We start from the raw sequence: 288,358 nt of genomic DNA, 5'->3' as shown, positions 1-288,358 counted from the left end.
TCACAACGCTCTGCTTGTCTGTTTTTGTTTTTGTTTTTTGAAGATTTATTTATGATATATACAGTGTTCTGCCTGCATGTATGCCTGCAGGCCAGAAGAGGGCACCAGATCTCATTACAGATGGCTGTGAGCCACCATGTGGGTGCTGGGAATTGAACTCAGGACCTCTGGAAGAGCAGCCCGTGCTCTTAACCGCTGAGCCGTCTCTCCAGCCCCTGCTTGTTTGTTTTAAAGGCATATGCCCAAAAGGAAAATGGGAAAAGAAGAGACAAATGCCGGAAAGCAGATGGAGGGTTAGGTACTTAACCCCAAAAAGCTACCCAACAATTGGAGGAAATGTAATTTTAAAAAAAGAAAAGGAAAGAAATCACTATTTCCCCAAGACAGAGCTCATAAAAGCTTGCAGTTAGAATTATTTGCATTTCTGCGAGGCAAAGTGAGGGAAAGGCTCACACCCGGCAGTGGACTCTGACCTTCTATACCAGGTGCCAGAGACTGAACCGTAAAACACGAGATTCCCGGATGGAGACAGGCCGGCTGATTATGAGCACCACGCCAGTACCTGGAATAAAGTCAGTTTAGAGCATTCCTTCCCTCCAAGCTCCAGACGATTGACAAGAGATGAGCGTCAGAAATGATGATGGTCAGCGTTCCAGGAAAGAAAGTCTCCCCTGGAAAATCCAACCAGCGCAGCAGAAAACAACCAGAACACTGGGAGTTAATATTTGATTGCCAACCTGCCATGTTCCAGAATCATCTAGCAGACAAACCTGAGAATGTCTGTGAGGGAGTTCCTAGACTGGGGTAGCCCTAATTGTGAGCTCACCACCCCATGGCTGGGGGTCTCAGACTAAACGAAGAAGAGAGAGCGAGCTGAACATGGATGCACACATCTCCGCTCCCTGACCACAAACACAATGTGACCAGCTGCCTCATGCCGCCACCATAATCTCTCTGCTTGATGGGCTGCACCCTCACGCTGTGAGACAAAAGGGCTCTTCCTTAAGTTGCTTTTCTCAGGGCTCCTGTCATAGCAACATGAAAAGTAACTAATACAAATACTGATTCTCAGAGTATAGCCCAGGAAACCCCAATGGCCCCTAGGTCCTCTAAAAGAGCAGGCAGATCATACCTACTTTCCAATTCATATTTCACTTTCTCTTTTTATGCTCATTCTCACAACTATGTCAATAAACTTCTAAACTGCTATTATTGATAACATTTTTCTCCCACAAAATGTTATCTCCCATGTGCTTCTTCTTGGAGGTTACTGAATGATGCACTCCTTTGAATGAGATCATAAGCCAAGATGGGGGACTGGAGGTATTTTGAGAACAGACAAGAAATGATACTGCTCAGAATTCATGTTTCAGGTGAAAAGAGATTAAATACTAAAATAGGGCTTGAAAAAAAAGATTAAAAAGTACAGCATGGACACCATATACTACCAAATAAATCCCCAGTACCAGGAATGGGTTACATCTTTTTGAGTTATTGACCAATGGGGTCTCATAACAGTGCACTATTGTCAATGTTACTGGTTACCCTCCAGATTGCTGAAGACATCACATATTTATGTCATCGAGCATGGGAAAATCAAGCAGGAGATTTACCTGGAAGACTCACCCTTACTAGCTACTGTACATAGTACTGGAAGGTGCTACACACGCTATTAAGGGAGAAAAGTAATCATTAATATCGCCTCACTATTAAACTGTGAGTTAGAATAATTAAACTGCCTGCAAGACATGGCCATTAATGCAATAGCGGAACAAATGTTATGGGGGTAACCAAACACTTTTAAAAAATGGATTTAAGGCCCACTCTATGAAATGGAACCCTTACATGACACTGTCAATGAGGCTAGATAGATCATGGACCCCAGGGGGAAACCTACTACCATCATTCTGCTAAATCAGTGGTTCTTAACCTGTGGGTCACGACCCATTTGGCAAATCTCTAGCTCCAAAAATACTTGCATTACAATTCATAACAGTAGCAAAATTACAGTTATGGAGCAGCAATGAAAATAATTTTATGGTTAGGGGTCACCACAATGTGAGAAACTGTATTAAAGGGTCACAGCATCAGGAAGGTGGAGAACCACTGTGCTAAACGCACACAGCAGTAGAAGGACTCCTAATGACATATTGCTGTACCCATAGGTCTGTGCATTCTTCAACCCTCATCACAGAAGTTTCTTCTTGCTGTAGATGGTGACTAACACAGAACCCCACACTAGTTAACATACAGAAAATAAAACTGTGGAGTGCTTTGCTCTCAATGGGATGTTTATATCACACCCCTCGGCTTAAGGCTCAGGGATCTATGCAGAGGAAGGAGCAGAAGGACTGTAAGGACCAGAGGTGATGAACGACTTCTAGGAAACAGCATTTTCTAGACACAACAGGGAAGATGCACATGTGAACTCACCAAGACTCACAACATGCACGTACTGCATGAGCTCACACCAGGCAAAATCCCAGCAACCCCTCGCCAAGAAGCTACTCATAATTGATAGCTTCTGGGAAAAGAAAATCAGTTTTCTTCGATGTAGTAACACTAGATATACTAACTGCACTCCATGGCAGGCTCCATGCTCAGGAGGAGCCATACAACACCAACTGGACTCCATGGTTTGTATTGTTGTTGGGTTTTGGTTTGCTTGTTTGTTTGTTTGTTTGTTTGTTTGTTTGTTTTAAGAAGGACAGAAGTTTGTTTGTTTGTTTGTCTGTTTGTTTGTTTTAAGAGAGGGACAGAAGATTAAGTTGGATAGTAGATAGGGAGATGGGGGAGGATCTGGAAGGAGTTGGGGAGGGAAAAGAATATGATTAAAATATAATGTATGAAATTCTCAAAGAACAAATAAAATCATTGTTTTTAAAAAAAGAAAGCAAAAGACATGTCACTGGCCTGTCTGGAAAGAACAAACACTTTCTAAAGAGACACTTTACTTCCTTCTTGTACATCAGACTACTGAAAGAATGGACCTTCAAGAAATTAAAGTTTCTCCAGGAACATTCTGCTGTGACAATTAATGGCCAAAGCCATAGGGCAGCCAGATGAAGAATTTGTCTCCAGGAGAAAATCTTTACAACTTGTCAGGTGATCCTGCAGGACAGACTTGGTGCTAAAACAATGGTGGACAGGGGACCACATCTTAGATGATCTGTTTAGTTGTGTTTCTTTTGCTTTGTATTTAAATATACTCTCGTGTTAGGACCCTAAAGATAGACTTGAGGAAGGGGTTCATTGGATCTCTCTGTGGTACATTTCTATAATTTCCCCAACTACTCAGAAGATTCTCAAGTCCAAGAGCAGCCTGGGCAACACTAAGAGATCCCAGCAAAAAAATGGAAGTCCAACAACTTTAGGCAAAGTTGACTGGGTCACACCGTAAGTACTTGTTGAAGCCTGTTCTTTCTCAACTTGGCCAGAGTGAAACCAGGAACCCACCACATATTAGTGACATTTGTACCCAACAGCTTGCCCATTTCAACAAGGTCATCAGATTCCTAAAATGTCATCAAAGAAGAGGTCAAATATTTAAGAAAGCATGGTAATTTATCCTTCCCTCCTTACTGATGTTATGAGGAGGTAATTCTCCTACATCCTCTTTCCAGGGCCTCTGGGAAGGATGTTATAAATGCTGCAGCTAGTAGGGATGAGATCACGACATCACTGAGAAAGAGGATGAGCCATCCCAAAGACAGTCATTCTTAGGCTGTACTCCAAGGGAGGGACTTTGGCTTTGCTCTCAATAGCAAGTGAATGCTGATGGAATTTTAACCTCGCCTATAGTTCAAACCTCATGTAGAGCATTGGACAGATAAATAAAGGTTGCTTTTCTTGGGAAGGAATAGAAGTTTATGTCATACAGTTTTCCAATCACCTCTGTGAAGCATTATGAATTTACTAATGCTAACAGAAATTAACGTAAATGAGCTTTGTTTTGGTTTGGTTTGGTTTGGTTTTTTCAAGACAGGGTTTCTCGGTGTAGTTTTGGTGCCTGTCCTGGATCTTGCTCCGTAGACCAGGCTGGCCTCGAACTCACAGAGATCCGCCTGCCTCTGCCTCCCGAGTGCTGGATTAAAGGTGTGCGCCACCACCTCCTGGCTAACATAAATGAGCTTTAAAGGACGCCTGAAACCCAGCATCATAAGGGACAAGTGACAAGTGATAAAAGAGAGAAATGGATTGTCCTTACTACTACAGTATGTAGCGCCTTGACTAAATATTTGATAGTTTGCTTGCATTTTCGGATTGGCCAATATTCTCCAGATTAAGCAGGTCCATTCCACAACCACCTCTCTGTCACCTACCTCCAGCTGGAAGTGTCAGAGCGGCTACCATCCCTTACCCCTTATCCTGTAACAAAGGGATGGAATCGTGACAGAAAAAACATGGCGTGGCTTATCCCAAACTCCCTTCATCCCAGTGGCCTTCCTTCAAGACAGCTGCAAATGGACTGATGACCAGCTCCTGAGCTCCAGCTCTCCTTTCCTCAAGACAAAAGGACCTTAGAGCACTAGCGCTGAGATGCCTTTGGGGGTCCTAGTCTTCATCTTCTAAGTCTTGCTTAGAAGAAAAAAATCCATTTTTTTTCTCCAACATCCTGTCCTCAATTCACTGGGACTGTTATCAATTCGTGAAGTAAATGGACAGGTTTGGTAACACACACAGTATTGACAGCATCTTGTTTAGATTACTGGTTCAAGAATTCCAAGTTACATTGGAGGTAATTATTCAAACTGAAGACACATGTATGTCTGATGTGCACAGTGCAGAACCAGCAAGGCAGAGCTATCTGCAGGACATTTAATTGCATAATAAATGAAGATCCAGCATGTACCCTGCCCTTGGGAGCTTATAGTGTAGTTGAAAGACAAAAATTAACAAAAATGTCAGGTACTAAATACTTTATTTAGGTATGTTTGTTAAGCAGAACAGTAGTATAATTTCATAATTCACATTTATTCCCATTCACAGAGCTTGGGGAAAATGTTCCAGTAGCATTAGGTATCAACTCTTGAATACTCAAAATAATCTGTCTTCTCTCATTATTCTGGGTAATAGATGCATATAAATTAACTCATTTTTTCTGCATAAATTATCCCTCCAAACTAATTTGCAACATATAATTCTATCTGTAAAAAGCTGACACAACCCCTCATGAATAGAATATAAATAAAAATGTGAAAAGAGCACACATCTTAAAACCTGAGCATAAAAACTGAATACACTGGCTTTGGCCACCAACCTTTGCCTTCAAATGCTAAGCATGGGCTGGCCCGTGAGCTGCTGGGAGGAGGTACCAGCCATAGATGAGTCTTCTGTTTAAGAATTCACTGAAGTTTTTGGGCCTCTGAATGCAAGTATTAAATTAAAAATTCTACCAATTCAGTGAGAACAGGTGGAGCGCTCACCTGGAGTGGCGCAGCGATGGTTTATTTCCCCTTCTCAACAGTCTCTGCATGTTCCAGTCTGACAGAGAAGAGGCAGTTTATTTTAAAGTACGAATGTAACACTTAAGGGTAAACGTATTGGTAACCTAGTCTCCATTGGCATACCAATGTGGGGAGAATTTCCATGTAGGTCCTAAGAAAGCGGGGGGGGGGGGGGGGGGGGGGGGGGGGGGCGGGGGGGAGACACAGCTCCTTCAGTCCAGCCAGCAGCACTAAAAGGAGACTAGAAACAGCAAGCTGAATGAAAACAGGCTTGTGTCAGGGCAGGTACCGGCTCCCTACAGCTGGGAAGGTTGAAGGCCGCTCCTAGTCACACACCTCTGACCAGGCCTGAGCTCGGCTCTCACAACCTGAGAAGCAGGCAGAGCCTGTCGATGGAGCAGCATGGGGATCCAGCTGTAGCTTGGCAGTTTAAAGTCTGCTCGCACAGTCAAAAGAGACTAGAGCTACGAAATAAAGAGGTCCAGATGGAATAAACCTCTAAACAGGTTCTCGTGTGTTTTACAATGTGCATAGGCTTAAGAAAGAAAGAATATGGGTATAGACAGTCATAGAAAAGAAATAAATAGCTTAAAAATAACAAAGTCTTTAAAGAGAGAAGTAAAATAATAAAAAAGAATAAGTCACATAAAGATGAAAGACAGAGTCTGGATTCCATATTTTATTATGTTCTCTTTATAGTTTTTGACTGTTAATAGATAAGTGACAACTGCTGAGAGACATTTGATTGTAAAAACTACTAAATTAAACCAACCTATATATTTTTAAATTATCTTGACTTCAAAATTTATGTCAAAAAGATATGTTACCTTGAGGGAGAAGTTATGCTTTTGTTTCTACAGGAAATAAGAGACAATGGATTTATTCCAGGTTAAAAAAAAATCAGGTTTGATGGAGGAAGACCCCCTGAAATCCTGACTACAGACATGAAAAATAAACCTAAAGTAACTACAAGACACGTGATGTATATTTTACCTGCTCAAACATAAAATAAACAATTATCTATGACTGACTTATGCACAATACACAGTTTTTATTTGTATTAATACAGCTGTGTGTGTCACCTTTAAAAGTTTGTATATTTTCAGAACAAGGGGACCAGACACCAATAAAAATGGCCCAGGTAATCCAACATCAAAAACAGCTTCACGACTGAGATGATCCAGTCTCACAGACTTCTCCAGACTTAACAATTATCCTGTTTTTCTCACAGTCCCCCAAAGATTACCAGCGCGCCCAGTCAGTGTGAAGTAGTTTAGAAAACTACGCCCACATTCCCAAAATATTGGTTATAAATGTTTGTTTTCATTTAAGGTCGGTTACAAATTGTTATTGGTCATATTCAAGCTCTTTCTAAACAGAAGAAAGGCAGATATGATACAGAAATGATAGGATAAAAGGGTAGATTACTGAATCTACTTTAATCCAAAAAACAACTGTTAACCTCACACTATTTTACATTGGTATGGATTTTGGTTTATTAATACAAATTTAAAGTTAATTTTGTTATATGTGTATTTCCATTAAGAAATTAAGAAATACACATTAATAGTTAGTCATCTATAATAGTCAAACTTATAGTGATGTTAGTTTTCTAGGTATACAAAGACATATTTCAGATATATAATCTTCAAACACTTCAAATTCCTACAGAATATGGCATTTAAAATGTTTTAATAACTTAGACTTTTCATGACATTGGGACACGTCTGCTCCTGGCAGCACCAATATACTCCAAAAAAGATGACGGGCATTGAAGAAACTCCATATTGAGTTTGTTTGCTTTCTATATGGCAAAAGTTAGCCATGTGGGCAAAGAAACTGCCCTTGCCTCAAGTGCTGACAGTAAATGTGCTGTCCAATCTGGACAAGCAGGACACAAAGAAAGGCGACAGCCAAAACAAGGTAGGACAGTCCTTCAAAATTCTGTTTCACAGGAAAGTCTGTCAGCTATGCTAGGCCTGAAGGCCAAAATTGGGTGTCCCAATGTTACACCTTAGGTGACTGTCTAGGCAGTCAGCTGTTTCCGTCATTTCTTACATTTTTTGGAAGTCACTTGCTTACACTTCCTGCTTACTCAGGTATTACTATTTCCTTCTCAGGTCTTTGATGGAGTTGAAGACTAAGTAGTTATAATTATATAGTTTCCTTAGTTATGATAAAGGATAAATTAGATATAAAACTTTAGACTCACCAAGATAGGATAGATAATTGAATGCTTTCTCTGATTTTGTCAAATACAAATAGACTGGATAGCAGAACTATAATTCTTACTTGATAACTGTTTTGTTGTATGTAATTTTACTATGTTAAAGTTAAAACCATGCTTTTTGATTAGATAGAAAGGGAGAATGCTGTGCGATGGTCCTTCTGTACTCTGTGAATATGTATTGCTCTCATTGGTTGATAAGTTTTGGCCTATGGCAAGGCAAGATAGGGCTAGGCAGAACAATCACACTGAGGACTCAGAGGAAGAGGGGCGGAATCAGGAGAGGCGAGTCAGCTGCCCACAAACAAGATGCCAGAGAGCAGGTAAGCCACCAACCGTGTGGTAATAAATAGATTAATAGAAATGGCTTGATTTAAATGCAAGTTAGTAATAAACCTGAGCCATCAGCCAGGCATTTATAATTAATAAAAGCTTCTGTGTGTTTATCTGGGACCAGGCAGTCGAGACAGAGAAACTCTGCCTCTGTTTACATTTCATTGTTTTTTGGGGGGTTTTTTGGCTCTTGTTCATATAGCCCAGGCTAGTCTCATGCTTGCTATGTAACTAAAATCAACCTTGCTCTTCTATACCCCCCACCCTAAGTGTGAGGATTACAGGTGAGTGCCACCATATCTATATCCAGCTTCTTTCTCATTCCTTTTCCTCTTGTTTACACAACAAACCAGTTTCACTGATGACTTCAGAACATGGTGTGTCCAGGAAAGGGAACTGAGGCCTGGGCAAGTGTAGATGGCCAAAGATGAATGGGTCGGACCATAAGGAAGCTACCCACTCTCTATGCTCAAACTCCCCTACCCAGACTCACCACCTGTGAAACATCCTGCCTACAGCATTTCCTAACATGCCTAAAAACGCTACAACCTAAAAGTTCTCCAACTGCCACACCTTGCATTTAGCAGGCCATTCATTCAGGGGTACGAACTGCTCTCCCATATGTTCTCATGCTGAATCAAAGGCTTCAGATGTAACCTCTGGGTAGCCTACCGACTTAGTAGGCAGATCCAAAGCCTGATGTACAATCCTCAGCACTGAGAAAAACAGAATGCTAATAAACTAAGTAAAGAAAGTATGTCAGAGATAAAGGACTCCATATTTAGTATACAGCTTTTGATTTATGACACTATTTTCCTGAATTTATTAGTACATCTTATTCACATTTTTGACTTGATTTTCCATATATATTTAAATCTCCACTTAATGTTCTGTTCCACTTGAAAACAGCAGTTAGATGACTCCTGGATCCCTGGATTGTGTTCTGTTCTAGTCTGAAGTACTAAGGATCGAACCTGGGGCCTTGCTTCTGCTGGGCAAGAACTCTATCACATCCCCAGACCTCCTTAAATTTATTATTATTTTGAAACAGAGTCATGCTGACTTTCCCAGGCTGTCCTTGAACTTGCTATGTTCTTGCCTCAGCTGCCCAAGTATCTGAGGTTATAAGCACCTTGATAAAAACATTACTTTATAAAATAAAATATTAAAAACATTTGGATGATGGTAAATAAAAAACAACATGAATCTAGTATATAGAAATAGTTTATTATTCCCCATAAGAGTTCAGGCAATAAGAATGCTATCTATATTGTATTCAGTTATACATCTTCATCTCTTCTAAGACCAATGCTTTCCAGGCTGAGGAGGAAGGTCAATGGTAAAACTCTTGCTTGGCACCTGGCAGGCCCTGGGATTGATCCCAGCACCACTGAAAAAAAGTCCATGCCTTATCTCTAGTGAAAACAATAATACATTCTTACTGTACACTTTTATGATTATTTAAGTGTAATTATTCATTACCATTCTAAGATTTGGAGCTGAATCATTTTTATATCCACTAATGTAAAATATTCTTAATTATATTTATGTGTGTATGTGTATATGCACGTGTGTGTGCGCGCACGCATGTGTGTGTGTGTGTGTGTGCTAGGATTAAAAGCAAATGCAATAACACCTGACTATAATTTTGCACTTTGGTTTGAGACAAGACCAAACCAAACTGACCAGAACTATGTAGACCAGGCTGACCTTGAGTTCTTGGTCATCCTGCCTCAACCTCATAAGTGCTGGGATTACACCACCACACCCAATTCTTCATAGTATTTTAAGTTGCTAGCTATACTGAGGTTGTCCTGAGAGAAAAACTCCGTAAGTTCAAGATCTGTGTGGCTCATAACTGTAGTAGGTACCTTAAGGACTCATCCTTACCATCCTCAGTAACTGCTCCATAGAGAGTCCACTGCACCACACTTACAGTAGCACGTTATTTTGCTGAGTTGCTCTGTGAAAAGCAGCATCACTCTAAGAAACCAGGTCTTGGCTGTAGAGACGCCTGAAGAGATAGGAGCACTTGCTGTGTAACCCTAACACTCCTGGAGAAAGCCGAGCTTACAACCCCAGTACTGAGGGGCAAAGACAGTGAGACTTCAAGGGCTCACTGGCTAGTCACCATAGCCAAAATGGGGAGTCTCTAGTTCACAGACAGCCCACCTCAAGTCAACAAGGAGGGAAGACACCAATGTCCTCTTCTGGTCACATCACACCACACACACACACACACACACACACACACACACGCACACGCACACGCACACGCACACACACACACACACACATACACACACACATACACACACCACACATACACACGGACATATATATACACACTACATATACACATAAATATACCACACACACATACCACATACACATACCACATACACACATACATATACTACATACATACATACACTACACACACACACACACACACACACACACACACACACACACAACCCTCACACATGCATACATGTACATATACACCACACACACACAGTCAAGTCTAAGGCAGTTATGATGGCTCACACTTATAATCTCAGCATTTGGGACATTAAGGCAGAAGGACAGCTGTAAGTCCAAGGCAAGCATGGGATATATAGTAAGTTCAGGCCATCCAGGGCTACAGAACGAGATCCTGGCTCAGAAAGAAGATGAAGAAGAGGGAAGTCGGGTAGAGAAGGAACAGGAGGAGGGGTAGTGTGAGACAGGATGGATGGTGAAGGAAAATCCTCTCTAAATGCATATCTTTAACTGACATTTTTTCTAACCTGTATTAAACAAATGATTGCCTATGCACACACATATGCACTATTACACACGAGGTATGGTGGAACACACCAGGAATCCCAGCCCTAGGAAGATTACTGTCAAGAGGATAGAAAGGCTCACACTGTGGTCAGCCTGGCCCACACTGTGAAATCCTGCCTCAAAACACAAACCAGAACATAAAGGTGAGCCTTAGCAAGGCTGCTAAAGTACTGTGCTGCTGATTTGAATGAGAAATGTCCTTATGGATTCATGTCTGAACACTTGGTCCCTAGGTGGTGGCACTGCTTGGAAAGGTTATGGAACCTTTAGGAGGTGAAGCCTTGCTAGAGGAAGTATGTCACTGGGGGTGGGCTTTGAGGTTTTACAGCCTGGCTCCACTTCCTGTTCCCTCTCTGTGCTTCCTGTGTATGGATGAAATGTGAGCAGCTAGTTTCCGGTTTCTAACACCATGCTTTCCGTAACTGCCCTGCCATGATGGATTCCATCCCTCTGGAACCAAAAGCATCAAGAGACCCTTTCCCCCTCTAAGTTTTGGTTATGCTGTTTTACCACAGCAACAAAAAGTAACTGACAAAAAAAAAAATTGATCTCAATCTTCTGTAAATACTCTTATTTTAGCAACAGCACAGTCTGTGTCTTAAAAATCCAGCTTGATACATTTAAACTATATCACAATCAGACAACAGAATTTTCTATTTCCAAGGCAAAAATACAAATACTGGTGCATATCTTTTACAAAGTGTCTATGTGCTAAAATTGCTATGGCCTCGAAAGATAAAGGATTCATACCTTTTAGATTACAACCAGTCACACATTGTTGTTTTGAAACATGTTCATACAAAGATAGAACCATTTTTAGTAACAAACCATAGAGCTATGATAGCCTAATTAATATTGTGCACGTGACCCCAGTCACCAGCCATCAGCATGGAATCATCTCTAATCAGACAGTGAGCTGCAGTCCTCCATCCACAACCAGAACATGTCCTGTGATGTACGGCGACTCCAAAAGAAAGACAACCGCATGCGCCACTTCAAGAGCATCTCCAAAGCGCCCAAGAGGGATGTTTTTCTTTAAATAGTCTTCTTTCAAGTGCTTTGTCATGTCCGTGTGAATGAATCCTGAGAGAAAAATGTTCAGTCAGTTAAAGTATAGACACTAAAGACGGCTGTTCATCTTTTATAAGGAGAGTTTGCTTCTGAGAATGGGACATTATTAATAAACACTGTTAGGAAATACCAAATATTGTTAGCAATTAATTAAGTGTACAATTTTATTAACTTTAACTCAGTGACTCTTTATTGAACACAAAAATGCCTGACTCCCAAGTCCATGACTCAGCTCTTGGCAAACATAAAGGTAACGTTGAGGAATGTAGTAGGCAGATACAAACATAAATTAAACAGTGCATTCTTTGGATGGCTATAATCTACGAGAAAGGAGGCAATTGCTGCATACCCAGTTGTAATGTAATAAAGTCTGGTGAATCCTCCTATAACACTATAAATAAAACACTAGAGAAGTGATTTTCACACAGATGGGGGAGAAAGTGAGAAATAGCGTTGAGAGAAGGCATCACAAAGATGGTCCCATGAACTGATTTTGCAATCCTAGTAAGAATTAATCCATTCCACTTACTAAACCAAGATAATTGATGAGAGGATAGCCCAGGATTCCAAAGTCCACATAAGAAAAACTCTTATGGTCATATCTAATTCTGATAAAAAATATACACAAAAGATGAAATTTTTAACTCAATATTGGTATACATGCTATAGAGTATACAAAGAGCAAGTTCTTCAGAGTGAAATTCAATATATATTCAATAATTCACAATGATAATATGTATGCACACATATACCAGGATCATCTATAGGTTTAAGACAGTAGTTCTAAACCTTTGGGTCTTGACCCTTTGGGGGTTCAATGACCTTATCACAGGGGTCACATATCAAATATCCCATATATCAGATATTTACATTACAATTCATAACAGTAGCAAAATTACAATTATGAAGTAGCAATGAAATAATTTCATGGTGAGGGGTCACCACAACATGAGGAACTGTATTAAAGGGTCACAGCATTAGAAAGGTTGAGAACCACTGATTTAAGAAATTCCTACAAGATTATAGAGACAAATATATATAGATCACTAGTAAAATGTCACCACATAATATCTTGTCTACCAATTAATACTAAAAAAAATTGTTTGAGACATGGTCTCACCAGGTAGACCAGGCCAGCTTAAAACTCACATAAATCCACCGGCCTCTACCTTTTGAGTGCTAGGACTGAAGGCGTATGCCACCATGCCCAGCTTCTGTCACTAGGTTTTGTTTTGTTTTGTTTTTTAAAATGCAAACAGTAGCCAGGCAGTGGTGGCGCACGCCTTTAATCCCAGCACTCGGGAGGCAGAGCCAGACGGATCTCTGTGAGTTCGAGGCCAGCCTGGGCTACCAAGTGAGTTCCAGGAAAAGGTGCAAAGCTACACAGAGAAACCCTGTCTCAAAAAACAAAAAAAAAAAAACAAAAAAAAAAATGCAAACAGTAACCTAGAGAGCAGCAGGTCTGGGAAAGTTCATAGTTCAAGGTGACAAAAGAGTACTCAATGCCAGACAAGCCATAGGAAGTCAAAGTTCACCTACACTCACCATAAAAAGTTTTCAAATTGGCTTATGTTAAACACAATCATTTATAAGTTAAATTATATTATGATTTACAAATGATGTGTTGATCAGTGTGAGCTAAATACTGGATTCATCTGCTAGTTTATTGTCTAATACTATATAATTAAGTTTACTTTGGGTTTTCACTTATGAAAACTTAAATCTTTTCTTTAAAGTCCTGTGAGAAATAGTTGTAGATTTTTTTTTCCTACCATAAAATCTGAGACAGTGAGAAGTTACTCAAGACATCTGGAAATAAATCGAAAGATCTTTCAACAAGGAACGGGTTAAGACCTGATACATGGCAGCATAAAATAATGTTGGTATTAATGACAGAAATGGAGATTTCACATCTGTAATCTTAGAAGGTTATGTGTGAATCCATTACATCACTACTGAAAACAAGGTGAAATACACATGTCAAAATGCTAACACTATCATCCAATTATCACTGGACACCAGAGTGGCAGCAGTTACCAGAATTATACACCAGATGACGATTCTCTTTGTACTTTGCTTTTTAGGCTGTCCACACAGATATACTTAATCTTTGCACTCAGATAAAATTATTGAAAAAATATGAACATTATGAGTTACAGATGGTCTATACTGAGGGCCAGAAATAACAAAACTAATGGTGTACTACTTGAGTTTGCCTGTGAGAATATACTGTGAAACACAATAAAACCTCAGCGCGTTTATTTGAAAAGTCAGCAACATTTCCTTTCATCTTAAACACAGGGGGTGAGAAGAAAAGGATGAAGACAGACAGCCTCTGTGGACCTTCAACTCCTGAGCAGACCTGCTGTTTTGAGACAGGATCTTACCGCGTAGCCCTCGCTGTCCGGGACTCCCTATGTCATCAAGGCTTATCTCAAACTCAGAGACCCACCTGCCTCTGCCTCCCGCACGCTGGAACTAAAGGAGTGTGCCACCACACCTGGCCCAAAGACGAAGCTTAGTTCTTCTGTGAGGAGCCAGAATCCAGCAGAATCCAATTCTCTTAAGAACCCGTGAAACTGATGAGATCCCAATGCCGTGTGCTAGCCCACTTCTTTTCAAGGATGCCCCAGAGAAAATGAAGCCTATAATCACCTCAGACTATAAAAGTTGAGTGCAATAAAATGACTAATGTGAGTGCTGACAACTTTGTGTTACAATCCCTAACCTAAGGCTCGGGGGACATTGCAGAAAGGGGTGGGAAGGTCTTAAGCCGGCAGAGCAGGATGTGTGCTATGAAATGTTTTTTCTGCATGTGACAGGGAAGCTGACCTCATGAAGTCTCAACAATGCGGTCACCTAAACAAGACCTGCCCAGTGACAATTCCAGTCGACACAGCAGCATGGAAGGGAGGGACCCCACAAGGCCTGACCCCGAGATAAGAGCTGCAGCCAATGCATGGCTGCTGAGAAAAGGAGAAACAGTCTCCTCCAAGGCTGAGTCCCCAATAGGCTATCTAATCCCAAGGAGTCAGCCCTAAATCCATACACATCCAAGCCACACTAAGAGGAAGGAGCAGACTGTTACACATGCATAACACATGTATCTATGTACCAATAATAACTGAAGAGGAGGTCATGAATATGAGAGGGAGTTGGGAGAAACAGAAGGGGTAGCAGGGGGAGAAGGAAGGGTGGAAATGATATACAGTATTCACATATAATCTCAAATTTTTAAATGAAAAGAGAAAAATCCGTTATCTTCTCAAAGAATTCATGATACAACTGTCTTCTACTCTTTAAAATTCTAACAAAATTGGGCTGGAAAGACGGCCCAGCGGTTAAGAGCACTGGCTGCTCTTCTAGAGGTCCTGAGTTCAATTCCCAGCAACCACACGGTGGTGCACAACCATCTCTAGTGGGATCTGATGCCCTCTTCTGGAATAAAAGCGTACATGCAGATAGAGCACTTGTACTTAAAATAATAAATACACCTTCTAAAAAAATTCTAACAAAATTGGCATAAAGTGTTTCATATTAACTCCATAAACTCAGCAGAAAAGGATGTATTTTAATCTAAAAAACAAATAAAAACAAGCCATAGGAAACCACAGTAGCCATGAACACTCTTGTCAGTACAGGCTAGAGACTTTCAGGCCGACTTCCCGCTGGCTCCGGTGGTGTTTGCTGTGGTGAGGAGACCACTGGATTTGGGTTCGTGAATCAGGATTCTGTTCCCTGCTCTGCGATACTGGAAAGCTGTGAGCGAAGGAGGCTGAGCACTAACCGACACAGTCCATGTATCACAAAAAGAAAAACAGACCCAAGATGGCGAGTCCCTGAGGATTCCTTCTGGCCGTGCATGGCTGGCTTTTGAATAAGAAGTCTTCATGACTGGAAGGTTAGGAAACTGAGAAAAAAAGAGCCCTCGTTTCTTACATAACTTCTTACACACAAATAGGTGTGTCTACTACCCAAAAGGAGTCTCCTCCACAGCTCCAACTCGGAAAACAAGGACATCAGTTGTCAGAGGGACCCTCCGCAGCCCCTCTGCAGAGCTGTGGACGCACACTAGCAGTGGCTATCTCACAGAGAGCTGCTGGCCATCACTAAACTGTACAACCTAACACTGAAGTGGGTGCAAGGGAAGGGAAGGGGCCGGCTAGACGGTTCAGTGGATAAAGGCACTTGCCGCAAGAACCTGACGACCCGAGTTCAATCCCCAGACCCAGTGATGGAAAGGGCAGAGCTGTGATGTCCCCTGGCCTCCTCGAGTGTGCCACGGCACGTGCACACGTGGCATGAACCACAAATGTTCTGTTTGGGTTTTTTAAGGAAGGGGAGAATTTGCCCCGACACACCAGTTTTTCCTCTTGGATCATGTCTAATGAGAAAATGAACATACATCCCTACAGATCCTTCTCTTTCATCCGTGGGGTCTTTTTAATCAGTAGACTTTATTTGACCACACTTTAGGTGTACAGAACTATGGAACAAAAGCTCCTGTGCTGATCTCACTGCCCTCACCCCTTCCTCCCTCCATTTCCGCCATGGTCAATATCTCACCTTAGTGTGGTTATGTGCTACAGCTAATGAACAGTACAGACATGTTACTAGGTAAAGTCCTCGGAATCCTTGAGGGGTCACCCTGTAGTGTATAGATAGGCTTCAACAAATGCTGTTGTCATGTTATCCACCATTAGAGTACCACGCACAGTAGTTACTCTGACCTGTCCTCTCTGCAGCCTTTCAGACCTCATCTGTCTGCTCCAGTTCACTGGAAATTAAATAAGAAATGTTAAGCTAATCTCCTAAGACAAATCATTTGGGCTGTACCAAATGTCAATGTTATCGTATGCCAATGCTCATGAACCATGTCTCCCTTAGAAACACATTCACAGCCCAAAGCACTACATATCAGTTATCTCTTAGGTACCCCACCCCATCTATCACCGAGCTGAGAGGAGACATTAGTGGTCCCCAAACATCCCACACACCTATCATTATGCTGTTTCCTTTCCAGTTCGTCTTCTTTCCTCGGCCCCCAAAAGACACTCCCCATATCATTCCTATTAGTAAAGCTCTGGGAAGTTTGCTCTGCTCGCCTACTTTTGCTATCCCTGCATTTACCAAGACTTAAATGGCTATAAAAACTATAAACTACCAGTAGGTGCCACTCTCCAACAGAGGATGCTGCTGCATTACTTCCCTGTAATGACACTTAGAGATTTCCAACTGGCTACAAAGCCACCATCCCTTAGACCAAGAAACAGTAAGTGAAAGGACATGCAATCGAGCAGCTTAGAACAAAGACACTACACTTCACTACCGGATATACAATCACACACCCAGCATGGGGGTGAGAAGTGGTGTCTGGGGATCACTCAGGGCCTAGGGCATGCTGGGCAACTAGACCACACCCCCAAGCCCACTTTTAAAATATGAACTCTTTAGAGTCTGGGATACTCTGACTCCTAAAGGCAAGCATGTAGTTCTTGTCCAGTGAGAATTTGTATTTATAATATCTGAAGAAGGTACATGTCATTGATTCATTCTGACTAGTAATTGACTATAGTCAATCTATCAACTATTACTTCTCACATTCATCGATTTCCAATTATTGAGATTCATCTATAATGACAACTTTACTTTATAAGCTTAGCAAGTACTTTAAAGAACAAGATCTTTAAAGAACAGTCAAGGATTTAGGACAGAGTGACAGTCTAACTCATTATTTACCTTGTTCCCAGTACAATTTGCTTTTCAACTGTTTTCCTACTAATTGGAACCTCCACCTGAAGTTAATCAAGAAAACGGGACATAAAGAGGAACAAACTAGAGGCCTGAGGGCTGGGAAGATGGCTCAGTGAAGAACGGCTTACGTACTAGCATAAGACCCACAGTCTGGACACCCGGGACCCACACCAAAGCCAAGCATGGCAGACTCAGGGTCTTGCTAAGCTTAAACAACAAGCTTCATGTTCAGTGAGAGACCCTGTCTCAAAAAATATAGTGGAGAAGCGATTGACTGGCTTCCACCTGGGAGTACATGGGTAAGTACATCGTAAGTGCACGTTTGTTAGCTCTGTTTAAGGATCTCGTGAAGAAGCTGATTTATCTTAATATCAAAATCAAGTCAATAAATAACCTATAGAATTGATTTAATCTTGTCATTTCAATCCGTACTATGAAACATTTTACACACACACACACACACACACACACACACACACACACACACACTATAATATTACAAAGGCCACTCTACTAAGTGGCCATGTTTTAGCAACAGATTTTTTTAGCCCCAATATGATTGCACTGGAAAAATAAGATCTTTACAAAAGACTCTATGGCACTTGCATAACACCTTTAAAACTCCTCCCCTGTATACAAGCTGGATTTCCAGCATTCATCCCATTGCCTTGACAACTAATCCACAACAGACATCCTTCAGCATCTCCCTAGTGTGGTACCCATCACCATTCTACCTCCAGCACTTGACATCGCAGTGATTTGTTCGTTTATGTCTTCCCAACTGTATTCTGCATCTTGCAGCAGAAATATCTCATTCATTTTTATTACCCCTGAACCCAGTACAGAGGAAGACACCCCAGGACATCCGCTGCATGAGTCTGTGAATTGGAAAGAAGGGCCTTCCTCTCAGCTAGTCGGCTTTTACATCACCAAGAAATGGAATTAACTCCTCATTATTCATACCACTGCAACCCCCCAAAGAGAAAGGGCAAGTGCAAGCCATTCCACACCACAAATCAACCACCCTGTAGATGCAGATGGCTTGCTCAGCCAACACCGAATGTGACAGCCTGCACAGAGCATAGAGAAGCAGAGAGCCAGGCCAACATAATGACATGGAATTACAAGGAAAGCTTTTGTTTGGGAGGCCTTTTCCCTTCAAAAATCTGACATCTGAGCTGTAATAACTTCCTTAGTGTTCATAGATTTGGTATGTCTCAACTTAGCTAGTCTGAAACCAAACAGTGAGCTGGGATGAAGGTTCACAGAACATCCTGAAAAACACCTGCCAGCTCCATGTGAGTGTCAACTCTCAGGTCCCAGCTGGAGCCAGGAGGGAGTTAAAAGGGAAAGATGGCAGAGGTCCACAGCAGTGCACTCTCCTACAAACAGCCAGTCACTCCAAAGAGCAAACTTCACACAGGTGATTAATTCTTAAGTATTTAAAATTACAGGAAATAAAGACCGTATCTAGGTGTGGCTTAGCAGTGAGACACAGATCTGAATTATGGCATCTTTTTATTAGCAAACGGAAAATAATATACAAGTGGAAAAAGGGGGATAATAAGTAAATAAATACGTAAACAGGTAAGAAGCTAGAGAATCCCAGATCATTAGAGAAAAGACGGTAGCAGAAGAGGAGTAAGCGACATAAATATTACGATTCTAAAGGAAACCGTGGGGACACTATTCTTTCAGCTTTCCATGAAATGGCCAGGTAGCTTTAGGGAGATTACATTGAACCCTTGGTCACAATCTTCTAAAATGTCGGTGTGGCTGGAATAAGCCAGGTGTGGTAGAGCAAGCCTACAATCCCAGCACTAGAGAGCATGGTGAAGACCCCGGCTGGAAACACAAGATGACCTCCAAGGTTCTGTGACCATAATGTATTCCCTAACTTGGGCAAAATTTAAAAGTAAAGACTTTGATGTAAAACATGAGGTCCAAGAAAAGTTCTTTAGTCACTAGTCCATTATTTCTTTCTACAGTGATTTTAGAGAGACACTACCCAAACGTCAATTAATGACTAGCAATTTACCAATTAATGGGCAAATAAATGGCCTTTCTTTATGCCACAAAACCATAGTATGGTTATTGTACAAAGTCTTCACTGACCTGGCGCAACCACATTGACTCTGATTTTCTTCCGCGCGACCTCCTTAGCGAGTGAGCGTGAAAACCCAATGAGCCCTCCTTTGCTGGCGCTGTACGCCGACTGGCCCACGTTGCCTTTGAAACCAATGATACTCCCTGCGTGGAAAGAAGAAATAGAGTAAGTGTGAACCAATGGGCTTGTTATTTGAAAATTCACATAATGTACAGTCAACAAACCAGAATGGGAAACCCACCTTCCTCCACTCTTTGCTAACATGAGTACCTCTAAGTATTGTCCTTTAAGGAGTAGCATTTAAAGGGTTCAACCGGATCCAGACACACACGGCAAACAGAAACGGAGAGAAAAAGATGTAAAACCCCCAGGAACAGGGAAGAGGCTTCCATGATTTGTTCTGTATGTGAAAGATTGGAAGAGGTCAGGGGGGAATGCTGGGACTGACAATGTGATTGTGTGAATGAGAAAAGTCCCCTAGGCTCTGACAGCGGAACACCTGGCCCCCAGGTGTCGCTGTTTGGGGAGTTTTCGGAGGTGTGGCCTTGCTGGAAGTGTGTCATGGGGAAGGGGGGGGCTTTAGGAGTAGATCGCTTCACCCTGCTCCCAGTTCTCTCTCTACTTCATGCTTGGGGTTGAGAGGCTGTCTGTCACCTCTCAGCTTCCTGCTTCTCCCACCATGCCTGCCTCCTGCCTCCCCACCATGATGGACATCACGGTGTCCGTAAGGGACCATAAGCCAAAATAGACTCTCTCTTTTATAAGTATTCTTGGTCATGGTGTTTTATCACAGCAGCAGCAAAGTAACAAGCAGAGGCAGAAGTGAGATAGAGCCAGAAGATGTAAAATGAAGGCTGATTCATTTTATGATTCTCTTGTAGATATGAACAAGTATTCCCGTTCACCTGCAAGAATGAGTCCAGTAAATTTCAACTACAGTCAATCAAAATCAACCATACAAACTTCCTAACAGTGCAATGTTGCTACTTTTGTTTATATTTATCTTGTACTTGCTAATAAACATTACTCAATGACCTTGTCTAATAAATAAGTAAGAATAATTTATAATTCAAATATCAATTTATGCCAAATGCATGTTCGCAAAACAGAAGTAGGGAAGTAATTTTCTGCACCACTGGCCTGTGCTTACAATATAAAAATTGAACAGGAACCTAACACACACACACACACACACACACACACACACACACAAAACAAAAAATTGAAATTACTTTAGAAAAAGAGAATATTCTCCTTTTTTATTATAATCAAGAAGCCCAATGTTAAAATGTTTACTTCTATTAGACAGTAAACCATTGCTTTATGACAGTAACTTGCCCCAAGAAATACACTGTAAGGTGTGTTCACAGGGGTGCGAGCACCCCAGAGCGTGCTTACATAAAGCAAGCTGTTATAGCCCACTTCCTCTGCACTATATGGTATTTCCCACTGTGCCCAAGCTACAAACCTATGTAACATGAATGCACAGATCGGCAAACAAGGATAGGCACATGTGTATCTAACCATGAAGAAGAACAGAAAAAGAGTAAAAATAAGCTACAGAACAACTGTCATGTATCTGTCCTTCACCAACTGACTTGTCACATGGCACATCACCAAATGTGGGCCCTCAGTTAAGACAGGAAGAGAACTGTTCGGCACAGGAAGAAGGATAAGCCATCAGGTGAAGAAGGGTGAGCAGGAAAAGGGGTGTGGGGGAGAAAGAAAGACAAAAGCCAAGATCCAGGCATGGCAGATGATCCAACGGGAAGCTTCGTAACTAGCAATCAGACCACACTCCGTTTTCATTTGGTCAAAGTCATGACTTCTGAATAGCAACCAATCTACAAGTTCAGCCTTTTCTGTTGGTACTTTTCTATAGAATAAGTATGTCCACTTATTATAAATACACCAGTCTTAGCAACATACTAAGATTTGGGGACTTAAGTTTCTGTAACTTATCTAAAATGTAGGTATTTTAACAAATATGCCCTGTGATATCCAGGCACAGTCTCGGGTCTGTGTGTCAGGTCTTAAGAACCCCAAATCTGAAGTCCGAAGACTTCGGCTGGGCCCGAAGGCCACAGGTCCCCCATTCCTCCTAGGACAGAGCTTTAACAAGCACCCTAACTCTTCTGCAGCTGTTCAAGGTATTGCTTGTCACTTAAAAATAAAAAGCAGACAGTCTGCTACAATTTTCAAATTCTATCAAATCCCACGTTACTCTGCACTCTCCACTCTTCAGGCACGGATCCTGCCTCTTCCTCGTGGCTCCAACAAACTAAAGGCTGCTTCCCTCCACTCTGAAAAGCTGAGGTTTATTTAATCTTCCTTAAATCTTGACACTAGACAGATCAGTGATCCATGCAATTGCTGTAAATAATTATTACATAGCCTCCATGTCTACAAGTTTTCTTTGAAATTTGAAAAATTAGATTGGATATCTTTGCAATTTTTAAAGATAAAATATGACATCATTTTCTACCTCCTTCTTCCAGCCCTCTCATTTGCCCCCTCACAATATCTCAAATTAAGACTCTTTTTCTCTTTGTTATTATTGTTACATATATATAAATGCATAAAAACAACCTGCTGAGTCTTTTTAGTGTTGCCTGAATGTAACGGTATCAGGCCTGACCACTTGGTACTGGATGACCAATTGGATGGCTCATCCCTGGGGAAGGCTATTTCTCCTGTTCTCAGCAAACCTTAGTTTCCTGTAGTTCTTTGTTTAGGGGTAGGACCCCTTGAGATTTCCCCCTTCTGTCTTAGCAACCTCTACTGTGGTGGTCTGAAAGAAAATGGCCCCCAAAGGGAGTGGCACCATTAGGAGGTGCAGACTTATAAGAGTAGGTGTAGCCTTGTTGGAGGAAGTGTGTCACTGTGGAGGTGGGCTTTGAGGTCTCATATATGCTCAAGCCACGCCCAATAAGACAGACCACTTCCTGTTGCCCGTGAGTAAAGATATAAGAATTCTTGGGGCGGGAGAGATGGCTTAGAGGTTAAGAGCACCGACTGCTCTTTCAGAGGTCCTGAGTTCAATTCCCAGCACCCACATGGTAATGAGATCTGGCACCCTCTTCTGTGTACATAATAAATAAATAAATCTTTAAAAAAAAAAGAATTCTCAGCACCTTCTCCAACACCATGTCTGCCTGCCATGATGATAATATACTGAACCTCTGAAACTGTAAGCCGCCACCTCAAGTAAATGTTTTCCTTGTAAGAGTTGCCATGCTCATGGTGTCTCTTCACAGCAATAAAACTCCTAACTAAGACATCTACTGATATATCACCATCCATGTCTTGTTTAGGCAGCCATATTATTGGGGTATCATACGTGTAGCATCCTGGTCATTTCTAGGAAACACAATCTCACAGTACATTATCTGGCCCTTTGGCTCTGTCATTATAGGTTTGACAAAAATAGAAAAGAAAAAAAACCGAGATGCTTGATTTCTCTTGAAAATTGAAGCTGCTGACAAAATTGGTACGGCATTCATATACAGCAAGTCTACTAGACGTGCGCAGCTGTGGCCCCTCCCATCCCATACAGTCTCGGAACACTGAATCTAGACGTCACTTATCACATGGCGTCTACTGTCGTTTTTTAATACTTGGTGAGTCAGTCATTTAACGCCCACTGACTCCTGTGGGGATGTGCATCTGTGAGTTGTGTCTCCTTCACTGAGCAGTTAAATACTTTCCCCACAGATAACAAAGGGATCCACAATTTCACTGTTGATGAAGTAAGTCAGTGGACTAAGTACTCTGATGTTTATATGCAATATAAATAATATAACATAAGATAACGCAGTCAACCCACGAGGGTGGGAACTCACCTACATTAACGATGGAGCCACCCTGCTGAAGCATCGTCCTCATGGCAGCTTTGCAGGTCAGCATGGAGCCCAAGAGGTTAGTGTGAAGCTGAGACACCATATCTTCGGTTCTTGTTCTTACGAAAAGAGCATCTCTACAGGAAAGAAGCAGCAGGAACATCAACAAGTATATCAAAGAATCCCAGTTGTGGGGCTAGGGAATCGGCTCAGAGTTAAGAGTTCCAACCGTTCTTTCGGGAGAACCGAGTTCCGTTCCCAGCACCCATGTCAGGAAGTTCACAACCACCTGGAACTCCAGCTCCAAGTCCTTAGCTTCAGGACTCCACAGGCAACTGCACTCATATGCACATTCTCATACACACATACACACACACACACACACACACACACACACACACACACACACACACACACATATGAACGCACGCACACATATAAACACACAAAATTTTAAAGTGGCAAAAGCAAATCTTTTAAAAAATCAAGTCAAAACGTATGTACAATTCTGATTTAAAATATAGTATAAGCTATGCTTTCTAGCTAAGCCGTCCCACTTTGAACTTGACTTTAAAACCACTAAAGTAGCTATTGATGACCCAGAGAGAAACCACGTGGTGGCAGGATTCTCTCTGTACTGGAGTGGCAAATGCTGCCAGTGGCTAAACACAGGATCAAGCAACCAAATGGCTTAAGCTACTGCCAGATTTGCCTTGTTTAATGAGACGGTGAATCTAAATACTGTTCCCTAAACTCCACTGTAGGTAGAGTTTTCCTGCCTGGCCCACAGTCAGGACAAATCTCTCTCACCTGCCAGTCCCACAGCCACTCAGACCCAACCAAGTAAACACAGAGACTTATATTGGTTACAAACTGTATGGCCGTGGCAGGCTTCTTGCTAACTGTTCTTACAGCTTAAATTAATCCATTTCTATTAATCTATACCTTGTCACGTGGCTCGTAGCTTACCGGCATCTTCACATGCTGTTTGTCATCGTGGCGGCTGGCAGTGTCTCTGACTCAGCCTTCCACTTCCCAGCTTTATTCTCCTCCTTGTCCCGCCTATACTTCCTGCCTAGCCAATGGCCAATCAGTGTTTTATTTATTGACCAACCAGAGCAACACATTTGCTATACAGAACATCCCACAGCACTCCGCTTTAAAAAAATGGCAGCCCCCTACCCTATTATTATTACATTTATCATTCTATATGCTACATTAGGGGTAAGCTGATGATGACCAATGGAACTCAGAACACTGGTTTCCTATGAGAAAAGATTAAGTGGTCTTCTGGCATGCTGGGCCATGAGCTGGTGATGGTATGTTAGGGCTGATCCAACCGGACATTAATCTCAACATAGAAGAATAGGGCTAAAGAGACAGCTCAGTGATTGAGAACACATACTTATCTTACAGAGGACCCGAGGTTAGTTCCCAGCACCCATATCAAGTAGCTCACAGCGGCCTGTATCTCCAGCTCCATGGTTCTTTTAGTCTCTGTGGGAACCGACACACATGTGTACATACTAACATGCAGACACACATGCATGCACCAATCTTTTTAATAAAAGAATGTATGGATTGACAATTTTCAAAGCATGTCTTTTCAAAAATAGCCTAATACATTACCCCATACTAACTGTGGTGATTTGAATGAGAATGGTCCCCATAGGCTCATAGATTTGAATGCTTGGTCCCCACTTTGGGACCGAGTTTGGGAAGGATTAGGGAGTGTGGCGTTGTTGGAGGAGGCATGTCACTGGGAGTGGGCTTTGAGGTTTCAAGACCTGCCCGTTCCCACTGTGCCCCATCTCTGCCTCCTATAAGGAGATCACGATGAGTTTGCGGCTGCTGCTGCTACCGTGACTTTACTCCACCAACATGACTGCAGGACTCTGAAACCATTCCTCAGTTCAACACTTTATTTTATACATTGCCTCGGTCATGGTACTTCGTCACAGCAATGGAAAAATAAGACATGGACCTATTAAGAAAAATCTCTTTTAAAAAGATATAAGAAATTTACCTTCATCTTTGACCAACCTGTTAATACCAGCTGCATTTACCAAGAAATTTACTGGACCTAAATGCTTCTCCATCTCTTCAAATGTATTTTGAACATCCTGTTCTTTAGCGACATCACAGCTAAATGCCAAGTGGTTTCCTACAAGACAAAGTGAAATCAGAATTGCCTACAAATCTGAACTTGAATTTTGAATGTATTTGCTATATGATTAGACTATAAGACAAGCCGGTGTTGAGCCCAGAGATGACCGCATGTCATGGGTTCCTGTCCTCATGGACCATCTAATGAAAGGGACAAAGTGGGCAGGAGTGAAGAAGAAATAGCGGGGTTTTGTTTCTTCCTTCTTGTTGTGTTTGTTTTTGCTCTGAGACAAGGTCTTCTTACTGTGCTGCAGAGGCTAGCCTCAAAACTCAGCCTGAGATTACAGTGGGCACATGAAATACGATATCACAGAAAACTAACTTGAACTTTGGCGTTTTCTGGCTGGGCGTAGTGGTACCAGGCACTATCCACCATGCCACAGCTTGCTGGATTCACAAGTTGAAAGCTATCCTGGGTAGGTGAGACCTCAGATCCTTAGGAAGGAATAAGCTTAGAACGTTTAAAAATAAAAATAGTCGGGGCCAGCAAGATGGTTCATTGGGTGAGGGTACTTTCCACTAAGCCTGATGATCTGGATTAAACCCATAGGATTCACATGGTGGAAGGAGAGAGCAGACTGACTTCTACATGTTCACCATGACTTCTACATGTTCACCATGGCACAGACGTACCCACCCACCTAAGTTAAAAGAAAAAAAATTCAATTTTAAAGCCTGCAATAAAATCTGGGCATGGTAACTAGCACATGCCTGCATTCCCAGCATTGAGACAGGAAATTGGGGCTGTAAGCTTGTGTGGCCAACATGGGCAGGGGAGGTGGCTCCGTAGAGCTCTGAGTTTGGCCTCTATCACCACACGCAAGCCATTATACTTCAAAGGAAAGTAATTCTCATTTAACAAGCTACCATGTTCATTCACATGCCCTTAACCTCACTGTGTAGCCAAGTTGAAACAACGGTATGGTACGTTGGAGAGCCACAGAACAGGTGTTAGCACCACAGAGCACCTTGGAGTATCAGTTGTCTGGCCAACTGAAAGCAGGGCTGACTGGGGGCTGAAGTCACACCTTGTGTTCACACCCAGGATGTACAGATCCCACATGGTGCTCCCCTGTGTTCCCAGCACTGAGGAGGCAGAGGCCAGATCTGGATCCAAGGGGAGCCTAGGCTGCACAGTGAGGCCCAGTGTCAGAGAAAGTAGGCTGGAGGCAGACATCACACGCAGGTTCAAAGTGTGCTTTGTACTAAAGATGTCACTGGCACAGCACAGGAAGGGTAATCTCAGCAGTGGGGCGATTGAGACACAAGAATCACGAGTTCAAAGCCAGTCTGAGTTACATATCAAGACTGCTTCCATATAAGTAAATAAATATAGCAGACACCCGATACACCCTCAGATCTCTAAGACCCAATGCTTTTCCGACAGTGACATGTATTTTTTTTTTCTCCATTCTAGTAACCACACTGCCTTCCGTGTTGTCTTCTCACAATCATCGAGACTCAAACTTGCAATTCAATGACTAATCCGTTATTAACAATCGGGGTGGGGGTGGGGGGGCTGGAATTGGAATGCAATTTAAAGGATCTGGCAAAACAAACTAGTAACTTATTAAAAGTGTTTGATCAGCTTGGGGAAAGCAGCCCTGTATCTAGCAACTGGTTTGCTACTTAAAAGAGTTTCTCTTTGACATACTGTTGTGTGCCTTCGCATAGGGCAAGGAGAGCCCACAGCAAAATACAAGCTAGCCGTTTCTACCCGGGCAGCCTGACCTTCCTGACTTCACTCCTTTCGGTCTGAGCCAGAGGCCGGAGCCAGGGCGGCTCTCAATGTCAGTCCTGGCCGTGGGGTGAGAGCCCCACTGAGGACTTGGTCGTGGGTCACGAGCGATCTGGTTCACAGACTGATCTGCAGGGCCAGGGACCCGGGGGCCGGTGGACTCGGGCTCGACGGCGGGCACCGCGGCCGCGCGGCGGGGGCACGTCTTCCGGTACCTACCGCCGAGCTCGCCGGCGGTGGCTTGGGCCACTTGCAGGTTTCTGGCGACGATCGCCAGACGGTAGCCCTTCTGTGCCATGAGCTGAGCTACCGCCCTGCCGATCCCCCGGGAGCCTCCAAACACCGCACAGACTTTGTCCATCTTGGACCCCCCGGACCGGCCAGAAGGATCCCTGGGAGTCAGAACGCCTAATAAAAGGCACAGTTGCGGTGGGGGGGAGGGAAAAACGAGTAAGCACTCCCTTCGAACAGCCGACCCCGGCCACCAAACAGGGCGCGAGGAGTTAGACGTCGGCGGCGCGCACGGGCTCGTCGGTGTTGCATTGCATGCTGGGACTTGAAGTCCTCGCTGTGAGGCCCCCCGCCGGCGCCTGTGAGCATTGCAGGAGCATTGTTGCTGGCTGCCTCTTCCCACGCTGGGATAGCCGGTTGGCACTACGGTTCAGGGGACCAAAGGTCATTTGCGAAGAGATAATAGAGTTGCCAAAACCGTGGACTTTCCAGACCGTAATTAGCAGCCACATTATGTCCTTTGGGGTGTGGACGTGTCCTGGCTTACCTACGTTTTTTACTGTAGCCAAAACCTGTTGGAGAAATACGAGGTCGTCCCCCACCCCGCCCCCCCACAAGTTACCGTAGACATTAGCCTTGCACGGCAACATTATTATGAGGGTGGATGTCCTGTCGAAAAACACTAGCCGGACGTGGTGGCATAGGCCTGTACTTCCCGAACTCAGAAGGTTGAGGCAGAGGGATCACTGAGAGTTCAAGGCCAGCCTGGTCTACAAAGTGAGACCCTGTCTCAAAGAAAACAGCAAAGAAAGAACACTGTGTAGAGGTTCAATAAATGTATGTGGGGTGGTGGTGGCGCTCGCCTTTAATCCCAGCACTCAGGAGGCAGAGCCAGGCGGATCTCTGTGAGTTCGAGGCCAGCCTGGTCTACAGACTGAGCTCCAGGACAAGCAACAAAACTACACAGAGAAACCCTGTCTCGAAAAACCAAAAAACATACATATATACATACATACATACACTCGCTCCTCTTTTTGAGACAGAGACCTGCTATGTTACCTAGGCTGGGCTAGCACTCACTGCATAGCCCAGGCTGGCCTCAAACTCTCAGTGAGCCTCCTCCCTCAGCCTCCAGAGTGCCGGGAGTACAGGCATGGGCCACCACACCCCTTAAATGAATGATCTAAATAGTCTGAAGATTAAAGAGCAAGCTTAGATCATTATTGACAATATTGGGTTCCTGTGTTCCTAAATAAGATGTTCTGAGTGCTTAAAAAAAAAAAAAAAAGAAAAGCAGCTGGGTAGGGGTGGTGCACACCTTTGATCCCAGCACTCCAGAGGTAGAGGCAGGTGGATCTCTGTGAGTTTGAGGCCAACCCGGTCTATAAATCGAGTTCCAGGACAGCCAGAGCTACACAGAGAAAGTCTGTCTCAAAACAAAAACAAGAACAAATGCAGCTGGGCAAGATGTAGCATGCCTTTAATCCCAGCACTAGGGAGGCAGAGGCAAGTGAATCTCTGAGTTCAAGGCCAGCCTGGTACACAGAGGGAGCTCCAGGACAGTTGGAGCTACGCAGGGAAACCCTATCTCAACTCCCCCATCCCCCCAAAATAAATAAGTAATAATAAGTCATCATTTGTTACCATTCTAGTGTAAAAGGAAATGTTTCTTGACAAAGTATTAGTAAACTAGATTCAGAAAATATAAGCCATGGTTAAAAAAAAAAGAAAAAATACACAACCTGGGGCAACAGGACTAATTCACATAAAACACTAGTCAGTTGAATTATTTAGTAAAGTACAGAGTTGTATTAACACACCAGAAGTCAAAGAAAGAGGTCAGTGGGGAATGAAGGTATGGAAAGCTGAATCTGTGCACTGACCTGAAAATGGGGAGGAAAGTTACTTTATGAAGGTTGAGCATTAATTTTAAAATTTTTCATTTTTCTTTCACCTAAATCCAAACAGGATTTGAAATGGCTGAAGAATACATGAATTGTTTTTCAAGTGTTCTATTTTATTGTAGTTTCTTGTTGGTTTTGTTTTGTTTTGTTTTTCGAGACAGTGTTTCTCTGTGTAGCTTTTCACCTTTCCTGGAACTCTGTAGCCCAGGCTGTCCTTGAACTCATAGAGGTCCCCCTGGCTCTGCTTCCCAAATGCTGGGATTAAAGACATGTGCCACCACCGCCCGGCTTTTGTGTTCTTATTAAGACAGGGTTTTGTCAAGTAGTCCAGGCTGGCTTCAAACTCATGGTAGTCTTCCCTGAGCCTGGTAAGTCCTGGGGTTGCAAGGTGTGCCCCAACTCTCCAGGCCAATATATAATTAATATATTGGATATAATATGGGTTAATCTCATGCAAGTCTTGTGCAGGCAACCACAGCTACTGTGAATGCGGCAGTCCTGTAAGGTCCAGGGGAAGCTGTTTTGCCTTGTCTTCCTGGAACTCTGGCCTTTCTTCCCCCTGCTCTGCAGCTTTAGGGAGAGAAGGTGTGATATAGGTGTCCCATACACTTTTTCTCTGTGTTTCCCACCAGTTGCAATACTCTGTGTTAATTGTCATCTACTGAATAAAGAAGCTTTTCTGGTAAGATCTAAGAACTACACTAATCTATATAAGGATATGCACTTAGAAGTCTTGTTTTGTTTTGGTTTTTCAAGACAGGGTTTCTCTATGTAGCTTTGCGCCTTTCCTGGAACTCACTCTGTAGTCCAGGCTGGCCTTGAACTCACAGAGATCCTCGCTTAGAAGTCATTTTAATGCTATATCCATGTAGCAAAATAAAAGTAATGTGTTCAGTTCTAGAGTCTATGGGCTTCCTAGTGTTAGGGTCCTGGAGAAGTCCCCAAAAGACCACCACCCACGTATGCAAACAGTAAGAACGTTTATTATTCCAGCATGCTGGGCCTGCCATCCCACACACAGGCAAGATGGTAAAGACCCCAGAGAGGTGTGTGGGCTCCTTAAGGCAGTTAGGTCACTTTAGATATGATTGGCTCAAGCAAGTAGCAATCATATTAGTACATTTCAATTGGCCAGGGCTAGTCAAGGGCTGGTCAGGACTACAGTTTTCCATTTTTGGGAAGGTCTAGACAAGTCCTTGAGCTGTTGGTATGTGTGGGTGGGGGCGGGGGTACTGGCCTAGTGCATGCAGTTCTTCTCGTCCCTGTTGACAGGGGTCTTGGAGATTGATTGTCCTTTGTTCATGGCTCTTCCTCAGAAACTGCCTGCTCGGTTCCAAAAACCCTGGGTCTGAGGCCTAGTTCCTAACTGAATTACTAGGACAGGGTATTTTTTATATTTGCCTGACCCTCTCACCTAGCCACAAGTTCTTAGCCATATTGACAGTGCCACCTATGGGTTTTCCCCAGTGGAGGAGGCCTCAAATCCTATGAGAAAGTTGTTGGTTACCCTATGACATTGATGCCACTATTGAACCCATGGACATGTTCTTGTTACAGCTTTCCAGGTTCATATCAAGACCACTGATGAGTTTACTCTTCAATCAGCCTACACAGTACCATTTCATACTATGAAAGCTAACCCACAGAGAAAAAGCTTCCTGGACAATACCAGCTTGATTTCTACAAGTCCTACAGCCAAAGTGTGTGCTGTCTTCAGCAGGAGGGTCTTACTGTTACCTTCTGATGGGTAGCCAACAGGAATAGTAACAGTCTGTGTTATCTTGAGGGTCTCTAGACTCCTCTTGACCAGCAACTTTAGGGGAGATATCTCACACCCAGCACTGGGTTTTTACTTGTTAGCTTACGGATTCTGGGAGAGTACTATTCCTCTATGTAGGATATGGAGTTAATTATTTTAAAAAGCAAAAAATGGTAAAGACTTGGTGATAAAAAGCCTATAATCTCTATAGTCCTTGGAGAGCTGAGGCATGAGGTTTGAAAGTCCAAGGTCTACCCCGATTACAGAATGAGTTCAAGAATCACCTGGACAATTTAGTAAAACGTGGATTGGACAAAAATTAAAAGATGAAAGGTGGGTAGAAGGTCATCAAGTTATCTCAGAGGGTAAAGGCACTTGCTATGTAAGTCTAGTAACCTAACTTCCATCCTGGAACCCACACAAAGATTGATGGAGAGAACCAACTCCACAAGGTTGTCCTCTGACCCCCACAAGTACACCATGGTACAGGCACCCCTAGACGTACACAATAAATAAACATTTTTAAGATGGAGGTGCAAATCAGTAGAAGCACTAACATATTGTGTGCAAGTGCCTTGATTCAATCTCTAGTATTATAATAAGATCAGTAAGAATATTAACCAGCCTCAACGGCTCCTTCTTCCCAAAGGTCAGGACCATAAAGTAAGGTCGTAAGAAAACTTGATGCAAATAAAGTCATGATATAAGAATATTTTTAGTGCTGAAGATATGGTTCAGTGGAAGACCAGCACTGAAGAAAATAACCAATTCTAGTCAGCACTAAAGAGATACATATATTACTCTGAGTTTCCTAGTAGACACAAAACAATGGAAATATAATTACATGGAGTAATCGATCTCTCTCTCTCTCTCTCTCTCTCTCTCTCTCTCTCTCTCTGTGTGTGTGTGTGTGTGTGTGTGTGTGTGTGTGTGTGTGTGTGTGTAGTACTGGAGACTGAATCTAGGGACTCATGCATGCTGGCAAGTGAACTGAGTCATGTCCTGAGCCTGTGTAGTAACATCTGTGAGAAACAGACATGGTAGTTGTGTAGCAAGTTGGTCAGAGTAATATTCCCCCCCCTCGAGAGTCCTCCCAAAGGATACATAATGCTAAATAGCACTCTTTATGAGGGGGAAGAAAGACTGTAAAAGTATCTCTATAGCATCTATTCTAATATATTAAAAGCAAATACATTAGGATATTCAACACCATAACCCAACATTCAGACATAATAATAGGTCTTTGTGTGACCAAAATGATTAGGAAAGAAGGCTGATTACGGGAAATGTGGGACAGGTTGGGTTACAGCGAGCTTTAAAGCCATATGCAAACATTATACTGGAAAGGCTCTACCTGCTTTTGACTCTGGAAGTCAAAATATAAAAGCTACATTTAAGAATTACTAATGTACACCAGGAATGTTGGTGAATGCCTGTGATCCCTTCACTAGGGAGGTTGAGGCAGGAGGATCATGAGTTGGAAGTCCATCTGAACTACAAAGGGAGACTCTGGTTCAAAAGTAAAATTAATCCATAGGTGATGTTAGGGTGTGGTGGGTCCAATTTAAAGCCCCTCTCCCACAATACACCCATATGTGATCTTGGAAAGGAAAAAGCTAGTTGGTCAAACCATCAAAAACAGTGGTCATATTCTTGACATCTGGCATCATACACAAAGCAGAGAAGTTCAGTCTTTCCAAACAGTTCTGTCCACTTCATAGCAAAATTTGGAGTGCTATTTTTCCATGAAGAGTTATTTTAACAAAAGCATGTGCTTTTAGAGTTGTGCCACCTGTCAAAAATATGATTAACATGTGATGTGGGGTGACATCCGGCACTCTGCAAACCTTCCACCTTTCTCCCAGTGCACACACGGTAGACAGACAGACTGAGCTTTCCTGTCAACACATACATCAGTTTAAACCCCCAAGGCTATTATTTATTTTTCCCTCTTAATACAATATCATTACTTCCCCAGGTAAAGAGTCCCCCATCACAACCTGTCAGCCTTTAGCAGAAAGGATTACTGAGTGAGGAGGCTTTGCCCTAGTCCCCTGGTAACAAAGTCAGGACCTGTAAATTAAACTGGGTCTCCCCTGCCCAGCAGGACAATGAAGAAAGCCATCACGGGAACACACACGCCATCTCAGAACACATGTCACTTTCCTGCTATGACTTTCATCATATTCTATACGTTTGTTTCATTTAAACCCACATAGGATATTTTTTCCTCTGGGCTCTAATAATCAAAAGAGAAAATTGCCGTATAGAAGGTCTACTCTACAATTTTTAGAACATTCTTTATATTATATTTCTGGTTTCAAAGTGAGACAATTTCATTGCCAAAAAATTTAATTTTCAAAGTAAGTAAGAATTCATTAGAAGCATATATTTCAAATATGTAAGTTGTATAGTGTGTGAATGTGTTCCAGTAGAATTATTATAAATAAGTTTTTAATCAAAAGCCTATCACCTCAGTATATGAAGTTTGAAGCTACAGCTAATTGTGAATGCATTGTGCTTTCATGGACATTTCTTACCACAAATGAAGATTTATAAATCCTGAGATTCCAAATGGAAAGCAAATTTGATTTTGTTTTGTTTCTATGTATCTGGGTGGGAGTGAGATAGGGTCTCATGTAGCCCAGGCTGTACCACGTAACTAAGGATGACCAGGAATCCTATTCCTCTCTCAACCTCTCGAGGGCAGGACTTAGAGGTGCACGCCACTATCACAGCTCTTCATTCCATTTTTGAAACAAGTTTTCACTAAGTAGCCCAGACTGACCCCAAACTTAATATGCATCCCAGCTTGCTGTGAACTCAACAGGTTCCCGTCAGCTTCCTGAGTGTAAGATTACAGACATGCACCACCACACCAAGCTAGAAATTCTGTTGAATCCACACGGAGCCAGGTGGCAGTGGTGCTCTCCTTTAATCCCAGCACTTGGGAGGCAGAGCCAGGCGGATCTCTGTGAGTTTGAGGCCAGCTGGTCTGCGGAGTAAGATTCAGGACAGGCACCAAAACTACATGGAGAAACCCTGTCTCAAAAAGCCAAAAAGAAAGAAAGAAAGAAAGAAAGAAAGAAAGAAAGAAAGAAAGAAAGAAAGAAAGAAAGAAAAGAAAGAAAGAAAGAGAAAGAATTCACACCAAGATATTTTGATTGCTATAAAAAATAAAGTCACCTGGGCATGGTTGGCGAATGCCTTTAATCCCAGCACTCAGGAGGCAGAAGCAGCCTGCTGTACAGAGTGAGTTTCAGGACAGCCAGGGCTACAGAGTGAATTCCAGGACAGCCAGGGCTACAGAAAGAAACCCTATCTACCCTGTATCAGGGGGAGAAAAAAAAAAAAAAGAATTCACAAATCTGACTTTATGTTGATGGATAAATCCTCTCCAGACCGAGGGCTTACAACTGGGCAGTCCATAACTGAATGTCCCCCTTTGCTGCCGTATAGTCTCCCAGAAGTCTTTGGGAGGGGGGTGAGCAATCTGTTTGGCCCACACTGTGTGGGTCATCATCTAGCATCCCAATACAGCCCATGATCTTATTTCCAGAAGGAAAATCCCAAGGCTGCCTCTGTGTGACTGCACAGAGCTCACCGTATTTATGATGACAAAGCAAGTTAGACATTCTTGTTGCCATGCTTCATCCTTCCAGACATGAGTCCTACAGCAGGTGCTCTTCCACCATTGACAAAGTGCCCTTTATTTTGGTGGGGGGGTGTGGGGACAACCCCTGAGAACTTCATTTTGTCAGTTGAACTCGTATTCATGTCTAAGAGGTTGGCACGAGGGATATTGGTTATCTAAGGCAACTCTGGCGCTTATGCCTACCATCTCTTCCTCATCCCACATGGAGTCACAAAGTCCTGCTGACTCCTCAGCCCGCTCTACCTATGTCCTCTCCTTACTCCCCGGGGCCTGTCTTTGTTCAGGCTCTGAAAGACAAATGCAGCTCCCTCCTCAAGGAACCGGCCTTGTCAATAGGCCCTCCACACCACCACCAGAGGGCGCTGTCTAAACTGCAAAGCCAGTCTTGCTGGTCCTGAATAATAACACCCTGAAATAGCTCCTACAGCATGAAACAAAGTCCTCCCCATGAGCGCCCAGCACCCTGTCCTCCAGCCTTCCCCCACACCACCTCCATAATCGCACAGTCCCACCCACCCACAGCTTCCCCGGGCACTCGGCAGTCTCTGTGGTAACCAGTTATGTCACACATCCATGCTTTGGCAAACCCTGTCATCTCCATTTCTAATGCTGCCTCTTCCCTTAGTAACACCCGATTTATCATCCAAGACACAGCTCAGCACTTTCTTTTTTTTTTTTTTTTTTTGCCACGGACACTGTTATGTTTAAAACTGAAATGTTGCCTTACAGGCCTAGGTTTTGAACATCTTATCTCCCAGCTGGTGGCAGTGTTTTGGGGAGGTTGCAGAACTTTGGGGATGTGGGGGCTCAGTTGGAGGAAGTGAGTCCCTAGGTCTACGACTTGAAAGTGACGCCGGCCTCTGGTTTGGGATCAGCTTTCTCTGCATCATGGTCCCCGTGATGAGAAGACCCACCACCTCACACTCCCTCGATGGACCAGGATCCTCTGCTTCGTCTACCTGTGGCGAAGATCTGTCACTCGTTTTGCCATAAAACAATATATACCACGCCTTACTTCAGCTTTTTCTGTCGGGTATTTTTATCCCGGAGACGTGGAAAGTGATAAATGCATGTAGTATTCCCAGTCCGTGGGGGAAGATAACAATGCACTTTTTCTTTGAAATCTTTCTCATGACGTTGGAAGTGTCTGCACGTCTGCTTTGTGGAAAGACCTTGACTTTAGATTCTAGAGCGTCTTAGAGAGATACTGAGTGCCCTTCCAGGAAAGTGGGGCCTGGCAAGTTGAATGGTCAGCTGAATGTAAAGTCTCACGATCATTGGAAATGAGTATTTTGGGGAATGAGGTCACCTCTTTTCCCTGGATTCTCAAGGGGAATTTTTTACCTAAGATGATAAAGAACTTCCTTCGCTTAGTTGTGAAATCTCTGAATGCAGAAACTCTATTAATGTTTGTTTTCCTAAGTGGAGCGTACTTCCTAGGGTTGGTGAATGTGATTAGTAGATGAATAAGTGAGTGAATGGAATAACTCATTCCAAAAGAATTTATTGCTATGGGCAAGAACCTCTGATGGATACTACTATGATTTAAACAAACCTGGCTGTTATTTTCATTGGGAAAACAATTTGGCAGGGAAGACAGACCCTACACAATTGTGCAATTACTATTTAATTACTTAATGTGGGAGGGCCTACAAAGATGTACAGACTGTTAGGGCATAACTTGGGGCTTAGGTCAGAACATTTTCTTTGAGGACACAATGTTCATAAAATAAATTACTAGTAAAAACACATTACAAAGAACGGCAGCTGCGATTTCTACCCTATGATAATTTCTCATTGCTCTGACCAAATATCTGGTGGAAAGAACTTGAGGATGAAACTCTTTGTTTTGGCTCGTGGTTTTAGGGGATTTCACAGGGGGCAAACCATGGTAACCATGGTAACCTATGGGCCACATCAGATTCAAATCACAATATTAGGTTCACCAACAGACATGGTCATGTGTACACAAAGAATAAAATCCAAATAAAAAACTTCACTTTGAGCTCAATGGTTAAGAGCTTTTGATGCTTGTAGAGGACGTGGGTTTGGTTCCTAGAACACACATTCTCCCATAACTCCAGTTTCAGGGGGAACCTGACGCCTTCTTCTGGCCTCTGTGAACACCTACATACATGTGAAACTAGCACATACATTCAGACACTACACATAAAATAAAATTTAAAAAAAAACAACTTCATTTTGAGGTGTGTATATGAGTGGGGGGTGTGTGTATGTGTGTTCTACCAGATGTCTGAGCCACAGATGTTGGTTACTCAGTCACTTTCATCTTGTTTTTTGAGACAGGGACTCTCAAACTCATACTAACCAATTGGGCCAGGCTGGTCGGTAGCCAGCCTGAAGGAGACACATGCCTCTGCTTCCCCAGGGCTGGGATTACAAGTACAGGCCACCACACCAGGCTTTTGTGTGGCTGGGGATCAAATCAAATCCTCACATTTACATAGCAAACACTTTACTGACTGAGCAATCTCCTCGGCCACTAAACGTTCACTTTGAACGAGACTGTTAATCAGCGCAGGGGTTTGGTGTGTTTTGTTCCTGGATGAGATCTCTCAGCCAGGAAAGGCCATGCGGAAGCATAGTCCCCTGTTGTGGAACTTTTGTCACCTGCCCCAAGTTTTCCAGTGGTTTGAAGGTAGCTCTGCGTGTTTCAGATGAGCTAAGTGTGGCCTATCTGCCAAGTCATGCATAAAAATACTCGATGTTCCCAAAACTTGTTCTGTAGCTGGCCAGCCCTCTGACCCCACCCTCCTGCTCATTCACCTCCATTTCTCTGTTTCCCTGTCTCCTCCCCAGTTCTACCCTTTCTGTGGCAGTTTTATAGCATTCTCAATTCACCGGCTGTGCATCTCAAACCAGAGAGCGTCTCCCCGATTCTACAGGTGCTCTTACTGACAGGCTATACTTGAGATTCTGGTGTAGCTCTACACCACTGTGGTGGCCTCTGGATGATGCCCAGGCTCTGCATGTTCTTGAAAGCGCACCTGAGAAAGCCAGAGTCAATACCACAAGGTTTAACCTGTGAGACCGGACTGCAGTGTGGTGGCTTCTGCATTCCTAGACGGCACCTATGTGACCATGGGGATATTTGACTGTGATGATTTTACGTCCCTCACATGCCTTTCAGAGAACCAGCCCTCAGCTTGGTTTTGGACTGCACAGTCATGCAGACTAGAAAGCCTGGATCCTGTTCTAGTCTGTTTCTCGAATGCGGTAATAAACACTGACCAAAACAAACTCAGGGGGGTTGCCTCCATGGGACTGGCCTGCAGGCATGTCGGTTGGGCATGTTCACGATTGTTGATTGATGTTGGAGGACCCAGTCTAGTGTGGGTTCTGCTACCCCTGGGCAGGTGGGCCTGGACTGTCTGAGAAAGGAAGCTGAACGTGAGCCTGGGAAGAAGCCTGCAAGCTGAGTTCCTCTGTGAGGTCTCCTTCAGGTCCCTGGCTTGAAACCGTGTCTTGGCTTTCCCCTCCGTGATAGACTACAGACTGTAAGACCAAAAGCTCCTTTCTTCCTCAAGCTGCTTTTGGTCATAAGTGTTTATCACAGCAACAGAAAAGTGACTGACACAGACCCTGTGCAAAAACGTAATCAAAATAGGTCTCTCTATGCTGAGACTGAGGCCAGGTTTAAAAATAAAGAAATGAAAACCTCCCCTCAAACCAGAACTGAGATCTAATACCCTGACCCCCAACACACAAGATTGACATGTTGAAGTCCTGACCTCCACTATGACCTTGTTTGGAGTTAGAGCTTTTAGGGAAGTAATTAAGAGTAATGAAGTCCTAGGGGTGGGGGCCTGGAGTATTACTGTCTCCTCCAGGCCTCTTGACATGACCACTGCCATATTGAAGCAGAGTAACTTCGACAACATACAGGAAGTCACGGCAATAAAATCAACAGCGATCTCTACAGTCATAGTCACGGGGGCTGCTCACATCTCTTCTTGGGGAAGGGGCCATAGATCTTTAGGGGGGCCCTTCTCTGGGTTTCCAAATCCCCTTTCCCTCCTGTCTGAAAATGTTTCATAACGTTTCAAGTAAAAAACGCCTGGGGGTGGGACTTTCTGGTGGCGCGTTGCCTATGAGTCACCTTTGCTCCTGGAAGTGACTCAAATAAAGTCATTTATTCACCAGACTGGACTTAACTGGATCTTCCTATGGTCTGTCCACTGCTTCCCTATTTGGGGTAAATAAATCTCCTATTTATGTCTCCCCAGACAAGTCACATGCTAAGCTCCTGATGCAATCGGACTGTGTTCTTGTCTGGAGGGTTAAGAGACACATAGGGAATGCTCACAGGAACACGCTCTCCCCTGCCAATACCCTTCTCCCTCAGCCTCCCTCTCCCCGCCTCTCTCCCTCAGTGCTTGAAGAGGAAAGGCCATGTGAGGACACCCGGGAAGGCAGCTGTCCACCAGCCAGGAAGAGGGGGCTCTCTCTAGAAACTGGCATTGATGACACCTTGATATAAACTTCTGGCCTTTCGAACGGTGACAGCACAAATCTCTGTCATTTAAGCCACCCAGCCTGATTATTTTTCTTACGGCATTTGGAGCGCATAATGCAATGTGACTGCCCGGTTTTTCTTTGCCACAAGCAAATTGAAAAAGAAAAAAAAAATCCGTCTTAGGCCAGGCACAGGGGTGCATGCCTGTGATCTCCAAATCCTGGAGACAAGGGCAGGAGGGTTGCACATTCCAGGCTTGATGCTGTCATTCCGCCCTTGCTGGGCCCTCAGCTGGGAGAAGAAATGTGTCCGTGGGTGGGTTCTGCTCCAGAGCAAAAGGATGAAGACCAGGGACCACCCCCTTCCCTTGTTGGCTCTCTAAGACACCCTGACTCACAGTCTCTCTCCTACCCTTTTACAGAGACATGCGCATTGGGAGAAGACACTGAAGTTTGTTCAGAGTAAATAATGAAGCGCTAAGTCAAACAAAGTGTGAATGTAACAGGGAGTCAAGGGTTAAGCCAAAGAGATGGTAAGCTATCCGTGAATTTTTTAATCTAGCGTCCATACCCAAGTATACAGGTGTGTCCATGAAAAAAAAAAACATATCTTACTGTAAGTATGCATTATTATATTCCAGACATATGTGTGTTATCATAGCTCTTGTATTTACACACATGTTTGTGTATGGCGGGTGTTTGTGGTGTAGAGTGGGGTTGTATATGGGCAAAAGCAAGGCCTTGCAAGGTTAACAGCTACTCAAATAACTACGCATCAATCACACTGTTAGTTCGTGTTTAATCCTCACAACAAACTACGCCATAGAAAAATATTGCTACTGTTGTGTTTGTAGACAAGGAAATCACAGCAGCCCAGGATCATAGGCAAAATGAGAATTTCTTCCCAGTCTAGCCAATAACCTTGTCCTTTCAGCTGGGAGAAGAAATGTGGCCTGGGTTCTGTTCCAGAGCAGATCACATCAGATTGTCTCTGGTCATCCCAGGAGCCCTGAAAGCCTACCACGTCCCCATCCGCCCAAATCTGCAAAGAGCCGTTAGGCAGGTACAACTATAGTCAAGATCGTCTCGCTGCCGAAGAGAAACACACTAAAGCAATTTGGATACTGGGGGCTTTGTTACGTAAGATGTCACCGAAAGGCAGTAAATGGGGTCCCTGTGGGAACTGCAGCTGATGGTTGGCTACCCTCGGGGAACAAAGCCACACATCTCTCTGCCCCGTAATATCTGCTGAGGCCACACGGTCCTCCTTTTCTACTCTCCTCTGCCCACCCCCCAAGTTTTCCTTCACGCAACCCCATTTTCTCTGTTTATGCATGCATGAGTACGTGGTGGAAAATGGTCACCCTTGCGCATCAGTAGCTCCTTTCCTGTGGCCAAACTCTGACTCTCTTTGCTCAAGACAGAGAATTGGACTATGCATCTGCCCTCTTGGCAGATGAGCTCCCCACTGAGTGTAGGTGCTGAGGAACTGCTGTATGAGTCCGGTGCCCAGAGGTTTAGAATATAACTAAAGGTGATGGCCCCCCAAGGTTCAAAGTGGAGGTCAGTTACCGAGAAGACACTGGGTGGCTTTGTCACAGCAGGTCACATGAGCTCCCATATCAGTTCCTCCTCCCAGGGGTACTCAGTTCAAAAACAAGCCCCCCCCCACCCCGTTTTAAATGCAAAATGTCTCTCATTTTAAAGTCCCTAAGCTCCAGGGTATCTGTAGAGGTTCCGTTCTAAGGAATGAGTGGCGGTCTCAGAGCTAGCACAGGGCATGCATGTCCGCAGAAAGAGAAAAGAGGGCGACAGTGTCAGAGAGGGGTACAGGAGAGGGGTGGTGACGTCAGAGGCAGGTACAACAGATGAGGGTCTTCCGGGTGAAACAGGTGCCACGGAGATGATTTGTCACTAAAGCGTTTGAGGCCCCAATATGAGGACCTGGGTTTGGAGACTCCTCTGACGTCTCAGGGTTGGTGAAGCTGAGCCAGATGGATGGCCGGAGGAGGTCTGGAGCGTGCCCAACAGCCAGTCCAGCTGGTGAATGAGCTACAGGTTCAGTGAGAGACCTTGTCTCTCAAAGTATGATGGAGACTGACTGGCTAGGATGACCCCCCCCGCACTCGGGAGGCAGAGGCAAGCGGATCTTCGGTGAGTTCGAGCCCAGCCTGGTCTACAGAGTGAGTTCCAGCACAGCCAGGGCTGTTACACAGAGAAACCCTGTCTCGAAAAACAAAACAAAAGACACCCAACATCTATCTCTGGCCTCCACACACACACATATGTAAATGTACACACACATATGGGACACACACACACACACACACACACACACACACACACACACACACACTCATGCTTTCAATATGTTCCTTAAAACGGAGTATGAATTTCAGCTTCCTGTTTCCTACATATATATTCTCATATATTATCCCCTCAACTCAGTAACTTAAGCACATGATGGGTACAGGTTTCCAGGGGGAATTAGTGTTTGTTTCTTATAAAAATCAATACTTGTTTCACTCTCTCTCTCTCTCTCTCTCTCTCTCTCTCTCCTCTCTCTCTCTCTCTCTCTCTCGTGTGTGTGTGTGTGTGTGTGTGTGTGTGTGTGTGTGTGTATGTTGCCTGGCTACCATGAAATCACCTCCTTGTCTTCCTTTCTACCATCAGCCTGCATTTGCCTGTGGTTCTGGGAGATGGAGTGAAGCTATAGATAAACTGTTGAATCAAACAAAAATGGATACTCACTAGAGACGTGATGCTGACCCTCTCCAGGGTGCCTCACAGATCTTACTTACAACAGAGAAATGGGAACGCCCTAAAACTAACAGAAACAGCGAGACGGCCCCGGAAAGATGCAGGGATTTTTGTGAGGTACCAGGAAATACAGATATCTTTAGTGTTACTCCATAATCCAAGAATACCCTCAGGAACAATTTACCCTCATACTTAATTTAGAAAGTGAATGCTTAATTTCTGCTTTTTACAGTTGTTCTTATTTTATTTCATGTGTATGGGTGTTTTGCCTGCCTGTACAGCTGCGCACCACTTGCATGCAGTACCCACAGAGACCATAAGAGGGCGCCGGATGCCCTGGGGCTGGAGTTACAGATCGTTTTGAACTGTCATGTGGGTGCTGGGATGAGCCTGGGTCCTCGGGAAGCGGCAGCCAATGCTAACTGCTGAGCCACCCGTCACTCCAGACCCCTATACATAACATTCAAAATACATTGCAGTCTGGGCATGGCAGCTTCTTGGGAGGCAGAGCTGGGACTGTGGCTTCAAGCCACATGTGTGGGACAAGCCCTGTGCAACATAGAACCCCTACAGTAAAAATATATTACAGACACGGGTCCACACACAGGAGAGGAAACCTACGTCTCAGATTGTATGTGCTCAGCTGTTTTCAAGTTTTTTTAAATTACTAATATTGGATTAGCACTTCTTTGCTAAAATGGAAGATCAACTAATGTTTATGAGGAGGACCCAGGTCAAAGTGTTTGGGGAGAAGACAAAGCTGAGGAGAAACGTATTGCATTACTTATTTCATGAGCACAGTTGAAGGTCTCCATTTCCTCCATTTCTCAGGGACAGCAACGGGATAGTTGAGGATCGCTCACTGAGAGCCCCTGTCCGCAGATGCGGGATCAGAAGAGTGTCAGTACTGGTATTCCATCACTTGGTTCAGGCCGGGGCGAATCAGGAAGAATGTCAGATGCTCCCCGCATGCTGCTTATAGTCCAGTGTGGAAGGCAGATGCTGAAGAAGCGCCTTGACCGATGTTACCATGGAGTTCAGACTCTTGTTTGGAAGACAATAAATAAAGCAGGGAGAGACAATGTCTTAGTTACCTTACACGTGGTTGAAACAAAATACCGGACCAGAGCAACTTAAGAAGTGGGACTGGGCTGTAAAACCTAAGTCCCGCCCCCCAGTGACACACTTCCTCCAGCAAGTGTCCGCCTCCTAAAGGTTTCACAGTCTTCCCAAATAGCGCCACCAGCTGGAGACCTTGTGTTCAAACATGTGACCTTATGTGGGAACGTTTCAAATTCAGACCATAACAGACAAGAAGAGGCAAGATGCTCGGCGGAAATAGTTGAGAAAGCAAGCTGGAAGGCTGGAAAGTCGGTTGCGTGGAGAGAAATGATGTCTTGATCGGTCATTTCCTGGATGATTTTAGGAGGCAGACACAGAGGTAAAGTCACGGACAAGGAAGAGCTAGGGCTGAGAGGAGGGCTGGTTCCAAGAAGGAAGATCAGTCGTGTCCACTTAGAAGTCAGGCAAGCTGATTCTGAGCAGAGATTATAAAGAAGGTCACAGGCCTGATGATAACACTGCTATTGCATCCTGGACAGTATCTTGGACCATGGCTGGTGATCGAGTGCAGTCAACATTGAGCTGGCCTTGCAAGCATGAGGACCTCAGCGTGCTCCCCAGAAGCCAGGGTTACAAGAAAAGAGAGAGGCGTGGTGGTGGTGGTGGTGGTGGTGGTGGTGGTGGTGGTGGTGGTGGTGGTGGTGAGTTTTTATAATGTGAGCACTGGGGCGCCAGAGGCAGCAGTCTGTGCTCGCTCGTTAGCCGGCCTAGTCCATTTGGTGGGACCCAGGACAACGAGAGACACTATCTCAAAGAAAACCGTAGTGGACAGCTCCTGAAGACGGCACGTGGAGTTATCTTCTGCCCTCTGCATACGTGTGCGAGCACACACACACACACACACACACACACACACACACACACACACACGTGCATCTACACAAGCATGCATGCATGTAGGAATGCACACATACACTATACACGTACACATGCAAAATACCTAAGATGAGGCACAGGACACTCAGAGAGAGGGAGAGACAAGATTCTTGAAGTTTAAAAGTATTATACACTCATTAAATTGGCTGGAATGCATAATGTTACACACACTTGTAGATGAATTTCTAAACAGTCTTATTAAATAAGAAACACAGAGCCAAATACAGGGGTGAAAGCCGTAGAGATCAGAGCAATAGCCACCAATTAACCTTAGCTCACCACCTCACTGTAGCTTCCCAAGAGAGCCTCTTCCTGTCCACCTCACTTCCTTGTCACTGCCTGTCTATACAGACCTCCAGGTCTCTATGGTTGGTACTGGGATTAAGGCGTGTGTCACAATGCTTGGCTGTTCCCTAGTGTGTCCTTGAACACACAGAGACTCTGCTTGCCATGTGATTGGATTAAGGACGTGTGCTACCACTGCCTGACTTCTGTTTATGGCTGGCTCTGTCCTCTGATCTCCAGGCAAACTTCATTTATTAACATACAAATAAAATACCACATTTCAGCACAAATAAAATATCACCACATTTCCCCTTTTTTTCTAATAAAAATAAAAAAGTTATAACTAATAAAAGAAAAACTATATACAATAAGTATAATAACTATATACAATATGTACAGGCAATACACACTGCAGGATATAAAACAGGGTTCAGATGGGTGAACCACAAGGAATGACATTTGCTAAGAACTAAGTGCCATTGGAGGAGAGCTCTGCTTTGCCTGACATTTTTCCCATTTTTCTGCAGATCTGGTAAGACTGCCAAAGACTTAACACAATCTCCCAGCCCTTAAAAACCAGGTCACCTAATCCAGAACAATAAACCTCTTTCCTCTGGGAATGTAAATCTTCCGGAAAGCCAAGAGTGGGTGAAAACACGTCTGGTCATCCACAGAGGTGGCTGTGCCTGAAGCACGGTTGGGACTTCCTTCCACCGTGATGCCGGAGTCCCCAGTTCTGAAATGCGGCTGTTTGACCTCTTCCTGGATTCTGAAAGAGCTCATAATCACTCTAACAAGTGTGCTGTTCTCCGATTCGTCTGGTAGGGTTGGTTTCTATTGTTTATCACCCAAGGACTCTGATTCAGCTGTGTACTGTGTACTTGACATGATAGCCCATTGAAAGTGAGACCAACAATGGCCTTGGAAAGAGGTATCAGAATCCCTATTGACAGACAGGGTGAGTGAGGCTCACTGGGGGTAAAGTAGCTTGCTCACGCATGCTGGTAGGTGGTAAGATTAGCCAACGCACCCAGGCCGTGCCCTCTTACCAAGGTTATGCTTCTTCCTCAATGAACAAGAATGTCAATAAACTTAACATTCCACTTGGACTCTGTTAAATGTTATTATGTACTTACTGACGGATATGATCTCTATTATCTTAATGAATCATATCTCACCATTTCATAAAATCCAGGTATTCTGTTCTCTATTTACTTGTATTAAAGTTTGTTTTATGCCACAATAGAATGATATAACTGTGTGTTGTCTCACAGTGCTCGTAAATCTGACTCCAAGAGCGTGGTTCACAGCCATTTTATTAAATAAAGCTAAAAACACACAAATCAATGAACATGTATTATTTATGTAGTGAGCTGGACCAAGTATCATATAAAAAATAAAGTATAAGATGTGATGGGCTAAAAAAAAAAAAGAAAAAGGTGTGATGGGCTGGGGATGTAGCCCAGCTGGGAGACCGCCTCCCTAGATAACCCTAAGCTACCCAGCCAATTTGAGGCGAGCCTGAAAATTTTTAAAAAACGAAAAATTTCCTGGAGACACTTTACAATTTGGAAATACCAGTAATGAAGAACACAATGATAGATTAAAAAACTGAAATGAGAAGAGAATATGTGATTTACTGTGAAATGGAGTTTTGTTTTCAAGATCTATTTATTCATATATTTTACGTATATAGATGCTTTGTGTACATGTAAATCTGCACACCAGAAAGAGGGCATTGGAGCTCTTGAGACTACAGTTATAGATGGCTGTGAGACACCATGTGGGTTCTGGGAATTGAACTCAGGACCTCGGGAAGAGCATCCAGTGCTCTTAACCTCTGAGCGATCTCTCCAGCCCCATGAAATGGAGTTTTAAGAGCAGAGACCATTAGGCTGACAAGACGGCCCACTGTGGTGCTTGCTCTCAAGCCAGAGTACCTGATTGCTGGGACCCCCATGGTAGGAGAGAAGCCACTCCACAAGTTACCTTCTGTCCTCCACATGCTACACAGTGACACCAGCACACCTACCTACATGTGTACACAAACACACACGCACACACATACCGCATACACACAAACCACACACATCACACACACACACACACATACACACATACTGCATACACACAAACCACACAACACCCACCTACCCACCCAGCCACCCACACACATACTGCATACACACAAACCACACAACACCCACCCACCCACCTACCCCCCCACACACATACTGCATACACACAAACCACACACCACACACACACACACACACACACACACTGCATACACACAAACCACACATTCAGCACATACACACACACACACACCCTAAATAAAGTTCCAAGAAAACCCTAGAAGGAAAGTGCTCTGGTCCAGGAAAACAGGCGATGAAGGACAATATGCTGGTCTCTGTCTCTAAGAAAAATGCCTGGTGTCTAAATAACAACGTTAAATAAGAAAGGTTTCCATGATGCACGGCTGACACACTGTGTATCTTCATCCCAAGGGAGAACGTCCAGAGATGGATCACACAGATTTATAGAACACAGTTTCGGAGTGGTCACTGTAGCAACCGGACCGTTTTCTGCTTCTCCTGGCTGAACGGGTGACAAGTTATATCACTAATCCTGAGGTTTTTTGTTTGGTTGGTTTTTTAAAGAAGTGTCACCATCTCGTGTTAGACATCTCTCTGGAGGGTCTGGTGCCTTCTCTGAGGTTCGTTATTAGAGATTTATGTCCTGAAATGCCAAACTGCATTTTTAATCTATCATTAGAGCAGATTATCAGAACCGGAACTGACAAGATTTAGCACCCAAGTCTCCGTTCCCCATGCCTGAGTCTCACAGCGAGAGCTGCAATGCACTACGCCATTCAGAGTAAACATGATGTATGAATGAATGGGTTTTCCTCCTCACTGAGTAATTATGGGTTCCTTCTTACTAAAAACAAATTATTTTTATTTCTTCTGAAGAAGACCATGATTAATTATACAAAATTGCACTTGTCTTTAATTGAATAAAGTTCTTCCTTCCCTGTGAGTTAGTGGGAAATTATATATTATTAAATAGCTTGAAAATCTAAGGGAAGAAAAATCTCTCTTTCTGGAACTGAGTGGAGTTGGTGATGGAGACTGCAGAACTATATACACGTGGCTTCACACTGAGTTTCTGTGGTAGAATGACCCACAGAAAACGACCGCTGTGCCTCAGTGCCACACAGTTCTGGTTCTATGTTGCTGGGAGTTCAGGCATGTTGCCTACATCTTACCTACAAGCATATTTTTCCAAGAAAGCATGAAATGAAGGTTAAGAGGCACTTGCTATTCACACATGGTGGGTTGTGGCTTGGTAGGAACAGATCCCGAGTCAGGGTTTCTCAGCTTCTCTACTGTAGACAGTTTGGGTGACACAAGGTCTTTACAGAGGACTTGAATTGGACAGAGTAGGATGTGTACCAGCATCTTCCTGCTGGATGCTGGCTGTGCACATGATCCTGGGGTGGCAGCCCACATCAGCCTGACGTTGTCAAATGTCTCCCAGTGAATGAAGTTGTTTCTAGCTGAGAACCACTGTCCTGAATTGTAGCATTCTGTTCTGGCTCAATCTAGAAGACACTGTGCTAAGTTCTGCCAGTTACATCCCAAATCTGTAACCTTGTCTGGTAATAGAAGCTCTGATTAATAGGATGGCTTTCTAGAAGACTGACCATGCTTCCCAGCCTCCCTTGCAGCTAACTGGTATTGTTGGTTGTTTTTGCTCTTTTGGGGGGCCCACTACCCAGCTCCCAAATAAATCACATGCGAAGGCTTATTTTTAATAATAAGTGCCTGGCCTTAGCTTGGCTTGTTTCTTGCCAGCTTTTCTTAAATTACCCCACCTATCTTTTGCCTCTGGTCTTTGCCCATTCTCTTACTTCTGTAAATCTTACTCTTACTTCGTGGCTTGCTGTGTAGCTGGGTGGCTGACCCCTGGAGTCCTCCTCCTTCTCTACCTTGTAGCTGGAGTTTTCTCCAGTCCCGCTTGGGCCCCTGCAGTTCTTCAGCCCACTTATAAAACAATCACTCAGAAGTTCGTATTAATTAAAATTGCTTGGCCATTAGCTCAAGCTAACTATTGACTAGCTCTTACATCTTGAATTAACCCATTTCTATTATTCTATCAGTTGCCACGTGGCTTATGGCTTACTGGTGTCTTACATCATGCTTCTTTTCGTGGCGGCTGGCAGCATCTCCTGACTCAGCCTTCTTCCACCCAGCATTCTCCTCTCTCCTTGTCCCACCTACACTATCCTTCCTGCCTGGTTACTGGCCAATCAGCGTTTTGTTTATCAATCAATCATAGCAACACTGGTTATTTCTTTTCTCCTCCCAGATTTCTCCTTCTATTTATTCTCTCTGCCTGCCAGCCCTGCCTATCCTTTCTCCTTCCTTGCTATTGGCCATTCAGCTCTTTATTAGACCATCAGGTGTTTTAGACAGGCACAGTAACACAGCTTCACAGAGTTAAACAAATGCAACATGCACAAAAGTAACGCACCTTAAAATAATATTCTACAACAAACTGGAGCAATGCTGCCAGGATTAGGTTAATAAAATTTAAATGAAAATTATGGCAATAATCTCCTAATCATATCCATAAAAGGAAAGGAGTTTTATTTTTACTTCCCCACTTCCTGCTATCTGGGCGTAAATATGATAGGGCGCAATTGCATTGGTCTATTTTTCTGTGACTATAGAAAAACACCCAAGGCAGCCAGCTAGTGGTGAATATGATAGTGAGAGTTGCTATTAGTCTGTTTTCTGCCACCATAATAAAACCCCTGAGGCTGAGTAGCTTCAGAAGTATGATACTGGCTTCTGATCAGCTCTGGTGAGATACTGGTGACAGATGATACCACAGGACAGGAGCCTGTGTAAGAGCGAAGGATAGGGAACCAGACATCATGGGTAGGATTACCTTACTACCTTACCTCAAGACCTATCCATTGTCCTACAACAGTTCATCAATTCCCTCTAAGCCTTAGAGCCTAAGGGTAGTTCGTGCTCCCAATGAGCAAAGACTTCTCCATGGACTAACTCTAACCGGGACCACGGTTCAAGAGATGAGGACGTTGTCAGTGATACAGTACTTGCCTAGCACGTATGCAGCATTGGGTTCAAGCCCCAGTACCACACTCACAGCTTCCTACATCATTTATGTCGACACACTGGGGGAATCTCTTGCTTCTCACACATGAGCCTTTGGGGACAAGCTGAAACTATGTCCAAATCACAGAATAGCTCCACACACCATATGAGACCCAGGGATTGGAGATACATGGTGAATGTGGCAGAGCCACTACATAAAGGGTCACTGACTGTTTAATGTATAGAGGTAACATATCTGTTCTGAGTCCTGAAAGAAAAATAACTTACCTCTTTCATACGCCATTTTGTATTGGGGTTTTTATTATAGTAACAAATTTGTTTCTGACCCAACCAGAATTCTAAGCTCTTCTCTCTATAGTCTTCCAACCATAAGGGTCTGTATTACTCTGTTTTCTGTGGCTGTAACAAAACACTTAAGGAGAGGTAGTCTATTTAAAAAAAATAAAAAGTTTACTTAACTCGCCATTTGGAGGTTCAAGAGCGTGACACCAGCAACTGCTTCCCTCCAGTGGGCATCTCCTGGCTATGTCACCACATGGTGAAAAGGATGTTTAACCTTCACTGTCATCTTGACTGGATCTGGAATCACCCGGGAGACACCTCTGGGTGTACCTGTGAGGGCAATGCCAGAGAGATTGAACTGAGGAGGGTGGAGCGCTCTGAACGTGGGCAGCAGCATCCCATCAGCTGTGGTCCTGAGCTGAATGAAAGAAGAGGAAAGAAAACCACAGAGAAGCTCCAGCATTTAGCTCTCTCTGCTTCCTGCCCATTGACACAATACAACCAGCTGCCTTATGCCCCTACTACTGTGCCTCCTCAGCCATGGTGCGCCGTATCCACTCAAACTGTGGCCCAAATTAACCCCTCCTTCCTCGAGTTGCGTTTGTCAGGGATTTTTTTGCAGCAATGGGAAATAGTAACTAATAGAGTGAGTGATTTCATGGTGGGACAGAATGAAAGAGAGAGACTGTGTGGTAAGACAGGAAGGCAGAACAATTCAGAGGCAAGGCTGAGTCCTTCTGTATAACAACAACTGCTCTTGCAGGAACTAACCAGGGTCCCAAAATAACTACAGTCATCCCTCCCCAAGGCAGCATTTCCCAGTGGCCTAATGACCTTCCCCTGGGACCCCCTTTGTAAAGATTCTTCCACCTCAGCACGCCACTCTGGGAACCAAACCTCTAACATGTGAGCCTTTGAAGGATACCTTTATATCATAATCCAAACCATAGCAAGACCCCAATCAGTGTTCTGGGAAACACAGTAATAAAGCCAGACGACTGTCTGTGCCTGAGAAAACATTTTTTCGTTCCTTATATACACATGCCATTTCTCGATTCTTCCTGAAGGAATGTGGCCATGATTTCTGGGCTGGTGGCCGCCATCATCTTTGAACCTGTGCATCCACTGATGTCGGGACTTCTTGTTCTCTGATGAAAACAGCCCACAGGTTCCAATAACTATAGTTGGGTTTTATGTCCCATGCTGCTATTGCTAACTGATGCATGGCTACTGGCTGTAGGACCTGGGGAAATTTATAATAAATATTGCCAGCCCTTATAAATACTCTGAAGACTAGAAAGAGGCCAAGTAGCTCAGGCTGTGTGTGACCTTTGTGTGACTTCTTACAGTATTTGGATGTTCATTTACCTATCTAAAAAGCTTTGGTACTGCCAAGGATGCCAAATTGTGGTGTGCACACCTGAGAGCCCAGCATTTGGGAAGTAGAGGTGAGAAGATCCCAAATTCAAGGCCATCCTTGGCTACATAGAGAGTTAGAGACCAGTTTGAGCTACATGAGATCCTCTTCGTGGGTAGTAAAAATATAAAGTGTATTTTGGGATATTGGCAATTTCTTCCAAAAGCAAACCAGTCCTTTCTGTGTCACCTAGCAATCATTTACTTTGGGAAATTAATCCCAGAGAAATGAAAACCTATGTTCATATACACACAAAATAAATCTGCCCATGAATATTCATCGCACCTCTGTCTGTAATAGTGAAAACCCAAGGCCAATCCAAGTGTCTGCCAGAGCACGAACAAATGGCTAAGTGAACCTTGGCTTCACACAGTGAGACATATGAGCCAGCAATAAAAAAAAAAAAAAAAAAAAAAAAAAAAAAAAAAAAAAGAATGAAAATAAAGTTAACGGTGAATACAAAAAACAGCTCAGGTGGACCTCTCAGCGTCGTGTTTACCGAAAAGCATCAACCTCAAGGTGTACATCCTCATGTAGGCCATTCTTGGCTGCTGCAGCAGAGAAACTCCACAGGAGGGGGAACTCATAAACGAAAGAAGTTAATTCCTTGAAGTGCTTGTGACTGGGACGTCGGGGCATCAGCTTCTCGTGAAGGACTTCTGGTGTCATTAGATGACCGAGGAGAGGACAAGGGGGCAGCCGGGGAGGCTGTCAGCCCGGGTCTCGCCAGTCTTGACATTTGGGAGGCGCAGCTTAGAGAGAGCATCAGAGAGAGAGAGAGCAAGCAGACTTGTTAAAAACACAGGCTTATTTTCTTCACCTCTTCTCCTGGAAGGCTGGAGTGGATGGTGTCTAACAACTTGGTGATCTTTTTGCTATTCTCTGGAGGCAGCCTTCCTGAGCACCTCCCCATACACACACACCCCCACACACCAACATCTTGAGCGTTGTTTAGGCCCCAATCCTGAGCTTAGTCTCTCAGTGAATAGAACCCATCCTTATAAAAAGGTCCCATCATCCTTGACCAATAGAATCGTTCCTTATGCTTGTCACAAACCCTTCCTCCCTAGACCCTGACCCCAGCACGGCTTATCAGTCAATAGAACTGATTCTTATTGTAAAGGTCATAGGTGCTTTGCTACTTTGCAAGGGAGTTTCAGTGTGGTTACGTCTGAAGGTCTGTTGTGATAAATGTCATGTGGAGACTGTTCCTAAAGTTTTACTGTGTTTAAATGTGTAAGAACAATAAGCCATGAGGTCAGACTCCGGGAGTTCTGGTCTGGTGCCTGTTAAAGCGGGGCTGACTCCAGGTTCATCCCTTACCTGGCATGGCAGATCTTTCCTATTAGGTCTCAAATTGGGACAAATGGTTGACTGAGGAGCCTATTCAACATATCAAAGAGGACTCTGGTCACCAGTCTTCCTCAGTCCCTACCTATTACGGAGTCCTGGCTGGTCAGGCACTTTTCATCCCTCCCACTACCCTCAAACTCTCCAGCACAGTCCATGGGCTGAGTTTCCCTCCCCTAGCCTCTGATCCCTGTATAACCTCAGCCATTTTGGCTACTGGTCTCTTGGTGCTTTTGGCCTCTTGGTCTCTGGGTTCCCGGGTATTCTCTTTGCTCTCTCTCTCTCTTCTCTTCCTCTCTTGCCCTTCCTACCCCCTCCTTTCATGGACTAGTTTAGCATGGACCCTCCCAGATACCTCTGACTGTTTCTCCCTCATAGCTACAATAAACCTTCTCGACCATACTGAGGAGTGAGTGTCATGTCCTCTATTTTTTTTTTTTTCAGTTTCCCTGCTGGCCATGATGCTTGCAAGATCCCAGATGTTGACATGAAGGCATGCTTTTATAGTCTCATCTGCCCCTTACAGTGCCCCAACCTCCAAATACCAACAACATATGAATTCCAGCATTAGTTTAACACAGTAGTTCTCAAACTGTGGGTCGTGACTCCTTTGACAAACCTCCATCTCCAAAAATATTTACACTATGATTCATAGCATAGCAAAATTACAGCTATAAAGTAGCAATGAAAATAATTTTTATGGTTGGGAGTCACCAGAACATGAAGAATTATATTAAACTGTTGCAGCGTTAGGAAGGCTGAGAACCACTTGCCTAACACATCAAAAAGATCATCCACCATGATCAAGGTTTCATCCCAGAGATGCAGAGATGGGCCCAGCATATGTAAATCAATGAATGTAATCCACCATATAAACAAACTGAAAGACAAAAACCACATGATCATCTCATTAAATTCAGAAAGGGCCTTTGACCAAATCCAATACCTCTTTATTGTACACTGTATAAAAATGTATTGCTGCTGTGATTGGTGTAATAAAAAGCTGAGTGGCCAATAGCTAAGCAGGAGGTATAGGGTGGGACTTCTGGGCTGAGAGAGAGGAAGTAGAAGATAATCGAGGTGCAAGGAGACGCCAATGAAACATGGAGGAGTTGGAAATACAGAAGGAAAAAAGGTAAAATGCCACATGGCAAAACACAGATTAATAGAAGCAAGTTAATTTAAGTTATAAGAGCTAGTGAGACAAACCTAAGCGAAGGCCAAGCTTTCATAATTAATAATAAGTCTCTATGTCATTATTTGTGAGCTGGTGGCCCAAAGGAAAGTCCAACTACACCAGAGAGACTAGAATACAAGGATCATATCTCAAAATAATAGCAAGCTCATAGCCAATGTCAACTTTAAATGGGCAAAATCTCAAACAAATTTCACTAAAATCAGGAATAAGATAAGGTTGTCTACTCTCTGCATACCTATTCAATACAGCACCTGAAGTCTCACCTAAAGCAATAAGACAGCTGAAGGAGACCAAACGAATACAAATAGGAAAGGAAAAAATCAAAGTTATCTTTATTTGCAGATGATATGGTTGTATACACAAATGACCCTTTAAAAGCCCACTGGGAAACTCCTACAGTTGATAAACATTTTCAGCAAAGTAGCAGGATACAAAATTAATACCCAAACATTTGTAGTCTTCCTATATACAAATCACAGAGGGATCAAGAAAGAAATCAGAGAAACAGTACCATTCACAATAGCCAAAAGAACAACAAAATAAAAATGTGTTATTGATACTAACAAAGCTAGTGAAACACTTGTATGATAACAACTTTGAGACATTGAAGAAAGAAATCGAAGAAGGTATCAGAAGATGAAGAGATCTCCCACACTCATGGATCAGTAGGATTAATATAGTGAAAATGGCCATCCTACCAAGATCAATCTACAGATTCAATGCAATCCCCAACACAATTCTTCACAGACCTTCAAAGGACAATTTTCAGCTACATATGGGGACACAACAAACTCAGGAGAGTAAAAAGCATCCTGAATACTAAAAGAACTTCTAGAGGTATCACCAAAACCATCTCAAATTGTACAACAGAGATATAGTAATACAAACAGCACAGTATTGGAACAAAAACAGACAGACACATTGATCCATAGAATCAAATGGATGACCCAGACATAAATCCACATGCCTATGGACACCTGATGTTTTTATTAAGAAGCCAAAAATACACACTGGAAAAAAGACAGACTCTTCAACAAATGGTGTTAGTCATTCTGGGCAGCTGCATGTAGAAGAATGCAAATAGATCCATACTTACCACCCTGTGCAAAACTCAACTCCAAGTGGATCTAAGACTTTAAAGCCAGATACACCGAATCTGATAGAAGAGAAAATGGAGAATAGTACTGAACTCATTAGCACAGGAAAAGGCTTTCTGAACAGAAGACCAATGGCACAGTCACCAAGATCAACAATTAATAAATGGGACCTCACGAAACTGGGAACCTTCTGTGTGACAAAGGACATCATTACTCAAAGTGACAGGTTATAGAGTGAGAAAAGAATTTTACCAACCACACAACTGAAGGAGCACTAATACACAAAACATATAAAGAACTAAAAATAAATGAATAAATAAACTAGACATCAAGAGAACAAATGACCCAGTTTTAAAAATGGGATGCCAATACAAACAGAGAATTCTCAAAAGAGGAAATGAGAGGAATAAATGGCTGAGAACTTAAAGACGTGCTCAACATCCTTAGTCATCAGGGAAATGCAAACCAAAACTGCTTTGAGATTTCATCGTACACTTGTCAGATGGCTAAGATCAACACAACACGTGACAGCTCGTGCTGGTGAGGATGTGGAGTAAGAGGAACACTCATCCACTGCTGGTGTTATATAACCACTATGGAAATCAGTGTGGCAGTTCTTCAGGATGATGGGAATTAATGTACCTCAAGATTCAGCTATACCACTCTTGGGCATGAACCCAAAGGATGCTTCATCCTACTACAGAGACACTTTGCTCAACCATGTTGTTGCTGCTCTGTTCATAATAGCCAGAAATGGGAAACAGCCTAGATGTCCACCAATGGATAAATGGATAGAGAAAATGTGGTACATACACAATGGAATATTACTCAGTCATTAAAAATGAGATTCACAGGTAAATGGATGAAGCTAGAAAAAAAATCATCCTGGGTGAGGTAATCTAGACCCAGCAAGACAAATATGATATGTATTCACTTATATGTGGATATTAAACTGTTAAGTCTTTGGTAAGCACACTACAATCCATTCAACCACAGAAGTTCAGTATAGATGTATAGAGTAAGTATACATCAGTATAGATGTATATACATATATATATATATGAAGGAGATATAAATGGAATTGTCAAATATGGGGGAAACAGAGCCCCAGCTGGACAACTTCTTCACTGAATGAAGCTCCCAGTACTGGGAATAAGTTACATCTAATTGAGTTGTTGCCTAAAGGAGCCCCATGGGAATCCCCAAGCAACCTAGGCTATTGCCAAGGCTATTTGTTGTTCTTCACAAACTGATAGTAAGGCCCCACTGTTGAAGACAACACCTACACCACTTATTGAACACAGAGAAGTGTGGGGGCCCACAGAGACTCCATAGTGTGGCCTTACTCCATCTTGACTCAAGGTCAGAGAGTCCAAGCTTGTTTTGCCCCGCAAGGCTGCATAATAGGATGTTTTGGCCAAAAGCATGGTTACCAGGTGTCTTATACTTCAAGGCCTAATTACAGGATGCTTTGCCATAAGGCATGGCGACTAGATGTTTTGAGAATTAAGGAAGTGTTTACACTTGTCTGTACTTTGTACCTTGAACCATAGTGTCCTTGAGATGGGGAGGTCTTTTCCCTCTCCCCTTGCTGGTGTATAAAAAGCCCATGAGGAGTAAACTCAGGGTGACTATGGTATTGACCCAGAGCCCTCCCAATGCTATTCTGTGTCTCTGTCTTTTTCTTATACATCGCCTACATCTCCATTTTTCATATCTATTATTTCTTAATTCTTACTCCTCCATTCAAGGACTATCCAATCGTCGGGCGGGACTAGCAGAGAAGTTGAGCTGGTGCTGACCTGGAGCCTTCATCCCTACAGGCTAGTGTTCTTGGTACCAGAAGGTACTCTGCATACTACCACAGGAAAAAAGTAAACACTAGCTCAGCCACAAAATCTTCAGTTTACAACAGTGTCCTGCTTGCAAGATGCACTAATGCAATAGTGACACAAGCTTATGGGAGTAACCAACCAGTATCATTGGATGTAAAGCCCACTTCATGGGAGGGAACCCATCTCTAATTCTGCTTGGGTGGACAAGGACCTGAGACTGCATATGCCAGGGTCTGAGGGGAAAATCAAATACTACTGGTCTGCTAAAGAAATATAGCAATAAAATGACTCCTAATGACATTCTGCTGTACTCATAGATCAGTGCATTGCTCAGACATCATTTAAAAAGATTCCCCCTACAGTAAGTGGGAACAAATACCCCAGACAATAGCCAGACAATATGTGGAGAGTGAGAAACTCTGGAACACTAGTCCTAAAAGGGATGTCTCCATCAAATCCCTCACCCTGAGGAAGAAGAGGTAGAAAGCATATAAGAGCCAGAGGGGTTTGAAGACACCACGGAAACAAGGCTTCTAAACACAGCAGGACCAATGCGTATAAGAACTCAGAGACTGTGGCAGCATGCACAGGGCCTGCACCAGACAGGGGCCCAGAGTTGAGAGTGGAGGTGGACACAAGCCCACTCTAACCAGAAGTCATCTCCAACTGTTAACCACTTACAAATGAAAAATTCGTTTTTTCCAACAGAGTCTCACTGGAGATACAAACCATTTTTTTTTTTTTTTGAGACAGGGTTTCTCTGTGTAGCTTTGCACCTTTCCTGGATCTTGCTCTATAGACCAGGCTGGCCTCGAACTCACAAAGATCCACCTGCCTCTGCCTCCCACGTGCTGGGATTAAAGGCGTGTGCCACCACCGTCCGGTGGAGATACAAACCATTCTTAAGGGTAGGTCCCATGTCCAGCAGTAGATGGCCAACACAAAATGAACTCAATGGCTTCTTTGGAGGTCCTTTGTCTCATAATGTTGTGTCAAGACTCTTTTTTCCCCTTATAGGTCCTTTGAGTATGTGTTATAGCTTCTGGCTTTGTGTTTTTATGGGTGTCCTGTGTTTGTGAATGTATGTGCTTCTGCATCTAGATGTGTTTCTTGTGTTTTTCTTTAGTTCTTTTTCTTCTGTTTGTTTTGCCCTACCCATTTGTCTGGTTTAGTTTAGTTTAATTTAATTTAATTTTGCTAGTATTCTTTATATGCCTGTTTGTTTCCTAAAGAGAGAAAGAAAGGGTGTGGGTTCCGATGGGAGAGGGGAGGAGCTGGAGGAGCCGGAGGAGGGGAAACTGTAATAAGAACATACTGTATGGAAAAAAAAAATCTGCTTTCAATAAAAAAAAAAATGTTTAAAAAAGTTTCTAGTACAAAAACTTTTGGGGAAAACACCCTCAAACTACAACATACACTGTATGATTCCATTTACCTAACATCCTTGAAATTTCAAAAGTGTGGAAATGGTCTCAGAAAATAAAATACAGAAAACTCAATAAAGCCAAGCACACTGGTAGACACTGTACATCTCAGCAAGAGACTCAGAACCTCAAGTCCAGGCTCAACTACTTGAGGACTTGCCTCAAAATACAGAAAAATCTGGAGGTAGAGAACTGATTAGTGGTGGCTGGGGTTTAGGGACGGGGAAGGACTAATGTGAATAGAACGTGACAGAGCCAGGGAGGATTTCCTGTCAATGGTACTATTCTGAACATTAATTGAGGTGGTGGTAATTGATCTGAGTGGGATCACTCTGTCTAGAAGTAGGGCAGGAGATGTAGCTCAGCAGTAGAGCATTTGCTGCGCATGCCTGAGGCCCCAAGTTCAACCTCTAACATACCATAAAAAAGACTCACAGAACTATAAACACAGATCCACAAATGAGTGGGTAGAAAAACTAGTAACACTGACTGAGTCTTTCTGGTCTAGTTAACATCGCTAGCCTAGGACAATGTGCTGGCTTATTATATTGTGCTCCTGGCTAATTATATTGTGCTATGATTATATAAGAGGCTCAATTGGAGAACGACAGAAGGGTACACACAGAACTTTCTGTGAGACTGTCATTGCTTCGCAAGAAAGGGTTTTGTTTTGTCTTTGGACGCAGTTTTAATGATCTAACAAAGTAAGAACTGATAATCCAGCCTTTCTTGTCTGACTGGAATCTCCATTCATTATTTTAAAACTTTCTCACACAGATAGGTGCTGGTATTAGAGATCAGGATATCACCACGATGAGCAAGGACGCAGCCATTGAGCTCCAACCTAAGGTGTTGAACCTAAAGTCTGATGGGTATTTGACCTTGTTCAAATTAATGTAACCTAACAAGAAGGGGGGGGGTGAAGGAGGGAAGAAAAGAAAAAAGAAAGAAAGAAAGAAAGAAAGAAAGAAAGAAAGAAAGAAAGAAAGAAAGAAAGAAAGAAAGAAGGAAAAGAGAAGGAAAGGAGGGAGAGAGGGAGGGAGGAAGGAAGGAAGGAAGGAAGGAAGGAAGGAAGGAAGGAAGGAAGGAAGGACTGTTTGCATAAATGTATAGTCATCCTTTGGATTTAGAAATGAATGATCAGGATACAAAATATTTTCATAAATGTTTAATTAGGAAATTGTTCTAAAGAGTCTGATTCAAACATTGATCATTGTTGAATTAACAAAACGCACAGAAATATGATGCAGATATAAAATTTTAAGTCATCAATGCAGTTCATGGAAAGTCCATATTCAATTTTTTTTTTTTATGTTTGTTTGTTTGCTTGTTTTTGGTTTAGAAACAAGATGTCCCTAGGTAGCCCAGGCTGGTCTTGAACATGAGCTCTGCCTGCTTTCCGCCTCCTGTGTTGGGATCACAATCTTTTGCTACCACATCCATCTCTCTCCCAGTTACTTTTCATAGACCAAAGACAGATTCTGTCACTCACCACATAATTAGTCATTGGTCAAAAAGATGAAATTAACAAGTCGGGACTACACAAACACAGCCTGCATTTTCCTGGGAAGACGAATTGCACATATTTCAAGGAGAGCAGGAAATGCCCGCGAAGTTCTTACGCTCACTCTTTTGCAGGAGAAGAAAAGAAAAGCCATCCACTGAGCTCATCATAGTTGCCACAGATGAGCCGGACAGTCATGATTCAATCATAATCCTTGTCTCCATCTACAGGGGGAAGAAAAGCTTACTTTTTTTTTTTTTTACTCAGTCACTTGATTATTTATAGAATAAAGCTATAGGTGATGGGCAAAATTTCAGCATCCAATAAAAGTGAGGAGTCTAGATTGTTAAAACTTTGAAAACAATTACTGTGGCCAAAACAGGCATGCTATGTAAACACAGTATAGAATTATCTTGGGAAGATCATAAAAGATGAAGCAGATAAACTGGCTGTAGGTACCTAGTGTATTGAAGCTTAAGGACCATTGCTTATTAAAAGGAACTAAGGTGGACATGGTAGCTAGCTCTTGTCCCACAGCATCGGGGAGACAGAAACGAGAGGATTTCAAGTTCGAGACCAGCCTGGGCTGTATAGCAAGGTTGTCTCTCAAAAATAAAAATGATACAGAAAGAGGAGAGAGACGTGGAAGGGAGGGAGGGAGGGAGAGAGGGAGGGAGGGAAGGAGGGAGGAAGGGAAAGAATACAACAGGGAAGGAGTGGCCCCTCATTCTGACAGAGCTCTAGCATGTTTACGAACTGGTACATTGTTCTTAGTTCTATCCCACACCTGTCAGTTTGCAAACATGTGGAGACACTGAAAATATTCTGGAAACACTAACTGGATTATATACAAACTGAAAAGTCACATGTATCTTCCCTGAGTGTAGCCTCCCAACATCAGATGCACATTAAAGCTGCAGCAGTGTTGACTGCTGAATGAATACCGAGCAAGTGAAAGTTAACATACATTGCTTGTTTCCTGTTGCACTTAAAAAATTGACTTGTATGTATTATATTATTACATTCACTTGGCGATGGTACTTCTCCGAGAATTTAAGAAAAAAAAAGAGAAGAGAAATGTTAGATGCTATGTCTCATTTATTTGAAATTATTTCCTAGGATTAAACCTTTGGAGAATAAGAGCATGCTATTTTAGAGAGGTGGTTGTTTATTTGGTACCACATTTGCAGAAGAAGTACATAAAAAAAAAAAAAAAAGGCTGAATGATAGCATCAATTTAAAAGCCCAAGGTATCCAACTGTGAGCAGAGACTGGATCAGGAAAGACTGTAATTGTGACCATATTTCACACTGTACAAACTGGTCAATTCCTTTATCTTTAAGAGTGGCTGCAGGAAAATGTCAAGGCTCCAGTTTTATGCGTTTCCCTGCTCCAACTCTTTCCTCTTTTGCTGTGTGACTCACATCCTGCAGGGTGATGGGAAAGCCTTTGGAGGACATCAATTCCCAGGACTCAATTTTCTCTATCAGATTGCTGCCAATAAATCTTATTTTATATCTCAGCTCATAACCTACAGTGGAAACGCTTTCCTGTGTCTCGGTCCTCTATTGCTGTGTTTAACGCCACGGCTGAGGACTTGATCATCAACTCTCCAAGAGACGGGAGAGAAATGGGGATGCGACTGCCCTTCCCCCACCCAGGGCTCCCAGTAGCAACCCAACATAAAGGTAGTAAATCTCCATCATAATTGTCGAGACATAGCCAATCAACTGGCTTAATGAGATGGGAAGTAGGTTGCTGGGGAGGAGGGATGACATTTTAACAAGACAATTCGCATCAAATGGCAATTTATCCTTCACAGCACATTTAATTTTTCTAGAAAGTTCTCAGAAGCAAAAGTGCCATTCTGAAAGATGTTCAGCTCAGCTCACCCGTTGTGAATCACTTCAGCACCTCAACAGAAGCACACAGAAACATTTCCTAAAATATTTAAAATATTTTCTGTTATCTACCTCATTGCTGAGGGGTTTGCCAGTTTGGGGGTTTGAACACATTCTCTTGGAAATGGCAGAGGTTCAGGGCAGTACTGCTTCCTTCCTGCCTCAAGTATGGGACTTGTACCCCCATCTCCCTCTGATAAGGAATTGAAAGGGCATGACTCTGTCTACCTCCAGGCCCCACTAAGAATTCTCAGATGCATGGTATCCAAGTGTCCCAGACTCTGCTAAGGGCCCTGCTTAGGTTCAGATACAAAGGCAAACGCTTCTCAGGGATTGTCCCCTATGGTTTCTGTAAGTGGTTTCTGCAGATATCTCTAGGGACCCAGCAGGGCTGGTTCACCTTAAAAAGGACACACGGAAGGCTGCAAGCCAGACTCAGGGCAGCCAGGCTTGATCCTTGATTTGTGGGAGCTTTGTGGGAGCTGACTGTAGATCAGGACTGAACAGAAAACAAAGCTGAGATCAGAGATGCGTCTCTTAGTTCTTGCTTAGTGAGATTGAAATGTCTTGCTCTCTTTTAACTTGAACCACATACAGCCTACCCCCAGTCACAGAGGCAGTGGGTCTCTCTTGCACTAAGGATTTCTTGGTATTTCCTCACTTTTTCTTTTCCTTCATCCTAACTTACTCTTGTGCTGCTGGAGATCAAACCTAAGGCATTCTTCATGTTTTACCAGTCTTTTTTTTTTTTTTTTTTTTTTTTTTTGGTTTTTTTTTTTTTTTTTTTTGGTTTTTCGAGACAGGGTTTCTCTGTGTAGCTTTGCGCCTTTCCTGGAACTCACTTGGTAGCCCAGGCTGGCCTCGAACTCACAGAGATCCGCCTGGCTCTGCCTCCCGAGTGCTGGGATTAAAGGCGTGCGCCACCACTGCCCGGCTTTACCAGTCTTTTTATGTTGTTTTGGTTTTTTGGTTTTTTCGACGCAGGGTTTCTCTGTGTAGCTTTGGAGCCTGTCCTGGAACTCGCTCTGTAGACCAGGCTGGCCTCGAACTCACAAAGATCCACCTGCCTCTCCCTCCCGAGTGCTGCTGGGATTAAAGTCGTGCGCCAACCATAACCCTGCAGTTTAGCAGTCTTGCACCTCGGAGCTACCCGCCACCTCCCACCCCCCAGTGCTCGGTTATTTTGAGGAAGGAGTCTGCTATCAAGATCTTTGTGCCTCAGTTTCTGGGGCACAATCTCTGGGGCCCAGAGATTGCACCACCGCTTCCAGCTCAGCTCAGCTTCTTCTTGCCCCTCTTCCCTCCCTCTCTTCCTCCTTCCCTCGCGCACCCCACCCACCCCTCTGTGTGTTCCAGCCTCACAGATATTTAAATCGCTCTTGATTTAAAGGGAAGTCCTAAAACCGGTACTGCACATGAATCTTTGGAGTCAGAATTTTGCAGTTAAAGTCAGAAGTTCTGCAGCGCTGTCGAGAAGGTCCACGCAGGTTAATTGCTCAAACAGGCACTGTAGTTTGCTAGTCAAATGCCTGACACACAAAAGGCCCTCTGTCCCACCCACGGGGACTGGGGCTCTGTTGATTGTACTAAGAATAAGGATGCTCCCTGAAGCCTTGGAGAATTTGTTGTTTTTTTTTTTTTTTTTCTCTTTCTAAAAACATGTTGTATGTGTAAGCACGTGCACACACCACTTTGTAATCCGGCCAACGCTGGTGCGGGGAAGTGAACTCAGATCCTCCGGAAGAGCAGCAGGCCCTCTTAACTCTGGAGCCTCAGCCTTGGGTAGCTTAAGCAAGAGGCTCCACTGTGGTGGAGCAACCCTCTGTCCTTGTCCTGAGAGGAATTACCTTCTCCTTAAACTGGAGTTTCATTTGTTCATTATTTTGACTTTAAGACTTCAGGCAGGGTCGGGCGGTGGTGGCGCACGCCTTTAATCCCAGCACTCGGGAGGCAGAGCCAGGCGGATCTCTGTGAGTTCGAGGCCAGCCTGGTCTCCAAAGCGAGTTCCAGGAAAGGCCCTAAGCTACACAGAGAAACCCTGTCTCGAAAAACCAAAGAAAAAAAAAAAAAAAAAAGACTTCAGGCAGGGAAGAGGCAGACTGAACAGTGACCGCATCCGGTCACCCTGGGTGGTCTCTATGCCCCTGTGTGGTGGATACGACAATTAGTCCAAGTTGATACCTGTGAAGTAGAGGCACACATATGCTAAGAATGTGCCCAGTGGGCACAGCTGGTCCAGGCAAGAGTGAGGCAGTGGATCACAGGCAGAGCCTCCACCTAGACCTATCTATGCCCACACTACGTCTGTAGGTGAAGGCACATGCAGGATTTAGTTTGGAAGGTTCGAAGAACACAGATTTTGCTAGTTAGCACTGTGCATACTGTTCTGACACACAAAAATCATTTCCCAGGCTGGTGCTGTAGTCTATGCATGTAATCTCCACATTTGGGAGGTAGAGGCCCAAGGACAGCTGTCAGTTCAAGGCCAGCCTGGTCGACATAGAGACCAGGGCTCACAGGGCAATCCTGTCACAAACAAACAAACAAAAACCAAATCATTTCACAGAGGTAACGGGAGTGATTGCTTAGTGGCAATAGGGGGGGCACTTTTTCAGAGCTAATCATGTCTTCAACCCAGGTGATTGTTGTGCCCAGATCACGACCCCCAGAAAGACCACCAAAGACGAGCATGCCGGAATGCAAAAGCAAGGTTTAATTCTGGATATCCAAAAGCAATACAAGCCTAGGCAGGGACTTTGTCCAATACATGCAACGCAGTGGAGGCTGGAGGAAGTGCCCACCTCTTGCAAGCTCGGTTTTTAAAGGCAAAAACCACAAGGTCACATCATTTAGGGGTGCTAGTACGGGTACAATTCTGATTGGCTCGCTTCTAGGAGCTTTCTAGAAATCATGGCTTAATCTTACTTCTAAGGGGGTGGTTGCCCGCCACCATTTCTCATTGGCTGCCTTCAGGTGGGGACATTTCTGTAGTCAGTTACCCTGGAAACCAGGGAGAGGACATTCCATAGTCCAGCAGTCATTACCTCGTGACTACCTTGTGACTCTGTACCTTTACACTTCCTGGTTTCTGGAATATGGACTTAATGGTTTTAGTAACTCATGGCCTGTACCTAAAAGGAGAAATCTCAGGCCTTAGTTTTAGGGCGAAAGCATTTTGGTCTTATTTCTAAGATGGCTCATTTTGGTCTCACAGTGATGACTGATAAAACTATGAAGTATTGAATGCACACTTTAAAATGATTAATGGTTAATTTTAAGTTACATAAATTTACCTCAGAAAAACCGCTCTTGGTATCCTAGACCTTTCTGTATGCTTTGACAGTAACCAATTTAACTCCTCCCTTGTCTATGGATAATCAAGCTGTTTCCAAGCTTATATGGCTTCCAAGGATGCTCTTGGGGCTGGAGGTGTAGCTCACTGGTCAAGCACTTGCCTGTCACACACAAAGGCCCTGGGTTCCACCTTCAGCACCACAACAGACTGAGCAAACCTCATGAGGAGGCAGGCTTACAGGGAAAGAGGGTGCTGCATAGGGCCTCGGGGCTGCCACCATGGCAGAGCTGTGTTACAGAACCACAGAACAACCTCCACCATTCATGCCCACTGCCACAGACTGCACCCACCTGCTGGACCTTTCCTGCTAGGGTGGACTGAAACCTTCTAAAACCGTGAGCCCACCCACCTTCCCTCCCGTCCAGTCCATTGTTCCTTCCAATTACTGTGGTCGGCAGAACAAAGAGGAAGTGACTAGGGCACCACCCGGAAGCTCTGGAGGGCTACAGAGAGTCGTCATCTTTGGCTAAGGACATCGGGCCTCCCTTCTACCCCTTCATTCAACTTTTATCCCATATTAGGCAAAGTCACCCGACTTGGGCGTCTGGAGACCTTCATCTAGCCCACATGGGATGCTCAGCTCCTACCCAAGGGTTTGGAAAGGTGACTCCCTCCAATTTTCACAATGGCTACTAAAAATACACAGTACTACAAACTTCATTCCAAAATGCTACTAAAAGTCTTCTACCTCAAGGAAAGAACGTGCCGCTGAGTCCTTGTGGGAAAACGACTTGCCTTCTCCCTGGGAAGTACCTTTCCCACACCTTCCTCCTCTACACTAAGCACAGGACAGATCTGCTTCTCCGGCTCCTTAATTAACGCTCTGTCGGACTGTCCTTCATCAGCTGAACAACGCCCATCGGGTCACAAACACGTCTCATCTTCTCAGGGGGTAAGAGGAGAAAATTGCTGTGCTCTCCCACAGCTCCCCGTGTCCTGTCGCTTCCCGAGGACATCTAACACCCCTGGGCGCACACACACCTCCTCACTCACAGCCAAGCTCATGTCTCAAGTTTTCCCTCAAGCACTAGGAAGATTCAGGCGTGGCCACCTTCTCCCAATGTTGACCTTGTCCTAGAGATCTAATCAGTAAGGAGATTGGGGGAGGGGGTGTCTCCTTTCGTATGCCACCTTAGGAGATGGAGCAACTGTGCTTGTTTTCCTACTGTGGTGAGGAAATGTCTGCCAAGAATCAACATTAAGGTGGAAGAGTTGGTTTTCACTCACAATCTAATGGGTATACCACACATCATGTGGGGTAACTGGGATAACCACGGCGGCAGGGGTGTGAGGTGGCTGCTCACTGCTCACGCTGTTAGGCTCCAGGAAGCAGAGAAGGAACAGGAAGTGAGGTCAGGTTATAAACTCCCAAGATCTACCTCCAGTCACCCACTTCCTCCATCAAGGCTCCGTCTTCTAAAGGTCCCATGACCCCTCTAAGCAGCAGCTACCATCTGGGGACCAGGTGTTCAAACGCATGAGCCTATGGGGCACATTTCTTTATCAAACCACAACCACAACATAGCTCTTGCCTCTTCTATATTTGAGGTGAATTTTGTTTTTTTGTTCTGTTTTGTTTTTTAAATTAGGCATGTGTATCTGTGTCTGTGTGTGTCTGTGTGTGTGTGTGTCTGTGTCTGTGTGTGCTTTAATAGAAAATACACCACGCCAGGAAGTGTATCTGTCACTGGTGAATTTTCAACAGTAATATCCTCAAGATGTCCAATATTCACGCTCTTCATGACTCAAATTTTTAACTTTCTAGGGTTTGGATTCTCCCTATGGTGTATGCACCCCTCACACACCTTGGGAGAGGGGAGAAAAGAAGGGCTGAATGGAAAGGAGGGTCTCTTAAGAGATAGCAATTATTCTCACCTGTTACATGCCAATCAAACCCCAGAAGCACAAAGGCCGGCCTCTCATTTTCTGACAGCTAATTGTTCCAGGCCCAGAGGGACCTCCACAGAATCAATGTCTTCAGAGACTTCATTCCCTATTCGGGGTAGTCTTCTCCATTCTTTTGTTTCTCACTGTTTCCTTCTTTTTGTTTTTTTTTTTTTTTTTTCAGGTGAGCCTGACCTATTTAATTGCATCTAATTCTTTGTCAGAGTTGTATTGTCCCTATGGACTCCTATTTTAAATGCATTGTATACTTCTTTTAGGGAAACATTGATGTTGCGTGGTGAGTTTAACTTGAGTTGTGCCTACATAATGTCAAAAACACCCCCCAAAATTAACCCGCCATGGTGAGGAGGGCAGGGGAGATGCCAGGCAAGCACTCTACCACTGAGCTATGTCCTGAGTTTTAATTCTTCATTTAAAAAAAAATTATATTTTTTGAGAGAGAGAGGGTCTCTCTATGTAGCCCTGGCTGTTCTAAAACTCCATATGTGGATGTGACTGGACTCAAACTCACAGAGGGATTCACCTATCTTCCTCCTGAGTGCAGGTGTTAAGTTCTTTTCTAATGGCACCTTAGCTGCCTGAATGACAGAGATGAGCATGGAATAGAAGCATGGGGACAGAAATGTTCAACAGATCCAATGCTTATGTGACTCTTTTAAATACTGACCCACAGGGGAAGGGTACTGTACCAAGGGTACTCTAGGAAGTGAGGCATTATAATTTGACATTTTCAGAATACACAGAAACAAAGGGAGAGGAGGGAAGGGGAGGGAGAGGCACTGAAACCAGACCAGTGATTGATTTGCTCATCACCCAGACAGTTGAATGCTTGCTTTATGGAACTAGCTGAAGTTTTCCTTAGTGTGATTTGTTGATTTACCTGAACCTGTCAAAGGATTCGGTGTGAAGTTCCAGAAATTCTTGTAAACAACTTCTGAGTTCACTCCCCCCCCACACACACCCCAAAAATAAGTAGAAACAAGCCTCCTATGGTTGTGTGTGTGTATGTGTGTGTGTGTGTGTGTGTGTGTGTGTGTGTGTGTGTGTGTGTGTGTGTGTGTGTGTTGGGTGGGGTAGTGTTCTGGTAACTTCTGATGACTGTTAGGCGGGTCAGAGTCATACAAAGAAATGCAGCGGCAGAAGTTATAAGCACCAAGAAAGCCAGCTAGGAAGAATGGATAACATAGGTTGCCATAAAGAAGCACTGGAAATATAAATCCCTTGGCTCCTGGGGACTCTCATTCATCATGTTGGGAGTTCCAAAATGGCAGCCTCTCATTCACGAAGTACAAATGAATTCATTTTCAACTTTTTTCCCCCCAATAACAAATGGTAAGAAGTTGTTTTTTCAATATGTTCTCTGAGGGACTTCCTGGTGATCGGTACTGTGGTCCTCAGTGAAAATTAGCTGTGAACTGCCATCTAGGCAATGGTGGACTTCAAATGGCATCAGGTGCCAACTCAAAACCAGGCCTTCATTTACAGTCTGAAAGATTTTATTCCAACAGCATCCTAGGCTGACAGAAGTACAGCCTCATCTGGCTCTAGCTCACGATGATACCGACCTGCAGGATGGGACAGTGAGTCCGCTTTGAAGTTGCTGAAATGAAAATACCCTCTGCTTACCCATCTTCCCATCCTATCAGCTGACCCCAAACCAAGACATCCTCCAAACACGTCTCTGCACACTCACAAGCCTCACTTAAGAATCGCACGACGAAGGTGGCAGCTTAGAAAATTAAAAATTCCCCTTCAAACCCTTTTCTGTTCATCCGGTGGAGTTTCAAATGCAAACCATTGTCACAGCAGTTCCATAGAGACAAATCCGTGGGCTGCGATGATAACGAGCCTTTAACCATCCCACTGAGAACAGAAACACCGGTCTATCTGCACCTCGGTCTGCACACGCCCCCACCCCTCCGAAAATGAGGGTGCCTGTATCTGCCAGTGTGGTTTGAGAAAGATTAATAGACTCAATGCTTTCCAAGTCTCTTTAAGCTTCTCTGTAGGATGGTGCCAGCAAAGAACAAAGTAACATTTTCCTTCGGGCAGAATAATTAAAACAAAATCTCCCGAGTCCCATCTCCGTGCGTGTCTCTCAAACGGATCACGCGGTGATTTTTAAGAACAGCGCGGCCCCTGTGTCATTTACTTATAATCGCTCCTCATTGTTACGGTGGGGCATTCACACACATCACCTCCAGGCCCGGGAGGACTGTTAGTATTCATTAGGGAAAGGAAACAGTCTTTCTTGCAAATAAGCAATTTGATTGCTTCAGGAACAGGCCTGTAATTACTGCAGTGCTGGGATACGTTATTGTTAATAAGATTAAAAAAAAAAAAGAAGGCTTTCTCCAAATCAGAGGGGATTCAGTCTCTTCTTCCAGAGACTGTAATTAAAAGGGTGACAGTGGTTTCCTGTGCCCCAAGATAGGATGGGCACCAGACTGAAGGCACCAGGTCAGAGATGCTGCCTCGGCCTTATGTTTTACAGAGTAGAGCGACTGTTAGAATATTAAAAAGCAGCCCTGAATTGGGAATGTAGCTCAAGTGGTGGGGTGTCTGCCTGGCATGTACGAAGCCCTGAGTTTGAGCCCTAGGACAAAGCAGGGTGTGACAGTACATGCATGTAATCTTAGCACTTGTGGGCTGGAGGCAGGAGGATCAGAAGTTCAAGGTCATTTTTGGCTATTTATAGAGTTTGAGGACAGACTGGAATACACGACACCCTTCTCAAACAAAGAAAAGGAAGAGGAGAGGAGGGGAAGGGAGAGAAGAAGAGAGGAGAGGAGAGGAGAGGAGAGGAGGGGAGGGGAGGGGAGGGGAAGGATTCAGATCCAACCTTCCTATTCATGTATGACGGGAAGATCAGGGCCTTCCCATTGCGATAATATCTACATCCCAAGTAGTACAAGGGTCTTAACTATGGGGCCTGACCAGCTTTTAGAATTTTAATTTGTATAAGCAGAGAATCTTCCCCGGGTGAACACCTTCAAGGGAATTACAGACTTTAAATAGGGACACAAACAAATTCACATCCTGTGAGCGAAGAGACCCAGTCTTCTGGTCCAGCCTTCAATCTCTGTTCATCACATTGGCTCACTGCGTGCACAGCATGGTTTCCTGTTCCAAGCCACCTGAGCTGCCAGCCTTTCTCCTGGCTGGCTTTTATTTTTGTTTTATTTGCTCTCCTCACACCCAGGCTGGCCATGAACTCACTCTTGTTGCCTTTCTCGTTCAGAGTTAATACTTTCTGTCATCTCGCGCGCGCGGCAGCTTCTTGCACAGCCCTCTAGGTTAGAGCTATAGACAGGAAGAGGTCGAGAGGTGTTGCCTCTCCTGTTGCTAACCATTCAAGAACCAGGAGCACCACCCACTCATCAGGAGAGATGCAGTGGGGCTGGTTCTGTCTGGTCACGCTCAGAGAGTTTTCCTGAGGGACACTGTATGGGGACAATCCAGCCCTGGGTTATCCAGAGCAGCTTAGTTTTGAAACTGTCCTTCAAACAGAAAATTCTCTTCTCTGTACCTCGGGGAGAGCTCTTTTGGAGTAGGACTAAAAACGTCCATTTTGCCACTGAATAAGAAGCTTTCCTGGGTCCGTGGGATGGACAGAATTGCCCTTTATATACAAATAGGGTATGGTGTCTTCTAGAAGGGGTGCTCTTAGATTCTTTCCACCACAGTGATGATAGTGTCATTCTTACCTGCATGCCCCTTTCTGACCCTGATGATCAACAACATCCCCTGGAGAGACAGGACAAGAGACATAGAGTCATGTTCAAACTCTAGGGACAAGTGACAGAAAGCAGCTGATCCCTGTGTGCTCGCACAGGGAGTCTGATATAAAGATACAGCAGTGTTGTCATGGGCAAGAGTGCTGTCAGAGCTTATGGGCTGGAGATGAGAGTATCCCAAAATGAGTATGTGCAGAGTGGGGAAGGGAAAGCAGGGACCTAACTGTATAGCCCAAGCTAGTCTGAAACTGTAGTTTTTCCTGCCTTCATGCCAAGTGAACGAGGGCCACAGGTGTGCACCATCATATCCAACCCAAGAGGCTCTTTTTCAAAAAAATGTATTTATTTGTTTTTATTTAATGTGTACCAGTGTGTGCCTGCATGCATGTCTGTGTACCACATGCATGCCTGGTGCCCTGTCTTAGGGTTCCTATTGAGTTCACCATGGCAGCTCCTAGGAAGGAGAACATTTAATTGGAGCTGTGTCTTACAGTTTCAGAGTCCATTATCATCATGGCAGGACATGGCAGTGTGCAGGCAGACATGGTGCTGGGAAAGGAGCTGAGGGCCCTATATCTAGATTTGCAGTCAACAGGAAGAGAGCTGTCACACTGGGCATAGCTTGAGCATAGGAGACCTCAAAGCCCACCCCTTCAGTGACACACTTCCTCCAACAAAGCTACACCTACTCCAACAAGGACACACCTCCTAATAGTGCCACTCCCTGTGAACTTATGGGGGCCAATGACATTCAAACGATCACATGCCCAGTGAGGTAAAAAAGAGGATGTTGGATCCCCGGAAACTGAAGTTACAGATGGTCACGAGCTGTCCTGTAGGTACTGGGAATAGAACCCAGGTCTTCTGCAAGATCAGAGAGTGCTCTTAATTGCTGAGCCCCTCCAGCACCCCAACCTCCACCCTCACCCCCATTCCAACCAAGAGGCCATCTTGGTCAGTCTCCTCCCCTTTCTTTGCAGCTCCATTTCTGATACTAGACCCTGGATGTCTCTGCTTGTCTGTCAGAAGCAAGACTGTGGCTGAACTACAGCTAATGGGTCCAACTAGGAATACATAGGTAAAGACAGGCTTGCTCCACATTCTCTCTCTCTCTCTCTCTCTCTCTCTCTCTCTCTCTCTCTCTCTCTCTCTCTCTCTTTCTCCCTCCTTCCCTCCCTCTCTCTCAGTTATGGTCTCACACTATGTAACACTGGCATAGAACTCTATATACATTAACCCAACCTCAAACTCATAGAGATCCTCCTGCCTCTGCACCCCAAGTTCTGAGATTACCGACATGAACCGCCATGCTCAGCTGGCTCCAGTTTTACTTTTGGGGAAAGAATCTGATTTGCCTTGGTAGAGTCGCGCATTCACCCATTTTCCAACGATCTGAAGCTAAAAAAGTGAGTTAAGTAATACAGACACCCTCTCTAGAAGACAACTTGTATGAACCGGTCGGTGACACCACGAGTCCCTGTTGTGCTCACCATTTCTTGAAACCCAGATAAATACCGACTGAACGATTTTCTCAACATTGTATGATGGACCAGTTTTATATGTGCTTCCAGATAGGGAAACCAATTTACACCACACGAGATGGGGCCCAGAGCCTTCCAAGTAGGAAGCTGCAGGGCATGAACGGCGATGTTGTCTTTGGCTGGTACCCGTACACTCATTTATCTGAGCTAACTAGTCCTGAATGCCCAGGTGGATCATGTAATAAGATTCATGAATAATAAAGAGATCATTACCTCAGCTGGCTAGTTACAACCAAATATCCTCTAGTTTCAGAGGATACTTAGCAAACTAATTAGCATTCATTACCCTCCTGGTCCCACAAGAATGATTCATGCTAAGTCCTACATAAGCCAAATCCTGGTAATATGATTTGGAACAAAAGGAGCCTGGAGCTAAGATGACACCAGAAAGAGTTAGCTTCAGCACAGCCAAAGAAGGCAGGAGCTATAGACGCTTGTGTGAAAGAATGGGCTGGACCCCTCGGGCTTAATATTCAGAATCTCGGTGTCTGGCCCCTTTGCTTTCTCTGGCAAATACCACACCAGGCTGTATTAGCTGTGTTCCTTGTGCTGTGAGCAAGTACCCGACAAGAACCACCTCAAAGGAGGAAGAGTTGATGTTGGTTTACAGTTCAAAGGGACCGGGCAGAGAAGTGGGGTGGGCAGGGCAGCAGGAGCAGGGGGTGGCTGGCCAGGTTGCACCTGCAGTCAGGAAAAAAAGCCAACAAATGAGAAGTGGAGCTGAGCAATAAAACCTCAGGGCTCCCTTCCTCCACCAAGGCTTCACTTCTAAAGGTTCTAGAACCTTCCGAAACAGCACACCAGCTGGGCATCAAGGGTTCAAACACTTGAGCCTACGGGGGACATTCATGTTCAAACAGCCACACAGATCAGTTGATGGTACCTGCAAAATGACAAAGTCGCCCACCGAGCTTCAGAAATGATGGGAGCAACCCTTTCTTGTGCATGTGGGAACCCAGTTGCCCTCCAGCCAGTTTCCAACAGCTCTCTTTCAACACACATCCAGGTATACTTAAAACTCACGGTGCCTTCCTCTGCTGCCAACTTGCATGCAACCTGAAGGCCTCTTCTCCTGGCTACTGCCTCAGCTTTCTAACCGGGACTCTGCTCTCCACAGTGTGTTTTTCCAAAAAGGCAAGTTGTCAAACAAATAGGAACCGATGCTGGCAAGGATGCGGACGAGGGGAAGTCCTTCACACACTGCTGGTGGGAATGCGAACGAGTTCGGCCACTGTGGAAGTCAGGGGAGGGGTTCCTAAAAAAATAAATTAAAAATAGATCTTCCATATGCTCAGCTGTATGTGGGTGTGTCACCAGTGGATTCCAGGTATCACAGAGCTACAGATACACTGGCGCATCAGTGTTGGCTGCAGTACAATTCACAACAGCTAAGCTATGGAGCCACTGTGGGAACAGATAAAGAATACATCACACACACACACACACACACACACACACACACACACACACACACACACACACACGGGGCAGGCTGTTCTTTTGTCAGCCATAAGGAAGAACAAAATCATTTCATTTGCAGAAAATGGATGCAACCGGATGGACTTAGAGTAGACAAATCGAGCCTGTCTCCAAAAGATCAACATCACGTGTTTTCTCTCACGTGAGGGTCCTAGATGTTTTTATAGATACATAAAATCATCATGTATATAGGACATAAAAGTAGCTGCAAAAAATGTCTAGGGAAACAAAGAGGACTAAAATGAAGGGTGAAGGGGGAGAAAGGGATGGCCAGGAGTATAAAGAATATGCATAATGTGAAATATATACATGTATGAAAATGTCTCATACGGTGACTATGTACAATGGAAACTTTTAAAAATGCAAAGTAAAATTGGAAGTAATACCTTGACATTACCTTTTCTAGAAAGTTCCACTGCTATAGCAGCACTACACTTATTTACAATAACTCCACATTTCCACAACTGTTTGTTCAGAACCTGATTGATCTGGCTATGCCCACCCCCTCTCTCTCCCTCCTCCCTCCTCCCACTTTCCACTGGTCTCTGCCTTTCAATCTGTGAAGTCCACCCTGCTGTCAGGGCCTTGGTGTGTGGGTGGTGCTGGGATCCAGTTCAGGACCTCCAGCGTGCTAAGCAAGAGCTCTACAACATCCCCAGGCTTGGGCACTTCAGCCGCAGCACGCCACACAGCTGGTGCCTTTCATTATTTATGCCTCATGTCTAAGGTCTAGGCAGAGATGCCTTCCCTGGCGTTTCTGCCACAGTAAAACTACCTAGTTCCCATTTCCTTCTCAGCTCCCACGCTCATGTCTTCTTAACAGTCACGATGATAATATTAACATATGCTTTTTGTGAAGCAAAAAGGCATTTATTTGAGATCTTAGAATTATAATTCATGGAGCACAGATTCCAGTAGAAACCTTATCCTGGTAAGGAGGGGTTTAAAGGGGGGGGGGGAGTATAAATGAATTACTTGTTTATCCAGAATGATGATGGAGGCTGCTTGCTCATCAGTGGACAAATATCCGGCTCAAACCACACCACAGTTGTAGGAAAGACTTTGGTTTGTTCAGGAATATAAAGGGTGGTAGGCAAAACCCAGAAACAGAGGCTGAAATCGGGGAAGGAAAGTGTGAGAAAACCCAGAAGCATCCTGATAACCTGCATCAGGAGAGACCCACCAGGTTCCACTGCTCCCAAGTGATTAAGGTTATGATCAAGAAAAATTATTTCTGTGGAATATGACCCCTGGTGGGATGCATTGTGCCAAGGAGGGCCCAGCATTCCCTGTGCAATAATCTTGCTAAAAATGCTTTGCCTTCATCTGATGTCAGGAAAACAGATGAGCCTGGATCCACAGTTGCTCCCTTAGCACACAGCTCATAGCAGGTTCTCCGTGAGTGGATATAAATACTGACAATAAAAGAGTAAAGAAGAAGCATCCGGTATGGCCAAGATGTTTAATTATTGCAATCTATTAGTGGAAATGTGTAATAATATATTCATGTTTTGTAAAAAACGTGAGGTAGTGACTCTGTGCTGTACTTGAGGTTTTTAGATAATGAGAGTGAGCTTTACCCAAAGAAATATTGTGGTGATATATTGTGTCCCCCCCAATATATTGTGTACCCTAATAAAACTTACCTAGGGTCAGAGAACAGAACAGCCACCAGATTAGACATAGAGGCCAGACGGTGGTGGCACACACACCCTTAATTCTGGCATTCTGGAGGAAGAGATCCATCCAGATCTCTGTGAGTTCAAGGCCAGACTGGAAACAGAACCAGGCATGGTGGCACACGCCTTTATTCCCAGCACTTGAGATCTCATGTCTTTGCTTGGGAGAGACACATGCCTTTAATCCCAGGAAGTGATGGTATAAGGTGGGAGGACCAAAACTAGAGACTTTTAAGCTTTTAGGCTTTTTAAGCAGCAGTTCAGCGGAGACACTTTTGGGTGAGGACTCAGAGGCATTCAGTCTGATGATTTGTGGAAACAGGATCAGTTGAGGCATTGTCCAGGTGAGGTTAGCTGTGGCTTGTTCTGATTCTCTGATCTTTCAGCATTCATCTCAATACCTGGCTCTGGGTTGTTTTTTATTAATAAGACCTTTTAAGATTTGTGTTACAAACATATTGTATTACTTTGGTGAGATTGTACTACCTGGATCCTGGTGGTGTTCACATGGGAGGCTGAAATTAGAGGGTCAAGAGTTTGAGGCTAGACTGTTTTAAAAAACAAAAACAAAGAGAGCCACTGAAATGGCTCCGTGAGTGTATAAGTATTTTTGAATCCCCAGTATTAGGTTTCTCCACTCATGCAATAAGCCAGATCAAAGTCGAATTAACAGTAAAGGGCCAGGTTTAATCTGAGCAGAGCATTCCCAGGTGATCTCGGGGAAAGAGAAGAAATCACGTGGCAGGTCTATGGACTGGAGCTTAAGTACCCTGTAGGCTCAGTCTTTAGCAGCTCCGAGGGAGGAGCAGCTACTTGGTGGGCTTTCTTAGAGTCAGGGTTTGGAGAGGGAGGAGGGGACTGAGGCAGAGCTTCCAATGGAACAGGTACTGCCAAGCTTGACAACCTGAGTTTGATCCCCTGGACCCACATGGTAGAAATAGAGAACCAGATCCCACAAGTTGTCCTCTGGCTACCATACATATACCATGGCATGCACGTGCATGCATCGTGTGCACGTACACACACACACACACACACACACACACACACACACACACACACACATACTACTGCACCTGTGGAGGTCAGAACATTGACCAGTGAGGAATGTTTCTGGCAGGACAGCAGCACGCCTAAATCAATCATATCCTGAAGTAGCAGAGGTGCTCTGGTTATCCATGCCATGTGTGAAAACCCTCACTATGGCTTAGGATTCTGTAACTTAGTCAGGTCTCACTCACCTCAGCAGCAGAGGGGCTGCCATGCCACGTCTGGAAAATCTCACTCACCCACTGCTCTGGAGGCTGAGATGGTCAGTCTGGATGAAACTCCTTGAATGTCAAGCCCTTTACAGTTAGGATCATGACCATGAATTCCATTTGCTAAAGCAGTGAGCTAAAGTGGCTCCGGTAAAAACAGGGGAATTTCACTTTTTCTTCTCGTGGTGTTGTGTTCTGAATGTGAAACGCCCCTTGTAGGCTCACGTGATTGGACACTGGTGGCCAGGTGGTGCTGGTGACACTGTTTGGGAAGGTCATAGACCACTTAGGAGGTGGTGCCTCCATGGAGGAAGTGAGTCACTGGAGGCAGTCCTTGAGGCTTTAGAGCAGTGGTTCTCAACCTTGTGGGTCATGACCCCTCCGGGTGTCGAAGGACCTTTTCAAAAGGGTTGCCTAAAGACCATCAGAAATATCAGATCTTTACATTACAATTCGGAACAGTAGCAAAATTGCAGTTATGAAGTAGCAACAAAAGTAATGTTATGGTTGGGGGGTCACCACAGCATGAGGAACTGCGTTGAAGGGTCACAGCATCAAACGGGTTGAGGACCACTGATGCAGAGCCCGGCTGAACTTCGTGCTCACACTCTCATTTCTGAATGCAGAAGCAACGCGACCAGCCAGGCCTCTGCCGGCGTGCGTCCCCTGCTGCTGCTCCGTCCTCCCCACCATGACCGACGGATTGTGTGCCCCCAGAACTGTGAGCCACAACAGACACTCTTCCCTCTTAGCTGCCTTCATCTGGGACATTTTATCCAAACGATGAGAAAGGAACTAAGATAAGAAGAGGATCAGAGAATGTGTGAGTATCCTTAAAAAGGAACGTGAGAACTTTCTTTCTCTGGGCTGGGGAGACGGCTCAGTGGGGAGCAGGGCTTGCCCTGCAAGCTTGATGAGCCCTCAGCGGGAGAAGAGCACCAACTCCTGGATGCTGTCCTCTAACTTCCACACTTAACACTGGGACACGTGCATGCCCACAACCACACGTGCACATCCCACATCAATAATAGTAATGATAATAAGTAAATAAATGAATTAACTAGATTAAAAATATAAGTTATTTCTGGCACAAGTAAGACAAAGATCACCATGTCAAAGCTATTACAGTGGCTCAGCAGTACTTCCAATCCAGACTCCTCCGGCCTTTCTTCTCTTGGCTTCTCTGGTCCTTGCTGATGTTATGCTCACATCACAGCTGCTCATCTCCTGGCATCACATTGGATTCTAGGTAGGAAGAAGGCAGGGCATTGTTTGTTCTTTCCTCCCCACTCTCTTATAACCCAGGCTGACTTTCTCTTTGATTTAATCGCCCAAAATGTTTCACATGGTTCTGTCAGGAGCTCAGTTGAACCGGAAGAGGGGCTGAGCTGTCAGGGTGGGAGAAACCAATTAAGATAACAAGGAGTCAAAATGACAGTAGCCATGTCGCCTTTTATCTGCTACTGTGATAGAGGAGCTGTGCTCCCTGCTTCCTAATCTCCCATTGGATGCTTCACCTCTTGGGCCTGCATGGGCTGCAGTCAGGTGCATCTGTACAGATGTGAGGCCTAGACTGTGCTCTCTGGACTGGACTGAGAAGCAGGACAACTGCCCCGGGTCCGCTGAGGAGAGGTATGCCAGGTAGGGCAGGTCCAACTGTGACCAGACCTGAGGAACTCACATGGGTGTCCAACCAGGAGTTAGACTCCTCATTTCTGCCCGGTGTAGCTGGAGTTTTCTCCAGTCCCGCTCGGGCCCACAGCCGCTCAGACCTGAGCAAACACACAGAGAATTATATTACTTATAAACTGTATGGTTGTGGCAGGTTTCTTTCTATCTAGTTCTTATATCTTAAATTAACCCTTTTCTATTCATCTATACGTTGCCATGTGGCTTGTGGCTTACTGGTACTTTATATCTTTCTTCTCATGGCGGCGGCTGGCAGCGTCTCCTCACTCAGCCTTCCACTTCCCAGCATTCTCCTCTCTGCTTATGCTGCCTATACTACACCTCCTGCTTGGCTACTGGCCAATCAGCGTTTTATTTATCAACCAATAAGAGCAACATATTCACAGCATACAGAAAGGCGTCCCCACCAGCCTGGGCAGAGGGGAGCTTGACCACAGTGAGATGGTTGGCTAAGGCTCCGGATCATGAAGCTGGCTTTATTCATGCTAGGCAACGGCTTTCTCGCCAAGTTACAACCCTGGCCTTTGTTCTTGGGGGGTTGTTGTTATATTTGTTTTGGGTTTTCAGACCAAGTCTCTCTACAGTTCTGTAGGCTGGCCCAGAACTCCTTGTAGCTGAGGATGACTCCACACTTACGATCCTCCTTCATCCACCTTCCAAGTAAGTGCTGGGATTACAGGTGTGAACTGCCATGCACAGTTTATAATGGACTGAGGCTCGAACCCAGGGCTCTGTGCATGCTAGGCAGGGGACTTTACCAGCTGAGTTACATCCCAAACCGTGACTTTTGTTTTTGTTTGTTTTTGAGACTGAGTCCTGCTATGTAGCCCAGGATGCCTTTCACCTGGAGATTCTCCTACCTCTACCACCCAGTGCCGGGATCACAGGAAGGCGGTGCCGGTGAGGACGTTTCTTTCATGACTACAATAAAATGACAAGGCAGAGGTGCAGAGCGAGTGACAAGATGGACTTCGGCTGTTAAGCATCACAAGCTCCAGGGAGAAGGCTCAGTTTTGTTACAGATATTTACCTGCTTGGTAATTCAACTCTAAGTCTTAATATAGTTTACATTATACATATTTCGATGTGTATCAATAGGACTGATATCAAGTAGGAGTAAGAGGAGAAAGTATGTATTTGAGCAGAGAAAAACTGAAGAGTGAACAAAGACGTGCCCTCTGACACCCACAGGGTGGGAAGTGAGGTTGGTGACTCGGGACACCAGTTTCTCACACTGAAGGCAAATGGGTCTGGTTTCCATCCAAATGCTATGACAGGCAATGGTCTGGTATCCTAACTCTTCAACCATTCCTGCCTGCCTTGTGTGACCCCAGCACCACAAAGTGGATCGGGGGTAATTTTAGACAGGAGCAGATTAGCATGCTTGTCAGCGTGAGAGATTGATAATCCAAGATGGAGTTCGCGGTTCCTCAGACTCTCTGTGGCTCTGCGTGGTCAGTTACCATCCTCTCGTCAGCACTGGAGGGTCATGCTCAGGAAAAGAGAAGAAGACTCGAGAGAGAGGATGGGAGGAGAAAGACAGAAAGTCAGACAGATAGACAAGAAGGAAAGAAGGGAGGGAGGGAGGAAGGAAAGGAAGAAGGAAGGAAAGAAGGATGTTGGAAGGGAGAGGGAAGGGGAAAGGAGAAACAGGAGGAAGGACAGAGGGAAGGAGGGAAAAGAGAAGGAATAAAGAGGAGGAGAGAAGAGAAGGGAAGACAGAAAAACAGAATGAGAACAAGAAAACAAAACAAATCTCCCTGCTCAGTTCATTTAACATTTAGCTCTTTCTGTCAAAGTAAGAAATGAATTAGCCATTTCTTGGCAGCTAATTAAAATTCCTGGTAAGCTATTGCCTGACCCTTCGGTCAAAAACAAGTTCCCTGTGAGCCTCAGGAGAGCTTCTCTCCTGAGTGTCTTGGAGGGGAGGAGAATTCACATCCTGTTCTCCAGTTCTCATCCTATGCAGGGGGCAGGCAGCAGTGTTCCTGGGGCTTGGCTCGGGAAAGCTGGACCTGCTTCTTCATTCTCCCCTTGTTTTTTTCCTCCACTCTGGAAAGAAGGTCCCGGGCACAGCTGGCAGGACACGGCTCTCCTTCATACTTCTGTGAGAGCATTGGATCAAGACGAGACACGAAGAAGTGGATGAAGGATATCTGTCTGCTGCAGCTCTGAGCCTTGATCACTTGGCGGAGCTGAGGGAGATGGGACTGGAACAGTACTGCCAGGTGTTTCACAGGTGTGGAAACACGCCAAGGTTGATGTCTTCCTTTCCATGAGGCAGTGGAACCACCGTCTGCTTTAGGATCCATGAGTGAATCCACACAGACAGTAGACTCCTTTGCAGCATTCGGAATTTTCCATTCTTGCAGGATTAGCCAACGCTCAAATTCCTGGTGATTGACAAACCTTCTTCTGTTGACACCAGATCCTGAGAAAAGAAAATAATCTTTGACCTTAAGTTGTTAAGAGGGTTGGACACATGCAAAGCATCTCTCTATGTCTGCATTTATATGTGAGGGCTTTCCAGTACGGAACATCTGTGAAGACAGAATGTGGTTCTGATACTGTGCTGTCAATGGAACAGAAGTGGGGGGGGGGCGCAGAGGGGGTGCATATATAAAGAAATGCAAATGACGCTCGCTAGTTAGCGCGGGGAAGGGAGACTGACGTTCACCTGATCTTCAGAGTTGCTAAAAACCTGACAAGGGAAATCTGAATTTGAACCAGCTGCTGAGACCCTGTTGGTTATTCATGTGTGACCAGAAAGAGAAGCCAGCTTTAATTTTCTCCTTGTCAGTTTTCAACAGGGAGGCTGTCAATCTGGCCAGCGTGGCTACGGAACACATTAGAGAAGGGCAGAAGGCAGCCTCCCGATGACACCCAGCCCAGGACAGCTGCGCCATCACCTTTCCATCACCTGTCTCAGTCAGCCCTGGCCCTGTTAGCTGTTCTTTATTGTCCTGGCTGGCATGATGCCCCCTGAGCCTTCACACGCTGCATTTCCAGTTAGGAAACAAGAATCGGCATCAGGTCACCGGCAATTTCTTTTTTTTTCCAGTGGTGAAGGCCAAACCCCAGGACTTGCGCAGACTATGCAAGTGCTCTGTCCCTTAGCGCCAGCCTCGACTCAGACACCAGGAATTTCAGCCAGCGCCACTATGAATTCCTCTTCCTGGGTCGCTATCCGGCACCAAGAGGGGCTTCTATGGTCCCCAGTCACAGATCTGGTGCTTGGTTCCGGTTAATTTAACAAACATTCGTGAGTACTGTGCTAAGTGCTGCCAAACCATCTGTCAGATGTTAACAGTCACAGACATCTCCCTCAAACCCTACGGTCTTTAGAAAATGTGGTACATATCCATCCATTCAATAAACGTTTATTACTATAAATTGCCGTGGTATTCCTGCTGTAAGACTATGAAATAAGCTGCAGAGATGAAGAGGTACTGTGGGGCAAAGGTATGAACTACATAAGACAGAGGAGCCAGGAAATTCTCCAAGGAAATATTTGAGCTGAACCCCGAATGATGGGCAGTGAGGTTAGCAGAGACAGAGTGAGAAGAGATCCAGGCCTATCTTTAGCCCAGGGTGAGCTTCTGAAGAACCCACACATACAAGCAGGACCAGGCCCTTCAGAGCCGCGGAAAAGTTGTAAGGAGACAGAATTCACGGGGGGCTGTAGGAAGTGGTTGGAGAATTAATCGGCTGAATTATGATAAAACTTTGGCTGCAGAGAGTAAAAGACACAGCAGCACACAGGAGGAAGGAAGCAAGGGCTGCGTTTTGGAGGCTGGACAGCAACCTCATGACATTGTTCTTCACGAAAGAACTTAGAATCCAACCAGGTTCATGATCAAATTCCAGTTGAGTCAAGTATCTGACACTGAGACTGTGTTCAGCTGGGTGATTCCACCGACTCCAGATTTAAGAGCTCTAGAAAAAAAAAAGAATCTTGTCCTATCTATTTTTTTGTTTGTTTTTCGAGACAGGGTTTCTCTGTGTAGTTTTGGTGCCTGTCCTGGATCTCGCTCTCTAGACCAGGCTGGCCTCGAACTCACAGAGATCCGCCGGGCTCTGCCTCCCAAGTGCTGGGATTAAAGGCGTGCGCCACCACCACCTGGCTTGACCTCTCTATTTTGAGTGTGTCATTTTGAAGCACTACCAGATACGTCTGACAAGAGGCAGAGTTTGAGGCTGAGCCATGGAGAATGTCTTAGAGAAAATGACGCTCGCTCCGCTTTGTGTTCATGCTGTATCCCCAGTACCCCGGGCAGAGCCTGCCCAGACACGTTACCATGGCAGTCTAGGGCAGGACGATGGCTCAGCAGGTTAAGAGTATCATCAGGTGGAAGCCTGATGACCTGAGTTTGAACGATCTCTGGAACGTTAGAAGTAAAATGCAATAAAAACACAAGCTGGACGCATACATAGTAATACCAGCACTCTTATTGGGAATGGAATGTGCGGACGGAAAAGTCACCCACAAGCTTGTGGGACAGCTACCCTGGCTATGGGACCCTGCCTCAAAAACAAAGTGGAAAGCAAAAAATGAGCCCTAAAAGTTGTCCTCTGATTTCCACACACACTGCGATACAGGCATGTCTGTGCGCGCACACACACACACACACACACACACACACACACACACACACACACATTTTTAAGTCTAGTGAGCACCACAATTCATACTACAATGCTACAATTCGCCCTCAGCAGTACCGCACTCTAACCACCTGGAAGAAGCCTTAGGGATCAGAGGGTAATTCGTGACATCTGTCGTCCTCACTGATCATCAGGGTTGTCAGTACAGCCTTGGACACTAGTCTCGAGGTTTAAAGACTGTCTAGTGGGAAGGGCCGGAATGGGCCGCCATCTAATCCAACCTTGGCATGCTAGCATCCAAGGCTCATAGCCCCAGGAACTGCCTGCCAGTGGGACAAGTCCCCATCTAGCTAGTCCCCTGCCCCTTCCACCGCTTCCCACCCTCAGCTCTCATCGTCTAGGGAAACACTGCAGATCAGTATCTTGCTCACTCACACACGGGGTCTTCCCTGTGGACCCCAGGCCACCACCCTACTTCCCAGCTGCATTTTCCTCTACCCTACTTCCCACCCTGTACCAAGACAGGGGAGCCCTTTGTGGGAGCAATCAAGCCTTAAATCACTATTTATATTTCTTGGAGTAAACTTAATGCTGAGAAAAGGTTCTGGAATGACTGCCCTGGGGACTAAGGCCCATCTGGAAACATGAATAATGTGAAATTTATCCCTCCATGGATCCCCCTCAAGACCAATTACAATATCATCCTTTCCGAGGATCTCTGCCAATTTTTTATGGGGTCACCCGAAAGTTATATGTAAAGTGAAGACTGCATAGATTTATATAGGGGGTATTTAACTGGTGGGGAGAGGAATGCAGAAATAAACTACAGGAAACAGTGATACTCCACAGATGGAGATGTGTGGAAATTTGGCTCTTCGCTTCAGGAAGTGAAATGGATTTATTCATTTATCGAAGGACTACTGTGTTCGATACTCTTCTAGGCTCTGGGGAGAAAGCGATGGAAGACACTGACATTGCCTCCATGGAGCTGGCGTTTCAATGGTATGGGAAGATGGGCCAGAAAGGGCCCATTTTGGGGAAAAAAAAAAATGTTGCCCAAAGTCAACCTGTGACTTTCAGCCCTACCTGTAGCTATGCGACGAAACCGAGTTTCTTGCATCCGTCTAGCTGAAGAGGTGTGTTACCCAGACTTTTTAAGAATGTTGGGCGGCTGGAATTGCACTCATTTTTGGAAACTTCTGGAATAAGAAGAGGAGCAGCATGTATGTGTTCCCTCAGACTTCTCCTCAAGCTGCAAAAGTTCAAGTGAGTGGTATTTGGCAAAAGGCCCTTGGCTGAAGCAATCCCCTGACAATGTGCGCGGGGATCTGAGCCAGCCGGGGTCTAACTCAACTGCAGCACTTGGACTAGGTGATGAGCACACATTATCATAAAATTGCAGAGTGGTTGTAATTCACCACATCATGGCCAGAAATTATCTGCTGCTTAGGGAAAATGTCAACGAGAGGTCATCTTCTTTAGTGTCGGTAGTCCTTACGTTTTTGTTTCCAAGGACTCAGCAAACGTGTCTGTTACAGGATGATCCCAGCCTCTCCCCCTAGAAATTCAGAATGAGAGGGTCTGGGCTATGGTCCAGGCATTTCTAGTTCACCGGTGTCCCTGCTGATTCTGCAGCAGGTGGCGCCACACTTGGTGAAGAGCCACGGAGTGTTTAACAGTTGGGTAGGGGGTGGAGCGTGCAGACCTCTACTTCCACCCTCCGGTTGCAAGAGTGTCTTGGCCAAGATCTCTTCCTTGGAAGGGAAGGAGAAAGGGAAGCTGATTGGAGCAGTTTCCATGACTGATTATGGTGTCTTCCTTTCTCTCATGCATTCAAGCAAACATAATCCAGCAACTCCAGTGGACAAGGTCCAGGCTCCCTCCAGAGGGAGGGTGTCACACACACCCTTCCTCCTGCCCCGGAGCATAGGAACCATAGGAAGCGTGACACACACGAAGCTGACCAGCCTGAGCCTCCTTGACCCTGAACTCTGCCAGGGGCTTGCTCAAACACTCTCCCATTTATCCGTCTCGAGTTTTCCTTCCTCAGTCCCCTCAAGCAGATATCAATTTTCTCATTGCTGGGACGAAACACTTGGCAGGAAGCAATGTAAGGGAAGCAGTGTTTATTCTGATGAACAACTTAAGAAGGGATAGAGCCCGGCATGGAAGGGAAGGTATGGTGGTCCAAGCGTGAGGCAGCTGGTCACCTTGCATCAGCAGTCAGGACAGAGACAGAAGGGAACGCGGGTACTCAGCTTGCTTTCCACTTTTATTCAGAGCTTCACCCCAGTCCACAGGACAGTGTTGCTCACACTTTCCCTGCTTAGCCAAACTTTTCCAGAAACTCCGTCATAGACATAGATGTGTCTCCTTGGCGATCCTTAAATCCCATCAAGGTGATAATCAAGATGGATCATCACAAAGTACTTCCTGCCTGTCTCCGAGCCCTTTGCCCATGGGCTGGGACTGAGGATGTGAACCTCTCTGTGCCTGGCTGTGTGTATGGTTCCTGGGGATCTTCAGGTTTGCAAGAAGATCCCTGGCTGGCACTTTTCCAAGGGAGCCGACCTTTCCTCCGTCTCTTTAGTCCACTCTCGCTTTTCCACTAGACCATATCGATTCATTTTCCCCATCCCCCCATAGACATCAGCATCGCTACTTCCTAACAAGCCTCTTTCTCTTAAACCTTGTTTCTTATCCTCTTTCTTCTACCAGAGTGTAGGCTCCATAGGGCAAGTGCTTTTCTCTGTGTTCTCTGCTACATCCCCAGATCCTGGAACAGGGTCTGCATATGGAAGGCTTTCGATTCCATTCATTTAAAAATGTGTCAAAGGATAAAAAAACCAATGAATGAGCCAAACTCCTTGCATGTACTCCATATTCCCTGCGTGGTTCATTTTCTCTGGAGAACATGCCACCCTCCATTTTGTTCTACAACGTATACATTTGCTCTCTTACTGTCTGCCCCCCCCCACACACACACACAAACTGTTAACGTCATATGTGGGTTTCTCTCATTCTCTCATGTTTTCCCTCTTCACCATGAAGAGCATCTTGACCCTACACTTTATAAATATTAATTGAATGAGTGGATTTTGTGATAATAGAGTTAGGATCTTTGCAAGTGAGGAAACAGATGCCCAGTAAGATTGCATACCTTTTGCCCAGTCATTTATAAAGCAGCATGTGGCGGGGGTGCGTGGGGGGTGTCACGGGTAGAATTCAGACCTGTGTGAGTTGGGGCCTGTGCCCTCACAGCACCCCACCTGTGAGGTCAAGAAGATATGCAGAGTGGGTGCCAGCACATGGGTGGAGTCTGGGAAGCACGGTTCCCTCTGCTCTCGAGATCTCTCCCTCCTCTTCACCAAGCTAACTGTCAGGAAGACTAAGTCATGCCTGGGAAGCCTGTTTGGAATACCCGCATGCCTGGAGCTGAGGCCTTTGTCTCTGTTCAGCCTGGCATGCCAGTTGCCTGCTTCCTCTTGTTTTCTGAGAGGTTGCAAGGTCTGCGTGAGCGAGCGAGCACCACTGCTGTTCTGCTCTCTCTTGTTCCGTAGACTGTATCTTTCCATCTGGCTTGTGATAAATACCCAGTGAGGGCTAGTTAGTCTACTGGATGAAGGGAACATAGATTCAGACTGAGGAACTAATTAAACAAGAATCCGGGCATGGTTGCACATGCCTGTAATCCCAGCACTGGGCAGGGGGGATTGTCATGAGTTTGAGGCCATCTTGGAGGGCAGAGTGAGATCCTGTATCATTAAGTGAGCGCCGAGGGCAGGGGAAGTAGGGTAAACAGAGCTCTGTGCCCACCGCACGTGAGTTGGCAGTGTGAGTGTCTGGAAAGGTAGGCGTAGAAAGATTGTGGGAGACAACAATATGATATTCCACAGTGGAAAAAAAAATTGTCTTTGGAAAGTGATTTGGGAACCGAAGAGTTTATGCTGAGCAGGATCACATAAAATCCTCCTTTGAGATTTATCCGATACAGTTAATGGCTCCGAAGAAGGTAAGAGGCAAAATCTGCTGCAACAGTCAAGCCAAAATGGGGTAAGATATTCCAACCTGAAGAGTGGAGGTGGAATCAGAACGAACAGATACAAGAAATACCTTTAGGAGCAGCTCTAGAACTTAGGGGATTACAGGACCTCAAAAGCAAGTGAGACAGGAGAATTGAGACAGCTCCCAGGCTTTGAATCAGGGTGGCTGGAAGAACCATGGTACGTGGGGTGAGAACAATGGGGGTGGTAAGAGGAATCAGAAGGAGGAGATAATTGGATGGAAAGAGACCGAGTTTGGCCTCAGGCATTTCAAGCTTGAACCATTTACAGTACATTTTAGTGGAGATGAACTGAAGTGGAAATCCATGATTAAGAATCAAGAGAGCTGCCTTCTTATAAACCCTTCCATAGCCTCTACAGCAGTGGTGAATGAATGCTTAGCTCTCCAGGAGTTTAGCTGTTCTGAGCACTGAAATTCACTGACCAATGTTTGAAAAGTTGTTCAATTAAAATAAAATTAATATCACCTTAATTCTTCTCTGGGGCAAACTTTTGAGTAGGTTATGGTACACGTTGTATTTGAAGACCCAGAGCTCTTAGTTTGGGTTGGAACGCTCACTCATCCTATGGACATTTGGCAAAGTGGTAGAGAAAGATACACAATGGCGGTTTGAGAAGATTTGTTCAGATCATGAGTGAACATGTTATTGGCAATCACGGGGTTGAGCAGACTTAGGGACTTAGGTGCTGCCCTCGCTATTTTCTGTTGCTGTGATAAACATCACGACCAAAAGCAACTTCGGGGAGGAAAGGATTTATTTCAGATTCCAGGTTACCACTCATCAGCCAGAGACACAAGGACAGGAACTCCAGGTGAAAACCCTGGAGACAAGAACTGAAGCTTGCTTGTTGTTGGAAGCATGCTGTTTACTGGCTTGCTCTCAGGGTTACATTTTGCTATTATACAGCCCAGGCCCAACTGCCTAGGCATGGGACCACCCACAGTGGGCTGGGCCCTCCAGCATCTATCAGCAATTGAGAAAATGTCCCGTAGTCATGCTCATAGGCAAGCTATTCTTCAAATGAGGTTCCCTCTCCCCAGGTATATCCAGTTGACCACCAAGATTAGCCAACACAGGTGTTCTACACACATTCACAGTTTTCATTGTCTGAAGACTCCAAGGAAGGCACTGTGTACAGCCAGCAGCCTGCTGGAATTAGATGGTTGATCCTTTTCTCTTCACAAAGAACAGATAAGCAAGGATTTCATTCTAACAACTGTAAAAACACAGTGAGGCAAACTGTTAATTTTTTAAAACTCTGGGTGATAGGTGGTTCATATTGTCTTACTCTCTATATTCTCTATATGCACTGGAAAGACAGTAATTCCAAATCATTCCTTAAAAGCTTTCCAAACAAGATATACAAAACACAGCAAAGATTCCGAGGCTTACACGTGTCTGGGAAGATGACCCAAGGAAGCAATGGTGCAACCCTGCCTCCAAAGTTCCTGTCCCCTCCCAGAACAAAAGGCCGTGTAGGGACTGGAGGGCATGGGATAGAAATGGGGAGAGCAAATTCTTTTCTCAGGATGTGCATTGCATAATGTCTGTCATAGTCCTCTAGAGGTCAGCCCCAGCTCGGGAAGTCACAGCCCCCCACTGGTAGTTTGAAGTCAACGCATGTGGCTTCCAGAATTACTTGTAACTCAAATATGGTACCAGAGGAGTTTTGCCTATGTCCACTCCACACTGTACCTCTGAGCTCAGGCCTAGTCCTATGGACAGGGCCATTGTATCATTTAATGTATAGTGCTTTTCTGAGCGGTCATATTATAACCAGTGACCTTGTTCATTGTTGTGACAAAATACTCGCTAAACATGTAAGAAAGGAAGGTGACTTAGTTACTGTTCTGTTGCTGTGAAGAGACACCTTGACCAAGGCAACTCTAATAAAAGAAAGTATTTAATTGGGGGCTTGTTTGCAGTTTCAGATGACTCGTGATAATCACAGCAGGAAGCAGACAGGTGTAGCTGGAGAGTTTCTCTCCAGGTCCTGCCAAGCCCCTGCAGTTCCACAGCCCACTTATAAAATAAGCACTCAGAAGCTCATATTACTTATAAACTGTATGGCTGTGGCAGGCTTCTTGCTATCTAATTCTTATATCTTAAATTAACCCATTTCTATAAATCTATACCTTGCCACATGGCTTGTGGCTTACCAGTATCTTATATCATGCTTCTCACGGCAGTGGCTGGCAGCATCTCTCTCCCTCAGCCTTCTACTTCCCAGAATTCTCTTCTCTGCTTGTCCCACCTATAAATTCCTGCCTGGCTACTGGCCAATCGGCACTTCATTTATCAATCAATCATCCACAGTAGACAGGCATGGTGTGCTAGAGCAGTAGCTGAGAGCCCTATGTCCTGACAGGCAGGCAGGAAAGAGAGAGAGAAAGAGAGAGAGAGAGAGGAAGCAAAGCACATCCCAGTGACTCACCTCCTCCAACAAGGCCACGCCTACTCCAGCAATTCTTCCCAAACAGTTCTACTCACTGGGGACCAAACATTCAAACAGACGAGCCCATGGAGCCCATTCTCATTTAAACAGTTTGTTTTGGCTCACCGTTTAAGGGTGCAGTCTATCTCTATCGTGGTGGGGAAGTCGTGGTGGCAGACATGTGAGCCAGTTAGTCACAGGTGTCCACAGACAGGAAGTGGAGAGAGTTGGATCTTGCTGCTCAACTGTCTTCTTCCTTTGTATCCAGTCAGACCCACCAGTTAGGGCGAGTCTCCCCACCTCAATGACAACATCATCTCAGACATGCCCATGGGTTCGTTACCTGGGTGATTCAAGATCTTGTCAAGGTGACAACTAGAATTATCTGCCACACACACCCAAGCCTGCTGGGACTCTCAGGGAACCAACGTTTCCCCCTAGGACTAAGACCCTGTGACCTGGGGAAGGTAGAAAAGGACCCAGACGATAAGCCCTTCAAAATATTTCTACCCTCCACTGTCTTCCTCTGGGCAGCAGAGGGCATCTTCTGTGGGTTCAAAGCAGTCTTTGTAGCGGGTCCTTCCCTCTGCTGTGGGAAGCTAGCACTCACCAAAGCCAGCAACCACCTCTTTCTAGTCCCTCCCCTCACAGGCCGATGTTGGAAATGTCCAGTCAACCTCAGCCTCACCAACACAGGTGAGACACGTGCATGGTAGCAATCTTCCACTAAATCTGCTCTTCACCCTGAATACACGGAAATTGCGACTTAAAGAGAGGGTTGTACCCCAGGAACACATGTGCTCCCTGGACCTCGACTAGGAGCCAGTTTGGGGAAGGAGGAAAATGGGTTATTTCTTTCAATCCAGAACCTAAGGGAATGCTCTTAATCTTTCAAGGAGCAGAAGCAAGCTTGCCTCTAACTTCTAAAAGTTTCCACCTAGTTCACAGCTCAGCACCCCCTGAGACAGAGCCCTGACCAGAATCCTTTGGGCTCCCCACGAACCCCCATGTAGGGAAAGTGGATCGATTGATCTTGGGGCTTCGTGTGTGTCGTGTGTCTTCTTTGATCTGGGTTTCTCTAGATCAAGATCTCCTCTGTCACAGGCCTCCGTTCTTCCTGCCAGTCCTGCTGATCGATCCCTTCTTCCAGCCCACATGCTGCTTTGCAAGTCAGCAGCACCCTTCCCCGCTCCCCCTGCCCCCCAGCCCCCCAGCCCCCCTGTGACCATTAGCAACAGTTTCAGGGTTGTCAGCCTCTCCTTCCCGTGCCTGTCACTTCCCTCACGAACACAGGCTGCTTTTGCAGCTTAGTCACATTCACGGCACCGTTACCGAGACAGGTCGGACGTATGGTGCTGATCAAATCTGCTGTTACCACGTTGCCAGCACTTTCTGGAACAAATAAAAATTTAACATTCAGCTCTCGGAGCACCCTTGAAAACAGACCTCCTGAAGTCTGCTTCATTTCCAGTGAAGCATATGAGCCCCAAACTTTACTCGGGGAGATTCGTGGTCAGAGATTTTAAGAGCCCATGTGGACTGTAGTCCTCGTTTTCTGCTGCCTGGGACCCCGAGGAGAGCATCGCCAACTGGCATCTTAGGCTTTGCAAGTCACCATCATTGAATTCTCATTTCTATCGGGGAGCCTTGGAAAGTTACCAACATGTGTTTTCTTCTGGTGGCTCTTGCTTACCACTCTTCCTGTGTATTTTCCTTCATGGATAATGTATAAGAACAAATATTATCTTCTTGTCCGTGGCCAATCATGTGTCCATCACAGCTTGCAAATGCTCTGGTGTGTGGCACGAATCTTAAATGGTCTTATTAATAAAATCAAACCTGAGGCCAGTTATTGGGGTGAATGCTGGAAGATCAGAGAAGCAGAACAAGCCACAGCCACCTCACCTTGCTAATTTCTCAGCTGATCCCACTTCCTCAGACTGGAAGCCTCTGTGTCCTTATCCAAATGGATCTCAGCTGAACTGCTTCTTGAAAGCCTGAAAGCTTAACCAGCCTAGTTCCTGGTTTTCACGCCTTATATACTTTTCTGCTTTCTGCCATCACTTCCTGGGATTAAAGGCGTGAGTCACCATGCCTGGCTGTTTCCAGTGTGGCCTTGAACTCACAGAGATCCAGATGGATTTCTGCCTCTGGAATGCTAGGATTAAAGGTGTGTGTGCCATCATTTTCTGGCCTCTCTATCTACTGGCTGTTCTGTTCTCTGACCCCAGATAAGTTTATTAGAGTGCACAATATTTTGAGGAACACAATACCACCACACTGGTGTTCCATTATCATGAGTGGCACTTAATGCCAGCGTGGACTCAATACACAGGTTGATACATACACACACACACACACACACACACACACACACACACACACACACACACACACACACGTTTGTTATAGAGATCTGCCTACCTCTGCCTCCCAAGTGCTGGGATTAAAGGTGTGCACCATCACCACCCAGCACTGGTTTATATTGAGTGTCAATACAACAGACTCAGTTTCTATGGGGTGCCGTTGCTTATTTGGGAGGTCAGAGCATAGGAACAGAACCTGGCTGTGCCATAGCAGAAGAGGAAACGACTTTCTAGTGACTATTATTAGTTTTGTTGTCTAGGAAGAGAATGGCTGTGCCTACTGATACACACTATAAATGTTCTCTATCTTGCAGAATATGGGGAGATCTACAGGATGTGTTCGGTTTTCTAACCCAAAACACTTGATAATTCTGAGCTTTCAGATTCAAAACTGTGGGATATTGTCACCACTCTGTCCTGAATGAGGTCACCAAATGTCACATATACAAATGCTAACGTTCAAAACAAAAGCCAACAGGTTTGGGAGTAACAATTCTGCTTAGCCTTTTCATTCACTTCTTGTCTCAATAACACATAGAATTATAATGATAGTATTCTAAGGGCAAAAAGAGGATGCCGCATAATGAATGTTAGGACCCAACAGTACAAAGAAAGGAAGAACCCACAGGTGACAGACACAAGGGTTATTATTTGCAGATGTCTCTTGCTTTCAAAGCCTGGGGCTTGTCCTGTTAGGTGTTTCTCACAGACCTTGTCCTGCATGTTAAAAAAAAAATCATTGCTAACATCTTTAAGTGTCACAGGACTTGTAAATGGCACGATCTGTTTGGTATCTAATAAAATCCAGAGACTTTCTAAATTAAACCAACACCCCTTTACTGGGGTTTTATCTTGCTCTGTGGGGCATGGAAAGTCTCAGCCCTTCTAACACAAGCTTCTGCCAGCACCAGCTAATACAAAGTGGACGTGGACGTGGACGTGGACGTGGACGTGGACGTGGACGTGGACGTGTGGGCCCAGCCACAGAGTGCTGTTCAGAGACTCTCCCATGCTTGTCCCGTCAGCATTCTTACTCCCTCCCTGGGCTCCCAACTCTAAAGTTATATGACTCTAGTTACTCTGGCAGCAATTCAAAGGAAAGAGAGAATAGGGAGGAAAGAGGGGGGAGGTAATTACTTATGCATCACCCCTAAAATTCAGGTGGCATTAAAGGCAACAACACTTAAAACAGTCCTGATCACAACAAGCGGATGGTCAGTGAAGGGACCAGCTGTGTTTTGTAGCCACTGAGGTTCACTGCTCCATGGTGACTTCTCATGCGTCCTAATGGCCTTGGTATTAATTAGTGATGCCCATTCAGGGTCAGATCCCAGATCTGTGCATCCTTATCTGTTCCCTTCTGAATGGAAGGGAGAAAAGGCACTTTCACGCCAGCTCTGTGTATTTTTTTTAACCCCTTTAATGGTCCCTTAGGTAGTCATAAAGCCAATGACTGTTTCATAAGACAGCTATTGTTGAGCAAAGATCTCCCAGGGCCCAAGTCCTTTCCTGGTAGCAACCGTGAAACACATTAACTTTCCCAGGCAAAGTAAAATACACCCTGAAGAGTAACAACTGTAATTCCTCCACTAAATGCTGCCATGGCGGCCTCTCAGTCAATGTGGGCTCTTCCAACCTCCAGCACTGGAATCCCAGAGTGTCCCTGTGTTTATATGTGTCAGAGTGCACCCCTTGTTCACGGACCTGTCACAGAGCACCAAGTCCAACCAGCCTTTCAAAGAAGGAACATAACACAGGAGAAACACAGAGCGACTTTAGCAGCCAGCTCTCGGGAGCAGCAGCCTTACCTGAGTCTCATGGTGAGGCCATGGTAACACCATCCTGGTGAGGCCATGGTAACCCCGTCATAGTGAGGCCACGTTGGAGGGACCGCTAACTGTGTGCTGTGACATTTGGTTTCTGATTATAGAAACGTCTCTGTATGGAGTTACTGTCAGTCATCCCAATGGCTTCCAGGAAGGGTCCCACACACCGTTACCCCTCACCCTGCATGGTGGCACGAAGGTCAGTCTGCATCACAGTATGAATGTGTAACAGGCTTGTGCACCACGATCACCGGCTCTTAAACCTGAAACAGTTTGAAATGTGCAGTCAAAGGCAGTCTGGGGAACATTCTTTCAAATTTTATAGTTTGCAGTAAAGAGAACTTGATAAAAATTATTCCAAATTCAGAAACCGCCCTAGAATTTTGAATGGCCTTACCAAGCCAAACTTTACATAAGCAAATTTCAATCGACCCTGCACAAGAGAAAGACGGGAAAACATAATGATTCTATAAGATGTAGTTACAAAATTTTCCAGAGAAAGTGGATGAGAGTCTAATAATCATATGGCAGGTAATTAATTCATAAAATAGTCTATTTTATGATGCTGCATTGTCAACTTTTTATAACATATAATTTATTTGGATTTCTTTACTCAGTATGTCGTAATACATAATTCTGTATTCTTCTAGTTAATACATAATTCTATATTCTTCTAGTTAAAGGCCCCACCCCATCCCATGACCTGTGTAAATTTCAGATTTCCAAAACCTGGATCCACTTCCACCTTCCCAGTTTATGGAAAGTTCTGGGTAGGCTGTTGAAGGCAAAATACTGTCCATGTTTACTAAATTAAGCACAGTTCCTTCTTCCTCATTAAAAATAATACCCTCTTGGGGCTGGGGAGATGGCTCAATGGTTAAAACACCTCCAGCACAAGTATGAGAACCAAAGGTAAATCCCCAGGACCCATGTAAAGGCCAGGTGGGGTGGCAGCCTGCCTAAGAAGGTAGAGACAGGGAGAGCTAACTAGCCAAAGAGGCCGGCCATGTCAGCAGGGTTAGATCGAGAGGCCCCAACTCAACGAAGAAGGTAGAAGAGTGATAGAGGGTGGTTCCCAGCATCAGTACTCTTGCACACACATGTTCACACACATGTAAACACATGAGCAAACATGCAACACAAGTGTGCACAAAGCACATGCCCATGACAGCTAGGAAAAGGAGATGATCATACCCTCTAGCTTTTAGTCACTCTCTGATGTCCCCACACCTCTTACCTCTGCTCTCATCAGGCTCACGTGATTTGGGGTCCCCCAGGGCAGCATCCTCCTGGACATTCTTTCTACCTGTCACCAGAATCCAACGCTGTGTGAGATGTCTACAAAGATCCAAACTGGCAGGGCACCGTGTCTAGGGGAGGAACAGATGATGGTTGCTAGGAATGAGGGGACCTTTCTCAGGTGACACACACACTGGCAGAAACCCCTTTGGTGAAGGCTACAGAGGCAGGGCAGGCTTCGCAGTCACCATGGGTGTGGACCTCGCACCAACCTGCGCCGTCATTTCCACCAGAGGTATCTGCAAAAACCACAGTCGAGAGCACGTGAAACTAGACCAAGGCAGGTTGGAAGAGCAGAAAGGCCCTGACCCTCTGAGATGTAAAGCCTTTGTGCCAGGCTACAGAACACAGCGTGACCTCTGTGCTCAAAGACCCACCAGTTGTTACAGGCGGGGAGAAGACTCACTTGACATGACTTTCCATGAGAGTATCGGGAAGGCTGTGAATCCTTCATGAGACTTTCTTCATGGGTGGTTTAGCAAGAGAGGAATGTTAACAAGCAAAGCCAGTGCTTTAGACCTCTAACTGGAGATAACTGCTTTTTCTTACGTAAGTCACGCCAGAACTGGGTCCAAGTAGATGGATGTCATCTTGACTTGTATTCACATATTTTGATCTTCCTTTGTTTGGAGTAGAGACATGAGAATGATCAAAAATTAAAATCATGTTTAAATTTTAATCAGAGCTTCTTTTCTTTCTCCAAGTCGTTGGCTCTGCCCCCCAGTAGCCCTAGGGCTGTCACCACTCAAGGAGACAGAGTAGAACAAAGCTGTTCGTGGACGTGCCAATCTGACATGGAATTCATAATTATCCGAAGTCAGAGGGACTCGAAAGAGCTAGTCATGTGTGTGGGAGAGAGAGGTGCTTTTGTTTTCAATTCCGAAAGGGCTTCATTTTAAGATACTGGTAAAAGCTTGGGGTGGGGGGGACCAAAACATTGAGTTTATAGACACTAACGACTAAGGGATGCAGGTCATGATATAAGGTCATTTCTCCTTCACAAAGGAGAGCAGTAAAAGCTGCTTCCCTGACAGGGGTAGAGGAAACTGAGGATCAAAGGCCAGCAAGACCAGAGAGAGAAAGGATGAGCTATGGAGACATATGTGTACGTGTGTGCATGTGTGTGCCCGTGCATACACACACACACACACACATACACACACACACACACACACACACACACACACTGGCTATTACATATAACATAGTATATGCTGCATATACACTATGAGCACATATCCTATCTCCAGAGCAGCAGTTCTGATGACAGAGGCAGAAGGAAGGGAGCAGAGCAGAAAGAGAATAGAAAGGTGCTGTTTGTTTTTGCTCTTTTGGGGGTCCCGCCACCCAGCTCCCAAATAAATCACACATGGAGGCTCATTCCTAATTATAAATATCCGGCCTTAGCTTGGCTTGTTGCTAGCCAGCTTTTCTTAACTTTAAATTATCCCATCTACCTTTTGCCTCTGGGCTTTTATCTTTCTCTATTCCTGTATACCTTTCTTTGTTTCTTACTCCGTGGCTGGCTGAGTGGCTGGGTGGCTGAGTGGCTGGGTGGCTGGGTGACTGGGTGGCTGGGTGGCTGGGTGGCTGGGTGGCTGGGTGGCTGGCCCCTGATGTCCTCCTCTCATTCTCTCTTGTTTCTTCTTCAAGATTTCTCCTTCGATTAATTCTCTCTGGCTGCCAGCCCCACTTATCCTTTCTCCTGCCTTGCTATTGGCCGTTCGGTTCTTCATTAGACCATCAGGTGTTTCAGACAGGCAGAGTAACACAGCTTCACAGAGTTAAACAGATGCAACATAAACAAAAGTAACAAACCTAACAATAATAGTCCCCAACAGAAAGGACTTTGGATTTGTTTCCTTCCTAACCCCCCTTACATTGCCTTGTAGAACACAGAAGAAGGGAGTAAAATGGCAGCCTGGTGATCTGGACCGGAAAGGGCCCTGAACAACTGCTGTCCCTTGTGTTTCCATTATTTTTTTTTTCTTGTGTGGCGAAATCAGCACTGTGAACCTTTGAGGGGTGTGGAAAGCATCAAGAAAAAAAGAGCATGTGAAGACATCACTGGTCCAGCAAAGTGGGGCTGGGACCATGGGGAGCAGTCACCGTATGCTTCCTGAGAGCAGATGATGTCCTAGAGTGACGTGAAGGCAACAGGGATGAGGACCAGCATCCATGGCCTAAGCGAGTGGGAGAACTAGAAATGAGGGGTTCAGACCCAGCATTCGCCCAGAGGTGAGGGTAGCCAGTGCTCATCCAGCGGAGAGTGAAGGAAAAAGGGACCTGAGCAAGCTAAAAATTCCAAATTGACCAAGGACTTCCAAGAGGCTTTCAAGTCAGGAGGGATCAGCTATCCTAACATGTAAAGCGTGAGTTCCTCCTACTGATAACCGAGAAGCAGAAAATTAGAAGGCAGCATTACGGCAACTATCATCTAGAAACGCCATCAGCGATGCTTAAGAACACCCCATAGACACTTCCACTCCCACACCAGGCTGGGCCCAGCCCTGCAGGTGTCCAACCAGTACGACTGCTGTGTTTCTCTTTGTTTGGCCTCTGAATTATTTATCTCCCGGTATGTGGGTGAGAGGCTCAGACAGGGCTCTTCAAGTGCCCTGGAGCCAAATGCCCTTGCTCTCATGCTTTCTCTCTGAAGTAATTTCACTTGTTTCTCTTCCCCTTCTCTAGGAGGAAGGGCAGCCCGCAGGTCTATGGGCAGTGACTCAGGAGGAATTGAAATATGAAACCTTACAAGCCCTGTAGGTAAAACCGGGATGGTCTTTAAGTCCCCTTATGCATTGGGTGTAGCCCAAGTATTCAGTGGGGAATGAATGAGAGATTATGGGCTGTCTGCTTGGATTGCCCCCAAGGAATAGCTTGTTGGCTGATGTGGGCGGCCAGAAAACACTCTGCTCCCTGGGACAGCAGCCACAGCTCTGCTCCGAAGCCTTCCTTAAAAGAGGATTAAATTACTAGCAATTTATTTCTTGGTTATTGCGGCCCCTGCTCACAGAGTCCAAACCAAACAAGCCCGGGGAAGACACCCCGGTGGCTGCTTCCCAGGTTTCCCACTGTCACAGGCTCTCTCTGTCTTTGAACTTTGTGTGTAGGTTCCTACTCAGTCTTATCAGCCTCGACTCACGCAGGAATCATCTTAATGCTTTTCACATTTTAGTTTGTTTTTTTTATTTCCTAATAATAACTGCACTCAGGAGGCTGAGGCAGAAGGATGAGAAGTTTAAGGCTAGCCTGAGCTACATACAGAAACACTGTCTTAAAGGGGGAAAAAAGTTTAAGAATGGTTACAGAGCTGGCTTTCTTACCTTGAAATACCTTATTGTTTATCTTTTTATGAAAAATAAAATATTAAAGCCGATAGTTCACTTATCTACCCACGCCTTGACGTCTCTTCAACGGCACCCTTAAATATTGACCTTCTACTTTCTCCTCGGACCTGCTTCAGCAATGGTAACCCACTCTTTCTCCACACAGGCCGAGCCGTTTTCAGATTGAAGCTGATAATGTGCTTCTGCTGCTGGCCTATCTTCCGTGTGAAAGATTATCAGTAATTAGAAAGCCCTAGCCTGGTTGCTGCTGTTCTTGGTCCTGGGATCGAAGCCGAAAGTCCCCATGAAGCACATTCTTGATTTTCTGTTCTTGAAATGACGTCCCACTCTGTTGTCCATGCTAGCCTTGAATTCCCGGACTCAAGTGATCCTTCCTCTTTGGCCTCCCAAGTCACTGAGACTCCAGGTAGATACCATTGCCTCCCCCAACACTGGCTTATCCCTTCCCTTCAAGGCCCTGCTCAAGCAAAGGTCCTCCAGTCCCGTCATTGCTCCTGTCCTGGCTGAGGGATCATCCAGATGACCTGACCCTCGGACAGACCCCGTGAGTGTCCCTTCGAGACTGTAGTGCCATCAAATTGGCACAGGGTTCAACTGTGTTCTCTTGAAGGCGGATCGAGGCAGAAGGCTTTGTTCTAACTACTACATATCTGGTAAGCAGCCTAGGATTTAATTAGCTTTCTTGGCAACCGCATTAAACTATGCCTTGTTCCTTAGCAGCAACTACATGGCCGAGGAGATGGATTTTATAACCCCAGACCCTGCTATTTCCCACTGATGCTTTGTTCTGTTTCTGGGTTGTTGGTTTTTTTTTCCTGTGCTGGAGATGGTCCCCAGCACACCATGCATGCTAGGAAAGAACTCTACATGTTCCCACCCCCCCAGCCCCCACCCCCACAAGCCAGGGACGAGTGGTTTAGCATTTGAAAGATCTTTGGGGATTTTGATTCTGCTCTTGAATATTTTGTCATCCCACATTAGCTCTGTGTCACCTGAAGATACAATAAGCCTAGTGTGGGTCTTTAGTCAAGCTAATGATTTTTTGAAAATCATATTTGTGTAGCACAAAAAAAAAAAACACCAAGTCGTATGTATGCGTGAATAAAAACCTAGATTTAAAAAGACTGATTAGTAAACAGTGTTTGGCTGCAATTCTTCAAATAGCTATCAACCAGCTCAAAACCCCATGAGCTATTCTTTGTGGCAGCCTAGGTCCTGAATGACCTTTCTACTTGAGAGAATTCTCAGCCTTAGGAGCCTTTTAGAAAACAGAGTAACAGTAGAAGGCCACATATCCAAGAATATTTGGGCAGCAAAAATTGGCCTTGTTTGAGGAAAACAAAAAAGAATGCCAAGTCGGGTGGGTACAGAGGCAGGGTCGGATCTGGGAAGAGTTGGTGGAGAGAGGGTGCATATGATCAAAGCAAGTGCGAAATTCTTAAAGAACTAATCATTTTTCAAAGAAAACAGTAAATGTCTTACTAATCGAGAAAAACGTCAGCCGCGGGCTCTCCCCGCACCCCTGGAGCTAACATTTAGCAGCGTCTTATGTGGTCAGCCAAAAAGAGGCTATGTGAGGTAGAGATGCAAACAAGTTGGGGTCTGAGGAGTCCGCTTTGATAGTGGTGATGGCTGGATGCCATTGGGAGGATATCAGCATCAGCGGGGTCAGCTGGGCAAACTATGATACTGTTTGGGTGTGGTTCCAACTTGTGACAGCTCAACCTGGCTGCCTACCCCATTTGGAGGGTACGTGAAATCCCCTACTGTTTAACCGGAGATTGCTTCTGTTACTTTTGACGTAAATGCAAGGGACACAACACTGCTCCACCTCATCCCCAGGTGTCCTGGAGTGGCTGTATCAGATTCCCTCCAGAAACGTAAGCACGCCATGCAGGCCCACGTCACTAGTTTCTCAGCAGAATAATCATGTCAGCAAAGAGGAAACAGCTGGCCCTTTCTCTTTTCTTTTCTATTTTGTTTTGAGACAGGGTCTTACTCTGTAGCCAGGCTGGTCTCAAACTTGCAATCCTCCTGCCTCTCTGTCTCCCGCATAGCTTGGATTACGGGTGTGTACCACTTCATCCAGCACTTATAGCATTCTCTATGGGAAACTTGCTAAGGACCGACATCATGCGCACTAGCCCATGTTTCCTGGAATCTGTCTCCCTTCTCCTTTTGGAACATACCGTAAGGAAGCTGGGATGCATTTCAGTCGATAGAATGCTTGCCTAACATACAAGAAGCTCTGGGTCTGATTGCCGTCACTACAGGAAACCTGTGGTGACATACAATTGTAACCCCAGCACTTGACTGGTGGAGGTAGGCACATCATGGTTTCAAGGTCACCCTCTGCTACGTGGTGTCATTTGAGGCCACCATGTCTCAAAGAAAGAAAATTAGAACGACTTTCTTCCTATTTATTGTGGCTCTGCCATTTCACAATTCCTCAGAGATTACCCAAAGATCCCCACATGTAGGTTATTAATCATACCTGCAAATTCCCTCGACATCTTGGAGTCCTTTCTAGGGAAATATTCTCATATAATTATCCTATATGTTTGATTTGTACTTTCTGGTCTGAAGGGTGTTTTTCTCTGAGAAGGCAGAAGTTATAACTGTGGGCCTGGGAAGAGGGAGGTATTCACAAACAACCTGTTCTAAGGTGTCAATGTTTATACAACTCCCACAAAAGAGCTTTACCGGAGTTTACAGCAGGAGAAAACATAGACTTCCGGGAAAGATTCAACCACCATGTCACGTGTCCCTAACCTTCAGCTGTCTCTGCCCTCTGCAACTCCAGCACCCTCAACCCGTGAACTACTGACAGGAATTGGTTCATAGCCTCTGGAGCCAGTATCACTCATTTCTTCCTTTGCTAAGATCAGAGGTTTTGAACCTGAAAGTCCCTAGCAAGAAGAGAAGGGTATACAATTTGAGACAAATTTCTGTAGGAGATACTGCCCCATTCCTGGACACCTTGGCCCCTATGTGAGTTCAGGGTATCTTAGTGAGGGTTTCTATTGCTGCGCTAAAAGACCATGACCAAAAATGACCTGGGGAGGAAAGGGTTTACTTTAAGTTACATGTCCCGATCACAGTCCATTGTGAAGGGAAGTCAGGCAGGAACTCAGGGCAGGATCCTGGGGACAGGAACTGAAGCAAAGGCCAAGGAGGAGTGCTGCTGACTGGCTTGCTCTTCATGGCTTGCTCAGACTGCTTTCCTACAGCAACCAGGACCGCCAGTGCAGGGGTGACTGCTGTGGAATATTATTTTATGGTGTGTTACATTTTTCTGTGGAACACTTGTTTAATGATTCAAAGATACGTTGCATTTTTTTATGTTGCATTTGTTTAATTCTGTAAGGCTGTGTTACTTTGCCTGTCTAAAACACCTGATGGTCTAATAAAGCGCTGAACGGCCAATAGTGAGGCAGGAGAAAGGATGGGCAGGGCTGGCAGGCAGAGTGAATAAACAGAAGGAGACCAGGGACCAGCCACCCATTAGGGAGTGGCAATACTGGTCAGGAATGAGGAGGTATGATCTTCTTGGAGTAGGTGGGACCTTGTTGGAGGAAATGTGTCACTTCGGGTGGGCTTTGAGTTTTCAAGGGCCCACGCCAGTCCCAGTGGCTCTCTCTCTTCCTGCTGCCTGTAGATTGGAATACATAACTCTCGAATTCTCCGCACCATTTCTGCCTGAGTGCTGCCATGCTCCCCACCATGGCAACCATGGACTAACCCTCTGAAACTGTATGCAAATTAGATGCCTTTCTTTATAAGAGTTGCTGTGGTCAGGTGTCTCTCCCTAGCAATAGAACACTAAGGCACTCCATTTTTAGGGCAAAAGACCTCTGAGATGCCAGTGGCCCATTCAAATGTGGTAAAACCAAACCAAACAAACACAAAACCATAGAACTGTTTAGAAAGAAAAACACTTATTTTTTGGAGATAAGTTCTCATGTATCCTTGATACCCTACAACTCCATGTGTAGCAAAGAATGATCTTGAACTTCTAAGCCTCTGGCCTCTACCTCCCAAGTGCTATGACTACAGGAATGTGCCACCATGCCCAGTCTATATGGTGGAACCCAAGGCTCTATGCATGCAGGGCAAGCACTCTGCCAAGTGAGCTACATCCTTAGCCCCAAGTGTCTTTTTGATGAGTAATTACCAAAGAGAAAGAGCAAGAGTTTCCAAACACTCCCCAGCAGTGTTCCTCAAAACTTTCATCACCTGCGTGAAGAGGAGCAGAGCCTGGGCACTTGAGCGGGCACCCAAGGTGTGCAGCGGCCCCAGCCTCCACCCTGAGTTAGACAGTTTTGCAGCACTGTGATAAAACAGAAGAGGTAAACCACCTAAAGTAAAGATTGATTGGGGCACAAGTTTTCTGCAGTTTCAGTCAAAGGTTATCAGCTAGCTGCGTCGCTTTTTAAAAATACACGTACATATTTCAAGTTTATTATTAATGTGCATGAGTGCTTTGCCTCCATGGACATATGTGCACCACACATGTGCCTGGTGCCCATGGAGTTCTGGATGGTTGTAAGCTACTACGTGGTGCTGAGAACTGAACATGGGTCCTCTTCAAGAGCAGACAGTGCTCTTAACTGCTGAGCCATCTCTCGAGACCCTCCAGTGCTTTTTGGCATGTGGCCAAGTGGAAATGTCATTCAGGAAAGGCACAGAAGAGAAAGGTGACTCTTTCTTTATTTTATGGTGACTAATGGTGGCCAGGGATCGGAAAGGAACAGGAAGAAAACAAAGACAAGATACTTCCTTTTAAAGCATGTGCTCAGTGACTTCTACCAACTCTGCCCCCTCCTCCTCATAACCCAGTCATTTCAAACTAGTCAATAGATAACTGATTCATTGATTAGGTCAGCACCCTCATGACCTAATCAGCTCTCAACAGTACCAGTTGCTCAGAGCTAAGCCCTCAACACACTAGCTTTTTGGAGGGGCATTTCCTATCCAAACAGCAGCACTAGCTAACAAAGGTTACTTCCTGGAATTCACTGTCTGCCCCTCTCTTGGTCAGGACTGTGAGTAATTAATTAACCCAGGGCAGAAGACATAGATCAAAAATGGGTTGCTGGTAGGGGATCTTGAGTCTCACCAGATAACTCCGCCCCCAGGGCCCCTCACCCGGGATGAAGGTGGACCCATGATGGAAATTATAATCTTCCAACATTTGTGCAAATTCCATGGCCTTGACTTGCTAACTTTGGGGATCAACAAAGGATGTTCTAACTCCCAGGACAGGACATCTCTCTTTCCTGCAAGGAGAAGCAAATAGTTCCAGTAGTTTTTCCATTTGTCAGAAAACAAAACAAAACAAAACAAAACAACCAACTAACCACACACACACACACACACACACACACACACACACACACACACACACACACACACGCGCGCGCGCGCGCAAAGCCACATTTTCAAAAGTCACCCCATGTTCTCGGGAAATCACCATCAGAGTTAACAGATACCACCACCAGCCCCACCCCACCCCCAAATAATCAACAGTGTGCACTCCCTCCCTCCCTGTGGCCAGATGCCCAGAATGAGAGATGTAATGTAGGAAGCAGAGAAAATTATTTATTAGAGATGGAAAAAAAATCACATAGATAGAGAGACTGGCCAAGATTCCTACCCAAATAGAAAATGGGATGCTTGTAAGAAAATTGGACGCTTGGAAGTCTTCGAAGCAGCAACGTCTGCCACAGTTGCTGTTCGCACGCACGGGATGTGAGTTCTCAGCACACATCGCAGAACAGCACCATAAAGCAGAGTGAAATTCGCCTGCTTTCAGAAATGAACTTGTTTCACACCTACAAAAAAAAAAAAACAATGTAAGGAAAAATCATTGTCATATTTATACATCAAACATCATGCTGTGTTCAGTGGGGGGTTTTATATGATTTTAAAGACATCCTTTTAAGATGTCAACCCCTTACGACCTGCAAGCAGGATTTACACATCATTGCACAACCACATTATGGGAAGAACACAGAAATTGCATTTCAATGCTGATTGGGCCTCTACAAGATGCTTGCATTCTTTCCCCAAAGAGACATAGCAGTGTTTTGTTTTTGTTTTTTTCTTTAAACAGAAGAAATTAATAATAAGAGGGTGAGGGCCTCTGTTAAGAACTGCTTGGCTTGCTTCTGCATATTCTGCACAGAGTCTCTCAGGAATGGGGTATCCCATTGAAGAATTTGGAGAAGAGACCAGGAAGTAGGATATCCTTTTCTGTTCCTCTCTCTGCTGCAGCGGAGACCACTGAAGCCTTCTGATGTGTAGCTAGTTCACCTCAATCCTTTCTTCTTGCCCTGGCTTCCCAGAGAAGATGCTCTGATGGTCCTGCTCTTCATGTCGCTGATGCTCTGAAACCATTTCAAACTGTAGTCATTGTCTACCTACCCATGCACACTTTTTAAAAAGTGTGTGTGTGTGTGTGTGTGTGTGTGTGTGTGTGTGTGTGTGTGTGTTCCTGTGGAGCCAGAAAGGGGCATCAGATCCCCTGAAGCTGGAGTTGCAGGCAGTTGTGAGTTGCCCAATGTGGACTCTGAGAACTGAACTTGCATCCTCTAGAAGAACTGCAAGCAAGTCATAACCCCCCGAGCCCCTTTGCTTTTCACTGAGACAGGGTCTTATAGCTGAAAGTTTTTCTGTGTCCTGCCCAGTCTGTAGCCACTCAGACCCAAGTAAACACACAGAGGCTTATATTAATTAAAACTGCTCAGCCATTAGCTCAGGCCTACCACTGACTAGCTCTTACACTTAAACTCAGCCCATTCTGTTAACTTATATGTCACCATGTTTTCCATGGCTTAACCTGTGTGCCATTACATGCTGCTCCCTGAACATCAGGCTGACGTCTCCTCACTCAGCCTTCCTCTTCCCCGAATTCTCCTTGCCTGCTTATCCTGCCTATACTTCCTGCCTGGCTACTGGCCAATCAGAGTTTTATTTATCAACCAATCAGAGCAACACATTACAGCATACAGAGTGATATCACCCATCAGGGTCTCATGTAGCCAAGGCTGTCCTCATACTCCATATGTAGCTGAGGATGAACTCAAGCTTCTGATTCTCCTGCCTCCACCTTCTAAGTGCTGGCATTACAAGCATGCACCACCACTCTCTGTGTGTTGTAGGAGACTGAATCCAGGGCCTTGTGCATGTTAGACAAACGCTTTACCAACTCAGCTACTCCCCAGCCCCAGTACACCCTTTCATTGTAAAGTTAGGAGTTCAGATTCTCCCAGTTGGTATTTCGCTGTCACCCGCACGAATTCAAATTTCACCTGTTCAGCTTTATACGAGACATTTAGTTTCAGCCCACAGCATCATTTCAACCACAATATTTCTAAAACAAAGCCCACCCTGAAAACATAGTTCTTACACAACCTGTGCAACTGTTTCCAAGGCCCGATTATTGACCCAGCCTTTTGATACGAAGTTAAGTGTTATACTGATTTATGTTTTGTTTGGGTTTGATTCTGTAGACGTGATCTCACTGCATAGCCCAGGCTGGCCTTGAACTCACGATATTCCTGCCTCAGCCGGGAATATTGGGGTTACAGGTGTGTGCCAGAATACTCAATTTGTGTTTAACCTCCTGCATTTCCTGTATTCACTCAAACACTAACCCCTACTGCTTCTCCTTCTGAAACATGTCTCTTCTAGCTCTGCTCACCAGTCCATCCCTGCATCATAGCCCCCATCTCCTCCGACTTTCCTTGACCCTCAGCCTCACTAGGGGGTCTCTATCACTCTTCTCTTCCACAGGCTAGCCCTCCACCGTGTTCTCTCGTTCTTTATAGGACACCTGCCATAGAGCACCAAGATGAGATTTCTGCTTGGCAGCAGGCATGGTGCTGGAAATGTAGTTGAGATTTCTATACCCTGATCTGAAGGAAAAGAGAAGAGCATGGTGCTGGGTTTGCCTTGGGCTTTTGAAACCTCAAAGCCCACCTCCAGTGACACACTTCCTCCAACAAGGCTACCCCTCCTAATCCTTCTAATCCTAGAGTTCCATACCCTGGTGACTGAGCATTCAAATATATAAGCCTATTGGGGGGGCATTCTTTTTTCCCCTTTTTACTTTTCTTTTTTTTAATTTAAGACTTTTTTTTTCAGTTTATATACTAACCACAGTTCCCCTTCCCTCCTCTTCTACTGCTCCCCCACCCATCCACTCCCTCCTTTGGGTAGTCAACACAGGCCGGCATACCAAGTTGGGGCAGGACCAAGCCCCTCCCCACTGCATCAAGGCTGAGCAAGGCAACCTAATATCGGGAATGGGCTCTAAAAAGCTAGTTCATGTGCCCAGGATAAGTACTGCTCCCACTGCCAGGGGCGCCACAAACAGATCTAGCCACACAGCTGTCACCCACATTCAGAGGGCCTAGATCAGTCCCATAAAGGCTGGGGGAGCCATTCTTATTCAAAGCACAACACTGCTCATAGCTTTATTAGCCTTGGAGTTAGTATTGCATTTGTAGTTTTCTCCTTGAAGTTATGGGAATAGCACACTCTTTTCTAAGGTAATGCTTTTCTTCCTCACTCAAGGTCACATGTGTCCCAGGCTGGCTTTGAACTTCCTATGTCGTCAAGGATGACTCTGAACTTCTGCTTCACCTGTTTCCTCCTTCCTAATGCTGGAATTGCAGGTGTGTGCTGTTGTGGGATATTTTGATCAAATGCTGACACTCCCAAGACTGACAATAAAGTTTGCTTTGAATCAGATGGCGGAGCTAGCTACTAGCTGACCAAAATTGTCCACAGAGGTTTTGGAGGACCGCGGACAGATCAAGAGACACAGGAAGTAGCAGGGTAAGGCTCAGAGAGAGTCTCGGCCCTTTTTGGATTAAGGAACAGAAAAAGACAGAGAGAGACAGAGAGACAGAGAGAGACAGAGACAGAGAGAGACAGAGAGAGAGAGAGACAGAGACAGAGAGAGACAGAGACAGAGAGAGACACACAGAGAGAGAGAGAGAGAGAGAGAGAGAAAGGAGGTCACTGGTCGTTTCTCTGCTGCTTCTCTGATCATTCAGGTTCTTACCCCAATATTTGACTCCTGAGTTTTTACTGATAAAGAATAATTAGATAAATGCTTCAGTGTGCCACAGTGCCCAGTTTACACTATGCTGGGAACTGAACCCAGGGCTTTGTGAGTGCCAGGTAAGTACTCTACCCTCCCTTCCTGCCTCCCTTCTGTCCATCCTTCCTGCCTTCCTTTCCCTCTGTCACTTTCTTCCTGTTCTTTGTTTTCTTTGCTGGAAATTGAACATAGGCCCAGAACTGGACTCACCCTGCCAGTGAGACACCACACCACTTAGACCCTGACATTTCTTACAGGTTTGAGTTTGTATTGCCTCCCCAACACATTATGTCTGGAGGGCAAGGACAATGTCATCCATTTTTGGTTATTCCTTCTTGAGGGCCTATTGATTTTCCCCAATCCATATCTATTTTTACTTTTCCATCTTTATGTTTATATTCTGGTAAGTCATCTATAACCATTTGTGAAATAAAGTATTTCTGGGCAAGAAGGATAGTTCAGCAGTGATGGATCAGTTTGATCTTGGGGGCTCACATCGTGGGAAGAAAGACTCAAATCCTGCAAGTTGCTCTCTCTCTCTCTCTCTCTCTCTCTCTCTCTCTCCTCTCTCTCATACACACACACAGTCACTGCCACACTCATATGAACGCATGTATACACACACTGCAAATAAATGTCACAAAAATACTTCCAATATTTCTCCTGTCTCTGAAGCAGACAGGTCTCTGTGAGTTCAAGGCTGGCTTGAAACTGGACCCAGACTGATAGTACTCATGTATAATCTCGGTATTGGTTGTGGGAGGGAACTGAGACCGGAGAATCAAGAGTTCAAGGCAAGCCAGGAACATATAGTAAGACCTTGTCCAAAGAGAACCCCAAACCCCAAGCCCCCCACATCACCATCACCGCTCACCATCACAGTCTTTTTGCACAGGGAACTTACGGGAAACAGGTGGGGAGTGTCCCATTCTAAGCAAGGACACTTATTTACAGATGATTCCACTGCACATCAAGCTCCATACCCCAAATGACTACCAAGGAGAGTGTGGGGCTGGGGAGTGGGGTGAGGCGGACAGACAGACAGAGATGGAGACCCAGGAGAGGGATGCAGATGGTGACGTAAGAGAAGTAATAATGGAAGAAGACATGCAGAGCAGCAAATATTTTAAGAAGAAAAGAAAAACCTCCACTGTCTGGCACATGGGGAAGGGCCAGACCAAAGGCCACGGGGCTGGATCTAAAGCTGTGGGCCTGCTTTCTTTAGATCTAAGTCACCGGGTGAACTCAGCGGCGGAGGAGACCAGGACAGCCTCATCCCTCCCAAGATCCCCCATTCTCAAGGCTTCACTCCCTCCCGTTTTATTATAGGGCTTGGATGATAATATGCCAATGCCACAATCTGTTTCGGGCAAATAAATCACAGGAAAGAATCATTGCAGTTTAAAGGGTAGAGACTGAATCCTAACTTTGATTTCCGTAAAACCATCACCACATCACAGGCATCCACAATTGCTACCCTGTAGACTGAGCCGCCACCGCCATTGGCGGTGTGGCTGTCTCTGGAGGCTTCCCTCTTGCTTGTGGAGGCTGAGCAGGGGAGGGGGAGGCAGCCAGCTGGACAAGCGTCCCTCCTGCAGACACAGCAGAGCTCTGCTCTCTCCTTGCAGTCAGGAATGAAGGACTCTGCCCTTCTTTTCTCAGGCTGTGTCCTTGCAGGTTGCTATTTTTCATGGGCTTGGCTGCTTGAACACCCTGGGGGCCAGTTTAATAAATGAGGTGCTTTCGAGCACTAGGTTCCTAAATTCCTTTCTTTATCCGTCTCTCTCTGCTGTACGGAGAGGGTTTCAACAGCCGAGGTGGTCTTTTGTGACACTGAGCCTCCAAAGCCAGCAGTTGCTTTTGCATAAAAGCCCTACAAAGCCTTGGTGGGGCACTATTGGTGCATATCTAAACCTTAAAAGGAGTCTTTACTCAGAGCCCCTGCTACCACACCAATTCCAAATGCGAAATTAGAGTTACTTTTTTGTGTTCTTTATTGTGTGTGTGTGTGTGTGTGTGTGTGTGTGTGTGTGTGCTGGGGACTGAACGGAGGGCCTGGTGCATGTTAAGTCTGTGCTGTGCCACAGAGCTACGGCCGGTGGCCAGATAATCCTTAACTTCAGTTTTCACAAAACCTTCCTAGAAAAGGAAAAGTAAAGAGGAATTACAAATTAAACCACAGGGGATGGTTGAATTAGCTTGTATTAAAGAGTGAGCTGGCGGCAAGATATCCGTCTTCACAGTGATTCTGCCAGAAGGGAGTTTGTTGAATGTGCGTTTGTGATATAATTTATAAGGAAATTGGTTTTACTTAAAAGGACATTTTTTTGCTCCATGTTGTAGCACCCTTGAGTGCTTGGGTGGGGGAAGGGAGAGGTAATTCCATTAAGCTTTCAATTTCACCGGCAAAAGAAATGAACTAGATGGGACTGGGAGATAAGGTGCAGGCAGCTGGCCATCACTCCCCTGACCTTGCTCCAGGGGTCGGGGACTAAGAAGCCAAGCCTTTGTGCCTGAGATGTCAGTCCCTGTTTAATTAGAGGCCTGAAGTGCCATTGTTCCCCCTCTGTAAGCCCCAGTCTCAATTTGCTGAGAAAATGTCCATTCTGTTCACAGTGGGCAGATCATGTGACCATCACCCCAGCAGCCTGGAAAGTCACATGCTTATTCTGGGGCTCTTCAGTGGATCAAAGACCAGAGCAAATGTGAAACTCGAGACAGGCTGGAAGAGATACCACTGACATGCGGAGAATCGCACATCTGTGTTTGCTTGGACCTCCATGGTCCACTTAGACAAACGGAAGGCTTTAGTAGTAGAACTCCCCATTTCGTCCCTCCCCCCAATTTTTAACATTACAATTTATTTAATGTATGGGTGGGGGAACGTGCCACTGCACATGTGCGGAGGCCGGAGGACAATTAACAAGAATGTGTTCTCTCCTCCCACCACTGCGGGCCCAGGCACTGAACTCAGGTCGTCAGGCTAGGTAGCAAGTCTGTCTAGCTGGCCAAGCTCTAGTGCCAGCCCTCCACACTTCTCTTCTTGAATGTGGTTCCTTGGCTTGTTTGTGGAGCACGCAGGGAGGAAGAAACTCTTCAAAATTAAACTAGGTACGAGCTCAGCATGGAGCATATTTCTAACATGTGAGAGCTGGGGGTCTCATCCCAGCAACACACACACACACACACACACACACACACACACACACACAGAATAATACTCAGATTTCAATGTTTTCACATTTTGGGCAGGGTTTCTCACATCAATTTCTGTAATCCTTAATGTATACATTGGTGGAGTGAGAAATTCACCTCAGTAGGTAGATCACTTGAGTGGCACAGAGGACAAACATCTGAATCCAAGCCCTAGCAAGATGAAAATGTGAAAATGCCTAAGTTGTACCTTGCTAAAAGTGGCTGCACAGAGGGTGCATTTTGTTTTTTCCCTTCCTCAAGCAATATCTTAGAGGCAGAGGCAGGAGGATTCCAAGTCTGAGACCAGCCTGGGCAAATCAGGTGGACTTACCTCATAATCAAATTGCAAGAGCTGGGGTGTAGCTCAGTTGTAGGGTGCTTATGCAGCATGTGCAAGACCCTAGGCGCAGTCTTCCACCCCCTCCCACACACACATGCAAATGAGCTGTATTCACTAGAACTGCACTCATCCAATTCTGTAAGCAGTCCCACTGAGGCTATTTAAATCTGAACTAGTTAAATAAAGTCTAATTAGAAATAGGGTTCTGCAGTCCAAGTAGCCACATTAAAGCATCCACAGCCATGTGTGGCATCTCTAACATAAAAAGGACATATTTAACAAGTTTTTTTCTTTTTTATAATCATGGGGCAATCAGGTTGTTTCCAATATTTTACTAATATGTACAATACTGTAGGTAGGTCATGACTTTAATCCCAGCACTTTTTTTTTTTTTTTTGGTTTTTCGAGACAGGGTTTCTCTATGTAGCTTTGCGCCTTTCCTGGAACTCACTTGGTAGCCCAGGCTGGCCTCGAACTCACAGAGATCCGCCTGGCTCTGCCTCCCGAGTGCTGGGATTAAAGGCGTGCGCCACCACCGCCCGGCTAATCCCAGCACTTTTAAGCCCCAGGATCATGATAGGAAATTCCAGGGTAGCCTAGTGTCTTAGTTAGGGATTCCACTGCTGTGAAGAAACATCGTGACCATGGCAACTATTATAAATGAAAACATTTAATTGAGGTGGCCGTTTATAGTTTTAGAGGTTTAGTCCGTTATCATCATGACGTAACACGGCAGGCATGGTACTGAAGAAGGAGCTGAGGGTTCTACGTCTCGCAGGCAAAAGGAAGTGAAATGTGATGCTGAATGTGGCTTGAGCATATATGAGATCTCAAAGCCCGCCTCCACAGTGACAAACTTCCTCCAACAAGGCCACACCCATTCCAATAAAGCCACACCTCCTAATAGTACCACTCCCTTTGGGAGTCATTTTCTTTCAAACCACCACATTCCACTCCCTGGCCCCCAAGGGCTTGTAGCCATATCATAATGCAGAAAATGCATTCAGTCCAACTTCAGAAGTCCCCATAGTCTCTAACAGTCTGAAACTTACTTGAAAGTCAAAAGTTCAAAGTCTCTTCTGAGATTCATATGTTCTCTTAACTGCAATCCCCTGTAAAATTAAAATAAAAAAGCAGATCACATACTTCCAACATATAATGGCACAGGATATTCATTACCATTCCAAAACAAAGAGAAGGAAGCATAGTGAGGAAGTACTGGACCAAAGCAAGACTGAAAACCAGCCGGGCAAACTCCAAGCTCTCTATCTCCATGTCTGATGTCAAAGAGCTCTTCAGACCTCCAACTCCTTTCAGCTCTGTTGACTGCAGCACACTTCTTTCCCTTGGGCTGATTCTACTCCCTGTTAGCAGCTCTCCTTGGCAGGTATCCCACAGCTCTAGCATCTCTAACATCTTGTCTGGATTATCTCCAAGGCAATCCAGGCTTCAACTTCACAGCTTCATGAGATGGTCTCTCTAGACCTCCATTTAGGGACACCCCTGACACATGCCTGGCCTTGGCGGCTTTTCTTAATTACAGAGGTAGATTCCATATTCTCTTTGTTCTATCCTTAACTTCAGAACCACGTGGCCAAAGGTGCCAAGTTCTGATGCTTGCTGGGGCTAAAACATGGCCCCCTTATTCATTACATCTTCACCAGTTTTCTGTTTTCCGTGGTTACCTTCATTGCCTGAGCTTGGCTGCTCTGGAGCTTACTGTGTAGATCGAGCTGACCTCAAACTTAGAGATCCACCAGCCTCTGCTTTCCAAGTGCTAGGATTAAAAGTGTACACCACCACACCTGGTTCTAAGCTTCTCTTTAATTCTTTTTCACAAGTTGGAAACTTAGCAGGGTGGGATCTTGCCCTGAGGTCATCACTCCCTTTATTCCATTTCTTGATCTGTTAGCTCCTTGAACTCAGGATCTGGCTCTATTCTATTTCCTGGTGCTCCTTTTCTCCTCAAATTTTACATTTTCTTGCTCTTTTTCATTATAAATCTGTATAAGAGTGGCCAGTAGTAACCACACAACAGAGTTAATACTAGGCTGTTTTGAGATTTCCTCTGCCAATGAAGTTAGTCCAAATCTCTTCATTTTAGTCTCAGGCAGACTCTGGACAACAGTGAAAAGCAACCACTTTCTTCACCAAAATATCACAAGAACAATCTCTAGGCAACATACTAAAATTCTTCTTCTCTGAAACTTCTTGAGCCAGCTCCCCACAATTCAAATCATCCTTAGCACCACTGTCTTTCAAGTTCCTACTGATATGGCCCATTAAGCAGTGCTTAAAGCATTCCACTGTTTTCCTAACCCAAACTCCCAAAGTTCACATTCCTTCAAAGAAGAGCATGGTCAGGCCTATCACAGCAATGTCCCAGTCCCTGGTACCAACTTCTGTCTTAGTTATGGTTTCTACTGTTGTGAGGAGACACCATGACTACGGCAACTCTTATAAATGAAAACATTTAATTGAGGTGGCAGCTTACAGTTTCAGAGGTTTAGTCCATTATCATCATCATGGGACATAGCAGTGTGTAGGCAGGCATGGTACTGGAGAGGTAGCTGAGAGTTCTACATCTTGCAGGCAACAGGAAGTGAACTGAAACACTGGGTGTGGCTTGAGCATAAATGAGACCTCAAAGCCCACCTCCACAGTGAAAAACTTCCTCCAACAAGGCCATACCTACTCCAACAAAGCCACACCTCCTAATAGTGCCACTCCCTTTGGGGGCCATTTTCTTTCAATCCACCACATTTGGGCTACTTAGCAAGATCCTGTCTCCAAAACAAATACAAGACTTCTGAATATGTGATATCATTTCATGCTTGATGAATAAGCATATCTGGACCATAGATTCCTAAAAGGAGTTAAGACATTTGTAATTTTGATATGGAGTATCTTTTGTTTTGCCAATATAATGATTTCAACTTTTTTAAAAGTTCCCATTTTATATGTGAAAAATAATATCTCACATTTTTAATGTACATTTATGTAGATGAATCTCAAAAGGTCTTATTAATAAAAACAAACCCGGAGCCAGGTATTGGACTGAACGCTGAAAGATCAGAGAAACAGAACAGGCCTCAGCTAACCTTACCTTGCCAACTTCTCAGCTGATCTTGTTTCCTCAGACTGAAAGCCTCTGAATCCTCATCCAAATGGATCTCAGCTGAACTGCTACTAAAAGCTAAAAGCTTAACAGAGCCTCTAGTTCCTGGTCTTCATGCCTTAAATACCTTTCTGCTTCCTGCCATCACTTCCTGGGATTAAAGGCGTGAGTCACCAGTGTGACTTTGAACTCACAGAGATCCAGATGGATCTCTGCCTCTGGAATGCTAGGATTAAAGGCGTGTGCTACCACTGCTTAACCTCTATGTTTAATATTGTGGCTGTTCTGTTCTCTGACCCCCAGATAAGTTTATTAGGGTGCACAATATATTGGGGAACACAATGTCACCACACATTTATACAAGGAATGAGCCTTTTAATGTTTTATGTTATTCTCTCTCTCTCTCTCTCTCTCTCTCTCTCTCTCTCTCTCTGGCTTCCTGACAATATTTTCTTTCTCTTTTATTGAAAGTAGATTTTTTTCCTACATAATATATCCTGATCATGGTTTTTGCTCACTACACTCCTCCCAATTCCTCCATATCTCACCCCCCATCCAAATCTACTCCCTTTCTGTCTCTCATTAAAAATAAACAGGCTTCTAAGTGATAATAATAAAATAAAATAGGATAAAATAAAAACTAACGCAACAGAATTGTACAAAACAACCAGAAGGAAAAGAACCCAAGAGAAGGCACAAGAAACAGAGGCCCACTTGTTCACACACTCTGGAATCCCATAAAAATACTATCCTGGAAGGCATAATAAATATGCAGAGGACCTGGTGCAGACCCCTGCAGACCCTGTGAATGCTGACTTAGTCTCTGTGAGTTCATATGAGTTTTGCTCACACTGATTTAGAGGGCCTTGTTTTCCTGGTGTCCTCCATCCCTTCTGGCTCTTACACTCTTTCTGCATCCTCTTCCACTGGGTTCCCTGCTTTCTGAGGGAAGGGATTTAATGGAGGGAGATATCCCAGTGGAGTTGAGTATTCCAAGGTCTCTCACTCTCTGCATAATATCTAGCTGTGGGTTGTAGGTGTTTTTGTTTGTTTGTTTTTGTTTTTTGTTTTTTTACTCTCATGGAAGCCTGCCACCCAGCTCCCAAATAAATACACAGAGACTTCTTATTCTTACTTATGAATGTCCAGCCTTAGCTTGGCTTGTTTCTAGCCAGCTTTTCTAACTCCAATTATCTCATTTCTCTTTAACTACGTTTTGCCTCTGGGTTTTTTACCTTTCTTTATTTTGTATATCTTTCTTTCCTTCTTACTCGGTGGCTGGCTGTGTGGTTGGGTGGCTGGACCCTGGCGTTCTCCTGTCTTTGCTCTTTCTCACTCCTTGCTCTTCTCTCTCTTCTTCCTCTTTCTTCCTCTTTATTCTCTTTGCCTGGCAGCCCCACCTAGCCCTCTCCTGCCTAGCTATTGGCCATTCAGCTCTTTATTAGACCAATCAGATGTTTTATACAGGCAAAGTAATACAGCTTTACAGAGTTAAACAAATGCAACACAAAAGAGTGCAACACATCTTTGCATCATTGAAAAAATATTCCACAGCATGAATGAATTCACACATCTTAAACTAATATTCCAAACAGTAGGTTTCCCATTTGCTGTGGGAGAAAGTTTCTATGATGATGACTGAGCCAGGCACTTATCTATGAGTATAGAAGAATGTCTTTAGGAGTCATTTTATTGCTATATTGTTTTTTAGAACAGTAGTATTTGGTTTTACCCTAGTCTCTGGCCTATCTAGTCTCAGGTTCATGGGCACCCAAGCAGTGTTGAGTATGGGGTCTGACTTGTGGAGCAGGTCTTAAGTCAAATTATATATTGGTTGGTTACTCCCACAAGCACCATTGCACTAACATGTCTCACAGACAGACATGTAGATCTACAAACCATTGTAGAGCAAATGGTTTGTGGCTGGGTTAGTGTTTACACTTCTCTTTGGTAGCCTGCAGAGTACCTTCTAATACCAAAGACATGAGAATGCAGGGGTGAAGGTTCATTTAGATGGTCTTCGTATATGTATATGATTTAGAAAGCTTCTGCTGTATAATTTTACCTCTCTCCCCATAGTCCCTCCCTCATCACCCTCTTCCATCCCACTCTCCTGTTCCAGTCCCCACCCCATCTATTCATAACTATTCTATTTCCCTTTCCTGGGGGGATCTATCTGCCCCCACCTCACCACCAGGCTGTTACTCTATAACCAACCTCTGTGGGTCTATGGATTATAGGTTGGTTATCATTGACTTAACAGCTAATAACCACATAAAAGGTAATACATACTATATTTGTCTTTCTGGGTCTGGGTTACCTCACTCAGAGTGATTTTTTTTTTCTGGTTTCATCCATTTACCTACAAATTTCATATTTTTTAACAGCTAGGTAATATGTCATTGTGTAAATGTACCACATTTTCTTTATCAATTCTTCTGTTGCAGGACATCTAGGTTGTTTCCAATGTCTGGCTAATATAAATAGGGCAGCAATGAACATGGTTGAGCAAGTGTCTCTGGGAATGGGGGAATTGATGAGGAGAGACCAAAGCAAGTGGTCTGTCACAAAGCTGGGGATGAGACTAGGGGTTTGGACTTCAGAGGAATGGATGGGTAGTAAAGCTCAGCAGTTAGCCTCCCTGATTTGCCTGCTGGAACAGCCTGTGTGTTCCCTGGGAGTGCCTGCTGGAGTTGGGCCCAGAATAAAGCCATGAGTAGTGGAAGCCATGTTCGGGGGAGATCTGTATGATCCACTGGAGATGGGGACAGGGAGGGAAGGGAGGCCTCAGTAGGTGGTCTGCTGGAGAGCTAGCCATGAGACTGGGGACTGGATTTGGAGGAGTGTAGGGAGAGGGGAAGAGTTGTAGTTAGCTCACCTCCTTGCCTGGCTGAAGTGTTTCATCTTCTTCTAAGTCTTGTTGCTGAGATAGACGCAGACTGTCTTCTAACTTGCAATCCTCATGCCTTCTGGGACCACAGGCATGTGCCACCAGAGCCCAACCAATTTATTTTTGATAAACCGCCAGTTTCTGTGAATAATAGACTGATGGCGGAAAGAGACCAGAGAACGGTAGCTTTAACTCAAGAGTTTATTCTCGTATATAGCCCACCTAGAGATAAAGAATTTAGGTTGCATTAAGCCTGCAACTTCGCCATGATCTTGAACTTTTCCCCCCATCACTGGGGAAGGGGAGGTAGGACCTCTAGGGTGCCAGATGAGGGTTGCTTCACTGGGTGGTGTGGCATTTAGCTGGGATGAGACTTAGCCTTTAAGGTCATTCTTTATCATGTCAGTACATGAGTATCTTCCGTTTTTAAGGTTACTTTGTAGTTTATATACATTTACAATTTTTCCTTGTGTTATGACATCTAAAATAAAAAAAGAAGGGCTTATGAGATGGCTTTGTGGATAAAGCTATCAAACTATCAAACCTGATGAGTTGAGTTTGATCCCTGAGACTCGTAATAGGAGAGAGCAGACTCCCATGAGTTGACCTCTGATCTCTACATCCACACTGTTGTGTGTGCAGGTACACAGACACACCCTCTCTCCCTCTCCCTCCTGGGTTTATTAGACATTGTTCCTTTAAGGGATAAGCAGCTGCTAAATGTAACCAAGGGCCTGTGGGAACAAGCCTTGATATACAAACTAACCCACCCACACCAGCACCAGACCTCCTCTACCCACGGGCACCCCAGCATTCCTCTGCCTTCATTGCCCAGGGCCAGGTGCCAGGCATCTAGAGACCACCCCAACAGCCTAAAGCTGCTGAAATTGCTCAAACTGTTCATCCCGTCCAACTTGGATTTCCTGCAAAAATCCATACAAGCAGCGGCCTAAATATTTCCTTTGTTCCTGCCTTCTGCCTCCTGACCACTCTGAGTTATTTTGTTGGTTTGTTTTTCATTTTTCTTTCCTTTAACAGCCTTGAGTGTTGCACCCCGCTCCTTGAATTCTCTAGAGACCGTGAGTATAATAAGCAAGGCTTTCCTGAGCATCTCTTGGTCCTGCTTGTAGCTCTGTCTGAACAATCCCCTCATAAAAATACAAAATGTGGCTCAAGATAGTTGCTGAACTACAGTCACCCTGGCTAGATGGTATGCTTGAAGGAAGAGGCAGGAAGCAAGAAGTCCACAAAATGACAAAGGGTATACGCCTCCCCCAAGAATAATCTAACGAAAGTTTCTTTTAACACTTTACTTATATCTCAGCAAGAACCCAGTAAAGTCTAGCGCACGGTGGCGTGTGTCTAGAATCCTGGCACTGGGGAGGCTGAGGCAGGAGGATATTGAGTTTGAGGCTAGCCTGGGCTACACATCCATACTGTGCCTCACACAATGACAACCAAACCTAGCTAGGAACACCACTGTATCTAACTTGGAGGACTGGACAACGAGCTTTTAAACTAGCCCCAGATACCAGTTGATAAGGAAAAAGACAGGAGACAAAGGCAGGTTCTGTCACAAGACGCTGGTTAATTGCACTTTGGGGGAGTTTGCTCTGATCCACAGAAGCCCTTTGCATGTCAAGGCAGCATCTTGCCGTCTGCTACAGCCATTACAGCAGTGGTCCCCACCTTCCTGATGCTGCTACCCTCATGTGGCGGTGACCCCCAACCATAAAATTACTTTTGTTGCTACTTCACTGTAATTTTGCTACTGTTGTGAATCATAATGTAAATATGTGTTTTCTTAGGGTCTTTGGCAACTCCTGTGAAAGGGTCTTTCAACCCCCAAGGGGGTCGCGACCCACAGGTTGAGAACTGCTGGATTACATTCTTCCCACTCATTCTTTAGATTTTGGTTGTGGTGTTTTGTGGTGTAGATACTTCAGATTTTCGGTTGTTGAACTGACCAGTTTTTTCTTCAAAGATACTGGGTTTGAGTCCTGTTTAGGACTGACTCTCTCTCTCTCTCTCTCTCTCTCTCTCTCTCTCTCTCTCTCCCTCCCCACCCCCACCCCCTCCTATTATTCCTTTATAAGCATTCCAACCTTGAAAGATTCAACTCCAAGGTCAGCAACCTCTTGGAACCAAATATTTTATCTAAAGGTGAAAGCCATAGCCACGGTACCTGGCCCACTGATCGTAGCCGGGATAATTCCCTTATCTTTGGAGACTTAATAGTACCACAGTTCTACTTCGTCTGACCCTGTACAAGTTCAGGGAATGGGGACTCAAAGATCAATGTCCACTGCAGTTCCCTGCACACCATTACCAGACTCCTGACCCTCGTGTGAGACAAGAGTCCACACTGAGCAAGTTCCGTACCGTGGTGTTCTGAAGTGGAAATCTGAGCTAACTCCGAGTGTTTTGACATGTGAACAATAGAGGTGTCAGGGCTGCCCATTTCCTCATGGAGTCAAAAACCCTACATATACCTCTCTAAAAACTCAGCTACCGATGGCTCACAGTGGAGCAGGAGCCTCACTACAGACACCAGCAGTTGATTAGCACATATACTGCACGTTTTATAGTGCGAAAAATATGTGCGAACACTGTAGGCCATCGCTGTTGACTACTGCTCACTTCCCGGCAAGAGGGAGGGTCACGCGTCGATCATGTGCTCACAAAGTGACTGAGCCGGTGCCTCAACTCCTGGGCTCTCTGCAACAGCACCAGCAGCTGGCTGCAGGGTCACTGCAGGCACTTTTATGCAGTTATGATTTATGCTGCATCGTATGTCTATGAGCATGTCTTTTTTTTTTTTCTGTTTGCATTTCTTCATTTCCGCTGCAGACAGTGCCTTGGACAGTCTGTGTTTGTGTAAGTTTTGATAAATTTTTAACTTTTTAAATAACAGATCTATGTGTGTTTTATGGTAGTAAATGACAGACAGTTATCTACATACATTGTATGCTTTTTGGTTTTGCTTGATATTGCTAGGGTTTGTGGTCTGTCTCTCCCCACCCCCAGCCGTTACAAATCTCCAAATCTTATATATACAGTGGACCTGCCCAGTTTAAAACTGCATTGTTCAAGGGCTAACTGTAATAGGAAACACAAATCTATCAACCAGAGACATCGAATGTTAAAGCTGTCACTGTTTACTTTGGCTGGTCACTACTCAGTCTAATAGCTCCTTCCTGTGTCTGCTGATAAGGGCCTGTGGGGCAGGCAGAGCAAAGTCCCAAGCACTCCCCACAGTCTGGATCCACAGGAGGGTCCCTCCCTGTTGCCAAACTTGGACACAGTCTAATCTCCTTTGTAAGTATACTGGGGTTTATTTTCAGAGGCAGACAAGTTCCCTTTCTTGGAGTGTTTTCAGTTGGACTTTCCTTGATAAGGGCAGTTTAATTGGTTTAAAACACCTTAAAAGAAATAAATACCTTCACATGAGCCAGCAAGATGGTTCAGCGGGTAAAAACACTGACTGTGTAAGCCTGATGATCCAAGTTAGATACTCAGAGCACGCAGTGGGAGATCGGATTCCTGGTCATTGTGCATGTCCCTGCTCCGTGTGTGTGTGTGTGTGTGTGTGTGTGTGTGTGTGTGTGTGTGTGTGTGTGTGTTAATAATAACAATGGTTGAGATGGCTCAACAGGTAAAGGGGCCTGCCATGCAAGCCTGCCAACCAGAGTTCAATGCCTGGAACCCATGTAAAGGTAGAAGGAGAAAACTGATTTCACCAAGTTGTCCCCTGACTTCCACACGAATGCTGTGGCACACATACTACACACAGCACGCATGTACACACACACACACACACACACACACACATTTACACACACACACACAAATGAAAAAGAAAAACTTCCCATAGACACGCACAAAAACGGAGTTAAACAACTGTAAGCATCTTTTCTAGTGTTGTTCTAATCCTGGGTTAAAACAGTCACTGAACTTCCAGAGGCATTAAACACTCGGCCTTAAACTGAGCATAGTGGTATTTGTCTACAGTTCCAGCTTTTGGGGAGATCTGGAGTCTAAGTCAGGAGGATCGCTTAAGCCCAAGAGCTTAAAGGCAGGCTGACCCACACGATGAAACGCCATCTCAAGAAAAAGAAAACGTCCTTTTATTACAGGAACAGAACACGAAGTGCGCAGCAGCACTTGTAAACAGTGCTAAGTCTGCTCCTCTGGAATGCACTTAGACCCTGAAAGGCTTTTACAGCACATGTCCTACAGGGAAGAGGTAAAATATTTTGATTAAAATTTGATGAGACTATTACATATTTCAACATGATATGGCACATTCCTTTAACCCCAGCACTTGGGGAGGCAAAAGAAAGCTGATTTCTGTGAGTTTGGGGTCAGCCTAGTCTACAGAGCAAGTTCTAGGTTAGCCAGCTACATAGAAAGACTCTGTCTCAAAAGAGAAAGAAAGAAAGAAAGGAAGGAAGGAAGGGAGGAAGGAAGGAAGGAAGGAAGGAAAAAAGGAAGGAAGGAAAGAAGGAAAGAAAAGAAAAAATAGAGAAAAAATGATTAGACTCTTCAAACAGTGACACTTTCTTCTTTGTCCCTCACATGCACCCATGGGACACATGGGACAAGGGCAAGAAGAGACTACATCCTAATTGGCTTACACAGGCAATCACAAAGGGAGCTTCTGGCACAGCTACAATACAACCTAGAATTCCTGATCTTTAATTCTTTCAAGTCATTTGATATGGTAACCCAAAGTCAATAGAAAAATATATTTTTAAACAAGACTTATGCGGGCCTTTCATTTTGTGGGAGATTAAAATCATGGTGAGCTGAGGGACGGCGTTCCCACGCCACACCAGACCTGTGGTGGTCATGTGTTTGGCTCTGGCTCCGCTGCTCCCACACTTAGAAATCCTGCACTTGCTAGGCTATTTTAGGAATGCTGGAGGGACCCAGCTCAGCAAGTGTTACAGAGTATCTTCTGAGACCCAGAAACTCTTTCAAGAGTTTAAGCTTCCTGGGGAACTGAGAATTAAGGTTTGTTTGAGAGGGGAAAATAAATCATAGTCACCAAACTGACCATCAGAGAATATACGCCAGTCTGAGCTGCATGCAAAGAATTTTACCATTTAGAAAGTAAGTAGAGAATAAATTAATTAAAAAAGAAATTAAGTCAAAAGTGACCAAGTTTTTGAAAATCTCTCTCTCTCTCTCTCTCTCTCTCTCTCTCTCTCTCTCTCTCTCTCTCTCTCTCTCTCTCTCTGTGTGTGTGTGTGTGTGTGTGTGTGTATGTGTGTGTGTGCGTGTGCGCAAGCCCAATGGTTGAAGAGAACAGAAGAATGTTGGGTCCCCTGGAGCTGGAGTTATAAGCAACTGTGGAGCTGACCAATGTGAGAACTGTGTTCAGGTCCTCTGTAAGAACAGTCCATGCTCTTAACAGTTGAGCCAACCCTCCAGCCCCAAAGTTGTTTTATTTTTGTTCGTTTTAAAGAGCAAACACTTCACAGATTGATACAAAGGGCGCAGAAGGGTTGAACATCAATTTTTAATAACGAAACCTTGTATCCAGTCCTCAAAATTAACCAAAGGAATGACACATTGTCGTTTTATCATTACCACCACTGTAACAAGCCCTTGTTACAACATCCATCTACTGTCTCCAAAAACCCAACAGAAAGCCCATACATCGTATCACCTAATGATCTACCAACAGATGAAACTGTAACCAACTTTAGACCAGGAAACTATTACCAGGGATACTTCAATCACATAGCTGAAAATATGGAGAAAAGACAGGTTAAAAAAAAATCATCTTAACTTGTAGTAGTCTTTTTGCTTTTTTAAAATTTCTATAAAATACACTAATTTCCCAAAATAAAGAATATTATGACACATTGGTGTCAACTCACACAGATGAAAGCTGATGCCAGCTTTTTCTCTAACTAAAGTTCATTTCCCCAAACCTTTATATATTACATGAATATCCAAGTAAAGTATTTTTTTTTTAAAAAAAATTCAACACAAAGGAACATAATATACAGTGTTTTTATATATATAAAAAAAATGGTTATGGAATGACTCCACTTCCAACCACATTATGTATCTTTTTAAGACAATGGAAATCTCTTGCCATTTCTTGATTCTTGAGTTCATGTCAATATTTCCCAGCTACTTTTTTTTCTTAAAGTTAAAAAAAAAAAAAAAAAAAACGGAAAAGGAAAAGGTTGGTTGTCTGTTGACTTTCCTTTCTTAACTTACCCAGGTGAGACCTGTAGAACAGTCTCTTCCACTACCAGGCCGTCTTTCCTCCAGCTGTTTTCAGGACTACCCAGACCCACGGGGGCTGGGATGAAACTGGAAGAAGACACCATCGGACATCCAAGGATGGGTCTAAAAAGATGGGCTCGGCTGGACCCTGCCACAGTCGGAAGGTGTGGGCACAGCCATGGCCAGCAAGCCTTGCAGAGCTGAACACAGTCACAGGAGTGAGCGGTCGTCCTGGATAAACTCACCCTTCACATCAGTCCGCTGGGAGGGCACACACACACACGAAAGAGCGTGTTAACTAACCACGGGTGGGCTGGCTAAAGGATGCCTTCACCAGAGAGCGAGCAGGCACACTGGAGACGTCTTGGTCAGTAGTGGTGGTGGGGTAGGAAAGAGAATGCTGTGTTTTTTTTGTTTTTTTTTTTAAGCCTCCTGTATCGGTCAATTCTGAGTGAAAACTGCAATGATATACACACACCATGCACAGTCCATAGCACTGTGGGAATCCGGTAACACATGCAAGATGGTAGAGGAATCACAATGGATGGATGAGTGGGGACTTTCACAGTGTTTCTTACAGCCTTTGATGTCAACACGAGCGCACCTCTTACCACCGACTCACAAATGTTTACTGTGTCTTGGGCATGCAGGTCACGTGAGGGGGAAACCGGGGATTGCGTTTCAAAGTCATTCACACACAGCCACCGCGACTTCAACTTCAGATTCTCCTACTTCCCAACCAATGCGTTGAGCTGGTGTTAGCAAGCAAACACGTATTTTTAGCCAATGGTTGTGCTTTTTTATTTTCCTCCTGACTTCACCCACTCCACTCTAGGAAAAGGAAAAACCCACGAAATGAAACCGAGGATTAGGTCTTCGGGTTGGTTTTCTGATCAAAGCAGACAGATGGGACCGGAGCCACTGTCTCCCTGCCCCAGGTCCTTGCTGGTACTGATTCGGTTGTCTGTTTGGAAAACTGGCATTTTTGCCTAAAAGAAGCAAAATATAACTGGGGGAGGGAGGGAGGGGAGGGCAGCGAGCAGGGGAGGGGGGGGGAGATGCATTCTATGTCAAAAGAATCTCTTGCTCTCAGTAGGAGAGAATCCAGCTTCTCCTTAGCCATCATTTCATAAATTAATAATTTTTTTAAAAAAAATCATAATCCAAAGAATTTGCCATTACAAGAAAGTTCAAGTTTTAAAAAAGCAAATAAATTAGTTAAGCCTTGTAAACAATTGTCCATTTTAGTTATACATCTTTAAAAAAAAAAAAAAAAAGACATTTCTCTGTATAGTTCATCAGACAGTACAAGGCACACTTTACACATCAGAACCCAGAGGGGCGGGGCCCACGCCGGCGGCGCCTTCACCCTGCCGGCTGGGGCAGCCAGGCCGGGGCTCTGGAGTCACGTGCCCATCCTCTGCTCGGCTCTCGAAGATCTGGAAGTCCGCAGATGTGCTCTCTCTATGACACGGCGTTGTGCTCTTCAGTCATGTGATAGGATGCTGCCCTTTCTCGGGGTGGAGTCTCCTCAGATGTTTTCCACAAAGCTCCCCGGGAACAGGCCGGTCTTCCCATTTCTTTGTAACGTGCCTTTGAACCAGCCATCTTCGCGTTTTTTATGAACGAACACAATATCTCCTTCCTTGAGTTCAAGTTCCGCCTCACTCTGAGGCGGGTAGGAAACCACCACCCTGTGCCTACAAAAGAGAAGTAGACTATTCAGATCGGCAATAAAAATGGTGGGCCGCCATCCGTCTTCAGCGCCAACAGGATTTACACACAAATTTACAAGGGTTCTCATAAAACTCCAAATATAGCAAATCTCTGTTTAGCAGATTTGGGATTAACGAAGACCGAGTCTCAGTATTCGTTTTAATCCACTAGTGATAGCCTGGTTGGTGTGGTTGAGTTGCCTACACAGGCAAGAACATCTTTGTCTGCTTCTAGTATTTGTATTTTGACCATACCAAAGGCTATGTTTCATATGGAGTCTTAAGAGGGGAACCACTTCTGTCCTACCCTCTACTCCAGGAAGAGACGAGTAGATTAGATTTTGGAGCTCATAAGAGCTCTGTCTTGCTTCCTACAGGCTGTATGGGCTCTGTTCTGCCTTCCCACTATGAGTCCCCAGGAGAGGTGGGGTGTGAGGTCTGTTGCCTGGGGGTCGACCTAGAGGGATGCCCCTGTCTCCTTACACTGAGTTTGACATCCAGAAGGCAATGGTTCTGAGGAAGCTTGCCTGCCTTACGTAGGTGAGTCCCCTGTTGAGAAGAAGGTCCCAAGGTCCACACAGAGAGTAGAGAACTGTGGGTTCAAATTTTGTCTACCATCATCAGCAACGATGCTGCCATCCCAGTCTCCATCAGTCCCAATCTATTTGCTTGTCCTTGGTTCTCAACTCAGATGATGAATGGAAGGAGGTGTAGCTTAAATACCCAGCAGCCTTGTGGATTAGCATCACCTCACCTACCCTCCTGCCCCGTGCCTCACTCTCTAGTGCAGGGTTATGGTTAGTTAGCATCTATGGAAGTGAGGTGGAGGAGACTTTGGGGTTCCTTTGCCCCCCAAGTCTTTTCTCTACTAGACATTATCTTCCTCCTTGCTCCTGCCTTTCCCAGTTAGAGTGGGTGGTGGTGATGTACTGTAGCCATCTTCTAGTTGACCTTGCCTCTGCTCCTCTCAGGCTTTCAAGTCTCCTTCCACAGTGCATAGGGATGGCCTGTGACAGTGTGATTTCAGAGGCTAGGAAAGATGGGGAAAACCAGGCGGCAAGAATGAGGGCTACTGGACACCCCGAATGAGGGTACCACATGAAGATCTGAAGCTTCTTCCCCAAATGAGTCAACAGTAACACAAAGGAGCCACCTTAAAAAAAAAAAAAAAAAAAAACCGGGACCCTCTGGGCCCGGGCGAGCATCTTTATAGCCTGGCTCCTCCTCCAATCCCCACCCCATAACAACCAGAATCTACCCACAGTAGGAAAGATCACAGCAAATGGTCTCTTTTTTTTTTCACCAAAGCTAAATAGCTAGCCAACAATTACTCAGCTCCCTGGGCACAGGGACCGATTGACCCTCCCAGGTCTGCAGCTAAAGCACAGCACCAGGCTGGTTTACCCTTTCCAAGAAAGGTTCAGCCAACTCAGACAGGAGGGTTTACAGATGAGGTCAACCAAATGCAGAGCAGGGGGAGAGGCGAGGAGGCCCCGTGGGTGAAGGGGGATTGACACAGTCTTTATGGTCACTTCGAGCACCTTTACTTTGAGCCAGTTAACACGGTCTCAGTTTCCACCCCTGGGGACTGGGACTACAACGACTTAGGCAATGGATTTCACAAGCAGCATGATGAGATTTTTAAGAGTGATGTCCTAAGTACGGCGGCACGTATAGTTCATGCCCAGAATGTCAGCTTCTACTTCAAGCATGTGGCTTATTCAAGGGGACACAGGGGTCTGGAGGGGAATTTTAAGTCACAGGCCAGCCCATAACTAACAAATGAACTCAGGCCACAAGCTAAAGAACATCCCGACGCTGAGAGTTCACACACTTTAGAATGACATAGGGTTTTGGAATCCTTTCGCCGACATCTTTAAAAGCAAGCTCACAACTTCATTGTGGGCTGATCTAAAGGAAGGACCCAGATGTGATTTCTCAGGTCTGATGCCAACAGGCTAAGAATCCACATAAAAAGCAATGATGTAGTTGTCATTTGGGGCGAGTTAAAATTTAAGCAAAGCTTTGCAGTTCTGGAGGGGAACAGACCACTGACTGAAAGCATATTCCGAGTCCGTCTCTCACGAGATACATTTCTGACTGACAGTCTGCAAGCGGCTTTAAGGTAAAATGGAACAAAAATAGTTTGAAACACTCGAAGTGAATTAGATTAATATTTGCATTTTATAAAAATGCACTAAACCAATTTTGTCAGAAAGCTCAGAACTAGAATGGCTGCTGGGCTAAGAACATCATCTTCCTGCCAAGTTCCCAGTGGGAGCAAATTTTCATTGCTAAGTTATAGACCTCGAGGGGGAGGGGTGGAGTGAGAAACCCTGCTCATAATGGAAACTGTGACACCGTCTTCATCACGTGAGGACTGCCAGGTGCAGGCAGTGACAGACTCCACTGAGGAGCCTTCCAGCTCAGCCCTTGGCCTGGAGCCTTGTGAGGTTGCTTTGTACTGAGATTTCTCACACAGACCCAGAGAAGCCAAATGCTGGCAGGGTAGCCCAGTGAGCTCAGGCACCAAAAAAGCTGTGCCAAGCAGAGTACTTACAGAGACCAGCAAACAGATGCACGCACAACACAGCTGGGAAGGCCTACATCTGCTGCCCCTACCCTCTGTGTGGCTGGATTTACCCTTGCCTTTGTGTGAATAGGGATCCTGGGCACTTCTGACCATCCAGAACCAAAGCCGCGTTCTGCACACCTTCCGTGGCACCTGCTGAGCTACCTCCAAAACCTGCACCCCAATCTGTCCTCCTCACCATCCTGGTTGGCGACCTCGCTATGTTCCACTCCCTGCGTCTTGCATCATATTTCTTCCTTGTCCCCCAATCCATTCCAGACACAACGCAAAGATTTATACGGAGTGACTCTCTGCCTGTAGGTACCCACTGTGAAAAACCATTAACGGGATCTCACTGTCTGTAAGGTTAATCCTCACACTGCGACACAAAGCCCTCAGCGATCTGGCCTTAATCCTGCTTTAGAGCTATAGCCGCCATTGACACCACAAACATTCCCAACACTCCCTGAAGCCCGACTATGTCTTCTCCTCAAATATAGCCTCCCTTCTCCTGCCCCACGTACTGGCTCACGCAGCTCCTTGCATTGGGAATTTCTTTGACGATATCTCTGTCCATCCACGCCCTATCAATCTCTCAAGATCTGGCTCCAAATCTCCCCCGTGAAACCGCCGGCCCCATACCTGGAAGTAATTTCACGCTTGACTAGATCCCAGAGGACCCCATGTATATTTCTCATGGCCCTTAGCTCAGTCCACACTGGAGTTTTACCATCTGTGTTCCCGTGTTCCCGTCTCATTTGTTCTCTACTTGTGGGGTGATGCCAAGTTCGGTCTATCTGCCTCACGCTTACCAAGAGCAGAACATACGATGATTCCTATTCAGCCCATCGAACGATTAAGAGATCTAATAGCACAGCAAGCATTTAAAAAAAAATGTACGATGTTCTTTAAAAAACAAATGGAATTCTGAGGTATGCCACAACACGGAGGAATCCTGACAGCATGATGCTCAGAGAAATAAGCCACACAGATAAGGGAAGCTATTCTTCCTCATCACACAGATAAGGAAGCATCACGTGGAAAGAAAGCGCAATGGTTTCTTCAGGGGCTGCAGGATGGGGGAAGAAACACGGACATGTGAAGGATACAGTTTCAGTGTGGGATGAAGACAAATTTCTAGAGACGGACAGTGATGGATGACCAATGTAAAGGCCTCCGCACATCGGATTTTACTTTTGAATAGTGGTACATTTTAACTACATTTTATTTTTCTTTCTATTGAAAATAGATTCTATTCTCACCTACTATATTCTGATTATAGCCCTCCCCCCCATCATTCCAGTTCCTCCCCACGTCCCCTCTCATTTGGACCTACCCCCTTTCTGCATCTCATTAGAAAAGATCAGGCTTCTAAGGGATAATAATACAATATAACAAAATAAAATACAATAAGACAACATACCGGAGTTGGACAAAACAAACCAATAGGAGGAAAAGAGCCCAGGAGAAGGCACAAGAATCAGAGACCCACGTGTTCACACACTCAGGAATACCATGAAAAAACTAAACTGGAAGCCATGAAATATATGCAGAGGACCTGGTGCAGACCCATGCAGGCCCTGCGAGTTCATGTGAGCTTTGCTCAGTTGATTTAGAGGGCCTTGTTCTCCTGGCGTCCTCCAACCCCTCTTACACTCTTCCTGCCTCCTCCTCCTCTTCTGCAGCATTCCCTGAGCCCAGGGGGAGGGATGTGATGGAGACATCACACTTAGGACTGAGTGTTCCAGGATCTCTCACTCTCTGCCTTATGTCTGGCTGTGGGTTAACTCTATTTTACACAATTAAAAAGTGAGATAAATCAATGACTACAAATAATAGAAATATTAGTTTAAAAAAGGGGAGAGACACAGAGGGAGTGAAAGAATGCAGGATAGCAGGGGTAGGTTACGTTTACATGTGTGAGAAAGAAGGAGAGAGGTGGGGGGAGAAGGAGAGGAGGGCTGCCCGGTATTCTGGTGGTTGCAAAGTACACAGGTCCCGTGAACAAAGTACACCAGGTGTGGCTTGTTTTAGCTCTAAACGGGCTTCCACCTCTACGTGGCTAGGACAGGCACAGGGTGGAGCTGGAGAAACAGACTCTTGTTGTGTGAAGAAGGTACCCTATAGACATGCCAAACTTCCGGTTTGGGTCTTCCCATCTGGGCAGACACCGGCAACCTTCTGTTAGTACAGAATTTTCTATTCTTTCTTTCTTTTTTTTCTGCCTCCATTGGCTGTCTGTAGTTCACATGTTGTCATTTCTAATGTCCCCTCACATGACTGCAGCGAGTCCCCCTGTGACTCTGAGAGGCACTCTATCAACCTGGTCTGGGTGAGGTACCATTTACTGCTTCCTGCCCGTTGTCACAGCGATCTGATATCCAATTAAGTATTTTACTGGCAAAACCACCCTAGCTGGCTTTGGATCATGTGCAAAGTCCAAATAAATTATGTCCATTGCTTCACCCCGTGGGCTCATTGTCACTGACTCAAAGAAATTAATCATGCTGGTTAAGCCCGACTGCCTTTCTGTAAATCTACCACTATCCAATTTGTATGTTTCTAAGAACGCTAGTTTAATCCCTGATCAAAGACCATGGGTTCTTTCCCAATTTGGGGTATGTGGTTATTGCTTTAATCCCTACACTTAAAAATACACACAGGTAAAAGTAACTTGACACAATTCCGTAAGCCATCTGTGCATGAGTGTGTGTGTGTGTGTGTGTGTGTGTGTGTGTGTGTGTGTGTATGAAGTCACATGAACTTTTATTTTCCATCTCTTCTGAAATATTTTATTTCTACTTTCACTTTGCAATTTCCTAATTATGTTTCCTCCATCCTCTAAAGTAGAGCCTGAAAATATTTGTTTTATTCTGTGTGCTGTGGTCAACTACACATCCTCTGCCTCCAGGACACCATTCTATTTCTTGCTTGCTTTCTGCAGCGGTCTCTCTCATGAGCACAAAAGAATCCCTTTGTTCCCCAGGAGACTTTCTCTCAGCTGACACCAAGACCTGTCAACACACATCAAGGTTCATCCTTCCTTATTATGAGACCACGCCCCTTCATGTCATGTGACTGCTCCTTCCCCTTGACAGTTCGGCTGCCTCAGCCCTCCCCCCCCCCCCTTTTATTTTTAACTTTATCCTGTCCCCCTGCCTCTCCCAGCGATTTATGAAATAGGGCCGTGGTGGGAGAGGGGACTTTCCACTTGTTCCTGCGGATGAACATGGGCTCATTCTGTCCTAGCAATACACCCTGAAACATGTTTTCATGAAAGTCCCACAGGACGAACCCAGGGCTGGTGCATTTTGCCAGGGCTGGTATGTACCCTGTGAGTGAAGGGACAAAACACTTCACGTGCTTTCTGAATCACACTTCCTCCATGTGAGGCTCTAAGTACTTCTCCTTGTGTTGAACGTTTTGAAATAGGCAAACAGGTAATCCTTAAATGATATACTTGCTATGGCTCTATTAACCCAAACCCTCCATTCCCCGTGGACAACAGACCACTTTCCCATTGTTTTTACAGTCAGGAAGACTTAAGCATCCAAGCTCAATAAATACCATCGCCAGCATTGTGGGAAGGCAAAGGGCTACGGAAAGTTGCTGGGGATGGCTATTACATTTAATATTCCATTGAGCATATGGATTATGAAAATATAAAGTTGGCCCGAAATCTTTCCTAAGGACCCCCTTCCCTCTCCTAAAAATCGAAATGGCTATATGAAAACCTGCCAGAGATTTCCAGAGCGCCCGTTCCATCTGTCCCGTCATTAAATTCTTCATGTTCCCTATCTGATGGGCCTCCCTGGATCCCGAAACGCCATCACCTGTCTGGTTAGCAGCTCTCCTTTCAGATGGCCTAAGAGGCCGAGCCTGCTGTCAGAAAGTGCTTTTTAAGAGGAAAGAATGGGAATACAGAAGCCACAGAGACTGAGGACATCTGGCGATTGAAAAGGAATGCATAACGGGGGTGGCAATGAGGCCGAGGAGCCCAGCCGAGGCCTAGAGAGAATGTGGGCAAAGCGAACCATCATTCCAAACAGGCACGCAGATTCCACAAAGGATGGGGGGGGGGTGTGTGTGTGAGTAAAGAGCCTCAGGGTGTGAGGGAAAACTGCAGATCAAGGCCTGGAGGGAGAGGGGGAGCCTTTGTGACTGAAAGTGAATACACAAGTTAACTAACTGGACTAGCTCCAGGGACAGGAGGCAGCAGCAGAACTCTGCAGAGGAAAGGCTCACTCCAGAATCAGAGCACGAGAGCGAAGCTGGGACTCACGGAGATCACAACGGATAAGGAGAAACACAGAAGGACCTGTGTGTAGGGGGAGGCACATTTTTAGGGTAATGTGTCATTTCAAAACTGGCCTTATGTCAGTCAGAGCTACAGAAAATTATTTTCCCTCTTTATGAAAATGCATGATAAAGTGTACTTTATAAACATAGGTTGTTGAATGTTTATTCTCCACTTTTATTTATAGTTTACTCTTAGTTGAAAATGTGTCACGGAATCATGAGGCGTCAATACAGATGCTTATACAGTTCCAAAGGAAAAGTGAATTTCAGTGATTCTGTTATTATTATTATTATTATTATTATTATTATTATTATTTAAAGATTTATGTGTATGTGTGTGTGAATGTGTATGGGTGTGTGTACCTGAATGCAGGTACCCGAAGAGGTGAGAGGCGTCAACTGCCCTGGGGCGGGGGCTGAACTTTGGGTCCTCTGCAAGAAAAGTGCATGCTTCCAACTGCTGGGCTATCTCTCCAGCCTAAATCCTTTGGAATGATAACATCTCACGTAAAATTTCCAATCTACAATACAGAGTCAGGCACGGTGGTGCACCCCAATAGTGCTAGCTAGCTGTTTGGCAGGCTGAGGTGGAGGCTGTGTGAATTCAGGAGTTTGAGACCAGCCAGGGCAACATGAGGAGATACCATCACTGCATGTTAAAGGTCCCACTGTCCCCAACTCTGCAACACAGGGAGTGTCAGCCACAGGGAACACCTCTAAAAACTAGAAATGGGTTAATCTTATAAAATTCAAGTCTAGAGAGAACGAAGTGTACAGAAACAATTAAACAGATGAGCCTTAAATGTTAACATTACATGAAAACAACCGTAATTTGAACACACTGCATGACGTTTTCTTCGGTAGTGAGCAGCAGTTAACGCTCCAGTTTTTATAATCCTGGTAGATAGGTATCTTATTAAGTATATTTTCTTCCCTAACACATGCCTAGACCCCCACAGCTGCATGAAACAGAATTCCCACTCGTAAGCGCTGTTCAAAGCCAAAATCACGAAAAGAATGTTCATCATTCTGAACGTAGGAACCAAGAGAGCCATCTGAACCTACACTGTGTTCTTCCGGCTCAGGAGACAGGAAAAGCATTCTCTGGGTGGCAGGAGGGTCCGGGTGCTTTACCTCCAGCAGGTAGTGGTGTAAGATCTTAATAGACACAAAGGATTTCAGCGGTTCTCAACCTGTGGGTTTCGACCCCTTTGGCAAGCTGCCACCTCCAAAAATGTTTACATTACGATTTATAACAGTAGCAAAATCAGAGCTATGAAGTAGCACTGAAAATTTATACTGGGGCGGGGAGTCACAACATGAAGAACTGTATTAAAGGGCCGCAGCATTAGGAAGGTTGAGAACCACTGGATGAGACAGTGATTGACAGCTGTCATGTGGCTATGACTCTGGAGCCACTAACTGGAAAGTGGGGGGTGGGGGGGGGGAATGCTGGTGTCCTGGTAAGTAATGAAGGAGTCCAGTTGGACGATTTGCTGTTGCAAGCAGAAAAAGAAAGCCCGGGCTCGAATGTCATTATCAATTTGGCTTGAAATTCGAGGACGTTGTAGAAAATTATCTTCTAGACCTCCTCTCTGAGAGAGGCGCGGGACTCACCTTTCACAAACAACAGGCCTGGCCTCATTCATGACGGGACCCAGGGAGGAGCAGGCCTGCCGGGGTGGCGGAGCGATGGGCACTGCCGAGTCCAGGGAGCTGGCCTTGCGGTGGAAAGCATCTTGGGCTAAGGCTGCGGTCCCGGAGACCACTGGGCCGTCTCCATCAGTGGGGCAGGAGCCCGCCCGGCCGTGGACGCCCCCTAGCGGCAACTCGGGACCCATGGCTCCCTGCAAGGGCGCCTCCCCGGCACCCAGCTCCATGTCCAGGGTAGGTGACGCCGGAGGGGAGACTCGGGGCTTGCGTTTGGTCGAGGCGCCAGAGAGGAGCTTCAGTAGACCCTTTTTTTCTTTCTGGAAAAAAAAAAGAAACACGGATATTATTAGTTGGAGATCAGCCGTTCTGTTGCTCCTGTAATCAATCGCCGGCGCACTCCGACTTGTTGATACTGCCTTACGGTCACTCATTACCTTCTTCCGGGCCGTCTTTGTGTGAAGTTAGCCTGACCTTTTGTTACTACTTCTCTCCCTTTCTCCTGGCCTGCTTCTGTTTGTGTTGGGCATTCTCTTGTTCATTGCTATCTTCTACGGGGGCAGCAAGAAAAACCGATTAAAAAGATGGAAAACCATTTTTTTTTGTAAAAAAAAAAAAAAAAAAAACCAATTTGTACAAGCAGCCAACAAGTCAGAAGAGCCGGTCCATCCCCACACCCCAGGTGGTAGAAAGAGAACCAAGAACTACAAGCTGTCCTCTGACATCCACACAGGCACTGTGGAGCGAGAGCACGCACTAAACTCCATCAATGGACTAATCACAGCACAAACAGATACCGCAGAGTAAAGTGGAGATGTCAGATCATGAGCTCAATTTCTTGAAACACTGCCTTGTCGTCTGATGACTGTTCCCTGAGCCCACTGTGTGCTGAGTCAATAGAAGCCTGACAACACCCGACTCCACATCAACACGTTTTGAGCCTTATCGTTCTTGGGAAGGATGCCCTGATCCGAGTCAAGGGCTAGGGCACTTCTTACATGTCAGCACCTTGATTGAGTTTAACCAGCCACAGGGACAGAAGCCAAACTATTCCTACTGTGAAGGTACTTCCTTGATTGCAAACCCAGAAACAAGAGCACAAAATTTTAAGGCTAAGCCTCAGTGCACGAGTATCTTCATGGTTTTAATTTTTATTTTTTTAAATTTTTTGGTCTTGCAAACAAATGCACAGATAAAGCCCCACCCCCTCAACAGCCTCATGCTCTTAAAACCAGATTCTGAATCTGTCTCTTGACACTTTCTTTTGTGGCTCTACAAAGAAAGCCAGATGTTGAGCTAAGTACTTTATTCTTAAAATCTGCCGCTGTCCTTTCCAGTCACCAGGTGTAACGCCGTCGTCATCATCAGATCTCTGAAATTGTTTTACTAAGATGTCAACGATTCAATTAAGTCCTTTGAGTAGCAACACTGCCTGAAAATGACATGTTTCACAGAGAAGTATTTCTTTAGAACTAAAGCCCACTAACAGAGATATGGAATAAGGGCTCAAAAGGAGAGCTATAACAGTGAGGAATTCTTCTTGGTAATATGAGTTAGTCAGACCCGATAAAAATCCCCTTGGGGAATGAATCTCTATCTTCAATAACACGATTCCACTAGAGACAGAACGGCAGAAAACAGGAGGAGCCTGGAGCAGTCATTTATCTGATGATGAGCAAAGATCTCCGAGAAACTGCACACTCTGCCATTATAAACACTGCTCAGAGTGTGTGGTACTCCATGGGCTGGAAACAGGAAAAGCAAAGTGTGGGAGGGGCCAGAGTCATCTGTCTTCGGGCCTTCTTGGCCTGGGCTACAGGTGAGCAGAGCCAGTGCACCTCCTTACCCCTCCCCCCCACGGAGGAAGAGTCCTTTGCATCTTTCATCGGATCTCAACTCATCTCGCGGGGCTTTGCTTCATTCTCTCATTTGGATGTCACATTTTCTGAGGATCAACAAGGCACATTCCAAGAAATGACCCCACAGACTTGCACCACCTGCTTGGGTGTGGTGACAGTATTGTGCACGCCTCTGTATCTCACTCACTGCCTGGGACAGGGGACGGCACCACTGGGGTGAAGAGGCCCAAGAAAATATTGCAAGGGGGTAAGACAAAGGGAAGGAATGGGAAATAGTTACTGAGTGTCAGGGCAGGAGGTTTTGCGTTTCCCGAATCCAGAAGAAATAAAACAGTGATCCGTGAGGCAACCTGGCCGCCAATTCCGTGGTAACACTTCTTTGTGGGGCATCTGTGCTGGGAAAGGGCAGGATGTCTGATAGCTTCGACTTCTCAGGTTGTCAGATGCAGCCTCCAGCTATCCCTCTCACGGTATGAGAAATCACAGTCTAATCCCCGGACCCCACAGACTGGCTGAGAACATCAAGTCCATTTTGATAAATTACAACCTCAGCAAGCCCCAGCTAAAGATGCTGCTTGGAAGCTCAGATCCGGGCCCTCAAAAGAGCATCGGAAAAGTGGCCTGTGCTCAGGGAGCAGCTTCTAAAGTGATTAAGAAGAAGGATGACTTGCTTCATTGAAAATGATTAAACGCATTAAACACAACTTGCGTTAATGACTTCTAAGGGATGCGTTATCATCATCAACCAATGCCGACTACCCATGGAGCAGAAGGCAGAGGATTAGGTATCGTGGTGGGGTGCAGAAGGGAGGGGGTGAGGGTGCTATTTATATCATATTCCAATGCTGTATTAGAAGAACAATGTGCCACTTGAGAGAAATAACTTTGCAAGTTCAGACACACTTATTATCCAAGGGCATCTTTGTTTATTTCAAAATCCAACAGCACAAATGAAGGACATTCATAGTCTACACTTTGGTAAAGTGATCTAGAAGAAATAAGGTTAGCATATATGAAAAATGGGGCATATCTTTCCTGAGGAACCTCAATAACTCATCTCCCGGAGGGGCTTGCCTAGAAGCCATTGCCAGATGAAACGATGTATTTAGAATCATTTCAGATACAATGATCTAAAATAGTATCGATATTAAAAAAAAAGAACGATCTGGACGCAAAACCAATCAGCCGATGACCAGAGTTACTTTTATATTCGAAATATTTTCTAGCTGGATTTGGTGATACACTCCTAAAATCCCAGCTACTTGGGAGACTGATACAGGAAGATCCCACATAGGAGGCTGGCCTGTTAAGTGAGCCTCAAAACAAAAATGGACTGAGCTCTGGGGAAAGCGGCTCGGATAGTAAAGAGCTGGTCACACAGGCACAGGACTCTGAGAGGAGTCCTCCGAACTTCTGTGAAAACCTGAGCAAGGTGGTCTGGGAAGGTGGGGACGGCTGGCTCTCCGAAGCTGAGGATCAACCTAGGCCTATCATTAAGGGCTGTGCCCATCAGAGATCCAGAGACCGTATCTCAAAAACAAGGTGGATGCCTCTTGAGGAGCAACACTGGAGACTGATGCCTGGCCTTCGCCTATGCGCGCGCACACACACACACACACACACACACACACACACACACACACACACATACACACCAATGCGTAGGAAACAAAACCACGCCTAGAAGTCAATAGGGCACTTTCCTGACGTGTGAGAAGTGCTGGATCAATCAATCCCTATTACACACGCAGCATAGGGGGGCGGGCAGACAGACAAAACCAGAGATCGATCATCCATTCATTTAATTCCTACCACTAGATATATAATAAAAGATGAGTACGGTACAGGGAGCATGAAATCTGGGCTTTATCCCAAGCAACATATTCAATGTTTTAAGCAACTCAAAATTAACAACATGTCCTTTCTCTCCTTCCTTCCTTCCTTCCTTCCTTCCTTCCTTCCTTCCTTCCTTCCTTCCTTCTTCTTAAAGTACATGGAGAAATTAGCAAGAGTCTTCCTGGTCCCACAGGTCAACAATTCATACACCAGTTTTCTAATATGCAAGAGTCATGGTCCTCAGGTAGGGAATCTCAAAAAATAAAAATAAAATTAAGCCATGTGGTTAAAAAATAACCACTCATACTTTGAGCAGATATTTCTGAGTGTCCAACACGAAGCAGGCAATGTGCTCAGTTCTGGGAGAGTGATGTGTCTAGGACAGTTCCTGCCTGACAACGACAAGCATGGCTGCATAAGAGCCTCCTCCACCCGAGACCCAAGCAGGGGTAAGTCTAGAGTGCTGTGGAGGACATGGCAGGGCAGGAGAGGTTTCTTGAAGGAAGCTTCCTGAAATTCTAGGGATGATGAAACACCACCAGGTTCAAGAGTCTCCTTAAATGCCATCAGGGGGATTTCCACATTTAGTCTTCACGGTGACCTGATGATGTGGGAATTAATTATTCCCATTGCCTGAAGCTCTGAAAGCCTGCCTGAAATCACCATGCCAGCCAGGGGTAGGAATGAGATTCTACTCTGCAGAATGATAGTAATAGACCAACCCCCCCCTTTCTCTCTCTCTCTCTCTCTCTCTCTCTCTCTCTCTCTCTCTCTCTCTCTCTCTCTCTCTCTCTGTCTCTTTCTCTTTCTGTCTCTGTCTCTGTCTCTCTTTCCCTCCTTCCCCCCACTCCCACCCCGTTTCCCACAGCTCCCTGCTGAACTCTGTACAGGCAGGCATTCTGAAGACCAGATCTGGATTCCCAGCTCTCAGCAAGAGCAGAGACAGTGGACGTGGCCATTTATAGATCCCTAAGAAAGTTCCATGACAAAGCAGGCCGATGAGCTTGTTTTGGACAGCAAAACAGAACTGGAAAGAATGAAATTTGTCCGAGCAGAGAAAATAAGGAGGAAAGGGGACAGAGGAGCAGACAAAAGTGACAGGGTCCTCTATGTGAGGATTACAGGAAAGGCCTTCAAACCGAAGTGGGGATCAGGGTGCCTGAGGTCCCCCTAAGGGAGACAATCACCAGGAACTAGAAGCGTGAGGGACCTGAGGCCCTAAATGGTGGCTGTGTGCTCACTGGGGACAATGTCTGGACACTGGGGCTATAGCTCAGTTGGTGGGAGTTCTTGCAGTGTGGACCTGAGGACCTGAGTTAGAATCCCCAGCACACAGGCAAAAAGCTGGGTATGGCTGTGCACGGCCTCATCGTTTGAGGACGGAGACAGTTGAACCGAAGATGAGTGTCCAGACAAAGCTGTCAGACTGGTGACTACAGTCGAAATTAGGAGTACCGTGGACAGAGGAATAACAATCACAGGCCGGGACTTCAAATAGAGAATAACGGAGGCGATATTTGAAAATAAATTCAGGAACATAGCATCAAATAAATATGTCAGAGCCGGCCAGGGCTTTGACCTCAGAACAAAATACAGCATCCTGGTTCCCTGAGATTTGGTGGGAGAGGACTCCCAGATACATGACTAAACAGAGGAACGGCCCCAGTTAGGGGAGTTCCAGCAGACACATCCACACGTGGGTCACGCTGAAGTGCACCAACGGCAGCCCCACTGACAACCTGGGTCCCGAGAGCCGTCCCCTCCCCAGGGCAGCAGGCGTGCCACGTCATCATTGAAGCACACCTCACACACTGCCTGGTGGATGGTGGTGACCCAGACAGACAGGGAAAGACATGACCAGAGGGCACCACAAACACCCAGAGCTCTGCCCCAAGTCTCAACCCCAACTCCCGTCTCCATCTCCCATTCACTTCGCCTTGCACTTCCCTACAGATTAACCCCACAGAAAGCAGAGCCAATTGCCACTTCAACCCTAATTCTGATCAACTGGGGGGTGGGGGTGGGGGGTGGGGGTTAAGGAGAAACCAGACAGAAGGGGGAAGGCAGACATTTGGAGGACTTAGAAGAAAGTGCTCCCCCTGAGAAGCTTGTGATAAAGTTGAAAAGGACCGATCTTAAAAAGTTTAAAGAAAACATATGCATAGCCTGAAGTTCAAAAGGGAAAACGTTGGAAGAGGAATGGGGGGGACCCTCAAAATGAAATCCTGCCATTGCAAATCATCCTGCAGATGAAAATGGAGAGCCTCTAAAAGGACCTGGTGGGAGCCCCCAAGGTGTGGTATAATGGGCTCAAAAAAAATCTTAAAGGCCACGTCCAAAAAGATCAAGAGGAGGGCCCGTCATAGAGAACGGAGCCTGGCCCCTCGTGATGCGAGAAGGCTCACAATCAGAATGAGCTCAAACTTTTCAAAATTCTAAGGGGGGAAAAAAAAATTAAAAGGCTATGTTAAGGTTACATTTGAAACAAAAAGAACACAGACCTCCTGTCTGGAGTGAACAGCGGCTCTTCGGTGGGAGGAAGAAAGGGGAGGTTAATATATGCACCGGAAGGGGAGAGCGAACCCTGGCATGGAGGAAGGGAAGAGGTCCGAGCAGATTCACCTCCACACACAGAGAAAATTAACGGTTGAAGTGCAAACTAATAATTTTGGAGCAATTTGGGTGAATCTGGAATCAGGGTCAATTCAATAGGGAAAGACGGGCACGTTCGGCTTTTTCAAAAAGAAAATGAGGTGTTTTCCAGAAGTTTTTTTTTTTTTGGCGGCGGGATGGGGGTTCCTCTGTGGTCGCCAGATGACAGACACCAGGGAAATCGGGTTCCCTGCTTGGCGTTCTTAGCTTCATTAATAAAAGAATTTAAGAACCGGCGTAACAGAAGCCTGAAGACAGCTATAGTCTATGAAAAGATAAAGACAGGCAGACCAGCTCCAGCTCCAAAAAGCCGCACCTCTGAGATAGCTGGATTGTAAGTCAGACATGGTGGACAAGCAGCTACAGGCAGGGAGGGAAGGGTTTAGAGAAAGGGCAAAGAAGCCCGAAGACTCAGAGGAAGCAGACTTGGGAAGAGACAGAAAAAAGAAAGAGGAAAAGCTGGACCTTTGCAAGTTAGAAAGGGCAACAAGACCCAGCCTAACCCCATAGCAACCTCACCGCGGATTGTAGGGACTGCACTGGGGGCGGGAATGCTAGGAAGGAAAAGTACAGCATCTCACTAAAGAATTCCATCTAACTCTTTATCATGACCACCTTCCTAGGGGTGGTCCCTCTTTCTAGGGGTGATCCCTTGACCCACCCAGCTAGAAAATTAGGACGCCATGCAGGCTAAAGATTCTATTTCTTGACCAGGAAGCCTTTTCTCCCTCCCTTCCTTCCTTCCTTCCTTCCTTCCTTCCTTCCTTCCTTCCTTCCTCCCTCCCTCCCTCCCTCCCTCCCTCCCTCCCTCCCTCCTTCCTTCCTTCCTTCCTTCCTTCCTTCCTTCCTTTCTTTTAATGGGTCTTCATAGCTGCTCTAAGGCAATAAGACCATCTGGGAGATTGTTGGATGACATTAAAGGAAAGATTTACGAGCACTTTCAGGCGGAAATGGGACCTTACAGAGGGGGCTCCTCCAGAAGACATCACCACCACCAAACAGCAGAAGTGTTGGGACAAGGACTGGACCTCAAGTGGCTCCTGGGGACATCTCTTGTGATATGACCAAGTAGGCCATGCTTCAGTCCTGAGGAGTCATGATTTTGTAAGTGATGCTAACCATGGAATTCCTGAACTAATGCCACCAGTGGTGTCTACGGTGAATTCGGAGCAGGGTTAAGAAGGGAAAGCCGAAATCTGCGACAAGAGTTAAAAATGAAAACCCGAGAGAGTACAGTTTCAATCCCGAAAACACCTCAGCGCACCGCGTAAAACGGTGATCTCTAAAGGCTCTTATAAATGAAGGGAGGGCATGGGGAGACAGATGTGTGCTCGATGAACTTCTGTTGAGTCAAGAACTGACTGCAGAGGGCAAGAAAACCATCTGGAAGCGGAGCACTCGGAATCACTGGTATGTCCAAGAAGAGAGGTCAATGGCCATTTTTCACTGATGGGCAGTCAAAGGGATGACCCTTCATGTCATATGCAAGTGGCTACTGAAACAAATCACTGCAAACTTTGGGGGTGGGGAAGAAAAACCAGATCCTCAAATCCAGATGTTGCAGGGAGGCCTCCCATGTGGACAAGGAGAGGGAAGAGCCTGCTTCCTGGCCTCTGTTTCTTGGCCTTCTAGCTCCTGGAAGCCGCCTGCATCCCATGGCTTGTGTTGTATACCCGATGTCATTCCCCCTGTGTTTTACCCATCTCCATCTCAAGTGCCCTGACCCTCTGTCCCCTTTCAGGAAGACTCCTGTAGCGAACATTGGGTCTACCCAAAAGGATAAGCCCTCATCTATTTCCATCTGCAAAGTCCTTTGTGTTGGTAAGGAAACAGTAAGAGTGGATCCCTGGACCAGGAGGAGGATGTCTTTAAGGGCCATTATTATGCTCGCCCCGGGGACCTGTCAATGAATTCTATTAATGCACCCAAGAGCCCCTGTTCTAAGCAACCGAGGACACTGTGCCCAGGTTCAAATTATTAAAGTGAGTCTTTGAAAATATAAAGTTGGACGTGTCGGTTTGAGTACAAGTTTAACATAGTTAATTATAAACACTGAGCAGATACTGATCTTTTTTAAAGTTCATGTTAATAGTTAATTAAATATTAACTTGTCAGCAGGCTATAAAGTTTATTTCCTTATAAAGTTCTATTTACAGGCTTCTCTGGCCACTTAAATAGAGACATACATTACCACTGAGCCAGGTGGCTCAGAGCCCTGGTCCATAGCTTTAAGGGAAATGCATGGAGTCCTGAGCAAAAAGTCAAAGCTGAGGTACAGACATCTAGACTTTATCCACGATTAATCACTACTCTTTTTTTTGTTTGTTTGTTTTGGTTTTGGTTTTTCGAGATAGGGTTTCTCTGTGTAGTTTTGGTGCCTGTCCTGGATCTTGCTCTGTAGACCAGGCTGGCCTCAAACTCACAGAGATCCACCTGCCTCTGCCTCCCAAGTGCTGGGATTAAAGGCGTGCGCTGCTGCCACCACCCAGCTCACTATCAGTTTTATTCTCTTGCACAACCACAGGGAAGTCTTTCAAAACAGCTTCCCATTGTATTTATTGGGAGCCAACTCCCAAAGGAGAGATGACTTCTCCCCTATATTTCAGGTCCTATCTCTCAAGGAACCCTGCTGATTTATGGTTGAAAGTACTATAGATATAATAAACTTGCAAATAACTTTAAAAAATTTTTTATTTATTTTTAGTTGTGTGTGTGTGTGTATGTGTATATATATTTGTGCACGGGAGTGCAGTGCCAATCAGATCCCCTGGAACTGGCATTACAGGCAGTTGTGAGCCACCTGATGTGAGCACTAGGAACTGAACTCGGGTCCTATGGAAGTGCAGTAATGCTCTCATGCTGCTAACTGCTGAGCCACCTCTCCAACCCGGCAAACAACGTTTTCGATGGGCAGTTTCCAACCTCTCATCGAAGAAAACACTTTTAAATAGGGAGCTGTCCATAAGCAAGAACACTGGGCGGGAAAATGTGAGGACAGCGGGAAGATGGAAGAATAAGTGATGAGAAGAGAAGAAATGCCTCCCGGAGGCAGCAAGCTGCAAGCCGAGGTAGACTAAACCCTATCACTGTGGTCTCCCTATTACCCAGCAGGGGGCCCGGCAACTTGAGGGTTATCAAAATGTCGAGGAACACAAGATCTAGACATGAGGTTGGGGCAGTGGCTGGGTTTCTGCACCACTGTACTCTTGGCACGTGGCCCACGAACTTGCCCATGGTAAGACCCGACACGCTGTGGAACAAAGAGTCCCGTCCTTGGCGAGAGACTTCAGGACATCACGGAGCAGAGAAAGAGGGGCTCTCACCTTACTGTCCTTGTCTGGCTTCACAGCTGCACTGTTCCCACACGCTGAGGCGGCACCGTCAGGAGACGTGGGGAGTCCAGGGAGGATGGCCACTGTCCGACCACTGGGCTCGGTCTCCAGAGCGGCAGTGGTCATGTTGGGGGAGGCCAGAGAAGCCCCCGCAGCGCAGGCCAGGGGAGCATTGGTGCGGTTGATGCCGAGAGCAGCAACGTGGGCAGCAGGACCTGCCAGTGGAGGCAGGGGTTGGGAGGCCAGTGAATGGTGGGGCAGGCCCACGGACGCAGGACCGAGGCAGGCGGCATTCTGGACCTGGATGGGTGTCACTGCTGCTGTGGGGCGTTCCTGGTTGTGTGCCGTGACTACGGGTGACGGGAGGGAACACAGAGAGGGTCAAGGGCCCAACGTAAACACTGCTTACCAAAATGTGAGTCGTTTATTTCACTGTGTCAGAACACAGTGAGAGGCAGCTACTTCTATTTACTGCAGTAAAGAGTGGATGGAGAGCAGACTGACATTCTTAGACCCTAGCTGGATCCCTAGATAATACTTGCCTTCCAGGCGAGCAGTTGAGGCTGCTGAGGACTTGGAAAGATACGCTATCACCACCCCCAAGGCCCCTCAGTTACGAACAATCATCTTCGGCAGCATTAGAGACACTGGGCCAGTTTCCGATGGCTCTCCATGGCAACCAACAAACCAAACAGCCGTCTTAAGTCCTTATTATGCATCCTCTCTCTCTCTCTCTCTCTCTCTCTCTCTCTCTCTCTCTCTCTCTCTCTCTCTCTCTCTCTCTCTTTCTAACTAGCCATTTTTCTGCGTGTTCTTTCTGACAGAATTCACGTGTTCTTAGTTTACTCCATTATGGCTACCCAAGACTCTCGGTAGGTTTTCAGTGCTACAGAATGGAGAAATGCACGTGAATGCCTATCGAGTCCAAAATAGACTTGTGACTAAGTTCATCAAAAATAACCAGCACACGGCTCAGCGGAGGATCGCGCAGCAGTCACACAGCTAGGAACCGTGAGATTGGAGACAAGATCTTGACTAGGAACGTCATGTTTCCAGTCCCACACTACTCACATTCTTAGGATCAGTCTCGTTCTTTTTAGACTTGAGATCTATCCATTTTGAACTATTGGGCAGGGTGTTTACTAATGAGCCCAAGTAAACAGTTATAAAGCGCCTGTTACGGTGTAGACTTAAGATGCCCCTCGAAAGGCCTCAGGTGTTGAAGGCTCGGTCAGAAGCTGTGGGGTACTGAGAGATGATTGGCTCACGAGACGCTGACTTCATCAGTGGGCTACTAGGAAGTGGGCCTGGTTAGAATAAGCAGGCCACTGAGGCATCTCTCGGAATGGTCTATCTTGTCCTGGTCCTTTCCTTGTGCTTCGTGGCCGACACAAAGATGGCATCTCTGCCCCACCAAACCCTCTCTTCTGTTATGTCCTGCTTCACCACAGATCTCCAATGACAGGGTCTGGCAACCACTGAAACAGTCCCTCCTCTTTGATTACTTCTGTCATGGGTATCTGTCACAGTGACGAAGAAGCCCTGATGATAAGGTGTGCGAGCTTCTATCTCCAAATGGCAGCACTTATTCTAAATCCATCCCTGTTTTTCTCAACACCTGCCCCAAGTGACCTGCTCATACGGATAAGCCCTTTCCTCGTGTGTTCTAGTCCCATCTCCCTCTTACCTGTCCTCACAGCATTGCGGGCTTGGTTGACGGTCATCTGGCCGGTCATGTGCAGCAGGACCTTGGCCTGAGGACTCGTCTGGATGTGTGCTGCCGACACCACAGCTGTGGGGACCACGCTGGGGTTCCCAGCCACGCCATTTCCTTGGAGCTTCTGGGTAGACCCTCCTGCAGCAGAAGGGCTGACCATAGTCACCCCCCGGCTCGCCTGGCCCGCAGTAGACATAGGGACTTTAGCTTGGGAGACGTTTGTCACCGTCCTGTCGAGATAGAAGTGGATGGAAAACTCAATCCGTCAGCCAAGTGGGAGATAGAACAATTAACGCAAGAAACATGACTCAGAGCTTTAAAGACAGAACATTTTAAAAAATGAATGGAGTTATTTTTCCAAGGTTTTCAGAACAGCATATTCAAAGGAACGATGGCCCCTCGAAAGAGAATGGTCTTGGAATCACTCTGCGTCACCAAACCACACGTCACACTCTGCCTAAGAACAGTTACTAGGGTCGGCTTCTCATTTTGTGGCCACTCAGCTCCACTGAATTTCAAGACCTTGAATTTTCCTGCTTCACCCTGAGCAAGACCCAGCATTTGCATCACACCTTTCCTCCTTTGACTGTCTCAACCTGCCTCTAACATCGTACACAAGTGCCCGTGTACACACTGATACACACACACACACACACACACACACACACACACACACACGTCTCAACCTGCCTCTAACATCGTACACAAGTGCCCGTGTACACACTGATACACACACACACACACACACACACACACACACACACACACACACGTCTCAACCTGCCTCTAACATCGTACACAAGTGCCCGTGTACACACTGATACACACACACACACACACACACACACACACACACACACACACATACAGTCTCAACCTGCCTCTAACATAGTACACAAGTGCCCGTGTACACACTGATACACACACACACACACACACACACACACACACACACACACACACACATACAGTCTCAACCTGCCTCTAACATAGTACACAAGTGCCCGTGTACACACTGATACACACACACACACACACACACACACACACACACACACACACACAGTCTCAACCTGCCTCTAACATAGTACACAAGTGCCCGTGTACACACTGATACACACACACACACACACACACACACACACACACACACACACACACGTCTCAACCTGCCTCTAACATAGTACACAAGTGCCCGTGTACACACTGATACACACACACACACACACACACACACACACACACACACACACACACGTCTCAACCTGCCTCTAACATAGTACACAAGTGCCCGTGTACACACTGATACACACACACACACACACACACACACGTCTCAACCTGCCTCTAACATAGTACACAAGTGCCCGTGTACACACTGACACACACACACACACACACACACACACACACACACAATCTCAACCTGCCTCTAACATAGTACACAAAGTGCCCATGTACACACTGATACTGATACATACACACACACACACAGACACACACAGTCTCAACCTACCTCTAACATAGTACACAAGTGCCCGTGTACACACTGATACTGATACACACACACACACACACACACACACACGCACACACACACATACACACACACACACTCTCTCCACACTATGCACACAATTGGAATGGCCCTTTGGCCTTTTCCTGTTGATGTAGCTCAAATCTCAAGTTCAAGATCCAGCACGGATCCAATCATTTCAAGAAGCTAGCCGAAAGTTCAAGTTAAGATCTAATTGCTTCCTGTAGATTGCTTCCTTCTTGCTGGCTTTATACTTCATAAAGTGATTACAGCTTGACTCTTGATTACCGAAGATGGTATGGCTTGATTCTAATTTTTTGAGAATTTCGTACACACATACAACATGCTTCGCTCAAACTCACTCCAACTCCTCTCCCTGTCTTTCCCACCACTTTCCTGTCCCAACTTCAGGTGCTGCTGCTGCTGTTTGTTTAAATCCATGGAGTCCACTTGGTGTTCCCATTATAAGCACAGGTGTAGGACCACCTCCTGGAGCACGGACAGCCTCTCAGGGGCTATACCCCTGAACAAAACGGACTCTCCCTCTCTAGCAGCCATCAGCTGCCAATAGCTCCTCAGCTAGGGCTGGGGTGTCATGAGCCCCTTGCCCAGCCCATCCATGCTGGGACTGGGGCCGGCTCGAGCTTCTGCACACAGTCACAGAGCTACTGTGAGTTCGTGCATGCAAGCCCTGTCTTGCTCCACACATACTGCTCTACCGTAGACAACCACTCCCAACACAAAAATTCTGTGGAGTCCAGGCCAGTGCACAAGGGTTCTTTTCCACCTTTCCAAAGTTTTCTCAGCTACAGCAATGTGATGAGTTCCAAACATTTACTTATTAGTTGAGTTTAATCGAGTATGGAGGATTTTTTTGTGTAATGCACATTTTCAAATATTCTCAACTAATTTAAATGGCAATTCTGTGTATAGCAACTTTATAATTAATCTACAATTAATACTTCATTAACAAGAGTATCCTTCCCCAATTGTGAATTACAGAGCATCTGCTATAAGCAAGTATTTCTCCAGAGTTAAATGCGCACAGACTTTTAGCAACTTATTTTAAGAATCTTGCAAAAAAATGTGATCCTTTGTTAATTTCCTTATTATTGTTTATTATATTTCTCTTGTTTAATACATATATATGTGTATTTCTATGTATTGATATATATATATACAAATAGATATATAAATATAAATATTTGCACCAGGAAGGTTGCCATTTTCTGGGTGTGTCAGATCCTGAATGTATATTTTAACATGTACAGAAAAGAAAATTTATATTGATTAAAAATTTGCAAGTCAAATTAAAGCTAACATTCTGTCACCATCTGCAACAACAGTGATTTTCATTTGATTAGGCTGCTGGCCAGCCTATAAATCAAGGACAACAGCTGACGAACATGTCAGTTCATTAAGCCATTTGTTTAAAAAATCAGGAGGTTGGAGGCATGATTTAACACAGTTAGACCTGGATTGCTTATTAAGCATCAGTGATCAAAATCTGGGGCAGTGTTAATGTCATTATAGGTTATTTCTTTCAGCTTTCAGGGCTGCTTTCCTCAGTGACCAGAAGGCGCGCCACTTAAAAAAAAAAAAAGAAACAGAGTTAAGTGTGCATGTGTACATGTGTACATGCATGCATGCCTGCATGCAATACACATGTCGGTTTTCTGAACCTGAGTGACATCTTGGGGCAGATTATTCCTTTATGAGGATTATCAACTTGATACAGCCTACAGGCATCTGAGAGGAGAGCCTAAGATGAAGAATTGCCTGGACCAATTGGCCTTGGACATATGTGTGGGGAGTTTTATCTGTTCTGTTAATTGAGGCCCAGACCACTGTAGGCAGACTCTTGTCCTGGGCATGTGGTGCTGAACTGTATGAAAAGATAGCTAAACTTACACCTGTCTACAAGCCAGCCAGCAGGAGCCACCATGGTACCTGCCAGACTTCCTTGGCTGTGAAATCGGTTCCCTGGTTGGTGTAACGCTGTGTGGAATAGCAATCGGGCCTGCCTTCACGTTCCTGCCTTGACTTTCCTCCATGATGAACTGTGACTTGAAGCCGGAAGGCAAAAATAAACCTTCCCCGATAATTTGCTTTTGGTCAGAGTATTTTATCCCAACAACAGAAAGGATGGGAGAGGCTATCAGGGGACTATCCCACATACTGCAGGATTCAGCAGCATCCCTTGCCTCCATCCACTAAATGCCAGGAGGACCCCATATCATCAACTGCAAGACTCAAAAATATGCCCTGGTATTGGTAAATAACTCTTGAGGAGCAAAACTATCTTCATTTAAAATTCACTTATGCCATATTTAAGAAATTTTTATTTTCTGCATTACAAAGAATAATTGCCAGAATTCAAAGGTAATTAATAAGTTAATGAAATAAAGGCAGACCTACCCAGTGTGAGTTTGAGCACTTCTTTATGATGTGATCTCAGGCAATGTGATTTAGTCTCCCTGTGCCTCAATTTTCCCATTTATTAAGTGGGGGGGGATGATAAAAAAGCAATTACATGAGTGAATTAAAGACCAAGAGTCAATCAATAATGTAGTGTTTAGAAATGTGTCTGTCTGGTATAGAGAGCTGACGCTGCACAGACATGTAAGCATTAATAATATAGCCTTTGTTCATTTAAATACTATGCCTTTTATTTCGTTAGTAGAAAAAATACTGAAAATGGCACAGTTGAGCTTTTTCACATATAAATTAAAGCAAAGAGATTATACCCCAGAAACCTATAATTTCAACACATATCCACATGAAAAGTGAGCTAAGAATCTTGGTATCAGAAGGAATTTTAGCAGATATGGATATGGATTTTTACAAACTTTGGCTATGTAACAGGTAATTATAATACGAGCAGGGCTCTGAATAGGCTGAAAAAGCCTGGGAACGAACAAAGAGCCTCTATCTGGAACTTAGAAAACCACTGATTCAACATCATACCTTGTGACTGGTGCCACATAGTTGCCAGGGAAGACACCTATCTTGCTGGTGTGCATCGATGTCCCTTTGAACCAGCCATCCTGGCAACGCTCGAATACCAAAAACATCTCCCCTTTTCTCAACTCTAGCTCATCTTCTTTCCGGGGAGTGTATGGGTATATAGCAATATATCTAGAACAGAGGGGAAAAAAAGATCTTAAGCTGACAGACAAACCCTAAGATCTCCAAACCTTGGCTTGGAGTAAGTTCCTGAGCGTCTTATGCAGAAGTATACAGGATGTAAAATCTTAACCTGCAAGTAGCATTGGCAAATCTCCATGGAAAGAGGTTTCGGTGTCTGCACTTTAAACGCAGGCAGAGGCCTTCCTGATTAAGAGTGTTCCTCCTGGTGTGGGAATGATTATCTCGCCAAATGGTGTATGTGTGCTAGGAAAGAATTAATGCAGCTTCCAAGGGTGCCTACCAAGTGCTGTGGATTAGGACCCCATTGGGGAAACTGAGCTCTTGAAATGGCACTTGTTAGCCTTGGGAGCGAGCTCCAGATGAGGACATACGGCATAAAATCCCACTGGGCAACACAATATGTTGCATGCTGAACCCAGAGGCTTAGGTGCACCTGCGTTTCTGAGCTCAGCCATGAAGCCGATTGTACTGGAGAAAGCAAAGGAACGGAAAGTCTAGGTCGTAGAGAACACAAAACAGCTGCCCAGAGCGAGGTGCCTGTCCACACAGAGAGGGAACCAGGCAGGCAGCTGACCTACAGAGCTGCCCGTGCTCTGAACTCTACGGGTGCGGATTCAGAGAGGGCAGAAGCCTTCTTTCTGTCGGCAGCAAACCGCACGGGGCCACTGGACCTTTCTGGATGCTTATTGCTGAGGATTTACAGCCTTCTATATATGCTCACTTCAGGGAGACCTGATGCGTGTGCAATACCTTCCTGCTCCTGCTGCAAGGAATGAGAATGGAGACAAAAAGGTCACTCAGGAGCTGTGCAAAAGAAGAGCTGTTCTCTACGCAGACAACCTATAAAGAGGAGAAGAGAAATTTCCCTAAACGCTGAAAGGCCTTGTCTCAGCAGGACAGCCATCGACCAGGCTCAGGTTAGGCTCGTTTTATTTAAGGGTCTTCCTAATTATATGCATGACCAGGTAGAAGTTTCCAGAATACAAACCACTTACTTGGTCAGCTTTAAGCCTGTCGGCAAGCTCATGTCTGACACGTGTTCCTTGCTTTCTGTTGTTTGGGCTTGGTTTGACAGGAGTGTTTGAACAGTGATAAAAGACAACCTCACTTACACGCTGGGGCGAGTCTGAGGCCGTAAATGTGCAATCTGGTCAGTGGATCCCGCCACAGGCCTGGGTCCCACTCCAGCAGCAGCAGCAGCAACAGCAGCAGCAGAGGCGCCTGGCGACGTGGAGGCGAGGACAGTGGCAGCCAGAAGAGGGGGTGGGGGAAGAGGAGGATTCATAGTCTAATACAGGGGAAAAAATGGGGACAAAGGCACAAATAATTTATGTGTGTGTGTGTGTGTGTGTGTGTGTGTGTGTGTGTGTGTGTGTGTATCTCTTCTATGGAAGGTGTAAGATAAAAATAACCAGAACAGAATCCACATACAACAGAACCAGCAGACTGCTCATGAAATACCCTTTTTTAAAATATAATTTTAAAGCCACAACGTTCTTTTCAGCAAACAGGTAAGCAAGCAGTCAGCCTTCAGGGGAAGGGAAAAAATGACTGCACAGAAGTTTAAGATTCATAACATGCCCAAAGTACGGAATTGGGGCTGGAGAGGGGGCTCAGTGATGAAGAGCACTGGCTGGCTGCTGTTCTAGAGGACCCAGGTTTGATTCCCAGTGCCCACAAGGCGGCTCACTACCATCTGGAACTCCAGAACCAAATGATCCAATACCTTTTTCCTGGCTCCCGCTGGTACCAGACGCCCACGTGGTGCACAGACATACATGCAGGCAAAACATTCACACACATAAAATAAATAATAATTAAAAAAAAAAGTACAGATTTTTTTCAAAGGAGCTGCTATAAGGTCATGCCGTTGGCCAGAATTAATTTTACGATGGGTTTTTGTACCCTGAAACTTACATACACCACACAACGACTTAGCTGCGGTGCATCTCAAGCCGCTCCTCTGGCAGCCATTTCTTTTGATGCCTGGTCTCCAGAGGCCAAACAATGGCAAGCCACAGTCACAAGGCTATTGTTGCTACCTTTACTTCGCCTTTTCTTCCCTTTGCCAGTTTTTGAAATTCAGGACTATCAAGGCTGGTAATCTTTAACACACACACACACACACACACACCAGTGAGAAGCTGCTGGGTCCTTTATGGGCAGTCTAATGGGGTTCTGCCCACAGGGCTCCATGAAAATCAATGGCGCCATTGTTACCTTCTGATCTAGAAACCCCAGATAAACTCTTCAGGGACGGTACACTGAAACTCCTGGGAAAGCAGGCATACAAAGCCTGCCTGAACCCCTGCCTCGCCCTCCCCAAATCTTTGAACTGCTAGAGGTAAATAAAACCCGAATCAAGGGAGAAGTAGAGAAAGGAAAGAACTCACCTGGGAAGCATAAACAGCTTCTACACATCAGTGTGTTAGTGAGAAAAATCCAGTGGTTTGAAAGCAGATTTCAAGTCAATCCATTTCAAAAAAATTTTTAAATGAAAATAGAATCCCATTAACACTTATCTATTAAAAGCGCACAGTTCCAGACATCCACACATTACTAGACACGTAACTGTTTCACGTGTTATAGTTAAGTTTTTGCTAACGTGGCTTCTGGTGAGGACTTTCCCACACTGCCACAGACCACTGAGTGCGGAAGTAAATGAGGCGTGGACTGCTTACAGAGTGCCAGCCTGGACAAGACAGGGTGTTCAAAAGGTCATGAAGAAGTCACCTGGTGCTCTCCACACAAACAGGGCAGCATTTAGGTCCATTATTCCTCTGGAACTGCATGCTCCGAGGCTCAGGGCCCTGACCCTTTAAGTGGAGGAGAATCAGGCATTCTTTCTGTCTGGCCTTCTTCCAACAACAAAGCAGAGAAAAATAAGGATAATCCAGGCAAAATGGTGAGACAATGTGATCTGTGCTGTTCCAAGATAACGCCACGTCTGAGGCTTGACGGGTGAGGTGGGTCGGGTCTAACTGCACCCAGAGGGATACATGGAGAAACCAGGAAGTCACCAGTGGCCTGATTATCACTTTGATCTTTCTAGACCTGGTCTCAAGAGTGTGGCTACAGAAGGAAAGGCAGAAGGCAAGATGGCATGTCTTCAACAAGGAAATAGAATAAAACAATTTTTTTTTTAAATGAGCAACTGAGCCAAATTATGTCTTAGAAAGAGGCAAAAATAAAAACAAAATCCCCTTATATAAAAGACCTGATAAAAAAACAGATCTCACACTTTAACGAAACATAACCAAGGGTCACAGCTTGTTATAAAACAGTTACCAAATGTCGTTGCTTATGAAAGAAGAGTCATGCACTGAGATACGGCAGACAAGGGGACATTCACAGGGACGGACAGACCCGAAGCTGGTGTCTAAGAGAAATACAGCCATCTCTTTTCGTTTGTGACAGAGAAGAGATGCTCTTTTCATAACACTGGGCAGACTGTTTCTTTCCCTCTCGACACTGAGGGAATATGCGTTGGACTGAGAATGCCTGATTGAAATCAGGAGTCCTAGACGCTGTTTGGTCCCGTGGGCTGGGAAAATGATAGGGCTCTCTGAATGCAGAGCTTGATACACCAGGAAGGTCTGTGGGTTGCTTTATAAACAACCTCCACTGCAATAATGGCGCCGTGGAGGTTCAAAAGGTGATCACCCTGCACTGTACTGTAGGCAGTTTGCTATCTTATAAGACCTGCCATCTCTATAGAAAAGAACCACAGCCTACGTTCACCCAGACTTGACCTGGAGACCTACCTATTATACTGGAGTCTAGGCCAGCCAAGGCACCAGAGATGCACTCCCCCTACCAGCAAAAAAACCCCTACAGGTCTTTGGGTCCCATACTGCTCATCAAACACGGGACTCAGGTGTGGCCTGCCCATGTGAGATGGCCATCTTTTGCCATGCTGAGGTTCCGTCCCCCTAGCTTACTGACAGGTCTTGCAGAATCAATGTCGTTTTTTTGTTTGTTTGTTTGGTTTTTTTTTTTTTTTCCAACCAGAAAGGGTGACAGATCTCCACCCTGGCCAGCTTGTGGGGGCAGATCCAGTTTCCCAGGCAGGCAGTGTCTTCTAGTCAGGAGGAGCCTGCTGCAGGACACTAGACCTCATAAGTAAGAAGTTCACGTACGCGGGGGCGAGCTGGTCCTTCCTAGCATGATTTCCTCTTCTTGCTCTTTCATGAGAGACCAGCACAGAGAACAGCTAGATCTGAATTTGGCTAAGGCTGGGAGAAACACGCAGTCGGTGTCCAGCCTGGGGGCCAAGGGCTGAAGGCCAGCTTACCACCAGAGTGCATTGCTTTGGAGTTTTAGGCCCGAGTTCAGGGGACCAATCACAGGCTCCTTTCCTTTTCAATGTCTCTTATGCGTGCCTGTCCCTCACACGTCTCACAGAAAACGAGTCCGGTGGGAAAACACCAATTTAATATCCCTTAACCCGTCACTGTCGCTACCTAAGCCTCTACCCTCCATTCAAAGTACTTCTGACCCTACTCAATCAGCATCTCCAACTGGTCTTTCTGGGATGCAGGATCTCACACACAAACTCGTTAAAGAGAACAACGCCACTGATTTTAGCTGTCCTGCTTTATATGTAACTGACTGCTTGACATTTAGTCTCTAAGAAAGGGGAGAGATTTCCATGGTAGTTAACTGTGTAAATTACGGGATGTCTCTATCCTTACAGTAATTAGGGATGGTGTGTACGCTGCTCTCTCCAAAGGCCAATGGATGGAAGGTAGGGTTACGATGTAAGAGGCTCTGGAGGCAAAGCCTGACTTACTCTTGCAGCACTGGCTCCAAGCTTTACAGCCAGAAGGCGGGAGACCCCCAGGGAATGCTCTGTGCTTGTGAAACATTCGGTGCTTCCTCTTAGGACAATCCCATTCGGATCTAGAAGTTTCTGTCCCTGAGATCCTAGGGTGCTTTTCTGTGGTTGCTATGAAAGTTCTAAGCTGGGTGAGGTAGTTCCTGCCTGTAATCCCAACATTTGGGAGGCTGATGAAGAAGGATCATGAGTTCAAGGCCAGCCTGAGCTACATAGAGACTGAGGCTAATCTGGGCTACACAGCTAGACCCTATCTTGAAAACCAAAAAACAAACAAACAAACAAATATATATATATTCTGATCAAAAGAAAAAGAAACTTTTTGATCATACCCTACACCTCATCCTGATTTTCAGTTCTTCTGCCAAAGACTTCCCTTCTACCCCACAAAGCAACAAGGCTTGTGGTCTCTGCCTGTGCCCTACTCCTGATACAGTTCATTGTTCCTGTTGACAGAAATGGTGGTGTCCCTGATTACTAACTATATACTGTCTATCATGAGACCTGACATCATTTAATGATCTTTTGGTTTTTTTATGGGCTTTTTTGTTTGTTTGCTTTTTTTTTTTTGGTTTTTCGAGACAGGGTTTCTCTGTGTAGCTTTGCGCCTTTCCTGGGACTCACTTGGTAGCCCAGGCTGGCCTCGAACTCACAGAGATCCGCCTGGCTCTGCCTCCCGAGTGCTGGGATTAAAGGCGTGCGCCACCACCATTTTTGACAGGAGGTCTCATGTAGCTCAGGGTGGACTCAATGTCACTGAGAGTGACCTTGAACCTCTCATCCTGCCTTCTTTCCGTAGTGCTGGGACTGCAGGTGTGCACCACTGTGGTGATATACTGTGTACCCTAATAAACTTGCCTGAGGATCAGAAGACAGAGCCAGCTACTAGATTACACTGAGGCCAGGCAGTGGTGGCACACACCTTTAATCCCAGCACTTGAGAACTCATGCCTTTGCTTGGGAAGCACATATCCTTTAATCCCAGGAAGTAATATGGCAGGGCAGAGAAAGGTATGCAAGGCGTGAGGAAACAGGAACTCACTCTCTTTAGACTGAGGATTTCGTAGAGGTAAGAACTAGTGGCTGGGTGTTCTGCTTCTCTGATCTTTCAGCTTTCACCCTGATATCTCGCTCTGGTTTTTTGTTTTTTTTTTAATTAAATATACCACTAGTTTATCTGTTACCAGGGATCAAACCTGAGGCTTCACGCATAGTAGGCTGGCAGTCTACCAACTGAGTGACTACCACAACCCTAATGTTTCTACATGCATACACACACACACACACACACACACACACACACACACACACACACTCACTAAATCTCAGAATCCAAGTGGTTGGAAGGTAAAGGCAGGAGGATCAGAAGTTCAAGGTTATCCTTAGCTACACAGTGAGTTTTAAGGCCAGCCTGGGCTACAAGAGATACTGTTTCCAGAGGGAGGGAAACAAATTTAAACAGGGTTTCTATCCCTTTAGAATTAAACCTATCTGTAAGCTACTGCAGGCAGCATCTGGCTTTCATGACCTGGCTGCCTTGTGATGCTTCGCAGCTAAAGGTATCAAGAAATTACTCCTTGTGGGCATTCTTCTGCCCCTGGACTGGAGATGCAGGACGAAGAGCTTCACCTTCCTCATCCCACAAAACAAGTCAGAAACAACAGCAACCAGCTCCTATTAACAGGCTCATGCCTGAGTCAGACAGCTGTGATACTTCTGCTCATGATGGAGGAGACTTAACATTCTCACTGTTGCATGTGAGATGCTGGAGACATATGCTCATAAATAACTTCATTCTGCATTAAAGATTTAAAGGTCTCAATTTATGAAAAAAAGCACTGGAAATAATTTTCATTTCCTATCCCAGGGGTGGCATTTACTTCCTATAAATCCATACCATGAAAAGCCTGTTTTTTTTTTTTTTCCTATCAAGCTACATACTATTGCTATGATAGCAAAGTCTCCCGAAATATTGCAGACTTTAAACAGAATCCTTGCCACAATTAACTGGAGGTACAAAGGGCGTGAGGGTATGTGTTATTGAGTTTCCCACCCAAACCCATCATTAAATCCACAGCGCTTCTACCAACCTACCGGAGACTTGGAGATCTACCCATCTCTTGGGATGATAGGCAAGCCTGTTTATAATTAGTTTTTCATTAAATGGAGCTGGCACAGTAGACAGTGTTTAATAAATCTCTCTCTTGCTTAATATGCAGTCTTTCTTATAAAAATCCTAGGATAAAAATGACTGAACATGAATTAATTTTTATATGCTCTCCTGTGGCCTATTCCATTGATTTGCCCCGGAGTCAACCCCCAGCAAAGAACTGGCCATTTACTATATTATAAAATTGTCAGTTCACCAGGGCTAAAACTTGGCCAGCCTTGTATCTTTTACACTAATTAATTTTTCTAAGATCAGAAAAGTCAGTCATCCCTATCCCCCTTAAGACATGGAGTCAGAACGCTTCCACACATGGGAGTCCTCCAGTGTGGAAATACACTGTGGTTGTATGTGTTTTGTTGGTGGGAAAGAAAAAAGAAGTGACTACCCTGGAGATTGGGGGGCAGGACGGGTTATGAAATTTGGCTTTAGTGAAACATCCGTGGCTAACTGAATCTTATGGAAACCACATTTACTGAATGTTCACTGAGCGCCATCTTCTCCCCAGATGAATCAAGGCTATGTCTCCTTCACGAAGCAGCTGTCTTAGCAAGGAAGCTGTAATCACTCAGGGAGCATTTTAAAAAAGACAAAAAACAATCCAACAACTTTAACCTGTGAGTAGAACACGCCAGTGTCCATTTAAATAGAACACGATTTACTCTGTGAACGTCTTTATAACTCTAAATGAAGTCAGGTAACAGCTGTAGTTATTTATGCCCCACCTTGTTTTAAAACTTGGCTTTTCACTAATTATGAAATATATGAAGCCAAAATTAATATTAAAGAAAATGAAGCGAATGGAAAATGAAGACAGTAAGACTAGATGGAGTCTAAATATTGACTAATATGTTACGAGGTCCTGGCTACAAATTCAGCTTTAAGGATACCAGCAGAGGAAAATCTCTTTACAACACACATAAAATCCACAATCTAAAAACAAACCAGCTGCTTGAAGGCCTCACTGTGACTGGTACAGAGAGCAGGGAAAACCACACCCAACTACACCAGGCTCCCCAGTGGCATCCTTAGGGGAACCAACGTCTCCTGTCCCAGCCCCGCCTGGAGGAGTCCTCGGTAGAGCAACAGTGACCACCCTCTCCCCATTCTCCCACTCCATCATTGAGGGAAGTCAGGGCTCTGAGGAGCTCAAAGAGGGACCCGGAGGCAGGAACTGAAGCAGAGACTGTGGAGGAAGGTTGCTTACTGGCTGGCTTCTGTGGCTTGCTCAGGTACCTTTCTTACATAGCCCAGACCTACCGCCTAGGGCTGGTACTTCCCACAGCAGGCTGGGCCCTACTGCACCTCTCAATAATCAGGAAGATGCCCTACAGACATATTCACAGGCCAGTCTTGTTGGGGGCAATTCCGTAACTGAAGTTCCCTCTTCCTAGGTTTGTGCCAAACTGACCAAAACTAAACAGCACAGACGCTGAGGCTGAAAGATGCTGAGTAACTTTCCCAGGGTCACATGACAGATGAAAGGCTTAACCCCAAGTCTGTCCTTTCCCAAGTCTGTCCTATCCCAAGCCTAACCCTCCAACCAGCCATGCTGTTTCTCAGAGAGGATCATCAAGTACTGCAGGTGCAGGACCAGGGAGGGTGATGCCAGGATCCAGATACCAGGCCGTCGGACTGAATGATGATACCTAGCTTCATTCTACTCAGTGCTGGAACCAAGATCTGAACATGGAACCAAGACATTAGTCGGAGTGATAGAAGTCTCATATTCTCCAGCTCCTTGCTGCTCAGTGCATTGCGATTTTTGGAAGCAAGGGGACTGTTTTTCTCTACTACCCAAGGGTATATATATATTTGCTTGTTTTTCTCCACTGAGTTCTTCTTTATCCATCTCCCTTGCCTATTATGATTCTCCAGGTCAACACACCCCATTCAGATGTCTCTATGCACATGATGGTTAGAGTCTATCTGTGGGATGGCAAGTTTTTTAGAAGAAAAATCGACATACCCCACAGGACCCTCCCTGGGCAAGCAGGGACCTTGAAAGAATCACTGTGAGCTACAGAGGAGCAGACACTAGAGATGAATCCTGAAAGCAGACATTTGGCATCAACTTATTGTGTGAATGAAATCAAGCCACTTAGCCTGGGAAGATCCGTGTCTTCGGCATTTCTATAAATGAATCTCTTAAAAAGAATAAGCAGGAGCTAGAAACCCCAAAGAAATAAAAGTGAAGCCTTTGGGAAATCAAACTGAACTTCAACAAAATTAAATGTATTTTTCAGAGTTCTCATAGCTTCAGGCCACAGATTGCCACCATTAAAAACTTTGCAGGCAGCTGGCAAGGAACCGTCTAAATTTTTTTTGTGTGAGACTACAGAGACAACAGGTGGAAGGCCGCCACTGATCCCACCTCGCAAGCATCCGTGCGCACTGCAGGTGTCGGTTGGAATGTGCCGGGCCATCAAGACTTAAACACCTCAAAGAGAAGGAAAGACACAGAAATGATACTTACTCCAAGGGCAGCTTGGTAGGAGACTTCTGACGGGAACGTGAACGAAGGGCCAGTTGTCACAGGGCTACTTGGGGGTGGGGTCACAATTAACCCAGTGGTGCTTATGTGAACCTGACAAAGAAAAACTTATTAAAAAGACAGCTGCATTTATTTATTTATTTGTTTGTTTGTTTATTTATTTATTTTTATTTTTATTATTTTTTTTATTTTGGTTTTTCAAAACAGGGTTTCTCTGTGTAGCTTTGCACCTTTCCTGGAACTCACTCTGTAGCCCAGGCTGGCCTCGAACTCACAGAGATCCACCTGGCTCTGCCTCCCGAGTGCTGGGATTAAAGGTGTGCGCCACCACCGCCCGACCAGCTGTATTTTTTAAAAAAAATCTCTCTCTCTGTTTCTGTTTCCCCCTGCCTCTGCCCCCCCACCCCGTGTGTGTGTGTGTGTGTGTGTGTGTGTGTGTGTGTGTGTGTGTGTGTGTGTACGTATATGTGTCACAGTGCCATGTGGAGGTCAGAGGACAATCTCTGATGTTGGCCTTACCATCTACTTTATTGGAGATAGGGCCTCTTGTTCATTCGCAGTTACCTAGGCCAACAAACAAGTTGGCCTTTGAGCTTCTGGAGAATCTCCGGTCTGTGTCTCCCACCTTGCTGTGGGAGTGCACTGAATACGGATGGACTGTGCCTGGCTGTATCTGGGTTCTGTGGATCTGAACTCAGGTCATCGAGCTTATATGGCAAGCGCTTTACCAAGCCCAACCCAAGTTCACCATAGTAAATGCAACAGATTCTACTAGCAGAAGTCTCATTAAAAAAGAAATCTGTCTATCAAGTTATTTGAGGAAGACAAAATCCTTTTCACTGTATTCAATCCCAATTTTTTAAATGAGCTAATAAGTACCAGAAGTGCCAGTCACTGCAATGTGCTATTTTATACAACATGCTACCTCATTTTACATGCTACCATGCATGAATCCAAATGTTTGGACAGTCACCCTGGGGTTAAACTAGCTTCACGGTCCCGTGAAGACCTCACTAAGGTAAGCTGTGGCTCAACATTCACCCCTCTATCGATCTGTCAAATCTATGTAAAATTCTTAAGGTATTTTGCTATTGTCCAGATCTTGCCTTCAGACTTCTATCTTTCAGTGAGGATCGGCAATGAAAATGCAGCGGCCGAGACGTGCCTATAGCCGAGAATCTGTTACAGAACCTTAAAGGAATAATGTCAAATTGTTTTCAAAGGTGTCATCCATGATACTACCCGAGATTAATTTACTAGAAAGAAACTGAGTTATTTAGGTCATTTCAGGGCCTCCCAGGACTTGATCCCTGGCACTCGGGTTGCAGGGCGGATACAGCTGCAGCACGTTGAGGGTACTACTTGATGCTGCAGACACGGCAAGAGTAGATATCCCGGTGGGTGGGAGGGTCTCTTGTTCTCCAGCATATAGAGCGATACAGTTGGCCAGCACCCGTTTCCCCACGGAACCACAAACACTAGTCAGTCCCTTGTACAAGAGCTAGGGAAATGGGAAGAGTTGGGGACGGAAAACAGGGGGCAATCAGATGGGCCTTCTTGCTTCTCCCGAGGACAAGGGCAATATAAAAATGCCTCAGAAACACTTGACATTATGAATCACACCTCTGGATGGTACAAGTAGAAGTATCATGGCTATGGTCAGGGGCAGACCACATGTCTTCATGTGCTGGACAGATATCAGCCTCAGATACCCGTGAACATGTGTGTTGGGGATCCACCTGCCTGGCACAGCTCAGAGAGGTCATCTTCTAGTTCAGTCCTCATTCAACACCCTCTGACCCTCTGCCACTTGGCCATCCTACTGATGGAGACTGGATATGACAGTGAGATCTTTAAGTTGTCACCTACGGCACGAAGACATGGACTTCTCATTCGATGCAGAGGTGTGGCCCAAGTCACCTCATTTTCTAAGTACCATTATACCAGCACTCAACTGTCCCTGCAGCTGTATCTATGAGATCTCATTCAGGTGAGAGAGACAAATGGATACGGACTTGTTTAGGTCTGTTTCTTTTTATTTTCTAGTAATTGTAACCCAGTCAAACCCTAATTAATACACTGAGAGGAAAAAACTGAATAAAAGAAAATTTAAGCTAAAGGTGAGCGTGAGTAAGGAAAAGGAAGACTTCGTGCCAGTGGCAAAGACAGATTCAGGGACAGACAGCATCTCCTGGGGTAGGCTGGTTTGAACAGCCTGCCAGTGGCCATTTCCCTGGCATGCGCTCATCTCCGTGATAAGGACAGTGTGTGTGTGCCTGTGGAGCAGGTGGTACCCACTCACACACTCAAAGCTTCCTTGTGGACTGAGGATCCCTCTGAAGCTCACGGTGCCCTAGATAAGTGGTGTTTTCTGTAAACCTCAGCGGGAGAGCCAGGCGGGCACTTCACACACCTCCCATCCTCGGCTAGAAATAACTTCTCCCCGAGGCAACACGCCACCACTGAAAACAACCCACTGGTTACAGAAGTGGGGGGGGGGGGATGGGATAAGGGAAGGGGGACTGTTTCAAGAAAACAGACAGAGCCTTGTTTCCCAAACTACTCAGTCTCAAACAGACATCGCCCACTTTCACAGCCTTCCCCCCCCCCCCCAGCTGTGGCGTGGCAGCGTCAGGCGTGGCAGCGTCAGACGTGCCGACACCTGACTGCTGCGCGCTCCACAGGACGCAACCCTTCGCTGGTCACCTTTCTTTTCCTTTTAACTTTCTCCACTACCAAAAAAAACCCAAAAAAACCCACAGTCCACTATTTTAAAGCTCTTCCCATTCAAGGCTGTCAACATGCCTCACAAGAGCTCGAATCTACGTCAGGAAAATCTCACTGTGCCAATGTGGCTGGTGTCACGCACCCAAAACAAACTCATTCAAAACGATTGATTTTTCTGCTAGTGGATCATTACCAACCCTTACTCAAAAATCCATTCTGAGTCTCCCCAGTTCACTTAGGACGTGTACTCTGATCTCCAACCCAACTTCATGCTCTGATCTAAGACCCATGTCTTTTCTTTCATTCTTTTTTTTTCTTTTAGATTTATTTTATTCACATGAATGCTCTGCCTTCACACATGTCCGTGCACCACATGCATGCCTGGTGCCCGAGGAAGTGATAGGCCTCCATGTGGGTGCTGGGAATCAAACCTAGGTCCTTCACAAGAACAACAAGTGCTCTTAACCACTGAGCCAACTCTCCAGGCCCGGCGTCTATTTTCATGAGACCATTGGTTATATGAAAGGCAACAGCGTTTTTCTCTCCATCTAGTTTTCAAGCGACTCATCGCTTGAACAAGAATTTGAGTGCCGGCTGATGCATGCCATATGCAATGTTATCAGTAAGCAAAATGAAGACCCCCTACCATCCTAGCACTCATGTTCACGTATCTGTGTATGCTCTATTTTCCTTCACGAAAACCAAAAGTTCTATAACCTTGTCACTTGCAAAACAACAAACAAATAAATAATAAATACATTAGGAGCCCCCTCCCCCCCAAAAAAGCCCATAATCCCATTAGGAGTAAATACATTTAATTCCTGACTTGCTGTGTCAATCCAGAGATGTCAAATCAAACAGATAAGAAAAACCAACTTCTCATAAAATTAACCAGGAATGCTCAATTTGTAGTCTGCAGTGCCATATAGAAACTTATTAAGCCGGGCGGTGGTGGCACACGCCTTTAATCCCAGCACTCGGGAGGCAGAGCCAGGCGAATCTCTGTGAGTTTGAGGCCAGCCTGGTCTACAGAGCGAGATCCAGGAAAGGTGCAAAGCTACACAGAAAAACCCTGTCTCAAAAAAAACAAAAAAAAACTTATTAAATAAACGTCTTCAGGATTAGGATTAGGATTATGTTTTGTTTTGTTTTTTACTTTGTTTTTTTCTTTAGTGGGAATTTCATTTTTATATTTTAAGGAAAAGCAACCCAAAGCTACATTGTGGGATAAAATCTGCATGGAATAAATAAAATGATATATAAGCCTACACAGCAATTCTTCCTGCTGTGTCTGGCCTCTTTGGAAATTGCTCTCTGACCTCCAGATTGGGAGAAATGCAGCTGTTCTCTGAGTCGATAATGACATAGTTATCATTTCCCACAGGGCAAGGACCACACTTAGAGCCACGGTAGACCAGAAGGAGGCCTCCATACGGAACGCCTGCATCCCATGTAGATCTCATTACACACCGTGCCCAAGAGTCTAATAATAAAACATTCAACAAATCAATTGCCAAACGGGTGAGTGAATGCTTGCAATCGACACGCAAGTTTTTAACACGCAAATAACACATGGCCATGTTTTAAGACAGTCCTGAGTCTTGATGAATTAGGGAGATTTTCAAAACTGCAATGGTCAGTTTCTAAGTCGAATGTTCTCTCATTTGTCTTCTTGCTCTATGGTTTGGATGGGAGGCCTAAGTACCAAGGCATGAGAAGCTGGAGATGGGAGCATCAAACTACTGTGATCGTGACCAGAGACCTCCCAGGATAGCATTGGGTGGTGTTGCGAAACTGAGTGAATGCCTGTGAAATGGATAGCATTATTTTACACACTTTGCGGGTTCGAATACTGCCTCTGAGTCCTTCGTTGGGGAATGATACGCTCAAGCTAGCTTTCCCGTCTCCATTTTTCTACTTACAGTACTGTTATGCTTTGCCTGTGAAATATCACCCATAGGCTCCTGTGTTTGAACACCCGGTCGCCAGTCGGAGGTGCTGTTTGGGAATGTTATAAGATCTTTAGGAGACCGGAGCTAGACGGAATGGATCACTGGGAGTGGGCCTTGAGGCTTGGCAGCTGGACCCCACCTCTTGTGTGCGCTAAGCTTCCTAGGCATGGGTGCAAGGTGAGTGATCAGTCTCCTGTCCTGTCTTCCCATCAGGGTGGACTGCATCTCTCTGGAACTGTAAGCCACGATGACCAATTTTCTCCCTCAAGTCGCTCCTGTCAGGTGTTTTTATCACAGCAGCGAGAAGAGTCACTAAGACAAGCGTGCAGAAGGCAGCGGGGAAAGCTGACCCTGCCGCGCGGACCCTGGCCCCTGGTTACCTGAGACGGGGCGCTGCAGGAGAGCCCGGACAGTTCGCTGATGCGAGCCGCGGCTGTGGGGTTGCTGGAACTGATGAGCACAGGAGGGCTGATCTCCATGGAGTGGCGGTTCTGGGACGCCTGGGAAGACTTGTTGGCCATGGTGAGGGAGGTGAAGGAGTGTCGCTTCCTGGTGTTCTTCTTGGTGTCCGAGTGCTTTGGGGCAGAGCTGCTCTGCGCTGCTGTCGCCGACGGGCATTCTGCGGTGTCGACTCCCGGCACCGGAGGCTTATCCCACTCTATCAGCTGCTTGGCAGCCGAGTTAAACTGCAGAAGCAACCAGAACAAGAATCAAGAACACACACAAGGTTAGACTGCTCTCAGGGGTTCAGTGAGAATTCTTTTCCCCAAGTGTTTTAATCTAGAATCCAAAGCCACTATGTTAACGCAGATGCAAGCTACGTTTCTTCTATGCGAAACGTCTTCATAAGGGGACCTCGCTGTCTCTATGCCACAGGTAGTTTTGAACTTAAAAATAAATAGTTCCAACGTAAGACCGAAAAGATAAAGACATGTTTCTAAGAATTTGGGGGATGTTTAATTTGGGCATTTGTCAGTAATAAAAGAGTTCAGCTCACTGATGAAATTGAGGGAAGGGCAATGGAAAGAGAATCCAAGTATTATTCATCTGCCTGAACGCCGGTCCCAAATGACGACGGGCTCAGAGCTGAACATTGAAAGAACAACTTGGTACCAGCAAACAAGGAAATAAAGACGAAAACCATGCAACACCCAGGTGGTGTGCCCCCAAACAAGTTAACTTCCCTTGTTTTTCTCTGTATATTTTTGGGGAAAAATCTCACAAAAGCAGGTTGAAATTCTTGCCAGTTTTTTTTTTTTTCCCTTCCTCAGACCGTTTGCCGGTTATCATCATATGCGCTCAAAATCGTGCACAAAATCGTGCAAGGTAAGAGCTGAAATTCCAGCCCTGCTGGCACTCTAACTCAGTCTATCTGAAGTCTCTGGGTAAAGTAAGAGCACACGGGGACAAAGCCCGTGAGCTAGACGGATAAGATCAGCAGGAAAGAAGGGAACATGAGGCTGTTTTCCCTGAGGTGAAACAAAACATTTCCGGAAAGGCTTCGATGATAAAAGGCTGCATATATTAGAAACTCCTCTGATGAGAAACTCCAAAATGCACAAAAATACTGAGAATGCAATATAGGGAACTTAAAAGGAACCACATACTTCTGAAAGGTACTGTTAGGGACAATGGAGGTTCCCCCAACATGACACTCAGCACCGCAGGACTGGCTTTATACAAAGTAACATCATCTAATGTTTTTTGTTTGTTTGTTTCCATCCACCTCAATTGTTCAAACCATGTGTTCTCACCTTATCGATGAGACTTCCCTATTAGGAAAGAAGAAATCCTTTGGGTCAATATTTAAAGAGGAAATAGAACCTGCTTCCCACAGCCGAAAAGCAGGGTTAACTGCAGCCTGGTAGCCTAGAGTGTCCACAGATGACTGTAAATCGACTGGTAATTTGTTCCTGTGGCTCCATGGGGACTCAAGTCAGAAGCTCTGTCTGACATAATTAGGAGGGCAAACCTTTTTCGAACATAAGCATCTTCTTTTAGCCTTTGAAAAGAGTGTGCATGAGATACAGTTTCCAGAATAGGCAGTCTTCCCTTACCAACAAGTAGATGAACGTCAGGAAGAGGTGGCTGATTAAGATGTGACTAGGATATTGGGTCCTGTGAACCAAACTCAGGTCATCAAGCTTGGTGGCAAACACCTCTCTCTACCTGCTGAAACATCTCACCTGACCACCTGCTTTAAAATATTGTGAATCTTGTCAGAGTTTCACCTAGCCAAGTATCAGTTATAATTAATACCATGTTAACATTGCTGGTTTCCACATCCTGTGCTCGGATGTAAATGTCTTGCTAGTTTGTCATGAAAATAAGACTGAGTACCTCATGTCTTTATCCACATCCACCCTCTATTAAGTAAGTACAACTTGAGAACACTGTATGCTGAGTGAATTGCTAGATGCTGGAGATTATAGATGGAGAGAAACAGTCTGAAGGAGTTTTTTTTATTTTTAAAATGATTTATTTATTTTTAATTTACATGCATTGGTGTTTTGCCTGCATGCATGTCTTTATAAGGGTGTCAGATCCCCTGGGACTGGAGTTACAGACAGTTGTGAGCTGCCATGTGGGTGCTGGGAATTGAACCCAGGTCCTCGGGAAGAACATCCAGTGCTCTTAACCACTGAGCCATCTCTCCAGGCCCCTGAAGGAATTTATAAACTGACAAGAAAACAATGGGCATGCTTTCTGTTATCTCTTCCATCTAGCATCTTTTGCTCAACTGCCTTTGGCTGTTTATCCAAGTTACTTGATGAATCAAATGCTCTTTCTTAAAGAAAGAGGACCCCATTATGTGTTTAATTCTATACTTGTCCATCAACATTTCTCCCTCTTACCTTCCAATAGATTTATGCTGCTGGGGAGAGGGGATGGACATATTGTTTGGTGGGCACAAAGCCTCACACAGAATAACACAGTTGTTTGCAAAGCATGAGTATGCACGTAGACCTCACAGGGTGTGGTGGAACTAGTGAGCTGGCAAAGGCCCACAATTCTAGTTTTAGCACAGCTGTTGGCCAACTCTGTGCCCGAGGTAGCCATTGTTCAGTGACTGATCACAACTCCTCACTGGCCAGTGAGTAAATACAAGAAGGCCAACAACGTTCACGTCTCTTTCGCTCTCTCCCTTTGAAGGGATATGGCTTGATCTCCTGTTTCCCTTCCAGCCCTCTAGACAACCTACTTTATTTCCCCTGCATTGCATTTCTACACGTGACAGTAATGTCTGTTAGCAAGATGCCGTCATCCTTTAAAACTACTTTAGATTTTTCTGGAATGGCAGAGGTTGGTATCAGTAGCGCGGCTCCTTACTTTTTTCTAAATTCCAGAGAAAAATCATAAAATGAAAAGTTACAGCATGGCGTGTTAGGTAAATTGGGCAGAAATCTAAAAGGCCTTCTGTTGTGAGTATAACTTAGCCTTTGTAACAACAGGGAGCCAAGGGCCTGGCAACTTTTAATGAAATTTTGAGAAAAGTTATGAATGTTTTGCTTGAGCTCAGTGGGCGTGGGCTTCCCCTGACATTTATCTCACCATGACCTTTAAAGTTAAAAGTGCACTCATCACATGCAAAATAAACGCATGCCCTAAAAGATCTTCTTTTCAGCATGTGGTAAAGGCCTCAGATAAGACTCAGGTGGGGCACAGTTCAGCATTCTAGAGCTAACTGGAAGGATCTAAAGAGATTTTCTGATCTTAAGTTTCTCATGCACTTTTATATTTTTCCTATTATTTAACTAATTTATTTACTTCTGTGGTACTGCGGATTGAATGCAGGGCTTTATACATATGAGGTAAGTGCTATGCCACTGAGCTATATTCCCAGCCTTCTTTTCTATGTTTTGAGGAAGAGCCTGAAATAAATCTGAGAGGAAACATTGATAACATAATGTTAATAAACACAACACATCCTAGGCAATATTAAAATGTATTTGTGTCTGGTTGACTTCTTTGCTAAAGAGAATATGGCCTTTTAAAGGACAAAGCAGCATTTTCCCCTAAAGGGAAAATAGTTTTGATAGGCTCTATTTCATAAGAACTCTTATACAAGAGTAAGTCTCCAGCTTTTGGATATTATACAAGTAAGTTTGAGGGGAAACTGCTGTAATTTATAATCCACTGGAGTAGAATATTACTGAAATTTTTTCTTCCCAAAGGCAAATAAAACTCATAAAGTATATTATAAAAGTAATTAAACAGGCAGTCCTGGTAGCTCACACCTGTGATTGTGACACTGGGGTGGGGGTGGGCAGTCTGGAAGGAGAAATGTCACAAGTTCAAGGACAGCCCAGTCTACACAGTGATTTCCAAGCCATTACAGAGTGAGACTCCATCTCAAAAGAAAAAAAAGGTAATTAGTTACCTTTTAAAATGAAGTAAATGGTACAGAATATTATGAGGTAAAACACCAAAGCTTTTCCCAATCTATTTTCCCAATCTATTTTCCGGATGCATTTATATTTTAGAGGTTTACAGCACAACCATCTATGAATTAAGTACTGCTGCCACAGATGCACCTAGTTTCCTGATCTTTACCACAGATGACCCAGGCAAAGCACTTTGTTACTTAACAGCTCGTGAGCATCTTCCCACGCCCACAGGAGCAGGCATGGCTTTCTACCATTATACAGGAAATGACATCATTTACTATATTGCTGACATGCTGGTAGCGGCATATCCTTGGGGTAAATTCCCAAAGTTGAAACTGTTACATTAATGTGTACATTTAAAAACGTTTGAAAAAGTAGTCACATTGAATCCCGAAGTCTCAATCTTCACCATTTTATGCTGTTTTCCAAATATTAACCTTATAAATCATTGTTCAAGTCTCTGCTAGTTGAAAGAAATTGTTTCATATTATTTAGTTTGTATTTCTCTCAATGAGATTGAACAGATTTTTTCTTTTTGTAATGTTTCCTATTTACATACTTTATCTATAGTTCTATTAGGTTTTTGATTTTTTTTACAATTTGTATTATAAATATTCTGTTATATAAATAAATTACTCTTTAATATATGTGACTTTTTATATGCATTTGTGTACATGTCTAAATTGAAATATTGGTTCATATTACTATTTTATAAATAAAATTTTATTCTATATTCCAAACATAGCAATATTTTCTATTATAGCAATTCAACTAAATATCATATTCTCAAGCTCCTATTACAGCTGGGTGTGGTAATGCAGGCTTATAACCCCAGCACTTGGAAGCTGAAACAGGATGCTTGAAAGTTCAAGGCTGGCTGGGTTATCCAGAGAGTTCTAGGCCAAATTATACTACTATCTACTGTGCATAATGAGACTGTCTCAAAGAAAAATGATCTCAGAGTTAACTTTTGAAAGAACTCTGTTTTTTTTCTAGCGTTCTAATCCGACTTCTTCATCCATCTCTGTGGCATGGGCTAGTGGGAAGGATGATGTGGCAGGGACAGGAACAGGTTTATTTCACACAGCCCGGCAGTTGTCCCATCACTGCTGAAATAACAATCTACCCCTCCCTCTTTGCTGCGAAAATAGCCTTTAGAAACCCAGCTCACCAAGGCAGCACCTCAACATCCCAGCATAGTTCTACGTCCACCCTCTCTTCCTCCGGACAGGTCCAACACTCTGGAGAAACCATGACAGAAACGCAAGCCCACTTCCAACTTCTTGCCTCACATCACTGTCCTTTGCAAACACTGCTGAAATAACCACATCAGGAGTTCAGATCCCCATTAGTCTTCTAGTTTGAGCCCCTCAATTTGGGTACCGAGTTTTTGTGTTTGCCCAAATGGAAAAAGCAAGCTTAACTTTCATTTATAAGACTTACACCGAGGAGAGGAATGACCAAGAGGACTGATTACTTAGGAGTTTTATAAAATTAGTAAGAGAGCCTTCCCGAGGCTAGGACGCCATTTAAGCCTCTACGAATGTTTGTGATGAATTAAAAAAAAAAAGGCTTAGAATTATCAGAAGTGAAGTCTGCCTCTGGGCCAACACTAGGCCACTTAAGTCTAATATAAATCTAACAGGTAATTTTCCAAATAGCTACATTTAGAAGAATAGAGAGAAAAAGCTATTAGATAGTCTTAATAGTATATTTTATCTAGCCCAATATAAACAAAATAGTATCATTTCAACATATAACTAGTACGAACAATACACCAAGACACACGTTCGAGGTCCTGCTTTCACTCCTAAAATGGTACTAGGTATCTGAGCCTGAGGTCAATCAAGTACTCACATCCAATGTCTGTGGGCACTGGCCACCTCTCGGCTTGCTTGGCAATGATGTGTGGGTGCTGGTAGCCCAGCTCTAGTCTCTTGAAAGCACTTAAGGGGAAAGAGGCCATGCCAAAGGAAGCTATCCACCAAAGGCTACCCCCCCCCCCCCCCGACCTCTTGAACTACCCTTGACCTCACAAAGCCTGTAGTTCTGAAGCTCCTTGAGCCCTGAGAAATCCTAAGGACAAGAAGCACTTATGTAAGCAGCAGGAGGACAAGCAACAGTCATGCTATGGAAAGGGGGGTTTGCAAAATAGCCGGCACCCCTCAAGTGGGCCTGAAGGTCAGTGAGCAACTCCTAGTTTATCATGACGGCCTTCACTTCTATTGGGCTCAGCTGTGAAAACTTAAATAAATAAACCAGAACTTTCCTTCTCAGCTTTCTTATTTTGAAGGGAAAGATCCATGCCATTGAAAACCCAATGAAGCAGGAACTGTCAGAGAAAAACCACAGGGAGAGCCTTGAACTTGGGTTAGCCTAGGGTCCGCTCTCTGTGCTCACTGGCTGAGCCACCCTGAGTCGGCTCTTGCTATCCTGACTTCAGTCTTCTTAGCTGTATAAAAGTAAAGGTAGCGTCGCTCCTGAGTGCCTCACACAGGGGTGAGTATGGGCTAACATGTTTTGCAACCTGTAAAATCCAGTCCAAATAAGTATTATTCTAATGACCCAGAGTCCAAGCTTACAAGTCACTTACTCTGTGGCCTCAGGCAAGTCACTTTTTCTGTACATGCCTCCAATTTCTCTTATGGAACATGAAGTTGGATTTAACGAACTGTAAAGTTTTATTTCTAAGTACACCTTTCCTCACCCCAAACACAAATGCCCCCCTCAGAATACCCAAGAGGCAGATCTCTGAGTCGGGTCCAGAGCCCCTGGGCCATGAGTGACCTAGACTCAAAACAAATGGAGAGTTGAATTCATTCTGTCAGTTTTGGAGTTTGTTGCTGTCCAGTGACTATTATAAGCCAAGCACAGCCCTGGATGAGAGAGAGGCACACACCTCTCTGACTCATGATAAATGAGGTCCTCAGAAACGAACAGGTTCCGAACACTAACGATGGAAGACACACATTCACATGTCTGCAGAGCACAGGCAGGTGAGTCCATAAAGGCCAGACAGACCAACAGTGAGTGATGGACCCGTCTGGTGACCCAGGGAGAGTGCAGGAGCCTTTCAGAGAGCAACCGCTTGGCCTTGTCAGCTGACGTTCTGTTCAGAAAAAAGAAAGCTAGAGAATCAGCTTTAAGAAAATCTCCCGAGTCTATGCCTGACCAAGCAATTATAACAAAACCATTTGGAGGTCGAGCACAGAAGTCATCTGGGGTCATGCTGGGGTGGCCTATGCTTTATGGAGGGCCAAGAAGAGAATGGCGGCTATAGGAAGGAAACTGCAAGGCACTCTGGATCACAGGCTAACGGAAGACCTTGCTGCGTGTTCCAAGACAGCTAGCCAACCAACACCTTGGAAATGAAAAGGGCAACGATCATAAAGGAGATCAAAAATAGTGGTAGATGCTATCCGGGGGACAGGAGAAGAGCTAAGAAAAGGAGCTAGTGACAACCAGAATGTCGATTTCAGGCCCGGGGGAGCCAAGAACTAACTACAGAGACAAACAAGCCAAGACTGGGAGGGAGTGGAGGGGGGGGAGGGCGGGGAGGGCGGGGGGTTCGAGCCACAAGCAGAGGTGAGTGTAATCACGTAACGGATTTTTCACGAGAGCCAAAGCAGATCATGCTCTCAATATTACGGGGGGGGGGGGGGGGGGGGGAAACCAAGGGAAAGAAAATAAGTGGCATGCATCGCAGAAAAGACACATGATGTGATCAGATTCCTAGAGGACGAGAGCCCTGGGGAAGACAGCAAGTCATAAGCAGGAGAAACAGCTCACGGTCACACCACAGCAGAGCTCACAAGACAGATGCCAGCACAACCCCTAACCCCAGTCAGGACTCGGGAGGTGCTGGAGCCCACTCGTTCCGGAGCAACCCATCCACAGCTAATCACAGTGCTGGGAAGAGAGACCAGCCCACAACTTGGGGACTGAGATCAGTTGACGCCCATGTCCTGGAGGAGCTGGCAATACCTGCAGTCTGTATGTGTTTCTATTTTATACACATACACACATCATAAATCAGAAACACCTATTAACAAGGAGGATCCATTCCAACCATACATTTTTATTTTCCAGAACCTCATTACCAGACATAGGAACACAACAGAGGAAATACATATATATCCCAAGAGGGAAAGGGCATGGAATTGTCATTAAATTCTAAGTAAAATTAGTCAATGAGAAATGACACACAGACAGAAATTCCACAGCAATGTGTACTCAGTTAATAAATCAGTGAGCAGGCACTCCCCCTGTCCTAGATTCCTACAGTGTGAGGCCTTGGGGATGTGCAGGGGTGAACGAGGAAGGGTTACAAAAGAAGAGAAGCAATGGTGATGAGCACAGAGACAGCACGTTTGTCTACGGCTTCTCAGCTCACAGAGACGCCCCGCACAGCATGTGTGTGTCCCGGGTGCGCACCGACGGGAGAGTTGTATCATAAAAAGGCACACCGCTTTACAACACCCAGGGAAAAACTCTTCTGGAGCACCCTACTGCACTACAGACAAGGTTTTTTTCTCCCAATGATTGTATCATCAGAATGGTTCTGTTCAAGCCCTCTCTACACAACATACCTATACTGCCAAGAAAAACAGGAAGAAACCCTTTAGGTCTTCTCCATATGAGATCAAGTCGAATCCACTTTTGATTAGTAAACCCTTAGTTGCCAGCAACATTTAGGATGTATATGACAATATTACAAAACTATTTTAAAAATAAAGCTAACACATATCAAAATATTATGGCTTTGACAAATTTGTAATTCTGCTCTAACAAAGGCAACCTCAGATTTTGAAGATGAGTAATTAATCATTCTGAAAATGAACCTTTCACATGCTAGAACTTAGAATGGCTTTGTATTTTTATGAAAAGTAAAAATCTCTGTACACTTCAGCAAAGCTGGACAGTAATGGTGGTTTTGTGTACCATTAGGAAGGCTAGTTATCACATGTCTTCTGAAGTAAGTGAGACAAGAGACCAAGTCACTCGGCAACTACCCTAAACAAAACACTCGTCTAAAATGGTAAAGTGGTAAAAATAAATAAGTCATAGTCCACCTATTATGTAGTTAAAATCCATTAGTTTTAGTACTACAATTACATGGAGAGAGACAAAACAATGTAATATCATAAAAACATGAAGAAAAAAAGGAGGAATGTTTATTTAGTTTTCTACATGATGCACTGAAGCTTCTTCATTTCCTCTCCATGTTTTCTAGATTATGATAATATTATAGGAGTAAAATGTTTAAATAATATTCTGTATGGGACTGCATTCTCAAAGGAACCAGGAAAAAAGTGAATCATCCCCACCCATTCATTCCCAGAGCCATAACCCATGCCGGGCCTGAAGGGATGGTACGAAGTTAGTATTACAGAAGTGACGCATGTTTGGATTGGGTTTCATAAGATGTATCTTGCTGAATGGAAGAATCAGAAAGAAAGGCTTCCTAAGAACTGCCTGAATCTACTTGGATCTTGAAGAAAGGGTGATTTTTCTATAGGGACACTGGCAAAGAAACATCCCAGGTACTCAAGCCAGCTGTCCCAAAGTGTGACTCCAAAACAAGCAGCCACACTTGGCTCACGTCCTTGTCCCTGGCAGAGGAATGGCCAGGATGAAGAATCTGGGATCCTTCGGGGAATCACGGTCGATATTAGATAATATTAGATAGTCACATTTGGTCATCATCCAAGGCTCTGATTAAAGCTCACCAGGAGATCTGCACTTGTATGTCCTATAAAACTGCCCGGGGTATCGCAAACCATCCATTCACGCAGTGAGAACTCAATCAACATTAACTGATCTCTGGACTCCCCACTCCCTGAATGCCCTCCTGATGGGAACATTAAATTAGAAGGTGGCTTCTGAATGACAGATGGTGCATGAACTTCCCTATATAACCTCCTCACCAAACCTAAGCAAGTCTCTTTTTGGCCACACTGACTATAGAACTGCCAGTGGAGCTCACAGGACAATGCTCCCAAACTCTGCTACAGAAATCAAAGCTCATTTTCCTTTCATGGTTTCGGCAGAAATACAAGCAACAACTACCTGTGTGAGGCTGGGACCACACCCACACCACGGGATGTGGCCCCCCATGCCTGTGGGGAGACAAGCTGCCAGAAGCACACCCAAGGCACCCAGTCAGTCAGAACTAAAAGAAAGGATGGTGTTGAGGACACAGTAATTCTCTCTTACTGGTTTCTCGCATGGATCTCTAAATTTTACTTACAAAAATAAGCTGACTTCAGAACTGCAATAGAAACTTGGACGCTAATCAATACAGTAATTCTCCTTCTAACTTTCTAACAATTTCCCTAAATTTCTTTCATAAACATTGATTATGTTTTTTTTTCATTTTAAAGGGAAAAACATCAAAGACACAAACGATAGAAAATCTTTTTATATACTTCAATCAACTCTTTGATCATCAGATTAAAGGCTATGATTGTGCCCTTCTGCTATTATTACTCTCTCTCAAGAGGCTTTAATAAAGTCAACGATAATAAAGTCAACAATGCCATTCTTAGCTCTATTGAGATCACGTTGGCAACATCAAACCCTGCACTCAAACCTCCACTTCTTACCTTAGACACAAGAACAACAGCCCAGACTTTACAGAACCAAGGGAGGTACTAGGAGTCCCCGCTGGAGCCAATTGTGCGGACGTCAGCATATCCGACTTCTCATCACTAAAGCTGATAGCACAGTGTAGCCACAGCCTGAAGCCTTCATCCCTTTTAACTGAAGTTTCCCAACCTTCGACTAACAATTCCCCAACCATGCCCTTTCTACCAGGAATTTTTTTTTTCTCTATTAACAATATAAGTTCCAGATTTAATCTAGCATATGGTTATTACTATTTTAGCCTGGGAAGATTCTAAAGGAGTTAAATACTCAGCCTACATTTTTATTTTTATTTCATTTATTATTTTCAGGGACTTGTTGCTGCTGTTTTCATTTTATTTCTTTGAGACAGGGTCTTGCTAGGAGCCCAGCCTGGCCTGAAAGCCCTTGACCCTCCTGTCTAGACTAGAAACATATGCCACCACACCTACCCAACCGTCACACCTACCCAACTGAGGCCTAGTTACACAAAACAAAAAATGAAAAGCAGGAAAGTATCTCACCCAGGAGGGTTGTATGTGGTGGCACCTATCTGTGAACCTAGGATTGAGGCAGGGGGCAATCATTGCAAGTTTGAGGCCAGCTGGGCTAGAAAAACAAATGACCTCACCAGGGTCACACACATCTACCCCATGGCTCCTGGGCATGTAACTTCCTAATGTAATGACAAGATGAACCAGTAACAAAATATATGGCAGACAGCAAAAGATGAGAGTACATGCTAAAAAAAATTCAAAGTGGACAAAAATCTACAAACTAGTTTGGCTGGGGCTTCGAGAAGTTTGCTCTCCGATTTTTTAGACTGTCCGTCTATTCATTCAAGCGGTATTTCCTGAGAGGCTGCCGTGAGCCACACTTGATGAGAACCCTGGGAACTGCAATAAGCTGTATATATAGTTCAAGGACTGCCTCGGGGACTCCCACTGTGATGGGGGAAGGGGGTCTGGGGAAGAGTGGTTAATCATTACAACAGAAACCCCAACAGAAAGATCACAGGCAGAAGGGGCCGTGAGGAAGTAGTACTGACGTGATCACAGGTACTGCGAAGGGCCAGGCTCCGCTCTTAGGGGTCTATGAGTTTTAACAATGGGAAGACAAGGCCCACAGTCACAGAGAGAATCACTGATCGGGCCACCACTCCCATCCTGGCCACCTGGCTCCAGGTTTCCAATCTCCCCCTCTACCACACCGTATTTGTTGAGAAAAAGCAAGTGTAGGGGAGAGGGAGTGTTTTAGGTAAAGTCCTGAGGGAAAGTCTACCCCAAGATTGACATCTTGAAGGTGCCTAAAGAGTGACTACAGCCTGCCTTCTGTCAGGAACAGAAATGTAAGAACACCTGTCTCCTAAGTCACTCCTACCCCGCTCTATGCCATCCTTGCAGAAGGAGCGTGCATCTTCAAACTGCCTCCGACCAAAACGCCAAGGAGCTGAACAGCTTCTTATTTGTTTAAAAACTTGGGTTGAGCGAGACTGCAAGCAAATGACTGGGAATCAAAATCAAAGGAGAAACTCAATAAAAACGTAGAGTTCAATATTCATCTACACTAACGACTGAGAAACGCCCCAAAGTCCGTATGTGTAGCAATCGTCTTCAACCAAACTTTCTGCCTGCCGAGAATCATGCCATCCTTGTCCAATGACTGTTAAAACCAAGCGAGTCAGCCCGGATTTAATGGGGTTGCTAAAATCTTCCCATTGATTTTGCAGACAATTGGCATATCTGAAGAAAGAGAAATAGGGTACTAATGTCTTCCTTCTGACTATAAATCAGTCCTTGATACGTATCCTGGGGTGGTGTCTTCAAGAATTCCCTGGGCTCCCATAAAAATCTCTTATCCCTAGGTGCTTTACAGGTTGCTCAAGTCAAAGAAGAGACTGTCTGTACAGAACACAATGTACAACCTAGAAGGTGTGGTCACACAGGGACCTGATAAGAGACTGTCTTGAGAGGGAAGAATGAATCAGATTTAAGCAAAAGAATTTTTTTTTTTCTTTTAGTTTTTCCAGACAGGGTTTCTCTGTGTCTTTGGAGCCTGTCCTGGAAATCTCTCTGTAGACCAGGCTGGCCTTGAATTCACAGAGATCTGCTTGCCTCTGTCTCCCAAATGCTGGGATTAAATGCGTGGGCCACCACCACCTAAGCAAGAATTCTTGTCATAAGAGTTAGACAGGAACTCCAAGGAAACGGCAGGGTCTCACATATTCCAACTTAGACTCAGACTTGGATTTCGGGTATTCCCGCCACCTCTCCCCGGTGCTGAGATGACATGCGTATACCGCTGTAAGTGGTTTTACGCAGTGCGGGGCTCAAACTCAGGCATGTTAGACAAGCACTCTATCTGTTGAACTTCATCCTCAGCCCTCTAGTCAATCTTTGATAGGATTTGGAGTGGGTTTGCTAGGAGGACCATGCAAGGAAAGACATGGTTCTGAGAAGACTCGAAATTCAGTTCTGAGAGTATCCCGTCATTGTGCATGGTGACAATGGCCATTTATTTGACCGTTGCTATACTCTGGTAGACTAAGGGCGATGTGTCGGTTCATGAGATACAAGAAAAAAATATTAAACATGGTGGTACACACCTATAAACCCAGCACTTAGGAGGCTGAAGCAGGCAGATGGTGAGTTCAAAGTCAGCCTGAATTCCACAGTGACTTCCAGGACAGCCTGGGCTACATAGAGAGGTCCTGTTCCCAGCCCCATCCCATCCTTAAAAAAAAAAAAAAAAAAAATCTACAAGTGAACTTTTGTAGTACAGCTGTGTTTAAAGTGGGCATGCTCTGTGTTCTCAAGCCAGCCAAACAGGAAAGGTTAACAGAGCAAGAAAAAGCATTATTTAGGGAAAAGCCTCTTTTTTTTTTTTTGGTCTGTACACTTTGTTTTTTTTTTCTCATCTGACACTGTCCTGAGACACTGTCCACAGCTGAGAGATCTGGGTTTGGGCTGGCTGTGATTGAAATCTGCCTCCACTTAGGCCCCCGAAGGCTGAACCAGGTGTCACTCAGCCCCAGACGCTCTGCTCCCCCACAGGGAGTTCCAGTGTGACAGCTTGACATCAAAGCCTGTTCACAGGCTCCGGCAGACAGATGATTAGGTTCATGTCTTCACTAGAAAGGTTCTGGTTCAAATAAGGAAAACGTTCACAGCTGGGGGCGGGGGGCAGGCATGGGGTGGGGGATGAAAACACTTTCTCCCTGTGTAGAAGTTTGCCTTTTCCAACTTAAGTCCGAGTAAACAATCCTATGACTCCACTAACTCTGAGTGACTCTGGCCTTTCTGTGGGTGGATCTTTTTATGCCTATTGAACGATTCTACACCTGCCCTATGTCAACAACAACAACAAAAACAACATGTAGCAATACCTTTCAGGCACGCCAGGCCAAGCATCGGCATGAACAGTGCTAACACCTGGCAAGTAAGGACAGGATCTTTACTAAAAGCTGTGCTTGCTCACGCACTTTAGCGTAACTATTCAAATACCTGGAGATGCCAGTAGTTTTCCACAACCCACAATTAGGATGTACACAAATACTCTACCGAAAGGGTTGCTTGTTAAGGGTATTTTTTTTTTCTGCTGTCTTCTTCTAAGGCAGGAGGAAACATCTCAATAAAGAGGAACACCTAAATGTGTGGACAGCACTCGAGAGTTCTACCTAGCCTGGGTTACATGGATACACAGCACACACGTCTATGTTTGTGAAACTCCAGCAATCTCACCGTCTACGGAAGACACCGAGTGCCGTCTACAGTGACACAGTTTGCCATGTTAGCCTTCAAATCCTGACAAAACAAACGTCTCAGATAAAAAGATGGCGGGATAAGTGATTTGAGGTTTTGTTTTGTTTTTACATGCTCAAGATAGACACTTTGATGTTTTAAACAGCAGAACTGCCTTTAATTCCCCCAGACGGTCTGAGATCTCTCTTGCCTTTTGGCTTCTGTATACACAGGCCTCTCCACCTGGGTGTTCTTCCTGCTTACAGTAAATGCTCTTCTCATCTCTCCTAGTTAACATCTATTTACACATCCACAAGACAGCAGCTTCTTTCCAGAAGTCTTCCTTGACCTCGGCGACCCGGAGTGGTTGTTTGGGCTTCGGTGGGTTTGCTCTTCAAAGAACGCCTTCAATTTTGTTTTCAGCAAGAAATGCGTATTACCAGCTGACACTTCAGGGCATATGATGGAATGAGTGTCTGCTCTGAACTCTAACTTCCCAGCTCATTGTGTGTGTGTGTGTGTGTGTGTGTGTGTCTGCATAGGGGTGCCCACGGACGTGTGTACATATGGAAGCCAGAGACTGACATTGGCCATCTTCCTCCATTTCTGCTCTGCCTTATGGAGGCAGAATCTCTTACTGAGCCCAGGCTGGCCACCAGCAAACCCCATGGTTCCATGATAGCCGGGATTGCAGGTGTGCATTGTTGAGCTCATCTTCTTTAAGTGGGTGTTCAGGATCAAACTCAGGTCCTCATGCATACTTTACTGGCTGAACCATCTCTCCCGTCCTCCCGTCCCATCCACCGTCCCCGTCCCATCCCCCCACCCTCCCCCATCCCATCTGTCTGTCCCTCTGTGTCCCCCACCCCCCACCCCTGCTTCATTCTTAAATTTGATTTTGTTGAGAGTGATATGAGTATGCAATTCCCTGTATACTCTTTAAAAAGATATCACTTAAGTCAGATTTGGTCGAAAGCTTTCTGAACAATGCTAACTAATGACAAAGGGGACTAATACATTACTGGGGTATGGCGAAGAAGGAGTCATTCATTCAGTATCAAAGAACGACCCTGGGAATCACTATTCTAGTTCTGATGATGTGGCAGATTATGAAAGAAGTAAGTAAACAAGGGTGGATAAAAGGTGCTCGCCCTTGAGTTAACCCCCAGAGTTCCATCCTTTGGGCCCAAAGTAATGGATCCCCAGTGGTGTCCTCTGACCTACTGCTTACACACACACACACACACACACACACACACACACACACACACACACGTGCACACGCACGCACAAACACACACAAAATAAATACAATAAAAAATAAGAAATGAGTAAACAAATAAAATGAATATATTAACATCTCACGTTTCGTGGGCTTTACAAAGTTTCTGATCCTCACTGAAGGCAGGAATCAGATGGGCATAGGCGATGGACCGAGTCGCAGGGATGCTTGCAGAAGTGAGACAATGAATCACATTTTACGATCTTCAGTCATCAAGGCCACGGGAAGGAAGTCCTTCTAATCCAACCACAGAGCCTTTCAAAGCCACTGCCGGTGCCCTGTGCCACGAGGAGCCCTTAACGCCTCCTTTGCATAATTAAGATTTACTAACTAAGCTGAATATGATGCAAGAGGGTACAAATTAACTTACCTCAACATACGAAATTGGAAATATTCCTATTTTATCTGCCAGCATCCCCTCAGCCCAGTTTTCATCCACTCTGCGGATCACCGTCAGTACGTCATCCTGAAGAAACAACAGATCCTGAGTCTCTCGGTCACGTGAAATTTATCGCCTAGTTAGCATCCTCAATAAAGGGACCGAAGTTTTAATAGCAGATGAATATAAATTCTGTAACACAGCTTTAGTATACAAAATATAATAATGTTTTCATAAACTAAACAGGACTGCCAGTCCACCTGATGTCTTTCAAATAGCATTATTTCACTCACTGTAGTCGCAGTGAGGGACAAGCCACAGTGTGCACGTGGACGTCAGAGGACAGCTCGGCTGAGGTGGCCTTTTCCTACCACGTGAGTCCTGGTGAGCAAACTCAGGCCACTTATCAGCAAGTGCCTTCACCAACTGAGACATCTCACCGAACCCTCACGTCCTCTTAGACATCTGTGAAACTACAACTTTCTACCAACAGGCCAGCTGTTTGTTTTTAGAGCAGTAAATGGCAACTCCAAGGCCATCCCCCTAGCATCTTGGACGTCTGTTTAAATTGTTCTCAGATAGTTCTCGATGTCTTGATAACACAGCAAATGCTCACCGGAATACACATTCTATGGCTTCGCTTCACAAAAACACCGTTTGCTGCTTAAAATTCCAAACCATCTTATCAATTCAGTAAATATATTCCTGTGTGCTTTTAAGCACAGAAATTTACATGGAAAGTAAGAAGCAATGATGTTTCATTTGTTCTTTGGAATTGGACTTCAGCATCCCTGGATGGCACACGCCTCCCCGCTTCAAAGTGGTTCAGAAATAAACCCACTCTAAACAGGAAAATGAGGCTACAAAGATCGTCGGCCCAAATGGCCCGTCCATAGAAGTCTACACACAAAATTACTTTCCTAGTGGCCTGAGGACGGCTTCCTGGTATCTTTAGAAGCACACCAACAGAGTGCACACAAACTATTTCCCCTTTTAGCGAGATGAAATACCAGCCACGTTCCAGGTGTGCAGGAGTACGGAGGGAAGCTGAACGCAAGCTCGTGGGTACCTCACCTTTGCGAAGGGAAGGCAGTCCTTGTCTGCTTCCTTGTCTTTCACTTCGAAGTCATAAAGTGCTTTGCACTGGGGCGGGGGCTGAGGTAAAGGTTTGAGGATCTGCACAAAGTTGGTGGGGAAAAAGCCGTGGACCCCATTGACCTCTCCATGGTACCAGTTTTCATCCACTTGTCTGCGCAAAATGATGATGTCGCCTTTGCTGAACTTCAGGTCTCCAGGCTCTTTTCCTTCGTAGTTATATAATGCTTTGGCACATGGTAACTGAGGTATACCCTGAAAGAAAGGCGGGGGGGGGGGGGGGGGATTTCAATGAAAGAGCAGTCAGATAATGTCTCTGAAAATACGATTCCGTTGCTGTTGTCTTTAAGTCAAGATCAAATCCACCAACTTGGCCCTTATCAGAAAATCTTCCATGAAAACCTAATTACACTGACTATAATACAGATACAAAGAGCATGGTGTCTCTGTATTATCCACCGTACAGCCTCTATGTAATATAGTGAAGCTTTGGTTTTGTTTGCCTGGGATTATTGCCTAAGTCCGTTTCCTGGAATGAAATTCAAAAATTCATAAAAACCAAACAGTTTTTATATGAATGATTTATTCATCAAGATAGGTGATAAGGCTGGAGAAGAAAAATTTAAACCAAAGCCTAATTTATCAACTTCCTAACTTCTGTTAAGCAAATTAGATTTTGGGCAAACATTTTCCTGATGTGGCTTTTAATGTGAGCACCAGGACTTAATCTTTTATAAACTCAGTATGCATTTATTAAGACTTTCTATGCTCAAGTATGGAATACAGCAATTAAGACTACCCCGGAGCCTGAGCATACTAGTCAGGACTACTTGGTACAGCCAAAAGTCACCTGAAAAAGTCTCAGTTGAGCACTTATGAGGTTGGTCTGTGGGTGTCATTGGTGACTGTTTTGACTGCTAAAGGTTCATCTGTGAGGGACTGTCTTGATTGCTACAGGTTGGTCTGTGTGGGGCTGTCTTGATTGTTAAGGATTGGTCTGTGTGGGATTGTCCTGATTGTTAAGGGTTGGTCTGTGTGGGGCTGTCCTGATTGTTAAGGGTTGGTCTGTGTGGGGCTGTCCTGATTGTTAAGGGTTGGTCTGTATGGGATTCTTCTTGATTGCTAATTGATACAAGAGGGTCCAGCCCACTTCAGGCAGCACCATTTCATGAACATGTCGTCCTGAGCTGTATAAGAAAGCTGGCTAGAGGATCCTGTGAGCAAGTCAGCCATCAATTTTCCTCCATGGTTTCTCTTTCAAATTCTCTTTGACTATTACCCAGGGGGTAGGCCAAATAAATCCGTTACTTGTTGCTTTTGGCCAAAATGTTTGTCGCAGCAACAGAAAGTAATCCAGAGCACTGCCCTCTCAGGCTTTATAATCCACATGGTTTTCAGACATGGTCTTTTACAATTTAAGGTATTGAACATGCTCTTCCTGGCTAAATAGCACTGTGAGGCCGAGAAGCAAAGAGACGAGATTTTAAACATTGCAGACTGGTTTTAAAAGGCAAGTTAAAAAAAATGTGTGCAACTCCAAGACTACTTAATCATCCAATGAATTCAGTATGACACTTCCCAACGGCTCTTGGTACCCATTCGTGAACACTAGTCAGCACTTTAAGGTTTCTGGCCTCCCCGGAGCACTGCTTCCTATCACTGATACAGAGGATAAACGTCTTGAGTCAAATACATCTCTAATAATTCACAGAATTGGATTACAACCTTCTGCTCCTCCTATCTTCATCGAGGTATCTATCCATGCAAAACACACTCATCAAACTTTTACCTTTTTTTAAAAAAAAAAAAAACAGGCAATATGCAGTGCTAAAGACTTTAAAAGGAATAATGCATAGTTCCCCCTTGAGGGACAAAGCAGGTGAAGTAATGATAATCCAATGGTGTAGTCAATGATGCAAATGCCCACTACTAGTGGGAAGAGAGAATTTGGGGCTTAGCAGATGGAAAGAAATGAAATATTTCCCTAAGTCTTTGTGGAAGCCTAAGGGGTTGGCTAAGCAAAGTTGGGGTAGGGAGGTAAAGAGGAAAATGGGAAGCATTCCACCCAGAGGGAATAGTACTATCAAGGAACACCAGCAGAGACACAGGCATGGGGAGAGCATTAGCAACAGAAGGTTCAAGAGAGGCCAGTAGTGTCAAGTTGACAGTGGGTCTTGAACAACACTGTTAACAGACTTGGGTCAATGGCTCCCTGCGAGCAATAGTCAAAGGTGTGAAGTACAGGGGGCTGTGCCACACTGTGGTCCAGGCAGACGAGGCTAGCAGTAAAATAGAAAACGGGACAGAAGGTAGACACACAGCTACATGTAAAACAGCCGTACAACGGCTGATTTTCTTTTTTTAAGTTTCATTTTTCCGAGAAAGTAAAGCAGTACACGTGCTCATGTTCTCCACACTCCCCTCATATACACAAAGAAGATCAACCTTTAATACTCTTGACAGGAACAAAACTTTATAATAGTTTCCAACAATTAGCTTGTTTTATAATCAGTCTATCCAAACCTCTTTGCTAAATATTTCTGTTTGAATGAGGCAAACAGTAATTCTTTCTCTTAAGATGCCATTCGGCGGTCATCTTTTTTTTTTTTTTTGCGGCAGGGGGAGGCGTTTCGAGACAGGGTTTCTCTGTGTAGCTTTGCACCTTTCCTGGATCTCGCTCTGTAGCCCAGGCTGGCCTCGAACTCACAGAGATCCGCCTGCCTCTGCCTCCCAAGTGCTGGGATTAAAGGCGTGCGCCACCACCTCCCGGCCCTCGGCAGTCATCTTGTCTTGTCTTGGTCCATATGATGCCAAGTAAAATGGCGCTGAATGTCAGCACCCTTTGCAGACATGAGTTGAGCCTTCCAGAAATAATGATGCCTTTATGTGTCTTTTTGAATCCTGCCTTAAGACCTAGCTTTAACGGCACAACTCTTGTTGCTTGACCTTGATATGATGACCTTGTAAAAGACATCTGCTGCTTTGCCAGCTGGTTCCTCCCACATGCTCTTTGGGGACTCTGGCTCTTCACAATGTCATGACCTCTGATTATCATCTATTTAATACCCAATTTAGTGGAAGGTAGAATTCAAATCTTTGTCGGTCCTCACACTCCACTCTTTGCTATATTATGCACTTCCAAAGTCTGGTTATTATAGCTTAGCCAAATTTCCTGAAGCCAAGTTTGAGGAAATAAATGTAAAACAGCACAGCAGCCAGTGTTGCTGGGGAGCGGGACAGAAAGGGCATGACAAGGGACTGAGCGAACTCTTGCATCTGATGAGACTGTGAAGGGCCATGGGGGACGGGAACAGACTCCATCAGGTCAGCTGCTTATTGGCCATGTGACCTTGGGCGGGTCGGCTTCCCCGTTCCCTGACTTTGTCATCTGAAATTGTGGTAAGGGTTTGGTGAGTTTATGCATTTTAATTCCATAAAAGAGCCTAGAAGGAACTAAATGCTACATCCGTGAATCATCATCATCATCATCATCATTGATCAGTGTGAAAAGCCTGATCACCAGTGAAATGGGGCACTTGACAATGCATTTGTTTTCATGCAGCTGAACCCTTTCCCTTTTGGATGGATTCACACAGCAATTACATTTTTTAATATATATACATATGGTTATATATAAAATATGTATATATATATATATATATATATATATATTTTCACTGTACAATGATGCAAAGAATGTTCCTCCCAGGAAGTGCTCAAGAATTTTGAAATGTGCACTTCTGAAGCCCACATTTGTTTTCTGAGACGAATCCATTCATCTTCTGGTTACACAGAAGCAATCACAAATTCGCTGACATGCACCGTTTAATAGGGGATGGCATTTTAGATGTGGCTGTAGCTCATCTTGACAGGGCTAATGCAAGGCACTGGAAGCCTGCGTGAATTAATTGGAAATCCTATTACAAACAGTGACAAATAACTCTATTCACCATTATGGCCCGTGCTCTCAATTTCCACCGCACACACCTCAATTAGCTCTGTTTGGCCGGCTCTACCCCAGATCCATGCCAGACCAATCCACACACCAAGATTCAGATGTGGCGCGCTCTTAGAGACCATTTTCAACGGCTCCTGGAAGAGATCTGTAAAGCTTTTGTGATATGCTGGAAATGGAGGGAATTTATTTCTTTACAGATCATTTCCACACCCCAGTGGCCTAATGGACTTATTAACTTTTCCACAAAGCGAATCTATTAAGTGCTCCTAAAATCATCAAGCATCCTTAATAGAACAAGTAGCGACGGGAAAACCTATTACGATGATGGCGCTATGCATTATGGCTAGCCTGGGGTTACTGGCCCCCATGCAACCAAAACTTCATTAATTCACACTGACTTGCTAAAGGTTGACTGCCACGGTTATTTCGGTGATCAATAACCACAGAGAAAAGAGTCATAAAGCTTATGGCGACCGAACCCATGAGCAGACATTTGTGCATCTGGCAGTGTTTTTCTATGGTGTTCTTTTTTCAATTAAATTCCAAGACACTAAAAAGCCAGTTTGTGTCAAGTTTCTCAAAGGAAGGTTTCCCACATTAAATAAAATGGATTCTCCCCTGATTTCAAACCGAGCAAAGTTCAGTGATCTTTAGAAAACTTATTCCCACACAGACTGCAGATGATTAAGGATAAATGGGGTAACGACTTGGAAGAGCAATAAAAGAACACATTTTCCTGCAACATCTGAGGGAAAAAAGGCAAAACAATTGGTTTGGAAAACCCTAGGACTCGTCTTGTGGGTAAAAGACATCCCGAGCCCGGGGAGGCGAGGCCTTCCCATTCATCTCCTCCGAAAGGTCTGAGAGTCATGTCATCACCCCGGCCTCTGCCCTCTGAGCCTTCAGCTGCTTGTCTTCTGGATCCCCACATCAGGCCAAGGCCCCAAGGAACCGCGGGGCTTAGATTTCACTTGGAGACTTTCACTTGGCTACACATGAAAGGGAGGCTTAAAAGGAGAGAAAGCCAGAGAGAAACCGCACTGCAGTCTAACCTGGGGTGTGTGGCTGTCACTCACGCTTCCAGCTTTATCAAAAAAGCTTGGCAGCAGAGACGGGCAAAGTATTAGAATCATTCTTTATCAGCAGCGATTTCAGCCAACACTAAATTATTTTGCTCGTGAAGAAAGAGCAGGACAGTGGACCCACTTTACTTTGCAATTAATGTTTGCTTCTGAATTACACATTCGAGTTGCTACGGATGACATTAAAACCCTCACATGATCCGCACACAAATATTTGTGATTAAGTGCTTCCCACCTCTATTTCTGCACCACCGCGCACATTCCAATATATCTGGCGAAACGCTACTTGATGAGCTGGCTGAGAGTCCACCAGGTAAATAAAACACTCACTGCCAATTTATTTCATGGACTCAAAATGCCAATGCCCAGATATACAGGCAAGGCAGCCTCTCTAAACTCAGATGCCTTCATGCATTTCTTACTGCTTCATAAATTAAAACAGACTCAACGACCTCCTGAAAAGGAAGTCTAAAAGACACTCTGACAGCAGGGACAGCTATAAAGCAGGAATTCAGTTATATTCAAATTGGCACTTGACTCTGCCTGACTCTACCTCAACTTTCAAAAACTTTTCAGAAAGAACAAAGAAACAAGAGCTGGTACTACACACAAGAGAAGCAAGCATCACAGCGGATTAAAAAGAAATAATTTTTTTAAATGACGTCAATTTATTTGGGGATGTGTGCACCAGTGCACCATGGGTGAGTATGTGTGGACACATGTACCGTGACAAGCGTGTGTCGGTCAGGGGATAATTTTGTGGAGTTGGTTCTCACCTTTTATCACGTGGGTCCTGGGCACTGAACGCAGGTCCCCAGCCCTGCACGGCAAGCTCCTTTACCCACTGAGCCATTTTGCCGACCCAATATAATATACTTAATGGTTATTAAGTATAAAGCTTTGTCCTCAGGGTGCCTAGGTCAAATCACTACTCAAATACGACTGGACTCTGACTTGAAATATTTCAATTTCAAAACAGTGCCCCAATGATTACTACGAGCTATATTTCCAAAGCAGTGTGGGGAAAGTATGGGGAGTCTCAAATCTCCTCTAAGTCCATACGTTATTTGTTGTCCACTTTAACATTTACTTGTAGAGCGCATTGCGCTCCAGGATTTTTCCCATTTCCTTCAGCTTCTGCAATCTCACTCACCCCAAATTTGTCAATAAAAACTTCTGTGTAAGCACCTCTGAAGCTCTAAATACACTAATCGTAACTTAAAACCTACCACTGCTTTGTAAATAATCAGTACTTAAGGCAAAAAAATTTTCCCCACTTACGTTTACTTTTTTATTTTTATTTTAGGGTGCCCGGGAAACAATACAGGCCATGGTTCATGCGAGGTAAGCCCTCTACCACTGAGTCACACCCCAACCCTACACATACCCATTCTGTCCATTCTATTACCCTCGCATCCCCTTCCCTAACACGGCTGTTTTCTTCAGCTTTCTCTTGAAGCAAGCCTCTTTATCTAGCCAGCCTTTCTCCCCTACTCCAGATCTGGTTCCAATTTTACTCCAACTCAAGAATGTAGGCTGACCCAGGCCAGCCTAAGGGGGCACTGAGGCACCCAGTTTGAAAGCAGTGCTGTGGAGGGAAGAGGTGGATAACAGAACACTTTGGCAAAAACTTATATTAAAAAAAAAAATGGGGGGAGGGGGGACTAAAATGGAGAGGTAGAAAAAAAAAAAACCAGCAAAATGAAACCACGGTCGCAAGAATAATTCCTGAAACATGGTCTTGTCGACATCAACAATGTCTTTACAATCTAGAGATGGTTCCCAGTGACCTCTTAAATCAAATTAATGTTCTAAATCATCGGTTTTACGGCCCGCAGTTTGGGTTGACCGTTCCACCTCGTATTTCCTACCCTCAGCAAGCAGAGCACTCCCTGGTTGTCATCACCTCCAGGCTCCGGGCTCACAGATGCCACGCCTCCAGCAGCAGAAGTTACTGTGAGCAGCAGCCCACGTCGGCTGCCCGTCGGCTGCCCGTCGGCTGCCCGTCGGCTGCCCGTCGGCTGCCCCCAGCCCCGGTGTTCAGCCAGCCAGCTTTGTTTCACTGTCCTGCAGCTGTGGAACAATCTCTGTATACTGCAAATATGTACGACTCTCATTGGTTAATAAAGAGCTGACTGGCCTATAGCTGGACAGGAGAGATTGGGCGGGGAAAGTCAGATTAGGAGGATGGTGAGAAGAAGAAGGGCAGAGACTCACGAGCCACCAGCCAGACGCAGAGGAAGCAAGAGATGTACATGCTGTACTGAGACCAGGTACCGAGCCACATGGTGGAACACAGATAAAAACATGGGTTAAGTTGTAAGAGCTAGCTAGTAACAAGCCTAAGCTATTGTCTGAGCATTTATAATTAAGTCTCTGTGTGGTTATTTGTGAGCTGGCTGGCAGGACAGAGCTGACCAGAGGTCCCAACAAAAAAACTCCGCCTACAACCTGCAGTTGATAATTACACATCTCTTTTGCTGGCATTTTTGTCTATCTAAGATGGTTGCTTCTGTTGCAACGGTATAAATGAGGCCACGTTCAGAGATCCAGTTCTGGTGTGGGTCAACAGGTGGTCCAGGCTCTGTCTCCCCATCTGACGAGGTGCTGTTCTTACCGGTACCCAGATTGCCCTACTCATAATTATCACAGTATTTACCTCCCTCAGTGTAGGAACCCCACCACCACCACCACCACAGCATCCTGTACTGTGGGACTATGTATTATCCATCTTGGTACCCTGAGTACCTACTTCAGTGTCTGTGAATAAACTCTTGCTGGAAAAAATTAATGAAAAAAAGTGTTGTTGTCCCTAGTGGGCTGAGTGCTAACATGTGGATGGACAAGTGGAAGAAAATTATTTTCAAAGAAAGGCAACTAAAAGGAGAGTTGTGTAGGTAGGTTTGCCGGCTTTGGATATACTGTGCAGTACACCCAGTCATATATTTATGAGTCTCCAGGGCTGACTACTACATTGTCCTTTTGAAGTTAGCTTCAGTGCATCCTCTGTGCATGCTACACGCTAGGCATGGGATTCTGAAATGTGAGGGACATAGGACTACTAAACGAGGGGGCATTTCACTCCTGGGGTTCTGGGAAACCTGAGGCCCTCAGGAGTGTTCCAGAGAGACCCAGGAAAATGTGAACAAGTCCTGCTAATTGGCAGCCACATCCACATACAGACAACGTTCTGGACATGGACACTTGAATGCTTTCTGTGAAGCAAATGGCTGGCATTTGAAAAATGTAAAACAAACTATGTAGCAAACCACAGCAAACAAATATTTTCCTTACAAATTCATTCGGTGGTTATGAGGAAATAGCCCTATAGCTGATTTATAGGTTTTTCTTGGATGGCCTTAAAAGGGGAGTGGCCAACTGACAGACAAAACTCTAAAACAAATTTTTAATGTCTTTAAGGGAATACGGCAATTGAGAACGTAATTCACTGAAGTAAAATGCAGGAAATTCATGTCACTCACTGTCCCGAATGTTCGTCCGCTATTTCACTACGTGCTTGAAAGCTGTGATAGCGTTTTGCAGAGAGTGTAGAAATTTCCCGGGAAAATCCCCTGCAGAAGTAACTTAAGTTACTAGCTTGAAGACTCAAGGCATGATGGGAAATGTTTCCTGGTAAAATGTGCAGTGTCTGCCTATTGGAAAGCAGTTTGGTTCCTGGCAAAGCAGCTGCCCCTGCCCCTGCTCCCTAATAAACATCTCACCTGGCCTGGGGCTGAGGGTTAGACAGGCAGGAGTGGCCACATGCCAGGAACTCTGTGCCTCCTCACAGAGTCCCAGGCAAGGAAGACCAAGGAGAATGCATGAGAGTAGGTTGTGCTATTATAAAGATCTTCGAAGAGCCCAAATCAAACCTGACGATGTGATTTCGCATTTCCGCTTGTGTGTCTCCAAAGTATGCCCACACAAACAATGAATGTGGAAAACAGTTTCACAATGAAAACAACATCGCAACAGATCCAAGCACATGTGGTCAACAGACAAAAATGCCAAGGCAACTGGACTGTAGAAAAGATAAGCTAGCCGGGCGGTGGTGGCGCACGCCTTTAATCCCAGCACTCGGGAGGCAGAGCCAGGCGGATCTCTGTGAGTTCAAGGCCAGCCTGGGCTACCAAGTGAGTCCCAGGAAAGGCGCAAAGCTACACAGAGAAACCCTGTCTCGAAAAACCAAAAAAAAAAAAGAAAAGATAAGCTTTTCAAAAGATGCTAGAACAGTTGAGATGGGACGAGACTCGGCCCCTATCTGACACCATATGAAAAAAAAACTAATTTCAGATGATTTCCATAATCAAATGTGTACGTAGAAACTTTAAAGTTTTCCAGGGTGACAAAACAGAAGACATTTTAGTAATGGACTAGGAGAACAACAAAATAAAAACTAACCATAAAAGCTCAGAAACCGGACTTTCTTAAAATTGGATAGGCCTGTTCATCCAAAGACACCGAGAAGAAAATAAAAATGTAAGTGATAGGTTAGGAAAGCACTTCCAGTGTTAAAATCTAACAAAAAGCTCAATCCAGAAACACAGACACTCCTATGAATCAACCAGAAGCAAGCCATTTGCTTTTGAAAAGGGACAGAACGGGGGTTGTGGAGAGATTCAGTAGTCAGAGGACCAGAGTCCAGGTCCCAGCACCCACTTTAGGCAGCTTACAACCATTTGTAACGCCAACCCCAAGGGAATCCAATGCCTCTGGTCTTCTTAACGCCATACTCAGGAGCACATACCTGCCTGCAGATACACATGTACACATACATAATTAAAAATGATAAAAAGTAATCCTATTTTTTTTTCTAAATTGAAGATCCGAACACAGAAAAGAGAGTTCTACTACATGGTCATGATCGGGACCCAACCCCTGGGGCAATAATGGCATCCAAAACACCACTAGAATGAGATATTATGTCCCGTTTATTAGACTAATGGAAATTTAAGGATGATTGGGCTACAGCTCAAGGATAGAGCACTTGCCCAGCATGTGAGGCTCTGGGTTCACTCTCTAAGGCTACAATATTAACAACAATGAAAAGAATAAGGGAACAAATAGTTTAAAGATTGACAAGAGAAAACATCAAAAATAAGAAGGAAGTGAAACTCCCATATATTACAAACAAGAGTCAGAAACCGACAGATTCTTATAGAGATACATCGTTTACTTTATGACTTAACAATTCCATTCTTCTGTCTTAACTAACAAGAAATGGAAACATTATGTCCACACAAAGACTCCTGCAAAAATGCTCACTGGGGCACTGTTTATGGATATCAAGCAACAAAAATAGCCCAAATGTCCATCAGGGTGAGAACAGACAAGGGAACGCTACCCAACTATAACTATAGGGGCTGTGGGTGCAACTCAGTGATACCACTGGTTTAGGATGCTGTAGCCCTAGGTTCAACCTCAGCACCACCACCAGGGGCATACCAAACACGCCACAGGTCAGTGAAAATATCCGCCGTAAGTATCGTGAGATCATGCTGACCCAGCACTCGGGAATAGGCAGAACAAACCAACTGTGATGGAAATCAGAATAAGAGGTGCGTGTGAAATGGGAAGTGTGCAGCAAGAGCATGGGAAAGATTTGCAAGACTACATTCTGCATCTGGGCAGGGCCAGGAGGTGCCCAAGGTAAACACGTATCAAAATGAAACAGATTGCTCACTTGTGAACCATACTTCACATATGTAAATTTTACCTCAGTTAAAAAAAATTTTTTTAGAGACAAAACTCAGAAGCAGCACTTAGATACAAAAAAAAAAAATCAAGAATGACCTAATGCATCAGGCATGTTACCATGTATCAACACAAGGGGGGGGGAAATGCAAAAATTCAGGCTGAATAAGCTATACTGCCCATCAACAGAACGGCAAAGCTAGGAAAACAAGAAAACTAAAGTATGAGATGGGTGTGACCAACTTTTTGGCATTGCAGCATACACCATGATCTTGTCCCCTTCACAGTTCATGTCTGAGAACTGCATAATCAAGTTACAGCGCGCACACACACACACACACACACACACCCTCATAATGTTCTAAGTAAGTTCAGAATTTTGTGTTGGGCCATTTTCCTGTCTATCCTTGGCTGCATGTGGTATAGGGGCTGCATTTGGACAAATCTGAGAGACAGACACTGTTCCAAAAGGAAAGCTCTCTCCAAGCAGGCAGGGGCATAGACAACGTAGAATGCCTGAGATAATCCGACTCTGCCCTGAGCACCAGGCCGCCTCTCCCCACCCCACGTCCAAGATGCACTCTAAATCTCATGAACAAAGGAAGAGAGAGCTACGACATGCATGGTCATTGGGGACAGAGAAAAGATGATGAAAGAAGGGAAAATATTATGATGGACAAGCCACAGAACTGAGGTGCATTAATAGGTCAGTGTTGGGAGTTCAGCTTTCAACACTATGCAAAGGTCTCACACAAAGAGAGAAGACTGGTTCATAGTCACTGAAGAAAAAACACAGCTCAGACCGATGCATGCATTATTGAAGATGGATAAAAGACTCTCCTGACAGGGAGAGCTGTTAAATATTGCAATGGATTATGATAGCTCCTCCGCTGGAGACTTGTGGAAATAGGACCGTCTCACATGCTTGGCTCTGCTTATAGGCCAAGGGGCAGGTTACAAGTGGTTTCGAGGAATACTATGAGCTCTTTAGCAATCAAACCGTTTGAAAAATAATTCTCAGATTTTTGTCCTATTTCTCTTTGAAGGGCAGATTCAAGAATAAGTGTAGGGGTTAGGTGTTTGTTTGTTTGACAACTTGGCACAAACGAGAGTATCTGGGAAGAGGAACCTCAATTGAGAAAAACGCCCCCAGCACAAAGGCCTATAAGTCAGCCTGCGGAGCATTTTCTTGATTAATGACTGATGTGGGAGGACCCAGCCCACTGGAGACGGTTCCACCCCGGGAACCCCGGGGCAGGAAGGTGGTCCTGGGTTGTATAAATAGGTAATCTGAGCAAGCCAGTAAACAGCGTTCCTCCATGACCTCCTTCAGTTTCCCCTGATGGTTTCCCCCGATGATGGTCTTTTTGGTCATGGTGTTTTCTCACGGCAGCAGAAAGTATCTACGGCAATAAGCACAGAAATAAGGTACAGGAGGTCGGCAAGGGCACACTTAGAAAGAAAACAGACATGGAACTTACAGAAACATGCAATCTCGACAGCCTGGATCCTTCAAACCTATTGTAACCTGCTACAATGTCGTTAGGAAAAATCTGGGGATGTCGCCAGCCAGTCAGCCAGTCAGCCATCCTGTCTTTTATCTAGTTATTTAAGCCATGAAACAGTCGCATGGGGCATGCATATATCACCGTTCCTACTCTTCAAAGGGATGTTCTGGCAGTCAATTAAATGTGGAGCCGCAGAGCAAAGACTGAATAATTACTTTAGAATAACAGCCTCTTAGTTTCAAATAAATTCATTACAAGGACAATAAAATCAATTCCATGGAAGCCCCAATATAGAACCAAGGTCTTTAAAATACAATTAAGTCTCTTCATGTTAAAACAAAACAAAACAAAACAAAACAAAACAAAACTAACTCCCAAATCCTATCCATGTGTAAGCTTTGCCATTCCGTTTTTCAAAATGGAGTAACAAAAATGGTAGCCAAGCAACCTTAGCGCCCTCCCAGCTCAGCCAGCGCCTCCTGCAACTGTGGGAAACGGTGCTTGAAAAATACTTTGGAAATAATTTTGTGGTAATAAAACTGTGGTGATATTTTATTTGTGCTGAAATGTGGTGATATTTTATTTGTAGGTTAATAAATAAAGTTTGCGTGGAGATCAGAGGACACAGCCAGCCATAAACAAAAGTCAGGCGGTGGTAGCACACGTCCTTAATCCGATCACATGGCAAGCAGAGTCTCTGTGTGTTCAAGGACACACTAGGGAACAGCCAAGCGTGGTGACACACGCCTTTAATCCCAACACCAACCATAGAGACCTGGAGGTCTGTACAGACAGGCAGTGACGAGGAAGTGAGGTGGCTGGGCTAAGAGCCAATGAGAGGGCAGAACAGCAAGGCAATAAAGGCACAGGTTGGACAGGAAGAGGCTGGTTCTCTTGGGAAGCTATGGCGGCGTGGTGAGCTAAGGTCAGCTGGTGGCTCTCACTATTTCTCTGATCTCTACGGCTCTCACCCCTGTGTTTGGCTCTGTGTTTCTTATTTAATAAGACTGTTTAGAAATTCGTCTACACAAAACACTTGAAGACACTAACTGCCATGCTTCCTCTGGAACGAAAAATCAAGAGTGCACCTGCCATGAACAACTTTACCCGCAGGTATATGCATGTTTCACTGACGTGTCCCTCCGGACAGAGTATTCCCGCTGAAGAAGGACAATCACCTCGAATTAAGAATAAGGAAATAGAGCAATGTGGGGAGGGGGGGCAGGCAGGGAGGAAAAGGCTTTAGTGACTAAGCCGGTTGTCCGGCTGCCATTGTAGTCTAAATAATTAGACAATGAGATATGAACTAGAGATGTTTCCAAACAAAATGAACGACTGATATAAACAGTTTCCTTCCTCCCACTCTCTCCTACCCAATCGACCTCTCTTCTCTCCCTCTCCCTCCCTCCCTCCCTCCCTCCCTCCCTCCCTCCCTCCCTCCCTCCCTCCCTCCCTTGTACATATTTATGAGGTGCAGAGTGGACAGTTGAGACTTGGAACCCTTCCCACCACCTCCGTTCTTATCCTCCCTACTTCCCTTCTCTCCTTCTTTTCTTTCTTTGGTTTTTGAGGCAGTGTCTTGCTATGCCGTCCAGGTTATTATGTAGTGCAGGCTGGAGATCCTCCCGCCTCCGGCTCCTGAGCACCGGGATCGCCGGCACGCACTACTGGCCTGGGCTCTTATATATTTATTGATTTATCTTTTTTATGTAGCAAAGCACACGAAACTCACATCTGAGGCTCCTTTTACCAAGTGCTTAATATCGGCCTCGCGTGAGAGTCACGTACCACAGGAGCAGCGGCAACAGCAGGTGGAGCAGCCCACTGCCACGGCGAGCGCCCAGGCACTGCCACGGGGAACACCCAGGGCGCCTAGCTTACTTTTCTGAGGCAAGCTCTCTCTCTGAACCTGGTTCGCTAGACCAGCTGACCAGCAAGCCCCAGGAGCCCTCCCGCCCCTGCCTCTGGACGGCCGATAGTCCGGGTGTATGCGGTCACACTTGGCTTTTGACTTCGCTCCCGAGACTCTGACCCTGGGGGCTCAGGTTTGCACAACAAGCATGGTACTGACTTGAACATCTCCCCAGCACCAGGAATAGATTTTCTGAGGACACAATAATAGCAAGTAGAACTAACGGACAGAGAACACACATACACACTTGCCTCTGGAGGGCAGGGCACAGTGTGAGAGAGAAGGAACATGCGTGCGCTATCATAAACAAGTACTGCTTTAAAACTAACCTGCACCAGGAGGAACACAGTGTGTGAAATTCTTATGTCCTGGCTATAAATTTCAATGGATTATTTTTTTTAATAAGTGCCTATAAAGACACAATAATATAAAGGGTAACCTTTCAACAACCTCACTTGAGAAACAAAACACTTTAAAAGCAATCGAAGCTTCTGTGTTTTACTTCACCAATGATAGAGGCAGATAAGCTTAAAAGGAACGAGAAACTGCTCTCGGTAAATATCCCCCCTCAGTCCCCCTCCAAACTGCTCCTAACTAAGCCTGATTAGCGTATTCAGCTGCACTAAATAGCGGACAGCTTTCATGCAGTATCAATGCCTCAGGTAGACGCCCACTATCCCCGTTACTCTCTATAATAATTACACTTTCACCTTTACTGTGCTAGGTTCCTTTATGGACATCAGGGAAATCAGTAGTAAATAAACACAACACAACAACAAGAAACTAGGAAGAAAGAAAAGGAAAATAGAACACGGGTTGTCTCCATGGTCATGTGCTCTGTTTCTGCGAGCCGTGTGACTCAATTAATTGGTAAGATTTCACTTTGAGGGCATATGTCCACAGTGTGATCTTGGAGCCTGGGGTTAAGCGTGTTAACTTTGGGAAAAATAATGAAAGCCTAAATACCTTCCCTCAATTCCAAAGGGGTTAGTTCACTGAACTTGTGAACACATGGAAATCACTTGACATGTCACCTTCAAAAATACCTCCTTCTTAGGCAAGTGTAGAGATCAAAATATGATCCTTTTAAGAAGAGGATACCAAGTCAAATGGCTGGGGTGTGTGTGTGTGTGTGTGTGTGTGTGTGTGTGTGTGTGTGTGTGTGTGTGTGTGTGTAAGAGCAGGGAGAGAATGAATGAGCTAGATTCATTCCTGAACAGAAGCAGCCCAGCCCTGGAACCTGCTTAATAAGATGCTTGTTAAATGCACAGGACGGGGCTTGTGGCTTCTGCATTTCCAGGAGCTGCCAGTCAAGGGAATGCTGTCCTGCGAATCTCCATTGGAGCAGCAAAGGAATCAAGGGCCAGTCTCCTTCCCAAACTCCTTTGCTGGTTCTTCTTTCTCAGGTGACTCAGGGCTCCGTCTTTGAGTCCCTTTACTACCTAAACTCACTCCTAAGATGATAATCTCATCTATTTCCTTCTTTAAAATCCATGTGTACAAGCCTTTCTCAATCATGGATACATACTAGAATCAACTACGAAGTTTTTGGGTTCCTCCTCCTCCTCCTCCTCCTCCTCCTCCTCCTCCTCCTCCTCCTCCTCCTCCAATGTTTTGAAGGCCCCACACCAGTTAAACAGGCATCTCTAGGGTTAGTTAGAAGCCTGTGCATTTTTAAGAGCCCCTGGATGACTCCCCACAGGCACAGCTAACCACGACTGCTTCACCTAACTGCTGGTCCACACCTCACGATACCTCCCAGATCTGATCCCAGCCAGCACTTCTCACCTGCGCTCTGAGTGCCTTCCTCATACCTCAACTTACCCCAAGCTGCCGTGTCCGAGAAACAGACTTCTGGATCCCCACCTGCCCCTCCACCAGTTCCCCCCACCCCATCCTCACTCTTCACCTCACTACTCTGGCCAAAAGACTCAGCTTCACTGTGGTGCCTCCATTTCTGTACTTTCTCGGCCCACACTCAATCCTTCAGGCAAGCCTACGGTCTCGAACTTCTAAAGAGATGCCGCATCCCTCCACTTCTTACGACCCCCATGGCGGCCAGCCTAAGCCAGCAATACTGCTTCTACGCTGCTACTCTTCTCCCTGCCACCATGCGTCCGTGACTCTGTCTCTCGTCTGTCAGTCTTTCCACTCACTTATAATCAAACAAACCTCTTCCCATGGCCTCCTTCCTTTCTGTCCTGAGGCCCTCCTTCCTACCAGACGCCCGTACCCTGATCCTGGACTTCCAAGCCTCTCGAACTGTGAAAATGTAGACTATCTCAACCTTTACACCATTAATCACACGTTGGCTCCGGAGCTAAAAGAAAACCAACAGAAGGAAGTTATTACACAAGGCCCAAGCTCGTTTTCAATGTCAGAGCTGAGGAATGTCTCTAATCATAAGCTGCCAATCAACATGGACGCCAGCTCACCACCACCAGTGTGCTGCCTGGTGGAACTTTGGGGGCCCCTCCTCCTCCTCCTCCTCCTCCTCCTCCCCCTCCTCCTCCTCTCAGCATTATTTTTATTTTTTTAGCAATCCATTTCTCCTTCCTCACTCAACAACACTTCACACCCAGAGCAACGAATGCTGAATGGTAATTTTTCCGGCTCTTTGAAGGTATGGCGGTTAGTAACATTTGAAAGAATTCTAAGCCAACTTTGAGTACAGCACTTTATACAATTCTGTTATTCTAAAACAAATACGGAGCATTATGCTCTGGATGTCAGCTGCACACACCACTGCCTTGGAGACAGAAACACATTCGTTATTATGGTTTTACTTATCACCGTGTCCTTTTAGACAACATGCATCTTTTCCTAACAACACCCTCAGCTTGTGCAGTAGAGGATCTTTACAAACACCCACTTGTAACAAAGGAAACATTTTTTTATTCTCTAAGATATAAACTACACAAAAGCCAAGACTTGTAGGAACAGAAACAAAGATAGTACAAAATCAAGCACTGGTGTGTGGGAGCAGACGAAGTCCTGAATGAAAATGTATTGTTAACATAAGCTCTGCCGTGTCAAGGGTGCCAATGCCTCAGACCCATGGGGGTGGCCAGGCCTTACCCTGGGCTCGAGGAGGAAGCTGACAGTGTATCCAAAAAGTATCAACCACAGCTTCTTCCTCTCAAATGACGACAGCCAGAGAGTGCACCCCCACAGACACCCTCTAGATTTAGCTAAGCCCACCTCTTTGTTCCTTTGTATACCATAAACCGACCTCCTCAATTCAGATGTACAATATCAACACGCTGAGTCTCCAGCCCGCTGGCACCCCCAGCGAGGGCACACAGCCCGCCCAACCCCAACTTCTCTGTGTGTCGGTGTGTCTCTGCCATTTCCTCGTTCCCTCGTGACCTTGGTCAGATCAATCCCTGAAGCTGTGTAGGTTGTAGCACCAAGAGATCCCCATACTGACTTAAATACACACACTTTGGAGATGCTCCGAAAGCGCACTGCATGGGTAGGAAAGAGCATTTACATTTTCTATGTCCTCGTCACTTAAGGGAGTAGGGAATAGAAGTCACTTCCTACGTTAGTGTTGCCATTAGGCACGTTTTGACGATGCTAACTGTCTGGTTCACTCATTTTTAAATAAGCTAAATAGTTACTCAAATGTTTTCATGTCTCTATATTTTTATCTTATCTACATATATAGAATGTAGGGATTAAAAGCAGAAATATCCTGTATGTAGTCAACAAATATGCTTCATTATCTATCCAAGTGACAGTATTATATATTTGTATATATAATGAAAACACACACACACACACACACACACACACACACACACACACACACACGGTTGGGGATAAAGATAAAAGTGCTAAAACTTTAGTTTTCACAGGCAAAGTCTTAAGACTATTCTTGTTTTGTTTTGTGCCCAGGGCTGGGGAGACAGCTTGGTCAGCACAATGCATGCTGCACAGGCACTGAGGACCTGAGTCTGTGCACACTCAGACACATGCTCGCACACATGTGCACACATACACGAACAGAGTAAGAGAGGGAGGGAAGGAGGAAGGGAGAGAGGGAGGGAGGATGGCGGATGGATGAACTAAGTCTGGGCCCTTTCTTAAAGCATTTAATCATAGGAATTTAGAGCCGAAAGAGACTTAAAGGATTATTGAGCCCTATTTCCTCACATTAGGAGAAGGAAGCACATTGATGGCCCACAGTCGAGCACAGATAGCTACCAGTGACGCTAAGATGGCAGGGTGGGGTGGGTGGGTAGACCTAGGTAAAAAGGCTCCAGAATACAGGCTGTGTTGTTGGTAAGAAGGGCCCCAAAGCCAGTTAGAGAGAGTGTCAGCTGGGTTGTGTGGTGCTAAAATTCAAATGCTTTATTCCTTCCTCTCCTGAATGTGTAGGGAAATCAGTTGAACCAGACTCAGATTGTATGGGTGTGTGTATGTGTGTGTGTGTGTGTGTGTGTGTGTGTGTACGCACATGGTATTATAGAAACATATTTCTTTGCTATTCCCTTATGTCTCAGACTTCCGCCATTGCATCCCTCTTCCCTTTAGGCACACAATTAGCACAAAAATCCTTAAAATGTTGGCTGTATTCTTAAAAAATTATTCTTTTAGCATGGGAGAGTAGTAGCTTAATACCCTTGTTAAACATGGGAAGTTGTTGGGAAAATGTATTCCACCATAGCCCCTACACATAGGTGATAAGAACAATGGCCCCAGATGCCCTCATACCCCAGTCCCCAGCACCTGTGAGTCTCTTATCCTACATGCAAAAGGGACTTTATACAAGGAAAGACTGTCCTGGATCATCTGGGTGAACTGAATGAAATCATGCGGGCGCCAAAAATCAGAACCTTGTCAGCCTAGTTCTGAACCGAGGATGTGGTTAAGGAAGCATTATTCAAAAGCCTTTGTTGGCTTTGAAGATGAAGAAGAGGGCTGTAAACCAGGTAAGGAAAGGTCTTCTCCCCCAGAGTCATCAGAAAGGAATGCAGCCCCGCCTACACCTTGATTCTGGCCCAGGAGGACCCATGTCAGATGTCTGATCTAACTAACTGTAAGTTGATCAATGTGGTTGGAGGCCACTCAGCTCATTGGAATTCATTTCAGAAGCGAGAGGAGACTAATACCCCGCCAGCCAACAGTCATCACGCTCATCTGGCCAGTTTGAGGGACAAGGACATGTGGAAGAAATGCAGCCTTCTACTTTTGAGGACCTCCTCGCCGCCTTCAGGTTATATGAGGATAACTCCAGCACGGTGCACAGAAAAGGAGGCCCCTGAAAGCCACAAAGACAACAGTGCCCAACTCCGAACAAGTTAAATCTTACTGTTTACTTCAGCATATTCTTTGAACTCCATGTGCTTCCAAGGGAAACAAATTTTACTTTGAATAAATTTTACAGTCTTCTACTTGAAACAGCTGGTTGGAGTTTTCAAAAAGCAGCTTGTCAGAATTATGTATTTTTTTTTTCCTAAGACATATTCCACCCACTAAGTCATCCCAGAAGCCTTGGTAAATCACGGAAGATGGCTTCATGAACAGAAATCCCTTCGCCCTCCATCCTGCAATAAGCTTTTTAGAGGAAAGGACAAAGACACGAAATGCCTTCTGTGTAATTCTGAAGAAACCTACACAGATCACATCATCTTTATAGCGTGGGAGCACAAGCAAGGTTTGTAGTTGGGAATGAACAACAAAAGCCAGGCCATCCCCATGACGGCAAATTCAGCAAGACGCAACCCAAGCTTTACCAGACTCCTTCCAGTTCCCAGCAGAACGTGTCACAGTCTGGAAAGAGACTTCCCAGGAAGAATATAGTATGGAAAAGGAAAAGGAAAGGCGTGGAGGAAAAAAAAGGTAAACTGAATACCTACGGAGAAAAAATGTGCCCAAACCAGAGCCGGAGGCTCATGTTCCCAGTCTGGTTTATATGAACACGGAGCCTCCGCCTCATTCAATTGTTGACATTACGTAATTAGCTGGTTATCATAATAACACTACAGTTTAGCATGCTGCCACCACTGGAAGAATTTTAACTACTTTGGTGAACTGCCTGCCCCCAGCCACATCAGTGCTGGTCTTCAAGGAAAAGAGACAAACGCTTAGTGTGCAGACTACCACAGAGCAAGATAAGAAGGGTCCGGCCCATTCAGGATGGGGGGCTCGGGGGTATTTAGTCTGCTCCCGTCTGCTCTTTATTTTTATTTAGTTCGTCCAGACTTTGGTTGTTGCCTTAAGTAAACAAGATTCAGCAAGCGCCTCCCTAGTAAAAGAAAAGGCTGCATCAAGGTTACCATCTGCCCGAAACTTGGATATTTTATTTTTTCAAAGCCATAAACACTAACATACACAAAAACACTTAAGCCAACAAGCACTTTCAGAGACTTTTATTCTTCAATTTAAAACGAACAAACAAACTGTAACCTAAATAAATAATAAAATACTTTGTAAACAATTCCTCAGACAGCTTCAGAACCTATTAACAGTCACAGCATTTGCCAAAGAAAGCTTCACCTGCCAGGGACCCTTTCTTTCTTTCCTTATTCACACATCCACTCCAGGGACTGGAGAGTGCTATATTCTTTTCTTAGTCAAATAAATGACATCTGAAATACAGCCTAACCCAGGCTTTCAGATAAGTCCCAGAATTCTGAATGTTAGATGCCCTGAACACAAACGCCCAGATAGGCAGGCATTAGGATGTTAGGTATTTTCTTTCCACACGTCGTAAGAGTACATACAGTCCAAACTACTATTGTCGGGAGGAAACTCAGAAATTACCCATTCCACTCTTGTTTCACAAAAGAATCCTCCCCTATTGCAACTAAAACACAAAACTTCGTAGTGTAAATATTCTGGGCTAGGCTGGTTCCCTGCTTCTCCAGGATAAGGGCAGAAGGCAGCTGCCCTGCTCCTCCAAGGCAGCCACGCTTGAGAATAACAGCCACTCTGTGGTACACACACTCTTTCCTCCCTCACTGGAGACCTCTAATTTTCCGCATCCTTTCCTTGTTCTGACACCATAACTCCAAAGTTTCTGAGCAAGTACTGACTTGGAACAAACTTTTAGGTCCTGACTTCCGAAGATTAAGAAATAAAATCTTTCTGATCCCCAAGCAATTAAAATCATGGCGATGATGTACCAGTGTGTGTAAAGGTCTCCTGACATGGTCCGTCTATACTATGTATATAACTATCTTTTGCAGACATGAACATTTAACACTGCTTTCCTGTTCAACCTCTATTAGGTACCATCTTCTCACCTCTTTGAGAGACTTTGCTACTGTCGGTCTTTTATTCTAGATCATGGTGCCAGAGAAGCGTGGATGTGGGGTCCAATACGCATGACTGATATTTATCTGCCCACTGCCACGCAAATCCGCTTAGCTGTCTTGCTTTTATTGTACTTTTCAGTCGTCTTCTATGTCTAAGCATCTATAGAAATGCCATTTTGTTATCTGTTTATTTTTGGTGTTTATTGCCCGTCTTTCCTCTTTAATCAGGAAAAGAAGTGTGTTTGTTTTATTATTGTGTTGTTAGTAACTAGAGCTGTGCCTGGCACATAGCTGGACTCCAAATAATTTTTGTTGAACAAATACAGAGGTTTTTTTTTATGACTGGTGTGTTGGGGGGTGAAATACAGAAAATTAGGGAGAATCCAAACATGCAATTGCCAAATTTATACTAGTTCTCTTTATTCAGTGCAGTCAACTTAATAATTTGGAAGCTATCTGCACCTCACTCTATCACTGAAAAGATGGTACATTATCTCAGTTGATTTGTTAAAAATAACTGATTTTTCTACTCAAAGCAGGTAAAACGCAACCACAAAAGACAACAAAAATGTATTAAGTAACTACTGTTATACAAGAAAACAATGTTTCTACACAGGGTATAATTAGTTAAGAATACCAAAATAGTCTTTTTTCACTTTGCTCTTAATTTCTCAGTATCACCAAGGAAACTTGAAACTTCTTATAATATTATGATGGACAATTGGAGGATATAAAACCAGGTCAGCATAACAGCTGACCTCTAAGGTGAAGGGATTTTACTGGTCTCCATTACAGAGTGATTTTGCAATTTTAGATCGGTCTTAGGGGAAATGTTTTCCTTAGACACGAATGGCCGGTTTTGCTGTTAATCATTCATTCCCCTCTTCTTCCTTGTCTCTCTTCAGAGTAAGCTAAACGGCAGAAAGACATACAAAGTATAAAGTGCAAAGGATAGCAATGTATTTAACCGTCAGATATTAGGACAATTTTACTGCATCCTTAAAGAGATTATGCTAGATAGTAGATATGTTCAACAAAGAACTGCCAGGAACCTTTTACTAGTTTTTAAAAACAAAAAAAAATTTTTTTTTTTTAAAGAAATATCAACAAGAAACAAGACAGGGTACCACTGTGGCTGGGAATCTTTGTTAGAATAACAGAAATATAGAAAGAGCCTTTTTTCCTCCATGTCTATAAAATCAGGCTGTTTATGAGACTCCAAGGATAAAGCTGCCAGACTGTCTCCATCAGTGTGGCTCCCAGGGAACTTTGTCTGTTTTTAAAGCAATAAGAGCTGATGTCATTCTTTCTACTGAAATGTGTTACCTGGGCTGTAGCAGGAAGAGGCAGGAGCTGTTAACCAACAGTCCCTGGTGGCTAATGAAAATCCACTCACAGGAGTCCTAGTGCATGGGAGGTGAGGCCCTCGGGTGCACCCACTACAGGCTGACTGCACACGGCAGCCACTATCTACCTCTGGCATCCACTCAGTACGGCCAGTCCCACGCAGACCGTCTGTGTGGCCAGGGCAAACTCTCTGCCGACTGCTTTTCAGCCACATCCTTTGCTCAGTTCTTCTCAGATTTTAAGTCGTTTCTAGCTCCATGGGCAGAACCAGAGAACATCGCACAGGCATATACCAAAGACGCCTGACCTTCTTTCTCACTGGAAGGCTCTAGAAAAACCACACCGGCTGTGAAGCAGGACCTGGGCCAGGATCTGGGTTGCTTCACTTCATCCCAAGATCCTCCACTTCCCTGAGTCTCCCATGAAGACAGCTACTCAAATTTAACAGAGTAGTAATAATCTGAAGAGAGCCTCATGATCTTAACCTTGAGTCCATGGCACCCACTAATAAACTTATGAGCCAATGGGAAAGGGATCCTGATTCGAAGGCAAGGAGGGCCAGCGGCACGGATTCCTAACTCTCTACTCACCCACAGTGAGAGGGGTCGTGTTGGTTTTTGCCCACTGGGTAACGTGGGGGATGCCGAGATCAAGGCCATGCTAGCAGATGCAATCTAAATCATTCCTTGAATAACAGGACTAATAATAACAGGGAGAGAGGAGACGAAGAGCTCTGGGGACAGCCGTGGGCAAGACCGTACTGGCGGGCGATTATCTGTGAGATAAAGGGTTTTCCTTCCTGACTCAAATCCCCAGTGTCACTTTCAAGTAGTGGTCTTACAGGGCCAGGATAAAGGATTCCTTATACCTGGCATCTTGCAGGTGTGACCGGGACTATATCTGTGTCTTGGAATGACGCTTCCTCCCAAAGGACAAATGGTTGAGAAGAATCTGCAGACCTGCTCCCTTCTGAGTTACTAAGATCACTATCTAATAGGGTTATTTTCTCATTTTTTTCCCCATTCACCCCACAAATATTTATTAGGGTCCTACCACAGGCCAAGGAGACAGGCTAGAAACGCAAGATTGAAATGATGAACATGGCAGATGTGGCCTCTGCAGACCGGAGCCTACACTTCTAGGTGGGCCAGTGGTACACAGAGAAACGAGGCAGAGGGAATGGGTGCCCTCCAACACAAGCTCTGAAAGTATTTAATCTCGATGACATCTTTACCTGCAACAAGAAACAGTGCTCTTGGTGAGCGTTTATCTTTTTCTTTTTCCTAATAGAAAAGTATTTTAATTGTCCCAAGGTGACTAACAACTTCTTGTGCCTATCTTCAAGGTTTAGACAGAGGAAGAGAGGAACCTGGTCCAGGCCAGAGGCGAAAGACCATTCCCCAGTCACAGCACGCCCCAAGGAGGTTCCTAGAGCCGCAAGAGCTTGAGGGTACAAAAGTCTCCATTTAAAGCTATGTCCCCAGTTCAGCCTCCTTTGTCCCCAGAGTCCTCGCTGGTGACCGCTGTAATAGCAGTTGTGAATAAATGCCGCTTTGAGGAATGAGAGTCTGGGATGGTCTCCTGCCTTGAGGCAGTGTGGTGAGAGAAGACAGCAATCAGAGCTGTAGAGAACTCCACAGGGTCAGGTAGGACTGTGACATTAGAGAGACCTGAAAACCGCGGAGCCGAGCTCCCTCACAGGCCTTCACCCCGACGCTGTCCACTGCCCACTCTGCCCTCCGACTCCTCAGAAACCCTCAGGAGGACACTGGACCTCCCACAGTATGTGGGATGGGGCACTCAGGTCATTCTTATCAGTGAAGAAAGGTGTAATGTTGGCCTGGAGAGATCACTCAGCCGTTAAGTGCACTGGCTGCTCTTCTAGAGGACGAGGGTTCAATTCCCAGCACCCACTGGGTGGCTCAACCATCAGAAACTCCAGTCCCATGAGATTCAAAGTCCTCTTCTGGCCTCTATGGGCATCTGGCATACCCGTGATAACAGACATACATGCAGGCCAAACACCCATACCCTTTAAATAATAATAAGACTTAAGAAAAGAAAGCAATGTCATGAAACCGCACAAGTTAGGCGCTGTTTAGTAGAAGAAACGGTAACTCCTCCAGCAGGAGCATGACAGGCCACTTGCTGACCTGAAACCAACCAGGTTTCAAGTAAAGTGGACTTCAAACGCTGGACTCGCAGCTGAGAATTTACGTGGCTTGAGGGCGGTGGTGGTGCACGCCTTTAATCCCAGTACTCAGGAGGCAGGGGCAGGGGGATCTCGGTGAATTTGAGGCCAGTCTAGTCTACAGAGTGAGTTTCAGAATGGTCAGGGCTACACAGTGAAACCCTGTCTCGAAAAACAAAAAACAACAACAACAAAAAAAAGAATTTATGTGGCTCACTTTATTAAAATGATAGATAGTATTTCTCAGAGACTGACTATAAAAAACGATTGCTTATGTCAAATCCTATTTTCTTTCTGATTCCACTATAAAATTCCTTGTTCCTGCAGGCACACGAAACAGTTAAATAATCAAATTATTATAAAAGGAATTTGGAGACAGAGACAGCTCAATGGGTAATGACACTTGCTGCCAAGCCTAAAGACCTGAGTTCCATCCCGAGACCCGGGTAGAGCTGGAAGGAGAGAATTGAGTCCTGCAAGTTGTTCTCTTACCTCCATACATGCACCGTGGCATGCCCAATCACATCCATCCATCCGTCCATCCACCCATCCATCCATCCATCTATCCATCCATCCTTCTACCCACCCATCCATCCATCCATCCACCCACCCACCCACCCACCCATCCATTCATCCACCCATCCATCCATCCATCCTTCTATCCATCCATCTATCCATCCATCCATCCATCCATCCATCCATCCATCCATCCATCCATCCTTCTACCGACCCATCCATCCATCCATCTACCCACCTACCCATCCATCCACCCACCCACCCATCCATCCACCCATCCATCCATCCACCCATCCACCCACCCACCCATCCATCCACCCACCCACCCATCCATCTATCCATCCATCCATCCATCCATCCAGACATACACACATATATATATACACACAAACACAACAAAAATAATTGAATATAATAAAACATTCTAATAATTTAAAAACAAATACATTTTTGAGCTCACCGATCCCCAAATGTTTTTCAAGAAAATGCTGATACCAACAGTACTGTGATGATACAGAAGCCAGGGAATGTTAAACATGGCTGGAGCCAACCAGAAACTAAGAATGGAGAAAGGCTTTTTTCCTAAGAGCCTTCATTAAGAGCGTGGCCTGGGCCACACTTAGGTTTCAGACCTCTAGACTCCACAGCCCTGAGAGTAAATGTCTGTTTTAAGCTATTCAGTTTGTGATAATTAGTAATGGCAGCCCTAGGAAAAGCACACAGTATCATTAACGAAAAGGTATGGCTGGAGAGAAACAGTAGCCCCATGACCCATCCATCCCTAAAGTGAAACACTGGTGTAACAAAGACCCACGGGCCTGGCACCAATCCCACCGAGGAACACAAGCTTCGTGCTGCCTTCCTCATCTTGTAAACCCGGATGTCCACACATTCAGGAAGCGGGGTGCCCTAGACCGCTTCAAGGTCAAGGCCAAAGCTAACTCCAACAAAGAAAGGCCGTGTGCACAGACGGCACACCTAATGGCCTGACCAAGAAGAAAGGGCGCACTGTTCTCTAATCATTTCGGAAAGCCCGCCCCTTATTGACGGCAGAGGAGCAATGAAATGTTGTTGCAATCATTATAATTCACTGGAAATCTGACGGGGCGGGGGAGGGGGGGTGAAGGGTAGTGGGGGTGGCAGGAGGGAGGAAGCAGTCCACATGTAAAAACACCGACAACACCCAGTCTTTTAAGCTTTTCTGGCTTGTTTAACAATTCCAACCTGCCTGCCACAGTTCAATAAATCCTAAATGAAAAGCTTTGTGTAGAAGTGGCCAACACTGGCAAAATAATTTCTTCCATACCCCCTATATCAATTCTGTGTGTGTGCGCGTCAAGCTTTCGGCAAGGAGTGTTAAACATGTGCTCTTTTCTGTGCCTACATTTAGGCCACACCATAAAGGGAACAGTTCAGCATTGACTATTGACGCCTGTAGTTGACTTTTTCAATGGACTCAGGCAGGCAGTCACCTTGACGTCTTCAAAAAGTTACATATAGCAGAAAGGAGGAAAAAAATCAACTAGAAACTCCTGGGGATAAAATTCAAGTCTTATTCTAGTGAAGATATAACAGTGTGACTTAAACAATTCTTCTTCTAAGCAGACACTCACTGGTTCACATGGAATCTTCTGCAAATATCTAAGCTGTGGTTCTTAGGGGTCTCGGGATTCTAGCCTCCTTGAATAATGTGCCCACCAGAAAGCAAATTTATCCCAACACACAAGTGTAATGTCCTCCCTCCCAACCATTTAAATCCATTCAGAAAATGGGATCTGCGCCTGTAATTAGTCAACTACATCATCAAGCGGTGGCATCCGCACCTTGCACCTTGTTCTGACCTTGTACTGCTGATTTCAGCTCCGTGAACTCTCTCCTTTAAAGGTGTGGTGCCCTAGTCTCAACAGTGCCTGAGGTCAGCGAGGTGGCAGAAGTCACGTGGGCCAGCATGGCTTTCTTACCCCTTAGCACAGCTCTGCATGGGGAAACGGGTCTAAGATCTGTTAAGGCAGAAAGAAGTGTGTGCAGAAGCCGGTACAGTGGTGGAGAGAGACAGACAGACAGAGAGTGTAGGCCAGATGTCAACATCAGGTGGTGTTCTGGAGGGTGTGTTTGACACTCGGGGGCTCTCACTGGCTACCCAGGCTGACCAGCCAGTTAAACCCCAAGGATCCTCAAGCTCCATCTCCCTAGCACTAAGACTGTAAGCACACATCACCATGGCCAGCATTTTAACCGGACAGGCCCTCTTGTTTACAATGGCAAGGACTTTCACCGAATCAGCTCTCTCAGCTCTGGGCCCTCTATTTTAAACGTCGTATCTTTTCCCTCATACGGCCTTGAAACTAACCTACCCCCCAAACTGTCAGAGAAAGAGACATGGACAGAGAAACGGCTTAGCTCTGAGGGAATCAGGCCTGGCTCCCACCTGCCCTACCTACCCACGCTCAGCCTGGGCTCATTCAGATTCAGCATTCCAAGTGCTGTGATGCTGACGAATATCAAGTCCCGGGATGCAGCTAATAGTGCTGAGGCCTGCTACACCCTTTGTTGGCTCCTCTATTCTTCTTCCCTTCCTCTAGCTAAGTCAGACTTAAGTGTTAACCTTGAGCAAGAAACACTGTAGACTTGTCAGCATCCAACACAAGGCACCAGGACTCCACCCCCACAGAGTTATTTGAAGGAGATTTTTTTTTCCCCTTTTAAACATAAATAAATGCCTGCAGCTATTTCAGGACTGCTGTGTTCTACTTCAGTATACACAGATATTAAGCCTGCAAGTTAAAACCGTCGTTCCAAAATTGTTCCCTTTGGGACAAATAAATAGATTTTATGCCTTGTTACTAAGGATGCTAAGGCTTATTGTATGGCTGAGCACAGCAATACTGTTCTCTGGGTACTGTTAGAACATACTGCTCCCAGCATAGAATGAGGAGGGCAAAGGCGTGCCACACAGCCCTGCCAGCCACTGTGGCCTGGGGACCGGAGTGTGAGGGCTCTCGTCAGCAGCTGACCCTCCATGGTGAAAACCGTCAGCCCCTGGGAACCTCAGGAATCTATGAGCTGTGGTTAGGGTCAACATCTGCACTAGACACAATTGCAAGTTGATGTCTTGTTTTTGATTTTTTTTAATTGCTAGGGTATTTTCTTCCCTGCTTTCTCCTCCCTGGGGGTTTGATAATTATCTCTTTTTTCATCTGCTGTAAAGAAACCTATAGAACGAGAAATTTGCTCGTGTTTGAGCTAGACTTGGAAGAGGGGACCAGCCTATCCTGGTAGCCAGCCTGACAACTGTTAGAAAACAGAACCAAGCAAGTCTCCAAAACACTTGTAAGTGAGAAACAAAGAACATTCCCAGGAAGTAGGACATGAAGATATCTCTCCATCTAAAAAATATTCTGTGCAGTAAATTTAATATTAAAATTGTATGGCTGAGAACTTTAACCTTTTTTTTTTTTTTTGAACTGTGAAATAAAGCACTCACAAAACCTAACATACATAGTTCAAAAGTTGTCACCCAAGGAAACATATCCATCACCAGAAGAAATAGGCCTTGCTAGAACCTAGAACCACCCCTCACAATTTGCTTCTCCAAAGGGCAGCCATCATCCAGAGCGTTACCTAAGTATACCTCTTTGGACACCATGCTTTTGTTGGGGCTTTTTTAAAATGCCATTTCAATGGTTGGTGGTATCTTATGTGTAGCTCCATTTTGCTCTGTGTTCTGCTTGTGAATCAGGTGCCTATCTACTATTGCTGTTGATGCATGCTATTCCATCATATGGCCATATGACAGGTGAAACATGTCACCCACCTACTGACAGCCGAATTCCTGGGTTTTCATGCTCATGGGTGGTGTTACTATGAAAGTTCCTGAACATGCCTTTTGTTGGAGTTTCTTTCAACTGGGTTTGAAAGAGTGAAAGTGCCGTACCATGAGAGAGCCCAGGGCAGTTGAGACAACGTATGGGCCTCGCAACGACCCATCAAAACTCCAGGTGCTTCCAATCCTTGTCAAACTAGGTGGGCGAAAACAGACTCTCCCAGCGGTTTCCTCTCATTTCCCTGTGATAAATAACACTGTGCACTTTTTCAAATGCCTTGTGCTTTTAAAAACGTACACTTAACACGCCACAATGTTTAAGAACGGTTGCTGCTTCATTCAGTCAATATTGATTTCATGTCTCCCCAGCCAAATCTCATTTCTGAACTTCCATTCTGAACAGCTTTCCTCCTAAGTAACACCTTCCATCCTGTCTCTGATGAAAGTATTTCTCGAATAGAATGTTCCAGTTTTGTCTCTGAAGACATCTTTTTCTCACCTGTAGGCTATGTGGGGTATACCTGTCAGGCACAGAGCTCTTGACTGGCAGTTATTTTAACTCAACACATTAAGGATACCATTATTTCCCTGACTCCTAGAATTATAATTCCTAGGGAAGAAATTTGTATCCCTCCAACCTGGTTGCTTTGGCTTGTTGTACAACTGAGTGCAGTGCCCCAGTCTCTGGGGACTGTCAGAACACGCTCTTCCCTGTACAGAGTAAGGACGCAAAGTCTCACCACAGGGCCCTGCCATCCCCTGTGGCCTCAAACTGAAACTGCTTCTATCCCTCCAACCTTGTTTTTATTTTTATCATTTTAAAATGACATGCCTAAGTAAGGATTTCTTTTGACTCATCCTTCATGGAGTTCACAGGACATCTTGAGCTTAGACGTAAAGTTTATACACCAACACTACAAAACCCTCAGACATTACCTGATCCATTTCAGCTCTAACCTCCTGAGATTCCAACTGTATTTTAAAATCTTGCTTCATCCATTGTGTCTCTTAACTTCTGCATTTTCCATCTTCCTCCTCTCTGTGTTTCTTTTACATATTTCCTTTCTCCTGTTCTTCAGTTTTCGAAGTCTCTCTTTGTTTGTATCTAATCTACTTTTAGACAGCACCCCCTAAGCAAACTGTTTATCATGGTGACCATAATTTGCAATTCTAGAATTTTCATTTGGTTCTTCTTTTATGCTCCATATTGTCAATTCGTATCTTTTCTTAAAATAGTAAGCTCATTAATTTTAAAATCTGAATCCACAGTGCCAATTTCTGAAGCTCCTAATGCATTTTAAAATTAATTTTGCTTACTTATTTTTATGCATGTAGGTATTTTGCCTGCAAGTTTGTCTGAATACCACATGTGTGCATGGTACCTGCAAAGGCCAGAAGAGAGTACTGGTTCCCCTAAGACTGGAGCCACAGACAGTTGTGAGCTGCCATGTGGGTGCTGGGACTTGAACCCAGGTCTTCTGAAAGAACAGCCAGTGCTCTTCACCACTGAGCCCTCTCTCTAACACATTTTCCATTGCTACTGTTCCCCCTGTTGTCTTTACACCTTATTGTCTAACAGACATTGCTTTCATAAAAATGCTCGTAGAACAATTTGAGAATCAGGATAACACTATATTCTTCTAGAGATGATTTCATCTTATTCTGCCAAATACCTGTGGGATTGTTCTAACTTCAGGGAACAAGAAGAGAAATTAGGCCCTCATCTTCCCTAACTGTGGCCCCATAAACCTTCATACCCCCAAATACTCTATTATACTTTACCTTGCTCTCTCAGTCATCTTGAGCAGAAAGGATCACCCAAATGAGCTGGTCCTCCAATACAAGAATCCAACTCCTGGCTTTGCATTCCATTATCACCAGCTAGTCTTTCCCTGTCTCTCAAACTCTTTCCACATTTAATATTTTTAACCTGGTCTTCCATTATATTTAGTTTATCTGATAAGGTATGTTATTCTCTAAGTCCTTAATAAGTTCTGACTATTTTGCATTAAAAAAAAAAAAAGAACTAAAATTGGGCTGGAGAGATGGCTCAGCCCTGAAGAACACCGGCTGCGCTTCCAGAGGACTCAAGTTCAACTCCCAGCACCCAACATGGCCGCTCACAGCTCTCTGTAACTCTAGTCCTTGGAGACCTGACTCTTCTGGCCTCAGCAGGCACTGCATGCATGAAGTGTACAGACACACACAGAGACAAAACACTCATGCACATAAAATAAAAATGGAGAAAAAATATTTTTCAAAAAAGAATGACTAAGCAACACTCAAAGAAATCATCTTTAAGTTTACCGTTTTTTAACTTTAATCACAGAAAACTCACCCTACAATAACTCCGTTAGTTGCCTTTCTCATTTCTATGACCAAACAGCGAAAAAGCAGCTTTGGAGACAGGGTGTGTCTGGGTTTATTATTTAACGGTGCAGTCCATCATGGAGGGAAGGGGAAGGATTGGGAGCATGAGTTGGCCAGTCACTTGTATCTGCAGGAAGGAAGCAGATTGCTCATCCTCAGCCTCCTTTTCCCTTTTGATTCCAAGGCAGGATCCCAGACCATAGCACCATGTGACCCACAGTCAGGGCCATCTCTCCTCAGCTAAACCTTTTTGGAAACATCCCCGTAGACACACACCAGGTGTGTTTCCATGGCGATTTTAAACCCCATCCAACTGATAACGAATCCTGCCCATCACAATGGCCAAGCTTCTTGTGTGTTTTATACAACAAAACTGCCTTGGAACAGCATGTCAATCCTGTAAATATAAATACAAGTATTGACATTTGTATCTTGACATTACAAATTTATGGATCTAGCAATCCTCCAGCTAATACAAGGGACATTTCTTCAGCATTTGTTTGTTCAGGATAGTGGGTTGCTGGGCTGGGGAAATGGCTCAGTGGGTAAAAGGGCCTATTGTCCAAGCCTGAAGCCCTGAGTTCGGATCCCAGCGACCCACAGAAAAACCTGTTGCTGTGCCCATGCCCGTAATCCCGCTGCTGGCGGATAGGGACATGGGGATGTGGGGGTGGCTGCCAGGGATTGCATCGAGCCAGTCTCACTAAAAGTGGCACGCTCCTGGCTCAGTGAGACGCTCTGAAGGGAACAGGGTGCTGGATGATAGAGGAGGACCTCAGATGTCCTCCAGCCTCTGCACGCAAGGACATATGACGCTCCTCTTACATACGTACACCACATACACCACATACACACACACACACACACACACACACACACACACACACACACACACACAGAGTGCATGCAGAGTGGGGGATATATCCTAAAAATTGTTAACTGTAGGACACTGACCGAGATAAAATACCCAATGATTTAATTGTTGAGTAAGTTACAGAAGAGTACAAGGTTGTATGATTGCACCTTTCAGACACTTTCCACGATCAGGAATTGTTTTTCAGATTGCTACAGCTTTTAACACTGTAAACCCTTATGAAAGACCTAACTGTCCAAGGCTAGTACAATGCATATCCCTAACGAGCCCGGTTACATTCACAACAGTGTTCTGCTCTAAAATGTACACTTTTGTAAACACCACAAAGTACATGTACTTGTTCTATTTTCTTCTTTTTATGCTCAATATAAATAAAAGAGCCAGGTCATGCATTCTGATTTGTATATTTTAAACAAATTTACGTTTATTAGGAGTAATGCATTCTCTATGGAAATCAACCAAACGATCTTTTTGGAAGCATCAATTTGTGTAAACTTTTACAAATGTACATTTTAATACATTTATCAAAATGAATACTAAAGAGGCTATGTAAGAAGAACTCACATTGATATTCATTAGAATGAACCCCCAAAGTACCAAACACAGAAAAGTTCGGGAAGGACCCATAATTTAGCAAAAGAATGGCAAACAGGATGGAATAGACTTCAACAGAAACAATGGAGGCCAAAGGCTTGTGAGAACATCTTTAGAGTGTTAAAAGAGAAGAAGCCAGCCCAGACTTAAGAACAAGATAAGGGTCTGTGTGAAATGATGAAAACAGAGACAGGATTAGCAGCAGCAGTACACCTCCCAAATGTAGTGTCAGAAGGACAGGCTTCCAAGAGAGCAAAGGCCCCTGGGAGAGCAGGTCTCAGCCGCAACCAGGAAAGGAAAAACTTGTGTGTTTGTAAAATGAAGGCAAAGCTAAACACATGTTATTTCATATGTGTGCATATTATATAATATGTCTGAGGTGCTTTTGTTGGTCTGCTGTGTTTGTAAACAGTCTGTGAGGTGGGTAGGAAGCAACTGGAGCTATGCTCTATGATCTTTGGCCCTCAAGAGAGGAGTCTAGTACTGGGTTTCAATTTAGACTCTAGTGTTCGCGGTGCCACCAGAGAATCAGTGTACGATTTCTCCATCATTTGGGGGAACCAGCCACTGAAACAAGCCCCAGGTCTCAGCGGCTTCACGGAGCATTCTCACTCCGGTCAAATGACCAGTTGGCAAGGAGTTTTCTTCTACACAGAGACTGGAGACTCCAGTTCTTACTCTTCCCATGAGATTCAACCTTTAACATTTTCCCGTCTTTTGCATCCTGAGACATAAGGTGGAGTGGGGTACGGGATGAGCTTCAAGCACTCCCAAAGAGCCTTGCCAGGAACCAACATACACCACGTCAGCTCATATCTGCTGCTGAGTCACAGTCACAGTGAGGGGAGGGGATGCACTAACAACACACGATCTCACCTTCGGGGCATGCCACTCGAGAGTACGTGAAGACTAAGACATTTAAGGAAAGTGGTTGGGAACTTCCATCAAGGCTTCCGAATCTACCAATAATAGATAAAGAAAGACAACATGAGCAAGCCTGATGGCCAGAGAGGTGAGATGACTGTGGCGTGGTGGCCCTCAGGAGGCAGAGATCTCTGTGAGTTTGAGGCCAGCCTGGTCTACAGAGTGAGTTCCAGTCCAGCAAGAGCTACTTAATGAGATCCTGTCTCTATCATGATGATGATGATGATGATGATGATGATGATGATGATGAAGAATAGACAACTGCAAACTAATCTTTAAACATCAGACTACAATGTATTTTAAAAGCATCACAATAAAAATCCAGCAATATCATATTTGCAAGAAACTCATGTAAAACATAGACATGAAAAACAAAAGCATAGAAAGAACCTAATAAAGGTTCACATTATTACCATTTTATAAGTAGATCCCCCTCCCACCGCCAAAAAAAAAGAAAAAAGAAAAAAGATAGAGATCATCTATGGTTAAGATTTTAATGGAAAACTATCATTCCATTATGTATATCCCAATATGAATAGCTTCAGGAGGTTAGGTGTGGCAGCACACGCCTATGAGCCCAGCACTTTGGAACCTGAGGCAGGAGGATCACATATCTAGGCTAGCCTTGTCTACATAGTGAGTTCCAGGCTAGCCTGAACTACATAGAAACCAAAAATCCCAGCTCTCTATGTATACAGCAAATTGTAATGAAAATATGAAGAAATGAATCCATTAGCAGTGGGAGGTTCTAAAACATGTTTGAGTAGAGTATGGGGTGCTCACATGTAGTCTCACTTTTCTCGCTTGCTTTCTGTTTTTGGAGACAAAAGTTTCGTTCACACTGCAGCCTAGGATGGCCAGGAACCCACTAGATTACTCAGACTAGCCAAGAACTTGCAGCAATCCTCCTGCCTCAGCCTTCTGAGTTCTAGGATTACAGGCCTGTGCCAAGTCTAACCTTAATATCACTTTCATGTACATATTTTCTAAACATTATATGTGGTAAGCCACAAAAAGTCTCAATGAGTTTCCAAGAAGAGAGATTATATAGACCATGTCCCCTAATCACAAAGCAATTAAAAAATCAAGAACATGGAAATGAATTTTAAGTTCCCATATGTTGCTAGAGAATTGTAAATCACTTCCAAACAACCCACGAGTCAGAGTAAAAGCTGGGAAGGAAATGTACACATCAGTAGGAATGAGCCAGGCTCACTGCAGCATGGATAAATTGGAAAGATAACACTGGACTTTGTAAAAGTTGCTCCAGCTAGTGTTGCTGTTTTCAAAAACTTCACACTTACACAACGGACTATAAACTCCTGTTACAAGACAAATGAATGATAAACATAAGATGGTAAAGAATGGGCAGAACGGGACAATGAAATAAGTTATCAGTAATGGTCTGAAATTGAACGGTAACTTCCCTGATTTATAGGCAAGTTGCATGCTCCAAATATAACTCCATTATCATCCAAGCATCTTATTATTACTAACATGGGATGCACTGTCACCTACACCGCGACCCGTCCGACTACGTATGTGTGCTCCTTTACCAATTTACGTCATTGTTCATTTTATTAGCGTGCTGGGGACTGGATCTATCCCTGAGCTACCCTCCCAGCACCCATTCACCATTTGAAAATTCCCTGTTAGTGCTAATGTTCCTCCCATTTTCTTCCTGTTCACAGACTGAGAAGATCCGGTAAATCCCAGAACAGCCTAAAGAGAAAGGTGGTTCACATACGAAAGCTTCTAGAGCAGTGGTTCTCAACCTCCCTAATGCTGCCACCCGTTAATACCGGTCCTCACATACGGTGACCCCCCCCACCATAAAATTATTTTGTCACTACTTCATAAGTGTAATTTTTCTACGGTTATGAATCGTAATGGAAACACTTGATATGCAGGGTATCTGGTATGGGACCCCTATAAAGGGGCTGGGACCCACAGGTTGAGAAACTGTTCTAGAGCGTAAGTAGCTCAGAACAACTAACTATAAAGTGCCTGGGCAGAACACTGGGCCTTTTCAAAATGCCACCAGCGAGAGAACAGCTCTCTTCAGTGTGTGCAAAACCCAGTAAGACAAATAAATAAAAACACCACACTTCAGAACATAAAGAAAATGGCCGACGCTAATATCACCACTTCCGGTGGCTGGTAACCGGAAACATCTTTCCTATGGTAAGTTTTAGAATATGATCAACATTTCCTAAACACACATCTTTGGAAAGCATCCTATTTCACAAAGAGCAACAGGAATAATGACATTGGGAATTGAAGTTCTTATTAGAAAAATTATATTTGGGGTTTTATTTATATGCCCTTCCAGTCCAGTTGCTACAGTTGGCTTTAGCAATTAACTAACACCAGCCCTAACTTCTTCTGCAGTGGGTCTGTTGATGAAAAAGCCAGGAAACAGTTTGCCTCCACTGGGAATATTTCGAAGAAGGGATTTGACAGGGGCTGAGGCAAGGAGGGTCTTATAAAACAATATTTGCTAAACTAAAAACACATAGGCACACATGGGAGCTGTTTTACTTTCAACAAGTTCTGAAAGCAGGAACAAAATCGAGGAGAGTTAAAAGAATAATTTAACACTGATGTTCCGGGAATGTTGAAAGAGACCAGGCATTCAGAACTCATGCTGCTAAATCTGTTCATCTACAACCTAAAAGGCATTTTCATGACAACGACGTTGCTGTGCCTCGGTGTTCTGCCTCCTCAGGCAGCTTATTTCCTGCTCAAAGTTATAATTTTGTATTCATAATACCATAATCATTTCCATGGCAACTTCCTGTGATGTCAGAGAGAAAACACCGCTGACTTCTCCCACAGCTCCCCTCTCCCGGCTGAGCCGCTGTGTTGATTTTATTCTTTCCAAAGTGCACCAAAGATTTACTGTTCTTAGCGCTGAGGATGAGGTCTCAAGCGAAACGCTCTCCATCCATCACTACCGGCAAGCAGGGGAAAACCAAGAAGCCAGGCTCCTGCTATGGAGAGTCAACTTGGGTTCATGTCCAGGCTCCACTAGCTGTGAGATACACGGTATCTAATGTTCTCCAGGTCTGGTTTGCCCATCTCAAAGATACCAAGGCATCTCATAAGGTCACCGTGGGAATTCAATGACAGGATGTGTATCAGATGCGTAGTCCAGCATTGGACCAATATAAGCTCAAAAGCAAACACCGTGAGGGGTCCACCAGAACTTAGTCATCTCCAACCCCGAACAATGAGTTGTAATGGATGGCATCTCTGTCTTCATTCTGCAAAGGCCGAGGGGCCTGCTTTGTGCAACACAGTGTCCTTCGTGCTGCAAGGATAGGAACAGCGTGAGTGCCTGGGCTCTAACAACAACCGCTTCTTTTACCCGATGCTCCAGCTCAATGCTTACTAACCTCAGCAGAGGTCTTGTTCCTGGCACAAGATCAACCTCAATGCTTGCCCTCTCTATTTCTCTTGTGCCCACACACCCAGGCAAATAGAGTACACATTTAGCAGCCTTAAACAGTAGGTCTCTGTGTGGATGAGAACTCAGGCTCAGGCTGGGCAGTACTATTTCAGTGCACCATCTCATCTGTAGCTCCTGCTAAAGAATAAATTAAAAAGTCTTCAGTTTCCAGCCTGTTTATAATTATTATTTGGGTTTAAAGCATAGTCACAATTGTCTGAGCCTCTAAAACGTACAATGGAAGAAAATATCTACCTTCAGAAACCAAAGTATCAGTTAATTCCATGCCTGGATAAGTGCCTGTTTCTACAAAAGCAAGCACAATAATAATTTCATCTACCAACATCATGAAGCACTTTCCAGTCAAAGGAAGCCTAACCCTTCGGAATTGCATAGCTATGTTGTTGCCCTTGGGTATTTCAACTTTGCGCCTAATGTAGAGCTCAGTGAATTGACCGTTAGAAATGCTGGTGTAGTCCTCACTAAAAGGAACCCGAAATATTGACAACTGCGCACTTTCGGAGCAAGAAGACAATAAAATAAATAAAAGGAAAATGGAGCGTTCTGTATGGATAGTAATGCATCTCCTCTTGAACTCTTTGGGGAGCTGGTTCTCGGGAGGAAAGGCACAAAATATTTGCTGTATGAATGACTGGCCTCCCTCCCTCGTTCCTTCCTTCCTTGAAACGGGGTCGCACAGCATCCGAGCTAGCCTCAAGCCGAGGATGCCGCCAAGGATAGCCTTGAACGTCTGATCCTCCTGCCTCCATCTCTCAATAGCTGGGATGACAGGTCTGTGCTGCCATTTCCCATGTGTGTCAAATGCTGGAGAAGCACTCTACCTACCGCACCAGCTCTCCAGCTTTTCCTTAGCTCTTGTGAAGAGACACACTCTCCTAACGGGCTCTTCTCCACTTCTAAGTGACAGTAGAGGCATGTGGCTCCATGAAGTCACACATTAAGGAACATCCTACAAAAGACAGGACATAGACCTTGGTGCTAAACAGTTAGGGTCGAGAGTCTGATGGCACTAACGAGGTGTGTGACCTTGAATGGTGGCTTTTTGCCAAGTAGGAATTAATACTTTTTAGCCCACCGCTCTGTGGTGAAGAGAGTGCCCAGCATACTCTTGGCACACAAAAAGCATTCAGAAAACGCCTTTCATGCTCCTTGCTCCAACTTACTTCACCCTGACAGGCTCTGAGGAAAAGGGAACTTCACCGTGGATGGTCACATGATATGGGAAAACCAAAACAAGCAAACCCCACACAGAGCATGATCTTCAGGAAAGAATTAGCTTCTCCAAATGTAACACTATATCCCCTAACGTTTCCCCTGGGTTCCCTTAACACAGGCTCAAAGGTCTTAAGTACTGCAGGGTTCTTTTTTTAATTACTATTTTGTTTAAGTTTTGAGGTGCACATCTTCTTTTCATCACACTAAGTCAACAAAACTTCCAACGTGTGTTTCATTAAATTACATTTTCTGCCAAGGTTTTATCAACTCCCCCCTCCCAATCAAAACAGCATACTTTTATGACCAAATAGCACAATACGTCTTTCCTCCAGCAACCCCTAAACTTCTTCCAAGTAAGCCAAGATTCATGTTTCAATCACTCAGAGCAGAGGATGAAGTCAAGCGTTTAACCTTGATAATGAACACTAGACACTTCCTCCTCATCAAAGGCATCAGCTTCCTGACAGCGCGTGGTAGGGATCGTGCAAGATGGCCCCACATTTACTTTGTTTCTGTCATTTGAACCAATTTTTCAAAATTAAGAAGTTGACTGACTGACTGACTGGAAAAAAAAAAAAAACTTTACAAGGGAGTGAAATGTCTTCCTCCATGTCACTCACCTCACAGAGAACGAAGGCAAAGGAGGGATCCTACAGTAACAAGGGACATTACCAGCAAAGGAATTACCTGATGTGACAGGGTCAGGAGGAAGCCCGGGGGGAACAGCTTCATTAAATGCACTATTTACGTTCCTCTAAGTCCAATGTTTTAAATTTTTGACATTTGTTTTGAAACCAGAGTCAGATCTAGTACACAGTATTCCTTTGGCAAGAGCAATAAAAACGATAATGCCAGTAAGTCTAGCTTTCTTATGGATGCTTTCTGTGTCGGGGTATCAGAGGACCTATGAATCAGGTCAAAATTAGCACCACATGTATGTCTTCAGAGAAACAGAAATGGCTGGTGAGATTTCTATCAAGGAAACTAATTTATAGTTTTGTAATCCCATTGAGAAGACAGTAATCAGCCTGGGAAATGCTCCCAAGCCACTATCTCTTTTCTGTTAATAATTGAGTTAGGGAAAATAAGATCAAATCACTGAAAAATGCAGGCAAATTTCCAGGCATGTCAAACAAAAAGCCCGAGGCAGGACAGCAGAGCGCTGCCCACAGAGTGTCTGGCCTTCTTGGCTTATTTTTAAGGCATTTGCTCTCATCAAAGCGCTGACAGACACTCACCTGGTAGGGAAAATCCTCCACGTGTTTTTTCACTCAGGAAGTCTGAGAGAGACCACTACATTAATTGGGCTATTCGTTTCTGTCTTTCCCTTTCTCAGAATTCACCAACACACCCCACCAGTGCCGAACAAAAATGTTGTCTGAGAGAGACCACTGCATTAGCTAGACTAATTCATTTCTGTCTTTCCCTTTCTCAGAATTTACCAACAACACCCGACCAGGGCCGAATGAAAATGTTTCTGACTGAAGGAAAGAAGGCAATCCTAGGAATATTTAAACGATTGCTTAACCAAGCCCACCATGGTGACATGTGCCTTTAACCCCGTCACTCAAGAGGCAGAAGCAGGAAGATTGCTACAAGTTCCAGGCCAGTCTGATCTATACAGTGAATACCCGGCCAGTCAAGGCTGTATGGTAAGTCCCTGTCTCAAAAAAACAACAACAAAGCATTTCTTAACAAGAACAGACACACACAAAACACACAGCCTGCCAAGAAAGCAGAGCTAACCCCACTGAATGACATCTGACATTGCCTTGGCAGAGTGATCTCTGAAAAAAGAAGCCGCAATCTCTCAGGGACATTCATGTTTCAGTCACACCCAGAATTTGGGGCCTTTTACAATTTGTTCTTCCCTTTCCTGCCAACACGATAACAATAACGTTTCTTTTTGTTTGTTTTGTTGAGACAGTCCTGCTATGTATCTCAGAGAGGCCGAACTCAGGACCTTCCTTCAGGCTTCAGCACTCCAGCTAGCTGAGATTACAAGCATTTGCCCCCAGGTGGGTGTGGAAGCCAGAGGCCAGCCTCAGGGATCATGTCTCAGGAGACATCCACCTTGTTCTTTTGAGACTGCATCTCTCACTGGGACTTTAGGTGAGGCTGGCTGGCCAGGGAACCCCAGAGATCTGCCCAGCTCCACCTCCCCAAGCACACACCATGCCAGGCTGTTCGCATGGGTTCTTGGGTCAAACTCAAGTCTTCAAGTATACATGGCAAGTGCCATCTCCCCAGCTCCAGCTCATATTTTTGAATGGATAAACAGTGAGAAGCTGGGAAACTTCAGCAAGTGCTGTAACATTTATGATACCGGCTAAAGAAAAGCCTCCCCAAACTGAAAGCTTTGAGGAACTTGCTAAACAGCAGCCCTGGAATATCAACCTTCACCAAAGGACATCAGGAAGGAGCATGGAGGTGATACATCAAAACCCAGAGAATCTTCACTGCTATAAACGGCAGAATGTCCAATGTGGGCCACCATAGAAACTCCAGCTAGGATGGGTCAGTGAAGGGCCATTGTCTTCATGTGCGTTACAATAGCTTAGTGACCTGCCTCAGCCAGGGGTCTGTGACAGTACCCTCAAAAGAGTCACTTTATAGTAGGGACATTAGAAAACGTCCCAGGAAAGCTATGTGCAGTATTATTCACAGAGGACCTTGGAAGCCTCGATGGTCCAATCCTTTCAGAATACACAGTAGAAGACACTCCAGCCATGAGAGGCACAAGAAGATCACATTTAGTACTGCTTTAATTTACCCGTGGGGCATCCTAATAACAAAGTGAGTAGATCCGAAGTCTAAGAAGAAATGGATCTGCTAACTTCTACACAGTATGCCATCCAAGAAACCGAATTTCCTACATTTTTCAAACAAGTCTCAACAACGCACTAAGACCCTTTAGGATTGGATGTCAGCCTCAGAGTCAACAATAGCCTGGAGAGATGCCAGAAGCTTGCGGCTCTGTCTGTCATATGTGGTCAGCTCCACAGCGGTCCTCTACATTTGCAAGGTGCAGCCCTCCGGGCTCCGGCTGCTGCCCGTCTTGCTGTGAAGATAAACCCAATGGTGGCGGAATGTGAGGGCTGGGCCAGTTACTGAGAGGCTCTGCAGCACTTGGCAAAGGGAAGACACCTACCCAAAAGCTCCCTTTCTTCTTAACTCCCAGCCTCCTAGGTCAGAAACAGCTCAGCCTCAGCAGAGGGCAAGAGACTGAGCTGTTTATACAGGTGCCGCTTTCCAGAGGCCCCCACAGGAGCAAGCCCCTCCCTCCCACAGAGCTGGCTTCAGATCAGAGGCCTGGTGACTCCATAGGGGAGCTCTGACGGGGCGGGTGGATCCTGCCCCAAAGATGGGCACCAGGCCTGGGGAAAGCGAATAAAACCCGGAGACTTCTCTTGGAATCTGCCAGGCTTTCCTATCTGTAGGTGAGACCCTATGCAGGAGGCAGGATGAAACAGGAAATTAAAAAGAAAGAAAGTGAGAGAGAGAGAGAGAGAGAGAGAGAGAGAGAGAGAGAGAGAGAGTAAAAGAAAGAAAGAAAAACCATTCAGAAGTCTAAAGACCCAGCCCAGAGTTGCTTATTTAAGGCTTCAAATTTTGGGGTTTTGTTTCCATTAAAAAGAAACCACATTCCTTTGCTAACCAGCCTCCCTCCCTCCCCACACTGGCTGACCCCAAGTAACAGCAGTTTCTGTCCAGAGTTTAAATGACCTCTGGCCTTCCACCCACTTTATCTTCTACAGGAATTTCATTCATCCTTTTGTTACCCACTAAACCCCCACGGTGCCCTTGGTTTCCCTCACTTTCACTCATAGGCCCGAAAGAAATTCCGTATCAGCAAAGGAAACAATGTGTGTGTGGGGGGGGGGGGGGTTTGGGGGGGCGTGTAAGCTCAATACCATAATTCTACTTTCTTGTAGGTGAAACAGGAAAGTTCGTTTCTTGGAAACAGAGAGGCAAGGGTGCCCTGACAGGAGGACACATACGTCTGCCCTAACGATTTAGTATGGAATTGTCTTCATTCCTAATTGCGAAGAACATAGAACCGACAGGGCCAGTGATTACAGCTGGCCATGTTAATTATACTCACTCTACCCTGGCACCCAAAGAGCAAGAGATGGCACCAAACATGTACCCTAAAACCCTCTTGGGACTTCTCATCTCTCACCTTCCCCTCTGTCTTTCATTCAGGTCCAGCTCAGAGAAACCTACACACTTGTCAGTGCAAGCCCTTTGTAATTTAAGGAGAAATGGCCAGAAGGCATTCATAACCATTCAGAAGCCATTGAGCATTAATAAAAATTCCCCACTCCCTCCTCCTCTGTCTCTATCTATCTGTCCATCTATCCATCCATCCATCTATCATTTATCTATCCACCCATCTCTCTGTGTGTGCTTGTGTCAATGTTTGTGGGCATATGAAGGGCAGAGGACAAGCTTGGGTGACCTTCCTCAGGGTCCCTCACATTTTCTTTTCCCTCTCGTTAGTTTGGGATTTGCCAAGTAAACTAAGCTGGCTGGAGAGGCCCAAGGATCTGCCAGTTAGATCTGCAAACTTCTATTAAGACGTCACTGTGGCAGGAAAATAAGGGACTTGAAAATTAAACAACACACAAAGTAAGGCTGTGTGTTGTAAGAAAAGGGTGTGGTCTTTGTCTTGGTCAACTCTGGAACAAGGACCTTCATTCAGGATGCTTTTTCTAGCAGGCTTCCAGTTTCCACTGAGGGCTTGTCAGCGGCTCCACTTCTCCTTCTGCACCCCCAGTCTGCAGCAGGGATAACCCAGCCTCGTAAGGGAACAGTTACTTAGCCACCTTCCCCACCGGGATACACTGCAGGAGGTGGGAATGATGTCTAGATTGTATGATAGCATCCATCGTCAAGGTGGAGCTTAGTCCATGGTGAGTCACCAGATGCCAACCTGAAATCATCAGTTCAAAACCTAGTTCCTCTGTAATGTGAAGATACACCAGCTCTCTTGCCCTTGAAAGAAGACGATAAGAACCATAATACCGCGTGCTAGAGCTAGCGCAAATCACGGTACACAGTGAACATGCACGGCTTTCCTGCCTTCCGCTATCGCTCCATTATGATAGGTCCTATCTAGCCTTCCGCCCTCACCAGCACCTCCCCGTGCCTCCTCACCTTCGCCTCTCAATTCTCTGTCCCTCCTACTCACCTTTGTTTCCTTTATTTATTTCATTTTCTTACCACAAAGGAGCATTTACAGTTGAAACAAAACCTTACGTCCTGATTCACAGCAAGACAAAGCAGTTTATACGATTGCTGTAGATTTTTTTTTAAGCCCATAACTATGTCTAAAAGGATGCAGCACTTGGAATAAACCCAATTGTCCAAATTACAGTGAAACATCAAGAAGACTGTTATTTACTAGAGAGGTGAGTCTCTTTTAAAACTAAAAGAATTCCGAAGTAGAAAGACTCTGACTTCATATGAAACATTTTCTTTCCAAAATAAAATCCGTAATTTCACGTAATTGTTTTCTGTGTGTGATGCATCCATGTTATCAAAAATCATTTCCTCAAGACAAGAATTACTTAAGCTGGGCATGGTGAGTTAATTGTCACCGTGACAGAGTCTACAGTCACAGGCATGCCTGTGACAGATCATCTTGTTTAGGTTCATGGATAGGGAAAGACCCATCTTTACTGGAGGAGGGACCCTTCCCTGGACAGGAGTTCCTGGACCCTGTAAAATGGGGGAAGCAGACCAAACACTAGTAGTTTGCATCCAGCTCTTGACTTCCTAAGAGTGGATACAAGGTGAGCAGCCACTTCAAGTTCCTGCAGCCTTGACCTCCTCCTCTCAATGGACAGTATCTTGAAATGGGCTTTTGTCACGCTATTTCATCACAGAACGAGGAAGAGAACCATGGCCAGGGGTGGGTGCCTGCCAACCTGCACTAAATGAACTGATCCAAAAAGAACAAGTTGGGTTGGAAAGAGAATGCAAATAAAAAGAAAAAGAAAAGAAAATAGACCACATACTGTGTTGGTTAGTTTTATGTCAACTAGCCACAAGCTAGAGACATCTGAAAGGAGGGGACTGAAATTGAGAAAATACTTCCATAAAATCCACCTATGGGGTGTTTTCTTAGTGATTGATGGGGGAGGGCCCAACCCATTGTGGGTGGGGCCATCCTTGGGGTGGTGGTTTTATAAGAAAGCAGGGTGAGCATGCCATGATGAGCAAGGCAGTATGCAGCACCCCTCCATGGCCTCTGCATCAGCTTCTGTCTCCAGGTTCCTGCACTGTTTGAGTTCCGCTCCTCAGTTTGATGATGTGGATGTGTAAGCCAAATCAACCCTTTCCTCCCCAAGTGGCTTTGGTCACGGTGTTTCATCACAGCAATAGAAACCCTAACTAAGACACATGTCCTTGAACCTAAAACCCTAAGAAAAGTCTCTACTGTCCCTGGATTTGAAGGACTCAGTTTTTTCAATCTGTTCTCTAAAAGAACTAAACCAAAACAGCACCAAGCTGCCTTCTCAACGGAGACGTTAGATGAAGGTCTGTCACATCAGCACAATGATGTGACAGTTTGAGAAGTAGAAAACTCATACAATTCAAGTCAACGTCTATATCTAGAGATGGTTTTCGAAATTAAAGGTCAAGATAGAAATCATGCATGATGTACTCATGTGGTTTCTAAGTATTCTAAAATTCTATTTCACCTCGCGCCAGGGAAATTTGCCAGAGGCCAGCCAAACGGAATCTCACTAGCCTCATCCAAGGTCCCCACTCTCGAAGGAGTCAGGATCCTGTTCCTGACTCTATCGCACAGAGGGGCCTTTTCAGTGTGCTATTACTACATGTTTTATGCCTTCCTAACCAGAACATAGGAAAAGCTGGTAACTGATGTTCATGTTTAACACCGTAAGATCGTAAAGTTAAATACCACTTGGTACTTTGTTCTGCAGACTCCCTGTGGTCCTCAATAAAAGAAACTAGTTTAGAATTTAAAACCTGCTTGATACTTCTGACTGATGGCAGGCAAGCCTGGACACGGGCAGGCAGGACAGGGCTAGCCCCAGACCTGACCCGGAGTCAACACAAGGGGAGGAAGAACATGCCGGCCTTGGAAGCGAACTGGAAGCCAGAGGCTCAGCAATAGAGATCTGGTCCAGCCAAACTCACTGCCAAGGATATCTGGTTTTGGAGCTGAGCATGGTGGTGCACCTCTGTGATTCCAGGACTCAGATTTCAGGATCAGATGTTCAAGGCCAGCCTGGGCTTTGAGAAAAGGGAAGGAAAAAAAAGGAGGGGTGTGGAGAGGACTGGTTTTTATTTTATACTTGTTCCTTTTTTCTCCTTCCCACATGTGACAGCAAGCCATACTTCCTGGGTCTGGTTTGTTTATTATGACCTCCTCCAGTTCCATCTGTTTCCCTGCCAGGATTCTACTTTCCTTTATGACCAGAGAGCATGTCCGGGATTTCCCATGAGTCTGCTCCCGTGATTAAGAAGTTTTCAGTGTTTTGACACACTTTCCAAAATGCGAGCTAACATTTTCCCATGTCATTGAAATCAAAACAGTCCAAAACAGAAGATTTCCTTAGGACGGGACGTGGCATTGCCCAATCACGAGGAATGTCTCTCGTCTCCTCAAATGTGCAAGCTTGCAAAGCAGCAACTTGGCTGTTTTGTTTGCTGGCTGGCTTCATTCCTCCCAGTCCAGGCCAATTCTGCCCCTAGTTAAATAAAGCACTAAGCGAGGCTAGATTAGGAAGAAACAGCATTGGGGGCACATCGGCTTGGAAATAAAGTTTTGAAGGGAGGGGGGCGGTAGTCACCAGGTCTAAGGAACATATAATAAGGGCAAGGTAACAGTTGACAAATTTAAGGAAAGTCAATAGCAAAAGGCCCAAGACACTGGCCTGCAATTCAAGGGTAATTAAGAGGAGAACAGGAGACAGACAACTTGGGTTTGAAGGGTGAGGGAGAGGACGCAGCCGGGGCTCTGGACAGCGTTAGGGACTGTCTAAAACAGGAATGTGTAATTCGGAAAGAAGCCCGGCACCCGGCGTGGAGGAACATGCCTTTAATAATCCCAGCACTCTGAAGGCAGAGGCAGGAGGATCTCTGTGAGTTTTAGGTTACTTGGTCTACAGAGTAAGTTCTGGGCCAGCCAGAGTTACATGGTGAGATCCCATCTCAAAAGAAAAAGACAAAAAAAAAAAAAAAAAAAAAAAAAAAAAAAAAAAGTATAGTTTTTTTGAAAAATGTTTTCTAGAATTACTGATCAAAGTCACTGGGTCTCTTCAATGTCCCTGAACTTTCTAAACCATTGCCACACGACAATCTCCTCCACACTGGCAAAAAAAAAAAAAAAAAAAAAAAAAAGAACTCAATGTGATGGCTACTGTCCCCTGGAGAACAAGTAGTGGGTAGAGTCTAGGCCAGAACCAAGTTCCACAGCGTTATAAATGTGTATGTGGGTATGAGATTTACATATACACCTATACATATGTATAGTATCTGCCTCCAGAGAGAAACAAAACGCACACCCCGATGTAAACCTACTTTTCCCTGGATAGGGAGAAACGTGAGATTGGATTCAGCCACTCCCGCCACCCCAGGCAAGTGTGCAGAACATGCACCTGAAGGAATCTGCACCACCCACGATCCCAGTCGGCATTATTTAACCACGAGAAAAGCCCTGTGTGCGGGCCCTGCTAGCCCAGTTTGGGCCATGACAAGAGCATTAGCTGTTTACAAGCTGGTTAAAACACTGAGCTGCTCTCGTAGGCAAAGGAAGTAGTGCTGGGTTCCATAAATATAAAGATTAGTTCATTGGGGACTGGAGAGACGGCTGAGAGGTTAAGAGCTCTGGCGGCCCTTTTGGAGGACCCAGGTTCAATTCCCAGCACCCACATGGCAGCTCACAGCTGTCTGTAACTCCAGTTCCGGGGACCCTCATGTACAAAAAACACCAATGCACATAAATTTTTTTTAAAAAGCAAAAAAAAAAAGAAAGAAAGAAAGAAATTAGTTCATTAATTCATAGGAAAAGGCACTGAAAGAAGAAAACTGTTAAGTAAAAGTAATCTGGAAGTAAAACTTCCCTTTAGGTGACTGGGTCTTAACTATCCTTTCAAGGTACCGCTGCAGGATGGAGAAGTCACACTTTTGACAGGCCCAACTGTCTAAAACAGCAGCTCTCAACCTTCCCAATGCTGCGACCCTTTGGTTCCTCATGGTGTGGTGACCCCCAACCATAAAAGTATTTCCGTTGCTACTTCATAACTGTAATTTCACTACTGTTGTGAATTATCGTATAAACATCTGATAAGCGGGGTCCCTGGTATACGACCCCTGTGAAAGGGTCATTTGACACCCCCCCTCAAGGGGTCACAACCCACAGGTTGAGAACCACTGCTCCAAAACCGCTCTGAGAAAAACAGCACAGTCCCTCCAGTCCAGTGACTTCCACCTCCTCCCGAGAAGCCTCCACGTGGCCACTCCTTCATAATCCTTCCTAGCCTGGCATTTCTCTCAACTAGCGCAAGGAATTCAGGGTAAGCTTAGTTACCCCATTTTTCAACTAGTCAAACGTAGGAGTCACTGATGTAAGCCCAACAGTAGTAGAAGAGGCAACACGTGACAATCTGACCTTGGCAAAGGTCAAGGGAAGAAACAGACTCTGGTCCTGCCTGCCACACTGCAGTACCTAACCTACAGAATGTCAACCACAACTCGTCAGGAGAGGGTTGGCTGACGTCCGTTCGGTGTAGAAAATTACAGATCTGTTTCAGAAAATATTCAAGGAAGATTATCAAGGAATCATTAATTAATTAATTTATTGTTTGTTTGTTTGTTTGGATGGTTTGGTTTTGGTTTTTCGAGACAGGGTTTCTCTGTGTAGCTTTGGCGCCTTTCCTGGAACTCATTCGGTAGCCCAGGCTGGCCTCGAACTCACAACTGAGATGCACCTGCCTCTGCCTCCTGAGTGCTGGGATTAAAGGCGTGCGCCGCCACCGCCCGGCCATCAATTTATTTTTAAGTTTTGCCTACAAAAAGAAACTATTTCAAAGGGCCCAAAATGATCTGCTAAGAAAACTCATACCCTTCCTCCGAAATCTCTAACCAAATATTTGAGGGGCGGTACAGAAGGGTGTTTGTTCTTCTCTCTGGTGTTTTCCATTTCCTTCAGGCCTGTTTGTAGGCTGAGGGCCAGCAGACGGCTGTTCCGATAACTCCATGTGTTCCTGCTGCTAACGCCAGCGCTGTGTGTTCCGAAGGAGGGAACCCTCTCTCACTGAGCCGGCATCAGAACCAAATATTTGCTTGTTGCTCCATTTAAAATAATCCTCTTTACTCCCACGTCACACTTTTTACACCAGGTTCTCACCTTACAACGACTCTGGGATAGAAAGGTCCTTATTGACAACCACATTCCAGGCAATTAATTCAAATTAGCATGGGGTCATCTAAATTAGGAAAAAGACAGACAGGGAGGGAAAAAGAAAAGAGGAAAAAAAAGAACTTTGTGTTTCTGCCTCAATGAAATTACTTCAAATCAAAGTGACTCATCTGCCTATCTGTAACTGAGAAACCTAACTAAGGCAGGAAACGGTTTTGTTATCTGCTGCAAGTGAGTTTGACTATTATAGTAACAAAACTGAAATTGATACATTTTTTTCCCCCTTCTTTACTACAGAACTTCATGGAGCTGGAAGAAAAAAATTAGGTTGCCCAGAGATAGCTGCTGACTCTTCGCATGAACACTGATGAACTATGAATTTCATTTTAAATGCATGTCATTTCACACGCTCTATGATTAAATATTTACATTAGCTTTCCTCAGTCAAAAGTGAAGGAGCCAAATGAACTTCGTGTGATCCTCTCTGCGCAGAATGAAATTTCATTTTTCTAATATTTCTGGAGCGTGTGTTTTGGCAAGGGTGGGGAGTAGGGCAGGTACAAGGCGCGGGAAGACAGGCTTTGTTCCAAGAGTGCAGATACTGTCTGCTTTTTAGATACTAGAGTAATTCCCAGTACTGGAAGTCTCCCAGCAGTCTGGGTACCTGGCCAGGCCTGGGGGGTCCAATCAGACAGGCTTTCAGTCCCTCAGCATCTCCCATCAAACAGCTGACCCCAGTCTCTCCAGTTCACCTTGGTGCGACACCAAGCGAGAACATAAAACCTGTTCGTATTTATTGGTGTGCAAAGTGAACAGGAATTTGAAACTATGGTGATATTTGATTTGTGCTGAAATGTGATTTTATTTGTATGTTAATAAATAAAGTTGCCTGGGGGTCAGAGCTAATAACAAGCCATAGCAGAAGTCTGGCAGTGGTAGCACACGCCCTTAGTCCTGATCACATGACAGGCAGATCTCTGTGTATTCAAGGATACCACCAGCATGGAGACACACGTCTTTAATCTCAATACCAACCATAGAAGACCTGGAGGTCTGTATAGACAGGCAGTGACGAGGAGGTCATGTGGTTGGGTTTGCAACCAATGAGAAGGCAGAACAGAAAGTCAATAAAAAGACAGACACACAGGAAGTAGGTCTTTTTCTCAGGGGAAGGACAGCAGCAGCAGCGGGTGGTAAGAAGGCAGTTTTAATCTCAGCTCTTAGCTACTGCTCTGACCTCTTGGGCTTTTAACTCTGCATTTGGCTCTGTGTTTCTTATTTAATCAGACTATTACATCTACATGAAACTGCATTTAGAATCTTCAAGAACAAAGTCACGGGCCGGGGAGATGCCTCAGTTGGTAAAGCTCTCTGTGTATAAGCACAAGGACCTGAGTGTGATCTCCAGAAACCACATTTCACAACACCAGGCGAGTGCTCGGAACCCCGGCACCCAGGAAGTGGAGATAAACAGATTCCTGGACTCATGGCCAGCCCACCTAGCTTCAGGCAAAAGGGACATACCCTGGTTCCAAAAACTAGGTGGGGGGTTTCTGAGGATTGACAGCCAAGGCATGTCTCTGGCCTCCACACTCACACACACACACACACACACACACACACATACACACACACACAGGACTCCCAAACACACATGCATGTACTCCCAAACACACACATGCACCCCCACACAAAAGCACAGAGTCTTTGAAAAGGTATGATTATCGTTAAAATTAATGAGACTGGAGGTCAGGCATAGGGTAAACTAGCCTTCAAGGCAAGTTTGGCAGAAAACCAGTTCTGGTTCAGTTGAAGAGTTCGGTCTTCGCACACACTGTGTTGAAGCAGTTGAAACACAAGTTAACTTTAACGGGGAAATGTCTGAAGCAGTTAATCAGAAACGAGGCTGCTTGGGGGCTGATGCAGCATTCCAAGCTCTCCAGTCAGCAAGGGTAATCCTCACAGCACCAAGAGGGGCCAAGCATGAAACTGGGGGCCAGGCCACCGTGATTTTATTCTCTTTGTCACTTTCCTTTCAAGTGGAAGATTCCTCCCACTCTCGGCCCCTGACAACATTGATAAACAGAACTCTGAGAGTCATTTGGACATACCAAAAAAATGCATGTTTCCAACCAACTGCGATAGACAATCAGCCAGCTGAGTCCTCGTCCCGCTGACATGGATTTGGAAAGCATTAAGATGTAATTTCCACGAAAATAAAGCTTGAAATTGTCCAACTTGCTGGGTTTGATCCTCATCAAAGAAAAACAACATATAATTTCATATACAACAGCATAATCTGTCACGCTGACAACAGTTTTGAGAAACATTAGAAAACATTAACACGGGCTAGGGAGGTCCAGTCAAAGGCATGTTTTAGGCGAGAAGGTTTTTCATGAGAGCATTTCACTGTAGCATGTATGTACCACACTCCTTGCGACACACCTTATAATCTACAACTAAAGGGAACATCTTTTATGCCTTATACTACAGGAATGCATCCGCGCAACCCAAAACGACGTAACTCTTCATCTTCTAGCCCCTAAAATGTGCCAAGAATTTTAAGATTCGTTCTTCGTGAAATATCTGAATTCTACCATTCTAAAAGCCTGCTGTTACAGGGGCCCAAAGTCACTACGTCATACACAGAATGAACTGCTAAGCTAAACTACAACCCTTCCTGCATAAGTAAGTAAACAGACTGTACTCAACCCATAAGACACCCCCTCCGAGAAGTAAGCCTTCTCCCCTCAGCCAGCAGAAAAAAAGGGAAAAACTCACAACAGTTTTCTTTTCCATTGTAACATTATCAAGCATGGATATTTGCTATGCGATAACAATACATCTTCAACTCAATGGTCTGGTTATTGTAAGGCTGGCCTGGTGCCAACCCCAAGGCAAAAGTCCTCTGCGATCGAGCACCCTCGGTGGGGAGGTTCTTATATTCTGAAAGGATATATCAACAGTTATTCTGTGTGCTTTGACAATGTCCTAACAGAAACTTAAGATAACCGAATTTAATTCCAAATTAGCAGCACTGTTGGGTAAATACCATAAAGTAATAATAAAGTCTGCTCCCAGAGAAGCGGAGCGGTAAGCTGAGGACAAATTTCAGCCCGTTTACTGCTTTCCTTGTTAATCTTTCACCTTCTAAAATGCACTTTACAGTTACAAGTGAGAAAAAAATAAACCCCGCATTGACTCCCTATTTTGTGACACTTTAACTTCCACGGAGCATGGTTAGTCCTTCCTGCTCTGAGCCACCCTCCTAATACTTGAGTTCAGCTGAGAACACAGTCCAGAAACGGGGAATTATCAACTGTCTGACTAGGAAGCTAATAAATGCCAGCACGGACAACCTCGCTGTCCTTGGGCGGATCTGTAGGAGGCACACTGTGGCAGCCTGTATGGCTTTGTCAATTCGAGAGCCTTGCAAAATTCAAATGCCCACTATTTTACCTCCAACTTCTCAAGGGACTCACCCTTCCTTTAAGGCAATGTTCCTGGGTCTCCTGGCATGAATGCCTTCCAGGGGGCATTTCTTCAAGGACACCAATTTGACTGACAAGTGATGAAAGTCCATGGCGTGCCTGGTTCTGTCCTCTCCACACAGAATTGCCAGGATGGGGGTGGCTACTGAGCCTGACCAGAGACAAGACAGAAACCCAAGCAGGGAGCCACATTCCCCAACCGAGTGGAGCACATCTGAGAGGTACGGGGAGAGTGTCCCAGGAAGTTCTGAGGAGCTGACAAGATGAGAGAAAGCAGCCTGAGGACACGACGGCTCTGGACGGGGGTTGAAGCACATAAAGGGCACTCTGAATCAGTGGCAAAACCACCAGAGCACACGGCAGGAGAGGGCCAGACACGCGGCCACCCTCTCAGTCCACAAACATCCACGGGCGCTCCGGATTCTACAGACACACACCCCCTGGAACAGGACTCGGGGGTCACTCCTCTCGTGGAACTCTCTTCCTGGCAGTGTAAAGAAAAAACACCACCAAACAAAACAGACCAACGTAGAAAGAGAGACGTTAACATCCGATGGCGACAAATACGAAGAACATAAATGCAGCAATGGAGGACCCGATGAGCGGAGAGAGAACTCTCTAAGAGTGATCAATAGGAAGACAGTGCGGGGGAGGAGCAAAGATTTCAGTCAAAAGCGGGGAATGATCCGCAGAAAGAGAAAGGGGCAGATGCAAAGGCCCTGAGGCTGAACGGCTGGCTCTGCTCTGAGAACAGCCGGAAGGCCAGCGCAGCAGAAGTGTATTTTCAATCAAGGGCACCATGAGCACTTGGTGCACGATGATAGTGCTTTTTTTTTGAAAGGGTCTTACTAGGTATCCCAGGCTGGCCTCAAATGCAGGATGCTCCCGACCTCCTAAGTGAGGGATCACATGTGTGCACCTCGACTCCTGGCCCAATGGTGTGACCCGGTTCCCTTTTAGCATCCATCACATCCAATAACATCACCTTGAAACAATCAAAGCAGCCACGACTAATTTCTAAGCCTTCCTTGCGGAAGTCAGGAAGGAAGGGATGCCCCCACTGAGAAAGATCCAGCATGGACTCACCATAAATAATTGATAGAGTTTTGTTTTGAGTGTTAGACAGAAGCCACTGGAGGGCTGTAAACAGAGACAATGGTGTATACTCTATGTCTATAGAACTCGGAGCCAAGTTTTACCCTTAAAGGCTCCATCTGGTACAGAGCCCAGCTACTCTGAAGGCTGAGGGAGGAGGGCTGCAATTGTATAGTTATCCGAGGCAATTTAGTAAGACTCCGTTAAAGAAGAGGGAAGGAGAAGGAAGAGAAGAGGAGGAGGAGGAGGAGAGGAAGTAAAGGGAATCCCATGTACTACGTGGAAGACTGACTACAAGAGGCACAAGCATCTACAGGATAGCCAGAGAGAGGGCTGCTGCGGGAGTCCAGGAAATCCTGACGGCTTGGAGTGCTGGGATGGCCGTGAAGTGCTAAGTAGAGAGGCTGCGGATCCTTTGAAGAGTGTGCCATTGGGATTTTTCCTAAAGTGACTTCACTGGTTGGAGCAGAGTTTTGAAAATCAAAGAGGAGACAGACATGGAAAATGGTAACCAGATTCCCGAGGGCCTAGGGAACCCTCCCACGGGTAGTAGTCTTATGCTCCAGAGAACACAGTGCCAGAGAAGGGCTTTGTGCTTTATGCAGAATGACCCAAAAAGCCCTGAAAGGGGGGAGGGGGGGCTGGCTGAAAGATGAGACCAGCCACCACATTCCTGTGGGTAAAGAGAGCAAGGCTCTGCAATGGTAACTTCCAACAGCATCCAAACACGTGATGGGTGCTGGCTGGATGTGGTGGCGCACGCCTTCAATCCCAACACTTAGGAGACAGAGGCAGGTGGATCTCTGAGTTCGAGACCAGCCTGGTCTACAGAGTGAGTTCCAGGGCAGCCTGGGCTACACAGAAAAATCGTCTCAGGGGAAAAAAAAAAAAGGGTGGGGTGCTGTAGCTAATGGCTGGGTGACCCTGAGCCTCCATTCGGAGCAACAGAGGGAGGACAAGACCAGAAGCAAAAGGAGATGTCACAGGAAGGAGAGGATCGGAGGACAAAGGCAGTGTGACCAGCTTCACACACACTGGGTGTGAGTGCTGGCCAACCTTCCAGGTAGGAAAGGCAGCCTGGCTGAATGAAACCGGAGAGGATGCCTAAGTCGGCACTGCAGGGGAGTGTCTGCAAGGCACTTGGCCAGGAAGAGTAGCCACTAAAGTCACGAGATTAAAACAGGACCCAGCCAGAAACAAGAGGGAGATGGAGAGCTTTAGGGAAAAGGCTGGGGGACAGGAGGAAGGAACAAGGCAGTTTCAAGAACGGCACATCGTGCAGGCTGAGACAAGAGGGCAGGTTTCGTGACCAGGAGCAGTCGGTCTCGTGAAGACGGAAGGTCGGCTGCAAAGCACTGCCGGAAGTGAGTCAGTGGGAGGAAACGCAGGCGAGGGCACAGGTTTGCCAGGGCTTGCTTCGGAGGAGGGAGAGGGGTGCAGCCTTGTGGGAGCAGCACAGCTGAGGGAAGGCTGTCTCTGCTTCTCAGAAGGAGAGTTCCTTATTAACTTGAGATGTTGGGAGAGGAGAATCCACTGCAGAGGCAGAGACCGAAATCGCAGGTTGACACAGGCTACCAAGTCATGAGAAAAGCCGAGAGAAAAGGCAGAGACTTCCAGAAGCAGGGCCTCGTCTTCCTCCGGCAGGCAAGCGGGACAGAGGCCCGAGACCCTCAGTCGCTGCCATGCTGCTCAGCGCCTTTTCTGAACGCAGCAGCAGCTGAGCTCTATAAAGCAGCACGCTTCCAAAGTCACTTGGGGAAGAAACAATGTTCTGACTAACGCCATTCTTCTACTTGGTGTCGTGACACTCCACAGTTGGTTGACTGTTGACTCAGAGTTTGTCTCTTTTGTTTAGTGTTCTCTGCATGAATGAAGGAGGTGGGTGAGTGGGCAACACGGGTATGTGAATGAAGAAGAGCCTTCCAGACAACACAAATCATACCTTATGGAGAAGAGGATATTTTGCTTCTGAAATTAAGTTCAGCTCCCACTGGGTTTGTCTCCTATAATCACTTGACATTTACAGTTCGGTTTCAACTTCATAAACCAAAATGATTCTGCTCTTCGTGGTAACTACCTACATACCGAGTGCTTTTCCTGACTACCCTAACAAAATCATCCCACAGTAGTGAAAAAGAAAATATGCAAAATGCAATAAATCTGATGTAGCTTGATTTTGCTTTTTTTTTTAAGGAGAGACTAGAATACACCAGTTTGGTAATGAACGAGATAACTAACCACAGCCCATGTAACCACACCCTTATGTCCCAAGGAAAGACCACACTAAGAAAGCAAACAGCAGCAGCACATGTCACTAGGTCCGTGGCTTTTAAAATAATTCTCCACAATGATCCATCAATTTTCTAAGTGACTGCTGTAGATAAAGAAAACCTGTCTTTATAAATCTATTTAATACAGTATGCCAAAATTGCCTATGAGGTTGCTCTTTCAACCTTGATAAGGTGATGGGCTAAATAAGCTATACCATCATTAGTCACCCCCTAATTCTAAATCTACATTGTACCATTTCAGTGTCCTAAATGCTCTTAAAAACACATTTCGGGGGTGGGGGGTGGGAATCACAGTTCAATTATCATTGGTGCGGTGGCACACATCTATAACACCAGCACTCAGGAGCATGAAGCAGGGGGATGGAGGGTTTGAGACCAGCCTTGGCTATGTAATAAGTTCAAGGCTAGCCTGATCTAGATAAGACAGTGACTTATATATATACACACACATATTTATGTTACAGTGTGTTATATTTCTAATATATATTAGAAATACATATTATTTCTAACTAGAAAATGGTAACAGGGGACTGAGGATATGGCCCTGTGGTCAAGCACTTGCCTAGTGTGTAAAACCCTCCGGCTTCAATACATGCACTGCAGAAGAGCAAGAAAAAGAAAGAAAAAACTGAGATGGTGGGAAACACTACAAATCATCAAACTCCACCATTAATCAATAACCTCTTTCCGAAAACCTCAATTTCTAGGTACTAAAAAACACTGAGACGCCAAATGAAAAACAAAAGACCATTCCCCATTTCATGTTGAAAAATGTTCCCCGTGAACAAACTGTATCTGTCATCAAATATTTCATCTTCTCCTGGTAGGTGTATGGAAAAATGATTCACGGGGACCATCCATAGACTACAGAAATATGCGGCTGGGGCATCCTAACAGGTGTCAGGTGTTGAGCAGAATTTATGCCTGTAACTTGTAACTGGGCCACAGCAACATGTTCCTTTTAAAACCTGAATTAGCGTTTTATACTCTGAAACATTCGGCCAGAGTGGCTGGGATCCCTGGGCGTTCTGTAACATCCATGCATTATTTATTTTACTACACTGCCACATAGGGCTGAGATCACTCTCTGTGCGTTTGGCTCCACCCGTGGGCTGGAAACAACTTTGCCAGCAGCGTCAGGATATCTCCAACGACAGCATGCCCACACAGGCAAACCTGGGACTTTTCACAGGGTTGCGAAAGGCGAGGGCAAGGCCACAGGAGCATTGCGAAGAAGAGCACACACCATCCTGGGATATATGAGCAGAATGTATTGCATTCCCAAAAAGCTTCGACTCAGGAAAGTTAAAAAGCAGAATCATGAGTAGATAAAAAGGACCCGCCCAGTCGTGGAGTCGGCATCCCAAAAGCTTGAGCTGAATTTTATTAAGGTTTTTAATCTCCTTTAAAAGTTACATAATACAGGCCAGAGAGGTTGCTCGGCAGGTAAAGGCACTTGCTGCCACATGTGCTGACCTGAGTTCCCACGTAGTAGGAGAACCCTGAACTTCTGCGGTTGTCCTCTGATCTGCGCATCTGCACCAAGCCACGCACCCATGCGCGCTCACACGCACGCATGCGCGCACGCACGCATGCGCGCATAAATAATAAAGAAATAAATGTAGTGTTTTTAAAGTTACACATGTACCTCAGCTACTGTCTTCCTTCAGAACTTATTCCACTCTTCTACATTTTAAGTTGTAATTAGATCACCACTGAATATATAGTCTTAATGGATTCTTCCACAAGGATTAAAAATCTGTACTAGGCTAGGGATGCCGGTTTCATCTCCGGCACTGGAGGCAGAGGCAGGGGGATCTCTGTGAGTCAAGGCCAGCCTGGTCTACAGAGACAGTTCCGGGACAGCCAGGGCTCCACAGAGAAACCCTGTCTCAAATAAACAAAACAAAACAAAACAAAACAAAATTGCACTAAAAAATACTTGCGCAAAGAGATTATCCTCAAACGTAGATGGTCCACACTCACAGCTGGCAAGTGTGAGCACACACACTCATTTCCTATGACAGCTACCACAAACTTCGTGTCTTTGCACAGCACAAATCAGAGTTTTAGAGGTCAAATGTCTGAAAGGGTCCTTCTGAGCTAAACTCACGACGCTGACAGGGAGGCATTCGTGTCTGGAAGCTCTAGGGGAGAATTAATGTTCTCGACTCTTCCAGAGTCCAGAGGCTGCACTGCTCTGCGGAGTGTCTCCTTCCTCTCTCCCCCACAGCAGGCTCATCACACACCACCACCCTAACCTGGTCTTCTGCCTCCATCTACTTCGGGAAAACTCCTGTGATTACGAAGGACCCCTAAGCAATCCTGGCTCCTCATGTCAAGGTCAGCCGACTAGCCCCCTTAATTCCACTTTACCACAGAACCAGCCACACATCCACAGGTTCTTTGTGCTCACACACGAGTTATTTAGATGTCCCTGTCTAGTTCAGGAACTCTAATTCTGATGAATTCTTCTACAGATGCCTTTGGCCCTGTCGTGTTGATTTTTTTTTAATGCATCCTTTAAAAAAAAAAAATCTAGATGTTTCCAAGGGTGCAAACCAGAAACAGCTCAACCTAAATTTTAAGAACCATCATGGTCCCATTCACAATCACACTGGAACGTTTGGTCTCTAAAGGTCCTGAGGCACCTGTCCACAGTTATAATTTACACAGCTATAAGCAGGCTGACACACGGCTACCTTTTTGTTTTTAATCTCAAAAGATAGAGGTTTTTTTTTCAGAATTTCTTAAGGTCTCCATTTGGTTAAACAAAGATATCTGAACTCTGTCACTGTTTTCCAATAAAAATAAAATATTTTCATTCCAACCTCATGTTCAGGGAAACAAGCTCATATTTATAATTTTCTTCACTTTTCTATTTAGAGAAGAGACTTACATAGAATGATTGCATTAATAATCAATAAGTACGTTATTAGGAGCTGGGGGGACGGCTCAGCAGTTAAGAGCACTGGTTACTCTGGCAGCGGACCTAGATTCAGCTCCCAGCACCCACACGGTGACTCAGTCATCTGTAACTCCTATTCCAAGGGACATAATGCCCTTTTCAGTGGGCACCAGGAATGCATGTGGTATATATACATAAAGTAAAATAAATATTTCTAAACATAAATTATTGTCAGACACAACCCAATTCTCTAATACTTTTCTGGCCACTAAATGCTAATAGGGACGATTTTCTGAACCCACAAAACAGCATCTGAGGGGCCAAAGAGATGGCTCAGCAGGCCAAGGTGTTTGTTGCCAGGCTCCATGACCCGAGTTCGATCCCCAGGGACCCGTATGGCTGAAGGAGAAAAACAACTCCACAAGGTGGTCCTCTGACCTCCACTCGTATACCATGCATGTGCGCAACCACCAACACACCCACACACAAGTAATAATAAACAAATCAATAAATGAAGTGTAAGTCACTATTGAGATTGCTCAGTGGGCAAAGGGACCTGCTACCAAGCTTCACAACTTAAGTTCAATCCCCAGTGGTTGAAGGAAGGGACCAACTCCCCCAAGCTGTTTTCTGATCTACACACACACACACACACACACACACACACACACACATACACACACACTATGGCAGGCATGTGCACACACACATACATACAAATAAATAAGTGTAATTTTAAAATTTTAATAATGTTAATTTAATAATAATTAACTCTACAATACATGACTTGCTTTTTTCAAAGTGTGTTCTTTCAAACATCTGTAAATATGGATTGTTGTACGTCCATTAAAAACAAATAGCTATTCTGCAGCCACATACATGATGAGGCGTGTCCACCACACCTCCCTGTTAGAGGGCCATGATGCGTACTGTCAGAGGTCCCAAAGCAGCGAAGCCTCTAAGTTTAACACGGGGGTCTTCAGAAAGGTTTCCTGCCCCCTTCTCCCGCTATGCCAATGACAAGAGGAAAATAAATGACCAGTGAATCCCCACCAAGGATTTCTCATGTAGGAAGCACTCACAACTTACTCATCCCGGCTGGGAACACAGCCAAACTCAGCTTAGCCTCTAAGTGTGCAGGGGATAAATAAACAGAAAAGCATTTGCAAATATCACATGCAGGATCAAAGCCAAACTGCAACTATGATTAAAATTTACTCCAGACACCACACATATGAAGAAGGTTCTGTTGCCTATCATTTAAAAACAAACGAAGACTTCAATAGGACTTTCAACGGGGCAAGTCTGTGTATAAACTCGACTATGTTTATAACTAATGCAAACGCAGCTTGGTCAAAATACTGTTCCCCAGATAAAGCCATGGAAGGTCCCCCCCATTTGCTACATCTGAGCAACAGACTTTCGTTTAAAATGTTTTCTCGATGCGTATGAGGGTTTGTCCGTATGTATGCACATCACCCGTATGCCTGGTGATAACGAGGATAGAAAGGGGTGTCAGATCCCCTGGAATTGGAATTGCAGTTAGTTGTGAGCCGCCCTATGGGTGCTGCAAGGACAGCAAATGAATGCCCTTAACCTCTGAGCCGTCTCTCCAGCCATCAGGCTTTTTAAAAAGCCCTTCATAGTCTCCTTCTTCACGTGCTAAGCAAGCAATAACATTTAACTAAAAGAAATTCAAGTGCATTTTGAAGCTTTAGGAAATCTTTTAAATGACTTTTATTCTGGGTTTTTTTTTTCACAAAATTCTACAAATATGTCAACCCAAGTTTTAAAATGTTTTCAACCAAAAAATATTAACTATTCAAATATTGCCGCAAGTGGTGTCTTTTTTTGTTTGTGTGTGTGCGCACGTGTGTGTGTTGGGGGAGGTCTATTGTGGTCTCATGTATTCCAGGCTGGCCTCAAACTATGTAACTGAGAGATGACTTGAGTTTCCTCCTACCTCTACCTCACCTTAGAGCAGTGGTTCTCAACCTTCCTAATGCTGTGACCCTTTAATACAGTTCCTTAGGCTGTGGTGACTCCTCAACCATAAAATTATTTCATTGCTACTACATAACTCTAATTTTACTACGGTTATGAGTTGTAATGTAAACATCTGACATGCAGGATATCTGGATATCTGATCTGTAACCCCCAAAGGGGTTGCAAGCCACAGGTTGAGAGCCGATGCCTTAGAGGCCTGTGATACGACACATTCGTTTACGTGGTGCTGGGCAAACAGCTTCATGCACGCCAGGCAAGCACTCTGAGGTACCAAGGTACTTCACCAGCCCAAGTGATGACATTAAAGACTTCCGGTGCATAAAGAGAAAAAGGAGAGGGGCTGGAGAAATGGCTCAGTGGTTAGGAGTGCTGGTGCTCTTGCAGAGAACCCAAGTTCAGTGACCAGCACCCTAGCTGGGTGGCTCACAACGACGTATGACATCAGCTCCAAGAGACCTGATGCCCACATACATACACATGCTCAAACACAAACAGATACCTATAAAAAAATTTTTTTAAAGCCCCCAATAAAATTGTAAAAAGGAAAAGGAGAAAGATTCAACAGTTTTTAGAACTTTACAACAGAGTTGTATCTTGGATAAAACGCCACAGCTGTGCAAGGCCAGGACCCTGGCCAAACAGACAGGCACAGCAGGTCCGAGGACAGTGCACACCAAGGCAGGTACAGAGGACCCGGCTCAGAGCGCCACACGACCTAGACAACCAAGAAGGGCCTAGGAAGTACCTGCAAGGCCGGAGAGGATGTCTGCTCACGGGGCTGCTGTAGAACATGCTAAAAGTTTCTGGACTTGGTTCTAGGTACGAAGGTAGACTTTAAAGGAATTTTTAGAAGAGTTAGATGTTCAGATCCACATTGGAGAAGGACCCTGGAACAATGTGGAGAATGAAATGGAGGAAGGAGAAGTCACAGAGAGGTGGACCGAGCAAGGACCCTCGAGGCCCCACGGTGCCTTCAAAACCCTTCCGTTTTTCACTCACTGTTGGATGGGGACGGGGGATCCAAAGTGACAGATTCGGAAACAGTATCTCGACTAGATTAAAAGACTTGCCCCGGGTCACATATTAATGAATAAAAGGCTGAAATGAACCCCAGAACTACTGTATTTTCATTTTCCTGGCCCTGGCTTTCCAATCCTTTGAGGTTAAATTACATGTCCTATTTAGGTCACATCATTTTCCTGGGCAAAGAAACTGAAGATGATTAGATAACTCTCTGATTACAACACACACACACACACACACACACACACACACACACACACACACACACACCGGTTTATTTTGAGGAGCCATAATTTAATTCTGAAAATTAGCTGCTGTTGGGTATGTTCACCACCCCTTGCCAGTCATGTATCTCAAAGCCCCAACTAAGGGGCTGGAGAGATGCTCCTGTGGTTAAGAGCACTGGCTGCTCTTCCAGAGGACCTGGGTTCAAGGCCCAGCACCCACATGGCAGCTCACAACTGCCTGTAACTTCAGTCTCAGGTGATCCAATGCCCTCCACTGGCCTCCACAGGCACCGGGCACACAAGGCATGCATGCAGGCAAAATATCCACATAAAAACAAATAAAAATTAAAGTCCCAACTAAGGTTGACACCCATCAACCAAGTGAGCAGGACTTCAGTCCCTAAACTCTGAATATGTAATCTACTAACCGGCCAATCCATAGCATTAAACAATCTGGTTGTAAATGCTAAGCCTTCACATGCAGCAAATTCCATTAAAACTGTGGTGTAGACAAGGACAGTGGAGTTTGCCTGTAAGGCAGGAAAAGGAGGCTAGCTTGGACAAAAGAACAAGGCCCTGTTTTACACACACACACACACACACACACACACACACACACACACACACACACACTCATATACACAGACCACACATACACACACATACACACACACACACACACACACACACACACACACACTCTAAAAATTCCAGCTTTGACTTGGAAGAGCTGGCAAGTGGGATGTTCTCGTTAATTTAATAATGTATTTATCTGGCAGGTAGCATATAACATATATACGTATATATAATGGAATTATCTATTTTCAGAGAATTATGATAAAAGAATCTAAGGCTAAAAACATACTGAATATGCTCATCCAAGGTCTTCACTGTAATATACAACGATAACTAACATTTAGTGAAGCCTTACCACAGGCAGGCACTTCTCGCCATGTTTTATGCCTATTAACTCATTGCATTACCGTTTACTTCATTTAGCTCGGTGATAAACAAGAGCTCTCGTAAGTCATTAAAAACAAATCTAGTTATTTGAGATTGCCTTGGTTGCTGGGCAGCTGTAAAAATGAAAGTTATATTTCACCACAATAACTCATTGACTGATTTTCTCCGTAGCCTGCAGATAATGAGCGGCTTAATCAGCAAAGGCCCTCCCTCCATCCCATCATCCCCCAGAACCATTCTTCATGCACACTGTCAGCTCTGCCCTTACAAGCTGACATTTCATTAAGAGAAATAATTGAAAATCTAGCTTTCAGGTACATCTGAGGCTCTGCCCTCCCCCAGAGTTCCTCCACTTCCCCCTACCCCAGGGCAGTTATAGAACACTTCCTATCCTTTTAGGTCTGTCTGCTTCAACATCCTACATTCTGAGACCCCCTCCACCCGCCATTCTAATGCTCCACACTTCCCTAACGCAAACGCCTCGGGCAAAGTGCCCTGCTTGCCTGTTCCCCTTCTCGGCCACACTCCGCCAATTCCTCTTCTCTCCACTTAGTGCACACACCCACCTGGAGTCAGCAGCACCCTCTTCTAAATAATTACCAGACGGGATTTCCAGTGAAATTTTTCCCCCACTCTTACTCCCAGAACATCTACCCACCACAAATTTTGATTGCCTCAACTATGATTTTAGTCAAGGGATTAAAAAAGAGAGGAGGAGGTAGAGGTCGTAGGTGGAGTCCAGGGATGCCACACTAAGCATCCTGCAATGTACAGAAGAGACACCTTCTCCTCCTATTAAAAAACCACATTATGTAATATGTACAGTACACACACACACACACACACACACACACACACACACACGCACACAGACACACACACACACACATACACATATTGGGTCCACACAAGGTTGAGAAACCATGGCTGACAACATGATCCTAAGCCATAGACCACATCTTCCAGTTACCACTGGAAGTGATAATTAAACAAAACAATTAAAAGCCAACCCTCCCCTCAGCTACATTGCCACAGCAGCTAAGGAACGTTTTGCTGAAGAACATCACTACATCCAAACAGGGATGTCCTAAGAGCTTCCTAGGTAAGAATTTACTAACATGTGTTTGTTATCTCATAGACCTTACTCTACCCCACAGCATGGCTTCCTCATAAAGAATTCCCTGACGGTGTTAGAAGCTGGCTTACCGCACTGCCCCGTAGGCCACTCCCATGACATTTTCAGCAGAGACATACAAGCACTTTATATGCTAAGGGATCTATGAAAAACAATTCCTAGTAAACTGATTTCCATCTTTAGATGGGTTTGTCAGTGTCCACACAGCTGACAGTGGGGGTTAATGGTTCCTGTGGGAGCACCAGGCAGGCGTCTCTGGCTCTCCCCACCAGAGGTCTGCGGCAACCTCACCTCCTCATACTATCTATCGTCTGGGGGGACAAGATTACTCCCATAAATCACTGAGATCTGTGCATTCAAAGTTTTATTTCAGATTGACATTCTTTAAAGAGAATTGTAATTTTATCATGGAAAAACAAGAACACAGAAATTTTATGTTACTTTTGTCTTTTGGAGACGGGGTCTCGGGTAGCACAGACTGGCCTTGAACTCCTAATGCCCCGGCCTCTGCTTTCCCTTCCACGTCCTGGAATTTCAGGCATGGGGCACCAAGCTAGGCTCCAAATACTAAAAATTTAAACGCAAAACTATACTTACACATTATAATCCAATGATGTGCACAGTGTTATCTTCCCAGATCAACTTGAACATCGAACTTCTTTGTTTATTGTTTTTTTTTTTTTTAAGATGTCATTTTTTCAGTGACGTGACAAAATTCATGGTAAAAGAGAAAGAACCTGACATGTCTTCAATGTGTACTTTATCCACTACTTCCACGGTATTACACATAAACACAGTTTTTAAGATCTATTTCATTGCTATTCATGAGATAGGTCCCATTCAAATGAGGCCTAGAGGTAAATTCCCTGCCCACAGTCACATAGCTAAGTTGTGACTGTACTGGCATTCGGGTCCAGGCAGACTAATTGAAGAATCCGTGTCCGTGGGACTCAGATGCAGCTCAACAGTTGGACAGTTGTCTAGCATGTCTCTGAGTTCAATGCCCGGCATGGGAGAAGAATAAGAGGAGGCGGAAGAGGCCTGGAGGGCCTGGAGGGCAGGATGCAGTGTGTTCTTACCTGTTGTGCTACACACCTGCCATACAGTATCATAAAAATAGCTGCAGCCCCCTAGAACGAGCACATTATAGCAGATATTATTAATTTCCCCCAACTGGCATTTCTTCTGCGTCCAATGTGCCACAGCTGTCCTGGTTAACGCGGGCCTCAGGACACCTGCCGTGTATTTTCCCAGCGGAGCCCCTGGCATCAGGGCTGCTGCCCAGCTGCCTAGGTTCCACTTCCAGCTCTACCACCAACACTGATTCCTTCCCGAGTGCCAGGGCTGTGCTTCCCCACCTCCTTGAGGTAGAATTATGGCCGAATGACTTGCTTCAGACTGAGAAAATGTGAGAAGTCAAATATAATACTTCCAGGTAGGGGCTAAGCCAGCACTCAGCTGCCAGCTTCCCTCCTCAGAGCCAGTGCTGAGATGAAGTTCTGTCAGCCTGGGTCTGAGTGAGCATGCTGCCCACAGCGAGCAGGGGCTCAGGAGACGTGTATGATGAGGGAGACTCATGTTCTGTTACATTAAACCTTCCAGGCTTCGGGGTTGTCCGGATGATGGTGAGCCATACTTTTACTAGGAGCCATGTAAGTTTAAACAAGTTCCTTAACCTTCCCAAGTCTATTTCTGCATCTATAAAAGTAGTGGCTACTTCATACTGCCGCCGTGAAACTCAAGTAAGCCAGTGTGCACTCCGCATCCAGAGCATCACCTGACAAACGTAAGCTCGCATGTCGCCATGCAAGCTAGCTCCCTGCAGCATCACGACAATTCAAGGAATGGATTTGTAAATACATCAATTCTTCTATCTTGTTTTTATCATTCCAGTAACAAAATGATAAATGTTCACTAAATGCTAACGTATACCAATTAGCACAGCAAACTGAAAAAACAAATCCGGATTATCCTCTGCTGCAGTATGACATGAGAAGAAGGGGAAAAAAATTTTTAATAAAAAACTAAAAGTCTTTTTAAAAAGACTTTTGCATTTGCCTCATCCCCTGCCAAAACTGCACAAGCAAACAATCGCAAACACACAAATATACACACACACTCTTGCTTCTCAATGAACAGATTCCCTTGCCAGGCAGCGAGAAAGAGATTCACAGAAGGAGCCAAAGCGTGGTGCCAACTGGCTGTGTGACATGCACAGTAATGTCTACCCAAAAAGCAGCCCCTGGCAGCTAGTCACTGCCAACCAAGGCGACGAGCAGAACAGACGTGATGTGATGGGGAAAAACCAACCCGGGATGATCCTAGACACACAGTGAGGCGGGGGACTGGATTCAGACCACTCTTGGAGCCATGGGACATGTCCAAGGGTATACCCTCCCGCAAGGGTGACTGCAACAGGCATTTTCTTATCTACGTGGAGCAGAATTAAAATGACTGCAAGGGAAGACATGACTGGGCGTGCCCACAGTGTGGCTGGCCACATGAAGGACCAGAGAGGCCAAGGACAAATTTTCAAAGTCTTGAGTCCGTATGATTTTACTGGAGAATACAGAGAAAGACTTCCTAGAAGGTGGCGGAAAGGACTAGACTTACACCTTAAGAATACATCTATCTGTTCACGTACTGTGCTTTGGAAGGGCCTTCGACGTAGATTTGAATTGAAAGGCCATCCATGTGGCTACTGTAAGAAATGGCATTGTCAGGTGATTCGTGCCAAATAAGGTACCAGAAAGGACAGTGAGAGGCCACAGGGCAGAAAAGCGGCTACATGGAATGAGACAGGAAAGGGAGCACCCCTAGGCTGCCTTCTCGAAGCGGAAATAAGAACGCGCTTACTGGGATCACGGGCCGGGCTTAACAAGGGTCAGTTCAGAGAGGCCCTCCATCCTCGGCACTGAGACTGCCTCTTAGTGGTTTTCGAGACATGGACCCCTTAATCTGCTCCCTGATTACAGATCCCTGATACCTTTGCTACCCGGGGAACTGAGCCTGATCTCTTTTCTATCGCAATAACCTCACACAGACGTCTGCCCTAAAGTCTTCATTACCGTTTTAGTAAGTGTCAGGATGAATTTTTCTTTTAACGTCTCCAAGCTTAGTCAGCATTAGGTTGGCAGCTCAGCCCTGCAGGGAAGGCAGGAAGCCACCAGTGCCATGCACACAGGAAGTGTGTGCAACTCCCACACAGCTCATAAGAAGCAGCCTGGAATCATGTTCAACTGACAGGAAAAAGAATATTGAGACAGGGAGATCCTCTGAGGACCCCTCACTCGCCAGGACCTCTGCTCCGAGGAGGCTCTGGGCTAGCGGCATTCTTACAGGCCATCCTCACAGAGACAGGAGGGCTCAAGGTCATCAACGGCCACGGATCAAGGTGATGTAGCTTTCTCAAGATGAGAAGTGACGGTGGTAAGTTCAAGACCTGCCCTGACTGGAGAGTGAGCCTTTGCCTCTTGAACCTGGAACAACTTGGCCAACCATTAGAGCCAGGGCTTACGTTCCACACCATCTACCTGCTAAATAAAAATTCCTAGGGGCTTGCCAGCTTTCGTGAATGTTCACTTCCACCATGTAAACATGTTAGCAGGGCTCACGTACTGCTGCCAAAAAAAAAAAAAAATTATCATTACCATCTTCCCTCTGCTCTCTCCTGCCTGTGGCCCCGCCTTCTATCCCTTCAGACATGGCCTCTGCAGCTTCTCTACCCTATTTTCTTCCTAGCTGATTTTTGAAACTACCTATTTAATTATTTCAGACATAAAAATTGACATTTAAATAACTTCAAAGCTGATTTTGTTTAGTCCTCTACCCGTGTGCAATCCAGGGTCAGTTCTCCACAAACCCGTGAAAATGAGGTTTGATGGTTCGGCACCGCCCTCGGCCAGTTCTTACATCCGGTGGAATATGCTAGATGCCTGTGGCTCATGCATGCACTTAACGCGGCATCCATATTTTTTGTTACCTACCTTCATCTTCAACCGGGAATTTTTGCCTTTTCACAACCATATGTGGATGGATGTTGCTGCCAAGATTGTGCCAACAAGACTGGTTATAAATCCACCCACTTTGTATAAGGGGAATAGCTTTGTTATCATCACATATCTTTATTAAAATATGCTGAAGGCCAAGAACCCAAGCAACACTCAGGGGGGCAGAGGGGGGCGGGAGGCTAATAACCAGAGGTTAATGAAGTGAATTCTGAACCGCAACTGCTCAGGAATGAAACAGACATCTATGACCAGTCACTGCCACTCAGTCTGTATACAGACGGGTCGTAATTTAAAATAACTTCTCGAAGGGAACTCTCTCTTTGTTTTTTGGCAGGGCTGAGGCTCAAACTCTGGACCTCATACATGCTAGGCAAGTCCTCGAACACTGACAGATAACCCCCAGCCCCCAAATTAACTTTCTTTTGACCCACGACTTTTCTGGAAGAATTAGAAGGCATAGTCTGTGGCCTTCCTACAGCAATGTACCTTTTCAAATATTTCTATATCAAGGCACACAAGTATACTACGTAGTCATAAGAAAGTTTCCCTTGAAAGACGCTAACATGTATGAGAAGTCCAAAGCACCGAGCATCACCACAGACCCTGGAACACCTATGGTCGTCCTGGCCAGTTGACTTTTTCAGCATTAATTAAAAACTCTCGACGGGCGATGGTGGCACATGCCTTTAATCCCAGCACTCGGGAGGCAGAGGCAGGTGAATCTCTGTGAGTTCAAGGCCAGCCTGGGCTACAGAGCGAGTTCCAATACAGGCTTCAAAAGCTACACAGAGAAACCCTGTCTCGGAAAATAAATAAATAAATAAATAAATAAAAACCTCTCAAGATAATAAGCTCAGATACAACTTAAAGGAAGTTTGAGAAATTGTGTTCACAGATACTACTGTGCTTTGTGTGGGTGGATGTTTTCGGTTTTGCACCCAACAAAGGAGAAGCTGTCGTAGTGTATAGCATGCTGTCTTAACACATGACCGCCTCGACTTAACTGATACCTCCATCACCTCACACAGCCATGTGGCATGCAATGGTATTTCCATCAACGACAAACCATGTATAAAATAGTGGTCCCTTAACTTGTCACCTAGCGACGTTGCGTTCATCTGGGTGTGTGTGAGTATACTTTTCGACATCTGCATGACCAAACCACAAAAAGGCACGCCTATATCATCTCGATTTCCCTCTAAGGAGGGGAGCCCAGGACTGTGCTTTTTTGTGATAATAACATTTCCATTCTGCTTCCAGGAATTCCCAGGGTTAGTCGTGCGTAATTGTTAACTAGTCACGTCACTGTGCTTCCCTAACCTACTTTACTATTTACCCTCACTTACTCTGTACACAAGCCTGACCCTGGCCTCCCTCTCACTGCTGGGAAGCCTCTGGGAAAGAAGTAAAGCCTCCCTTTTAAAGTCATCTATTTGGAGCTGGGCAGGACAGGCTCCAAAGCTACAGAGAAACTCCGTCTCGAAACAAACAAACAAACAAAAAGTCATCTATTTGGAACGAAGAAAATTTAAGCCTCTGCTATTATTATTGTTCTACTCCATGCAAAATGGACCCAAATTTAAATATTCAAATTAATGTATGCATACATTTCCTGTATTAAAAGGGACTTAAAGCTGGGATGTGGTGACTCACATTTGTTATCTCAGCATTCAGGAGGCTGAGACAGGAGGAGATAAAGTTTGAGGCCAGCCAGCCTTGGCTTCACGGTGAGACCCTATCATAGAAAACAAAAAGCCGGGGGAGAGGGCAAAAAAATTAAAATGGATACAATATATTTTCTTCAACAAAATCATCCTCTGGCAGGAAGGCAGCAAATGTTATCCCCAGGGCTGTTTCATCTGATTTGGAGGAGGAGGGAGGCTTCTGTTTGTATCTTAAATTATCACAGGCTGGATTGGAGGGCCCGAGGGATGGAGAAGGGTTAGAAGCATCTGAACAAACAGGATGTGCTCTGGCACAGGCCCACAGCCAACATCTGCACTCCTGAACTCCACCCAAGGAGGCAGTAAAGGAAGCCAGTTCGTCCAACTAGAGGGCCCAGGCTCGAACTATAAAGCGAAAATATAAAAGGGAGAATGCAGCTATTGCTAAAAAAAAAAAAAAAAAAATCAAAAGCAGAAGCTGGAGTCTTGAAAGGACCCCAACACGGACAGTTGACCATACAGCTCAACCACTGAGATACACGGCACTTCCTGGGTAGTGGGAGCTGGCTTCCTCCTAGGAAGTCTTAGAATGCCTGGAAAACTCAGCCTTGGATTTCCCACTTCTTCAGCTCTTCTGGTTTAAATAAAACCTGATAATTATATCTACATATACGAGCAGTTAGTATATATTATAGAGCATTAGACATCAAAGAGATACTTTGGTGGGACTGGGAGAATTTATAGACTCTTAACCCTTTTCGTAACGTTTTTACAGGAACCAAAACTATAATGCTAAATGACTGTCTTTCACTCTTCCATCAAAGGGGAGTTCTCTCTCTCTCTCCATAAACCCACCGTTAGCATTCAGGCATTTACACTGGCCTGCCCTCCTGACCTAGCAGGACATGTCATCAGCAGCAGCCAAGATGCAACACTGTGACCACTGCAGGGAATGAGTAGAGCACTCTCCCTATGCACATGCGCTACACCCCCTTATAAAAAGCAAGCCCTCCTCACCCCACTCTCCCTTCTGTTCTTGCTCACTGGGAGGCTGCCTCTGCACCATCCCCCACCCCTAAACCTCCCATGTGAGCTCTGTTGCATGGTGTGACTGTGGTGCGTGCCCCTTGGCTCCAGCCCATCAGGGCTACCGTCCGCCATTAAACTATTATGACACCCACTCCCAAGATTAATCTGAGTGTAATTCAAACACAACTATGAAAACCTCCATCACCACCACCACTCCAAAACCTTGCTTGGGCAATGACTCCTGTTCCAACATCTTTGCAACTCTTCCTACCCAGCAATACTTTTAAGATAAAATATTCCCAATATTATCACCAGAGGGAGAAGACTTGCAACCTTAAAACCCCCAAGTCCTAACCACGATGGTGCAAACATCGTGGAAATGCCACACCTTCCACACTAGCCAGTGAAAGAATCCCCTGCAGCATTTGCACACCAAAGACGCCTAGGTCTCGGTCAGCCTCAGGGAATCAGATCCAGCAGGTTGGGGTGGAGGACAGGTGAGCCTCAGACCAGCCCTGGAGGAAATTACACTCGATGGAAATCACTTCTGAGATGGCTCGTCAGGTCTTCCAGCCTCTCTCCCACTCCAGGCTTTGTTCGTTTGATTTCACAGTTTTCAAACGATCAGATTATTGTGATTCAAAAACGATTTCCGCATCATTATTCCCAGGACAACCACAGAAAAACAACCCTACCATAAGGCAAGGTGCTCTAGACTAGCAGAAAGCTGGAAAGCTGCAGGGTTCCGGGGAATCGGTTAAAATTAGAACTGCCTGAGATCATGATCATTCTAGGCTAATTCTCTCATTACCATCTTTAAATAATATTTAAATACTCCCCTGACTATTAATTTTGTTATCTACATTCTCCAGTTACCTCATTTACGCTAAGAACAGAAGAGGCCTGAAATCTAGCCTGGTCCTCCACGGCCTCTTGCCCCAGACTGCAACAAGCCTTGCTTCCGGGATTCATTTGAACTTTTCCAGAATGTGAATAATTTTATCAGTTTATCTCATTCTTTTCCAAAAGGTGATGCAAAAATCACCTGGCGATAATCACCCAACCAGAATGGTGATTTGTTGCAGAGACTACAGTGAACTTCCACTTTGAGTCATAGATTCTTCCATCTCTGCAGACAGGGCAGGCTACCCTGGGGTTGCCAAAGTCAATACGTTAAGTCTGTCTCTAGGGCAACAGACTAAAAGAGTAGTAGATGGAGTTTGGGACTGCATTCCTGCTCCTCTCTGATTGAGCAACAGGCTTCTACATGTCCTCATCATCTTGTGGCCATCCCTTTGTCCAATCTCAAAACTATGTAGAACGATTCCGGGGGGGGGGGGGGGGGGGGCGGGGGGAGTTCTGCTGGCTTTTTAAAGACCCTCCATCTCAATTTCCCTTGCTCTTCCCGCACATATTAATTCTAATTTTCACTGTCAGGTCTTTGTATTTGCCTGCCCTACACAGACATACAGCTGTCCACGTGCCCCCACTCCCCGCACACACCATTTAAATTTTTTTCCATGTGAATAGCGGACTGTAAGCATTCAGCAGCTTAATTGAAAATCTGCAAACCCCTGCGCACAATGGACCAGCGCTGCTTCAGCGAGCACTTCCTGCTGCTTTTCTAAAGTTCTTCCTGGGTTTTTTTCCTTTCTTAAGCCACGACGCAGACAATACATCTTTTTTTGTGGACTCAAGAACACATTATTGCCCAATGTCGGAATGCCAATCAATCTCCTACATGTAAGTTAACAATGTAAATTCATCTAAGCAAACTAGCATTTATTTGAAGTGGAAAAATACACAAAGTCCAGTGTCCTGACCAACTGGACGGGGTGGGTATGAGTGTGAGGGGGGTATGATGTGTGTGTGAGGTGGGGGGGTGAATGTGGCAGTGGGTAGGTATGATTGTGAGTGTGAGTGTGAATGTGGGGGTTGGGTAAGAGTGTGAGTGTGTATGTGTATGAGTGTGGGGTATGAGTGTGTATGGGATGGACATGAGTGTGTGAGTGGGGGTATGAGTGTGTATAAGCTGGACATGAGTGTATGTACGTGTGTGTGAGTGAGGGGATGAGTGTGGCAGTGGGTGGGTATGAGTGTGAGTGTGTTCCAGTGTGAATATGGGGGGTGGGTAAGAGTGTGAGTGTGTATGTTCATGAGTGTGGGGTATGAGTGTGTATGGGACGGACATGAGTGTGTATATGTGTGTATAAGTGGGGGGGATAAGTGTGGCAATGGGTGAGTATGATTGTGAGTGTGAATGTGGGGGGTGGGTAAGAGTGTGAGTGTGTTCCAGTGTGAATGTGGGGAGTGGGTAAGAGTGTTGGGTGTATGTGTGAGTATGTGTACGCAGTAGACATGAGTATGTGTGTGTGTGTGTCATGAAGTACAATACCGTACCTACAGTGCTGAGTATTTCTAAACTTCATCAGTGATATTTAATTGTTTTGTGACTTGAACCTTCCATAAGTACCTATAAATTGTACTATCACTAGCATTTTACCAATGGGAAACAGATGGGTTCTGTGTGAAGATGTAAAATAATAACCTGAAATGGAGGACATCTACTTCTTAGGAAAACATCTGTGAAGAGTTTCAGGGGCTGGCGAGATGGCTCAGTGGTTAAGAGCATTTGCTGCTATTGCAGAGGACCCAGGGTCAATCCCCAAGACCACATGACTGCTCATAACGGTGTGTAACTCCAGTTCCAGAAGATCTGTTGCTGTTTCCAATCTCCATGGGCTCCTGAACAAACACGGTTCGAGTACACCCAGGCACATACACATACACATACAATAAAATATATATTAAAGAAAAAAAAAAGGTTGGCTGGGTAGTGGCGGCGTACACCTTTAATCCCAGCACTCAGGCTTATCTCTGAGTTTGAGGCCAGCCTGGTCTACAGAGTGAGTTCCAGAATAGCCAGGGCTACACAGAGAAATCCTGTCTCAAAACACCAAAAAAAAAAAAGCAAAGAAGAAAAAAAATAGTTGGCTATATATTTTACAGAAGTATACCAAGCTGAGCATGCTGAACAGCATGTCACCTTACAAACTCAAATCTTAAACTAGCTCAAACTCACAAGAATTGTCCTAGGTCTAATGTTACAAAAAGAGCAGCTGAGAAGAATCTGCTTTTTAAACACAGCATTATCAACTCTGACAGCGATGTCTCTAAGAAGAAAGCCAGCTTGAACTTTCTCCTTTGAACAAACCCCAGAGGCATGAAGCCTATCTGTGGATGAAGTGTGAACCGAAGGCTCTTGTTGTTAGGGGTTTTTACTCTTTTGGGGGTCCTGCCACCCAGCTCCCAAGTAAACACACACGGAGGCTTATTCTTAATTATGAATACCCAGCCTTAGCTTGGCTTGTTTCTTGCCGGCTTTCCTTAGCTTAACTTATCCTGTCTACCTTTTGCCTCTGGGCTTTTCCCATTCTCTCACTTCTGTAAATCTTACTCTTACTCCATGGCTTGCTGTGTAGCTGGGTGGCCCCTGATGTCCTCCTCCTTCTCTGGATACTTCCCCTTCCCTCCTCCATCTCTTTTCTTCTCCCTTCTCCCAGATTTCCCCTCTATACATTCTCTCTGCCTGCCAGCCCTGTCTATCCTTTCTCCTGCCTTGCCATTGGCCGTTCAGTTCTTTATTAGACCATCAGGTGTTTTACACAGGCACAGTAACACAGCTTCACAGAGCTAAACAAATGTAACATAAGCAAAAGTAACACACCTTAAAATCATATTCTACAACGGGCTCTAACAAGTGTGTACACTGGAGTCATTCCACAAGCCGTACTGACCAATCACCTATGTTCTCAGATGTCCATGTCAGGTTCTGGTTAAATGTATACATAGTCCTTTTTTTTTTTCCATCCATCCATCCATTATATTTTGATAGCACATAGAGGATTGTCCTAGTAGGTTTCTACTACTGGAATAAACACCATGACCAGAGGCAAGCTGGGGAAGAAAGGGTTTATTTCAGCTTACAGTTTATTGTTCGTTATGAAGGGAAATCAGGGCAGAAGTTTAAGACAGGAACCTGAAGGCAGGAACTGAAGCAGAGACCACAGAGGAATGCTGCTTACTGGCTTGCTCCCTATGACTTGTCCAGCCTGGTTTTTTAGATAACCTAGGACTACCCGTCCAAGGGTAGCACAGCCCATAGTTGGCTGGGCCTTTCCACATCAGTCATCAAAAAAAAAACAAAAAAACAAAAAACAACAACAACAACAAAAAAAAAAAAACAACAACAAAAGAAACATTCTACACAGTTGCCCAAATGCCCGTCTGATGAAGGCATTTTCTCAATTGAGGTTTCCTCTGCCCAGATAACTTGAGTCTGTGTCATGTCACATTGACAAAAACTAACCAGCCCCAGGATGCACACTTCTCTTCATTCAGGGCTGTCTCAATCTCTCTAGCAATGTATTCTCAAGATCGCATGCTGGACTACTGGGCAAATCACATCACACTGATAAAGCAGTGAGAGTAAATCTCTGCTCCTGCTAAAACATGGCCAGAGATACCGGCTATAAAGAGCTAACTCTCTGTGGGAGGTCAGTAATGAAGACTGGAGTCTTGGAACTGCAGGGTAGCCTATAAAATCAAAGTATAATTTGTAAATCATTTTTAATGCTGCAGGAAACCAAAGGAGGACCCATGGGGGAGCGTCTGCACGAGACCACCTTCAGCAGATCCTACGGGTAAAGCCCAATCCACTAAAAGGAGGGCACCCTAGTTCTTAAGGCGAGCTAGGCAAAATAATCATAAACACTCATGAATCGCCATTTTCCCAAATACCAACTGCTTAAGTCTAAAGGAAAAACGGTCTGTCACGTCCATTATAAAGCTGCAGCAGCTGAAGCCTTGGCAGGTCAAAACACCTACAGAAGCCCAGAGGATAATTTACCTGGCCCTTCTGAGCTGAACAGGCTTGCCGTGAGACAGGGATATGACTAGGCAAGGCGTCACTAAAGTGTCTCTCTGAGATTCAAATGATCTCACAGCACTCATATAAAATACAGTATAACACAGTGTGCTGGACAGCTTACCGCAAATAGGAGCACAAGGCAGATACTTCATATGGAGCTCAGATTACCCAAAATAAGAAATTATAAAATAAAAGTTAGCTAGAGTGTACAAAATTTCCCCAGCATATATTAAAGTTTTCGTCTAGCACCTTCTACAGATAGCCACTAGAGTATCAAGCTTCCTGGGAGTCTCTGCGACCCGGCCATCTGCATTCTGTCACTTTGTTCTGCTCCACAGACGCTGAAGAGGTCATGCCTAATGGCCAAAAAATTTACTACATGCCTAAAGAAGGAAACAGAAAAAGATAGGCAGGCCTGCGGGTGTGATTATCTATTTAAGCGTGCAACTGTACTTTAAACATAATTAGACTAATTGCCTCCCAATCTGAGCCGACGCATCTGCACATGCAATTAAGGAGAACCGATTTTTTTAAAACCCGGTTTGGAACCCTTTGTTCCCCCACTTCCTACAAATTAAATTACCAAGCAACAAATTTAATTTTTCAACTTTTATTTTAAGAGAGACACAAACTTACATTCACTGGGTCGGATCCTCTGCTGCAAGTCAGTTAACCAGCAATTATTCTATTCTGAAGCTAAAAGCTCATTTAAATTATTTCATCTATAAAATAATCCCTCGGTAAATATGGCAGTCTTATAAAACTGCTGAAAAACAAAAATAATAATAAAAAACAACCCATAGTTCTCTGTCTAAAAAGAGTGCGAAGTCAGTCCCAGAGTGCGGGAAAATCAGAGATGTGTGCTATGAAAAGCTATCTCTCAGTGTGTGCCCTACGCATGGGCTCTTCTACCATGAATTAGAAATAGTTAAGAAACTATGACAAAGGGCTTCTGGTTGCCATTTACCAAAGTAAAAAGATGGGCTGACTGGAAAAAGTTTACATAGTAAAACTGGAGAAGGGAAGGGAGGAAGAGACAGGTTAAAAGTAAGAAAAGAGGTTGGAAATGGGGGGGGGGGGGAGGCGCTAAATAAGCCGGGTGCTGGTGGCACACACCTTTAATCCCAGCACTCGGGAGGCAGAGGCAGGTGGATCTCTGTGAGTTCGAGGCCAGCCTGGGCTACAGAGTGAGTTCCAGGAAAGGCGCAAAGCTATACAGAGAAACCCTGTCTCGAAAATCAAAAACAAAGAAGGCGCTAATAGAATTAGATAGAAGTGCAGAGGGTAACAATAACTGAGGCAGCATCTTTCCAATTAACGTCCGCGGGGCTGAAGCGTGGAACTCTGCGGTTCACAGCAACATAGGTGGTACCTGGTCCAAGGGAGAGGGTTTAGCCAGTACCAAGCGAGGGAGGGCCCAGCTTTCAGACAGGCCTGGATCAGAGGCAAGTCTGAAGGTTGGGACTTCACAGACAGAGCCTGGAGAAGGTAAGACAGGCCACCACAGGCTGTGCCCCAGTTTAGGAGGAAGGCTGGATTCTGGAGGGTTCCCCACACAGAGCTTGCAGTCCTTTACCTGGTAGATGTCTGTGACCACCACACACGGAGGCAAGAGCTCCTCCTACCTGACCAGTGACATCACTTTTGGTAACCTCCCAAAATGAATCTGCATTATTTTGATTGATTCTCCACACTATGGTTTAATGGGTCTCTTTGGAAATTTCCGTGTTCTCAATGGGATGGTGGCATTAGGAGTTGGGGGCCTTTAAGAAGTAATTGGGTCATGAGCAGGCCTCCCATGTGAATGGGGTTAGGGAAGACTGTGTAAGAGAGAATTCACTAGGCAGCTTGCCTTCTGCGATCTAAGAAAAACCTTTTCCTCGAGGAGCTCGCTTGGAAACAGAGAGAACTGCTCACCTGGTAACTAAAGCTACTGGTGCCTGGACCCTGGACTTCACAGGCTGTAAACCATGGGCAGTAAATGTCTGTTCTGTACTAGTGACCTCAGACATCCTAACAGCAGAAACAGAAGAGGATACCATAAGAGACCACCTTCTAATTCTATGTGAGAAGAAGCACACAATTATCTATTGATGGAAAAATACAAGCACCCATTCCTCTTTTCAACACAGAAGAGGCAATAATGGAAAGGGTAAATTTTCAACAAAATGTGACTCCCTGGGTAAGAAAATTGAAGGCCGCACTCGCAAGTGTAAGTATGGCAAATGGTGAAACTCATGACGGTGGCCATGTTTACAAATGCCTCCAGGAGGGATGGAGAGATGGCTCAGCAGTTAAGAGCACTTGTTGCTCCATTCAGAGGACCCAGGTTCGATTCCTACCACCCACATGGACGCTCATAACTGTCTGTAACTCTAGTTCCAGGGGATCCAATGACCTCTTCTGGCACCTGAAAGTACTGTGCATAGACATGTATACAGGTAAAACACTCATATACATAAAAATAATAAAACATATAAAAAAATTTTTAAATGCCTCCGGGGGGGGAATTAAACAAACTTACATAGAATATATATGTATAGGAATGATCACATTAGAAGAAAGAAATTCCTTCTATCACCGGGATCCTGACACTCAGAAAGAATCCACCCCCGATGTGGTTGTATTATTTTACAAAGGAGGAAGAAAAGGATATCTGAAGGCTAATTTGAATCGACACTACACCGTATGTAGAAACACGCACAAGTCACGACACAGCCCAGATTAATAGGTATTTCCACCCACTCCTTAAACAGTTTTAGGTACAGAAAACAATGTCACTTCTCAAGGAGATGGTAAGCATAGAACTTTGCAGAAATGCGTGCAAAGTGTTCCCATCCATGCCCTCATTTTCAAGTGCTCTAGGTAGCTGAAACACACCGATACCACTAGTAATAAAGGATCTGCGTTCATCTCTAGGAGCTAAAAACAGATGCTGCCATAGTTTGACTCTGCACTGATGTTGGGTTTAAAAAAAAAAAAGGCAGCTCATGGCAGCATCATTTATGACCTTCATAAAGCAATACATAGTGACGTACCAAATAAACATACCCATTTTAGTTCACCCATCAACAAAAGTGTATGGTCCAGTCGAAACGGCAGGCTAACGGTTCTTTTCCTACTTGCCGCATTTTAACAAGCCGTTTGGAATAATTAACACCAACGCACATGGAGTCAGGTTTACTCGCTGGCTTGTTCATTTGATGGATTCTTAAAAAGAGCAAACTACATATAGGCAACTGAGGTTTAAATGAAAAATGCCCGATCATAGATTCATGTGTTGGAACATTCTTCAGGAGTGGCCCTGGATCACTAGCAGCGGGTCTTGAAGATTTAAAACAGGCCCTTCTTCCTGTCTACTGCCTATTTCCTGTCCCCCCACCCCAAGATATGAGGACGTGAAGAGCCATAGCTGTACACTCCTCTCCCCTTCAAGCGGCCTGTGGTCATGCCTTCCCCTCCATGGCAGACTGTGTCTCTTCTAACTGAGTGCCAAGGCAAGCGCTTCCTCCCTTAAGACACTTTCTGGTGGGTATTTATGGTCACGATAAGAAGATAAATACCTTATCCAGCCGTGTTCCAGTTGGGGTGATACAGACAGGAGCAAACCTGTTTGCAGTCCTAGCTCTCACAAGAGGGCCATGGTGGGTTACCATAAGTGCCACAGAGAAAGTTAAAAACATTAAGTCTAGAAGGTTGACAGAAACCTGAGGGCTGGTTTTTGTTTGGTTGGTTGGTTGGTTGGTTTTTTGGGGTTTTTTGTTTTTTGGAAACAGTAGTCTGAGATGACCTTTTTGTTCAGTGACATTTGAGAAGAGACCAGACAGATATAAAGAAGCCACGAGAGCTGGGTAAAGGTGGCTCATCCGACCAGCAAAGCAAGGCACAGGGGCCAAGGCCTGAGGCTCTCGGAGCTTCCTGAACAGCCTGTATGGAGTAAAGATACCACGGAAACTAAAGAGATAAGGGGGACAGAAAGGCAAGGCTTGGCCATTTTGGCTCAAGTCTGGTAGGCCACTGTATCATCAGGTAGCTTTGTGTTAAAGAGTGACGTGTCACACTAACAGAGGCGGACGGGAGCTTCTAGAAGATGAAGCAGCTGGCACACGCCCATAGTTGCAGGACTCAGGAGGCTGAGGCAAGGAAAACCAGTTGAGGCCAGGAATTCAAGACCAACTTAGGCAACCCAGCAAGATCCTGTCTCAAAAAATAAATAAATAAATAAAAAAGACACCGTGGAACAAGCCCAGCGAGGAGACTGTTTCTACACAGACATCTCAAGCTGGTAGTCACTAAACCTTTTCGCTCTGTGGGTTTTACGAGGGACAGGGAAAACTACTTTTTAATTTTCACTGTCTAAGAAACAGAAGTGGCAATATATACACAGCCCCTAACGCAGTTCCTCTCCATGACTTCATTAAATCAGAATAACTGAAAACTATTGTCTCAATCGACCTCAGTCAAGCAGCCTTGAAACTCAGGCGCGTGACAAGATGACCGTCTGCCTCCTTTTCATACAACTACATGAAAGTCATGTCAAAGTGAAGAGTGCTTCTGTTCCTGACGAGGCTATCTGAAAAACAGAGCACACTGTCTTTGTATTGTCAGTTCATGGTTCGCAAAGCCTCTGAGGTTGCCTTTGTCCTTCACAAGCTTTTAATGGACAGGTACATTTAAGCCTCATTTTTAGGGACTGTGAGAAACGGAATGCACTGGGAGCCTCAGCAGCCCCTCTTGAGGAAACAGAGTTATCAGCAGCATGGTGTGGCCTCACCTATAAGAAATGCCCTGGTGACTAGGAACAAAGGTGGCTTCCTTCGTCAGGAAACACAGTCTGTCTCAGAGAGCAGCTTCATTACCTGTGAATGACTTAGGGTTGGAGAGTCATCCCAAACAAGTCTGTTCTTTACCCTCTATTTATTAATGAAACTGTTTGTGGTATCATTCCTTGCTCAAACATTTAAAAAAAGCCTTGCGTAATCATTAACCAAAGCTATGCATTGTTCCGATCACCTTTGATCACAGCTCTCTGTGCCGAGTAGGTGCATACTTGGTGCCTAGAGCCTGCCAGTGGTGGCCTGTAGGCCTACCAGAGGGAGGGCTCTGGGGTACTGTTCAGACACCGGAGAATCATGAGATGTGGCAGGCAGAGCAATTAGATTCCTGTTACAAGCCACCTGCTGAAGGGGGAATGCATGTACACATTTCAGAGACTGCTGGGACACCAGCTTATGAAATTTTCAACGCTACTTTCGTCAAGCCGCACAAAACAAGTGCTTGAGAAGCATGCATTCGTTCACGACAAACCCAGGTGCATATCACAGACACGGCATTGCCAAAGCATACTCCTTTAACACAGAAAAACGTTCTGTGACATATTCCCTCCAAGGTAATATGTTGAGAATTTAGTTTCTGGAATCAGACACACAATATTCCACAGCACTAGCTCTTAAAAATATTCTCATGATCTTACCTATCAAACTTCACAATTGCTGTTTTCATTCTGAAACTATCAAGTAGGTTGCTACCTACTTTTTTAATTTTTTTCTTTTATTTATTATGATGAGTGTGAGTAGAGTGTGTGTAGCTAGAGTTTTCTCTCTGGGTCCCGCCAAGCCCTGGCAGTTCCTTAGCCCGCTTATAAAATAAACATACAGACGCTTATATTATTTAAACTGCTTGGCCATTAGCTCAGGCCTATCATTCTCTAGCTCTTACTCTTATATTTAGCCTATTTCTATTAATCTATACTTTGCCACGTGGCTTGTGGCTTACTGGTACCTTACATCTTCCTTGTCCTGGTGGCAGCTCCAGGCAATCTCTCCCTTCCCTTCCTGTTTCCTCAATTCTGCTCTCTGTTAGTCCCGCCTATACTTCCTGTCTGGCTACTGGCCAGTGTTTTATTTATACAGAGCGATATCCACAGCAAGTGTGGCACGTGGGGTAATCAGGGGACAACTTTCAGGAGTTGGTTCTCCCCTTCTGCCGTGAAAGTCCCATCACCCACTAAGTCATCTTGCTGGTCCAGCTGCTATCTACTTCCACGTGGGCAGAAACCGAAAAGTTGTCAGATGACATTCAATTGACTTAACAACCGACTTAGCCATCAAATTATAAATCAATGTTTGCCTCAATTTATCTCTGACCCACCTGGTCGAGTCTTTGTCTTATGGTCCCAGCATGTCTGGTGACAGTACCAAGAAATTCTGGCTTTTCCACCCAGGTGTATAATGTATTTTAGTGCACTGTCATATTCATAACCAAAACACAATTTTTCATACATTCTAAAGTTCAATACATATCACTGGATAGAAGGCATGCGGAATAAGTCCTAAACTATCAACAGCACAGAGTTAGTAGACAGGGTGAGTGATTATAACATGGGGACCGTCACAAACAGACTAGATAGTCATTGTTCACGAGAAGTACCCACTGCCCAAATACTCGCCTGATACTAACTCATTTGCACAAAGAAGAAAGCTGGGTGTGGGAGTCTGGGGAGTCTACATTTAAGGTCAACGTGAACAACAACAACAAAAAAAAACTCCCCTCTTAGTCCAGAAACAAAAGGCAAGTGTGGATAACACAGAACAAAGCTAAGTTCACATAAACCTAGCAACACATGTGGATTTCCATAACAAATAGTCACACAGAATTTCCCACTCCCCGCACACAAAGCTCTTCATTCACAGAATACCAGGACCACCACAGTCTGACGAGTCTCTAAAGTTACCAGGCCCTGCTAGCGTGCTCCTCTGCCAGTCCTGCCATTCCCTTTCATCTGTGAGGAAATGTCAGGTAGACCTGGTGTCAATTACTTGTCGGTGTCAGATAGCTCACTCTCCCGGGAGAAGGAGCAATAACTCACGGTATTTCCATGCCTACTGTTCAACACCGTGATGCATTAACGATTACAGAGAATCAGCCTTTCAGGTATCCTCGCTCTAGAGCCTCTGGGCCCTTGCCATGTTTCACATCCTAGCTGGCTGGCTTCTGATGTGGGAATTGGAAAGGGTCCCTGGAGACTGATTTATACCCGGAACTACCCCCTCTCTCTTCATTCTCAAGAATTTGGATTTAATTTTGCATGTACATGTTGCCCGTCGTGGGATTTAAAATGAGGCGGCGCTACTGCTAACCACATCATTACCTGCACTTCCAACCCTCCAAAGGATCTACTCACCCCAGGAAATACTTAGAATACAGGCAGCCTGCCTTGAAACAGAGGCATTTACTCACTGGAACATTCTCATCCCAAAGCAGATGTGCAAGCAAAGTAACCATAAGGTCTTTGGTAAAGACCAAGATACCTGAATGGGTATTTAGGTCTACTTCACGCTCCTCTAGGTGAGAACGGTTTGTCTGGGGGAACGCGAGAGAACACGTCACGTATGTCACCTTTCAGTTCAGAACTCTTTTTTTCTTTTTTTTTGTAATAAACTAGGAAAACATGATTTCTAGACCACCACGGTGGGCGGCGCAAACGCAAATGTTTCAAGGGCCATCCTCAGGAGAACCGTAACTCAGGTTCAATTACGGCCAGGTTTCATGAGGGCTTGCACAGCCGCTGGGTAATACCTTCACAGCCGACTGAAATAATGGAAAAGTGAGTGTGATTGAGCTCACTAAAAATCCATGCATGCTGGGGTACTCCACACTTACAAAGACACAAACTTGACCAAACACATCTTGGGACTCTACTAATCCCATCAAGCAGTAGTTATTGAACTGAATCCCTGAGAAGAGGATGGGCTGAAGCTATTCAGCGGTAGAGGACATGCTCGGCATGTGCAAAACCAATCAACCCCAGTACCCTCCCCCCACATTAAACAACAGATAAAAACAGTGTAAACACACACACACACAAACTATTACTTCTCTAGAGTTCCTTACAACTGAGTAGAGGAGACAAAACTGAAACATAATTCATTAGAGAACAATTTGATATCATCTAATGCTGACAGAGGACACGCAACAAGTACTTTAAGTGTTATATATGCGTTTAAAACTAAGCATCAAGAAACAGCGTGGGATGGACATTTTTCTTTTAATTTCTATTTTTTTTTCTTTTTTTATGCGGTGTTTTGCCAGCATATATGTGCACCATGTGTAGGCAGTGTCTGTACGGGCCAGAAGGCGGCACTGAATCCTCCTGGGGCCGGAGTTACAGCCAGTAATGAGCAGCCGTGTGGGTGCTGGGGGTTGAACCCAGGTCCTCCAGAAAAGGAACCAGGACTCTTCACCACTGAGCCATCTCTCCAGCCCAGACTGACTTTCTTTTTTTTTCCAATGCCTGCTAAACAGCTGCAAATTGCTGGTGCTACCATAAAGATCACAGAAACAGCAGGGGACGGTTTAATTGAAAAGATGGGGAGAAATAAAACTCATTTAAGTGATGATAGTAAAGCAGGAATCAGCAACTCCATGCTGCCTCCTTAAAGGCTCGCAACATCGTGTGAAAACAGGCAGCATGCTCAGGAGTGTCACATGATAACCCCAAGCTCTTCTCAGAATTCTCTTACCACACTAAGAGCACTTGGGGACTTGAACCCCCCCCCAAAAAAAAGATGAGCAGGAGCTGGAGAACAGCCAAAGGTGAGGGACTGAAATGACAAAAAAACGGTCAGATATATGAGTCCTGAGGGGACGCGTAAAGGAAACAGTTACTGAGCGGAGATAAAGGAGGCTACAGGGAGCTAGGGCTGGAGAATGGCCTGCAAGGTCAAGAGCGGACAAGAAACAAGGGAGCTTCCTTTCCATTCAAATGTGACAGGGAGGAGATTAGAGGACAAGGCCAGGGGTTTAAACCGGACACAAAAAGAACTTCCCAGGCTAGGCTGATGGATGGACTGACGGCAAGGCTCGGGGATAAACTACCAACACGCTCCTGAGACGTCCTGTATTTAAAAGTTGCAAAAATACAGTGATGACTCCTGTCATACAGGGTTCACCCGGGGTCCTTTCTTAGCCTACAGAATCAGTAAGGGACCGTTACTTCGCTCGTTAGAAAATACGTAATGCTATTGGAAGCTGTAGCACACCAGGACTCTCCACTGGAGAGCCGCATCTCCAAAACTGATCAGAAAGCAATCAGTTATGTATTTGCACTGGCTTCTAGGTGAGTAAGACCAGGAAAGTACCAGTCACAAAAAAAAAAAAAAAAAGAAAGAGCCGGGCGGTGGTGGCGCATGCCTTTAATCCCAGCACTCGAGAGGCAGAGCCAGGTGGATCTCTGTGAGTTTGAGGCCAGCCTGGGCTACCAAGTGAGTCCCAGGAAAGGCGCAAAGCTACACAGAGAAACCCTGTCTCGAAAAACCAAAAAAAAAAAAAAAAAAGAAAGAAAAAAAAACATGCAATTCATTGTATATGAGAGATGCAAAAGCCATCAAAACATGGGTAAATAAAGAGCCCTGACCCAGAAAGGCTCGGTTTCCCTATCCCCCACCCCTTCCCCCCATCCCTTTTTTTCCCCTGTCTCTTTCGAATGTTAGACAGATCCTAGGTATGCTTTCCTGATACCTCGGGCTTCCTTATTCCCTCTCAAAAGCCCCGCTCCCCGCCATGGGGCTGCCTACCGCCATGGGGCAGCCCTTCAAGACGACAACCCAAACAGCATGGCTTCTGTCCTTCTCTCTTTTCTCTCTTCCTTCCCCTCCTCTGGGCAGCTGCTGAGATTTAAGGCTTGCCTGCCCTGTGATTGTTTTTCTTTTAAAACTCTAATAAAATCGTCCTTGGTCTCCAAAAAAAAAAAAAAAAAAAAAAAATTAAAAAGGAGAAAGTCGGAATGGCATTACAATGTGCCCTTAGCTTCCCTTACAGAAAGATCCAGAGACTGCCGGAAAGGGGGTCCGGACTCACTCCCAAAGGCTCAGGGGTAAAGGCTTGTCTTCCGGCCTGGGAAGCTCCTAGGGGGTGTAAAACTGTTTAGAAGGTGGGCCCTGGAGAAAAGCAGGTCATGGGCAGCACCCTCCTGAAGAGGTTATAGGGGCCTAGAGACCCTGATGTGAAGGAGCCAGAGTTCCCATGCCCTCCTTCCTGGGTGTACTGTGCCACCGTAGGCCCTGAGCCACAGGCCCAGAAACCCCTACAACCGTCAGCAAAAAGCGACCTTTCCTTCTAGGCTGATTTTCTCAAGCATGTTGTCACAGTAAAGAGCTGCTGACTAACGGGCATGGACCTAAGTCTTTTGAATTAAATTAATTTCTAAAGAAGGATGAAATACGTATAACTCTTTGAGCTATTTTTATTTTTTCACCTACATCACCGGGGGTGAGGAAGGGAAGGAGGGAGGAAGAGAGGGACGGGAGGATGGTAACAGTCGGAAACAGTGTAACAGAGGGTGAACTCCCTTGGCCAGACCTCACGGGACAGGGGAAAGGAGAGGCTCCCGGACAACGCTGCTCATCGTCCTCTCCTTCTGCACACGAGACCCCCAGAAGCTGACTCAACCAGTGCCGTTCTACCACCCAGAGCAGAACCACAACTAGACAGCCTATTTAGTATCCCTTGGAGTCAGGAACTTATCAACTGCTTGAGGACCTAGAGTTTCAGCTCGCTCTTTAAAACAGTGCAAAAGGGTCTTAGCGCATCCACATCGCAAATGCTCGCCAATTAAACCACCAGGACCCCACCCATACTCAGGTGCTGCTTACTGTATAGTGCGATGCCCCTGTGGAACTAGAAGTCCTCATTTCTAGAAAGGTAAAATGAAAAGGTTCTGGTTACTGGGCAAGTACTAGGTCCCAAGGGCCCAAGGTTCTTTACAATTCTTCAGTCAAATGAAAGCACACACACACACACACACACAGAGAGAGAGAGAGAGAGAGAGAGAGAGAGAGAGAGAGAGAGAGAGAGAGAGAGAGAGAGAGATAAGTTGCCCAAGAGCTGTAGCTAGAGTTTTCCTGCCTGGCCCACAGTCAGGATAAATCTCTGCCACCCACCAGTCCCACAACCGCTCAAACCCGATCAAGTAAACACAGACACTTATATTGGTTTCAAATTGTATGGCTGTGGCAGGCTTCTTGCTAACTGTTCTTACAGCTTAAATTAATCCATTTCTATTAATCTATACTTTGCCACGTGGCTTGTGGCTTACCGGTACTTTACATCTTCCTTGTCCTGATGGCGGCTGGCAGTGTCTCCCTTGCCCAGCTTCCTGTTCTCTCAATTCTCCTCTCTGTTAGTCCCGCCTATACTTCCTGCCTGGCCACTGCCAATCAGTGATTTATTCATTGACCAATCAGCAACACATTTGACATACAGATCATCCCACAGCAAAGAGCAACACAGATAACAAGGTTTAGAAGTTCTACGTGATACTGACTAAATCCCCTGGTTCCCTGCTTTACATTTTCTGCCCAGCAAGACTCAGAGTTCATAAAAAAGGAAGCAGAGGAAGAAATCAATTCCTCAGCATCTCCCCCCCCCAAAGTATGTTCTTAAAGATTCTGTGCCCTTAGGCACCCCCCTTCATTTGACGAAGCTTCCCTCTGTCTCCTGGGCTTGTATATCCTCACCTCAGCTCAGGTGAACATATGGCCCTATCTGACCCAGACTGCCCGGGCTCTTCGAAATTATCAACAGCATCCCTCTACGTTGCTGTGGGATGTTCTGTATGTCAAATGTGTTGCTGATTAGTCAATAATTAAAACACTGGTTGGCCATTGGCTAGGCAGGAAGTGTAGGCGGGACAAGGAGGAGAATAAAGCTGGGAAGTGGAAGGCTGAGTCAGAGAGACACTGCCAGCCGCCAAGATGAGAAACAGCATGTGAAGATGCCGGTAAGCCACGAGCCATGTGGCAAGGTATAGATTTATAAAAATGGATTAATTTAAGCTGAAAGAACAGTTAGCAAGAAGCCTGCCATGGCCATACAGTTTGAAACCAATACAAGTCTCTGTGTTTACTTGGTCGGGTCTGATGGCTGTGGGACTGGCAGGTGAGAGAGATTTGCCCTGACTGTGGGCCAGGCAGGAAAACTTAAGCTACACTACGTTCTCACAAGTGTCCCACTGTAGATGACGAAGTCAATAATCAATATCACGTATCCTCCACACACATACACTGTCCCTCCAAAATAGCTTCACTCAGTAACCGGAGTTCCCTTGTCACAAACTTAATCCCCATGGCAACAGCCACTTTTAATGGGGTCTAACTGCTCGAATTTCAGTGAGACAATTTTACGTAAGGAGAATATTTAGGCAGAACAGAGGTCAGTCACTGCAGGCAGATGAGACCTATATGCCAAACTAGGCCTGCATGGATCTCGAGCCTAAGTCAGGCTCCTGACCGTGTCTCTCTCTCTCTCTCTTTCTCTCTCACTTCTAAATGTACAGATAATCAAAAGCTCATCTGCTGTGGGATGTCATTCTCCATGCTGTGAATGTGTGTTGCTCTGATTGGTTGATAAACAAAAAGTTGATTGGCCAGTAGCCAGGCAGGAAGTATAGGCAAGGGTAAGCAGATGAGAATTCTGGGAAGAGGAAGCGGTGAGTCAGGAGTCGCCAGCCAGACACAGAGGAGGCAAGATGGCAAGGCAGAACTGAGAAAAGGTACCAAGCCACGTGGCTAAACATAGATAAGAATCATGGGTTAATTTAAGTCTAAGAGCTAGTCAGTAATCAGCCTGAGCTAACGGCCAAGCAGTTATAATTAACCATAAGCTTCTGAATGATTATTTATAAAAAGCTGCAGGACTGTGGGTGAGAGATTTGTCCCGACCCTGGGCCAGGCAGGACACAGGAAATCTTCCAACTACACTCATCGGAATGTTCCTATGGCAGACACCATGTGGGGTTCTAAGGGGAATGCAGAGGCTAAGTACTGCCGTCCATAAGAGTGACCATCAGAGACCATGTTTTCTAGGATGATGCTGAGATACCAATCAGTTTGTTCTAAATGTGCACACACACACACACACACACACACACACACACACACACACACACGATGTAGAAGTTGAAGGGGGACTGTTTACGCAGAGGACAGGAACCAGAATGATGGGGAACAAGAGGAGGTGGAGTAAAGTGCACGCATGAAGATGTTATAATGGAGCCTGTTTGTGTGCTGGTTAGTTGTGTGTGTGTGTGTGTGTGTGTGTATGTGTGTGTGTGTGTGTGTGTGTGTGTGTGTGTCAACTTGGCACAAGCTAGCGTCACCTGGGAAGAGGAACCTCAAATGAGAAGATGGCTCCCTTAGACTGGCCTGTAGGCAAGCCTGTAGGGCATTTTCTTGATTAATGATTGACGTGGGAAGGCCCAGCCCACTGTGGGTGGTGTCACCTCTGGGCAAGTGGTCTTGGGTTGTATGAGAAACAACTGGGCAAGCCAGGATGAGCAAACCAGTGAACAGTGCCCCTCCAGGGCTTCTGCTTCAGTTTCTGCCTCCGGGTTCCTGCCTTGAGTTCCCTCAGTGACGGAATGTAAACTGCCAGCTGAAATAGACTCTTCCAAGCTGGTTTCGGTCGGTGTTTTATCACAGCAATAAAAAGCAAACCAGGACAGTTTGTATGCTAATTTTAAAAAAAAAATTAAAAAAACCAAAACACAAATATCAAATTTCAAAGCCAGCTTTCCCCTAAGGCTTATGTCTAAAAACTTAGGGCTTCAAAGGACTATCTCTGGTAAAGCCTCCTTTAATGAAAAGGAAGTATGGCCTACAGAAGTAAAAACACTGGCCTAAAATCCCAAAGCCAGGAGGTAGAGCCTCAACTCAGGACATTTTCATGCGTTGGTTAGTTACCATTGACTATGAACTGGACTGCATTGGAGAGCTCTTAGGTTGGTGAGGCACACCTATGAGCTTGTCTCAAACGGTGTCTCCAGACACAAGTGACCAAGTAGGAGACCTGAATATGGACAGCTCTATTCCACAGGCTAAGGACCAACATGGAGGGAAAGAAAGAGAACACGTGCAGTGGATACATCCTCTCTCCCTGCTTCCTGGCTGCTATAATGGAAGCTGCTCTGCCCAATCACATTCTCTCACATGACAGGCTGAAATCATGAGCCAGAACCAATCCTTCCTCACACTGCTTAGATCTGGTATTTTGTCCCATTGACGAACAATCTCAACACAGGCCCCAAACACAGCGAATCAATGGTTCTGATGCCATGTAAATTTGTGTGTGTGTGTGTGTGTGGGTGTGTGTGTGTTTGGTTTGGTTTTTGTAGAGGTTTTGTGTGTGTGTGCTGTTTTAGTTTTAGGGGGCTGTGTGTGTGTGTGTGTGTGTGTGTATGCACACATGTGTGCCTGTCCTTTCATGTTATGTTTTTAGTTTTTGTGGTGTTTTTTGTTTTGTTTTGTTTTGTTTTGTTTTGTGTGTGTGTGTTTATGTAAAACAGGAGATGCTCCTATCCAGGAGTGCTGGCACACACAAGCCACAGCACACAAGTGTAAGTCAGAGAACATCAGCTTTCTTGAAACAGTTGGCACAATAATGCCCACAGAGCAACTTCCATTCCGGCAACATCAGTCCGCACAGTATTGACACCTTGTGTATCTTCCAATATCCTGGATGGGTTTTATAAAAATAGGTAACAAAGAGAGTGTTGATACTAGCCAAATAAAAGTAATTAGGCTTGCCAAAAATATTTCGCCTCATAGACTCGGGCTCCTCTCCTGTGGGTCACTGTGGGAGAGGTAGGAACACACGAAACGCTGGCACTGAGTCATCACAGGCTGTACTTAGAACACAAGCTTCACGAAAAGGGGATGAGCAGCTTACTAAATGGACTGACTGAAGAAATGAAAATGTAAAGTTTGAAATGCAACTTTATATATCAATGTCCAAACTATGTGCTTACTGTTTAAAAACAAAAACAGCCGGAGCCGGCTTGATGGCACATGCCTATCGTCCTGCCTGGGATTATAAACGGAAGCAGGAGGAGGGAGTTCAAGACCGACTGTGGAGTCTGAGGCCAACCCAAGCTGCCTAAAAGAACAAGGAAACGTGGAAAATACACAAGACTATTTTTAGTGCTATATGAATGAAATGCGCTTATAAGACACCTAATGTTCAACTCCCAGCGATCAGTGTTCAAACATACTTGCAGGAAACTTGCACAAATACCAGCTTGCACAAATACCTCACGTATTTTCTTACTCCAATGCTTATCTATGGGCCTGGGGCACATGGCCGGTGATGGTCAACACTGTGTCAACTTGACAGAATCCAGAATCACTAGACCAAGAGTCTCTGGGCAGCACGCCTGTAAGAAGTTACGGAGGTTAGCGTAGCCTCCAGGCTTGCCTTTATAGATTATCTAGATGAGGGTAAACGAGGTGAGAAGACCCACCCTGCAGCAGGTGGTATCGTTCCAAGGGCTGGGCCTCAGACTGTCGAAGACAGATGACCTCGCTGAACGCGAGCATCCTTCCTGTTTCTACGCCGTCCCAGCCATTAGGGACCGTACCCTTACACTATGAGCCAACATCAACTTCCTTGTTGTTGCTGTGTCGCACGATCAATCCACGTGAGTCTATTAAACGGGTAACAGAATTTACTAGGATATAAATTGAGGAAATACACTCACAAATACAGAACGGAGTAGACAGCAGAAGTCGTCTTCCAGGCAGGAGCAGGGAGAAGGGGCATGTGAGCCTTCTCCAACTCCTAATAAGGGGTCACCTGCAATGGCAGGAAGCACCGCCTCCTTTGGGCCGTACAGCCCAAGGTCATGGGCAAAGCAAATCCACTACAGTAGTGTTTTTGTTGTTGTTGTTGTTGTTTTCAAGACAGGGTTTCTCTGGGTAGCCCTGGCTGTCCTTAGAACTCGCTCTGTAGACCAGGTTGGCCTCGAACTCAGAACTCAAAGATCTGCTGGCCTCTGCCTCCGGAATGCTGGGATGAAAGGCATGTGCCGCTGCCTTCACCACGCCACCATCGCCGCCGCCGCCGCCGCCGCCACCGCTGGCAAGCCTTTCCTTTCTTAAAGTGCCTTCCTCAGATATTTCATCACAACAACAAGCCAAGTGACTAATCCATCACCCAAATTAAACTAGACATGGAGCTGAGTGTGGTGGCTCACTCCAGCAAATCCTAGCACTCAGGAGCCTGAGGAAAGAAAGCTAGCTGCTGTAAGTTCAAGGCCAGCCCAGGGTATAGAGCAAGACCTTCTCTCAAAACGGGGGTGGGGGTGGGGGGGTTGGGGGTTGGGGGGGGGTGATATGAAATACTCCACAGCACCACCTTTCTGCACCACGCTCACTGGTAAGGGACTACATGCTACACTGAATATAATGAAACCGTTTCTGAGTGATAAGTTATGAATGGTGAAAATGCAATCATTCAAAAAGTTTTCTTATTAAAAAAACAAAACAAAGCCGGGCGGTGGTGGCGCACGCCTTTAATCCCAGCACTCGGGAGGCAGAGCCAGGCGGATCTCTGTGAGTTCGAGGCCAGCCTGGGCTACCAAGTGAGTTCCAGGAAAGGCGCAAAGCTACACAGAGAAACCCTGTCTCGAAAAACAAAAGAAAAAAAAAAAAAAATCTTAAGGGGTCGGAGAGATGTCTCAGCAGTTAGGAGATTTCTGCTCTTCCAGGGGACCCAAGTTCAATTCCTAGCACCCAGTCAGACGGCTCACAACTGCCTGTGTGTGACTCCAGCTCCAGAAGATCCAACGCCTTCTTCTGGCCTCTGAGGGCACGAGTATCCATGTGGCATACACACACACATGGACACATGAGTAAAAATTTTAAAATGCATAAATCCTTTTTTTTTTTTTTTAAACTGTAAGAATTTATTTCCTTAGGCTAACAGGGACATACTCAGACTCGGCAGCCCTTGCTTTTCTGCACTGCACTGGATGTGACTTAGAAACTCATTTGCACCTACTCCTATTGCTCATTTTTTCCATGCTTCCATGATGCAAATAATCTACATAACCGCTACTGTCAAACATCTGAAATGGCGCCTCCACTCCCTTCCCAGATACCCCTAAGAGCCCACTCGCACGTCTATCTTTAAAATGGCTGTGTTTACAGCAACCCATATGTCATCGTTCACGAAGCAACTGTTACCACCCTCTTGACTAGGCATTGGCAGGCACACATCCTGGGAAGGACTGGGGGCCCCACAAAGAAGGATGCCGAGGGAGTCTTGCTGACGTAGCTGCTACCCTGCTTATACCCACTGTACTATGTTGTTTTGTGAGTGAGGCTTGCCAGCTGAGATCCGCCATCTCTTAACTGCTATTGTCCTGTTTCTCTAGGAAGGCTACCTCCCTCTATCCTGAGGCTTGCCTGCTGCCTGAGTCCCTCCCTCTACCCTGGGCTGCATGTGCTGTCTTCTATGTAACGTGCACTGGGTTGCTTTGCAGTTATGGATCCTTATCAGGAATCCTGCTACAGAGTGAACTACAATGCGCTCTGCCCTTTGACCTCCAATAAAAAGTTTTTCCATATACTCTTACGGTTTTGCTTAAACCGTATTACGTAACTAAAGAGATGATGAAGGACTAAATGGAATATTCCACTATCCTGGGGGAAACCAGTTCTTCCTGGTAGACGAGAGAGTTACAGAAAGGAAGCTTGAGATGAGGAGCAAGGGACTCTGGGAAGGCCAAGGAAGAAACCATGGGGGAGGGAATAGAGGCAAGGACGGATAGATTGCCCTTTCCTGTGCCTTATTTGACCTCTCCTTCTGGGACCATTAATCAATTATGGGCCAAAGAAAGCAAGAGATCTCACCCTTCCCTTCCCCTTCAGTTTCCCACTAGCTCTCCTATTGCCTTACCCCCACCCTCCCAGGCACTTGCACAGAGCACACCATAGTTATGGGACAGGGCAGCGCGGGACGATGGGAGACAGAATAGTAAACAAACTATGGCATTTCCACTCCTGGGGAGGTGGAAGCCAAGAGTGGGGGCTGGAGCCAAGGCTTGGACAGAGGTGGGCCGTTCCCAAGAACAGTGAGGACCTCTGGCCAGGGCCGTGCTAGACAGAGTCCCTTTCTTCCGTCTCCCTACCCTTCCCAGTCAATCTTTGCTCTCCTTCCCTCCTTCAGTCACCCAAAGGAGCCAGGGGTACAGTGATAGATAGTCGATGCATATTCAATGGTGGTCCCAGAGGATTATAATGGAGCTGACATTTTTTTCCTCCTGTCTAATAACATTGAAGCTGTCATAATACCCTCGCGCCCACATTACTCATGGAGTGTAAAGAGAGCTGTGTATGATACTGCCAGTCCTATTTTTAAAAATACTCTTACATATAGCATGTAATACGTGATAATGATATCAAACAACTTCCTGGTTTACATATTCAGTTTGCTTTTTATCACATGTAGGACGTTCTCTACTTAGAGAAAGTTTTACTATAAAACATTTACTATAAACCAGGGCTGGGGCAATGGCTTCTAAGTAAAATGCCTGCCTTGCAAGCATAAGGGCCTGACTTCAACCTCCAGAACCTAAGTTTAAAAAGCTAAGCATGATGTGGGTGACAGCTGTGTAGCTTGGGTCTGTTTGTGGGGCCCCTAGCAGTGGGACCAGGATCTGTCCCTGGTGTATGAACTGGCTTTTTGGAACCTACTCCCTCCCTATGGTGGGATGCCTCGCTCAGCCTTGATGCAGGGGGGAGGAGCCTGGTCCTGTCTCAACTTGGTATGCCATGCTTTGTTGACTCCCATGGGAGGCCTGTCCCTTTCAGAGGAGTGGATGGGGTGGGGAAACAGGAAGGAGGGAGGGAACAGGAGGAGAGGAGGGAGGGGAAACTGTGGTTGGTATGTAAAATAAATTTTGAAACATTTAATAATTTAAAAAAGAAAATACTACGAACTCAGGGTGGGGGGAGAAGAGAAGGGCTAAGCATGGCCCAGGTGGTGGTGGCGCACGCCTTTAATTCAGAAGGCAGAGGCAGGTGGATCTTTTGAGTTCGAGGCCAGCCTGGTCTACAGAGTGAGTTCCAGGACAGCCAGGGCTACTCAGAGAAACCCTGTCTCAAGAAACCAAAAGATAAAACAAAAAAGCTGAGCGTGATGGTGCATGGTTGCAACCCCAGCACAGGGGAGATGAAGGAACTCACTAGCTAGTCAGTCTAACCTCCTTGGTGAGTTCCAAGCCAGAAGGAGACCTCGTCTCAAAAAACAAGAAACAGGATGGTACCCGAGGAATATCATCTGAGGTTGTCCTCTGGCTTCCCTACATAGGCACCTGCATGTGTGCGTGTGCACACATGCACACACACACACACACACACACACACACACACACACACATCTACCGTGTTTTCTAACTGCATCAAAAGCTCTGAACGACTGACCTATATCCCTACAATGTTCCCAATGACAAAATGCACAGCAATACATTTCTTAGAATTGACTTCTCATCATGACTATAAACGGGGGAAATAAGGTAACCCCAGAGGCTGGCAGAGAATGGACGTCCCTCAGGCTGTTTCCCACATGTGTGACAGCAGACACCTGACTCATATCCCCACTGGAGGAGGTCTGCATCCAAACACTGCCACCCCTGTATGATTATTCCTTTTTTTTTTTTTTTGATAACTCAGGTTCTCATCACCCCAAATAGAAAACCAATACTTAATTGTATAACAATACATACATTACACAGACTTTATGATCTTTAAAACTCTTGTACCTCGATTCTTGCGCTTATCCACAAAACAACCCGTCAACAGGATGAGCAAGTATCATCCTTAATTCACACATTGTGGGGAAATGACACCAAAAACAACTGGTATGCACACATAAACTGTTGACTGTTCCACCAAGGCTGCCTAGAGAGCAGCTGGCATTCATTCCCCCGGATTCTCGCTCACACACACATACGATCGAGCCCCCTTTGAGTGTATCATTATGTGTCAGGCTAGAAAGGATTCTGAAACTCAAAGATGACCCTCTCCTGGTGGGTTCTGGGGGAGACACGGTCACTGCTTTTCACTTGTGTGCCCACAGATGAGTCCACCAGAGAGTTCCTAATGGAGAGCCCTGGATAAATGCAGTAGTCACCAAGAAAAACAAAAAGACCTGGAGGGGCAATAGGGTCTTGTGCAGTTGGGTTGATAAAGACGGAAAATAACCCGGAGAGGTAGAAGTTGAGAGAGTAATCAGCATGTATTGTATACATGTACAAAAATGTCAAAGAAGAAAATTAAAGTAGTAGTATTATTATTATTTTAATGAGCTTAAATCAACTCAACTCAAGGTGCGGCCTCACAGCCATGTCCTTCCCTACCCGGCCTGGAGCAGGTCTTGAAGTCCATACAGTTGTACCTTCATGCTGAAGAAATGAAGCCCCTTTGGTTGCCATGTTGGGACCAGAGGCTGCAGCTTGTAACCTCCAAAATATACTGCTTCTCTGTCCATTTTCATTGTGACTGAGTTTTATTTGTACCCTACCCCCTCCACACACACACACACACACACACACACACACACACATTTGTTCCTCACACTCAAACACTCAGAGGTAACGCGGACACTGGGAAGAGAATTGCTTCTAGCTATGGCTGGGGAAAGCTTTTCCCAGGGAAACAAGAAGCCCCAAGGAGAATGTGTCCCGCCCACACGGTATGTCTGGAAAGGAGGCATCTGGGGTTTACACTGTCCAAGGTGGAATCCTAGCTCCGCCACTGACCAGCTCGGAGAATTCAGACCCGTTATCAGAAACACTCTAGCTATTCTCCCTACAGCTATGTGTGAGAGCACTGATAGAAAATGCCTTCCTACAGGTGCCTGCGAGACGACAGAGAAAACTTGCCAAGTACTGGCATTCAATGGACGACCTCAACCTGCAGAGTTACCCGTGTGAAATGTTTCCACTGCTATGCATGTCTTACTCTGGGAGATGTGGGGTGGAGTCCACGAACCTCTTCACAGCTCTCAGCCCTTGGATAAGGAATACAAAGACTGGAAGCTTCGATTATCCTCTACACACGGTCTCCTGCCACCGAATGCGTTACTGTGAGCCCACGGCACTCTCAATTTGGAAAACAGAGAGGAAACTACTCTCGTCATTTTACGGAAGAATGGAACGCTGGTGACTCACGAGTGGCACACTTAGGTGACGTGCACGTCTCTGCATGTCTATTATGTACAAACCACTTAATGAAGTTGATCTGTGCTCCAACATGAAAGGATTCCACAGAGTAAATCAGCCAGCAACTCAGCAAGTATGTATGTAAAAAAGCCCAAACCCGTACGTATATACACACAAAGGCCTACAAGATGGTCTAGAATATTGTGTGTGTGTACACAGACACATACACACACTTAGTAGCATATACTTTTCTAACAGAATTTTTAAACAAAATTGTTTTTAAATACTTATTTTGAAATTTACGGTTTCATTTTTCAGATAACACACTCTGCCCCCACAGAGATGTTGTTAACCACAGATGAGTGTGACTTAAAAAGCATTTCACTCCGGGCGGTGGTGGCGCACGCCTTTAATCCCAGCACTTGGGAGGCAGAGCCAGGCGGATCTCTGTGAGTTCGAGGCCAGTCTGGGCTACAGAGTGAGTTCCAGGACAGGCACCAAAACTACACAGAAACCCTGTCTGGAAAAACAAAAAAACAAACAAAAAAAAGCATTTCACTTTTGAAATTATCAATAGGTGAGCTCCAAAGACCCCCTCCCTCCTCCTGCCTTCTACCACACTGAAGACCCCAGAGCCCAGGGCTATAGCTGTGTGAGGAACAGCTCAGTAGTAGGGCTCTTACTCAGCAGGTGTGAGGCCCTGGGTTCACCCGACATCATCAAGAAGAGGGAAGGGCCTCACCATTGAGTTCTAGGATGAAACCTACAGGAGCCACGGAGTAGGTATCCAGGGTAGATAAAATACAAAGTCAATATCTGTAACAAATGTTCATCAGGGGAAAAAAAATCTTACTTTTTCTATTTCAGCTGGGCAGTTCTGAAACATCCTCACTCAAATAACTCCATTAAATAGTGTTCTTAGATCAATTAAGAGTTATTACAGATTCTGGCCCCCGCCCATGGAGAGACATCAGTTCCTGGGACAGTATTTGTACTGAACCCTCCACACAGGGGAGCTGCGTGTCTAGACCACGCTTGGTCCACTAGGTGTATTTAGTCAGTGACCACCGGACACAGACCTTAGACACTGACACTATCCATCTTATTCCACAGCTTGGTGCCTCTGAATTTGGGGGGGCTCACTGGCTGCTCCCGGTGAACTTTACCATTCCCACCGCCGCCCCGTGGAAATGCTTTCAACAAGTCCGCGCATGGATGTCGCCTTTGTCTTAGCACAGTGGAGAAGATCACAGCACAGGACTGAATTAGAAAGCTCTCCACAGACACCTGCCGGCTCCAACCTCAACACCTCCCACCTCTACCTGGAGCTTTCACTCCCAGACCCTTCCTTCCACTCCCTTCCTGGTGGCTGTGTTACGGAACTCCATAGACAAGAGTGCGTCCATCCAGCCTCCCCAGAGTCACAGAGGAAGGCAGAGTACTGGAGATGGGAAAGGAGTCCCTCTCCCTGCCTCGTTTCCTTCCTTCGACAGAACCTTCCATTTGGCACGCTGTTGCATTCTTATGACATTCCCGGCCTCGCTGATGAAATTATACCAGGCAATGTGGCCAGCTGGAGGGGTGGAGAGGGCCTGAATAACGCGGCATGGGTTCCGCGGCAGAGACAAAGGCATACATGGGCTGGGCCATGGCAAGTCTCGGTGGGCAACCAGGACTGATGGGGACTGGCAGTGGAGGACGACGGTAAGCCACTCAAGGGGCTGACTGCAGACGTGGGTACTTGGCTGCTGCCATGAAGTGCCACACTGGGCAGCTTCAACAGAACAGGGCTAAGGTAGGGGAGGACGGTTTCTCCCCATGCTACTCCACTTAGCTCGTGGTCAGCCCACCTCCTCCATGTGTCTTCACAAGGTCCTTCCTCTGTGTCTCTACCATCTCTTCCGTCACACTAGACTACGGCCACACCTGTGGCCTCATTTTACCCACCTTCGCCACCCCTTTAAGGGCCCTATCGCCACACGGTGCCACATTCTGAGGTACTTGAAGTTAGTACTTCCCCACACACACAGAGCCACATTCTGAGGTACTTGAAGTTAGTACTTCCCCACACAGAGCCACATTCTGAGGTACTTGAAGTTAGTACTTCCCCACACACACAGAGCCACATTCTGAGGTACTTGAAGTTAGTACTTCCCCACACAGAGCCACATTCTGAGGTACTTAGAGCCAGTACCTCTCCTACACAGAGCCACATTCTGAGTTACTTGAAGTTAGTACTTCCCCACACAGAGCCACATTCTGAGGTACTTGGAGCCAGTACCTCTCCTACACAGAGCCACATTCTGAGTTACTTGAAGTTAGTACTTCCCCACACAGAACCACATTCTGAGGTACTTCAAGTTAGTACTTCCCCACACAGAGCCACATTCTGAGGTACTTGAAGTTAGTACTTCCCCACACAGAGCCACATTCTGAGGTACTTCAAGTTAGTACTTCCCCACACAGAGCCACATTCTGAGGTACTTGAAGTTAGTACTTCCCCACACAGAGCCACATTCTGAGGTACTTGAAGTTAATACTTCCCCACACAGAGCCACATTCTGAGGTACTTCAAGTTAGTACTTCCCCACACAGAGCCACATTCTGGGGTACCTGAAGTTAGCACTCCCACAGGAGGAACTCTGAGTGGCACAGCCCCCACCCCCCCACCCCCGTCTGTACAGACAACATGAAAGGGCAGACACAGGAACACACCGCTGCTGCTGCTGGGAAGGCGTGAAAGCGTACCTGGGGCTTTCAGCAGGAAGGAAGCGTGACCTGTGCCCCCAGATCTAGATTTCCCTCTTTTCACACAGTCTCACTTCTGGATGTCAACCTCGAATCCTCTACCTGTTCTGAAGCCTTACTGATCACTGCTACTCACGTGACTCCTCTTTTCAGTCCCAAATTCAGAGCACTTCTACTGGGACCATGTGACCGGATGCATCTGTGGCCCTCGTATGCGCTCAGGTTTGAAGCCTAGTCTTGGCTGGCCCCATGGCTTGCTTAGGTCACCGTCCCCATGCCTTGCTTAGGTCACACTCACTTTCTATCAGTTCGCCTGGAAGACAAGCCCCCTCTTGCTCTAAGCCAATGGTTTTGGAACGTCCCTCCCTTCTGCCCCTCCCCCTGCCCAGCCCCCATTCCACACTATGATCACTCATGTTAAGATCTCAGGTCAAACACCTCTTCCCTGAAGAAGCTTTTGAGGACCTCGCATATAGCATATTTCCGTTCACTGTGAGCTCAAGGCCCCTCTCCTACCGCCTCTGGCGAGCTCTCCGGCATAGACCTTACCGAGTTTATTATACACCCCTGCACTGCTGTGATGCTGTTAATCTCTCCCTTGAGACTGACCACATGCCCTGAAGTTCATGAGCAGGATCCGCATCTGGCCTCCCTATCACCATCTACCCAGCACTCAGAAAGCTGGGGCTCAAGTTCACGGCTAGCCTGAGCTACATAGCAAGATCATCTTTAAAAAAAGTAAATAAATAACCACAACAATAAACAAACCCAAATGAACTACAGAAAGCAGAAGTTTACCCTAGTAGGTTACAGTTCTATAGAAATGACTAAAACATATTTTATTTTCTGCATCATCCCTACATATGTATATATATATGTATGTATGTATGTATGTATGTATGTATGTATGTATGTATGTATATACGATTAGACAGCTGTAATTGCCCATAGTGGGTGAAACAACCTTTCACCCACTGAAACAATATCTAATCATCTCCCTGTGGTTCATTCTCCTGCTTGACTCTGGCCAAAACCCACCAGGAATTCTTTGCTTGAACTAAAAAACTGGCTCCTAGTAACCCCGGTCCAACAGGGACTCCACCTCTCTTCATATTAAGCAGGAAACACTAAAATTCTGGGAATAAGATGTGTGTCACACACTGGAAATATTTGAGTCTGCTGATAACATTGACTCTACCTCGGCTAGAAACAGGAGGAAGCCACATGGTCACAAGCTCACCAGGAACACCACTAGCAAACCGAGGCAGCATTCCACGTGTTCTCACTTCCAGCTTTCCACAACATGTGGAAACAGGCTCAGCGCACCGCTTGGCTGTTGTCAGGACATCTAAGCGAAGAGGAGGAACGTTTGGGTTTTCTTACAGTCGCTCACCTTGGAGAAGTACCCAAAAGAGCACATTACGGTCTCCATGTGGTAAAACTCCCAATTCTAATGTTGCAAAGTGGTCTGTTCTGGGGATGTATTTACCTTTCGGGTGCTTACTCGATACATGTGAGGCCTCAGCTGCCTTGAATACTTGAAAGCAAAGAGCACTAGTAAATGCTAAAGTAACCCGGAAAAATTTATTTTTAACAATGATGACGTCATTCACTTTAATTCAGGCTGAATACTTTCACTTGTCAGTTTTTCCCCACCCCCCCACTCTCTGCAAAGTCCTCCAGTATTTTACACAAACTCAAAAGACTCAAGTTCAATTGCTTTTCTTTGCAAAGCATTCGTCATACGCCAAAGAAAAACAGGAAGCAAACTGGGAAACTAGGAATCATATAAACCAGAAAAACAATCATCAACACGATCAAAACCTCCCAATATCCAAGAAAAGTGAAAGTCAGTTTTGGAAGCACAGCCAGTCAGACCCAGGAGCCTCCACTCACAGTATTTCCTAGTCATGTATACATTAGAGAGGACATTTAAAAGCCGATGGGCTTCAGCCTCTCCTTAAGTTCCTCTTTATCAGCAATCAGACATTCACTGCATTCCTCCCAACAGGTAAGGCAACAACTGGGACAACTCCTATTCATAGCCAGAAGCCACTGTCTCCAGGTCTAATTAACAGGAAACAAAACCCCTGCAAAGATGCAAATCTACCCCTTCCTTATGGTAAGCAGACCTGGCCCCATGTCTCAGAAGTGATCAACCTGATCATTGGTTATGGGGTTAAAATATTCATGAGTTCAAATGTACTGACCAAAGTACCAGGAAACTTTGTACCATACAAGAAATCTAATAGTTTCATACATAGGGCTCCAAATAAGGAAGCCTTCCCAAAGGCAGGGTAACTCGTGCCTGTAATCCCATTCTTGGTAGGCTGAGGCAGGAGCATGAGTCTGAGGCCAGCCTAGGATATATAGTGAGTAGCAAGCTGGCCTAGGCTACAGAGAGAAGAGGAAAGGAAGGAAGAAAGCCATCCTAGGCCAATTTTAATATACATATTAATCATATATCATAAATATGAATCAAACGAAACCCAGGAACCTAATGATAAAACTGTTGTCCAGCAATACGAAGAGTTCCAGTGATTAAGACTCCCGCTCTATTTTTTTTATCGAGTGATGGAAATACTTTTCATCATGTCTATCATTTGCAAAGATGAGTTGTCTGATACCCATGTGTGTGAGTTCACACTATGCAATGCCTTCCCAGTGCGGGGTTCTTTATTAAACAAAAGTCATCAGTTTTAGGTGCTGACTATAAATATTTAGGGGAAAAAAAAAAATCTCAGCCAGCTTAACTGTTCCTTAAAAAGACTTGGGACTGAAGAGATGGCTCAGTGGTTAAGAGCACTGGCTGCTCTTGCAGAGGACCTGGGTTCAATTCCCAGCAGCAACATGGATGGTGGCCCACAACAATTCCTAACTCCAGTCCCAGGGCATCTGATGCCCTCTTCTGACCTCTACGGGCATCAGGCACACATGGTGCTGTATACACATATGTGCAGGCAAAACACTCAGACAAATGACAATTTTTGAAATCTAAAACAAAATTTTAATAGACTATAAAATCTATTCAACTGCCAAAAATATGGCCAATTTTCAAAATTGCATCTTCCAACAAAAATGGACCGACTCTCATTAGCTGATGTCAAAGACTCTGCCTCATTTTTTATGAAAATCAACAAGAGCCCATCTTATCGGGAACCATTAAGTGAAACATAATCCCTATTCATTTAAAATTTTCATTTACAAAATGGAGTTGCAGTAAAGGTATAAATATTTAACTTCACCTAAGATTACCTCTGCCCAAAACCAAAAAAATTTAAAAAAAAAAATCATTTTGCCGGAAGTATTTCATTTCACTCTCTACAAAGCCCAACGTACAGCTAGATGTAATAGTGTGGTCCTATGTGACATTCTGTTGCCACAGCAACGAGGCTGCTACCTGTGGCCATGATTTGTTAAAAATTCCTCCAACCAGTATACTCTGTGCTGTGCATTCATAAAACCGACAGAATGGCTCTAAGCAGCATTAAAAAAATGAAGGCTTGCTTTCCTACGTATGGTTTACTCACAGGCATATTTTCTGTATATACATACATATGTATACACACCACACACACACACACACACACACACACACTCACACAGAGGATTCTCCCAATGCCATCAAAAGGGTGAGACCATACCAAATTTTCCTTTTAAGATAGGCAAAATTAAAAGAGCCGCTGTTCGAACTGCATTTGGTACCTGCTTCCTAGAAACATATCCTACCCAGACAATAGAGACTATCAGAGAAGATTTTAAAAACAAGATTTATTATGCCATATCCAGTCTCATTTCAGGAGAAAATGAGATCCTGAGGTTTAATCTTCTATCTGCCCAGGTAGGTGTGGCCTCTTGAGCAGTGAGCTGATTCGGAAAATAAGCTAAGGATAAAGAAGAGCTGCCCGTGGTCATCGCCACCTGTATTCACTCAGTTGCCTCTACAAGCTACTCACCCTCACTGGGGGGCTCCAGGCTTGCACACGAGGCTGCTGTCCACACTGGGAGCTCTGCAGATCTTTTGTGCCGCAAGTAGCCACCGTGCTGCCCTGAGCCCTTAATGCATTTGTGCAGTTGGTCACGCTGCCCCCGCCAGGGCCAGGTTTCCAAGGCCTCTGCTTGATGCCATCCAGAAGTCTGACCAGTAAGATGTTACTGGGGAGCTCGTCCACACCAGAGCCCACAAGAGTCCTGCACTCGGGACATCTGAGTTCATTCCGGGAACCCACAATCCCCAGCAAACATCGTTTGCAAAACGTGTGCTGGCAAGGTAAGACCTTCGCCGAGGCATCCAGGCGTTCGAGACACACGGGGCACTCCAGAAGGTCCAACAAGGCGGACTCATCCATCGTGATCTACTTTACTGAGAAAAAGGCTCCAGAACGTTCATAGTCGTGCGCGGCCCTTGAAGTGATTCATGTAACATCCATTTCAGACTTTGCTCTGGAGTTATGAGAGAGAGAGGGAGGAAAAAAGAAAAATGAGAGCTGTTATCTGGGGGAAAAGTTCACAGTGGAGCCAAGAACCAAAAAGTACACAAAAGTGCTTCCTCTGCATGGTGTAGCTTGGCTTTGGAATGTGGTTTCTGAACTCCAAAGTCAACAATTAAAGACAAAACAGGCTTCTTCAACGATTCCGAATTAATCCCTGAAGATATCTAGACCCTCACTGGGCAGAAATAACTAGCAAGCAATAAGCAGGACTCACGAGAAAGCAATAAAGGGGTCTGGGATTAGCTGCCTAATGAAGTCCTCAACTCATTGGAGAAGCTAGGCAAAATGGACTGAGTTTCCCCTGTCTAAAATAATACTTTTAAATCCAATGACGTTCCCCAATTTTTAAGCTACGTTATCGTTTAAGAAGCCATGCCTTGGGAGATCCTTGCGGAAAAATGACCCCAATATTAAATACATATGTTTCTTTCCTGTCTGAGAAACAGAACATCTTAATCTTATCCAACACCGACCACCCCCTCAAAAAAAAAAAAAAAAAAGAGCGGATGGTCGTCAATTCTAAAAGATATAAGCAAGGATTGCTTGAAAATAGCTTCCCGGCAGGGCTGACAAACTCGGAAACAGATTTCTGAACGGCTTGTCCTAATCCCATTCAGAAAATCTTGCAAAACGATCACCAAGAATTCGACGGTGGAATGCCGGGCTGGAAACTCCGGGTAGAATCTGAAAAACGGACCGTTCAAGAGGAGGGAGAAAGAGTATTTGGAGCCAGTGAGTGCGTCGTCGCTGTCCCCACAGCCACCACCTCAATCAATGTTTAAATGTGGAAGCCTAGAGGAGGTGAGAGGATTTGGAGGCTGCATTAACAGCTGTTCCCGGCTCCTCGGTTCTGGGGAGAGCCAGGATGCGCCCCTCTTCCCGCGGTGGGGCACAGGTAGTCCCCGACCCCGCAGCGTGGCGCTCGCCGCAGACACACCCCGGAGCCAGGTGTCTACAGCCGGGGACAGAGAGGACGGTCCTGGGCTGGAGCTGAGGCTGCGGCCGGGTCGCTCCAGGAATAGGGGAGCTCACCCAACTGCCGCCTCCAAACCTCCCTTTAGGTCAAATCCCGGACAAAAATTGCCCAACGCCGATCGCTGGAAGTTCCCAAGGACTTAAAAGAAAAATAAAGATGCAGCCTTAAGTTGGCGAAAGTCAGCGCCACGGAGTGCGGCGGGAAGCCGACCAGTGTGTGACCCCCCGCGGGGATGAGCTCAGCGACAGTCCCCGGAGACTGCCATCCCGGGGGCAGGAGGCACAAGGGCTGCGTCCGGGGAGGGGAGAGCGCGGCCCCGAGGCCGGGGCAGCCTTCGGAGGCGGCGAGTGAGGCCGCGGGGCTCGTTCCCGGCAGGTCCCGGAGACCCGGGGGGGGGAGGGGGAGCGCGGGGACCGGCCCGCGCGCAGGACCGGGATGCGCGCGGCGACCCCCGGCGGCCACCACCACCCCGCGCCCGGCGTCCCCGGCTCGCCGCGCGCCCCTACCTCGCGCCTCCGCGGCTGGTCTTTGTTCGCGGCCCCGCAGCGCCGGCAGAGGCGGCCCCGGCGCGCCCGCCCGCCTGCCCGCCCGTGTGGCTCGGGGCCGCCGCGGTGGCACCGGGAGCCTCCTCGCTGCCGCCCCCCTTCGCGCGCGCTCGCACAGCACGCCACCGCCGCCGCCGCCGCCTCCCACCCGCCCAGCGACGAGGGCGGGGGAACACGACGCGGCCAAGGAGGCGGAGGCCGAGCGCAGCGGGCGCCCGGGGCTGGAGGACCGCGCCACAGCGCCGCCCGCCGCTCGGGGACCCGCGTGGGACACCTCTGCAGCGGGCGGCGACCTCGGGGGACGCAGCAGCCACGGGATGGGGCGGGGGAGAGGGGGTTTGGCTCGGGGGAACCGCGCCTTCACCCCCGAGGACGCGCGCCTGGAGCGAATGGAGCTCCCCGGGAGGAGGGCGGTGGGTGGGAGTGGCGCCGAGGGGACCAGGAAGAGGTTGGGACAAGGGCGCCCTGCCGGCCTCGGACTCCGCCTGGCCTGTCCGGTGCCTGGAGAACGACTCTTCCCGACCGCCGGGGGCCCCCGGGGTGGGAGCGGCCGCGGCGGGAACGCTTTGCAGCTCAGCGTGCACACTCCCTGTGGCGATGCACAGAGAGAGAGAGAAGTGGGATCCTTTAGTTCTGGGGTCCCGGCTGCTGCTAACCACCTTACGGATCCCCGGGGCCAACTCCTCCACTCGGCATTGCGCCCCACATCTGCCACAGCCCGGAACAGAAATCCAAGCAAGTTTGGAGAATTGCTGATCCCAAAATTCCAAACGAGAAAGGGGCGGGGGGTGGGGGGGATGCCTGGGAAAACTGATGTGCTATTAAAGCCCGTCTTGGGTAGTCTCTTCCTACCTGCCTAAAATGCGGTGAATTCAAAGTCTGATCCAGGTGGCCTGGTGCCTTGAAAGCTGCCTGGGAGGCACCTCTTTCATCTGCGCCTTGGAGGCAGCCATCATCATCATCACTGTAATCTGTTTTTTGTTGCCCCGAGCGCACACCTGTATGATCTGAAGTGTGGGCTTGAAAAAACGTGGTGTCCAAGGGTGTGTGTGTGTGTGTGTGTGTGTGTGTGTGTGTGTGTGTGTGTGTGTGTGTAGGCCTGTTTGTCAAACTTATTTCAGAGACAAGTTAAAAGGTTGTCAGAGTGTGCGTGGCTTCATTTATACTTACTGTCAGTTTACGAAAAGTTCCTTCAAATAGCTTTCCTCCAAAGTGAGCAGAAACTAGACAGGAAAAGAGAGGGAGAGACCATGCAAGAAATTCCTGCCAGGCCACCAACCAAGCTGACGATTTGAAGAGGTATCTCAGGCTATCAGTTAGTCTCCAACTAGAGCCACAGCTAAACCATTTGAGATAAATGAAGATCATTTAAGTTAAGAAGAAAATTATAACAAGGAACACTTATCACTCACTTTAAGCCAGGCACTGTGCTAAACACTTACACAT

At 45.2% G+C, this 288,358-nt stretch overlaps 2 protein-coding genes across 2 annotated transcripts; both read right to left on the bottom strand.

The window, feature by feature from the left end:
* Positions 1-8,183: 8,183 nt before the first annotated feature.
* Positions 8,184-28,022, bottom strand: Cbr4 (carbonyl reductase 4). Its single transcript, XM_052752345.1, has 5 exons — positions 27,734-28,022; positions 25,654-25,774; positions 23,614-23,747; positions 19,780-19,914; positions 8,184-11,922 (listed from the first exon to the last, which is right to left on the bottom strand). Exons 1-5 carry the CDS (start codon positions 27,873-27,875, stop codon positions 11,744-11,746), a joined length of 711 nt encoding a protein of 236 aa, XP_052608305.1. The 5' UTR covers positions 27,876-28,022; the 3' UTR covers positions 8,184-11,743.
* Positions 28,023-122,489: 94,467 nt separating this feature from the next.
* On the bottom strand, positions 122,490-286,980 carry Sh3rf1 (SH3 domain containing ring finger 1). Its single transcript, XM_052752344.1, has 12 exons — positions 286,874-286,980; positions 284,855-285,341; positions 181,215-181,490; positions 180,132-180,227; positions 164,108-164,413; positions 159,031-159,141; positions 150,663-150,838; positions 149,368-149,538; positions 144,834-145,093; positions 143,138-143,496; positions 133,435-133,787; positions 122,490-124,931 (listed from the first exon to the last, which is right to left on the bottom strand). The coding sequence occupies exons 2-12, from the start codon at positions 285,245-285,247 to the stop codon at positions 124,763-124,765; spliced, it is 2,670 nt and encodes an 889-aa protein (XP_052608304.1). The 5' UTR covers positions 285,248-285,341; positions 286,874-286,980; the 3' UTR covers positions 122,490-124,762.
* Positions 286,981-288,358: the final 1,378 nt, after the last annotated feature.

This window comes from Peromyscus californicus, unplaced genomic scaffold, assembly GCF_007827085.1.
Source record: "Peromyscus californicus insignis strain IS unplaced genomic scaffold, ASM782708v3 Scaffold_23__1_contigs__length_62951481, whole genome shotgun sequence".
Classification (NCBI taxonomy): domain Eukaryota; kingdom Metazoa; phylum Chordata; class Mammalia; order Rodentia; family Cricetidae; genus Peromyscus; species Peromyscus californicus.
The sequence above is the reverse complement of the archived record's forward strand: the minus strand, read 5'-3'. Positions and strand labels throughout refer to the sequence as shown.

Bases quoted from the DNA above. Each gene is read 5' to 3' on its own strand.
- Cbr4 (XM_052752345.1), bottom strand. From the start codon at position 27,875: ATGGACAAAGTCTGTGCGGTGTTTGGAGGCTCCCGGGGGATCGGCAGG. The intron at 25,775-27,733 runs GTAGGTACCGGA...TTTGTCTTGTAG, and splicing joins CACCGCCGGCGAGCTCGGCG to GAAACCACTTGGCATTTAGC. The intron at 19,915-23,613 runs GTGAGTTCCCAC...CTTTCCACGCAG, and splicing joins TGGCTCCATCGTTAATGTAG to GGAGTATCATTGGTTTCAAA.
- Sh3rf1 (XM_052752344.1), bottom strand. From the start codon at position 285,247: ATGGATGAGTCCGCCTTGTTGGACCTTCTGGAGTGCCCCGTGTGTCTC. The intron at 164,414-180,131 runs GTAAGTTAATTT...TTGCTTCTGCAG, and splicing joins TTCCAATTTCGTATGTTGAG to TTTAACTCGGCTGCCAAGCA. The intron at 150,839-159,030 runs GTAAGTATCATT...CCCCTGTATTAG, and splicing joins CCTACCAAGCTGCCCTTGGA to ACTATGAATCCTCCTCTTCC.